This window comes from Oncorhynchus mykiss, chromosome 26 (assembly GCF_057628025.1).
Source record: "Oncorhynchus mykiss isolate SJ-2025 chromosome 26, ASM5762802v1, whole genome shotgun sequence".
Lineage (NCBI taxonomy): Eukaryota > Metazoa > Chordata > Actinopteri > Salmoniformes > Salmonidae > Oncorhynchus > Oncorhynchus mykiss.
The window spans coordinates 23,078,360-23,327,500 of NC_143047.1; the positions used below are offsets into that span (position 1 = coordinate 23,078,360).

The following is a 249,141-nucleotide window of genomic DNA, read 5'->3' on the forward strand; positions in this document are numbered from 1 at the left end:
TTTCATCATAGGTACACTTCAACTATGACAGACAAAATGAGAAAAAAATCCAGAAAATCACATTGTAGGATTTTTTAATGAATTTGCGAGGATCAGGTGGCTAATCTGCCCCTGCCTTCCTTCCTGTGAACAACAACTGGTGCATGATATCTATGTTTTGCTCGCCTGAGGTAGAGTATCTCATGATAAGCTGTAGACCACACAGCTCCTAGTGGCCAGGGACTTTAATGCAGGGAAACTTAAATCAGTTTTGCCTCATTTCTATCAGCATGATAAATGTGTAACCAGAGAAAAAAAATACTCTAGAACACCTTTACACCACATACAGAGACACGTATAAAGCTCTCCCCTGCTCTCCGTTTGACAAATCTGACCATAATTCTATCCTCCTGATTCCTGCTTCCAAGCAAAAATTAAAGCAGGAAGCACCAGTGACTCGGTCATTAAAAAAGAGGTCAGATGAAGCAGATGCTAAACTACAAGACTGCTTTGCTAGCACAGACTGGAAGATGTTCTGGGATTCTACTGATGGCATTGAGGAGTACACTGCATCAGTCACTGGCTTTATCAATAAGTGCATCGAGGACGTCGTCCCCACGGTGACTGTACGTACATATCCCAACCAGAAGCCATGGATTACAGGCAACATCCACATCGGGCTAAAGGCTAGAGCTGGGAGCGGGAGCGGGAGACTAATCTGGATGCTTATAAGAAATCCCACTATGCCCTCAGACGAACCATCAAACAAGCAAAGCATCTGCCGCTCGTCGGATGTGGCAGGGCTTGAAAACTATTACGGACTACAAAGGGAAACCCAGACACGAGCTGCCCAGTGACACGAGCCTACCAGACGAGCTAAATCCCTTTTATGATCGCTTTCGAAGGTAAGTAACACTGAAACATGCTTGAGAGGCTCAGCTGTTCCGGACGACTGTGTGATCACGCAGCCGATGTGAGTAAAACCTTCAAACAGGTGAACATTCACAAGGCCGCAGGGCCAGACTGATTACCAGGCCGTATATTCTGAGCATGCGCTAACCAACTGGCAAGTGTCTTCACTGACATTTTCAACCTCTCCCTGTCTGAGTCTGTAATACCAACATGTTTCAAGCAGACCACCATAGTCCCTGTGCCCAAGAACAGTAAGGTAACCTGCCTAAATGACTACAGACCCGTAGCATTCACGTCTGTAGCCATGAACTGCTTTGAAAGGATGGTCATGGCTCACATCAACCCCATTATCCCAGAAACCCTCGACCCACTCCAATTTGCATACCGCACCAACAGATCCACAGATGATGCAATCTCTATTGCACTCCACACTGCCCTTTCACACCTGGACAAAAGGATCACCTAAGTGAGAACGCTGATCATTGACTACAGCTCAGTGTTCAACACCATAGTGCCCTCAAAGCTCATCACTAAGCTAACACCTCCCTCTGCAACTGGATCCTGGACTTCCTGATGGGCCACCCCCAGGTGTTAAGGGTAGGTAAAAACACATCCACCACGCTGATCCTCAACACAGGGGCCCCTCAGCTGTGCATCCTCAGCCCCTCCTGTACTCTCTGTTCCCTCATGACTGCACGGCCAGGCACGACTCCAACACCATCATTAAGTTTGCTGATGACACAACAGTGGTAGGCCTGATCACCGACAACGATGAGACAGCCTATAGGGAAGTGATCAGAGACCTGACCGTGTGGTGCAGGAACGACAACCTCTCCCTCAACGTGATCAAGACAAAGGAGATGATTGTGGACTACAGGAGAAGGAGGACCGAGCACTCCCCCATTCTCATCGACGTGGCTGTGGTGGAGCAGGTGGAGAGCTTCAAGTTCCTTGGCGTCCACATCACCAACAAACTAACATGGTCCAAGCACACCAAGACAGTCATGAAGAGGGCATGACAAAACCTAATCCCCCTCAGGAGAATGAAAATATTTGGCATGGATCCTCAGATCCTAGAAAGGTTTTACAGCTGCACCATCGAGAACATCCTGACTGGTTACATCACTGCCTGGTATGGCAACTGCCCGGCCTCCGACCGCAAGGTACTACAGAGGGTAGTGCGTATGGCCCAGTACATCACCGGGCCAAGCTTCCTGCCATCCAGGATCTCTATACCAGGTGGTGTCAGAGGAAGGCCCTAAAAATTGTCAGACTCCAGCCACCCTAGTCATCAAATCAAATCAAATTTTATTGGTCACATACACATGGTTAGCGGATGTTAATGCGAGTAGAGCGAAATGCTTATGCTTCAAGTTCCGACATTGCAGTAATATCTATCATATTCACAATGACTACCTTATACACACAAATGTATTTGGATGATTAAGAATATGTACATATAAATATATAGATGAGCGATGGCCGTGTGGCATAGGCAAGATGCAGTAGATGGTATGGAATACAGTATATACATATAAGATGAGTAATGGAGGATATGTAAACATGATTAAAGTAGCATTATTTAAAGTGACTAGTTATACCTTAATTAAATCCATGTCTTAAAGTGGCCAGAGATTTAAGTCTGTATGTTGGCAGCAGCCTCTCTATGTTAATGTTGGCTGTTTAACAGTCAGATGGCCTTGAGATAGAAGCTGTTTTTGAGTCTCTCAGGCCCAGTTGCGCCTTCTTCATCACGCTATCTGTGTGGGTGGACCATTTTCAGTTTGTCCGTGATGTGTACGCCGAGGAACTTAAAACTTTCCACCTTCTCCACTACTGCCCGTCGATGTGGATGGGGGGTGCTCCTGTTCTCTCCCTACCACACGGCAAGCGGTACCGGAGCTCCAAGTCTAGGTCCAAGAGGCTCCTAAATAGCTTCTACCCCCAAGCCATAAAACTCCCGAACAGCTAATCAAATGGCTACCCAGACTATTTGCATTGCCACCCCCTCTGGAACGCAGCTGCTACCCTCTGTTATTATCTATGCACAGTCACTTAAATAACTCTACCTACATGTACATATTACCTCAATTATCTCTACACCGGTGCCCCCACACATAGACTCTGTACTCTTATTCTTATCTCTTACTTTTTGGGGGTATTTTCTTAAAACTGCATTGTTGGTTAAGGGCTTGTAAGTTAGCATTTCACTGTAAGGTTGTATTCGGCACATTTGACAAATAACATTTGATTTGATGTCTGTTGAGTATGCAGGACACATTTTCAGCTTCCAGGAATTGTGTACAGATCCTTGCAACATGGGTCTGTGCATTATCATGCTGAAACATGAGGTGATGGCGGCGGATGAATGGCACGACAATGGGCATCAGAATCTCATCACGGTATCTCTGTGCATTCAAATTGCTATCGATAACCTGCAATTGTGTTTGTTGTCCGTAGCTTATGCCTGCCCATACCATAAGGTACTCTGTTCACAACATCAGCAAACCGCTCTCCCACACAACGCCATTTACACTGTCTGCCATCTGTTGCCATCTGCCCTGAACAGTTGACACTGGGATTTTTATTTTTTAATTTAACCTTTATTTAAACAGGTAGGCTAGTTGAGAACAAGCTCTCCTTTGCAACTGCGACCTGGCCAAGATAAAGCAAAGCGGTTTGACGCATACAACAACACAGAGTTACACATGGAATAAACAAACATACAGTCAATAATACAGTAGAAGTCTATATACAGCATGTGCAAATGAGGTAGGATAAGGTATGTAAGGCAATACATTTATTTATTGTGAAGAGCACACTTCTCCTCGAAGGTGAGCGTTTGTCCACTGAAGTCGGCTACGACGCCGAACTGAAGTCAGGTCAAGGCCCTGGTGAGGACATCGAGCACACAGATGAGCTTCCATGAGACGGTTTCTGACAGTTTGTGCAGAAATTGGTTGTGCAAAGCCACAGTTCCATCAGCTGTCAGCGGTGGCTGATCATAGATGATCTCACAGATGAAGATGCTTCATGTCTAGGTCCTGGGCTGGCGTGGTTACTTGTAGTCTGTGGTTGTGAGGCCGGTTGGACGTACTGCCAAATTCTCTAAAATAACATCGGAGGCAGCTTCTGGTAGAGAACTCAACATTCAATTCACTGCCAACAGCTCCGGTGGACATTCCTGCAGTCAGCATGCCAATTGCAGGCTCCCTCAAAACTTGAGACATCTGAGGCATTGTGTTGTGTGACAAAACGGCATGTTTTAGGTAGGCCTTTTATTGGCCCTGGCACAAGGTGCACCTGTGTAAGGATCATGCTATTTAATCAGCTTCTTGATATGCCACACCTGTCAGGTGGATGGATTATCTTGACAAAGGAGAAATGCTCAATTTCTGGGATCTTTTATTTCAGCTCATGAAACATAGGACCAAAACTTGTAGTGTTTATATTTTGGTTCAGAATATTTGCAATGCATCAGTGCAACAATGTTATCATAGAAGGGGAAAAAAGTAAGGAACTTGTATGTCGGCCCTGTATTAAATAACATAAATGGTTAAAGAAGTGTGATAAATAAAAACATATACCAATTTAATTTAAGGACCAAAAAACTGACACCTGTGTCATATAAATTGCAAAATAGTTGGGAAGAGATTTTCGATGTACCCATTCCATTGCACGTGGTTTATGAATTGATACGCAAAACAACGCCGGATTCAAAACTTCGAGTTTTTCAATTTAAATTACTATACAAAATTCTTGCAACTAATAGAATGTTATATATATGGGGGATACAATCTTCCCAGCTTTCCAGATTCTGCTGTGAGGAGGCAGAGTCATTAGATCATTTATTTTGGTATTGTCCATATGTAGCTCGTTTTTAGTCACACGTCCAGGAATGGCTGAAGAATTGCAACATTTGCCTAGAACTAACGCTACAGATAGCAATACTGGTTGATTTGAAAAGCCATAGTCAATCAATCAATAATATAATTATTTTAGCAAAAATGTTTATTTTTAATTTACAATCTGTAGAAGCTATGAGAATAGGAAGGTTCAATTATTTTGTGAAGCATCACAGCACAGTTGAAAAATATACTAATAACAAGATAAACAATGTAAAGCATACGGGATCTGTAAAATGTATATAGGTTCGGAACGTTTGTGAAATAGCATAGTTACAAATAGAAATCAAACTGGATGGACATCAGAAATAGAGGAAGGACTAAGAACAAACGAGAGAACTATTGTAAAGTAGACTGTGTCTGTAAAATGTGTATAAGATGCAGAAATTGAAGGTAAAAGCAGAAGTGTTTATTAGTTTACTCCATTTGGGGGATCGGCGGTAGTGTTTGTGCGGAATAATAATAAAGGTATATTATTTTTAAAAAGTATGTATGTATGTCTATATAGGTATGTGTATATGTATGCATGTGTGTATGGATATATATATATATATTTACCAAAAAAATATGGGAGATTGGAAATGATGCAGACAATTACATTTGAAGCAACATTCTTTCCGCAATATTAAGTTGATCCACCCCTTTATAAACAAAACAATGTTATCATAACCTGACAAAAGTGATCACACCAATACACGTTCTCTCCTTAACTTTCCCCAACATACATGTTCTATGCTGCGGCCACATTCAGCAATTAGCAAGAGCAAGCCTGCTTCTTTCCCCAAATAGGCTATTAGGCCTAGTATTAAAAAAATATAAAAATAAATGTCCTGTAGCTTTTGCAGACTATAGCTTTTCCTGGGATTTCACGAGAAGAGGAATGCCTATTGGAAAGGCTTGCATAGCCTATAGCCTGTTGGGCATGGGAACAGTTGGAAGAGAGTGGCTAGTGATGTGAAGCCGAAGTCAGAAGCTAAATATGATCTAGATATTAGGCTATTCGTTAACTAAATATTAGGGCTATAGGCTAAACATTTACCTGTCAAAGTCCAAGAAAAATAACAGTTAACAGATTATGAAATTACAAATTTGTAGGGCGTTCCTCCAGGCTGCGCTCAAAGCTTCACAATTGATTAGGCTTAGGCTTACTTTTTTAGAAAATACAATTATTAAACCTGGGCTACAACAACACAGTGCAATGAGGAATGTATTATTGTTATCGAGTGAATACATAATTATTGTAAACTGATGTAGGCTAATTTGAATAGCCACTCACACATTCACTGCAGTTTATAGCCTAGACTAGAGTTTTGTGCTCACTTGAAAACAATAACGTTCTTTATTACATTGTGTTGTTGTAGCCTAGGTAGGATACATTTCTTGTCCCTAAAAAAATTAAAACAATAAAGTAGATTTTCCATCTGTGTACCGCGGACTGGGAATGAGCGCAATTAGCTCAACCTCGGGAGCGCACATAGGGAGCCTAAACTATGTTGTTACGTGATAAACCTTTTTTTCTTTCGCCGTGTACATTGACTGGATATATTCACTCAATCAATCACATTTATTTATGAAGCCCTTATTACGTCAGCAGATGTCACAAAGTGCCTTACAAAAACTCAGCCTTAAACCCCTGCAGTATTAAGTCTAACATTGAGTTTCTGAATTATGGGCTAATATGCATACGCTTCTAATTTAGGCTATAGGCTACATCTCGAGCCAGTCTGTCTTCATTGTTCTGTTGCGCAATTGCGCACCTGGCCACTCCGCTGACACGGATATTACTTTTAAATATTGTGGAGTCCCAGGAAAAGCCAGACTACAAAAGCTTGTTGGACACTTATTTCAAAATATTTTCATTAGCCTACTAATAGCCTATCGGAGGAAAGATACGCGTTTGCTGTTGCTTGCTGAATGTAAAAGAGGCTAGCTACAGCATTAACGGGCGGGTAGTTGGAAGGAAAAGCTAACATTTTCCTAAAGTAGGCCTATCTTAACACCGGGCTACATCCTGACAAAATAGGCCTACACCATATGAGTGGCCTGCTAATGTAACTTTCGGGGCCTTCGCTAAACTGTCAAGAATGCACCCAAACTGATCGAAATGGTTGCAATATCCGGCCTAGGCATATTGAGTAATTTTGGCATGAAACAAAGCAGGACATATACCTATGTCATTTGGTATTGGAGAGCCAGTAGGAGGCACCCTTTCCTCTGGTCTAAAAAAATATCCCAATGCCCCAGGGCAGTGATTGGGGACATTGCCCTGTGTAAGGTGCCGTCTTTCGGATAGGACGTTAAATGGGTGTCCTGATTCTCTGTGATCACTAAAGATCCCATGGCACTTATCGTAAGACCCCGGTGTCCTGGCTAAATTCCCAATCTGGCACTCATACCATCACTGTCACCTGATCATCCCCAGTTTACAATTGACTCATTAATCCCCCATCCTCTCCTCTGTAACTATTTCCCAGGTCACTGCTGAAAATGAGAATGTGTTCTCAGTCAATTTACCTGGTAAAATAGGAGTTCAATTTAAAAAATGTTAAAAAAATTTTTTTTAGCTCAAAAGCCTGGCGTTTTGAATGCATATTAATTTCAAAATAACTGCATCTTGTCTGCCTTATTGGGAATCCATTTGGATCAGTTAGCCTACAAGGTCACATTAGCAGGACAGTAATATGGTGTGTATTTTGTCATGATGTATCAGCTAACAGAAACATGCTAATACAGGGATTTCTAGTGGCGCACACATAGCCGCTGGAAGTAGGTGTGCTGAGGGTGCTGCAGTACCCCCTGAAAAATCGGTCCTGTATTAGCTGAGTGTTATACACGTCTGTAGCATAGATGTATTTTTATTTTTAATCAGCATCTCCGCTTTGGTAAAAAAAAGGCAGATGTACAATTAAGAACAGTATCTTGCAGGATTCAATAGTCAGATTTGTAAGTGTTGTTGCTCTCTCCGTTTCTCTGCGATCATCATTCTAATGGAATCCAGAAAGAACAAAACCCTGTCCTCAAAAATGTACATCAATAGGTGCAAGGTTATGGCAAAGACCCAAAACATCCACATCAAATATTTGTTCTTGATCAAATAACATGGAAAACAACCACTTTATATGCATTATTAATTTACCATCCTTACAACTCACTTAATGTAAATGTACATTACTGTATAGTACATAGGCTGGTCATCTAGGTTTGTCCCTGTAGACTTTCCATCAGCATGAAGAAGAACAATGCACAATACAGTAATTGAGTACATTGACACAAAGTGGTTTGTGATGATGTGGCTCAGTTGGTAGAGCATGGTGCTTGCAATGCTATGGGTTTCGGTTTGACTCCCACGGGGCATCAGTACGAAAAAGTATGCACTCGCAACGTTTTATGTTTCTCTGAATAAAAGATGGTCAATCCGATGTCTGCAGTGGCCGTACAGCATTTACTGGGATACGGCCTCTGCAGAAGTCAGAGCTGTTGTCAAGGAAGTGAGTTTGTATTTATACTGGACCACCCGCCTCCACCTACCATCAACCAATAATTTCTATACGGAGCCCTCCACATTGCAACAAAATTTGGGTTGCCACAGCAATGCAGTAAGAAGCTCAATATGACCTCTGCATGCCTCCAAATGCTGGTAACCACTCATAAACAAATACATTTGGTTTACATTTTTTTCACAAAGTAGTGCACTGGGCCTTTACTAGTCCTGTATTAGCAGACAAATATAGATGTCTGTAGGCGGGCAAAACAAATATAATCTGCATGGCAGCCTCCCCCACTGGCAAAAAAAGTTGTATCCATAGTTTCAGCATTTGGCTCCCATGTTCTAAAAGCGTTCTAAACGTTGGTGGATTACCTGAACAAAAATATAAACGTAACACATAAACGCAACAAGTCTTGGTCCCATGTTTCATCAGCTGAATTAAAATATTCCAGACATTTTCCATATGCACAAAAAGCTTATTTCCCTCAAAATATAGGCACAAATTTGTTTACATCCGTTAGTGAGCATTTATCCTTTGCCAAGATAATCCAACTACCTTACAGGTGTGGCATATCAATAAGTATACCTTGTGCTGGGGACAATAAAAGTCACATGGAAATGTGCAGTTTTGTCACACAACGCCACAGATGTCTCAAGTTGAGGGAGTGTGCAATTGGCATGCTGACTGCAGGGATGTCCACCAGAGCTGTTGCCAGAGAATTGAATGTTCATTTCTCTACAATAAGCCACCTCCAACATCATTTTAGAGAATTTGGCAATACATCCAACCGGCCTCACACCCGCAAACCCCTTGTAACCAGGGTCTTGACCTGACTGCAGTTCAGCGTTGTAACCGATGTCAGTAGGCAAATGCTCACCTTCGATGGCCACTGGTACACTGAAGACCTGTGCTCTTCACAGATGAATCCCAGTTTCAACTGTACCAGGCAGATAGCAGACATTGTGTGGGGGAGTGGTTTGTTGATGTCAACGTTGTGAACAGAGTGCCCCATGTTGGCGGTGGGGTTATGGAACGGGCAGACATAAGGTACAGACAATAAACACAATTGCATGTTATCAATGGCAATTTGAATGCATAGAGATACCATGATGAAATCCTGAGGCCCATTGTCCTGCCATTCATCCGCCGCCATCAGCTCATGTTGCAGCATGATAATGCACGGCCCATTGAACACGTTTGGGAGGCTCTGGATCGACGTGTACCACAGCGTATTCCAGTTCCCGTCAATATCCCGCAACTTTGCACAGCCATTGAAGAGGAGTGGGACAATATTCCACAGGCCACAACCAACAGCCTGATCATCTCTATGAGAAAGAGATGTGTCGCGCTGCAAGAGGAAAATGGTGTTCACTCCGGATACTGACTGCTTTTCTGATCCATGCACTACTTTTTTTTTTTTAAGGTATCAGTGACCAAAAACAGATGCATATCTCTATTCCCAGTCATGTGAAATCCATAGATTAGTGTCTAATGAATTTATTTCAATTGCCTGATTTCTTTATATGAACTGTACCTCAATAAAATCTGAAATAAATCTGAAATTGTTGCATGTTGCGTTTATATTTTTGTTCAGTGTAATTTACCGCATGATGATATCACCATCAAACAACAAAACTCCATCCCACCAAAACAGGCTGAAATTTCAGGTCGTCTTTTCAAACCGCTCTTAAAGCTAAAGGACATTATAATTCGTTCAATTTCAGTGTTATTCCAACCTCATAGTGTGGAAATATACAGAGTGTACAAAATATTAAAGACACCTGTTCGTTCCATGACAGTGTGACCAAGTGAATCCAGGAGAAAACTTTGATCCCTTATTGGGGTCACTTGTTAAACTCCTCTTTAAATCAATGTAGAAGGATTGTTACGCCTTGAGACATGGATTGTGAATGTGTGCCATTCAGAGGGTGAATTGGCAAGACAAAATATTTAAGTCCTTTTAAACGGGGTATGGTTATAGCTGCCAAGCACACCGGTTTGTGTCAAGAACTGCGATGCTGCTGGGTTTTTCACAGGCAAATTGACACCTGTGGGAAGTATTTGAGTCAACATCGGCCAGCATCCCTGTGGACCGCCTTCGACTCCTTGTAGAGTCCATGCCCTGACAAATTGAGGCTATATATTTTATATTACAAATATTTTGAACACTTAAGTGTATTTAAAATACAGGAAATCGCATTTTGACTGCACTGGGCCTTTAATGTATGTTTTTATGGAAGCAAATATAAGATTGTGTGCAAGTAAGCCTATACTGAATTTCCACACGTGCTTGGGGATCGTATCATGTGCTATTGAGAAACACGTGTAGTGGATGTGTCTGAAATTGTGCATGTTCATGTGGGCTTCCCCTCCTATTTGATTCTACAGCTGTGATAGAACAGACAGATTAATAAAGTATATCAGTTTGTATCAAAGTTTATCAGAGGTAGCTGATGGCTATCCAACTTTTGGCATTGTGCTATTGGGTGAGCACTGTTTAACAAACAGGAGTGGTGCTATTGAGTAAATGGGGACCAGGGAGGAACCACAAACCACAGATGGGTGTGGCTTAAAGCCTAGGTCCGGCTGGGGCTTAATGGACTCGACAAGATATCCTGAGGGGTATACTACAAAGCAGGATTAATGAGTTAGCCAGCTAACTTGCCAAAATATTCTGAACTACCTACTTATTTTTTGGGAAAGATAAACTTGACATGGGCATGGTCTAATTGATTAAAAACCAAAAACACATATTTAAGCTTAGCTTTCAATAGTTATTTAATAGTAATTTAAGTTGTTTTTTCAAAGTTAGCTTGGCCAACTCATTGAGCCTGCTTTGTAGTATACCTCTCAGATGTGTTGGTGATGCTAGAAAATTCCTTAATCTTTAAAAAAATGTTTCCTTCAATATTACATTGCATTTGCTACAGTATAACCAAATACCAGTACTATAGATCCCATGTGAAATATAATGGTGAAACATACTAAACATAACATTTCAGTAGCGTTTTACATTCCAGGATGAGATTATGTGCTAATAACATGGAGACATTTTGCCCAGTTACCCCATAATTTAATCTGAATTATATTATTCAGGGTAAATATCTATGCATAAAATTAAACGGCTCCTCCCTACACATCACGGAATTAAATTGTGGCCGTCACATATTCCACTATTAGTCAAGTTTCATTCAACATTTTCCAAGTGTACAAGCATAGGGCTAACCCTGAAACTCATTCCTGAAACATCATTAAACTGCTGTGTGAAGAGTACTCTCTAGAGGCCAAGAGATAATTTACCACTATGTGCTGCAGGAAACATGTCTGTTTTGCCATCACGGATAAGCTAAGGGTCCTTACCAAAACCCCGCTTACCAAAACCAAGAACACATTCGTAATTCTGATAATCATCGAAACCATCAACATGTCCAAAGTTTGTAATTGAATGTCTTATTTAAATTGAACACTTTCAGACACAACAACCACCTATTTTATGAGCATAAAAAGGTGCTCTCTCTGGCATATAGGACTAACTGGGATACGCAAACCTAATGGCTGCATGTATTACATATACATTGTATATTGCATTCTACCATTTCAATTGAAAAAATAATAATCTGGTGAATATTCTGATGGCACACTATCAACAACCTAAAACCTTTGCCAACTGTGTAAATAGCCTATTGCCCTATTAAATAAAGAATACATAGAAGAGTTCCAGCCTTTGTTCTAGCAAGGTTCCGTAGTGGTGACAGATGCTGGAGTGGTTGTGTAATATCTATGATTATACAACAGGTGGGTCTAATCCTGAATGCTGATTGGTTAAAACCGCATTCCAGCCAGTGTCTATTCCACAAGTTCCCACCGGCTAAATCTATGACGACATTAAAATGCCTATTTACTCTGTTCCATCTGACTGTGCAATCCACTGTCTCATCAGCCCAGCCAGGTACTTAATAAACTTGATCTCCACAAAAAAAGCATCTAGACATTCTCATTTCTTTTAAGACTAATATTTAGTTTTCAACAGCGGAGATTTGAATAAAACTTGCTGTCTCTCCGACATCTGCAACATTTTGAATACTGAAACATTCTGAATATTGAAACATTCTCCAGCTGTCCCATAGAAATGAACATGTTGGGACGAGACAGAGGCAGCATTCCTCAGCCAATCGAAATGATGAATCAGCTGGCATCAATTTTTATGGATATATACAAAGAAATGTCAATTGAAAACAGGTCAAACGAAACGAAGTGCAGCTAGATTGCAGTCTTTTCAGCTTCAGTTTGAAGTGATTGTGTTGGCTAGCTCCTCTGAACAAGTGTCCTGACGAGTGAGCATGTTTTCAAAGCCAGGCAGAATCACGCCTGTTTAGCTCATTGTTATGGATGTACTCGAGACATGCTATCGGAGTCGGTACAGCCAGCTGGTTTCTTCACGCATCGCGGCGACAGAAACAGGTATCTTTCAGGTAAGAAGAGGGGCGGGGGGGTATGCCTTTTGATTAACGAGACGTGGTGTGATCATAACAACATACAGGAACTCAAGTCCTTCTGTTCACCTGACTTAGAATTCCTCACAATCAAATGTCAACCGCATTATCTACCAAGAGAATTCTCTTAGATTATAATCACAGCCACATATATTCCCCCCCAAGCAGACACATCGACGACCCTGAACAAACTTGATTTGACTCCGGAAACCACATATCCTGAGGCTGCATTCATAGTAGCTGGGGATTTTAACAAGGCTAACCTGAAAACAAGACTCCCTAAATTCTATCAGCATATTGATTGTGCTACCAGGGCTGGTAAAACCCTGGATCATTGTTATTCTAACTTCCGCGATGCATATAAGGCCCTCCCCTGCCCTCCTTTTGGAAAAGCTGACCACGACTCCATTTTGTTGCTCCCAGCCTATAGACAGAAACTAAAACAGGAAGCTCCCGCGCTCAGGTCTGTTCAATGCTGGTCTGACCAATCTGATTCCACGCTTCAAGATTGCTTTGATCACGTGGATTGGGTTATGTTCCGCACTGCGTCAAACAACATTGACAAATACGCTGATTCGGTGAGCGAGTTTATTAGCAAGTGCATCAGCGACGTCATACCCACAACAACTATTAAAACATTCCCAAACCAGAAACCGTGGATTAATGGCAGCATTCGCACAAAACTGAAGTGCGAACCACTGCTTTTAGCGAGGGCAAGGTGACCGGAAACATGACCGAATACAAACAGTGTAGCTATTCCCTCCACAAGGCAATCAAACAAGCTAAGCGCTAGTATACAGACAAAGTAGAGTCTCAATTCAATGGCTCAGACATAAGAGGTATGTGGCAGGGTCTACAGTCACTCACGGATTACAAAAAGAAAACCAGCCCCGTCGCGGACCAGGATGTCTTGCTCCCAGACAGACTAAATAACTTTTTTGCCCGCTTTGAGGACAAAAGAGTGCCACTGACACGGCCCGCAACCAAAACCTGCAGACTCTCCTTCACTGCAGCCGACGTGAGTAAAACATTTAAACGTGTTAACCCTCGCAAGGCTGCAGGCCCAGATGGCATCTCCAGCCACGTCCTCAGAGCATGCGCAGACCAGCTGGCTGGTGTGTTTACGGACATATTCAGTCAATCCTTATCCCAGTCTGCTGTTCCCACATGCTTCAAGAGGGCCACCATTGTTCCTTTTCCCAAGAAAGCTAAGGTAACTGAGCTAAACGACTACCGCCCCGTAGCACTCACTTACGTCGTCATGAAGTGCTTTGAGAGACTAGTCAAGGACCATATCACCTCCACCCTACCTGACACCCTAGACCCACTCCAATTTGCTTACCGCCCAAATAGGTCCACAGAAGACGCAATCGCAACCACACTGCACACTGCCCTAACCCATCTGGACAAGAGGAATACCTACATACTGCACACTGCCCTAACCCATCTGGACAAGAAGAATACCTATGTGAGAATGCTGTTCATCGACTACAGCTCAGCATTTAACACCATAGTACAATCAAAACTCATCATCAAGCTCGAGACCCTGGGTGTCGACCCCGCGCTCTGCAACTGGGTACCGGACTTCCTGACGGGCCGCCCCCAGGTGGTGAGGGTAGGTAACATCTCCTCCACCCCGCTGATCCTCAACACTGGGGCCCCACAAGGGTGCGTTCTGAGCCCTCTCCTGTACTCCCTGTTCACCCACGACTGCGTGGCCATGCACGCCTCCAACTCAATAATCAAGTTTGCGGATGACACTACAGTGGTAGGCTTGATTACCAACAACAACGAGAAGGCCTACACGGAGGAGGTGAGGGCCCTCGGAGTGTGGTGTCAGGAAAATAACCTCACACTCAACGTCAACAAAACAAAAGAGATGATCGTGGACTTCAGGAAACAGCAGAGGGAGCACCCCCCTATCCACATCAACAGGACAGTAGTGGAGAGGGTAGTAAGTTTTAAGTTCCTCGGCGTGCACATCTGGGACAAACTGAATTGGTCCACCCACACACAGCGTGGTGAAGAAGGCGCAGCAGCGCCTCTTCAACCTCAGGAGGATGAAGAAATTTGGCTTGTCACCAAAAGCACTCAAACTTTTACAGATGCACAATCGAGAGCATCCTGTCGGGCTGTATCACCTCCTGGTACGGCAACTGCTCCGACCACAACCGTAAGGCTCTCCAGAGGGTAGTGAGGTCTGCACAACGCATCACCGGGGGAAAACTACCTGCCCTCCAGGACACCTAAACCACCCGATGTCACAGGAAGGCCATAAAGATCATCAAGGACAACAACCACCCGAGCCACTGCCTGTTCACCCCGCTATCATCCAGAAGGCGAGGTCAGTACAGGTGCATCAAAGCAGGGACCGAGAGACTGAAAAACAGCTTCTATCTCAAGGCCATCAGACTGTTAAACAGCCACCACTAACATTGAGTGGCTGCTGCCAACATACTGACTCAACTCCAGCCACTTTAGTAATGTAAAAATTGATGTAAAAATGTATCACTAGCCACTTTAAACAATGCCACTTAATTTAATGTTTACATACCCTACATTACTCATCTCATACTGTACCCTATACCATCTACTGCAGCTTACCATCTTTATGTAATACATGTATCACTAGCCACTTTAAACAATGCCACTTTTAAGTTTACATACCCTACATTACTCATCTCATTTGTATATACTGTACTCTGTACCATCTACTGCATCTTGCCTATGCCGTTCTGTTCACTCATTCATATATTTTTATGTACATATTCTTCATCCCTTTACACTTGTGTGTATAAGGTAGTTGTTGTGGAATTGTTAGGTTAGATTACTCGTTGGTTATTACTGCATTGTCGGAACTAGAAGCACAAGCATTTCGCTACACTCGGAGCGGCAGGGTAGCCTAGTGGTTAGAGCGTTGGACTATTAACCGGAAGGTTGCAAGTTCAAATCCCCGAGCTGACAAGGTACAAATCTGTCGTTGTGCCCCTGAACAGGCAGTTAACCCACAGTTCCTAGGAAATCATTGAAAATAAGAATTTGTACTTAACTGACTTGCCTAAAAGGTAAAACACTCACATTAACATCTGCTAACCATGTGTATGTGACAAATACATTTTGATTTCAAAACAAATGCAAATACTCTGCTGTTATTCTGGCAGCACTTTTTGACGTGACAGTAAGTTAGCCGTAGTTGGCTAGGTAGCAAGCAAAGGAGAAGAACGTTGCCAGCCAGTATTGCAATGGAACATTTAGAACGAACAACTGGATCACGTCCATAGATACAGAACAAAACGACTGACCTGGGTCTAGCAACCAAACCGATAGAACTAACGACCACCCGGTAGCAACCCTAGATTTGTGACGGAACTACACTGCTCAAAAAAATCAAGCGAACACTTAAACAACACAATGGAACTTCAAGTCAAATCAAATCAAATTTTATTTGTCACATACACATGGTTAGCAGATGTTAATGCGAGTGTAGCGAAATGCTTGATTTCACACTTCTGTGAAATCAAACTGTCCACTTAGGAAGCAACACTGATTGACAATACATTTCACATGCTGTTGTGCAAATGGAGGGCCTCCATAGGAGGGCAACAACCCAGCAGCAGGACCGCTACCTCCGCCTTTGTGCAAGGAGGAGCAGGAGGAGCACTGCCAGAACCCTATAAAATGACCTCCAGCAGGCCACAAATGTGTATGTGTCTGCTCAAACGGTCAGAAACAGACTCCATGAGGGCCCGACGTCCACAGGTGGGGGTTGTGCTTACAGCCCAACACCGTGCAGGACGTTTGGCATTTGCCAGAGAACACCAAGATTGGAAAATTCGCCACTGGCGCCCTGTGCTCTTCACAGATGAAAGCAGGTTCACACTGAGCACATGTGACAGACGTGACAGTCTGGAGATGCCGTGGAGAACGTTCTGCTGCCTGCAACATCCTCCAGCATGACTGGTTTGGCGGTGGGTCAGTCATGGTGTGGGGTGGCATTTCTTTGGGGGGACGCACAGCCCTCCATGTGCTCGCCAGAGGTAGCCTGACTGCCATTAGGTACCGAGATGAGATCCTCAGACCCCTTGTGAGACCATATGCTGGTGCGGTTGGCCCTGGGTTCCTCCTAATGCAAGACAAGGCTAGACCTCATGTGGCTGGAGTGTGTCAGCAGTTCCTGCAAGAGGAAGGCATTGATGCTATGGACTGGCCCGCCCGTTCCCCAGACCTGAATCCAATTGAGCACATCTGGGACATCATGTCTCGCTCCATCCACCAACGCCACGTTGCACCACAGACTGTCCAGGAGTTGGCGGATGCTTTAGTCCAGGTCTGGGAGGAGATCCCTCAGGAGACCATCCGCCACCTCATCAGGAGCATGCCCAAGCGTTGTAGGGAGGTCATACAGGCACATGGAGGCCACACACACTACTGAGCCTCATTTTGACTTGTTTTAAGGACATTACATCAAAGTTGGATCAGCCTGTAGTGTGGTTTTCCACTTTTAATTTTGAGTGTGACTCCAAATCCAGACCTCCATGGGTTGATAAATTTGATTTCCATTGATAATTTTTGTGTGATTTTGTTGTCAGAACATTCAACTATGTAAAGAAAAAAAGTATTTAATTAGAATTTTTCATTAATTCAGATCTAGGATGTGTTATTTAAGTGTTCCCTTTATTTTTTTGAGCAGTGTATATTTTGTGGAAGGATGAAATAGTATGAATAAATTCATAAAAATAACCTTTTTAATCAAAATATGTCAATCATTATTTGAAAATGTTGTTAACCTGTTGTATAAAAGTGTAATGCCCTCGAAGCCGGTGTTTGGAGGCTATATTGGCACGGTTTGCCAGCCCTCGACTTCGCCTCGGACCTAACAACACCTGTGCCAATATATCCTCCAAACACTGGCTCCTCGTGCATTAGCACTTCAACAATAGGATATATCTAGGGCAAAAGAGTAAAAGTGACACAATCAACTTTAATTGGCAACACATGTAATATCATTGGGAGCAGAGAAGCCTTGGCCATTGATACATATATAGTTTTTAACCCATATAACTTAAAGGCACTGGGAGGACAGGAAGTGATTCAGTATGTACCTACAAGTTAAACTAGACTGCCAACAGCCATACGACTGCAAAGGCCACAGGCGTCAAGAAACCCTGTTGTAAATTGGGCGTTGCGTACGCGTATAGTTCTTCAGCGCTCTATTAAAAGTCCTATCTTTAAAAAAAATATATTTCATTAGATACAAAACATGTCTGAGAGACATATTAGATACGAATAACCCCCTGATTTGGGACAGAGAACAACTTTGGTTGGACACACAATTGTATGCATATTTGAATATAATGCCACCACTTAATTCCTTAGTGGTTTGTTTTTGAACATAAGCACACACACACACACACACACACACACACACATTACTAGCAAGAAGATGATTTCTCATAAGAGTCCCTTAATATCTACATAATGACCGCTGCAATTTAAAATCTTATCCCCATACACAAAAAAATCATACACAATGGCTAGGGTTTGCAATAGGGTCATGACGTGTTCAGGGACAGGGCTTGTTTTCAGTTAAGACAAGAGCAGAGAAGACAGCTGCCATCCTTAGAACTAAATAAGACGACATCTTTTCATGTATGCTTGTGTAACTGTAAGCCTGGATCTGAAACACAAAATAGGAACATCTATGGACACAATCATTGCTCAGTTGGAAAAGAGGTTCAGACAATTAAGGCATTTTCTTGCCAGTCCCCCTGAACTCCAATTCTTCCAGTCAATATGTCTTTAAAGAACAGGGAGAGGACTAAGCTTTTTCCACAACAAAAGCAAAGCCGTAAATATTCTGTGCGCACATGGACATAAGGCAGATTTAACTCAGTGAAATATTAGTAGTGAGTGAAAGTCATTTGATGTACATTTATAATAAGTCAAATATAAAAAAGAATTTACACTGTACACTGTATCAATTCCAATTTAAATGAGACAGATGGGAAGGATAAGTGTGACCTGTTTGTAATGAACCATGTGGTGTCTTCACAAGTGGCAGGGGGAGCTTGTACAGCTGTGTAGTATATCAGTTAAGAAGACCTGATCTGAAAGCAGTTCAGAATTGTTCTGAGAGCAGATCACACAGGCGCTGCGACACAGTATCTCTGCTTGTCCTTAGTGTTAAGCGGTACATCTGAAAAAATAAGAGAGAGAGGGGTTAAATAGGTGAGAAGGTTGTTCATTGACTACAGCTCAGCGTTCAACACCATAGTTCCCTCAAAGCTCATCATTAAGCTAAGGACCCTGGGACTAAACACCTTCCTCTGCAACTGGATCCTGGACTTCCTGACGGATCGCACCCAGGTGGTGAGGGTAGGTAGCAACACAACAGCCACGTTGATCCTCAACACAGAGGCCCCTCAGGGGTTCATGCTCAGTCCTATCCTGTACACCCTTGTTCACTCATGACTGCATGGACAGGCACGACTCCAACACCATCATTACAACCTACATGTACATATTACCACAACTAACCGGTGCCCCCACACATTGACTCTGTACCGGTACCCCCTGTATATAGCCTCGCTATTGTTATTTTACGTCTGCTCTTTAATTATTTATTTTTTTACTTAAAACTGCATTATTGGTTAAGGGCTTGTAAGTAAGCATTTCACTGTAAGGTCTATATAGCTGTTGTATTTGGCGCATGTGACAAATACAATTTGATTTGAAATAGGTGGGTCAAATACCTTGTCTGGATATTGAAAAAGAGTTGTTTGAGGAAAGAGTTGGTGACAGGGTACTGGGGTGGAGAGTAATTCTCACTGGAGGGAGGTGAGGTCTACATACCTGTGCATGAGTATTAGGCTCCAGTCTCAAGAGGCAGCCAACCTGGGTGGTCTTCGTATGGATGACACCAGCGCCCACAAAGTTGGAGGGGTTTGGATCTACCCCGTCCAGCAAAGCAGCACCAAACCCCATTATCTGGAAAACAAAAACAGACACCAAATCAAGGTTAAGACTATCGACAACACAGCCCAACATGCTGACTAGACCGGGCGTGCATCATCACGCGCATATTGATTTTGTCAACTCACACCAGATGCGATCAGGACACGCATGTTGAAATATCAAAACAAACTCTGAATCAACTATATTAATTTGGGGACAGGTCGAAACACATGAAACATTCATGGACATTTAGCTAGCTTGCTGTTGCTAGCTAATTTGTCCTGGGATATAAACATTGGGTTGTTATTTTACATGAAATGCAGAAGGTTATTTTCTTCCTGGATCTTTGTAGAATTTTGAGTCACACAAAATTGTGTGTTCTCTACTCCGACAACAGCTGCAACAACGAGAGCATCCTGATGGGTTGTATCACCGCCTGGTATGGCAACTGCTAAGCCTCCGACCGCAAGGCACTACAGAGGGTAATGCGTGCAGCCCGGTACATCACCGGGCCAAGCTTCCTGCCATCCAGGACCTCTATACCAGGCAGTGTTAGAGGAAGGCCCTAAAAATTGTCAAAGACTCCAGCGACCCTAGTCATAGACTGTTCTCTCTGCTACCGCACAGCAAGCGGTGCCAGAGTGTCAAGTCCAGGTCCAAGAGGCTTCTAAACAGCTTCAACCCCCAAGCCATAACACTCCTGAACAGCTAGTCAAATGGCTACTACACCCCCCCAAAAAAAACCTGTGGACATCTTTTGCAACGCTCAACACCTTGTAGAGTCCATGCCACGCAGGAGGTGTGGTCAGCATGTTACACAATATTGCTAGTGAAGTCAGGGTGACCTTCATTCAGTTTCTTCACTTCCGTCTTTCATTTCTATCAACAACAACAACAAAAACACAAGTCAAGACAAAATCTTCATAGCAATTCTAATCATAAAGGGATCTCACCTTGGCTTTGGTAACCTCTGTATCCATGGAATGCTTTGCTTTGAAAATCTTTTGTACCTCTTGCTGAGGGCTGTGGGTAGAGAAAGTCAGTCACATACCACTGGCAGTTTCACCCTCAGCTGTTAAGGATGTGTAACTACACTAGGTTTTTACCTGGTTGCTGAATGATGGAAAATAGATCAATGTATTTCCATGTGAACGTTTTGACGTTGTTGCACAATTTTCACATTTAGTTGCATTTAATTAAAATGCATTAGACTAAGATGTATTTCACTGACCTATACCACCTACATAAATCAATATCTGGAAGAAGCGCTTTCTGGAATACCAGTGAATTGTTTAATAGTTGCCACAGACTGCGCACTCCTAGGGAAACATTGATCTATTTCTCTTGGCAATGTTGCTCAAGCTATAATGGAATAATTTCACAAGACACTGTGTACCTATTCTGTTGGCATTTCCTTCACATTTAAATATACAGTAGGAGACAGTACACACTATTTATATCAATATTTACACATGCAGGCCAATCTGATGTGTCCTCGGAATATGAAGAAGAGTAGACTGGCACATTGTCAGAGGGAATATTGTGTGCATATCAAAAGAGAAAAACATGTCATATATGACCAAGCATATAGCAGAGATCGGTCTCCTTACGCTCCAAGTTGTTTCCAACGCTGAAAGAAGTCCTGCGATGTCATCTCTGTAGGCTGGAAAAACTTGTTTAACGTAATAGGCAGTTTAACAGCAACGTTCTGGAGAGTTCCCCCGTACCTGTGGGTAGAAACAAGAGTAAAACAACACTCAATAACGTAGCATTTCCAACAACATTCATGCAAACACTTATCACCAATCTAGCAAATAGTTGCACCCTGAAACAAACTCCAATATGCAATGTATTATAAAAGCATATAAAAGGAAGAAAATAAGTTCTTACCTAAACTGAATGTTGAGCACAGGTGCATCCACAAAGTCAGACATACACTCAATGTTGAGTATCTGCTGGAGTTGTGCACCCCCGTCCACAGTGGGGTCTGCAGGCTTGGCATGGACATTCAGTTGTAGGGAAACAGTTAAGAAAAAGGCACAATAGGGAACAGTAAATGGCCACCCCTAGACAATACATAATATAAACTGGGAGGGATTTATTAAAACAGCATTCGGAAATTATTGATGAAAACGACATAACAGCTTCTAGTAAAGGATATGAGTCTGCAGAGTATCTTGGCAGACCACAGAGGCAGCGAAATTCATGAACTGGGTTGATGTCTTGTTACCAAAGAACACATACATCCGACCTGTACGTTGAAGAAAAAGATAATTAAATAAACCCTAAGATCTAATGGTCAAAACCTGACCATAATCACACTTAGGTGCATATGTATTTTTGCTGAGGCCTACTCACCCAAATTCTGTCTGAATTCAGACTTCAGGCCAATCTGGAGGAGCTGGTTCTCGTATAGGACACCATTGTTCTTGCAAACAAACCTGGAAGGGAATGGCGCAAGTGGTAAGCATCTCATATCTGGTATCTTGGGGTTAATGAACTGTATTGACTGCCAGGATTGGATTCCAACCAATATGCCAAGAGTCCCCCAGTGTACAGTAGGGATGTAACTAATGTCCCTTTCACCAGTGCAATCTGCTGTGAGCATGCAAGTGTGTTGAACAAACTCCACTGATGACGTCTCTTACTTGTCTTCAGGTTCCTCTGCAATGGGCAGAGTAGCGTTGGCATATGCTACTTGTGGAGTATTCGGCAGGAAACTGAAGCCAAGAGTGAGATGCACAGCGAGAATGTAAAGGGCAAGAGGAGCACATTCACACCAGGTTTTAGTAAGCTCCATGACGAATCAATGCAGTTAAAAAGCCCCTCCCTCCCTCTGATATTTGACCCCCTCTTCCTCTTACCTGGAGAAGTTCTCATCTGCAACAGGCCCCACTGCCACTGGTGTCTCTACAGGAAAGGCTGCTATGTTTTCAGAGAAGACATCCACCAGCAGGCTTGTCCCCTTGGAGGCAGGAGGGGCAGAGTTTTGAGTGGTGATGGTGCTGCCCAGGCCAAGCAGGTCTGTGGAGGGAGTGGGGGACGCGGCCACCTTAGGAGAGGTAACGGTCACAATTACTTCACTCCGGAAGTTCAAGATCTGAACCAATCAACCGCCCAAATTGGTCTTACGTTGATGAAAGTACAGAGCAGTGCAACACACACACACACCATGCAAAACAAAACAAACCTCTGTGGGAGGATCTATAATTATTAGGACTATACTTAGGACTCAAAAATAAAAAATAATCCGTAAATACTTAGCAGTACATACTCTTAGGTTATCAAGTTCACACAAAAGCAATGCGTCATCTTAGCATCTGGAATTGTCTTTATTCTGTGAGCAGATCAGATTACATGATGTTGTTAGGACAGTGTACTAAGGTTAGGGAAGTGACAAGTGAAAAACCCAGCATGAGCATCCAGAACCTGAAAGAGGGGCCCAGCAGAAAGCAGCACAGGGACAGCAGAGGCCTGGGGGGGAATGGGGGTGAGGGGGGCCTGCAGGAGGTAGGAAGAAGAGACCGGACGTGGCCGTTTGGTGGAGGGTGCGGTCGAGGCAGGGGCCAGAAGATCCCCAACAAACGAGAGAGGAGAGCTCTAAATGAACAGAGGAGGAAACAGTGAAGGCAGGACACAACGAGAGAGCTGAGGACAGCTACGGAAAAGAGCAGAAAACACCAGGACAGAAAAATAGGAAATGTACACAGTGAAAGGACAGAAATAGGAGGCTCTAATAAGTAAACAACACATGACAACAGTAATACCTTGGCATTTGAGGTAGTGCTGCTATGGTCTGCAGTACCCCCATTGGCACTGCGTTCTTTGCGGTTCTCATCCAAATCGGGATGCAGGTTTCCTGGTCCCTTCTTCCTCTTGAGTTTGGCCAGTATAGAGGACTCCCTCTCAGGGAAGGGAGGCATCTCCTCCAACACCGTGGCCTTGAGGGGAGCACAGAATGAATGGGGAATGAAGAGCATGACCTGAGGTGGAGGATCTGGAGGCTCTACAGTGTCCTTTTCTGAATTACAGTCTATCTACCAACAAATATTTTTTGTGGGATGTATTCTGAACAATTAAAAGCTAAACAGCTAAGTGTAATATAAAACTGTTTTTAATTACATTAAAAGTAAAAGTGTCAATCTTGCCCAACTGCTAGCTCGCTGCCATAGAGGACCACAATGGAAATAAGCAGTGAGGCATTTTTTTATGCTAGTTAATTTTTTATGCACGCAATGTCTCCAGCAGAGCATACTATTACTTTTAATGATCTAATAAATGCAATCAATCAGGCTTATAATGGCACAAAGGCAGGGTGGAATGTCACCGACCAGTATGTCAGTGCTGGCGATAGAGCTGAGGCGCAGGTACTCCACAGCACGCTGCTGTAGCTCAACGTCTGCGTTGCGGAGCTGGCTGTCTGAGCGCAACACCTCCTGGATGGTGCCCTTCACCTCAGGGAACAGGTTGATGAACTTGATGTAGGCTGAGAGCAGCAAAGCCCGGGTGGGCACCGAGCACAGGTGAAACTTGGAGTGGAGCAGGTCAAACTGGACGAGTGGACTAAGGAGTTAGAGCAAGAAGGAACAATGGATGACACACAGTGAGTGACGTCTGTTCTCAGCTCCAAAGTAGAGGTCGACCGATGGTGATTTTTCAACACCGATTATTGGCGGACCAAAAAAAAAGAAGCCGATACCGATTAATTGGACGATTTATAAATGTATTTATTTATTGGTAATGACGACAATTACAACAATACTGAATGAACACTTATTTTAACTTAATATAATACATCAATCAAATCAATTTAGCCTCAAATAAATAATGAAACATGTTCAATTTGGTTTAAATAATGTAAAAAAGTGTTGGAGAAGAAAGTAAAAGTGCAATATGTGCCATGTAAAAAAGCTAACGTTTAAGTTCCTTGCTCAGAACATGAGAACATATGAAAGCTGGTGGTTCCTTTTAACATGAGTCTTCAATATTCCCAGGAAAGAAGTTTTAGGTTATTATAGGAATTATAGGACTATTTCTCTCTATACCATTTGCATTTCATATACCTTTGACTATTGGATGTTCTTATAGGCACTTTAGTATTGCCAGTGTAACAGAATAGCTTCCTTTCCTCGCCCCTACCTGGGCTTGAACCAGGAACACATCGACAACAGCCACCCTCGAAGCATTGTTACCCATCTCTCCACAAAAGCCGCGGGGAAGGGGAACAATTACTCCAAGTCTCAGAGCGAGCGACGTTTGAAACGCTATTAGCGCGCACCCCGCTAACTAGCTAGCCATTTCACATCGGTTACACCAGCCTAATCTCAGGAGTTGATAGGCTTGAAGTCATAAACAGCGCAATGCTTGAAGCATTACGAAGAGCTGCTGGCAAACAAACGAAAGTGCTGTTGGAATGAATGCTTACGAGCCTGCTGCTGCCTACCACCGCCCAGTCAGACTGCTCTATCAAATCATAGATTTAATTATTACAGAATAACACACAAAAATACTTAGGTCATTTAGGTCACCTTAGGTCATTAATATGGTCAAATCCAGAAACTATAATTTTGAAAATAAAACGTTTATTCCTTCAGTGAAATACGGAACCGTTCTGTATTTTATCTAACGGGTTGCATCCATAAGTCTAAATATTCCTGTTACATTGCACAACCTTCAATGTTATGTCATAATTACGTAAAATTAGTTCGCAACGAGCCAGGCGGCCCAAACTGTGGCATATACCCTGACTGCGTGCAATGAACACAAGAGAAGTGACAATTTCCCTAGTTTAATATTGCCTGCTAACATGAATTTATTTTAACAAAATATGCAGGTTTACAAATATTTGATTGATATTAAGAAAAGGCATTGATGTTTATGGTTAGGTACATTCGTGCAACGATTAAGTTTTTTCGCAAATGGGCTTTGTAAAATCATCCCCCTTTTGGCGAAGTTGGCCGTCTTTGTTAGGAAGAAATAGTATTCACAGTTCACAACGAGCCAGGCGGCCCAAACTGCTGCATATACCCTGACTCTGTTGCACAGAACGCAAGAGAAGTGACAATTTCCCTAGTTAAAAGAAATTCATGTTAGCAGGCAATATTAACTAAATATGCAGGTTTAAAAATATATACTTGTGTATTGATTTTAAGAAAGGCATTGATGTTTAGGTACACATTGGTGCAACGACAGTGCTTTTTTTCACGAATGCGCTTGTTAAATCACTGTTTGGTGAAGCAGGCTATGATTCAATGATAAATTAACAGACAACGCAACGATTATTTGCAATGCAGGACAAGCTAGATAAACTAGTAATATCATCAACAATGTGTAGTTAACTAGTGATTATGTTAAGATTGATTGTTTTTTATAAGGTACGTTTAATGCTAGCTAGCACCTTACCTTGGCTCCTTGCTGCACTCGCATAACAGGTAGTCAAGCCTGCCACGCAGTCTCCTCGTGGAGTGCAATGTAATCGGCCATGATCGGTGCTCAATAATGCCGATTACCGATTGTTATGAAAACTTGAAATCGGCCCTAGTTAATCAGCCATTCCGATTAAATCGGTCGACCTCTTGACTGTACATTTCTCCAACCACTGGAGGTTGCTGAGGGTAGGACGGTACGTAATTGCTGGAATGGAGACAATGTAATGGAATAAACCACATGGAACCATGCATTTGATACCATTCCAGCCATTATTATGAGCCGTCCTCCCCTCAGCAGCCTTCACTGTCTCCAACTGAGAATAACAGTAGATCACTGAAATATATGGCATTGATTGGTTACTAACCTTGACCTTGAATCTCCTGCTATCAAGTTCCCAAACTCCCCTAGAATGTACCCTCCGACCTTTACCAGGTTCTCATGGCAGGCTGGGGCCTGGAGTGCCTGTGGAAATGAAAGAGAGTCAGAGTTACAGTTGAAGTCAGAAGTTTACATACACTTAGGTTGTATATACTGTATTGTATTCTATACTACACCACTGACAACAGCCATCTCCAGCACATCAGAGACTGCTGCCTATAGACATAGCTTAGGAATCACTGGCCACTTTAAGGAAATGAAACACTAGCCACTTTAATAATGTCTCTGTATCTTGCATTACTCATCTCAAAGGTGTATACTGTACTCTATACTATGCCACTGTATCTTAGTTCAATGCCGCTCTGACATATATGTATTGTGGGGCAAAAAAGTATTTAGTCAGCCACCAATTGTGCAAGTTCTCCCACTTAAATAGATGATTGCTAATAATTGCTCCCACAGTTGATTTCTTCAAACCAAGCTGCTTACCTATTGCAGATTCAGTCTTCCCAGCCTGGTGCAGGTCTACAATTTTGTTTCTGGTGTACTTTGACAGCTCTTTGGTCTTGGCCATAGTGGAGTTTGGAGTGTGACTGTTTGAGTGTGGACAGGTGTCTTTTATACTGATAACAAGTTCAAACAGGTGCCATTAATAAAGGTAACGAACGAGTGGAGGACAGAGGAGCCTCTTAAAGAAGTTACAGGTCTGTGAGAGCCAGAAATCTTGCTTGTTTGTAGGTGACCAAATACTTATTTCCAACCATTATTTGCAAATAAATTCATTAAAAATCCTACAATGTGATTTCCTGGATTTTTTTTCTCATTTTGTCTGTCATAGTTGAAGTGTACCTATGATGAAAATTACAGGCCTCTCTCATCCTTTTAAGTGGGAGAACTTGCCCAATTGGTGGCTGACTAAATACTTTTTTGCCCCACTGTATATATTCTTAATCCATTCCTTACATAGATTTGGGTATACAGTTGAAGTCGGAAGTTTACATACACTTAGGATGGAGTCATTAAAACTCATTTTTCAACCACTCCACAAATGTCTTGTTAACAAACTATAGTTTTGGCAAGTTGGTTAGGACATCTACTTTGTGCATGACAGAAGTAATTTTTCCAACGATTGTTTACAGACAGGTTATTTCACTTACTGTATCACAAATCCAGTGGGTCAGAAGTTTACACACACTATGTTGACTGTGCATTTAAACAGCTTGGAAAATTCCAGAAAATTATGTCATGGCTTTAGAAGCTTCTTATAACCTAATTGACATCATTTGAATCAATTGGAGGTGTACCTGTGGATGTATTTCAAGGCCTACCTTCAAACTCAATGCGTCTTTGCTTGACATTATGGGAAAATCAAAAGAAATCAACAAAGACCTCAGGAAAACAATTGTAGACCTCCACAAGTCTGGTTCATCCTTGGGAGCAATTTCCAAATGCCCGAAAGTACCACTTGCATCTGTACAAACAATAGTACGCAAGTATAAACACCATGGGACCACACAGCAGTCATACCGCTAAGGAAGGAGACGCCTTCTGTCTCCTAGAGATTAACGTACTTTGGTGCGAAAATCAATCCCAGAACAGCAAAGGACCTTGTGAAGATGCTGGAGGAAACAGGTACAAAAGTATCTATATCCACAGTAAAACGAGTCCTATATCGACATAACCTGAAAGGCCACTCAGCAAAGAAGAAGCCACTGCTCCAAAACCGTCATAAAAAAGACAGACAACGGTTTGCAACTGCAAAAGGAGTCAAAGATCGTACTTTTTGGAGAAATGTCCTCTGGTCTGATGAAACAAAAATGGAACTGTTTGGCCATAATGACCATTGCTATGTTTGGAGGAAAGAGGGGAGGCTTGCAAGCCGAAGAACAACATCCCAACCGTGAAGCACAGGGGTGGCAGCATCATGTAGTGGGGGTGCTTTGCTGCAGGAGGGACTGGTGCACTTCACAAAATAGATGGCATCATGAGGCAGGAAAATTCTGTGGATATATTGAAGCAACATCTCAAGACATCAGTCAGGAAGTTAAAGCTTGGTCGCAAATGGGTCTTCCAAATGGACAATGACCCCAAGCATACTTTCAAAGTTGTGGCAAAATGGCTTAAGGACAAAAAAGTAAAGGTATTGGAGTGGCTATCACAAAGCCCTGATCTCAATCCTATAGAAAGTTTGTGGGCAGAACTGAAAAAGCGTGTGCGAGCAAGGAGGCCTACAAACGTGACTCAGTTACACCAGCTCTGTCAGGAGGAATGGGCCAAAATTTTCCCAACTTATTGTGGGAAGCTTGTGGAAGGCTACCCAAAACATTTGACCCAAGTTAAAAGGTCAAATACTAAGTGAGTGTATGTAAACTTCTGACCCACTAGGAATGTGATGAAAGAAATAAAAGCTGAAATGAAATAATTCTCTAGTATTATTCTGACGTTTCACATTCTTAAAATAAAGTGGTGTTCCTAACTGACCTAAAACATGGCATTTTTACTAGGATTAAATGTCAGGAATTGTCAAAAACTGAGTTTAAATTAATTTGGCTAAGGTGTATGTAAACTTCTGACTTCAAATTATGTATGAAATAGGATAATGGATTGGAGTGTGTGGGTGGTTGGGGATTTGGGAGCAACACAACAAAACAGTATCAAGCGAATCCCACACAAACCCCTACCAGAGTGGAGGGATACGGGGCTGAGAACATATCAGTCAGATCTTAACATACACATGAGGGCATTTCCATGATGGGTATGTCATGAAGTTGAGATTCAATCTGGGCAGACCAGTATGTGGGGTAGCAAGTCTGAACATGGGGGCAAATGTAACTAAAACAAAACACAGCTGAAACTATGGTGAAACAGACTAAAGGAAAAGTGGGAAGGCGTCTCACTGGTTCTGAAAGGATGTATATCTGCAGTAGACATCAATGTATCTGATGTCAGAGGATGCAGTGGTAGAGATAATGGGCAATGAAGGAGGAAAGACACTGAAGAGGAGGGAGGGCTCAAGACTACACTTCCACAAAACTGGGATGGAGGGATGGAGCAGCAGTCTGCATGTGTCTGTTTTAGGATCACCTACCAGTGAGAGACAGTGAGACAGACACAAGCAGAGAGACTGAAGAGAGAATTAAGTCATCTCATATTGCTGTACCAAAGCACAAGGCGGGCTCATAGTTTCCTCCCTGAGAAGACAAAGACAGTTTTAGTGGTGAATAGTGAATGACGCTCTCCATCCCCCTGACCTCACAGGTCACATCCAGACAGGCAGCGCCTGTGATGAGCATCGGAAGTGAACTGCTTAAAACTAATATGATTAAGGAAAAGCACCTACATCAGAACAGAAGCACCATTAGTCAATCCAGACAGACAAACATTAGGTTACAATGAGTTAGGTAGATGTTCCCCCATGGCTCGGTTAAAGACAGATTATTCACAAAAATAAAATAAGCACCTCGAACACAGTCTTGGCAGCATAACCTTGCACTTCATCTCTGTTGATGACGATCTGGATGACGCGGTACCAGACCTCGTCACTGACATAGTCCCCAGCGAAGCGGATCAGGTTGAGGATGGTGTCAACATACCAGGTGTAGTCAACTGCATACTTCTCTGCCAGGATGGCCACCTTTAGCACCTGTGGTGAGAGGTAGTCTTAACAGATCAAAGAACGATGGCATTCATGTTTTTATTTAGTTCTGTGGAACGTATTCTTCCAAATTACCTCAGTGGCATTTAAAACATGAAGCTATCATAAACTTTTGGGTGGTGAAATTATTAGAGAAATGGTTAGATACTGGGTTAGAACTCACTATCTCCTCTCTGATGGAGTAGTCTGCCGTCTCCAGGTAGCTGAGCATCTCTGCTACAATCTGTTTGGCGTTGCTGCGGTCACACATTGCATAGAGCAGGTCCACAGCACGCTGACGCACACTGACATCTCTCTCTGACTGCAGGATTCAACCAGGTCAAACACGAACATCAGGACTAAAGCATTCACATTAACAGGAACAAAAACAGACACAGGCATACATACACAATGTACTCAAGAAGACACTGTGAGTACTAGGATTGGCATATGTAGCTTGTGAATGCTGGTACAAGTGTGTTAGCGTACTTTGAGGGCATTTATGACCGTCTCGATGTGTGTCTTAACAGCCTCATGGGAGAACTCGGAGCTGGCTAGGGTGCACATGCTCTCCAGGGCCAGGTAGCGCAGGTTAGTCTCCCGGTGCTGGAGGAACTGGCCCAGCTGGTTACAGGCCCGCACCAGCAGAGTGGGCTCGCTGTTGGGAGAAAGACATTGGTGCCATTGTCACCAAGACAGTCCAACTCAACACATACAAACTGCATTTCTTGAATACATTGGTCCTCTGTAGCTGCTGCAACTGGGAGAGGGACTGACCTGTCATGGTGGATGATTAGACTGATGGCCTCAAACAGCACAGCGTTCTTAGCATTGGAGTGCTGCACCTTCTTCGACTTGGGAGGCTCCTGGGCCTTGTTCAGGATGGTTTCCAGACACTCGGTCAGACGGCCCCGGATCGCACCATCCTCTGAGGGGGCAGGAAAGGGGGAGGAAGGGGGTCGCAGATGAAAGCACAACTATGTTCATCCCGTCAACACTACAGCCGTTTTCTGAGTAATATTATGTTCATACAGTCAAACACTCAACACGCATGCCATCATGCTCACACAGCTTCTTACCAGGCGGAGGATAGCACTGTAGGAGACGCAGGAGCTTGACAGAAAGCCAGGGAGCTGCAACAAAATAGTAGGTGTAGTCCTGCAGGTCAGTGGAGGCCGAGGAGACGATCTAGAGAACAGGAGGACATGAGACATGACTAACACATTACGCCTCAAGCAAACAACTGACTAATATCTACGGTTAATAATGATATTCAATGGTCAAAAGTACAAAACCTGAAATAAAAAGTGACATATTGATGAAAGAAGAAGAAATAAAAGTCCTGCACACAGCCATATGATTACCCTGCTGAGTCTGGCTACAGCCAAGGAGACAGATGTTTTGAAGTCCTCTGGGCTCTTCTGTGCCAGTGTGGTAATCAGGCTGGTGGCAGCGGTCACCACACCCTGCGCAAAAGGGAAGTAATACAACTGCCATTACACACAAACAGCTAATCATTAATATTACATTATATACAAACACTCCTACAACACGCCTACAAACTATTAATTTAGCTCAAACATAGCCCTAGCAATGAAGACAGAAAGACATGGTGAAAGAATCCTCTCCTCCACACCGATCCAAATCTCCCTCACTAAAACCAAAGGTCCATTGTCCTCGCACAATAACCCCTGGCCCCATGGCAGTCCATACCAGGTGCTGGTCATTAAGCAGATGAACCACCCGGGCGGTCCACTCCCCCATGAGCACTAGGTCTGGAGAGGTCCTGTTGAGACGCAGTAGGCACAGGGCAGCACTCTGCTTCACACTGTCCATAGTGTCCCTGCAAGACAAACCCTGGCAAATTATGACAGCACATCAGCATCACTTAACTGGCACATAGCTTTTTTTTTATTTTTATGAAAAGGCCTGACTGAAAGTTACAGCCTCAAACATTAAACTGACAGAGAGGGTACCTCGGTCATTAGGCTAAGTCTGCTCCACACCCCTACCCTTTCTTACCCAGCCACCAGGATGCGGGGCACCTCAGCTGCAAAAGCCTCAGCCATCTCCCTGCTGCCCACATTTGCAATGCAGTGCAAGGCCAGGTTCATGAAAGTGGGATTCCTGCTGGACAGATCATTCTTTATGGCATTGTTGATAAGGCTGATGAGGTCACTGTTTGAGTTGACCAACACTGAGATGAACAGGTAACCCTGTGGATTTGGATAGAAACAAAGCGTTTATCATCAAACCTGAAAGGAATTAAATGGAAGTTATCATAATAGCTTAACATAAACCTTGAGAATAGATTGAACAAAACACTGTTTATAACAGAATTAGATACATAACTTAATCCACTCACAATCATACAAACAAATTCAAAGACCGGCTTCTCTACTCACAATTTGTTTCTCTGTGTACTTGTTGGAACTGAGCAGGTTGACTGCCTCCATGTGGCCAAAGTCAATGTCATGGCCAAGAAGGAATATGAAAAGCAGCTTGCACACATATTTCTTCTTACTGTATCCATCTAGTGCTTTGTCTCCTGCAGCAAAACAGAAAGGTCATTGTCATGACTATGAAGATTTAGAAGCACAAAAAAAAAATGGAAGGAAAGAATACTTAAAGCAGGCCAGGTCACCGTGACTGATCACATGTGTTTGAGAGCACGGAGCATTAGTGTTCTTCCCTTCTAAAAGAGCAACATGCTAACCACTCCTATAAAGTGAACCAAAATGTGAAACCCACTTAGGAATAGATAAAAGTATGACATTCCACGTTGCTAGGTAAATCAATCCCACAACCGACTGTAGTTGAGGAGAGGGTGAGTCAGCACCACAAGACAGGAAGCTGAGTGCAGCACTTGTTTCACCTTGGTGAAAGAGGGCAAATGGTGGGAGGCCAAATGAGTGCAGCTGTGCAATGAAAATAATGACGGATTCAGAATGTTACACAAATAAATAAAGTATGTCCAATGCCGCTTACAGGAAACCTGGAAGTGCGCTAACAAATGTAGACCAATGCACATTATAGCATGAAGAGCTGCAACAGCATTCTGAAAGTGGGGGTTTAATGGAGCCCCCACCCCTGTCTGGAACCCCACCTCCACTGTGTGTGGGATTTTGTCCCATGAGAGAGATTAGGAGGGGCTCCACATTAAGGATTAGTTTCTCTAAAATAAGGCTATAATTCTCTCTCTCGTTTATGAACTTTCCACATAAACTAAGTATTATCTGGTTCAAAGAAAGATAAACATGAAGATGTTTACATCACAATCATAAAACCTTTAATGAATGTGTGTAGAGAGAGAAAGAAAAGGAGAGAAAGACAGAAAAAGACAGAGAGAAAAAGAGAAGAGAGAAAAACAGCATGGAAGATTTTCTGTAGAGCTCTACAGGAAGTTCCTCTGAAAAACAGAGGAAAGGATTCCAGCCTGCTGACATACTGTGCCCCCCTCAGTTTCCTGACAGAACAGTTGACTCAACAACTCTCCCTGTCCGGCTATGCCCTTTAGCTTCTCCCTGCCTCACTGAACCTATATAGCCTATCTCTAGGGATAGTTAGGGACCGTCAAATTATACAATGTAAATTGCACAATATTTTATGAATTTATAGTTGGTGGGTGCATTTTATGTCATTGAAATTTGGAGGTATTGACCTTTTAAAATATTGTCCTATGTCCCAGAGGGATATCAAATGTGAAACCAAATTGATCATGGGTGTTACGATTGGGTCATGTGCAGTTGTGCTCCAAATTTATGATTTGCCTACTTGGGTACTGCCAGCTGTGGGCAGGATTAAAATAAACCCAAACCACAGAAAACTTACAGTACCCTTCATTCCATGAGATAGTAAAAAAATATATAATCATCTCGCAACTCTGTTTTGGACTAGACTGATTTCATGACCAAAATGATCTTATTTACGATGTGGTACATTTTGACACTAGAACACATATTGAAAATAAGAAGTTGCTTTTTAGGGGTAGTCAACCAAATAGCCTGCCTCAGTGGTAGTCTAAGTACTCCATCAGTTTGGAAGGCATACAAATGTGTTGTTTCATGATAAAAATGAGCTGGCCGATAAACTCATCAAAAGCAATTTTGCAGGTAGGCCCTACATGTTTTCTACCCACTAAAACACAAGTCACCTGATTTTATTGAAGCCACTATCCATTTTCACTTTGGAACAGCATACTTATTTTAGGCTAGATAGAACAGGTGGTAGAAAACACTTCTGACATTCAGCGTAGCTGCATGGTGATCTCCTGTGAGGGCACTGTTAATCTAAGTGACTAGTGTCAGTGTCCACAAACTTTATGTGGAACCATCAGACACCAAAGTGTGTTCACACCCAGATTTAAGGGCTTTTGCTTGACATACCTTTAAATTTTGAGCGGATGTTGGCCAACTCTTTGTTAATTCTCTTGATCTCTGCTTCTTTACTTTTACCTGAAATGGAAAATAAAACATGTTATATGTTCAATGTCACCTGTATGGGCCATAAGTTCTGCAGTTGCAAGCCTTAACGACAGCACTTGTGGAATGGAACAGTTTGGCTGTACCACAGTACTCATAGACTGAGCTAAATTGTTGATTGTTTATTTTCTGCCAAGTATGTGTATTGATGTGCCTATGCACCATGAACTAGGGAGGTGAGGTCTGGAAATAAATTGGATACCCTTCAGGAGCAATGGTCTTAGTAGTAAGATGTCTAAATTACAGTATGGATTTATGTCAGGAGAGCATACCTGGGTCAGGAGGATCAGACCCAGACCTATGGTTTAGGATCATTTTTTCTGCATGGCTCTGTAGCATGCCTCATTCACACCTACATTGAAGTTATAGAACGTTGGTAACCTTCACTGTCTCTGCTATGGATTTACGCAGGGAAACTAGTGCTCTAAATAGACTAATTTGCTCACAGAGCACATTTAGACTTCAATGGCTCTAGTCTAGTTGAAAGTTCCCAGTCCCACCACCAAAAAACCCTGCACTGCAGCTGAGTTTTTTTTATGGTAGTGTATGCAATCCAGCGACTAGTATTGTTATTGTCGAAGGAATACACAGAGCATGATGTTAGTTGCTAGGGAGAAAAGGTAGCTAATTAGTTAGCTAGTCAGTCAACATTTGTAGGAGGTAACTAGTTTGCTACAGCACCAAAAATGTGTAAATTATCAATCTACAACGATGTAACACCAGCCAGCCAAAATGATGAATGGCATGTTTTTATTTCCTGACTCTGTGTGACCCACGCCCATTGGCTAGTTTGCTAAACTAGCTTGCTTAGCGTGACATTAAACCAGCTAGCTAAGTATAACTAGTACAGTAAAATCTTGACTTGGCTGTCTGTAGCTAGCTATTTACCTTTATTTCACATGTTGGAAGTTTGTTTAGGAAAACATAGTTAGCTACCGTCCTTTGCGGGCTATTTTTGCTTCAATCTCTAGCTAACGTTGGCTAGCTATCATGGCTAACGTCAGTTTGCTAGCTAACTGTTAACTACAGTACCGTTAACTGACGTTGGCAGGTTAGCTATTTGCTAGGCAACTGAGTAGTTAGCTAACTACCCACGCGTTATTTATTTTTGTTAATTAAGTAGCAAGCTAGTTAAACATGGCGCGCGTGTGCCTTTACGTGGGATAGCTTGTTTCATAGCTAGCCTTGCATTCCTCCCAAATGAACTGTAACGTTAGCTTGCTAATCAACAAGTCAACATCAACTACTCACAGTTCCTAATGTCCGATATAAACACAGCGAGGCCACGCATTCCATCTCCTTTAGAGACTGCAGGCATTTTGTTCCACGCGATATTTATTTGTTAGCCTTTTCTCTGCAGTCAGACCGTAAATAAACTTTATTTCAGTTGTTCGGGAGTAGGATTCTGTTAAAGAGGCGGAGACATGCCCAGTAGAGACTGGGACTCAGGATGTGTAAACGTCAGAGAACAGGCATTTTTAGAGTGAATGAGCCAACTCAAGATTCCTAGGGCGTGAAAAGTGGTGCAGTAGGCCACTCATTTCAAGTACAGTGATTGGTGTTATTGATGCATGGTGAATGTTGTTTCAGAAACACTTTTAGTTAGTATAATCTAGCAGACAGACAAGAGAGAGAGACAGACAGCAACAACAACAAATTGACGGATAAACACCGATACATGTCACTTTATTATGTGGATTCAGTCATTTTGACTGCATGGTACTACAATCTATGTGCAAGTTATCCCTTTTTTGTATCTTGCAGGCCTGTTCAGTATGTATTTATTTTGAGAGAATTTTCAACAAGTTTCATGTGTGAAATGTGTATCCATGTTGAGATTGAATTTTTTTTTTCCTTGGTCCTTCACATGGTGGTGCTGCTGTCACCACTTTTGGAAATCTTGTTGTTAAATAGAGTATGGTTGCATGCAAACACAAACTCTTTGGGTGGGGGCTGGGGGCAGTTGTATCATGCACCGTTTCATGAGTGATGATGCAGTCTTATAATTTGAGAGAGTGGTAGGGCCCATCTCTGTTCCTCTTCCTAAAGAATGGACCCCTATTTGCCTACAGAAGGAAGAGAGACTGAATTAAACGGCCACCGTCAGGTTCATGGCCATACAGTTAATATGATTTGACTTCCCGTACACTGTTGCCCCAGAGCTTTCCTTTAGCTGTCATTCATTCTGTGGATCCATGTCTTGCACAAAATGGACCTGACAGCCTGAATTTCCATTGAACCATGCATTCATATTTTCTCATAATGTCCACTCTCTTGACTGCACATGTTTGCCCGCTGCCCTCCTACGTCAAACCTGTCTTTCTGCTTTCACGTGGCTCAGCCATGGCAATACTGTTTATATGGAAAACAGTAATGGCGAGACAAGATGCAGCTCTCACAGAATAAGGAAAATATTGTCCAGTTGAACTGATACAGACAGTCAATTATTGAATACAAATGTATTCATGTAGCGTACATGAGATCCAACCTTACCTATCAACCCAGACTCATGCCCGTATCAGCCATTCCAACATCAGTGACAAATACAGTGCACTTCAATTAGGTCCCTCCACGTAATTTACGAAGTCTGCTCATACTGCATATCTAGTGTCAACAGTCCAATAATTACACCATATTCCCGGATCAGTGATTTGCATGCTTATTGTGTAATCTGATCTAGACAGTTGGCCAACATGTTTTTTTTTAGATGTTTACAGTAAGAGGTATTTCTTAACCTTTGTTTTACACAAGTCTATATCTTATATAAAGGTGACAGACAGGTGTTCAATTTTTATCAAATAGGTTCCAATGGATACAGGGGGAGAATAGAAGCTTCATTATGGTTGTCACATGGGTGATAGATGCAGAGGCACAGGATGAAAAGCAGGTTTTCTGATAATCAGATGGGTGAGCATAGCTTTCCTCCCCCATAATAGAAGACTCTTCAAAAAGGGCTCTGACAAAAGACACTCTCCTGCTGAAAGAGAGGTGCATACACTCAGTCTTTTTAATTAACATCTCCTCTACACGTGAATCTAAGCCAAGGTATACAAAAAACATTGACAATGTAGCACAAATAATCTAGGACTATATCTAACAATTAAACATAATTTTCAAACCTTTGCATAGTAGGGTTAATGTACATAATTTTACCAAAGTCTGTTCCTATTATTCTATTTGTCTCGACATGGTATTCCCAAACTGGGGTACGGGTACGTGCAATGCCTTCGGGGGTATGCCAAATAAAAATGAGATTATAAAAAATAAAAAAAATCTTCACATTTTCAAACAGTCCATTTATATTTTTCAACTAGGCTATACATTTGGGTGAGTTTTTTTCTCGCCTGAGTAGCCTCGTTTCACTGCCAAAAATAACAGTGTCAGATACAGGTAGCCTGATCAAATAATTAACATCCAATCACATTAACTGTCCAAATCCCACCAACATCTGCCACCTCAGAGTACAACTGGTCCTTGTTTGGGAACACACACACCAATGCACGCAACAGGCTGAACAATACAAGGGTTGAAAAACTGGTGGCTATCCGGGCAAATTTGAGGCTTTTTGAGCCTGACAACAAGCCATCCTTAACAAGGTTGGAAAGTGACTGTGAAGATGAGGCCACAGAGTCTGATTTTTATTTCTATTGGATGTATTTAATCATTTGCAATTATGTATACTTATGATAAGGTAAAAGGTTTATGTTTCTGTCTCCATATGATATGGTAAATTTATCCAATGCAAAAATATCTACATGTAAATGGTATGAATATTAATTTACATATATTTCCGTTAATTCCCATATATTCCTGTTAATTCCCACGGAAAGTTTCCACCTCTGAATATTCCCCAAAATGTGCAACACTAATCCCGACGCCACTTGGGTACACTGCAGCATCCACCGAGAAGCTCTTGCTGCCAAGGGAATGCCTGACAGCTTGAAAGACGTTTTGGACACTACAGTGAAAATGGTTAACATTACAGTGAAAATTGTAATTTCTGCTCTATGCAATGATATGGGCAGCGACCATGCTGGTTATCAAGGGGCAAAGTATTGACGTTTTTTTTAATTGAGAGACGAGCTTAAAGTTTACTGACCATCATTTCCACTTGTCTGACTGCTTGTACAATGATGAGTTTCTCACACAACTGGCCTATCTGAGTGATGTTTTTTTCTCGCCTGAATTATCTGAATCGAGGATTACAGGGACTCTCTGCAGCTATATTCAATGTGCGGGACAAAATTGAGGCTATGATTAAGAAGTTGGAGCTCCTCTGTCTGCATTAACAAGGACAAAACACAGGTCTTTCCATCATTGTATGATTTTTTGTGTGCAAATAAACTCACGCTTACGGACTATGTCAAATGTCATATTGCGAAGCACCTGAGTGAGTTGGGTGCGCAAATACGCAGGTACTTTCCTGAAACGGATGACACAAACCAATTGATTCGCTATCCCTTTCATGCCCTGCCTCCAGTCCACTTACCGATATCTGAACAAGAGAGTCTCATCGAAATTGCAACAAGCGGTTCTGTGAAAATGTCATTTAATCAGAAGCCACTGCCAGATTTCTGGATTGGGCTGCGCTCAGAGTATCCTGCCTTGGCAAATCGTTCTGTTAAGACACTAATGCCCTTTGCAACCACATACATATGTGAGAGTGGATTCTCGGCCCTCACTAGTATGAAAACTAAATACAGGCACAGACTGTGTGTGAAAAATGATTTAAGACTGAGACTCTCTCCAATACAACCCAACATTGCAGAGTTTCAAGCACACCCTTCTCATTAACCTGTGGGGAGTTATTCACAATTTTCGATTAACAAATAAGGTTTTTACATGTAAAATGGTTAAATAAAGAACAAAATTATTGATTATTATTGTATTATTATTTGTGCCCTGGTCCAATAAGAGCTCTTTGTCACTTCCCACGAGCTGGATTGTGACAAAAACTCACTCTCATTCTTATGTTTAATAAATGTATTGTATAGTGTGTGTGTGGTAGGCTGACAATGATGGCAAAAAACTATGTTTGCGAGTGCGCTTACCCTGGTGCTAGAGGGGGTACGCAGCTGGAGGTTGAATGTTTGAAGGGGTACGAGATTATAAAAAGTTTGGGAACCACTGGTCAGTATTTCCCAGTTTTAGTCAAGAGGTATGTACATTCCCCTATGTATGTATCTTGACAGTGAAGCTAAAACATTTAATTTGGCGATACCCTCCAGCATTTTGGATTTGAGATCAAATGTTTTATGAGGTATGAGGTGATAGTACAGAATGTCACGTTTTATTTGGTGGTATTTTATATACAGACAGTGGGGCAAAAAAGTATTTAGTCAGCTACCAATTGTGCAAGTTCTCCCACTTAAAAAGATGAGAGAGGCCTGTAATTTTCATCATAGGTACACTTCAACTATGAAAAGAAATCCAGAAAATCACATTGTAGGATTGTTAATGAATTTATTTGCAAATTATGGTGGAAAATAAGTATTTGGTCACCTACAAACAAGCAAGATTTCTGGCTCTCACAGACCTGTAACTTCTTATTTAAGAGGCTCCTCTGTCCTCCACTCGTTAACTGTATTAATAGCACCTGTTTGAACTTGTTATTAGTATAAAAGACACCTGTTCACAACCTCAAACAGTCACACTCCAAACTCCACTATGGTCAAGACCAAAATTGTAGACCTGCACCAGGCTGGGAAGACTGAATCTGCAATAGGTAAGCAGCTTGGTTTGAAGAAATCAACCGTGGGAGCAATTATTAGGAAATGGAAGACATACAAGACCACTGATAATCTCCCTCGATCTGGGGCTCCACGCAAGCTCACCCCGTGGGGTCAAAATGATCCCAAGAACGGTGAGCAAAAATCCCAGAACCACACGGGGGGACCTAGTGAATGACCTGCAGAGAACTGGGACCAAAGTAACAAAGCCTACCATCAGTAACACACTACGCCGCCAGGGACTCAAATCCTGCAGTGCCAGACGTGTCCCCCTGCTTAAGCCAGTACATGTCCAGGCCCGTCTGAAGTTTGCTAGAGAGCATTTGGATGATCCAGAAGAAGATTGGGAGAATGTCATATGGTCAGATGAAACCAAAATATAACTTTTTGGTAAAAACTCAACTCGTCGTGTTTGGAGGACAAAGAATGCTGAGTTGCATCCAAAGAACACCATACCTATTGTGAAGCATGGGGGTGGAAACATCATGCTTTGGGGCTGTTTTTCTGATCCGTGTAAAGGAAAGAATGAATGGGGCCATGTATCATGAGATTTTGAGTGAAAACCTCCTTCCATCAGCAAGGGCATTGAAGATGAAATGTGGCTGGGTCTTTCAGCATGCCAATGATCCCAAACACACCACCCGGGCAAGGAAGAAGTGGCTTCGTAAGAAGCATTTCAAGGTCCTGGAGTGGCCTAGCCAGTCTCCAGATATCAACCCCATAGAAAATCTTTGGAGGGAGTTGAAAGTCCGTGTTGCCCAGCAACAGCCCCAAAACATCATTGCTCTAGAGGAGATCTGCATGGAGGAATGGGCCAAAATACCAGCAACAGCGTGTGAAAATCTTGTGAAGACTTACAGAAAACATTTGACCTCTGTCATTGCCAACAAAGGGTATATAACAAAGTATTAAGATTAACTTTTGTTATTGACCAAATACTTATTTTCCACCATAATTTGCAAATAAATTCACTAAAAATCCTAAACTAAAAATGTTTTTCTCATTTTGCCTGTCATAGTTGAAGTGTACCTATGATGAAAATTACAGGCCTCTCTCATCTTTTTAAGTGGGAGAACTTGCACAATTGGTGGCTGACTAAATACTTTTTTGCCCCACTGTATCTGTTTACCCGTTTACTAATGACAGCACTTTATGTCTCTAGTCCTCCTATTTGAAGGTGTCAGAAGAAATTTGGACAATGTACCCTTTTAGTGTATTAAATGTAGTCAAAGTTTTAGTATTTGGTCTCATTTTCCTAGAAAGCAATGACTACATCAAGCTTCTGTCTAAGAACTTGTTGGATACATTTGCATTTTGTTTTGGTTGTGTTTCGGATTATTTTCTGCCCAATAGAAATGAATGATAAATAATGTAATAGGACATTTTGGAGTCACTTTTATTGTAAATAAGAATATAATATGTTCTTGAACACTTCTACATTAATGTGGATGCTACCATGATTATGGATAATCATGAATGCATCGTGAATAATGATGAGTGAGAAAGTTAGATGCACGAAGATCATGCCCCCAAAACATAATATTTGGTATGATATTTATCATTATTCACACTAAGCACACATCAAATTCCACAAAATCCACATTTTGCAATGGCAATCTCATCTCAGTTTTGAATCCCATTAAAAACCTGTGGTTTGAATTGGAGGGCAGTCCATAGGCGCAGACAAAAGATATCAGGGATCTTGACAGATACTGTATGGAATAATGTCTAAGATCCTTCCCAATGTGTTCTCCAACATTTTAGAAAAAGGCTCAGTGCCGTTGTTCTAGTAAGGTGAGATATTGAAAACAGGGGCGTCAATAATTTTGACCCCTACCTTTTTGAGAAACAAAAGATGACTTGTTAAACAAAATCCCTTTCTCTGAGCAATTGTATTAGTATAAATATATATATCTATATATTTTTTTTTGTCAATAATTTCGGATCGCACTATGTATTAAAATACCCTAAAATAAAAGATATCATTTTCTACTGTCGCCTCAAATATAATATTAGATCTCAAATCCGAAATTCTGGAGTACAGAGCTAAATAAAAAAATGTACCTTCACTGTCCAAATACATACGTATGGAAGTGTATGTTCCATTGCTGTTTATTCTCATTCCATTTCTTTCATGTGTTGTATCATAATAAGGAAATGCATTAAGACATTTGAAATGGTGAGAGAATTGGTGCATGATTTTAATAACACACCTTAAACTGGAATTCAATTATCATCTGTTATCTCATCATTATATACTGAGGCCAAATTAACTGAAAGGGTGCGAAGGAGTGTAGAGTGGAGAAAGTGGGGGTCAATGGGTAGCGATGAACAGGATCAGAGTCCAGTAATCCCCATGCAACCCCTCCTAAAATGAGACTCTCTCTCAGCCTCTGGCTCGCTCTCATCATCCTCACCTCCTCAGACTGACCTCTCACGTGGGCTAGGTTTTAGACAAGCTTGAGCTTTTCTGAAGATTGAAAGTCTGGTTAACAGAGGTCATTAAAGATGGGGGGGACCAATTGTACATCAAATGTGTCCCTTCAAAGAAACATCTGACAGATGAAAAGAGAGGTTTAAGCAACCAGATTTTCGAATACATTTTTCAATGCTTGGTAAAGATTCAAACAGACAAATCTTTTAAACTTCTTCAGTGTGAAGGTCATGGTAGCCACGGAAGCTTCTCTGACATTGTTGCCAATGTGGAAGAGATGAGAGAGACACAGATTAAGTAAATCTCATGCTGTGCAATAATCCTGCTCTCCAATCTCAATGCATCTCAAAAGGCTCATCCCTTCAAGGTGCTAAACCAGGACATCACAGTTGTCTGAAATCTGGGTCTTCTCAATGTCAACTCATAACGTCACCATGCATTTATCACAAGGATGTCTGTTGTCCAACACAAAGACGTCAACGATTAAATCTGATTGCACCCTGACCCATCATTGCATTGTCAATAAAGGAGTCAAAATAGGCCCTTATTTCATTGGGCTTTATATTTTGATATACTTAAATGTTGAACCAAAATCAACTTGCAGTAATCTATCCATTCCAGACAATGGTCCATGCAATTGAAAGACAAAATGAAACCTGATGCAAACCAATGCGAGCGTAAATGAACTTGAATGAGGGGATAATGATGAATATGCTGTCTTGCATTATACCGGATACTGATCATTAGACTATATGAAGATGGTCCAGGCTCCATGGCTACTTTAGAGAACATGGATACACACAAGGATTCATAGTTCTGTTGGCTGGAGTGTAGAGGGACTGAGATCCATAACTACATTAGACATCATAGTGATGGATTTGACTCTGAATTGTGAGTACGTATATTTGAATGGGCCAGGTCTCATATTGAGTTTCCCACAGACAGGATGTGATGTTGTGAATGTGAATGTGGCTGCTGTTTCCTAAGGATAATTGACAGAAAAATGTGTGCTCTGTACATTACAAAATATATGTCAAATATGTCAGGCTGCTAATGGTAAACCTATTGGCTGGCAAAATGTGAAATTGTAAATTGTTTTATTATATTTATTTGCTATAAAAAAAAAGTGCAAGTGAGTTTGTCTTGTGTGAGAACCTAATCAGGAAAACAGTATACTATAGTAGGCTTCACACAAATATATCCTATAACTATAATAATTTCTGGGATATTACTTGTTTCCTGGCCTCATTACTGCACTTTTCCCTCACAAACTGAAGAGAGGTCAAACCATATCCATCCCCTCAGACTATCTATACTAATAAGGCTACACATGAAACCATATCCTAATTTCTAGATAGACACCCAGCCTGATCCTCACTCACAGAGGTCTTCCTAGATTGACACCCAGCCTGATCCTCCGGTCTCTGTATCCCCTCACTTACAGAGGTCCTAGACCTCTCATTTAACACACACACACACACACACACACACACACACACACACACACACACACACACACACACACACACACACACACACACACACACACATCCACCCAAATTGTGTGTAGCCTACAATGTATACAGGCTACATTGCACAGAACACTTCACACAATCAGTATTTAACTATTTTCCACAAATCCGGCTAAAACTGGCTCTTTTCCAATTCAGTCGGAGGTAGAAGTGAATTGGGGCGCTGAGTAGCCTCTTTGCACATGGTCTAATTAGATGGGTATTTGAGACGCACAAAGCAGCGCGTGGTCAGTCTTGTTTACCGGCAGACATGGCTAGCCTACGTCAGTCTCTCAGTCTAGTGAGCGAGGAGTGGAGGTGGAGACAAAGACCAATAAAGCAGGAGCGGTTGCGTGAGAATGTCTGAATAAAAGATTAGTCATGTGTTGCATTTATTTTCCTAAAGGAAACCATCATTATTTGCACTTTTAATGCAATTACTAACGGTGTGAGCTTGTAAACACAAGAATTGCTCATAACATCCACATCATTATTATAATAAGACCACTGTTCATTAACACATTTATGATGTTGTACCAAGCTCCCTTAGGAACATAACGCCCCCGCTCCCTCAGGTTCATCATACCTAACATGTGCGACTGGGTCCTGGAGTTTTTCAAGAAGTACAGTGCATTCGGAAAGTATTCAGACCCCTTGAATTTTTCCACATTTTGTTACATTACAGCCTTATTCTAAAATTGATTCAGTTGTTTTTTTCCTCATCAATCTACACACAATACCCCATAATGACAAACCTAACAGGTTTTTAGATTTTTTAAAAATGTATTAAATATAAAAAAGGAAATATCACGTTTACATAAGTTTTCAGACCCTTTACTCAGTACTTTGTTGAAGCATCTTTGACAGAGATTACAGCCTCAAATCTTCTTGGATATGATACTACAAGCTTGGCACACCTGTATTTGTGGATGTTCTCCCATTCCTCTCTGCAGATCCTCTCAAGCTCTGTCAGGTTGGATGGGGAGTGTTGCTGCACAGCTATCTTCAGGTCTCTCCAGAGATGTTTGATCGGGTTCAAGTCCGAGCTCTGGCTGGGCCACTCAAGAACATTCAGAGACTTGTCCGGAAGCGATTCCTGCATTGTCTTGGCTGTGTAATTAGGGTCGTTGTCCTGTTGGAAGGTGAACCTTCGCCCCATTCCGAGGACCTGAGTGCTCTGGAGCAGGTTTTCATCAAGGATCTCTCTGTACTTTGCTTCGTTCATCTTTGCCTTGATCCTGACTAGTCTCCCAGTCTCTGCCGCTGAAAAACATCCCCACAATATGATGCTGCCATCACCATGCTTCACCGTAGGGATGGTGCTACAGTAGGTTTCCTCCAGACGTGAAGCTTGGCATTTAGGCCAAAGAGTTCAATCTTGGTTTCATCAAACCAGAGAATATTGTTTCTCATGGTCTTGGCAAACTCCAAGCGGGCTGTCATGTGTCTTTTTCTAAGGAGTGTTTTTTCTGTCTGGCCACTCTACCATAAAGGCCTGATTGGTGGAGTGCTGCAGCGATGGTTGTTCTTCTGCTGCGGCGAAGGTTCTCCCATTTCCACAGAGGAACTCTGGAGCTCTGTCATAGTGACCATCAGGTTCTTGGTCACCTCCCTGACCAGTGCCCTTCTCCCCCGATTGCTCAGTTTGGCTGGGCGGCCCACTCTAGGAAGAGTCTTGGTGGTTCCAAACTTCTTCCATTTAAGAATGACGTAGGCCACTGTGTTCTTGGGGACATTCAATGTTGCAGACATTTTTTGGTACCCTTCCCCATATCTGTGCCTCGGAGCTCTACGGATAATTCCGGACAATTCCTTCAACCTCATGGCTTGGTTTTTTCTCTGACATGCACTATCAACTGTGGGACCTTATATAGACAAGTATGTGCCTTTCCAAATCATGTCCAGTCAATTGAATTTACCACAGGTGGACTCCAATCAAGTTGTAGAAACATCTCAAGGATGCACCTGAGCTCAATTTCGAATCTCATAGCAAAGGGTCTGAATACTTATGTAAATAAAGTATTTTTTAAATATTTTTTTTTTATAAATGTGCAACAATTTCTAAAAACTTGTTTTCGCTTTGTTTTTATGGGGTATTGTGTGTAGATTGCTGAGGATTTGATTTTGTTTTATCCTTTTTAGAATAAGACTGTAAAGTAACAACGTGGAAAAAGTCAAGTGGTCTGAATATTTTCCGAAGGGACTGTATAGGCCTAGACTGCGATGGGAAGCGAGGCAAGAGTATCTGTCACCACTATTTAATATACTCTAAGTTACATTCATGTTTGGTCTTTTCTGTGGCCTTTACTCAGCAGGTGTCTTTCAAAACGTTATCTAACCACACTCAAAAGACAACAAGAGGACGACTACAATGACTAATTGTATACCAAACAAATGTGACAATGTCAAGGTCTACAACAGGTCACGTTTTGTGTGTGCGTTATAGATAGAGCTCTAATTTTGGAAGCCGCAAAACCGTCCAGAAGGGGGGAACTGTCCATTACGCTGTCGTGCTGAAATTATTATAGGGATGAGTAGTTGGGATTGTGTTGTTAAACATTTAGTCTATGTTCAGTATGTGATATGACATCGATATGAAAACCCTTAGACCTGGGATGTTTTGCTGTTGGTGTAGGCTGTATGATAGGCTTACATTTCCCTCGTGGCAATTAGCCAGCAGTCACAACTACACCAACAGTACCTCATTATTAAAGTCTACTGATTCCCTTCCTGGAAGTGAATATGTTATTATCATCAGTGTGTGACATTAATGTGAGATTAGTTGTATAACTATTACCATGTTACATTTAGGCATATAGTGGTGATATTTTCCGCGTCGTCCTGACTCGTGTCCTCCTCCTCTACCCCCACCACATCACCACCCCCACCTTCCACTCAGTGTTCATAAATACTGAGGCGCCTTGTGCATTGAGTGAGAGGTATACAGGTATATCATAGCAGCTACCGCAGCAGTGGACTGCCTTACTTATTCTCACTCAAATATTTCAATCAAAGGACTTTGACATGTATTCAAACAAGATTGACGGGCCGCGCAGAGGAAGGTCTTTCGACTCTATGAGTTCTTCATTGCACACTTGTTACGAGGAAAAGCAACTGAATAATGAGGTAAGTTATATCAATATTGTAAGTAAATAATAACTGTCTAAACTAAACGGGAAAAAAATAATGGAACAATACAAATGAACGGTTATTTTACGTTGAATTGTGACTTGTATTTAGGTGTCATTAATAACGTTTTGACAAATGATTGAATAATCAAACATGAAGTATTTTACTTTTGACTTCAATTATCTCAATTATTACACATAAAGGATGTACTTTTGTTGCGCCAATTTGTAATCTTACCCTAAACTTCATTAGTTAATTTATTTTCTGTTCTAATCAGAGTTTTCGCCTCCCCTCTGGTTCGGTTTAGCTAGCTCGGTTTAGCTAGCTAGCTAGCTCTCTTAGGTAAGCCACCTAAATCTGGAGACAAATGAGATGCGTAGCCTACGTAATACAATAAGGAGGTCATTGTAATATAAATTAAGGTGAAATAAAGGAGCTCGCAGTCATAACTTTTCAGAATGCTTACGCCTCAGATCTTCGCAGACATCAGACTGGGTAAAATAAAGTTATTTGTCTGCGTTCACAACGAGCCACTGCATCTTGATTTAGGCATATCATTGACATATACACTAAAACCACGCACGTAAATGATAAGCATTTGCAAGTTTGTGTGCAACATGTTGATTTTAATTGTATTTCCTGTCAGTAAATGTACATTTAATTTAGATTAATTAGCCTATTCCAAAAATGCTTCAAATATTCTGATGATCGACATAGACTGGCCCCAAAAGACATGTGGCATCAACTGATATCAAACCGACAAAAATAAACTATATGAACGCCTAGTTGATAAAAGAATACGTCCAGGATATGTTACCTTGATGGATTTATTGCTGCGCTGAAAGTAACCATCTATAATCCCGAGTTGGATTTGGATTGGAGAGCGCTATCATTCGTCACCAAATGCGATTACTGCAGCAGATCTCTTTACAATGAGACAGACACAACTCAGCATTGCCAAAATAAATTTTGCCTACCAGAAAAAAATTCGGCAGTTTAACGCTTCCAATCTATAGGCTAATTAAGTGTGTGGCAAATATTTAGACCTAACAATATTAGTCTAATTGATGATTTTATGTCCCTATACTTTATTTGCCGTCAGTTTTAAAGTTGCGACTGCGCGCAGCCAAGTGTTGTCGCTGTCCAGTGCTGAAATCTCGAAGTAGCCTGATTAGGCGGAGTATTCAGTTTGCGTTCAGCTGCAGTGAATACTGTGATTGTTTACTCTTAATTTACACTTTGGGGGCTTTGGTTGTGTAAATATATTGTTTGATTTAGTTGCCCTTTCTTTGTGAGGCTAGCAAACTCTTGTTCAAATACGGCTATTACGCACAGGATATTGAACAATTCCATATGACTATCAGTCCATCTAAAACGCAGCTTGTCCTTTCAAACAAATTGTCATCGGAGGTGATGTGCTTTTCCAAAACAATTAACTTCCTGTTCAGCCTTGATGAATGGTGTATCATAGCCCAAAACACTGCTAAATCCTTACTTTCTACAAAAAGGCCTAGCCAGCTCCGAGGTTGGTTTTTCATAAATATTTTCCCTCTTTTCCCAACAGATGAAAAAATGTACATTCAGCAAGATCGACAAGAACAAGGACAACAAGAGTTCATCTTGGGAGAATGGTCGGTCTTTAGAAAAGGGTCGCACGGCCATTGCCTTCTCGCTCAAGAATGAAGTTGGCGGGCTAGTTAAGGCACTAAAACTTTTTCAAGTAAGGTTGAATATTTTAAAGTTGGCTATCACATACCAAACGGGTGATGGTAGATACCAGTGTTGGGAAGTAGTGAACTACATGTAGTTCCACTAGTAATTTAACTGCATTTGGTGGTAGTTTGGTGGTAGTTGACCACAATTCAAATCTTGGTAGTATTTTCAGTACTTTTTGGTGCATGTAGCGGTGTAGCTAAGTACTGGAACTACAGACTATTTTTTTTGTTGCAAAAAATAAAATATGAGTGAAGTAGGAAATCATTTCCTTAATTTTTCAGCATTGGACTTGCCTAATTCTCACTTGAAACATAGTTTGTGTGTCTAATAGGCCGAATTACACATTCTGATAACATCTGACTCCAAAGTGATCTGTTCATGCAACTTGTAGTCTATGACATTTCAAATGTTGATATGATCATTTATCAAAAAGTAGTTTGGATGTAGTAACTTTAGTTAATTAAACTATATTTTCCTTAAGGGTAGTTTTAGTGTAGATTATCTTCCTCCAGTGTGAAGTCATTTGTAGCTTTGTAAACTATTTTTTCAGAGTAACTTCCCCAACACTGGTTATCATGTACATCAACATAAATTATATAACTTTAAATGTCTTGTTATTATAATCATCACCAGGAGAACCACGTCAACCTTGTTCACATCGAGTCCCGAAAATCGAGGCGGCGTGGCTCAGAGTTTGAGATCTTTGTTGACTGTGACAGCAGCCACGAGCAACTCAAGGAGCTCACTGAGCTGCTACATAAGCATGCCGCCAACGTAGTTGATATGGACCATGACCAACCTGACAATTCCAGCCTGCCTGAAGAAGGTAGGCCTAGCTGCTACTTTTGAAATTATTTCAGAGTTCCTAAAGTCTAGCCGGGTAAGCCTATTACCTATTACCCAACTAATTACCACTGTGTGTAGTGAAAGAGAGACTTTCAGATTGTTGTATGAGGTTACTAAAGGGTCAGTGCTATCTGGAATCCTTGGGACGTCCCTACCCCAAACCCTAATCTTAACCCCTACCCTTACCCGAACCATAACCATATCCCTTACCTATCCATAACCCTAACCCTTACCTTAACCATTTTAGATATAAACTTCAGTGGGATAAGGATGTCCCAAGGATCCTGGATAGCTCTGGACATGACTAAAATCTACTGTAGAGACCATCTCAGATCATCCCATGTTTTTTTTCAGACACTGAAGATATTCCCTGGTTCCCAAAGACAATCTCGGACCTGGACATGTGTGCTAACCGTGTCTTGATGTATGGCTTAGACCTGGATGCTGATCACCCAGTAGGCATAGCTTCTAATATGCTCTGGTCAATTATGTTCCATTCTAGTTGCAAGCCTGTCTGACCATAGATATCCTATAACTCCTTTTGTAATTGTAGACCTTTTATTGAAGAGAAAGAACACTGTTGGAAAGACAGGGAAGACAGAGAAGACAGGGAACATAGGGAAGATAGGGGGAGTCAAAGGGCAGTGGGCCTGATTTGAATCCATGCTGACTCTGGTATACATGTGTGCCAGGGTCAGCGGCTTAGACCACCGTAGGCCATGAGATAATATAATAATATAATTCATAATATAGGATCTCTATGTCACAGACTCTCACTGACCTACTGAAACAGGAGGCAAACTTGTGACAATGGTATAACTATCAAAGCCAGTTAGAACTACACTGACTCTATTAGAGTGGCAGATGGAGGATTAGACTAATACTTCTATTGTGATAAGCGGAACACTTACGGAATAGCCACTCAGTAAGTCAGTGCATGAGTTGCTGTCACACCTCAATTACTTATCTTTTCTGTCTGCAGGGCTTCAAGGACAACATCTACCGCAAAAGAAGGAAACACTTTGCTGATCTTGCCATGAGCTACAAACAGTAGGTCATATTATTATGCTATGTGAGATCTGGTTTAGAAAGCTATGACACTATGTATATTTAATACTTCAATATCCTAATGCACACAGGTATAGTTAGACATTTCCACTGTATTAAGAAAAAGGTAACCTTCATTTAACTAGGCAAATCAGTTAAGAACAAATTCTTATTTACAATGATGGCTTTCTTTCTCTCTCTTTCTCCCTCTCTTTTAGTGGGGAACCGATTCCGCATATTGAGTTCACAGAGGAGGAGGTGAAGACCTGGGGTGTGGTCTATCGGGAGCTCAATAAGCTGTATCCAACCCATGCTTGCCGGGAGTACCTGAAGAACCTGCCACTGCTCTCCAAGCACTGTGACTGCAGGGAGGACAACATCCCCCAGCTGGAAGATGTGTCACACTTCCTCAGAGGTGAGACAGGCAGAGTCTGCCGCTGTACATGACACCACACAGTCTCATTCAGTCTGATGCTCAGGTTTATCAGCATAATGAAGGCTATTGTAAAATGTGTGGATTAAGGGGTATCAAATTAGATGTTGCTGAATGCTTTGTGGCCTTTTACATGAGTAAAAACCTATGTGCGTGTTTCATCAGAACGCACAGGCTTTATCATCCGGCCCGTGGCAGGTTACCTCTCCCCACGAGACTTTCTGGCAGGTTTGGCTTTCCGGGTTTTCCACTGCACTCAGTATGTTCGCCACAGCTCTGACCCGCTCTACACACCTGAGCCGTAAGTACCCCTTGACACATGTTACATTAATAAGGAGAAGTTGGTCTTCTCATTGTTGAACACATCCATCTGATGTTGAGTATATTAGTGTGATGTTCATAGTCACATAAACATAGCAGTATGTCACCATACCAAAAATCATCATAAAGGAGCACAGAGTATCATTTCATATAAAGAGTGTGTATTTGATTGAACAAGCCTGGTCTGTCACATCCCTAAGCAAACTTAACTCTTCTGGCTGATTGCAACTCAAAAGGACATTATCCACAGCTACATAATCATTCAAATCAAATCCCATTTTATTGGTCACATACACATGGTTAGCAGATGTTATTGTGAGTGTAGTGAAATGCTTGTGCTGCTAGTTCTGACAGTGCAGCAATATCCAACAAGTAATATCTAACAATTCCATATCAAATACCTAATGGAATGTGGAATGGAATGGAACAAGAATATATAAATATATGGATGAGCAATGACAGATGACAGGCTAAGATGGAATAGATAGTGTAGAATACAGCATATACATATGAGATGAGTAATGCAAGATATGTAAACATTATTAAAGTGGTATTATTAAAGTGACTAGTGTTCCATTTATTAGAGCGGCCACTGATTTCAAGTCTGTATGTAGGCAGCAGCCTCTCTGTGCTAGTGATGTCTGTTTAATAGTGTGATGGCCCTGAGATAGAAGCTATTTTTTTAGTCTCTTGGTCCCAGCATTGATGCAACTGTACTGATCTCGCCTTCTGGATGATAGCGGGGGGAACAGGCAGTGGCTCGGGTGGTTGTTGTCCTTGATGATCTTTTTGGTGTCCTGTGGGGCAGGCAGGTAGTTTGCCCCCGGTGATGTTTGTGCAGACCGCACTACCCTCTGGAGAGCCCTGCAGTTGTGGGCGGTGCAGTTGCCGTGCCAGGTGGTGATACAGCCCGACAAGAGGCTTGCAATTGTGCATCTGTAAAAGTTTGTGAGGTTTTTAGGTGACAAGACACATTTCTTCAGCCTCCTGAGGTTGAAGAGGCACTGTTTTGCATTCTTCGCCACACTGTCTGCGTGAGTAGACCATTTCAGTTTGTCAGTGATGTGTATGCCGAGGAACTTAAAACTTTCCACCTTCTCCACTACTGTCCTGTTGATGTGGATAGGGGGGCGCTCCCTCTGCTGTTTCCTGAAGTCCACGATTCATTGATTGTTTCAAAAATCAAATGGAAGAATACTTGGTTACACTGTCACAAAGTTGCACATATCTGCCCACAAGCTTAACAATCCACATACTGTATGTATATGTGTGTTTATGTGTGCATTACAGAGACACATGTCATGAGCTTTTGGGTCATGTCCCTCTGCTGGCGGAGCCTAGTTTTGCCCAGTTCTCCCAGGAGATAGGTCTGGCTTCTCTGGGGGCCTCAGATGAGTCTGTCCAGACGCTGGCCACCGTAAGTGCTGTTTCCATGATACCAATATCCAAACACTGTGCTTGAATTTAACTGTTTTTTTTGTCTAACTGATATATTTAAACGTTGTTGTCTTTCTGTGTTTTTGTTTTGCAGTGTTACTTTTTCACAGTAGAGTTTGGCCTGTGTAAACAGGAGGGAAAGATGAGAGCCTACGGCGCTGGACTTCTCTCCTCTATCAGTGAGCTGAAGGTAAAAGCATTTAATATTCATATTCAAACACCATTTAAAGTGTAAAAATACCATCCGATGCAAAAAAAGAATCCTAAGATACTTTTTTCCCTCATACAGCATGCACTCTCTGGCAATGCAAAGATCATGCCCTTTGACCCCAAAGTCACCTGCAAGCAGGAGTGCATTATCACGACATTCCAAGATGTCTACTTTGTGTCAGAGAGCTTTGAAGAGGCCAAAGTCAAGATGAGGTAGGTTGTTCATGACGTTTTATTCTTGGCTGTTCTGTGGGAAAATAAACTGTTAATGGGCTAATAAACTCTTCTTTCACCTTTCCAAACCTGAGCTGTGTTATGTTTTGTCATCATCTGTTCTTATGCACACAGAGAGTTTGCCAAGACCATCAAGCGTCCGTTTACAGTGAGGTACAACCCTTACACCCACAGTGTGGACGTGCTGAAGGACACATCCAGTATCAACAGCATGGTGGAGGATCTGAGACATGAACTGGACATCGTGGGCGACGCCCTACAGCGCCTTAACAAACACTACGCTGTCTGACCTGCCTGCCTGGCCCTCATACTTGACAAGGGTTGCAAAATTCTGGTAACTTTCCCAACATTTACAGGTATTCCAGAAATCCCGGTTGGAGGATTCACAGAATCAGGAGGGAATAAGCAAGATATCTGATATCCTCCAACCAGGATTTTTGGAAAACATGGGAATTTCTGGAAATGTTACAACCATATATACCTGACACAGTCCTGTACTGCTGTCTGTAGTTGTCTACCACCTGATCCTTACCAAGCAGCTCACTGCTTTAATCCTACTCAAAGATGTCCCCAACCAGCCTTTTACCTGCAAAATAAATGATATCTCTTAAAATTCAAACTTTATTTTCTCTTCATGAAATTATTAACCAGTAGTTTACTTTGAAATTCAATACTTTTTTGAGTTTGTCATGTGAATAATGATATTGACTAAGAATGATTAGAATGTGACCGAAACTGACCTTTCCTTGGCTCTTGCTTATAATTACTAATATTCTCTTGTTTTTTATATACTGTATTTCTTTTCTATTGAAAGTTCTATGTTAATGCAACAGGAGTCTTATAGATATTGTATTGTACTCTATTGGCATACACCGTTTCAATAAATGTGTGAATGTGCTAGTGTGGATGTAAAGTTACATGCTTGTGTGTATAGTGATTGACAGTCTGTGTAGATGTATTATCACATTGCACAAAGCATAGAAATATGGTAGTATTATAAGATTGTGTGTGTGTGTGTGTGTGTGTGTGTGTGTGTGTGTGTGTGTGTGTGTGTGTGTGTGTGTGTGTGTGTGTGTGTGTGTGTGTGTGTGTGTGTGTGTGTGTGTGTGTGTGTGTGTGTGTGTGTGTGTGTGTGTGTACCTTATCAGCCTTCTGCTGCTGTTGACCACCAGTGGTCTATTTTGCATAAGATGTTCAAGGAAGGAATTTATGTGCATGTATTAGTGTTTGGATGATGATATGAATGTACTTCTATTGAAAAATCTATAATTTGTGTGAATAGATCCCTGGTAAACCAATCCTTGCAATGGGAAGTGTGTGTCTGCATTCTGGGTGTCTAGTTACAGGAAAACATTTACAGTAGTTGCTTTGTTCTGTTTTTCATCTCATTAAATGTACTCCATGTTCACACACTGTGTTGTGCTAAAATTATAATGATTGCTAATAATTACTAACCATCTTAATTCAAATGTCCTTAGTGAACACTTAAAAAGCTAGCCACATCCAGTTAGCCACATTCAGGAGGATATACTATGTGTAAAAGCAACATGTAAAGGAGGATGTTTCATGAGCTGAACAAAAATATTCCAGAAATGTTCCATACACACAAAGCTTATTTCTCTCAAATTTGTTTACATCCCTTTTAGTGAGCATTTTTCATTTGCCATGTTAATCCATCCACCTGACTGGTGTGGCATATCAATAAGTTGATTAAACATCATGGTCATTAACAGGTGCGCCTTGTGCTGGGGACAATAAAAGGCCACTCTAAAATGTTCCATTTTGTCACTGCCACTAACGTCCCTTTAAAGAATTTGGCAATAAGTCCAACCGGCCTCACAACTGCAGACCACGTAACCACGTGTAACCACGCCATGTTGGCGACGGGGTTATGGAATGGGCAGGCATAAGCTACGGACAAAGAACACAATTGCATTTTATCGATTGCAATTTGAATGCACAGAGATACCGTGATGAGATCCTGAGGCCCATTGTCGTGCCATTCATCCACCGCCATCACCTCATGTTTCAGCATGATAAGGCACAGCCCCATGTCGCAAGGATCTGTACACAATTCCTGGAAGCTGAAAATGTCCAAGTTCTTCCATGACCTCTGTACTCACCAGACATGTCACCCATTGAGCATGTTTGGGATGCTCTGGATTGACATGTACAACAGCGTGTTCCAGTTCCGGGAATATCCAGCAACTTCGCACAGCAATTGAAGAGGATTGGGACAACATTCCACAGGCCACAATCAACAGCCTGATCAACTCTATGCAAAGGACATGTGCCATGATGCATGAGGCAAATGGTGGTCACACCAGATACTGACTGGTTTTCTGATCCACGCCCCTACCTTTTTTTGTAAGGTATCTGTGACCAACAGATGCATATCTATATTCCCAGTCATGTGAAATCCATAGATTAGGGCCTGGTTTGTTTAAATTGACTAATTTCCTTATATGAACTGTTACTCAGTAAAATTGTTGTACCTTCAAAGTGAGCTAAAAAAAATGTCTCAAGCAACACAGAGTTAGATTGAGATTGTTTTACTGAAGACGCTCTATTGTTCACCGGCTGCAATATAAATCTATGGCCAGAGGGGGGAGGGATTGCATAACTTTTTGGAAAAATAGTAACTCTCACAGATGGCAGGAGAGATCAACCTTGTTTAAGGCCTAGTAGAATTTGTGCAATGAATTGTTTTTCAAAGTTATGACGAGCCTACAATTGGCACTTTGTATATACTTTTGCAAACACTGAAGACATGTTAGTTTGGTCAAGTTGAATAGGCATTGCCGATGAGAGAGAAAGAGAATATAATTAAAGAGAAGTGTCGCCCGCCCTCAACTCAGATGATTGCATATAGGTTGATTTAAAAGGGAGAATGTGTGTGAAATGTCTGTGTATTTATATGAGCTGATACTGTACATGTCAGTGTCCACGGCCCTGCCTATGCCTCTGTGTGTCTGCATTTGTGCATGCAGGTGTGTGTGTGTGCGTGTGTGTGTACATTCCGCTACTCTTTGTATTTATGATATGTGTCTGACTTTACCAGGCCTTGGAGATGGATGAGATGAATAAAGGTTATACGTGCCACCTGCAAGTCAATAACTGTGATTAATATGACAGGGGCACTTAGGAGCTGCATGTGTGCTCATACGTATGTTACATGGAAAACACAGGGCACATAAAAGCCTTAAAAGGAATCACATTAATTTCTCTCATGTCCTTGGCTGATGTATGAGACGGTGATGGCATCGTTGAGGTGAGGGAGGTAGAGGTGTGTCACGTGTGTTCCTACTGTGTACTGTATAGACATAGATTAGGAATCACTGGCCACTTTAAGGAAATGGATCACTAGCCACATTAAAAATGTTCCGTATCTAGCGTTACTCATCTCATGTGTATAAACTGCACTCCACACTATTCTACGGTATCTTAGTCGCTTTTAAATTGTGTTTACATATTGCATCACCCATTTCACATGTATATAATGTATTGTATTCTATACTACACCACTGACAACAGTCATCTCCAGCACATCAGAGGCGGCTGCCTGTAGACATAGATTAGGAATCACTGGCCACTTTAAGGAAATGGAATATTAGTCAAATTACAAATATTCCGTATCTAACATTACTCATCTCATATGTGTATACTGTACTCTATACTATGCCACTGTATTTTAGTTCAATGCCGCTCTGACATATATGTATATATATTCTTAATCCATTCCTTACATAGATTTACGTGTATTTTGGGTATACAGTTGAAGTCGGAAGTTTACATACACTTAGGATGGAGTCATTAAAACTCATTTTTCAACCACTCCACAAGTGTTAACAAACTATAGTTTTGGCAAGTCGGTTAGAACATCTACTTTGTGCATGACACAAGTAATTTTTCCAACAATTGTTTACAGACAGATTATTTTCACTTATAATTCACCGTATCACAATTTCAGTGGGTCAGAAGTTTACACACACTATGCTGACTGTGACTTAAAACAGACTGGATAATTCCAGAAAATTATGTCATGGCTTTAGAAGCTTCTGATAGGCTAATTAACATCATCTGATTCAATTGGAGGTGTGCCTGTGGATGTATTTCAAGGCCTACCTTCAAACTCAGTGCTTCTTTGCTTGGCATCATGGGAAAATCAAAAGATATCAGCCAAGACCTCAGAAAAAAATTGTAGACCTCCACAAGTGTGGTTCATCCTTGGGAGCAATTTCCAAACGCCTGAAGGTACCACGTTTATCTGTACAAACAACAGTATGCAAGTATTAATACCATGGTACCACACAGCCGTCATACCGCTCAGGAATGAGATGCATTCTGTCTCCTAGAGATGAACGTACTTTGGTGCGAAAAGTGCAAATCAATCCCAGAAAAACAGCAAAGGACCTTGTGAAGATGCTGGAGAAAACAGCTACAAAAGTATCTATATCCACAGTAAAACAAGTCCTGTATCGACATAACCTGAAAGGCCGCTCAGCAAAGAAGAAGCCACTGCTCCAAAACCGCCATAAAAAAAAGCCTGACTACTGTTTGCAACTGCACATGGGGACAACGATCGTGCTTTTTTGAGAAATGTCCTCTGGTCTGATGAAACAAAAATCTAGCTGTTTGGCCATAATGACCATTGTTATGTTTGGAAGAAAAAGGGGGAGGCTTGCAATCCGAAGAACACAATCCCAACTGTGAATCACAGGGGTGGCAGCATCATGTAGTGGGGGTGCTTTGCTGCAGGAGGGACTGGTGCACTTCACAAAATAGATGGCATCATGAGGCAGGAAAATGATGTGGATATATTGAAGCAACATCTCAAGACATCAGTCAGGAAGTTAAAGCTTGGTCGCAAATGGATCTTCCAAATGGACAATGACCCCAAGCAAACTTCCAAAGTTGTGGCAAAATGGTTTAAGGACAAAAAAGTCAAGGTATTGGAGTGGCCATCACAAAGCCCTGACCTCAATCCTATAGAAAATGTGTGGGCAGAACTGAAAAAGCATGTGCGAGCAAGGAGGCCTACAAACCGGACTCGGTTACACCAGCTCTGTCAGGAGGACTGGGACTAAATTCACCCAACTTATTGTGGGAAGCTTGTGGAAGGCTACGCAAAACGTTTGACTCAAGTTAAATAATATAAAGGCAATGCTACCAAATACTAATTGAGTGAATATAAACGTCTGACCCACTGGGAATGTGATGAAAGAAAGAAATCTGAAATGAATCATTCCCTCTACTATTATTCTGACATTTCACAATCTTAAAATAAAGTGGTGGTCCTAACTGACCTAAGACAGGGAATTTTTACTGGATTAATATGATTAAATGTCAGGAGTTGTGAAAAACTGAGTTTAAATGTATTTTGCTCTGGTGTATGTAAACTTCCGACTTCAACTCTATGTTGTGAAACTGTTAGATATTACTTGTTAGCTATTACTGCACTGTCAAAGCTAGAAGCACAAGCATTTCGCTACACCTGCAATAACATCTGCTAAACACGTGTACAGTATGTGACCAATAAAATTTGATTTGATAACTAGTAGAAAAAAATAATAGAATGTGACATCATCCAGAGATACCGAACCTCTCTCCAGAAACGAATCTATAGGGAAGACCAGGACGACAGTAAAACGTTATGTTCTTGTGTGTGAGTAATCAGCATTTACTATAGTGTTTGTGTGACACACTGTTCTCTCTTTTTCTGTGTGAATTGTTTTCACATGATTATACAGGTCTTTATATAGCTGTACATAACTCCCTCCATACTGTTATGCCCCAACATCTGTAAAGAGAAGGACCTAGTTAACCTTCAGCTTGCCCAGAGGGCTAATATCAATACTATGCATGATAGTCTCTCTTGGCTAAGAGTTGAGGAAAGACTGACTGCATCTTGTTTTTATAAGAAACATTCATGTGTTGAAAATTCCAAATTGTTTGCATAGTCAACTTACACATGGCAATGAAGCAGGAATTCCCCAGAGTAGCTGTTTAGGCCCCTTGCTTTTTTCAATCTTTACTAACAACATGCCACTAGCTTTGAGTAAGTGTCACGCCCTGACCGTAGAGATCTTTTCATTCTCTATGTTTTGTTGGTCAGGGTGTGACTCGGGTGGGAAACTCTATGTTCTGTGTTTCTATGTTTTGGCCGGGTATGGTTCTCAATCAGGGACAGCTGTCTATCGTTGTCTCTGATTGGGAATCATACTTAGGCAGCCTTTTTTCCTTTTGTATATTGTGGGTAGTTGTCTTTGTTAGTGGCCTGTATAGCCCTAGTAAGCTTCACGTTTGTTTTTGTTGTTTCTTGTTTTGTTGGTGACATTTAAAGAAATAAAGAGAAAATGTACGCTCACCACGCTGCACCTTGGTCCGGTCATTTTCAAGACAGCGATCTTGACAGTAAGACCAGTGTGTCTATGTATGCGGATGATTCAACACTATACCCGTCAGCTTCTACAGCAACTGAAATGACTGAAATCACTTAACAAAGAGCTGCAGTTAGTTTCGTAATGGCAAGGAATAAGTTAGTCCTAAATATTTCCAAAACTAAAAGCATTGTATTTGGGACAAATAATTCACTAAACCCTAAACCTCAACGACATCTCATAATGAATAACGTGGAAGTTGAGGTGACTAAACTGCTTGGAGTTACCCTGGATTTAAAACCGTCATGGTCAACACATATTGATACAACAGTTACGTAAGATGGGAAGAAGTCTGTCCATAATAAAGCGCTGCTGTGCATTCTTAACAACACTATCAGAAGGCAGGTCCTACAGGTCCTGGTTTTGTCACACCTGGACTACTGTTCAGTAGCATGGTCAAGTGTAACGAAGAGGGACTTAGGAAAATTGCAGTTGGCTCAGAACAGGGCAGCACGGAAAAGTACACGGAGAGCTAACATTAATGATATGCATGTCAATCGCTCAAAGTGGAAGAGAGTTTGACATCATCATTACTTGTTTTCGTAAGAGGTGTTGACAAGCTGAAGATACCGAGCTGTCTGTTTAAAATACTAGCAGACAGCGCGGACACCCATGCATACCCCACAAGACATGCCACCATAGGTCTCTTCACAGTCCCCAAATCCAGAACAGAATATGGGAGGCCGACAGTACAACATAGACCCATGACTACATGGAACTCTATTCCACATCAGGTAACTGATGCAAGCAGTAGAATCAGATTTAAAAGGCAGGTAAAAATACACCTTATTATGGAACAGCAGGGACTGTGAAGTAACACAAACATAGGCAAAGACACATGCATACACACACATGTTAACATACACACTATACACGCACAGGTACACATAGATTTTGTGTTGTAGATATCTGATAGAGTATGGCATGTCTTATCAATTAATCCGGCATAGCCAAAGATACGACACATCTTATATAGCTCAAGTGAACAGCAAAACTGGTTTAAAATAACAAATAAAGCAACACCTCATAGCACAATGCATCTCCCCATGTGACCTACTTGTTGTGTGTTTGTACTGACATGTATGTGTGACTGATAGATGCACACACACACTACATGTTCATGTTTCTAAATGTATGTCAATTGGAAAGTCTTTTGTATTTAATGTATTTTTCATTATGTGCCGGACTCCAGTAAGACTAGTGGGGATTCTAATAAAATCTCAAATAGAAATCTGGAACTTTACTGGAACACTACTGAGGTGAGATATTTATGGCCATGAACAGCAGATGCTCAGGGTTCCAGTCCTCTACTGTATATTCATTACTGATCTGCTCTTGTCTTCCTTCACCCGCCATCTCTGCCCTGAACACATGACACCAACAGTGGATGAGCACTCTGTGACCTCCATGGCCTCCACACTCAAGGAAAGGCGCTGATCAATACATTTTATATGAATGTGTGTTTATTCACCATATTTGCCCTTGTCGAGGTTATCCTCTCATAAGTGAGCATTACATAAATCCCCAATGACGTGTTCTATCAAATGAGCTTCAAAGCCTCGTAAACATCCAAGATTCCGCTGACTGGGGACTGACTGGGAATTGACTGGGCGCAAAAGACATCAGAACTTCTAATGTTAAACAAGCACAGTTTTCTTGTCACTCACTATGTACGAACTAATCTAAACTCCTGACAAGACCAAAGCAGGCATGTTCAAACATGCCCTGGCAGCAGGTCAGATTCTGCAGGCTCTTGGTCAGAGATTTTTGCTCTATTTTTACCCTGTCCATGGTTTCTTCCTTTAGCTCCAGGTTCACATTTCCCCCTTACAGCTCTCTAGGAGCCTTGGTTGCCCTAACCTCCTTTATATCCATCACCCGCCCTGCATGCCGGCCGGCCTACCCAAACGGTTATGAAGGTTTAATTGCCTAGCATTAAAATTTCAGAGACCCCTGTTCCATTCTCCTGCATGGTGTGACAGGAGAAGAAGATGAAGTGACTGCTGACAGCATTAGGTTCTGGAACCACAAAGCTCAATGCATCAAAACATCATGGTTTAATGCTAACTCTGCTACTACACATACACTCAACTGTGAGATTTTCATCGCTTTATAACAGGAATGGACAACTCTGGTCGTGGAAGTCTGCAGTGTGTGCCGGATTTCATTCCAGCCCAACAGTCACAAGTCTGGTTCAAACACTTAACTTACCATGGGCTTCAATCATGGTCTTCTTCGTGGTCTACAACACTTTCTTCCCATCTCATTTTCTACGTACTGCTATGTCCCTCCCTGGCTATTGCACTCTCTGTACTCCTCTTCTCTAGCACCCTCTAACGGCAACCTGTGTCCTTACAGTACAGCATAGAGCTAGATAGAGGACTCATCTTTATATCTGTGCCATTATAACGTCTGTGACAGCATGGGCAGCGCTGTTGAGGCTACAGCCCATAGGAATTCCCACCCAGTCGACTACTTTGACTACTTCAAAATGGCAGAAGCATGGTGGAAGCCCTCAATGGCAATGTTCATGCCAAAACTGGTTATATCCATGATGAGTCTTCTATCGCTATGGCTCACATCCCTATTTCCTCTCAGAGGAACAGTCAGTGTAGTGATACAGCAGATGATGGGGAACACAGATCTGAGAGTCTGCTATTTATTGTGCAGAAATTGGCAAAAGGGATGAGAGAGTCTCTTCTAGCTCCCTCTCCCTGCTTTCCTTCCCTCCCAGCCCAGAGAATGCAATTACTCAGTAACTGTAATAGAGTATCTACAAAACATGGGACAAACTTGTTTAAGTTGCCATGCCAAGTGGTAAAAGTGCTTTTAGAGTTATGGGAGCAGTTTAGAATAAGAAAATGTGTTTTTATTGTATGTACAGTATGTATGTTGTACAATATGTTTTTGTATCAAATATGCAGCCATGTGGACAGAGTTACCAACAGTACAGCAGGTGTCCTGTTATAATGGGACATGCATAATAGTCTGTGTTATGTGTAAATCTACATGTGACACTGTCAATCCTTTCTTGGTCTTACAAAAAATGAGAAAAACCTTTGTGTGTACAGCAGCACAACAATGACATTACACAGACAAGATATTGAGAACGCTAAGCCACAGATGAGCAAAGTAAAGAAAATTATATCAATAGCCAGTGTGAAAACACAGAAAGACAAAAGGCAGACATTGTGATCTCTAAGCAACATCTACACAGAGAGAGAGAGAGTGAGAGAGAGAGAGAGAGAGAGAGAGAGAGAAAGAGAGAGAGATAACGGAAATCATGTAGAATAAATGGGTGGGAAAATGTGCTGCCCTTGATAGATGATCATGCTTGTGTTGCCTTGGTAACAAGCCCTGTTAGGTAACTAGGTTGCCATGGTGCCCATTTCTGCCAGTGATGGAGACCTGGCCTTCCTGTCCATGATCAAAGCTCACCAGCACAGAAAGGAACTCATAACACTGGACTGCACAGTGCTGCCCTCCAAGGCAAATGTATTCAGCCATTCACTGGACTCAATTGAAATTAGAGCCAAACACCTGGAACATGTACAATAACTGCACCTGCATGTCCATTGGTGATTTAATCTAGGGATACATTTGGCAACGATACAGAGTAGATACTGACATGAAGAAATAAACAACCAAACAACCAAATAAACAACCCAGCAAACACACAGCGAGACAACCTTGGATCCTCAGGTGGATGTCCTCAGCGTAATCAAAAAAAGAGAAACTGAACTTTTATACAATTCCAAATTAATTGTGTGAACACAGTACAGCACACTCAAAATAACATATATTATGGAACCAGCCACGCAAATGAGATTAGCTAGCTAATTTACAAACAGTGTAATTGCCACACAGATAGATTCTAGTCCAATGTTTCACAGGCTTTGTTATGCTGCAGTAGCTGTATAGCAGAGCCCTAGTAGTCCTCTGGTCTTGGCCCATTGTCAGTGTGCCATATACACTGAACCACTAAATCATCTGGATAGGCTGATGGTAGTGACTGCTAAACAATAGAAACTATCTTGCCAAGTTCAATGGGTTAATACAGGGCATATGCTTTGCTTGTCCCACAGCCTCCACATTTATTTTTCAGGAACATTTACTACTACTGTGGGTTTCTTGTAACTTTAACAGTGACTCAACCGTTGTAGGTGTGTTTGTGTGACTATGTGTGGGAGAGTTTCTCTGTTTGTTTTCAGGTGCAGCACCTCTGAGGTCATATCGTATTTGTCTGGATACTGCTTAAGCTAAATGTGTATATGTTTACCAGATTACTCTAACTGACTCTCCTCTCTCAAGGTGATCTGACACAATCCTCTGATTACATGTGTGCCAGTGTGAATGTAATTTTTCCAATGTTCTGATGTGTCCTCCTGTGCAGATGGTTTCCATGGTAACGGGGCCAGAGCAGCAAGCCGAATGCAGAGAGTATATGCATGCAATAAACATTAAAAACATGCGCTGTTCAGATAAACGTGTGTATGTGAGAAATAAAAAACATTTCATTATTATATAGTACAAAACTCAAAGAGAGAACATATTTAATGATGTTTTATTTGTTTATTTATGTGGTTCTTTTTGTAAGGATCATCCAGAAAAGCTCAGCTAGAACATATATCTTCAAAGGGAACATAAGAATATGTACCTGTGTTGGTCGACAGATGGGGCTGGACAAATCAAAACAAACAGCTGCCATTCTTCCAACATAGACTGAGTTGTGTGATCAATGCACATCCTATGTTCACACAGGCAGTTCTTTTATCATCTTAAAACCCCTTCATATACAAGCGCTAACTTCAAACAATAACCAACCTCAGCACTAAGGTTGGTTAGTTGCATTCACTACTGAACATCTTTACACCTAATTTGACATACATTTTGCCAGATGTTGGAGTGTATGATATACTGTACTGTGGTTTGCGGCTAAGAAAAAGAACAACTGTGGAAAAAACATGCAATTCCCATAGCAAACGTTTAGTAAACACTCTGATCCCTTAAGTATGGCACCATTGAAGAGGGAGGAGTCTCCCTGTTGCATAATTGTGGCCTGGACTGTTCCAAGCTTCACTCCACCTCTTGGATAGGTTTGTGTTTGTAGATCAAAAGTGTGCATTGGTATGGCAGTGTCGTTGTGTGTAAATACAGCCTCATGTCCACGTTGACTACTTCACTATAGGAGGAAAGCCTTTACTCGGCTGGTTCCTTTTAACCATATTAACTTAGCTAAGTAGTCTGGTCTAAAAACGGACTTTAGAAATACCAACGCTTTACATTATGCAGATGTGCACCCCAACCCCTTACTGGTTAAATAACAACATTTAAATAGCAAATATTTTCAATTCAAGTTCTACATAGTGAAATACACTGGTCTGTTGTTCAGTGCAAGAGATCTTATCTACTAAACCCAATAGTTTAACCTGATGTCTCGTTTGGAGCGCTGGTTGAATGGTTTATTATACAGGCAGTGTACATATTGTCTGTGGCAGCAATCTTATGCTAAGAGCATTTGTGAGCCAAATGGAGAGGTTATTAGTATTGCTAGACTAGTCATATATTCCATCACCTTTCAGTAACTATGTGGTTAATGTATCTTTTGTGTGTTTTGAAATCCCGTGTAGGAAATAATGTGGTGAATAATCCCCCTGGGAGTTGGTAAAAGGAAAATGTGACGACTTTGCAGCAAACTGCATTTTTCTTAATAATATGGGCATTCAGACTGAGTTAATGGAAACAGTGGAAAACTGTTCCTCAGCCTCTCTCACTTACACATCTCAATGCCAATAATGGTATCTAGTACCACAGCTTGCTCATGCAACATATTGGTAATAACCTGGCTCTTTGACACATTAAGCCAGGTGACAAAGGAGATATTAGTCCATATTCTATAGCTAACTAGAAAAGCAAGGCCCAAAGCTTGTGAAAACATACGCTTGTGAAAACAGTGTGGAAATAGTGTAACACATACAGTACTGTTGAAAGAGAGTTCAGAAACCAACCAACCAGTAGTCATTTACTAGGTAGTTACAACATGGGTAATCATTTTGTTCTTATCCCATCAAAACCAGTTTTGCAATGACTTATATGAGTGCTTGATCTCTGTTAGTCTCATGGTCACATACTGTACATTAAGTACATGCATATCAAAACCTTGTTCTGAGTGCAGTATGTACTGTATATGAAATCCACCACACATTGTCTGGATGACAGTTTTCCACCTTGCAGCAAGTTAACATAGTAATATTTACAAGATATACCTCAAATACATGTTCATTTCCATTGCTGATAACTGCAAGGTTCCCTTTGCAGGCTTTGTACCATACAGCCAATACATATTTCATCAAGAAATGCGTCAATTCTTTGTATAACTGGGGATAACAAACTCATTTAAAGCACAACTACAGCTGAATTTAGGGCAAGTGACATTTTATGACATAAACAGACGTCACTGTTGCAGTCATGATCACTTTGCTGAATTCATTTTTTCTTGCACTCAAACCTCAATGTGTAGAAAGTGATGGCATTCAACATTTCTCAATTAGTAAATATCTAAAAAAGGCAACTCAGATGTGGTGTGACAAAAACAGCCTGAAAACAAGTATTTGGCAAGTTTTAACTCAGGGATAAAATGACTGTGTTACTGGGGTTAACATGACACTTGATTATTTCTCCAACATAGTTGCATGAAGTCAGACACAAGGAAGAGAAGCAGATAAGCAACACTTATAGAAAACAAACAAACTTCAATGAACACGCACACAAGTACGCGCACACGCACACACAAAGACACACACACAACGTTCATTCTTACTCAAGTGTGTACAGCATGAAATCAACCAGTCATAGGTACTCCAGCCAATGAGAAAGGTGTGAGAACCACAACTCTTCTGGGTGACATTTAAGGCTGGGCAGGGGCTGGCAGCATGCCCAGCTGTCCACGTCAGCACCCCCCTGGCACTGGTCATCTATGTACAACAAACAGACTAAGAGCATTATCAGTCGGGGGATGGGACGTTGTGGCCAACACATAGTGTGGTTGGGACACCATGGTTCATAACACAGACTGACTGGTCTGTGTTCTGTGATCGCCTGGCCCGGCCTGGGCGGGATGCTAGAGAGAAGAGAGACAGAAGTGTTATTACCCAGGGCCTGCTCCTGCTGGGAGAGGGCCTGCTGGGCGAGGGCCTGCTGGGGGAGGGCTTGGGTGAGAGTTAATGGTGGATGATGCCCAAAGTGCAGAGGGAGGGGTAGAGATGAGATAACTTTAGAGGAATTCAATGTGTGTTGCCGGGCTGGCATCCCATGGTAAACCAGCTAGTTTGATCATGCTTCACCCATGCTTAGCCAATGCATCACACCTCTTAGTGTAGACCGTCTGTATAAATTGGTTGTTTTAAAGGGAAGTCTTATGAGTATGTTCAAACCATGCTTTCATTTATAATCCCCTTTAGATGTTGTTGAGGGTTTAGTCGTCAACATGCTGTGCATTCTGCCATGCATCTTTCAGGCCACTCTGGGTTCAGACTTGATTTCACTCCTGTTTAAGACCTCCCATTCACTTCATTTTGGTTTCCAAAAAGCTTGGTACACCAGAGGAGAGAAAGGGAGAAATACATTCATATGCATTCATATACATTCAATCCATTCAATGAAATACAGACCCTTCTGACAGGTTTCATACAAAATTTATTTCATGCTAGAGTTGTATTCTTGAACTCTTTTTTCCTATTGATTTCATGTTGCATAACATTGTGCATGCAGTTGATTTCCCCCCATGTTCTTAATTGCAAATAATGATTTTATGTTTTAAAATATACACATATTTTTGCTGCTTTCATAGTAGCTAAAGGTTGTTGGGGAAAGATGGTCAGACACATCCTGACTCAACCAGATTCTTTATGACTTCTTTTCTAGTTCTCTTTAAAAAAAAATAACACTGTTCAAATTATATATTTAGTATGTGAGAGTAACAATGGTTCACTATGATAAGTTCTCCATAAATAATTGATCGTATACATCAATACGTATAGCAGTAGACAGAAACATAGATTACTAATTTAGCCTAAATGATTCTTCTCATTAAGATCCAGGATCACAAGCATGCCAACATAAACAAGGTCAAACGTTATTTTAGCTTTTCACAACATAGAGAGCTTGCTGAAATATGTATATTCTCCATCTTTCTTCAAGCCTCTAGTTAGGAAATAGTGGTCAATATGACCAGAGCTGCCAGGTAACATGTACTCTGTACCACAAAGAAGAATAGGAAGAAATGTGAAAAGAAAACACTCTCTCATTGAACACCTTAATAGTCTGGCTACATAAATTGTATGCAAAAGTGAGGAATCGTTAAAATAAAAATATATTCTTCATACGGATAGTCGTAATAGCTATAGTTTATTTTTCTTTTTTACTAGTCCACCATGCAACTCATGCTAAATAAAAAGAGTCATGTTTAACTGATGGTATTGGGTGACATAACTGCCATTAGCAGTTATTCTTATTGTCCTCTACTTATTGATTTCATTCCACCCTTTCTGGCCATTCAGGCCAAGATGTCAGACCAATGTTCCTTTGTTATTTGTCTTTCTGTCCTCCTACAGTTCTTCATTGAGGAAAAAGTCCATACAAAAACAACAACGAAGAAAAGCAAAAAGGACTTCTTCGATCTTGATGTTTGAGAGAAAGCCTGTCCTCCAAAGTGAGACGGGTGAGCTCACTGTAAAGAACCTCTGTATCTACTGTTTCTCTTCCTCACTGTGAATGTGGCCCTGTCAAGCCCTCCATCCGTGGAATCAAGAAACGTTGGAGAGGGGGATTTCTCCCAAAGCGTTGGTTTCTCCCACTCAGTCAGACTGTGGTGCGCCCCCCTCAGGTCACTCTGAGAACTTCTGCCTGCATATACTTAACTAAGACAGTCTCCTCTTTACAGGGATCTGTGGTAGAGAATACACGGGAGGGTTGGGTTGCTCAGCATCAGCCAGTCATTGGTCATTCTCAAAAGGATGGATGCATTTGAGAAAAGTAAGACAATGGGGGGGGGGTTACAGAGAAAGAGGACCTCTAACAGATGTTTTAAAAATAAATAAAAAACTTGCTCCGTAGTGATCCAGGAGAGGGAGAGAAAACAAGAGACAGAGATACAGAGAAGTGAAAGAAAGAGACAAGCTGAGAGGACAGCAGAGGAACAGAGTGTGTGACTGGGCCAACTATCTGTTGGGTCGGAGCTGTGTTCATGCACACCACCTCCCTGAGGGGGAGCCACACCAACAGAGAAAAACAGGATTGTAGCAGGATAGGAAGATCGACAGAATAAAAGACAGAAGAGCAGAACGGGAGAAGAAGTCAACCAAAACTGGGAAAATTGGACTTCTCTTTGAAGTAGCTACTTTGTGGTTGTGCTTGTGGTGGGAAGATACATTCTTTACCTTGTAAAAAAGTATTATGAAATAGAATATAGATAAGCAAAAAAATATATATTTACTACTGAATCTATTGATGGTTTGCCTTCAATAAAAACAAGACTAGGTTCCAATGATTTAAGGGTTAGAGTACTTCACCTACAGTGAATATTTACAGCTGGGCCCTTTTCACCATTTGGATGGGCCATACAAGAGTATTTAGAGATTATTATCTCCCATTCATAGGTGTAGGGTTTCAGATCTTTTGGAATCTACCTGAGCTAACCTACTCTTTCCTATGGATGTCAAAATTAAAGACTCTCTTCCCATTATCAGTTTTGAGAAGTTTACAGTTTACAGAGACAGAGAACAAGCAACACAGATAGATAACCACAGAAAAAAGAAGAGACGGAAGCGAAAAGCTGAAGACTGACAGCAAGGTCCAGAGGACAAAAATGGGACAGACCAATACAACAAGGTGGAACAGGAGCTAGCTGCAGATGGGGTTCCTGTGGGTGGGTAACAGGGAGAAGGGCAGAGGTTTAGAGGGGACCCCAGGAGACCTGTGTCACTGATCCATGTCTACAGAATACTACGGGACACTACGTGGGCTGCAGGGCCCAGCAGACACTGACACCACTCTAGTACCAGCCCCCCATGCCGGCAATGGTGCTAAGGCTATAAAGCATTTGGTAACCTTTGTTTGGGGAGAGACAGAGTTTCCGAGGTGTAGTGTAACAGTATGGGACCTCTATCTTTCAAATAATTTCCTTTCACTCTTTTTTCAAAATGTATAATGTTATTGATCAAGGCCAATTGTACACACGTTACCATTCATGCGTTCTCTGTTTGATTAAGGTCCTGGAAGCATGCAGAGAGCAGTTGGAGGAGGAGGGGGGGGGGGTGAGGCACGGCTCGGAAAGAGAATGGACATCAATGTATTTTCTAGCAGGGTTGAGAGCCCAACAGCCAATCTGGCTCCAGGCACTAACACTTATCTGACGCTTATTCAGCTAGTTCAACATCAAGATCATTTTGTGGTTAACAATATCAAATGGAGAAGAGAGACTGACAGTTTCCAGTCTGCTTTGTAATACTGTCTATAAGAGTGCTGGCACAGAGCCATATTCAGCTAGACTTCAACATGTATCTACTGCAGTCCAATTATATAGTGATCTTGTTACATAATCTTATGACATGCTGTTATTTAACAACAATAGCCTGTCATCTATTTGTGAAGCAATGATATAAAAATAGTTATTTGCTGAAGTTATTCGTTGTTAGACCAGAGGTAGGACGCTGTTGAAAATGTACGTCTTCCTTCTCACAATGCTTGTCATATACTGTAATACCATGTGGCCTCTCTTATTCCTCATCATACTTCACCCCTTACCACCAGCTACATTTCCTCTCCAATGCCAACCATCAGCTGGACAGGACATGCAGTGTTGAGTTAAAAGACAAGCACAACACATGCCAACATGGAGCAACAGAGAAACAGGTTCACTTTCCATTGGCAACATATACATAGACAATCACACACAGACACAGTCGCAGACATACCGTACACACACTCAGAAGCACATTCATAAACACATGACATAGAATATACAACAGTGAGGGCATGTGTACTCTTAGTGATCATCCTACTTGATTCATGTAATGGATCAGTCTCATGACGTGGACACAGTGGATTACTGTTGTGTTTGTGTTATGGCTCTTGAGAGTCACTGAATTTGTCCATCCTAAACAGATCATGCTCACAAAGAGCGGTTCACTATGGGAGACAGTGGGAATGTGTGACCTTTCGACCAAAAAACGCTCCACTGTGCACTAGAAGAGGCAGGATAAAAAGTATGTGAAACTGTATACTGTATGGAGGCTGTAGCAGGTTCTGTCTTAGCTAGTGTCAGGGAACTTGGCTGTGGATGATGGCAGGTGAGATTTAGCAATGCTATTAGCCCATGACAACAATATACAGTATTATGTGCTTGTGATTCATCTCCCTACGCTCAAAGCAGCTAATTTAAGAAGCTGCGGATGACACAGGCATTATAGTTTGATACTGAAACAATTGTGGAAGCTGCTTTTTCTTCTTCTTTTTCAGTTGATTCATCATAGAAGCCTTTGGCTTGCACTTGTCCTGCCTTTGCCTGGTGTAACTGTAGACTAGAGGATATGATGAAGGCCTGATGTTATTGTAGAGCATAAGGATAGTAAGGAACTCTCGGTGTGTTGAACAAGGCAATTCTTTGATTGTGCTATTCTTTAGTGTTAGAGGCTGGGGCGTCAGGTTGTGAGTGTGGCATGGCCGTCCTCTTGGCCACATACCCACCCAGCTAGCTGCAGCAGAGGGTAGCCCTGGGGGCCGAGCGGTGGGCATGGGGGCGCCGGCTCCGCCAGTGACCTCCCCTGGGAAGAGCCAGCTAACGGCCAATTAGACACAAGTCAAGGATGGGGGGGATGATGAAAGTTGGAGTGATGGAGGGAGGAACAAACAGATCAGACAACGAGTGGAGGGAAAACAAGGAAAACAAACATACAACAGAGAAAAACAGAAAAAGGGAAAGTTAAGGTTGGCCCAGGGGGCAGTGTGAGAGTATAGAACACACAGAGATGGAGAGGAGGGTTGGCAGGGTAACGTAAAGAAACATTTTCAACAAAATCCAAAACAGAAAAACAAGACCACTAATTAGTGATTTGTTTATATATTTGTTCAGTAACTTATTTCATGCGGAAGTAAATAAATGAAAGTAAGAGTAATAAAGATGATTCAGTTTTAATGAAAGAGAGAGAGAAGAGTTGGACAGAGAAAAAGGCTAGCGTCCAAATGCCAAATAAGAATGTTGGGGATGATGTTTTTTTTTTTTTTTTTTCCACCTTTATTTAACCAGGTAGGCCAGTTGAGAACAAGTTCTCATTTACAACTGCGACCTGGCAGATGTTGTGTCGCTCAGCAGTAGTATGTGGGTGGGGGACCGAAAGTTGTTTGTGTTGGAAGCTGTATAGACAAAGATAGTAAAGACAAGACCTACTGTGAGAAAGCAACAACAAAAATAATGTGTGTGCTCTCTAAAGTGTCTTTTTGTGTCACGTTTCAGACTTACAGTACAGCTGTGCAGTTTCTCCTCCCTGAGTACACATGAAAGTATGTTTGTGCTTGACTCTAAGTGTGTTCCCTGAGGTGTGTTCCCTGAAATGTGTTCCCTGAAATGTGTTCCCTGAGGAAGTTGTGCTCTGAGATTTAAGCTCTGTGTGTGCCCCGATGTAGGATGTGTGCCCCGATGTAGGGCCTGTGTCTAGGTGTGTCATATTACGTACCCTTCCTGACTCTGGCCGCCGTGTGGCCTGGCCGCCCGCCCATGGCCAGCAGGAAGCAGGGCTGCTGCTCGGACCGGTCAATAGGGCTTAAGATCTGGCCGTCGTCAGGTGACATGATCTGGTCTATGTGGGGACAGTCTTCATTGGCCAGTGCTGCTTTTTCTGCCTCCTTGGCTGACTCCTTGGCTGACTCCTTGGCTGACTCCTTGGCTGACTCCTTGGCTGACTCCTTGGCTGACTCCTTGGTTAACTCCTTGGCTGCTCTCTTGGCTGACTCCTTGGACGTTTCCCCATTCACTTTGGGATCTTGAAAAACAGCTTGTGGAGCTGAAATAGAGGGAGAATAACTTAGTGGTGATTCCTCAATGGTGTGGAAGAGGATGTGTCAGCACCTCCATTTGTGTGCAAGCTTGGCTGTTTTTTTTATCAACCAGGTAGCACGGCTTTGAAGCACAACCATCAAACTTTTTCATATGTCAAATAAACATTGACCTTTCCCAACTGCCCCAAATCCCATCCACTGGAGCTTCAACAAACAAAAACTCTTCAGACTTGCTGCTCAATTTGGCACAGAATATCTGCTTTCTTTGGTTTCCCAAATCCCTCACTCTCAAAACTAGCAAGCTCCTGTCCTGGAAATGTACCACCTGCCTTTCCAGACATAGCAGTGACTATTTACAGGTCAATAAAATAACCATAGTGCCACACAATTCTTCATCTTCAGTATGGTAAGTAAAGGTAGTGGAGTTCTAAGCCATTACCTTCTGTACATGACCAACTCAAAACAATGGAACAGGAAACACATTTGATCATCCAGGCCTCACATGTCATACCTCGTGGGCCTTATAAGCATTACATCTCCAGACTGAACCACACAGCCCAGACCACCGCTGTAGTAAAACATTATTTGTGGGTAACACTTGCAGATATTAGCAATGATATCTCTGCTGCATTGATGCTTCACCCCATTACACATTACAGTAATCCATCTGCTCTTGTCAGCGCAGCAGGCAGGACACAGACCCTAGCCAGCCACACAAAGCCATTGTACGTGTGACGCAGACCCTCTGGGATAGAGGGAGAGGAAGACGGGGAGAGAGAGTGGGAGATGAGTCACTTTCAACAGTATAGTTCAATGAATAGACACCATTCTTTAACTCCCTCACTTTTTCCCTCTCTGTTCCTCCCCTTCTCCCTATCCCTGTTGACTTTTGTCTTTTTTTCATCCCCCTCTCATCCCCTCATTCATCTTTTGGATATCTGTATCCAATTCATGGGCTCTATTGATTGGCTGTTGGCCTGGTAATCGTGCATGTCTGATGTGATGAAGTGGCAGAGGATTTGTCCAGATGGTGCCTCTTTACGGGAAAGAGAGGGAGAGTAAAGATGACACAGCAGTAATGACCATATCTCTGAGATCTGTCCATCACTGGCATCGTGGAGGACAACACTTCCAAAAGAAGCATGATGCATTCTGGTCATTTTGGTCAGCCATCACTACAGCCTGAAGCCATCTTACTCTCTACTTTCTACTACACTAACAACATTTCTCGCAGAACCATACTCATCACTTCTCATTCAAATGTGTTGCCACACTGCACAACCACAGAAGAGATATATAGCGAGATACTGTATGTCAGTTAGCGGACCTTGTCCAGAAGTGTCTGTGTTGCACATGTGGTTAAAAACAGCTCACTGAATAAATGATGACAGCCATTTCAGAGTTTTTTTTTTTTTCTGCACTGGCTTGCTGACTGGAACTGCACTCTCATAGTCATCCCAATGGCATTTCACTGGGTCAACTCCCCACTGGTCCCTTAATGTTTGTCTGTGTGTTTTGACATTGATCAGTAAAAATGGATGTGTTCATCTGTTTAAACTTTGAAACAATAAGCACACACCATATTCAAGTATGCAACAAAGTAATGGATGTCATAAATAAGCAAGTAGCTACGTTGTGTGTTTGTGTGTGTGTGTGTGTGTGTGTGTGTGTGTGTGTGTGGATCACGTCAGCTACTCAAGGGACCAGCTTTATGAGGAGTACAGTACAGCACTTTAAAAGTTATGTAACCTTTCCCAGCTCTCTTATTCAGAGAAAGTGAGCTCCATAGATAGTGTAGACTGCTGTAAAAGGTAAATTGATGCATTGCATATTTGGCAATCCTAGTCTATTCCTCATCCTAATCAAACAGCCCATGCCTCATGTTCAAAGACTGGAGGACTCAGACAGAGTTCTCACTCCATGGGAGGCCATATATAGAGAATGCCAACTCATGTGCCAGAATCACAACATGCATTATTCATTTCCCCCTGAGCTGAACCCAACCCATCTTGAGGGCCCATGCTCAGCATGTTCCTGAATGTGTGTGTATTCATGTGTTATTACATACATGTATCCCTTATAGTAACTTTGGAATAATGTCCATGTAATGTAAAGTGTTGCTCTAATGTCTGTCTGTTAAATTACCACTGATGAGCCATTGATGCCATTGAGCCATTGATGAGCTGGTCAAACTGTTTTCTGATTGAGTGCTAAATGAGTTTCAGATTGGCTGCATAGTCCATCATTCTGCTTTGCAGCCCAGTGTGAATAATAGGAGAAGCAAGTGAATAGCTGCAGTTCGTGGCAGAACCTGAGTCCTATTGTGTAATGTGCGTTGCTTGGACACTGTTGTCATGGCAACATGCATTGGCACAGAAAAAAGATTGGGGGAAATTAAATAAATGAGACATTAAGAATGAGATAGGATGTTGGGAAGGTGAAAACAATCAGGCTGCAAAGTAAAGGTGCAGATAGAGGTCAAGGTAATCTAAATGTGTTTGTTACAAACAAATAGCTATCACTGAATAGTATTGTTGGAATCTAATCAGAAGAGACACCTTGTTAGTGGGACATCTTGGATACATAACTCTCCAGGGAAAACATTCATTATAAAGTTAAAAGATTCTATTACAAACAGGAGTACAGCCAGTGAGCGAGGGGTGCAGTGTTTTTGTGTGTGTGTGTGTGTGAGTGCTGAGAGGGGTGTTAGTCATAGATGTAGCATGGAATGATGCTTGGCCTTAACATGTGGCAGTAAATAAGGAGCCATCACCAGATGCACTCATGGCCACTTCAGGCCCTTGTGGCAGGGCATAAATACACACTACTCACACTATTTCATAGAAGAGGGAATTTCAAGGAATCAGTTGGGCCCTATCCCTATTATGAGTCGGCGATGTACAGTACATCAGCCTGTGAGTAACTGAGAATCCCCCCAAAGCTCCTTGTGCTCACCACAGCTAGCCTGGTCATCCAAGCAGAAAAACGTGAAAGAGCAACACAAACATCATCCATCCAAGGGACTTCCTGAAAATGTATAGGTTCTCTGAGGGAAACCCCTACTCTCTGCTGTCTTTGTCCAACTTCCCCTATGAGTCACACAGGTTAGACACACAGGTCTCCAGGCAAACAGGCTGTCTCTTTTATTGCAGTAATTTCTAGAGTGCAATATCACTGGTGCAATGTTAGTTAAACAAGTTAACTGTGAAATAATGGCATTCACTGTTAAAATATATATATATATATATATATATATATATATATAAACAAACACCTCCGGTCAAAAGTTTTAGAACACCTACTCATTCATGAGTTTTTCATTATTTGTACTATTTTCTACACTGTAGAATAATAGTGAAGACATCAAAACTATGAAATAACACATAAGGAATCATCTAGTAACCAAAATTGTCAATTTGGTTGAGGTTGGGGGATTGTGGAAGCCAGGTCATCTGATGCAGCACTCCATCACTCTCCTTCTTGGTATAATAGCCCTTACACAGCCTGGAGGTGTGTTGGGTCATTGTCCTGCTGAAAAAACAAATGACAGTCCCACTAAGCCCAAACAAGATGGGATGGCGTATCATTGCAGAATGCTGTGGTAGCCATGTTGGTTAAGTGTGCCTTGAATTCTAAATAATTCACAGACAGAGTAACCAGCAAAGCACCCACACACCATAACACCTCCTCCTCTGTGCTTTACAGTCGGAAATACACATGCGGAGATAATCCGTTCACCCACACCGCGTCTCACAAAGACAGTGAATCCAGACCAAAGGACAAATTTCCACTGGTCGAATGTCCATTGCTTGTGTTTCTTGGCACAGTCTATTCTTCTTATTGGTGTCCTTTATTAGTGGTTTCTTCACAGCAATGCAACTATGAAGGCCTCATTCAAACAGTCTCCTCTGAACCCTGAAATTTCCATCCCTAACTATAACATTTTCCGACAAGATATAACTGTCAAAGGGGGTGGTGTTGCAATCTACTGCAGAGATAGCCTGCAGAGTTCTGTCTTACTATCCAGGTCTGTACCCAAACAATATGAGCTTCTACTTTTAAAAATCCACCTTTCCAGAAACAAGTCTCTCACCGTTGCCGCTTGCTATAGACCACCCTCTGCCCCCAGCTGTGCCCTGGACACCATATTTGAATTGATTGCCCCTCATCTATCTTCAGAGCTCGTGCTGCTTGGTGACCTAAACTGGGACATGCTTAACACCCCAGCGATCCCACAATCTAAGCTAGATGCCCTCAATCTCACACAAAATATCTATGAACCCACCAGGTACAACCCCAAATCCGTAAACACGGGCACCCTCATAGATATCTTCCTAACCAACTTGCCCTCCAAATACACCTCTGCTGTTTTCAACCAAGATCTCAGCGATCTAAAACACTTCTGCGAGCAGGCCTTTCTAATCAACCTGGGCCGGGTATCCTGGAAGGATATTGACCTCATCCCGTCAGTAGAGGATGCCTGGTTGTTCTTTAAAAGTGCCTTCCTCACCATCTTAAATAAGCATGCCCCATTCAAAAAAATTAGAACCAGGAACAGATATAGCGCTGGGTTCACTCCAGACCTGACAGCCCTTGACCAGCACAAAAACATTGTGTGGCATACTGCATTAGCATCGAATAGTCCCCGTGATATGCAACCTTTCAGGGAAGTTAGGAACCAATATATACAGGCAGCTAGGAAAGCTAAGGCTAGCTTTTTCAAGCAGAAATTTGCATCCTGTAGCACAAACTCAAAAAAGTTCTGGGACACTGTAAAGTCCATGGAGAATAAGAGCACATCCTCCCAGCTGCCCTCTGCACTGAGGTTAGGAAACACTGTCACCACCGATAAATCCACAATAATTGAGGATTTCAAGAAGCATTTTTCTACGGCTGGCCATGCTTTCCACTTGGCTACCCCTACCCCGATCAACAGCCCTCCACCTCCCACAGCAACTCGCCCAAGCCTCCCCCATTTCTCCTTCACCCAAATCCAGATAGCTGATGTTCTGAAAGAGCTGCAAAATCTGGGCCCCTACAAATCAGCCGGGCTAGACAATCTGGACCCTCTCTTTCTAAAATTATCTGCCGAAATTGTTGCAACCCCTATTACTAGCCTGTTCAACCTCTCTTTCGTATCGTCTGAGATTCCCAAAGATTGGAAAGCTGTCACGGTCATCCCCCTCTACAAAGGGCGAGACACTCTAGACCCAAACTGCTACAGACCTATATCTATCTTACCCTGCCTTTCTAAGGTCTTCGAAAGCCAAGTTAACAAACAGATTACCGACCATTTCGAATCCCACCATACCTTCTCCGCTATGAAATCTGGTTTCAGAGCTGGTCATGGGTGCAACTCAGCCACGCTCAAGGTCCTAAACAATATCATAACCGCTATCGATAAGAGACATTACTGTGCAGCTGTATTCATCAACCTGGCCAAGGCTTTCGGCTGTGTCAATCACCACATTCTTATCGGCAGACTCAACAGCCTTGGTTTCTCAAATGATTGCCTCGCCTGGTTCACCAAGTACTTCTCTGATAGAGTAGTGTGTCAAATCGGAAGGCCTGTTGTCCGGACTTCTGGCAGTCTCTCTGGGGGTGCCACAGGGTTCAATTCTCGGGCCGACTCTCTTCTCTGAATACATCAATGATGTTGCTCTTGCTGCGGGTGATTCTCTGATCCACCTCTATGCAGATGACACCATTCTGTATACCTCTGGCCCTTCTTTGGACACTGTGTTAACTAACCTCCAGACGAGCTTTAATGCCATACATCTCTCCTTCTGTGGCCTCCAACTGCTCTTAAATGCAAGTAAAACTAAATGCATGCTCTTCAACCGATCGCTGCCCGCACCTGCCCGCCAGTCCAGCATCACTGCTCTGGACAGTTCTGACTTGTGGACAACTACAAATACCTAGGTGTCTGCTTAGACTGTAAACTCTCCTACCAGACTCACATTAAGCATCTCCAATCCAGAATTAAATCTTGAATCGTCTTCCTATTTAGCAACAAAGCATCCTTCAATCATGCTGCCAAACATAACCTTGTAAAACTGACCATCCTACCGATCCTCGACTTCAGCAATGTCATTTACAAAATAGCCTCCAACACTCTACTCAACAAATTGGATGCAGTCTATCACAGTAACATCCATTTTGTCACCAAAGCCCCATATACTACCCACCACTGCGACCTGTACGCTCTCGTTGGCTGGCCCTCGCTTCATCCTCATCGCCAAACCCACTGGCTCAAGGTTATCTACAAGTCCCTGCTAGGTAAAGCCCTGCCTTATCTCAGCTCACTGGTCACCATAGCAGCACCCACCCATAGCTGTCAGGTGCGTGAATGAGGACCCAAAAGCGAATTAACAAAACAGAGTTTCTTTAATGACGAAACACACGTAGGCTCAGATGGACAGGCAGATTCCGACAGGACAGGACAAGGTTAGCTGAACAGGCAGATTCCAACAGGACAGGACAAGGTAGCAGCAAACACGACGATAGTCTGGTTCAGGCATGAGTAACACAAACGAGAATCCGACAAAGACAGAAACAGGAACAGAGAGAGATATAGAGACCTAATCAGAGGGAAAAAGGGAACAGGTGGGAAAAGGGGTGAACGAGGTGGTTAGGGAAGACAAGGAACAGCTGGGGGAAAGAGGGGAAGAAAAGGTAACCTAATACGACCAGCAGAGGGAGACAGGGTGAAGAGAAAGAACAGGAACAAGACACAACATGACAATACATGACAGTACCCCCCCACTCACCGAGCGCCTCCTGGCGCACTCGAGGAGGAAACCTGGCGGCAACGGAGGAAATCATCGATCAGCGAACGGTCCAGCACGTCCCGAGAGGGAACCCAACTCCTCTCCTCAGGACCGTACCCCTCCCAATCCACTAGGTACTGGTGACCACGGCCCCGAGGACGCATGTCCAAAATCTTACGGACCCTGTAGATAGGTGCGCCCTCGACAAGGATGGGGGGGGGGGGGGGGGAAGACGAGCGGGGGCGCGAAGAACGGGCTTAACACAGGAGACATGGAAGACCGGGTGGACGCGACGAAGATATCGCGGAAGAAGAAGTCGCACTGCGACAGGATTAATGATCTGAGAAATACGGAACGGACCAATGAACCGCGGGGTCAACTTGCGAGAAGCTGTCTTAAGGGGAAGGTTCTGAGTGGAGAGCCAAACTCTCTGACCGCGACAATATCTAGGACTCTTAGTTCTACGCTTATTAGCAGCTCTCACAGTCTGCGCCCTATAACGGCAAAGTGCAGACCTGACCCTCTTCCAGGTGCGCTCGCAACGTTGGACAAAAGCCTGAGCGGAGGGGACGCTGGACTCGGCGAACTGAGATGAGAACAGCGGAGGCTGGTACCCGAGGCTACTCTGAAAAGGAGATAGCCCGGTCGCAGACGAAGGAAGCGAGTTGTGGGCGTATTCTGCCCAGGGGAGCTGTTCTGACCAAGACGCAGGGTTGCGAAAAGAAAGACTGCGTAAGATGCGACCAATAGTCTGATTGGCCCGTTCTGCTTGACCGTTAGACTGGGGGTGAAAGCCGGAAGAGAGACTGACGGAAGCCCCAATCAAACGGCAAAACTCCCTCCAAAATTGAGACGTGAATTGCGGACCTCTGTCCGAAACGACGTCTGACGGAAGGCCATGAATTCTGAAAACATTCTCGATGATGATTTGTGCCGTCTCTTTAGCAGAAGGAAGCTTAGCAAGGGGAATAAAATGAGCCGCCTTAGAGAACCTATCGACAACCGTAAGAATAACAGTCTTCCCCGCTGACGAAGGCAGTCCGGTGACAAAATCTAAGGCGATGTGAGACCACGGTCGAGAGGGAATGGGAAGCGGCCTGAGACGGCCGGCAGGAGGGGAGTTACCGGACTTAGTCTGCGCGCAGACCGAACAAGCAGCCACGAAACGACGCGTGTCATGCTCCCGGGTGGGCCACCAAAAACGCTGGCGAATGGAAGCAAGCGTACCCCGAACGCCAGGGTGGCCGGCTAACTTGGCAGAGTGAGCCCACTGAAGAACGGCCAGACGAGTAGGAACGGGAACGAAAAGAAGGTTCCTAGGACAAGCGCGCGGCGACGGAGTGTGAGTGAGTGCTTGCTTTACCTGCCTCTCAATTCCCCAGACAGTCAACCCGACAACACGCCCCTCAGGGAGAATCCCCTCAGGGTCAGTGGAGGCTACTGAAGAACTGAAGAGACGAGATAAAGCATCAGGCTTGGTGTTCTTAGAGCCCGGACGATAAGAAATCACGAACTCGAAACGAGCGAAAAACAGCGCCCAGCGCGCCTGACGCGCATTAAGTCGTTTGGCAGAACGGATGTACTCAAGGTTCCTATGGTCAGTCCAAACGACAAAAGGAACGGTCGCCCCCTCCAACCACTGTCGCCATTCGCCTAGGGCTAAGCGGATGGCGAGCAGTTCGCGGTTTCCCACATCATAGTTACGTTCCGACGGCGACAGGCGATGAGAAAAATACGCGCAAGGATGGACCTTGTCGTCAGAGAGGGAGCGCTGAGAAAGAATGGCTCCCACGCCCACCTCTGACGCGTCAACCTCGACAACGAACTGTCTAGAGACGTCAGGTGTAACAAGGATAGGTGCGGATGTAAAACGATTCTTGAGGAGATCAAAAGCTCCCTGGGCGGAAACGGACCACTTAAAGCACGTCTTGACAGAAGTAAGGGCTGTGAGAGGAGCTGCCACCTGACCGAAATTACGGATGAAACGACGATAGAAGTTCGCGAAGCCGAGAAAGCGCTGCAGCTCGACGCGTGACTTAGGGACGGGCCAATCAATGACAGCTTGGACCTTAGCGGGATCCATCTTAATGCCTTCAGCGGAAATAACAGAACCGAGAAATGTGACGGAGGAGGCATGAAAAGTGCACTTCTCAGCCTTCACAAAAAGACAATTCTCTAAAAGGCGCTGGAGGACACGTCGAACGTGCTGAACATGAATCTGGAGTGACGGTGAAAAAATCAGGATATCGTCAAGGTAAACGAAAACAAAGATGTTCAGCATGTCTCTCAGGACATCATTGACTAATGCCTGAAAGACAGCTGGAGCGTTAGCGAGGCCGAAAGGAAGAACCCGGTATTCAAAGTGCCCTAACGGAGTGTTAAACGCCGTCTTCCACTCGTCCCCCTCCCTGATGCGCACGAGATGGTAAGCGTTACGAAGGTCCAACTTAGTGAAAAACCTGGCTCCCTGCAGGATCTCGAAGGCTGAAGACATAAGAGGAAGCGGATAACGATTCTTCACTGTTATGTCATTCAGCCCTCGATAATCTATGCAGGGGCGCAGGGACCCGTCCTTCTTCTTAACAAAAAAAAACCCCGCTCCGGCGGGAGAGGAGGAGGGGACTATGGTACCGGCGGCAAGAGCTACAGACAAATAATCTTCGAGAGCCTTACGTTCGGGAGCCGACAGAGAGTATAGTCTACCCCGGGGGGGAGTGGTTCCCGGAAGGAGATCAATACTACAATCATACGACCGGTGTGGAGGAAGAGAGGTGGCCCTGGACCGACTGAACACCGTGCGCAGATCGTGATATTCCTCCGGCACCCCTGTCAAATCACCAGGCTCCTCCTGTGAAGAAGAGACAGAGGAAACAGGAGGGACAGCAGACATTAAACATTTCACATGACAAGAGACGTTCCAGGAGAGGATAGAATTACTAGACCAATTAATAGAAGGATTATGACAAACTAGCCAGGGATGGCCCAAAACAACAGGTGTAAAAGGTGAACGAAAAATTAAAAAAGAAATGGTTTCGCTATGATTACCAGAGACAGTGAGGGTTAAAGGTAGCGTCTCACGCTGAATCCTGGGGAGAGGACTACCATCCAAGGCGAACAAGGCCGTGGGCTCCCTTAACTGTCTGAGAGGAATGTCATGTTCCCGAGCCCAGGTCTCGTCCATAAAACAGCCCTCCGCCCCAGAGTCTATCAAGGCACTGCAGGAAGCTGACGAACCGGTCCAGCGTAGATGGACCGACAAGGTAGTGCAGGATCTTGAAGGAGAGACAGGAGTAGTAGCGCTCACCAGTAGCCCTCCGCTTACTGATGAGCTCTGGCTTTTACTGGACATGAAGTGGCAAAATGACCAGCGGAACCGCAATAGAGACAGAGGCGGTTGGTGATTCTCCGTTCCCTCTCTTTAGTCGAGATGCGGATACCTCCCAGCTGCATAGGCTCAGCACCCGAGCCGGCAGAGGAAGATGGTAGTGATGCGGAGAGGGGGGCAACGGAGAACGCGAGCTCCTTTCCACGAGCTCGGTGACGAAGATCAACCCGTCGCTCAATGCGAATAGCGAGTTCAATCAAGGAATCCACGCTGGAAGGAACCTCCCGGGAGAGAATCTCATCCTTTACCTCTGCGCGGAGACCCTCCAGAAAACGAGCGAGCAAAGCCGGCTCGTTCCAGCCACTGGAGGCAGCAAGAGTGCGAAACTCAATAGAGTAGTCTGTTATGGATCGATTACCTTGACATAGGGAAGATCGGACCCTGGAAGCCTCCTCCCCAAAAACAGATCGATCAAAAACCCGTATCATCTCCTCCTTAAAGTCCTGATACTGGTTAGTACACTCAGCCCTTGCCTCCCAGATTGCCGTGCCCCACTCACGAGCCCGTCCAGTAAGGAGAGATATGACGTAGGCGATACGAGCAGTGCTCCTGGAGTAAGTGTTGGGCTGGAGAGAAAACACAATATCACACTGGGTGAGGAACGAGCGGCATTCAGTGGGCTCCCCAGAGTAACACGGCGGGTTATTGATTCTGGGCTCCGGAGATTCGAAAGCCCTGGAAGTGGCCGGTGGATCGAGGCGGAGATGGTGAACCTGTTCTGTGAGGTTGGAGACTTGGGTGGCCAGGGTCTCAACGGCATGTCGAGCAGCAGACAATTCCTGCTCGTGTCTGCCTAGCATCGCTCCCTGGATCTCGACGGCTGAGTGGAGAGGATCCGAAGTCGCTGGGTCCATTCTTGGTCGGATTCTTCTGTCAGGTGCGTGAATGAGGACCCAAAAGCGAATTAACAAAACAGAGTTTCTTTAATGACGAAACACACGTAGGCTCACATGGACAGGCAGATTCCGACAGGACAGGACAAGGTTAGCTGAACAGGCAGATTCCGACAGGACAGGACAAGGTAGCAGCAAACACGACGATAGTCTGGTTCAGGCATGAGTAACACAAACGAGAATCCGACAAAGACAGAAACAGGAACAGAGAGAGATATAGAGACCTAATCAGAGGGAAAAAGGGAACAGGTGGGAAAAGGGGTGAACGAGGTGGTTAGGGAAGACAAGGAACAGCTGGGGGAAAGAGGGGAAGAAAAGGTAACCTAATACGACCAGCAGAGGGAGACAGGGTGAAGAGAAAGAACAGGAACAAGACACAACATGACAATACATGACAATAGCACGCGCTCCAGCAGGCATATCTCACTGCTCACCCCCAAAGCCAATTCTTCCTTTGGCCGCCTTTCCTTCCAGTTCTCTTCTGCCAATAACTGGAACAAACTGCAAAAATTACTGAAGCTGGAGACTCATATCTCCCTCACTAGCTTTAAGCACCAGCTGTCAGAGCACCTCACAGATCACTGCACCTGTACATAGCCCATCTGTAAATAGCGTCATCCCCATACTGTATTTATTTATTCATCTTACTCCTTTGCACCCCAGTATCTCTACTTGCACATTAATCTTCTGTACATCTACCATTCCAGTGTTTAATTGCTATATTGTAATTACTTCGCCACCATGGCCTATTTATTGCCTTACCTCCCTTATCCTACCTCATTTGCACATACCGTATATAGACTTTTTCTACTCTATAATTGACTGTATGTTGTTTATTCCATGTGTTACTCTGTCTTGTTGTATGTGTCGAACTGCTTTGCTTTATCTTGGTCAGGTCGCAGTTGCAAATGAGAACTTGTTCTCAACTAGCCTACCTTGTTAAATAAAGGTGAAATAAAAATTCATATAATAAAAAACAGCTGATGCTGAGAAGTGTCTGTTACTTGAACTCTGTGAAGCATTTACTTGGGCTGCAATCTGAGGCTGGTAACTCTAATGAACATCCTCTGCAGCAGAGGTAACTCTGGGTCTTCCATTCCGGTGGCAGTCCTCATGAGAGCCAGTTTCATCATAGCGCTTGATGGTTTTTGCGACTGCACTTGAAGAAACTTTCAAAGTTCTTGAAATGTTCCATAATGACTGACCTTCGTGTCTTAAAGTAATGATGGACTGTCGTTTGTCTTTGCTTATTTGAGCTGTTCTTGCTATAATATGGACTTGGTCTTTTTCCAAATAGGGCCATCTTCTGTATACCACCCCACCTTGTCACAACACAACTGATTGGCTCAAACGTATTAAGAAGGAAATAAATTCCACAAATGAACTTTAAGAAGGCACACCTGTTAATTGAAATGCATTTCAGGTGACTACCCCATGAAGCTGGTTGAGAGAATGCCAAGAGTGTGCAAATCTGTCATCAAGGCAAAGTGTGGCTATTTGAAGAATCTCAAATATAAAATATATTTTGATTTGATAAACTTTTTAGGTTACTACATGATTCCATATGTGTTATTTAATAGTAAAGATAAAGACAAACCCTTGAATGAGTAGGTGTTCTAAAACTTGACCTACCTGGCCTATACATCATAAAAATACATTTGGCAATCAGCCAAATGAACAATATGTCTGCAGGCTTTAAACTTGTTTCATAGCCCTGCAGTATTTTTCCTGAGACAGCACACACACAGATAAGTTAACTAGGAAATATAATAAATGTATGGTTTTAATAGTCTTATGTGTGATTCATAAATTGTAATGTATTTTCCATCTGAGTGGATGAAATATGCTATTTAACATCTGCTGTCAGGATGGATGGCTAATGTATGTGCCCCTGTGTTACCTTTGGTGTTTTCATCACTGCATTAAACTGGTCAGGGTAGAGATGAAAAGGTAGTTGAGAGGGAGATTGGTCTGGTGTGGTATGAGGTTTGGTCTGGTGTGGTATGGTATGGTAAGGTATAAGGTTTGGTCTGGTGTGGTATGAAGTTTGGTCTGGTGTGGTATGAGGTTTGGTCTGGTGTGGTATAAGGTTTGGTCTGGTGTGGTATGTGTTTGGTCTGGTGTGGTATGAGGTTTGGTCTGGTGTGGTATGGTATGAGGTTTGGTCTGGTATGGTGTGAGGTTTGGTCTGGTTTGGTATGAGGTTTGGTCTGGTTTGGTATGAGGTTTGGTCTGGTGTGGTATGAGGTTTGGTTTGGTGTGGTATGAGGTTTGGTCTGATGTGGGATGAGGTTTGGTCTGGTGTGGTATGGTATGGTATTGAGGTTTGGTCTGGTGTGGTATGAGGTTTGGTCTGGTGTGGTATGAGGTTTGGTTTGGTGTGGTATGAGTTGATAATGTCTGGCGAGTGGGCAGTGGAGTTGATGAAATATGTGTATGAGTGGAGTGGTCACTGGTCAACATACTGCCATGTAGGGGTTTTCCATATTCAATGGCTCCTGGTGTGGAGAATGGCTGTTTTTCTGACTGGTGAGTTAGCAGAAGGAAGAGGAGGTGGAGAAAGGAGGAGGAGGTGAAGAGAGGAGGATGAGTAGGAGAAGGAGGAGGTGGAGAGAGGAGGATGAGTAGGAGAAGGTAGAGGTGGAGAAAGGAGGAGGAGGTAGAGAGAGGAGGATGAGTAGGAGAAGGAGGAGGTGGAGAGAGGAGGATAAGGAGGAGGAGGAGGAGGAGAAGGTGGAGAGAGGAGGATAAGGAGGATAAGGAGGAGGAGGAGGAGGTGTGAAGGCAGGGGAGTTCAGTCAGGTAATTGAGAATTTATTTTCTTTTCATTGAGATTCAGATGGACATTCGGCAGAAAGTTTTCCTACCTGCTCTGTTTATTTCTAAGATCTCTTCTGGTGGTTCTTGTGGGGCCAGGGGCCATGTGTCGTCCTGCGTGCTGTGGTGAGGTGAGGTTACCTCCGACTTACAGTAATTGGGGGAGCCCAGAAGTGGGGCGCGGGGGATATGTTTGTTCTTTTTCTTTGGTAACTTCTGCTTGGCCATCGCCAGGGAGTAATACATCCCAAAGTTATTGACAATAACAGGCACTGGCATGGCGATAGTCAGCACACCAGCCAGAGCACACAGCGCTCCCACCAGCATGCCAGACCATGTCTGAGGGTACATGTCTCCATAGCCAAGGGTTGTCATGGTCACCACCGCCCACCAGAATCCAATAGGAATGTTCTTGAAGTGAGTGTGTTCGCTGGCTCGGGGGTCATTGGGCTTGGCACCAATCCTTTCAGCATAGTAGATCATAGTGGCGAAGATGAGCACACCCAGGGCGAGGAAGATGATGAGGAGCAGGAACTCATTGGTGCTGGCTCGGAGTGTATGACCCAGGACACGCAGTCCCACAAAGTGCCTAGTCAGCTTAAAGATCCGGAGGATCCGGACAAAGCGTACCACGCGTAGGAAACCCAGTACATCCTTAGCCGCCTTGGAAGAGAGCCCACTCAGCCCCACCTCCAGGTAGAAGGGCATGATGGCAATAAAGTCGATGATGTTGAGGGTGTTACGGAAAAACTCCAGCTTGCTCGGACAGAACGTCACTCGCATTATGAACTCAAATGTAAACCACAGCACACAGACCCCCTCAATATAGGTGAGGAAAACTACGGTCTCAGTCTCCTGGTAGACCCGCGTGCTGTTGTCCAGCGGGTCAATTTCCGTCCGGTTGATGATGGGGTTGAAGGCCTCGTGTGTCTCCAGGCAGAAGGTGGTGATGGAAACCAGGATGAAGAACAGGGAGGCGAAGGCTATCCACTGCAGGGGAGAGATGAGAGGGAGGGAGAGAAGGAGGGTGAGGGAAAGAGAGAGGGAGAGATTATAAGCGAGGGAGCTTAGAATACAAACGTGAAGGAACAGAGCACTAGAACACCCCCACAGCTCTCTTCAGTTCTACAACACAAATCTAGGTCAGTACTCTTAACTGTGTGTCACTTGAAAGGGCGTGCACCTAAACTGTGGTGCTCCGGTAAGAGAGTTGCTAATACTGTTGGAGCCTACACGGAGGAGGGGAGGGACAGAGGGGGACGTTATGTACTGTACAGGGGAAAGCTTGTTTCTGGGTCAGCTTTTGCGCCAGCACTTAAGGTATTTTTTCCGGGAGGGCACTGTGTTCACCATGGCATCTGGCCCAAACGATAACATGTGAACGATGCCACCTCATAAATTTTGAATGGTGCTTTAATGCATAGTCCCTAATGTATAGGCAGATATACACTGCTGCCCATAGATTAGGGCTGACAGCAGTACTGCTGCTGCCAGAAGAGGCTGATGGGGTTGCATAACTCCACTTAACACCACTGGAATATTAAAGCGATGCTCCAGAACTTTTGTATAATTTCAGCCAGTAGTTTTGTAAGTGGTGCTCATGAGCCAAAACAGGTCCCAGTTTTTTGTGTACTACATCATCCAATTGTGTACTACATCATCCAATTTGTGTGATATGTTATGAATCCAATTCATACACTATGTTAAGAAATTATTTTGCTTAAAATATATTTTAAACGTGTCCAGGTCTGAGAGGAGGCAGGCACTGTCAGGCACACACACTACAACCACACTACAGTAGTGATAGAGCCAGGGTCCAACCTGGACATGAAGGGCTTAGTGATTACATTATAGAAGAACAAAGGACAATTAGGTTATTTTTCTAAGATGGGTGCATCACAGTTATTTTTGTGCATGGTCCACAACTTCCAACATCCTTGACCTTCAACAAACTGAGCCAAAGCAATGTCAATATAAAATGTAAATCAAATTGATCTTTTCAACTCCAAACAAGAATTTACGGTATAGTACACGCACACCTTACAACCCTGATACTTACAATAACAACAACAACCTCTCAGGAGAAAGGATTCATTGACAAAAGAAGCAAACTAGGGTGTTGAGAAATTAAGTGGTCTAGTTAACCTCCATTGACCGTTGAGAGGCTTGTATAATGGAAAAAGGCACAAAAAACCTATCCCAGTTAACACTTTACACGGAACCCTATGCAGTGCCTTTTTCCAGTAGGTTTCACTCATGGTAGTGAATGTACCTTGTGTCCTACTGATACAATCAGATACAGAATCGGAGACAGAAAAGACAATACAGAAGTCTGACTGACTCATTAAATTGAGAGAAACTCATTACATTTAAAGAAACTGTGCTAGAGCGATTCACTCTGATACGGTCTATTGTTGTTGAAGGTTTTGCAAGCTGCAGGTTCTACTGCAATGTGTACTAATGAAACAGATAAAGGGGTATATTAGATATGCCACCTCCACCCGCCTGAGGCAGCAGAGGCCTGGAGATGACGGCACACAAGACAGAGAGAGTGACGTCTGAAAGGCAAAAACCCCACTGCGATTTCTTTCTTAAAAACACACATTCATTCACACTCTCACTCGTATTCTCTGACACACATGCAACACACACTAGACATTGACAACAACAACCACAGCAGCAACAACAATAACAAGATAGAACATAATAACAATAACAACAACAACAAGATAGAACTGCCAAAGCGGGAGGAGTTGCAATCTACTGCAGAGATAGCCTGCAAAGTTCTGTCATACTTTCCTGGTCTATGCCCAAACAGTTCGAGCTTCAAGCTTTAATAATAAGTCTCTCACTGTTGCCACCTGTTATAGACCCCCCCTCAGCCCCCAGCTGTGCCTTGGACACCATATGTGAATTGATTGCCCCCCATCTATCTTCAGAGTTCGTTCTGTTAGGTGACCTAAACTGGGATATGCTTACCACCCCGGCCGTCCTAATCTAAGCTAGATGCCCTCAATCTCACACAAATTATCAAGGAACCCACCAGGTACAACCCTAAATCCGTAAACATGGGCACCCTCATAGATATTATCCTGACCAATTTGCCCTCCAAATACACCTGCTGTTTTCAATCGGGATCTCAGCGATCACTGCCTGCATCCGTAATGGGTCCGTGGTCAAACGACCACCCCTCACAATTGTCAAACGCGCCCTAAAACACTTCTGCGAGCAGGCCTTTCTAATCGACCTGGCCGGGGTAACCTGGAAGGATATTGACCTCATCCCATCAGTTGAGGATGCCTGGTTGTTCTTTAAAAGTAATTTCCTCACCATCTTAAATAAGCATGCCCCTTTCAAAAAATGTAGAACTAAGAACAGATATGGCCCTTGGTTCACTCCAGACCTGACTGCCATCGACCAGCACAAAAACATCCTGTGGCGCACTGCACTAGCATCAAATAGTCCCCGCGATATGCAGCTTTTCAGGGGAGTCAGGAACGAATACACACAGTCAGTTAGGAAAGCAAAGTCTAGCTTTTTCAAACAGAAATTTGCATCCTGTAGCTCTAACTTCAAAAAGTTCTGGGACACTGTAAAGTCTATTCAGAATAAGAGCAAGCCTCCCCAGCTTCTCCTTCACCCAAATCCAGAGAGCAAAATTAAATCTAGAATCGGCTTCGTATTTTGCAACATAGTGTCACGACTTCCACCGAAGTTGGTCCCTCTCCTTGTTCGGGCAGTGCTCGGCGGTCGACGTCACCGACCTTCTAGCCATCACTGATCCATTTTTCATTTTGCATTGGTTTTGTCTTGTCTTCCATCACACCTGGTTTCAATCCCATCAATTACATGTTGTGTATTTAACCCTCTGTTTCCCCTCATGTCTTTGTCGGAGATTGTTTGTTGCATGTTTTGTGCAAGTCATGTTCTGGTGTGTGTCGGGTTTTGTACCCGTTTATATTATTTTTGTATGTATTGGTTTTCAGAGTTTTTTTTAGCATTTATTAAACTGCTCCGTTTATACCAAGTTCACTCTCCTGTGCCTGACTACCCTGCCACCAGCACGCACCCATTACAGAATCACCAACCCATTTATGGAGTCAGCAGGACAAGGTACCCCGGCCATAGAGGTGGAGGAGCGCATCCAGGAGCATGCAGCAATACTTCACCATCTTGGTATCGCCATGGACCGCATTGTCCAGAAAATGGACCGCTGGGAAAGACAGGGAGGTCCTCCAGTGCCTCCACCAGCACAACCGGGGTCTCCCCTGAGCGCCCCTTTTCCACCTGAGTCCAGTGGGATTCATCTATCCCTGCCCCAGGAGTACGGCGGAGAGGCTGCGGGATGCCGGGGGTTCCTACTTCAACTGGAGCTATACCTGGCCACCGTCCACCCGGCTCCATCTGGCCGTGAGAGGGTGCCTCACCGGGAAAGCCCTGGAGTGGGCCAACGCCGTGTGGAGAGAGGGAGATGCGGCGTTGGACCAGTTTGAGGAGTTCACCCACCGTTTCCGGGCAGTCTTCCGGGCAGTGAACGCCTCTACCATCTGAGGCAGGAGACAAGGAGCGCCCAGGAGTTTGCACTGGAGTTTAGGACCCTGGCTGCCGGTGTGGGATGGAACAACAGGGTCTGCCCGAGGACATCCGTTGGGAGCTGGCCTGCAGAGACACCACCCTCACGTTTGACCAGCTGGTGGACCTGTCCACCCGGCTGAACAACCTGCTGCCTACTCGCGGATGTTCAGATCAGGGTCTGGTGGTTCCATCCTCTCGCACCCCCTCTCCGATACCCATGGAGCCGGGAGGGGAAGCGCGCAGGGAGACCGGAGGGGGTTCCCGCTCGTGCACCATCTGTGGCCGCAGAGGTCACACTTCCGGTCAGTGCCGGGTTGGTTCCTCTAAAAATCGAGGCAGCAGGCAGGGCACTCTGGCGTCACCCCAGGTGAGCCAACACCATTCTCACCCAGAGCCCTCTGTTGCACAACTGGGGATTTGTACCTGTACATATTATTTTTGTATATATTGGTTTTCTGAGATTTTTTAGCATTTATTAAACCGCTCCGTTTATACCAAGTTCACTCTCCTGCGATTGACTTCCCTGTCACCAGCACGCACCCATTACACCAAGCATCCTTCAGTCACGCTGCCAAACATACCCTCGTAAAACTGACTATCCTACCAATCCTCGACTTTGGCGATGTCATTTACAAAATAGCCTCCAACACTCTACTCAGCAAACTGGATGCAGTTTATCACAGTGCCATCCGTTTTGTCATCAAAGCCCCATATACCATCCACCACCGCGACCTGTATGCTCTCATCGGCTGGCCCTCGCTACATATTCATCGCCAGACCCACTGGCTCCAGGTCATCTATAAGTCTTTGCTAGGTAAAGCTCCGCCTTATCTCAGCTCACTGGTCACCATAACAACACCCACCCGTTGAATGCGCTGCAGCAAGTATATCTCACTGGTCATCCCCAAAGCCAACACCCACTTTGGCCGCCTTTCCTTCCAGTTCTCTGCTGCCAATGACTGGAACGAATTGCAAAAATTGCTGAAGTTGGAGACTTATATCTCCCTCAATAACTTTAAGCATCAGCTATCTGAGCAGCTAACCGATCGCTGCAGCTGTACATAGCCCATCTGTAAATAGCCCACCCATCATCCCCATATTGGTTTTATTTACTTTTTGCTCTTTTGCACACCAGTATTTCTAATTGCACATCTTTATCTGCACATCTATCACTTCAGTGTTTATTTGCTTAATGGTAATTACTTCGCTACTATGGCCTATTTATTGCCTTACCTCCTTACTCCATTTGCACACACTGTGTATAGATTTTTCTATTGTGTTATTGACTCTGTGTTATTGACTGTTTATCCTATGTGTAACTCTGTGTTGTTTTTTGTCACACTGCTTTGCTTTATCTTGGCGAGGTCGCAGTTGTAAATGAGAACTTGTTCTCAACTGGCCTACATGGTTAAATAAAGGTGAATTTTTTTTTTTTAAATAAAAAAATAACAACAACCATAACAATCACTGCAGCAACAACAACCACAATAACACTTCAACCCACAAGTGTAAATGAAATTCAATTACTTTGTTTTCACACTGACTGTTTCCATCTGTCCTGTCCTCCACATAAAAATAACCTTCTGGTTGGGTTTCTGAAATGAAGACAGGTTGTGGTAAGTCCAGAAGGAAGAGAAGAGAGTGTTAGTGTCCTTGTCACCACAACATTTTCTCTCACAAGCCCAGCAAAGGTGACAGACTTGCTTCCATTCTTTCACTGGTGTGAAAACAAATTAGCAGCATCCCTGCATGGGCTCAATTATGGAGACCTGTCATTGGACTGAGAATCAATTCTAACTGCTGTCAACTTCCTGTGCAGAATATCCAACATCTAAGTCTGTGACATTGCTCTCAGAACATCCAACATTTTCTTCAACACGGTCAACTATCCGTATCAATACAGCAACATCGTTATTAATAATGTATGATATGCAGCTGTTAGAGTAAAACCTGGAACATTGGAAAAGTATCATATTGTTCACTAATGAAGGAACTTGAGCCGTTAACACACATTCCATGAGACTAATTGAACTCTCCAGCGAAAGGAAATGAAACAACTATCTTTGAAAAATGTCCACTAACCTTTTCTTTATCTTTATTCCATGAATGCCTACAGACTGTTGGTACTGAAGAGAGAAACAGTACTGTAATATACAGTAGATACGGGAAACGATCACCACATCGTTGAGGAAATTCTAGACAAAGTGGTATCATGGCATGTGCGTCATTTGTATCCTAAATGCATTGTCCAAAGGTTTTATCTTGAGACAAACTGCTAATCTCATATTATAATACATTAAGCCAACATGCGAGCCACCCTTCCTCATTCTTACCTCTGACCTGCAGCACAAGCAATGTGTGTGCATGCATGAATGTGTCTGAGCATATGTGTGAAAGCATGTGCTTGTTAGCATGCATGGCTGTGTGTGTAAACATCATCCAAGGCAGATTGTGATGTATTTGTGTAACGGCTTTCATATAGTGAAGGAGAGTCGGACCAAACTGCAGCGTGTCGATTGCGATCCATGTTTATTTAAACAAACGTCAACACGACTAAACACGAACACCACAAAACGAAAACAGCCTATACTTGTGTCAACTAACATCAAACAAGGCCATCAAGACACTCAGGACAATCACCCACGACAAACTCAAAGAATATGGCTGCCTAAATATGGTTCCCAATCAGAGACAACGATAAACACCTGCCTCTGATTGAGAACCACTCCAGACAGCCATAGACTTTGCTAGATAACCCCACTAGCTACAATCCCAATACATACACACCAGAACCCCAGGACAAAACACACCACAATACAAAAAACCCGATGCCACACCCTGGCCTGACCCAATACATGAAGAAAAACACAAAATACTTAGACCAGGGCGTGACAATTTGATCTGGTGTTCTCAACAGAACATGTATCAACAACATTTACAGAAAACGAATGAGTGAGTGTCTAACTATAAATGAGAGGCAAAGTGCATTATAACACACTCAAGTGAATTACTGTATGTTGTCATGGTTTGGGTGTGGGGGTGTTTCCGTAATAGATGTGTGATTAGCTTGTTGAGTTGTGATAAATCAGTGTTACAGAAAGCCAGGAAGTAATTTGAATGAACCATTAGGAAGTCAAATTTCCACCACTGTAATAGGCAAGTGAAAATAACCCAAAAGACATAACGTACAGATGTATGATCTTATTTTGAGCTAATTTGCTACAGCAGGAAGATAATCCTTCAGCAACAGGAAATTTGAACTATTATGTGGATTATAATTAATGGATATTTTTGTAGGGGTTAATACACTTTTTACGTAATGGAAAATCAAGTCTGAAATTTCAAAGTGGAAATGACAACCTTCAGAAACCTTCTTTAAACCTCAATTACACTACAAGTTTTACATGTCCTGCATTAAGGGAAAGCTCTCCTGCAACAGGGGGGTCAAATGAAGATCCTTTAACTGTATTATTTCTGTTTGGAGCAAATATGTTTTAGAAGTGCTGATCATGAGCCATTGTCCTGTTTGCATTACAGGTGAAGGAACCGACTGCACACAGGACTACCTACCTACAATCCCACTCATACAGTACAATCCCATGCACAGAACTGATGCCGACCCAAACATAATGTCTACACTGCAGACTGACCAGAGCAAGCAAGCACTTGCACTGCACCTATCAGCTCTATTTGAGAGGGTGGTTATTTTCCCTTTGTGTCTAGGCTGGCAAGGCCTCACCCTTCAGTGGGAGGGAGCCAAAGACAATGCTGAGTTTACAACTGAGAATATAACCTTCCTCCAAGGAAACCAATCAGCAGGCCTTTCTGTCAGAACACATCACACACTCATCAGAGATGGTTATAGGAGCCATACCGTTGGGAAATAAACACCCAGCAGCTTCACTACCAAGACTCTGCTACATGGAACTGAATTAACACTAAATAAGAAGCTTAATGGACAGAGATCAATAAAGATAGAAATGTGACCATAATAAATACTGTATGTAAGTCTGAGTGTGCTGTACCTGCTAGTTTAAGGACAAAACCACTGAGCAGAATACTGCATGGATATTAACATTCAATATGGAATTAAGTCAATGATATTGAGCACAAAAAAATTGGAGATATTTGGATTTTGCTGTGGGTTCTACTCTGCAAATTGCATTGGTCGCATACACATATTTAGCAGATGTTCTTGCAGGTGTAGCAGAATGCTTGTGTTCCTAGCTCCAACAGTGCAGTAATATCTAACAATACACAACAACATCGCAAGCATGTGGTTTGTTTGAGAGGATGCATTGAGATAGTGAATACACAATGTAATTAAGTTAAAAGGCTGCAAAGTAGAGTGTGCCACAGAATGCGTGCACATGTCAAGTATATCAAATGCTTAATCAGGAAATGTTTGAAGTAAGTTACAGATGTAGGATCTTAATTTGATCACTTTTTTTGTTGCTTCTAAAGTTTGGCATTTCAGACTTGATTTGCCATCATGAAAAATGTATCAAACCCAACAAAAAATGTCCATTAGTTATAATCCACATATTAATTCAGATTTCCTATAGCTGTAAGATTATTTTCCTGCTGTAGCAAACTGCCTCAAATTAAGATCCTATGTCTGTAGATGTTTCAGTCACAGTGCCATTGTAAGTGTAGGAGACAGCATTGAGTCAATGCTAAACAAAATAAAACTGCAACCAGACCCTTCTCTCCTACAACCCCTCCCACACTCTCCCTTTTAGACTCATGCCTCCTAGAGATGAAAGCATGTCACGTTCTCTTATGTAACTTTCCCTCCATCCATCTGCCTTTCTCTGGGCTTACTGTATGCGTTTGTGACAATGTATTTGCATTGCCTGTTTATGAGTGTGTATTACATGCAGTATGTGTAATTTTAGATAAATACTTTTGTATATATAGTGTATTTGTTTCATGTAAAGTGTGTTTGTTTGAGTTTGTTCTTAAATGTTATTAGGCATGAATCTGCATGAGAGAGAAGAGAGAAAATGTGTGAGGTGCTGTGTGGCTCAGTTGGTGGAGCATGGCACTCCCAATGCCAGGGTTGTGGGTTTGATTCCCATGGGGGAACAGTATGAACAAACATGAAACGGAATGCACTCACTACTGTAAGTCATTCTGGATAAGAGTGTTAGCAAAATATGTTAAATTAGAACCCTGGGGACCTTTTCACATGATGAGGGTGGATAGTGTTGTTTTCTGTGAATCAAGGACTGTTTCCGTGGGGTTAAAACAACTCCTGTAACATACTATACTGTATGTAACATACTGTTTCCTTCAGTAACTTACAGGTAACTGGCTCCCAGTAAATTACCTTAAAAACAACATGCATTATTTTTACCGTGTAGGGATCAAGTTACAGGCCTTGCCTAATAATTGTCCATCTACGTTTTAGTACATGAGATTCTTAGCCTTTGTGTGAACTCCCTTGCAGTTCTAGAAGGGCCTTGACTGACAGTTTAAAAGCTGTGTCAATAAATAGAGACATTGCAATGTAACTACCAACAACATAAACAGCTAAGGCCTCATTCACAGCTGGCTCAGCCCCTCCCGTATCATCCTGTATGTGTTTTGCGTTTGCTATATCGATGTGAATATTGATGTGAATATTGATGTGTTTGATGTGTATTGATGTGTATTCAGGGCTCATCTGTGAAAAAGACTTTGGTCTCAGCATGACTCCCTGTTAACTACAATAAAGGTAATAAAAACATTTTAATCAGCGGCTAATATCATAAGTGGCTTTCATTGATCAAAAATTATATTATATCGCCAATGAATGAAACTAATGCTATGCAGACAGTCAAGTCCAGAAACAAAATTCACATAACATACACATATGTATGCAAATGTAAAAACGACTCTATTGGTTTTCTCTCCAACAAATCAACAAATAGCCTACACCAGATCCTTTATACTGCAAAATGGAAGTCATATTGAACTGATTGATTGAACATTTGTTTGGAAGACGTTTGTTAGCCCAGTAACAGCCATTGGTAACCATGGTATGCATCCAAGGTTGAAATGCTTGCTGGCTGTTTTTAGTTTTAGGTTGTAATTAGATCACCCTGTCAGAGTATGATCTGAGAGTGCCAGTAGAGACAGTAGAGACAGTCGAGATTGAACATGTGCTGCTGAAGCTGTATGATGCCTCAGAATGCTGAGTTAGCTCAGAGCTCCACCACCACCTCCCTCCCTGTTCCACTCACCTGCTGCAGTCTCTCATGGGAGATAAAACATGAAAAGGTTATTGCTATGAAACAGGCATTCCCACTTAACTGATTTCCTCTATTACTGTGCACATCGAAAAGAGAGAATGCATATGTAGCACTTACAGCACTATAATGAACTATACAAATCCATTCATACACAAACCACAACAGATTGGGTCATCTGAAACTATAGGAAGAAAAGAATGAGAAATTGCACATCTTGGCTATATCTTCTTCAAGCCAGCCATATTCAAATATCAAAGGCAAAGCCTTTACTAAAACCGTCTATCAACTAGTTTTGGATCTAAGTTTTCTAAAACACTTCAAGTAACGTGACTTGATAGTGCCAACACATAATGTTGCTCTGTTCCAACTGTTCCAATGCCTTACCTTGGGTAAATTACTCACATCAACTATGAAAGCCTCTATTTTGATGAGAGGACAGAAATGATAGAGAATGATTCTTGAATTATGTATACTAACTTAGCTCAAGAGCCCTTATGATTACTGAGACTCAAGCACAGAGGCATAACATACTATAACATGAATGACAATATATGTAGGCAGATAAACACCCTAGTAAATTATGAGATACTGAAGGACTCAGACACTTGGCTGAAGTGGTTGGGATAGCAATAAGTGAGCATTTTAAGGAAGCCGTGGTCAGTGCATCATCATGCTATCCCATGGCCTGGGTTTAACGCCTGCTCTCTCTGATAATGGACTCCCCCAGCAACAGACACGCAAAACATTTGGCTAGGCCATGTGTGTCAGTGGTCCCCGTGCTCAGTGCCAGTGTGCCATTCCTCATCATCACTGCTGCCCACACCACTCACACAAAACACTTACATTTTAGTCATTTTGCAGAAGCTCTTATCCAGAGCGACTTACAGTTAGTGCATTCATCTTAAGATAGTCATAGTAAGTAGATTCTTCCACAATGAAGTAGCTAAAAGCAAAGTCAGAGCTAGTAAGAGGGGAAAATCAAGTGCAAGAATTAGATCACAAAATCCTTTTTTATTTTTTAAATGGGGCGAGGTGAGGGGGTAATGTGGGATTATTTAAAATACTCTTTGAAGAAGTAGGTTTTTAGATGTTTTTGGAAGATGGGCAGGGACTATGCTGTCCTAGCTTCATGGGGAAGCTGGTTACACCATTGGGGTGCCAGGACAGAGAAGTGCTTGGACTGAGATGAGAGGGAGCTGCCCTCCTGTAGGGGTAGGAGGGCCAAGAGACCTGAGGTGGCAGAACGGAGGGCTCGGGTTGTGGTGTAGGTTTTGAGCATAGCCTGAAGGTAGGGAAGGGCAGTTCCTCTTGCTGCGCTGTAGGCAAGTACCATGGTCTTCTAGTGTATACGAGCTTTGACTGGAAGCCAGTGGAGCAGACAGGCCTATATCCATCAGTAATCACCTTGGCCACACATACCAATAGCAAGTGACTACATACAGTAGGTGTATGTTATTGTCCACAAACATGCCCTGTGATATTGTTGTGGTAGTTGCATCCTGCTGTACAGTGTCCTGTGTGGCTAACTTGGTTATTTCATATATGTCACACTAAATCCTATTTTTGTAAGTCATACACAAACTTAATATAAATACACGTATGAACATGTGAATAAACATCAGATGAATCTGAGGGAATTCTGACAATAAGCCTAATGTCAGATAAAAAACATGACGATCCGTTGAAAAGCCTCTAGTCACATTCACGTCCATAATAATCACCCTGCCTGCTGTCCCTAATGTCTCTGTCCATGTCTGGTCCACCAATTAGCACAGAGCAAGAAACATATTCAGTTAACACTTAACATTCAAATGAAAAACAATCTCAATCAAAACTTAGCTAAATCACTGTAGTTTTAGAGACTAAGCTGTTGAAAGACATGTATTTCATTCAATGATCATAGTGATATTTGAGAGCCACACATTAGTGTTTTCTGTGAAAACTGGTAGAGCAAGTATGTCAACAGGGAGGGCTCAACATTAAAAAAAAAAACTGTCTTATATGGGTTATATTTTGAGTGGGATAAATCTGAGTGACACCCTCATGTCAGATGGTATGGTCTGGCTGAGGTAATGGCTATGCCAGCATGTATAGCTAATGGACAAAAGTGATGAATAAACTGAACAAACACTCCCTCACCATGCCAGATCTTTCAGTCCGAAACTGGAAAGACAGAACATCTTGTGGTTTTGCAGGTCATGAAGATCAAATCATTTTGGTGTTTAGGATTTGTCAGATGACTGTTGGGTGTATGTTCAGAGGAAAGGTTGTTGGAGCCAGTGTTATCTTGTAGATGAAGGAGGAACAAGTGAGTGTAACTTTCCTCTCTGTTTGGCAGTGTAATGGTGGCGTGAGAGGCCTGTATTCTATATTTGCCCCAGTTTGAGTGCTTTTAGCTGGGTGCCTCATTCCTCTCTGCATGGGATATTAATTATACAGGAGCGCAGGGACAAACCCCACTGCTTTTTAAGGGGTGTCCTGCTCCACTTCTTTTGGGAGCAAGAGCTGTGTTAGATATCCCAGTGACCAGCTTTTGATTGGTTTGTGCATTTCCCTATTGGAGTTGGACTGTGTCGATGTGTATCATGCACATGCTCACCTACATGTGCATGATGTGTGTTCATACAGTTACACATGTGAACCTCAATGTACTACAGCATGCCACATGATAGACTAAGAGCTGGTGTTGTTTGATAAAACAATATGTCCATCTATCTAGGCCCCAGCCCTCCAGACGAGTCGGTCTCCGTGTGGATCTCCTTAAAACCTAGATGACTTCCTGTTAAAGTGTGGCAAGGTTAGCCATGCAGCATGTCTTTAGTGTAATAGGATGCCTCCCTCTCTCTCTCCATTAATTACTAGGGTCTGTGCCCAACTCTGCTTATGCTAATCGCTCCAGCCCCCAAAGGAGTAACCAGTCTTGCTATGTTCAGTTCAGCATGGATCTGTTACTCACTCTGTGTTGGTTAGAAGCTGCCGTGACAGCCACACTGTCTCTCTAGTGTAATTACGTAGACGTATAGCTACTTTCCATGTAGGTGCACTTTTCTCACTCATTTTAAGTAGAGTGGATCTCCTTCTAAACTCAAGAGCAGTTTCCTCCCAGATAGCTGAAGGTCGTAGTAGCTGGCAGGGTGTCTGTATGGTCAGTAGGCTCCTCACGTTAAAGCTGACACATCCACTTTAAAAGCATGATATTGATTTCAAAACTCTCCCTCCACATAAACTCACTGCTGTGTTTCTTATGTGACGTGGAGTGAAGCATTACAACCCACAGCCATGGCTGCGTGAAAAGAAACCTCCTACCCATTCCCATCCAGCAGCTCCCTCTTCCACTTCTAACCTAAACAAACCCACATATACCCTACCTGTCCCAAAACCCCACCAAACTGCATTCAGTCATGCACTTCCTTTTCTCCCAGCTGCACAAAGTAATTTCTCATCATCCTCACCATTTAAACACATTTTACTTCAGTACTTATTTACATCCTTACATGAGCAGCAATTAGATTGATCAATAAACTAATCTAACGACTTGCCCTCTTGCAAATCCAGGCAGTAAGGGCCAAGTCATCAACAGTCCAAGGGCACAAGATGCCTCAATGACCCCTTTCATAAGTAGGAAGACTAGTAGTTGTAGCCACGTGTCTGAATTATGGTCAGTCTAAGTTCCCTTAGATTGCATTCCAAACTAAAGGCAGGTCAATTTAATGGGGCGGCAGGTAGCCAAGTGGTTAGAGCGTTGGGCCAGTAACCAAAAGGTTGCTAGATTGAATCCCCAAGCTGACAAGGTAAACATCTGTCGTTCTGAACAAGGCAGTTAACCCACTGTTCCTAGGTTGTCACTGTAAATAAGAATTTGTTCTTAACTGACATGACTAGTTAAATACAAAATTCATATAGTGCTCACTGGGAGTATGTGAGCTATGTCTGAAAGCAACATGAGTACCACTACACAGACATCAGTTATACAAGCTACACCTGCTTCACATACACAGGTACTGTATGTAACTGCATTTACTTACATCACCACTGCATTAATCACCATGTAATACCTAGGTATTAATTCTGCATTTCGAGTGGGATATAGAGTGGAAGCGCAGCATGTCCGCCAGCAAGGCAGGAGGGTGTATGAGGTGGCAGAGATGAGGTTGGGTGTTTATTCAGAAAGGTGATAATGAGGCCCTCCTTGTCACCCAGGTGAGATTGGGACTTTATTAAGAAAGGTGATAATGAGGTCCTCCTTGTCACCCAGGTGAGGTTGGGTGTTTATTAAGAAAGGTGATAATGAGGTCCTCCTTGTCACCCAGCACCAACAAAGGGGATATAAAAATGTGATTATTTATTTTCTTCCTTCTATAACTATTATTTACATAGGACGTTACTGGAGCAAAAGATAAGGACAGACGGTCAACATGTTTTTCCTCTGAGATCAGTGTTACGTTTGCCCCTGCTGACCAAAACTGGGCCTAATAAGGATTTATTAACAACTAATCGACTCCTTGGCTAGTTCATCTCACATAATTGATCAGTACAGCAGGATTGTCACAGCAAAATAATCTTACTGCAACAGGATTTAAACGTTTACTCCATAATGTTGCTTGATTGGCTGTTAGGCTAATAGATGACCAAATTTTGGCTACATGAAAAGTGGAATACTGTTAATACAACCATGTGTTAGTGTGGGTTTTCAGTGAATTTATGTCAATCACAAAGCTCAACTGCATTTCATGCGGTGCATTCGCAGCAACATAAGTGATCAAATTAAGATCCTACAACTGTAGCTTCACGTTTTGCTCTCACAATCCTCTGTGAAGGCCCTATGGTGTGTCTGTGTACACTGCATGGTCTCTATGGTTCAAGTGATCGCCAGTTGCTAAGGCACCAGTACATGGTCATTCATAGTAACTCAGCGATTTACTGTCACAATGAAAGACTGAGAATGAGAAACAGGTAAAGAGAGTGAGAAAATGGAAAGGAGGCTATATGAGAGAACCAGAGTGTAGACAATAGACTTATAGCTCGTGGAAGAGAGAGGGTAGACTATACTGTTACTTACTCAACCCTGCACTATTGTAATCACTGCCCCTCAGGAGAAATGAGAGGTGCAAAAGATGGAGTCAAGCCAGTATGCTCCAGTCTAAACGAGTAAGCAGATGCACTTATACACATTGATCTAAGGATTTATGGAAATTGACAGAGCCAAAGCAGAGGCTATTGCTTGCACTTACGTAATTTGCAAACTGCTCAGTCTCTGAGGAACAGCAAGGGGAACAATAACTAACCAAAACATAACATATATGCTGCATAATCCATATTGATTGATTGACCAGTTGATTGATTATAGATACATTCTGAAGATGTTATACTCTAACATGTATCCTGTGCTGAGCTAGGGGAGGATGGATTTCTGATCCCTGCATCTCCTCACAGCTGTCTCAGGTCAGTGGGTCAGGATCCTATTGGGTCAGTAAGAGACTATATTTGAATTGTTTTCAAGTGAAACTAAAATGAATTGGGAATGGGAATACCAGGTGTGATAGGTGTTGTTGTTCAAAGCTACGTTAATTTACAAGGAGAAGAGACAGAAAGGTCAGGCAAAGCTAATAATTAGGTTCTAAATACAGCTACAAGCCTACAGAACATGGACAGCTCCAAACAGGCAATGTAACGATGGACCATCACAAATATTAATCTTCTTGATCACCATTCTGTTCCAGCCTAGGAAAGAGCGAAGTGCATGTCTTGTTAACTCCCCCACACATCCTGGTCCTCATTAAATACGGTGAGGGCATATAAACAATTAAACTCTCATTCTAAGTTGTATTTAATCTAGTCCTCGTGAGGTAATTCATAAGACCTCACATGAAAGCAGGGTGGTTGCATGTTGCAGAGTTGAACTGCAGGAAAGGAGGCAGTTGATCAATGCGACAAGACGCCCAGAATGCACATCTCAGAGAGTGAGCGCAGTGCATCATCACTTTTGTGTGCGACGATGGACCCATTAAAGGGGAAATCTGTTGTTCAAACAATAACAAAACCTTTACCCCACCACTGTTCTGGTAAACAGCTGAGAGATGGGGCTGGAGAAATGTAACCACTTTCAAATTCACAGACAGGGCTATGGATGCAAGTTTTGACCATTCGTGATATCAACATTTTAGAGGCAATACAGTGTTTGTTTACAATTGACTTGTTTAACAATTAAGTAAAACAAGCTTATATTTTGGGTTCTGATGGGCTACGACAGTTGCCACGACTAAGCTAATCAGGAATTTGTAAGTTATATCATTCAATAATCAATGTGTATATGTCATTAATTGAAAAGTCTAAAAATGTATGTGCCAACTTCAGATTTCAACTTTAAGCTTAAAATCCTAATACATTTTCACGAGCCCACACACACACACACAGGCACGAGCGCGCGGGCACGGAGAGCGAGAGAAAGATTGTAAAGCATAGTTTTTTTCAGGCCATTAGTAGACCTATCTAAACTTTTATTGACTCAAGATGACTGATTCCAACTCTTACTTACCCTTGCATATTTAGATGAATAGGGATCCTCGAAGAGTGCCCAAAGCAACCGCTGCCAACGTCGCCAATGCCCCCCGGATTTGGCATCTGGTCCATCAAGAGCCAACCTATTGATCATTCCCAGCGTTTCCTCATCCCCATCCTCCTCTGAATTCTCGGGGGGGCCACCCCCAAAACTATCCAATGCCTCCTCGGCCTCTCGATGTTGCCGATAAGTCATCCAACAACATGGTTCCACGTCAGTCTCATCTATACCCCAAAATGCCAACTCCTCCTCGTACAACGGGCCGCAAACATCTGCAGGACAGTGCAACTTCCCGGTCCTATAGTAATTGAGGATATGGGCAAACACCCCCGGGTGCCGGTCAAAGAAAAATTCCTCAATCTTGGGATCGTAGTCAAAGTGACTGTGGGCATCGGGCTCGGCGAGCCAAGCTAACCGGGTGCCCGGTAATGTACGAAGGGTGCTACGGTAGGTCTGGTGTCTGATACCTCCCACGTTAATCACAATACGATCGTTCTCGTCGCCTTGTCCCATTGCGTCGCTTAGGCATGTCTCGAGCAGGTTCCAGACATTATATTGCAAAATATGTGCGAGGCAACGCAGTGAGATCTGGCCGACACATGAACTCGAGATGAAAGAGGAAAAGAGAAGGCAGATTTCTTCCCGACTTCTTTTATTCAGCCTGCAAAAAAGCACAGGCTCCACTCAAGCATTCAGATAAATCCCAACTTTTAATAATACAAAAGAACGCAATGCCTCAACGGATGTTTGATATAGTTGCAAGGTAGGCTAAAGCAAAAAACAGCCTGTGCCTGCCCCAGAAACAGGATGGGAAAAAATTTAAATGTTCATGGTTAAGCTACATCACAAAACCAAAGATGAACACCCCTCCGAAAAGCGTTGATGAAAAATGTGTGTAGGCTATGACTCCATATAATGAAAACCTAGTTCCAAATCCACGCCGTCTTTTAATTAGAGAAACGTACACCCCTTGTTGCATTCAACGAAAGATGAGGGTTGTGGTGCTGAACGGACAGCACCAGTCTCTCTGAGTGCACACTCCTCACACTCCCTCCCTCCCTCCTCCTCTCGCTCTCTCTCATCATCCCCCTCCCACTGTCTTTGAGACAAGACTCTTGCACTCCCTAGTCCCTTTTCTTTCTTTATATTCTCCTCCTTGATCCCAGATGCAGGACTGCTACAGGGAGATCAGCATTGATTCTTGACAATTACTGTACATGTTCTGTATTCAATAAAGCTCTTGAATTCCTATATGCCTAAAACACAAGTCATTGAATGAGTGCCACTGCAACTTAATGTGTTATTTTTGAAATTGTGTTCAGAGGAGGATGAGAGGAGAGCCTGCAGTATATGCAAGGTTATACAGACTCCTTGTCATGGTTTTGTAATAAACATTAAATAACATTCATTAGTTCGAAAGGATGCACAGGTGAATGCAGCTAAATTGATGAGGGGTGTGTTGCGGACAGCTGTTTGGGCTCTGTCAGCACCATGGACAGGTCACATACTGGCTTCCACACAGGTGAATCACCTACATGACAACACACTTGTTTTGAGCATGAAGTTGAGTCTAGTTACTATTTGTAACAGTTAGTGCTCAATATATATATATATATATATACAGTGGGGCAAAAAAGTATTTAGTCAGCCACCAATTGTGCAAGTTCTCCCACTTAAAAAGATGAGAGAGGCCTGTAATTTTCATCATAGGTACACTTCAACTATGACAGACAAAATTAGAAGAAAAAAAATCCAGAAAATCACATTGTAGGATTTTTAATGAATTTATTTGCAAATTATGGTGGAAAATAAGTATTTGGTCAACAACAAAAGTTTCTCAATACTTTGTTATATACCCTTTGTTGGCAATGACAGAGGTCAAACGTTTTCTGTAAGTCTTCACAAGGTTTTCACACACTGTTGCTGGTACTTTGGCCCATTCCTCCATGCAGATCTCTAGAGCAGTAATGTTTTGGGGCTGTTGCTGGGCAACACGGACTTTTAACTCCCTCCATTTTCTATGGGGTTTAGACCTGGAGACTGGCTAGGCCACTCCAGGACCTTGAAATGCTTCTTACGAAGCCACTCCTTCGTTGCCCGGGCGGTGTGTTTGGGATCATTGTCATGCTGAAAGACCCAGCCACGTTTCAACTTCAATGCCCTTGCTGATGGAAGGAGGTTTTCACTCAAAATCTCACAATACATGGCCCCATTCCTTCTTTCCTTTACACGGATCAGTCGTCCTGGTCCCTTTGCAGAAAAACAGCCCCAAAGCATGATGTTTTCACCCCCATGCTTCACAGTAGGTATGGTGTTCTTTGGATGCAACTTAGCATTCTTTGTCCTCCATACACGACGAGTTGAGTTCTTACCAAAAAGTTCTATTTTGGTTTCATCTGACCATATGACATTCTCCCAATCTTCTTCTGGATCATCCAAATGCTCTCTAGCAAACTTCAGACGGGCCTGGACATGTACTGGCTTAAGCAGGGGGACACGTCTGGCACTGCAGGATTTGAGTCCCTGGCGGCGTAGTGTGTTACTGATGGTAGGCTTTTTTACTTTGGTCCCAGCTCTCAGCAGGTCATTCACTAGGTCCCCCAGTGTGGTTCTGGGATTTTTGCTCACCTTTCTTGTGATCATTTTGACCCCACGGGGTGAGATCTTGCGTGGAGCCCCAGATCGAGGGAGATTATCAGTGGTCTTGTATGTCTTCCATTTCCTAATAATTGCTCCCACAGTTGATTTTTTCAAACCAAGCTGCTTACCTATTGCAGATTCAGTCTTCCCAGCCTGGTGCAGGTCTACAATTTTGTTTCTGGTGTCCTTTGACAGCTCTTTGGTCTTGGCCATAATGGAGTTTGGAGTGTGACTGTTTGAGGTTGTGGACAGGTGTCTTTTATACTGATAACAAGTTCAAACAGGTGCCATTAATACAGGTAACGAGTGGAGGACAGAGGAGCCTCTTAAAGAAGAAGTTACAGGTCTGTGAGAGCCAGAAATCTTGCTTGTTTGTAGGTGACCAAATACTTATTTTCCACCATAATTTGCAAATTAATTAATTAAAAATCCTACAATGTGATTTTCTGGATTTTTTTTCTCATTTTGTCTGTCATAGTTGAAGTGTACCTATGATGAAAATTACAGGCCTCTCATCTTTTTAAGTGGGAGAACTTGCACTATTGGTGGCTGACTAAATACTTTTTTGCCCCACTGTATATACACTACTGTTCAAAAGTTTGGGGTCACTTAGAAATGTCCTTGTTTTTTTAAAGATAATGGTCCTCTATGACCATGTAGATATTCCATAAAAAATCTGCCATTTCCAGCTACAATAGTCATTTACAACATTAACAATGTCTACACTGTATTTCTGATCAATTTAATGTTATTTTAATGGACAAAAAAAATGTGCTTTTCTTTCAAAAACAAGGACATTTCTATGTGACCCCAAACTTTTGAAAGATAGTGTACCAGTCAAAAGTTTGGACACACCTACTCATTCAAGGGTTTTTCTTCATTTTGACTATTTTCTACATTGTAGAATAATAGTGAAGACATCAAAACTATGAAATAACACATATAGAATCATTGTCACGTTCGCTGAAATAATTATCGGACCAAGCTGAAGCGTAATATGGTTTCCACATATTAAACAAAGAATGAACGAAACAAACAACGAACCGTGACTAGAGAGGTGCTACGTGCACTAACTCAAAACAATATCCCATAAAGCACAGGTTGAAAAAATGCTACTTAAATATGATCCCCAATTAGAGACAATGATAGCCAGCTGCCTCTAATTGGGAATCATACCAAACACCAACATAGAAAAACTAAACTAGAACCCCACATAGAAAATAATAACTAGAAAACCCCAGAGTCACACCCTGACCTACTATACCATAGAAAAACAAAGGCTCTCTATGGTCAGGGCGTGACAGTACCCCCCCCCCCCCCCCCCAAACCTGAAACAAATGGGGAGGGTAGGGGGGGATGATTAGTGTCGGTGGCGGCTTTGGTGCAGGACGAAGAACCCACTCATCCCGCGGATCCGACAGCGTCGGGGGCGGCTCTGGGGCGGGACGAAGAACCCGCTCAGCTCGCGGATGCACCATCTTTGGTGGCGGCTCTGGTGCGGGCCAAAGGACCCGCTCAACCCATGGATCCAGCCATGGACCCGGGCTGAACACTGTGCCTGGACTGGACCTCGGTATCAAGGAAGGCTCCTGCCATGGAGCGGGACTAGACACCAGATCTGGACTGGACATCAGTGCAGAGAAAGGCTCCTGCCATGGAGCAGGACTGGACGCAGTTTCTGGACTGAGCACCGGCGCAGGAGAAGGCTCCGGCCATGGAGCTGGACCGGACGCGTTGCCTGGACTGGGCATCGGCCCAGGGGAAGTCTCCCGCCATGGATTGAGACTGGACGCTATGCCTGGACTGGGCACCAACGCGGAAGAAGACCGTCGCCTGAAGCTCTGGACCGGGGACCGTCGCCTGAAGCTCTGGACCGGAGACCGTCGCCTGAAGCTCTGGACCGGAGACCGTCGCCTGAAGCTCTGGACCGGGGACCGTTGCCTGAAGCTTTGGACTGGGGAAGCGCACTGGAGGCCTGATGCGTGGGGCCAGCACAGGTGGCACTGGACTGGTGACACGCACCTTAGGGCGAGTGCGAGAAGCAGGCACAGGACGCACCGGACTGGAAAGGCGCACTGGAGGCCTAGTGCATGGAGCCGGCACAGGTGGGGCCAGACTGGTGACACGCACTTCAGGGCGAGTGCGGGGAGCAGGCACAGGACATACCTGACTGGGAAGGCGCACTTGAGGGAGAGTGCGAGGAGCAAGCTCAGGACGTACCGGCCTGGGAAGGCACACTTGAGGGAGAGTGCGAGGAGCAGGCACAGGACGTACTGGCCTGGGAAGGCACACTTGAGGGAGAGTGCGAGGAGCAGGCACAGGACGTAAGGGACTGGGGACACGCACTTCAGGGAGAGTGCGAGGAGCAGGCACAGGACGTACCGGACTGGGGACACACTTCAGGGAGAATGCGAGGAGGGGACACATGACGTACCAGACTGGAGAGGAGCACTTGAAGCCATAAGCGTGGAACCGGCACAGGTTGCACCAGACTGCTAACCGGATCCTCTGGTCGGATGTTGAGCAGAACACACTTGCACAACATCTCTCTCATCTCACTCTCTCCCAAGTTCACCATTGCCTCCCTGACAGTCTCTGGTTATTCCCTCTGCTCAGCCGCCAGCTCCATGTGCCACCCCCCAAAAAAACTCTGGGTTGTCCTTGGGCTTTCTGTAGCCGCGAACCCTGTTGTCGTCGCTGTCCTCCATAATCTCCTTCCATCTGTCGCCAAGGAAAGGTTTCGCATCTTCCCATAACTTCTTCCCATGTCCAGAAATGCTTTCCTATTTGGGCACGCTGCTTGGTCCTGGTTTGATGGGATATTCTGTCACATTCGCTGGAATAATTATCGGACCAAGCTGCAGCGTGATATGGTTTCCACAAAACAACAAAGAATGAACTAAATAAACAACGAACCGTGACTACAGAGGTGCTACGTGCACTAACTCATAACAATATCCCATAAAACACAGGTGGAAAAAATGCTACTTAAATATGATGCCCAATTAGAGACAACGATAGCCAGCTGCCTCAAATTGGGAATCATACCAAACACCAACATGGAAAAACTAAACTAGAACCCCACATAGAAAATAATAACTAGAAAAAACCCCAGTCACGCCCTGACCTACTATACCATAGAAAAACAAAGGCTCTCTATGGTCAGGGCGTGACAATCATGTAGTAACCAAAAAAGTGCTAATCAAAATAGATTTTATATTTGAGATTCTTTAAAGTATCCACACTTTGCCTTGATGCCAGCTTTGCACACTCTTGGCATTCTCTCAACCAGCTTCATGAGATAGTCACCTGGAATGCATTTCAATTAACAGGTGTGCCTTGTTAAAAGTTAATTTGGGAAATTTCTTTACTTCTTAATGATTTTGAGCCAGTCAGTTGTGTTGTGACAAGGTAGGGGTGGTACACAGAAGATAGCCCTATTTGGCAAAAGACCAAGTCCATATTATGACAAGAACAGCTCAAATAAGCAAAGAGAAATTACAGTCCATCATTATATTAAGACATGGAGGTCAATCAATCGGGAAAATTCCAAGAACTTTGAAAGTTACTTCAAGTGCAGTCGCAAAACCCATCAAGTGCTATGATGAAACTGGCTCTCATGAGGGCCGCCACAGGAAAGGAAGACCCAGAGTTACCTCTGCTACAGATGATAAGTTCATTAGAGTTACCAGCCTCAGAAATTGCAGCCCAAAAAGATGCTTCACAGAGTTCAAGTAAGAGACACATCTCAACATCAGCTATTCAATGGAGACTGTGTGAATCAGGCCTTCGAGGTCGAATTGCTGCAAAGAAACCACTACTAAAGGACACCAATAAGAAAACGAGACTTGCTTGGGTCAAGAAACACGAGCAATGGACATTCGACCGGGGTAAATCGTATTATTTATCAAATTTTTCAACTGCTGTGTCTTTGGGAGACGCAGAGTAGGTGAATGGATGATCTCTGGATGTGTGGTTCCCACCGTGAAGCATGGAGGAGGAGGTGTGATGGTGTCGGGGTGCTTTTCTGGTGACACTGTCTGTGATTTATTTAGAATTCAAGGCACACTTAACTAGCATAGCTACCACAGCATTCTGCAACGATACGCCATCCCATCTGGTTTGAGCTTAGTGGGACTATCATTTGTTTTTCAACAGGACAATTTCCCAACACAACTCCAGGCTGTGTAAGGGCTATTTGACCAAGAAGGAGTGTTATGGAGTGCTGCATCGTATGACCTGGCCTCCACAATCACCGGACCTCAACCTAATTGAGATAGTTTGGTATGAGTTGGACTGCAGAGTGAAAGAAAAGCAGCCAACAAGTGCTCAGCACATGTGGGAACTCCTTCAAGATTGTTGGAAAAACATTCCACATTCCTCATGCTTTGATGTCTGCACTATTATTCTACAATGTAGAATATAGTCAAAATAAATAAAAAACTTGACTGAGTAGGTGTGTCCAAACTTTTGACTAGTACTGTATATATAAGCTACTTATACATATTATACATACTTATAAATAGTACACTCATATACATTTAGTTGCCTGTATTTTAGGTACACCCCTCTAGTACCGGGTCGGACCCCCGTTTCCCTCCAGAACAGCCTGAATACTTTGGGGCATGGAAACGTTGCTAAATTGGTATCAAGGGACCTAATGTGTGCAGGAAAATATTCCCAGTACCATTACACCGCAACCACCAGCCTGTACTGATGGTATGTATACATAGCATACTTATGTGGAAAAAGTACTTATGTGGAGAGAAGTATGTGTATTATGCAGTACAGACACTGCCCTGTTGTGGAAAAAAATATTACGGGTAATTTCAGTTGTGCCCATTCAATCGTGTGTGTTAAAACAGCTTTCAAGATCATATGAGTTTATTAGCTTACAGACAGAATCCATTATCTTAGCAACATCAGGATTTTCCAGATCAGTGATGTGATCTTAGACTGGACTCATCTATTGTCTTGGCCCACCGGTGGTTTTATTTGGCCCCTAAATTTCTGAGCCTACAACAGTTAACATTTATGTAAATGTTTACATTTTTTATTGTTGGACAGAAAAGACTGTAAAAACACCAGGAAATCATCTCCAAGTGATTTAAATGTGTGGAAATCTGTTCCCAAGTAAACCGACGCATAACAGAGCGACACGTGATTGTATACAAACAAATGTAAGCAAGGTTTGAAATGATTATGTTTTAGTCAAATATTGTATCTGTTTGAGCTTCTTGTGGTCAATTTGCAGTCTGCAAATTATGTTCCGTCCCCCCGAACAACCACTCCAAAAAAAAATAATCTAGTTGATGATCCCTGATCCATGAATAGATTAGGCTAAAGAGATATTGTTACCGGCCATTAAAATGACTACTGATTGATGGAGCAGTCATTACCATATCCCCAGGACCATTAAGGACGCAACTATGACCCACAAACAGACAACTTGAAGAGTGTTGCATATAGTATGCCCAGCTATCCTCTTCAGACATGATTCATGAAAGGTACAGTAAAAAATGGTAGAAAACATGAATCCATTCAAATGAAGATATAATACTGCGCTGACACCCAGTGGACACAAAACAGCACAATCTGGAAGATTCCCTGCTGTTCAATTGTCATTTCAATATACCGAAATAGTCATTTATAAATGACTATGAGCTAGTGTGACTGCCTTACTCTATCCCCAAGTCTAAGCTTGTATTACTACATTACTTATAATCTTTGTTGTTATTGTGTCTTTATAACATACTGTATATTCAAATAGCTTGTGCCTGTTGTATGCTGAAAGACTTCCATACTAGATCTGCACTCTATATCCTATATATATTCGGTGGTGATATCTAGAGATGTGGTGTGACTGTGAGGTATAGCTTCCCAAAGAATCACAATTGTTGAATTACCCTATTCTGGAACACTTCCAACTTCAAATGGCTATTCAAATGTAAAGACTCTATTTGGGTCTTTGAATGAGCCATGAAAAATGCATGCACTACAAAGGTCTCATTAATTGAGCTTCCACCTGCATCTCAGAGCTAACCTGTCCTGTCAGGATGTCAATAACAATATCACTCCATATGATACAGCTGTCTGTAGCCTCTCTATAGACCAAAGTGAATAGCTACACCTTACTAGCTAGCCTACTAACATGCAAAGTTGAGCACAACACAGACCCCAACAGTTTGATGCCATGCTACCTGGAGCCCCAGTCACAGATAAACTTATGGAAGAAAAAAGTCGACTCTATGCACACTCGGGGTCTTGTAATAGGCCTAACAATGATTGTATAATATCGGCCCCACTCACCCACTGGCCCAATAGGTATAGCCTCCTAAACTGCCATGCCATACTTTCTCTGTAGGTGGCACCGTTGTACAACCATATTGTTCGATTTGTGCAAGGAGAGAGGCTCATTAAAGAAACTGAGGCGGGGTCACGCGAAGGGATTGCGTACCCTACATATCTTGTTGGCAAGCAGTGTGAGTCTCTTCCTCCTCCACCTAGTTTTTAAGGGGCGGGGTGTTACTTGGGTGTTGCCCATTTGCGTCGACCTCGACAGTATCCATCGGATTATTTTCATTTTACAACCGCCTGGCCTTGTGTCTCTTGCCCGTTGCCTCACCACCGAAAGGGATCTGAGTACTTCAACCATGGGAGTCGAAGGCTGCACTAAATGTATCAAATACATGCTTTTCTTCTTCAACTTCATCTTCTGGGTGAGACTTTTTTCTTGTAATATAGACTTTTAACTGGCCAAGCAATTGGTTGCTTGTCTATTGGGGCAGTAACCTCCCCCTCTTCCTGCTAAAAATAGTTTTATTAAAAATAGATTTACTTTGTTGTTGTTGCCAAATAGGTATACGATCTGGGGAAAACCTCACCCAAATAGGCCTGCAGATGCCGATGTAGTGGTCTTATTTATAGTTGTTTTGTTTATTGTTTTATTTGTCTTATTTTTATTAAATTAAAAATAGAGGTTTGTTTTTAAATAGACCTAGACTCGTAGCCTATGCTGCCATATGGCGATATGAGGTGCGTTCTTATTTATTACGAATAGCTGTACAAGAGCAGCCATATTTTAGTGACCGCATCGGGAACAGACCGTCATGATATGCGAATATTTGAAATTATGTTGCTGACTAAAGTAAAGAATTATATAAATAATAACCGAGTGCAGGATATGATTGACCGGAATATGACTGTGCAGGAACTAAGAACATAGTGTGTATTCCAGTACATAGATTGTGGTCCGTTTTCGACTACAAATCACATTTCAGTCATTGTTTAGATTGGAATACCTCGAAGTTGTCCCTCGGTAATCTCATACATACACCCATAATTTTCAGTGGTGTTTTTGCCTCCAATGAACATGATTCAATTCTGGAATGTATGTTAATAAAATAGGCCCGTTAATCATTGTGAAGTTGTGTAAATCCCCTGAAATGCCTTTGCCTCTGTGATTCATTGGGTACATGTTTTAACAATGGATGACTCATTGGGATGGAGGGAAACTTTGACTAAAAGACCACAAACATTTATGCAATCTTTTCAAAACCCAACAGATTCTCATTCCATCCTTTCATTAGTGGAAGTGAAATGTTCCTTGGTCTTTTTATGTCCCTGGCAAGCCAGCTAAGAACAAATCCTTATTTACAATGAAGGCCTACCAAAAGGCAAAACGACGGGAGCTGGGATTAAAAATAAATAAGATATAGGACAAAACACACATCATGACAAGAGAGACAACACTACATAAAGAGAGAACTAAGACAACAACCTAGTGGCAACCTATGGCAGCAACACATGACAACACAGCGTGGTAGCAACACAACATGACAACAACATGGCAGCAGCACAAAACAGGGTACAAACATTATGGGGCACAGACAACAGCACAAATGGCAAGAAGGTAGAGACAACAATACATCACTCAAAGCAGCCACAACTGTCAGTAAGAGTGTCCATGATTGAGTCTTTGAATGAAAATAAAACTGTCCAGTTTGAGTGTTTGTTGCAGCTCATTCCATATTCTTCTGTCTTGAGATGTATATTTTTATTTTAGGGATATGTTATTGATTGATGATTAGGCAGAAGTATTCTTAAGAGCGTGTATTGAACCACAACAACCAGAAGGACATGTATTGGTAGACCTCTGGACTATTGTTGTAAGCACATCCCCTAGGCTACTTTTAGGTGAGATTAGGTGAGGGCACTGAATTTGAGAAATCATTGACTGTGCCAAGACTTGTTCATGTTGGTTGTAATGTGGGAGTGAAATTCATTGTGGGCCTTGGCTCAGTCATGAAGAAGGTTGGAAAGGATGAATTATAGTAGGGACTGGGGTGTGGCATAGCAGTCATCTGTGGAGACTGAGAGATACTCATTTTAAGATTCATGATTGCTTAAGTGGCTGCATGGATTGATGTGTCAGGGTCTTTTGCTTGCTCAATGACCATATCCATTAGACGGGACATGTATATCATCCATTCTCTTTTCTCTCAAGGATAATTCATCCAAACGCTGTCATTGTGAATTAAACTAAAAGCCTTCCCCCAAAAACGTTTGATTAAGAGTTGCTACCCATGCCATTTTGCATATGTTGAACAGGTGGCAAATCACTTCAAGAACAAGCTGGCAAAAAAAAGAAAGATCTGTCTAATTACCTTTAGTTTGAACACATCCTTTCACATGAAAACCTTTCAATCACTTTGTTCATTCCTGTGGATTGCCTTTTGAGCCGGGACACCAAGTAATTTAAATGTATCAAATACAATTCTGATTTAAACAATGTCAGTCAGTGTCCTCTTGTACACCCGCATTCGAAGGACAAGACTCATGGGCCTCTCAGAACATAAATCAGAGTTGAGTGGGAAGGGGCCGGTGGCTGACCCGTGGTTTACAGGATCTGCATTTGAGCCATTCCCATCAGCAGCACCAGTGTGCCAAGCATTTTACAACCCCCTGCATACAAGGCATGTGGCAGAAATAGCCCTCTCACTAGACTGCAGTAAAAAGAGCTGAGGTGCTAGGGAGGTATGGTGGTATGTTATCTGGTCCCAGACAGATAGCAGCAAGGCATGTAGTTCTGTAGTATCAGGATACAGTTCTAATACAGCAAAGGGGAAACACAGTGGGGTACTGGCACTGAGGTATACTATGTTGTGTTTGCCAGTCATAGTACAGGAAGAACATGTACTGTACTTTCTCACACAGATAAGTGACACATTTATCTCTCGAACTTGGTGAACATGCTGAAAATGCTCTTTCCCAGGCAAGAGTTGAGGGAAATGAGATAAGCAGTTCATGATGTGTACTTGAAGATAGTAGCTGTTTTGGAGTATTGTTATTTTCTTCTGTGAATTTAACATTTTAGCTAGCATGGAAATGACATGATTAAGTTCATTGGGTTAATATAATGATATGGTTGGTTGGTCTCCCTGAGATTTTCACAAGACTCACTTGCATGTCACTTGGTTGGCCTCGTACCACTTTGATAATATAAATAATCATGGATTGGATTTGAATGCTCACACCTGTGTCATATCATTGTAATTACTATAGTAACAATATTGTATAAACTTTTTGTTACCTAATAATTATGTTAGTGGAATAGTGACTGTTGTGACTATCTTTTTTGTAGCCTATAAAGCCAACTCTACGTAGATCTGTGCTTGATCAGTACATGGATGGAATGAGGCAATTGAAAGAAGCACTGTACTTGGGATAGAACCATGAAATACTTTCCAAACTGTTTACCATCCTACAGTTGAATCTTGCCCCAAAAACCACACAGAGAATCAAACACAGTGGACTATAGGGCTTTTGTGTCCAGATAGGAAAAGGAGTCTGAAGTTCCCTTCTTCAATGAGACCCCCTGGTGTGGAAGCAAACAAATGACTGTGCACTGACACATGCTACCTCTGTTATTTTCCCCATGCAGCCACCTGTCTCTGCAGGTTGCTCTCAGGCCAGCATGTTGGAAAGGCAGGGGAAACCTGACTTATTGAGGAGGTGGAGGGAGGGAGGGCAGTCATACTGTGTCTACAGTAGACATCAGAGCAGCCCTTTGCCCATACTGGGAACAGCAACAGCTGACAGGGGTGAGGGAAGACACCCGAAAGAGGAGGGTGACAATAAGGTTGCAGAGAACTGGCATGCCTTCCCAGTCACTGGACTTCATTTCTGTCCACTGTTCTTATTCATATTTCTTTCCCTAGCAACACCTAAGGAATTTGAATTTAGCTTTATATTTTATGGAACCATTAGGCCTCAGTATAGAATTTGGAAATAAGTATGGACTCTTTCCATTTGTGAGAAGAAAAAAAGTTAATAACAAGTTTATATTAAACATTGTATGATACAGTACAGGATCATATTAATGTAATTTATGTGTGTCTCGGGGTCTGTGTCTCTCAAGTACTAGATACAGTATATGCATGTCCAAATGACAGAAATCCCAAGAGAGACGACTGTTCAGATGTCTCTCTTGGCTGCTCCAGAATGCAACTGTTCAGGAGCCTCACCCTTTGGCAGGCTGCAGTGTTGATATTGTTGCCAGGCAGCAGCGAGCCTCAGCAGTGGAATGGACCTTGCTGAGGGAGATGTGGAGGAGAGAAGAGCAGAGAGGCTGGGTAGGGGAGGCTATTTTCAGGCAGAATTTCTGATAGTCTCCATGAATGAACTCAACCAGAGGGATCATGATTATTATACAGCTAACTTAGGTTAAGTCTTAACATATTCCTGCTGGGAAGATATGGGTTAGATATATTACATATATGAGCAGAGCCTCCTTTTTCCTCCACTTGTCTGGACAATCGTTAGTCAGAGTTGTGCTGCCTGTGTTTGTTGGGACTGCGGCAGAAGCGGTGCTGTGTAGATTAATTACATAACACCAACGCTCCCCATCCTAATAGCAACCGTAAAGATCTGTCAACACCAATCCACTCTTGGCGAACCCCAGCTGCTATACTGCTAAATAGAAGCAAAAATGTATGCTGAAATGTATGCAGATCCCCAGCTGCTATACTGCTGAATAGAATCAAACATGCATGCAGAAATGAATATTTGAATAAGGCCTCACTTTCCCCACTTCTTCTGTCCTCCAATGTTCAGCTCTGTCCAGTTTCTGGAGAGGCACTAGAAAGGGGGCCAAGAAGTCCCCCATTCTTGGAGCCAAAATGGAGGCTATGGTAGAAAAGACTTCACTGTTCATCCAAATTCAGGGAGAAACCAGACACTGCTGAAATAGAAACCTGGGCTGTATAAAAGTTGTCAGTTTTGGTAAAGCATGGAGTCACAGGGATTCCACTATTGACTCCTACTTTGGCATCAAGATTAGCCAGAGACACTGTTGCTTTAGAGAAGAGGGTGTTGGAAGTGACGATGTTCAGTCTGCTAAGAACATAAACAACACTGAAGTTCTATTTGCTACACCTAACAAAATAAGACTTTCAAGTGAATTTTGCAAAGTAAATTAATGTTGGTTCTTCTATGTGAGTCCCTGTGTCTAACTCTTTAAATTTTCTCATTCCCTCTCTTCTGTCCAGCTCGCAGGAGGTGTGGTCCTGGGCGTGGCTCTATGGCTTCGACATGACGGCCACACCAGCAGCCTGCTAGAGTTGAAGTTTGACGGCCAACAAGCACCAACCACCTTCTTAAACAGTAAGTACTTTAACTCTCCCTCCTTGTCGTCAGACTGTACTGTAACATGCATTTAACATGGTGAATATGTGTTAGAAACATTTTATCGGTGTTCCATAAACGTGATGTTGTGAGCTGGGTTCTCTCTATTTGACATCTGGTCCATTGTGTAGTTGTACTCCCCTGGAGTGCTCAGGGACAAGGTCAAGCAGAACAAACAGTATCCCAATGCTCCACTGACCCCTCAGTGTCTTCTAAAATGGCAGATTCCACTTTTCTACTATTATGGCCAAAGTGATCAAACGTAGTTTCTCTAGGGTTACTTAAGTAGTTTAATTCAATTATTAAAAATAGGGATTTCTTTGATTTCTGTCAAAAGCAGTGGTGTGTGTTCATTTGGAAAAATGAATGCCATCAGTGATGAATTGTAAATTCCCTCAGTTAATCTTTTTATGGAGGGGTTTACAGAATGAAAAGTCCCCTGTGTTATCAGGAAGAATGTAGCCTATGTTGCTCACATGTTGAGAAAGAAACATGTTTCCCCAGAAAGCAGTGCAATGTTTATCCAATATCTTTTAGACAACTACAACCCACACATACTTCCAGTTTCAGAATAAAACTTGTGTATCTACCTAACATTTACAGGTATAGTACCCTAAGGTATTTTGGGAGTTTTGTTTAGTACAATACTGCGACAGTAGCATTGGGTTTATACCTCACAATTCACTGAAAAGTATCTTTCTTGTGGCAGTCCACTATGTATGTATTCTGGACTGAGGTTGCCAGGGATTTTCCCATTGCACTAAAAAGGGAGAATACCGTCTGGTAATCATGTTATTCTTAGTTAGCAGCTGGGTGTTATGGGCTATGACCAAGCGTTCTATAGCTGAGGTCTTTATTTCTGTCTGACAGAGGTACTTGGTAACAACTGGACCAACAGCACCCTAAACAAGGGTCACAGCACTCTAACCCCAACTGTTCAAGTGTCACAACAGACCAGCTATATAAAACATTCTCCATCATCATCACATCCTGCAAGTTATACCCATGTAACAGTAGGGAGGAATTCAAGTAGAAGCAGCCATAGCAGTGTTTATGCAGTATTTCTGTTGAGAAACTGTTTCTGGGCGCACACACACATTTCTTATTCTAAAAACTGTAAACATAATTTTTATGTTGTCACTTTCCTAGTCTACATAAAGGCTTTGACATGTTTTCTTGTTTTGGAGGCTTGGACAATTCTCCAGAGAGGATCAACTGTCTGTTTTTCTGACCATGACAATGATTCCACACACCAAGTGGATCAGGTTTTCAGTTGCACTATTATGTCCACGTTGATATTCTCCTGTCTCACCCCCCACTACTCCTCGTCTCTCACTAGGCCTCTCTCTCTGGGTCCTCTTCCCTCCCTGTTCTTAAAGGGATCTTGGCATAATGCTGACCATGATTATATTTCCAACCTAATGGAAATCCCGTGGCAGCAGGAAAGGGAGTAAATAGCATCATCTCTTTCCTAAGGTTACGACATTAAAATCAGTCAAAACACTTTTTTACATAATTTTTGTGAATAAGACAATGATTAACACAACCTTGTGTAGAGTTTGTGCATTTTTACACAAGGTTAATTGTTGTTTTATAAGAGACAAAAGCTCTCCATTTTATCACTGTGGTCATTCGCCTGTCATTATTAACCAGACGTTATTAACATAGATATTAGCCTACTAACATCCATCTTACTCAAGTGATATCTAACTGCATAATGCATGACATTATAATCATCTACAAGATTGAAAATTCCCAGTCATTACAAGGCATAGCTTCAAATGTAAGACAAAAGTCTTTGAATGCAACTGTCTCAACAGTTAAGCGATTACGGCAAGTGAAGACTCATTAAGATATCCGGAAATAGTCTGTTAGAGGGAGGCATTACCCCACTCACTTTGTGCATACATTTACATTTAATAGTGTTTATGATAGTCTTCTTGTGGGAAGTGCAAGTGTGTGAAATGTTTTCAAGTAGTACAATATTGCTAGTGGAAGTGACACTAGTAGGTCGCTCATACACATTATCAGCTTCCATTTTGTGTGTTCCGTTGGGGGTGTTTCACACAGTCCCAGAGACGGGATGTGTCCCAAATGGCACCATACTCTCTATAATATGTAGACTACTTTTGGTCAGGGCCCAACAGTAATGCAATTTGAATGGAATAGGATGCCATTTGGGCCATGGCCTGTGAAGTTGTAATAGAAGGGAAGTTCCAGTGTAATGGCCTGGGCAGGCCTTGACCCATGACCTCATGGGGCTCCATGGACACAGCACCCGTTGTCCTTGCCCGGTGGGTTGCCATCGATGGCTGGGGACAGCTATAGGAGCTGCTCAGCCATGATAACAATACCTGCAAGGGTGGGCAAACTTTTGGTCTCAAGGGCCACATCGGGATTTTGAAATTCAACAGAATAAACATGTTTTTTACCGATTTGTTTGTCCAAATTAATTTGTGGGCCAGAAAGACGGCAGTTATTCAAAAATATATAGGCCCATTATAATTTCTATTAGAGGTCGACCGATTCTGATTTTTCAACGCCGATACCGATTTATTAGAGGACAAGAAAAAAACGATACCGATTTATCAGACCATTTCTTTGTATTATTTTTATTTTATTATTATTATTATTATTATTTATATTATTATTATTTTTAAATATATATATTTGTAATAATGACAATTACAACAATACTGAATGAACACTTTTATTTGTAACTTAATATAAATAAAATCAATTTAGTCTCAAATAAAAAATTAAACATGTTCAATTTGGTTTAAATAATGCAAAAAACAGTGTTGGAGAAGAAAGTAAAAGTGTAATATGTGCCATGTAAGAAAGCTAACGTTTAAGTTCCTTGCTCAGAACATGAGAACATATGAAAGCTGGTGGTTCCTTTTAACATTGAAAGCTAGTGGTTCCTTTTAACATGAGTCTTCAATATTCCCAGTTAAGATGTTTTAGGTTGTAGTTATTATATGACTATTTCTCTCTCTACCATTTGTATTTCATTTACTTTTGACTATTGGATGTTCTTATAGGCACTATAGTATTGCCAGCCTAATCTCGGGAGTTGATAGGCTTGAAGTCACAAACAGTGCTGTGCTTCAAGCATTGCGAAGAGCTGCTGGCAAACGCAGGAAAGTGCAGTTTGAATGAATGCTTACGAGCCTGCTGCTGCCTACCACCGCTCAGACAGACTGCTCTATCAAATATCAATAATAAACACTGAAATACGAGCCTTAAGTCATTATGGTCAAATCTGGAAACTATCATTTCGAAAACAAAACGTTTATTCTTTCAGTGAAATACATAGCCTTTCCGTATTTTATCGAACGGTGACATCCCTAAGTCTAAATATTGCTGTTACATTGCACAACCTTCAATGTAATGTCATAATTATGTCAAATTCTGGCAAATGAATTAGTCTTTGTTAGGAAGACTGGTCTTCACACAGTTCGCAACGAGCCAGGCGGCCCAAACTGCTGCCAATACCCTGACTCTGCTTGCACTGAACGCAAGAGGAGTGACACAATTTCCCCAGTTAATATTGCCTCCTAACATTAATTTATTTGAACTACATATGCAGGTTTAAAAACATATATACTTGTGTATTGATTTTAAGAAAGGTATAGATGTTTATGGTTAGGTACATTGGTGCAACGACAGTGCTTTTTTCGCGAATGCGTTGTTAAATCATCGCCCGTTTGGTGAAGTTGAAGTAGGCTGTGATTCGATGATAAATTAACAGGCACCGCATTGATCATATGCAACGCAGGACAAGCTAGATAAACTAGTAATATCATCAACCATGTGTAGTTAACTAGTGATTATGTTAAGATTTATTGTTTTTTATAAGATAAGTTTAATGCTAGCTAGCAACTTAACTTGGCTCCTTGCTGCACTCGCGGAACAGGTGGTCAGCCTGCCACACAGTCTCCTCGTGGAGTGCAATGTAATCGGCCATAATCGGCATCCAAAAATGCAGATTACTGATTGTTATGAAAACTTGAAATCGACCCTAATTAATCGGTCAACCTCTAATTTCTATCTAGTTTTAGACATCCAACAGTGGCCTGATTGAATGGGCTGTAGTTTGTCCACCTCTGTGCAAGGGGATATCATAAGGCTATTGATCTGCTTTGTGGGAGTAGCAGTAGGAAGTACTGCAGCCTTGCTACTGTACAACTGCATCTTGATATTGGATGTATATTGTAGAAATGTTATACATGGGGAAAATAAGCAAATAAGGACTCAATTTCATCGTGCTTGTCGTAGCTTGAAAGATGGTGATATTGTATTGATGTTGATTCATTGGAACTTTTTGAAATAGTAGCTCTGTGTTCTGAAAGCAACTTGCCCAGCTAGTGATTGGGAAAGTTAAGGGAGTTGTACTTGCCTTTTGCTCCAGTGAAGTCTGTCAGTGAGAACAGATCCAGTGTATTATGTTTGCTAGTTTGAACAATTCTGGTCCAAAGTGTAAATGTTTTATGAGACAAAGTCTGGTTATGTTCAGATGGAACTGGGTGCCTCACCACAACACACATTGTATTGCAGAGAGCAAGAACCTATGTGGCGAGCACATGAGGTTAGAGACACCCAGCCAAACAGGAAAATACAAACATAGACATTTCCTTTGACCTATAACCACATTACCAACATGACCTTACATTACGCATCAACCCATATTGAGGGACATAGAAGGAGAGCGGATCTCAAATTAAAATAAGTGTGAATACATTTTACATTAACTACAACCAATAAAACCACCAATTTTGTCAGGACTTGGGTGGTACTCAGGTTCCTCTCATGCCTTGTGAGATTGGACAGAGGAGAGAGGTAAGAGGGTAATTCTACTGGTCCATTAAACACTCAGTGGGAGTAAACACACGGTACTATGTCCACTTTTCTGTTGATAGATTCCAGTAAAGAGTCAGAAGATGCCAGAAGATGCTTATTAGCACCACCCCTGCCCCAGGAGTCTAAATTTGCACTCTCACTCATACTTCTCCCTACCACTTCCTCTGGATAATGTCCTTTAGGTAGAGATATTATAGAACATTAAATGAGCCTCAATGGTTAATGTAATACTGAGCTGCTTCCAGAGTCTGGACTCGGCATGTCTTAAAAAGCTGGTATTCCACTATATGACCCCCAGATGCACTCCTCTGTCATGTTCAGTTCTAGTGTAGCATCACTCACATGTCACTGTCAGATACTGTGTAGTTGGCCGTAGTTATGTGACTAGGTTGAGGACCCTGAGGACGGTACAGTGATGCCGAAACATTCCCATTCAATTACTGGGAGTTTATACATGGAGTGTGCGACTTTCTTTATTTTGATAGTTTCTAGTTTATTCGCCTTTAGTCAGCGCCGCCAGACAAACTAATTTTTCTGGGTGTGCGCCAGCTCATGTTTTTTAATCTAGGTTGAGGTTACTAACATCAGCGAGGGATTTGTCCTGCTTCTCGAGGGGCCAAACTTGTTTGCCCTTTTGTTTACAACACAAATTCCTTCCTTGTGCGGTCAACTTCCTTCATAAACGTCCTCTCTCTCCCCTAAACTTTCACTAGCTGCAACATTCAAAATCTGCATTCAGTGTTGGCCTCATAAATCACCTTCCTTGTTATCAATCATTCATTTTATCATTCATGAATGCAGGTCAGAAGGGTAAACAGATATCACGTTAAGAAAGGAGGTAAAATGGAGGGGGAAGTGAACTTGCAGTAGAGGAAACTACCGCCATTTAGCCTTGATTCGGATGAAGACGCAAATGTAATAAACAGTAGCCAACTGGAGCACAGTCCATCCTCAGGGGATTTCCAATGATGTTATGGACGTTTTCAGGGCATTCATTTTCAAATGTATTCTTTAAAGTTGGTTAAGAGAAACCAAGAGACTGTGGTTGTTTTTCAGCAACTGTCCTTCAACAATTTACTCGCTTGTTTAAAAATAATCACAGCCTGCCCATTACATAAAGTATTTTTCTCTCCAGAGCATGGTCCTTGTTGCTTTTTTTTCTAAACGAAAGGAAAAAATTCCTCACCAGTCTCCCCCTCTCCTCCCTCATACTTCCCCACCCTCTTTCCCCTTTAGCCTGTTACTTTCCACTGAAGTTCAACTTTGTCCCCATCTGTTTGTGTTTAACGTCTGTGTTACACTCTCCCTCCTCCTCTTCAGCTCTGTCTACCTCTCTCTGTCCTCTCTTTTCTCTTCCTCCTTCCTTTGATTTTGTCACTCCTCCATCCACCTCTCTATCCTTATCTCAATCCTCTTGTTTTTCTCTTGCTCTGTCCATCTCTCTCTCTTGCTCTGGTATCCTCCTCCTCTCTCCTTTCTCTCTTCTCTTTTCCATTTATTTCCCTCATGCCTATACCTTCTGTGATAGGCTCCACACAGCACATCTCTCTCTCCTGGCCCATAGACTAGGTACTCTAGCACCGTGGTGGGGAGAGCTTGATGTCATAGACTAGGTACTCTAGCACTGTGGTGGGGAGAGCTTGATGTCATAGACTGGGTACTCTAGCACCGTGGTGTGGAGAGCCTGATGTCATAGACTGCACTGGTACCAGAGCTGGTGTTGGGCCTTATGTCTCCTCTCACTCAAGGGTCTTTCCCCCCCCCTGGCTCTGAACCAGCTGCCTGCCCCGGGAGTTAATGAGACTAACAGCTGCATTACAATTCACTGACGTGCACATACGCACGCACATGGACACACACAAGCACATACACACTTTTTCTGGATAATAATGTACTATCCAGTACCACAGTGCTGTATCAGTTTTCATGCGCACAGCCTCTACAGGTTTTTCCATAGCCAAAGACACATTCAAATAGTGGCATAAGCAGTGGCATTTCGGTTTGTTCAAGGTAGTGGAACAGTACAGTAATTCATGTCACACCCGTACCTATTAAGTTTAGAATGTAGTCTATGGTATATTGAATTCAATTTAGTGTACATTGGAATCTAACTCTAAGTTTAGTGTTTATTACACGCAAAGAAAGTGTATCCTCCAGAGAGGCCGATAATAGTTTAAATAAAACAAGAACTGAAACACAATGAGGTCAGGAGTCAACCTTTTTCTAGATGATCTGGGGGTGGTCAGCACTTCTCCCTGTTTCTCATATCATTTCCGTACAAGTAATGACTGGTGATGACTCAGTGGAAATCCATTGTACTGTATAGCCTTGGTCACGCACCCAAGAACAATGTATGTGCTTCAAATAAACATAAGATCCATTTGAAGCAACTTGTATTCTCTATCTTTACCTGAAGGATTTAACACATACAGTACTTGACAAAGTGCCGTTTTCAGAATATTCTTCCATGCCTATGGTAATCAAACTTCCCTAAAGAGGTCAAATGATATGTACAAAAGGTGAAGACTGAATAGTATCCTTAGAATGGGGTCCCGGGTTTCTTCAGGGCACTACACTCTTAGAAAAAAGGTTCCAAAATGATTCTTCGGCTATCCCCATAGAAGAACCGTTTTTGGGTCCAGGTAGAACACATTTTGGTTCCAGGTAGAACCCTTTTTGGTCCAGGTAAAACCCTTTTGGGTTCCATGTAGAACCCTCTGTGGAAAAGGATCTACATAGAACCCAAAAGGGTTCTACCTGGAATAAAATAGGGTTCTTCAAAGGGTTCCCCTATGGGGACAGCCAAAGACCCCTTTTAGGTTCTAGATAGACAAAAAGGTGCTAAGAGTGTAGGTCACCATTCATCCACTGTGAGTGAGGTCAGAGTAGAAGGTCACATCAGGGGCTCTGATGTTTGGAACCTCCGGATTAATCAACCAGCAGAAATACTGTTTACCTCAGACCAAAGCCTACATTATTTCACCATATTTGTGTTATTGCACACATTATTTGTGTTCTAACATTACTTTTTTGGTAATAATAAAAACATCTAGTTTGGTTGAAATATCATTTTCTACCCAATGGAAAGACTGTGTAGGCTCTGTTCACTCTTCCCTCAAATCTAGTGGTATCCAACGATGTCTTATGGTAGCAACCATGTTCTCACTAGTACACGAGTGGGTAGGACGGATGATTCAAACGTTGGTCATAAGAAATCTAGACAGCTACCGTGTGTCATCAACGCCACCGCTTCCCACAGGGAAAATGTTGTTTTTGCTGCTCACCACAGGAAGCACCTGGGTCACAAAGACAAAAATGTTGATATTCCTCTGATGCTTTTCGGATTAACTGACTGAGACCTCCAGACTAGTCTGCTGTTTTAGCCAACCAGTTGACACTCGGGGCAACATTTTTTTTTTGAATTTGCATACAGATGAAAACTAATTTGAAAGGAAATAAATTGTTGATCACACATAGATTCGTCAAATGCATGAATGGATGGATATAGCTCAAACAAGTGGTAAGGAAGGAAGAAAGAAAGAGCGCGAGAGACGCGTGTGATACTGTATCGACCCACTGCTAAACATGCCGGTCACGCCCCTGTTTTGTTCTGATGATGTCATGGTAAGGGATGGCTGAGCAGCGCTCGTAAAAAAATCTCCCCATCCGTGATTCAATTCCCCCTGCCGCACAGCCACAATCAAGGAAATAGAAGGAGCACTTGGTCAGCCTCCAAGCCATCGATTTTTAAATGAGCCAGGCGGGCAGGCAGGAGAGAGGCGCTGTCCTGGCCGTCTGTGTCCCTTCACTGGAATATGAGGGGATGGGAGAGGACAAGAATCCAATAAGCTTTGCGATTACAATATGTAGGACAAAAAAAACATTAACCCAAATCGTGACCAGGCCCCTCCTTGTATCTATCAAAGACAGAGTAGAGGGATGGGATAGCAGTGTAGTCTGTGGTGTGTGGTTGGAGGTCTTAAGGATGATGGATGGGGAGAGGGAGAGATCATAGGAGACATACAGTGGCATACAGTACCCCTACTTAAAGCCCTGTATAGTGTTTCAAGCAAGACAAAGGGTGTGTTTTTCCCCAAGTTGGTTTATAAAAATTGGTACCGTAATACTTTGCATAAAGGTCCCATGAACTGAGAGATATCTGAGAGATATAGAGAAAGGTTGCAGAAAGAGAAAGGGGACAAGAAAGAGAAGAGGCCTGTAGACTAAAGCATAAAGAAAGATCTTTCTTGAGCTAAAAAGTGGCATATTGTCTGTGGTTAGTGAGTCATTTCTACCCCGGGCTGCATTCACTGTTCAGCCAATAAAAGGGTCCCACACAGATTCACCACACAGCTCACCTCACACCAACCCTATCTTCTCGGTCCCCGCAAAACCTTAGGGCTATCGTCACGGAAACAGCAGTGAACAATAATGTTACGTTCCTTGGGAAGCGGTGGCTCAGCAACTGTTGCTCTGGACCACATGCTAAAGTCTGAGGTCACAGGAAGAGAAGGGAAGAAAGAAGGATGGTGGGTCAGAACAAAAGATAATTAACCAACCAGCATTCAGGATTGGACCCACCTGTTGAAAATATCACCTAAACCCCCTGATTGACATTCAGTGTGAGGCCATAGGCATTATATGGTCTTATGCATAGTTGGACTATTTCTAAGCACATTGTTTATGATTGAATTTATGGGTGAAATCAGTCCAGCACACCAAGGTCAGCAGAGCTACCATGGGTTTCCATGGTTACCATGCTAGCCCTGTGTGAGAATCTGATGGATGAAAACAAGGCATGATGGGAGGGGCTAATGAAATCTGACCACACCAAGGAGCTGTAAAAACAAAACATTGCACAGCCTGGCGAGAGACGACTTTGATATATTATAAACCTTTCAACTGAAAACAAAATATCCTTCCCCACTCCTGCATTCTCTTCAATTCTTATGCCAAATGTTCTTCATAAGAACAACATTTATCTACAATGTTTGGATGCATCTTGACATGAGACAGGAATGCTTATTGCATTGGATTGAGAGCCAAGCACATTGTGTAAATATAACTGCAAAGTTCCCATATTTAGGCAGAATTAAAACATGCTAAACCAAATAAATAACACCAACTCATGCCACCTGGTGGTTGTTAAGATGACTGCACTCATCATAAGGTAGTAGACACACTAGCAATGTTCTGCAGAATATTGACTAAGTTGTCTTTGTTTATTCTCTCTCCATCTCTATTTTAGGTGTTCACATCCTGATTGCTGTTGGCGCAGTGATGATGGTTGTCGGGTTCCTCGGCTGCTATGGTGCCATTCAGGAGTCTCAGTGTCTTCTTGGAACAGTGAGTCATACAGACAGAACACAATGCAGCAAAGAGTCACTTGTATGTGGTCTAGCCAGCCCATTCCCCGCTATCCCCTAAATTGTCCACTGAATGAATTACTTTGTTTTCCTCCAGTTCTTTGCCTGCTTGGTGATCCTGTTCGCTTGTGAGGTGGCAGCTGGAATCTTTGGATTCATGCACAAAGATTCGGTGAGGAAACATACTAACTCTGATCTTACACACAGAAACACATTGCACACATACACAACAACAAAATGTATGTTGAAACACACAGTGTATTATACAGTACTACATGATAGAGTTAAACTCCATTTGATAATGTCATAGTGTGGCATTAATGTGATCATGAGTAACTGAGGGCGGAATAACTACATCCAGTTATTCCTTAAGAGTTCCATATCTGTCATAACCTGACCAGACACATCCTGTCCTTTTGGTTGTAGATTTCCAAAGAGCTGATTACCTTCTATGACAATGTGTACGAGAACTCTGTAGCAACCACTTTAACAGACCAGGACAAGAAACAGGCTGCCACTGCTGTGCTGAAGGTCTTCCATGAGACGGTAAGTCAAGCTCATACTTAAACTAAAAGCATAACTGTCCAAAACTCACTTGTAGGCTGAAAGTGAATTTCATATCAACATCCAGACACACATCTCACTAATACAACTCCACTAACACATGCCTTTTTTCTTTTAGTTGGAATGCTGTGGTAGGGGTTTCAGCAACCCGTTCACTACATTAATCACCCAAGGTTTAACGGACATCTGCCCCAAGTCAGTCTCCGCTTCCACTACAGTAAGTACTCTTATGGCCAACTATGAGGACAATACAGAATGTTGGTTGTATAGTACATAAACCACAAAGTACAATTCCGACTCAAATGTGTTTTTTTGTTTGACAGGACTGTCACGGAAAAATCACTGAGCTCTTTACCGAGAAGGTTTACCTGATTGGCATCACTGCTCTGATAATTGCTATTATTATGGTGAGTATCATGAAAGAGAGTATGTAGCTTGTGTGGAAGTGTAGCTCATACAAGATAAAGGATCCTTGGTCTCTCTATGAAGAAATCCATAATGCCCCTCTCGTTTCTTTGTTCTCTCCTGTCAGATCTTTGAGATGACATTTAGTATGGTCCTGTGCTGTGGGATCCGCAACAGCCCGGTGTACTAAAGTCCAGGGGGAAGAAGCAAGGGCTAGTGACCTCTGGAGATACTAGCCAATGACTGAAGGAAAATATTTATCTTCCTTTTTTGTTTTTATAGCCTGTCACTTCCTCAAATAGTTGCTTGCTAATTTTGTCAGTTGTACAAGATCAAAAATGCATCTTCTCACACAGTTTTTGATAATATAGTACCAACTATTCTTGTCAGGCACAGATAGCTGTTCAATATTTTGACTAATGTTAGTCTGTACAAAATGTTGAGGTTTACATTGGCATGGCTTTTAAACACACACACAAATACAGATCCTGGAATTCTCGTGTTAATTGTGAAGTATTGCCATATGTTATGCTGGAGTCCAAAACATTGTATTCTGTTGGTTTATCAATCTCTTTTCAAATGTATATGTATGAACTGTATATATTTGCAGTGCTTTATGACTGTCAAGCATGGGTAATGTATTGAATCCCTTCTCCCATAAGTTTCTGCACTCACTGCTTGTCTGCCTGAGTTTTCTCCATAGAGAACAACCACTAACAGTGAATGGATACTATTGATTTGTCTGTCCCATCTAAAACCAAGATAATAGAAGTGATAGTTTGTCCTGTGCTTTTATAACACCTACCAAGCCATAAAGAGACCCCATGCCTCCAAGCCTTATGAGTGGAATAACCCATCCTCCCCAACAACACCTTGTTCCTGTTAAACTACATTGAATGTCCTATCCTTAACCTATTGCTGTGTACTGTGCATACCTACAGAAACCTCACCTCTTGGGGTCCTAAGCTGGCACAGCGGTAAAACGCACTGCACCGCAGTGCTGAGGCACCACTACAGCATGGGGTTTGATCCCAGACTGTCACAACCGGCCGTGACCGGGATCCCCATAGGACGGCGCACAATTGGCCCAGTGCCGTCCGGGGTAGGGGAAGGTTTGGCTGGTGGGGCTTTCCTTGGCTCATCTTGCTATAGTGACTCGCTGTGACTGGTCTGGACGCCTGCAAGCTGACTCCAGTCATCAGTCAAATGGCGTTTCCTCCGACACATTGGTGCGGCTGACATCCGGGTTAAGAGAGCAGTATGATAAGAAGTAGGCAGCCAGATGGGTCATCTTTTGTAGGACACATGACTCAACCTTCGCCTCTCCTAAGACTGTTGCAGAGATGAGCCAAAGGACCTAATACGGGGTAAAAAATACGCTTGTGGCCATACCACCCTGAACACGCCTGTTCAGGGTCGGGCCTGGTTAGTACTGGGACGGGAGACCGCCTGGGAATACCAGGTGCCCTAAACGCCAAAAAAAAAACGTCACCTCTTCAGACGTTCAGACAAATCTATTTTATTTTCAAATCATTTTTTTTACCCCTGCTTGTTATACTCTGACAGTCAAACATCTTATAATGCTGGGACTTGCCAGACAGTGTTGTATCTGTGCTGTATGATGATACTGTATAATACCACTGACCATGCAGTTGTGAGAGGTTGTGTTTGTGTGTCAGGAAGTCCAATACTGGCCATGTCAACAAGTCAAGTCCACAACCAACCAACCACTAGGGGGCAGACCTGTTGTGGTGCTTCATGGTATTCCATGGATATGGTTCCAAAGCCAGGGGGAGCGCTTGTCATACGTTCTTTCTCCACTCTGACTAGGGTTGCATGCTCAACTGCAAAGCACTTCTCGGCTGGTTCCATTTCAATCTTCAGCTTCCCTTCAGCGTTTACAGATTTTAATCTGATCCATTAGAGGGCGAGGTGGAGCTTTCACCCTATTATCTACACCCATCCAGTCCTTTCAGATCTGTTAACACAAAAGGGGTATGGGCTAGGGACTGAAGTGGAACCAGGCCCTTAACATTCACCTATATACACACATAAGCACTTAAACACTCACACATACTCACTCCATCATCATTTGTGTAGTCCTACATAATAGACTGTATGGCTTTCTAAGCCAACCAAAACCTAGTCTTCTTAACACAATGCCTATGCTGATATATGGTTAAGTGTCTTGTAACATGTACAGCTATATATTATTGTACTAATGACCATGTAAAGACAATGTAGCTATGCCTTTCATTGTGATATTTTGTCTGGTACGTTGTCAAAAGAAAAATGGGTGTCGGCTTCAGTGGCAGTGTGCAGGACTGAGAAATCAGTTGAGTTACTAAAGGTTGGGAAGATTAGCAACATGGCTGTATATGCTGTACAACACAAAGGTGAAGAACAATGCCAGCAAAAGCGTGTCTCTCTTTAGTATCTATGTCACTGCCCTACTGTAAAAACACTATACACAATGTAGTGACTGAGACGCAATAGCCCACTGCTGCCCAAATCTGTGCCCTTTCTCTCCTGTTTTAGATTTTGATTTGGTTTTGTTGCCCAAGTATTAAGGGATTAAATGTATTTTACAAATAATAAAGGAATAACCTGTCTTTTTCACATCTTATATAGTACATGAGTTGATGTTAAAATCCTTTACATAACCTTGACAGGTAGGCCCTATGTGGCAGTGTTTTCTATTCTAGGCTAGAAGCGGAAGTTTTAAACCAGGGTTTTCTTTCTTCACCCTAATTTCATACAAATATTTTTCCCAAATTACAAAGTTGCCTAATTATATGGATATAGAGAAAAACATCTATGGATTCAAAAGTCAGCACCATTGGTCGTAATTTGTATTTGGTCAGCAGGTTTAGACAGGAAATCAATATACGATCAAACTCTGTAAGGAGAAAATAATAAATGCAACATGAACAAAAATATAATACATATAAATATGTAAAATATCCCAGAAATGTTCTATATATTTTTTTGCACACATTTGTTTACATCCCTATAGTGAGCATTTCTCCTTTGCCAAGATAATACATCCACCTGTCAGGTGTGGCATGTCAAGAAGCTGATTGAACAGCATGACCATTACACGGGTGCACCTTGTGATGGGGACAATAAAGGCCACTCTAAAATGGGGATGTTTTGTCACACAACGCCAACGTGCAATTGACATGCTGACTGCAGCAATGTCCACCAAAGCTATTGCCAGAGAATTGAATGTTAATTTCTCTACTATAAGCCGCCTCCAATGACATTTTAGAGAATTTGGCAGTGCGTCCAACTGGTCTTACAACTACAGACCACGTGTCGCACTCATCTGAGTGGTGCCAAAGCACAGCGTGGTAAGTGTTCATGATTTATTTTCAAAACACTTGAACAAAATAACAAATAGCAAAATGACAACGAACAGTTCTGTCAGGTGCAGAAACACAAAATAACTACCCACAAATCACAGGTGGGAAAAGGCTGCCCTAAGTATGGTTCCCAATCAGAGACAATGATAGACAGCTGTCCTTGATTGAGAACCATCCCTCCCCCCAAAGGTGCGGGCTCCGGCCGTAAAACCTGAATCTATAGGGGAGGGTCTGGGTGGGCATCTATCCTCGGTGGCTGCTCTGGTGCGGGACGTAGACCCCGCTCCTCCTCTGGCTCACCCGTTTAGGTGGCGCATCTGGTGTGGGGACCCTCGCCGCCGGACTGGGGACCCTCGCAGCGGGCCCCGGACTGGGCATCCTCGTTGCTGGAGGCTCCGGACTGGGCACCCTCGTTGCTGGAAGCTCCGGACTGGAGAACGTTGCTGGAAGCTCCGGACTGGAGAACGTCGCTGGAGGCTTCTTGCCATGGATCATCACTGGAGGCTTCTTGCCATGGATCATTACTGGAGGCTTCTTGCCATGGATCATCACTGGAGACTTCGTGCCATGGATCATCACTGGAGGCTTCTTGCCATGAATCATCACTGGAGGCTTCGTGCCATGGATCATCACTGGAGGCTTAGTGCCATGGATCATCACTGGAGGCTTTGTGCCATCGATCATCACTGGAGGCTTCTTGACATGGATCATCACTGGAGGCTTTGTGCCATGGATCATCACTGGAGGCTTCGTGCCATGGATCATCACTGGAGGGAGGAGACGTATGGGCAGTCTGGTACATTGAGCTGCCACAGGGCTCACCAGGCTGGGGAGACATATGGGAGAGTTAGTTCTAGGTGCAGGCACAGGACTCACCAGGCTGGAGAGACATACAGGAGGCCCTGTCCTAGGCAGAGGCACCGGATACACTGGGCCGTGGAGGCGCACTGGGGGTCTCGAGCTAGGAGCCTGCACAACCCGTCCTGGCTGGATGGTTTGTGCAGCTGTCCCTGTCCCTGATTGAGAACCATACCCGGCCAAAACAAAGAAATACAAAACATAGAAAAATGAACATAGAATGCCCACCCAAATCACACCCTGACCAAACCAAAATAGAGACATAAAAAGCTCTCTAAGGTCAGGGCGTGACACCACGTGTAACCATGCCATGCCAGGACCTTCACATCCGGCTTATTCACCTGCGGGATCCTCTGAAAACAGCTGCTGAAACTGAGGAGTATTTCTGTCTGTAATAAAGCCATTTTGTGGGGTAACCATGGATGCGCCCCTGCCCAGTCATGTGAAATCCATAGATTAAGGCCTAATGATTTATTTAAATTGACTGATTTCCTTTTATGAACTGTAACTTAGTAAAATCGTTGAAATTGTTGTATGTTGCATTTATATTTTTGGTCAGTATAGATTATCAATAGTTACATGTACACTGAGTATACCAAACATTAGGAACACCTTCCTAATATTCATTTGGGCATGGACTCCACAAGGTGTTGAAAGCGTTCCACAGGGATGCTGGCCCATGCTGACTCCAATGCTGACTCCAATGCTGACTCCAATGCTTCCCACAGTTGTGTCAAGTTGGCTGGATGTTAATTAGGGGGTAGACCATTCTTGATAGACACGGGAAACTGTTGAACCCAGCAGCATTGCAGTTCTTGACACAAACTGGTGCGACTCGCACAACAACCCCATTATGCTGATCCTCAACACAGGGGTACCACAAGGGTGTGTGTTCAGCCCCCTCCTGTACTCCCTGTTCACCCATGACTGTGTGGCCACACACGCCTCTACTCAATCATCAAGTTTGCAGATGACACAACAGTAGTAGGCCTAATTACAAGACATCCTAGAGGGAGAGGGTGAGGGCCCTGGCAAAGTGGTCCCAGGAAAATAACCTCTCCCTCAACGTCAACAAAATGAAGGAGCTGATCATGGACATCAGGAGACAACAGAGAGAGCATGCCTCTATTCACATCGACGGGACCGCAGTTGAGAAGGTGAAAAGCTTAAAGTTCCTCTGCATACACATCACTGATAATCTGAAATGATCCACCCACACAGACAGTGTGGTGAAGAAGGTGCCTATTCAACCTCCGGAGGCTAAAGATATTTGGCTTGGCCACTAAGACCCTCACAAACTTTTACAGATGTACAATTGAGAGCATCCTTTCGGGCTTTATCACCACCTTGTATGGCAACTGCACCGCCCGCAACCCCAGGGCTCTCCAGAGAGTGGTGTGGCCTGCCCAACGCATCACCAGGGGCACACTGCCTGCCCTCCAGGACACCTACAGCACCCGATGTCACAGCAAGGGCAAAAAGATCATCAAGGACATCAACCACCCGAACCACGGACTGATCACCCCGCTATCATCCAGAAGGCGAGGTCAGTACAGGTGCATCAAAGCTGGGGCAGAGAGACTAAAAACAGCTTCCACTAACATACTCATGTAGAAGTACTATTATTTTAATTAAATTTGACTCAAGTAGAAGTAAAATTACTGGTGTAAAAAAACTACTCAAGTAAAAGTAAAAAGTACTCAGAGTAAAACTATTTCTATTTATTTTTTATTTACTTTTCTGCTCTTTTGCACACCAGTATCTCTACTTGCACATCATCATCTGCTCATTTATCACTTCAGTGTTAATCTGCTAAATTGTAATTATTCGCTCCTATGGCCTATTTATTGCCGACCTCCTCATGCCTTTTGCACACACTGTATATAGACTTTCTTTTCTCTACTGTGTCATTGACTTGTTTGTGTTATTGCCTTGTTTATTGTTTACTCCATTTATTGTTTACTTTGCTTTATCTTGGCCAGGTCGCAGTTGAAAATGAGAACTTGTTCTCAACTAGCATACCTGGTTAAATAAAGGTGAAATTTAAAAAATGTAGTTAATTTTAAAATAAAATATTATTAGCTAATTTCGCAAATGTTGTTACACATGAGCTTTTCCATGCGTAACATTTTTAAAAGGAAGAGAGGAAATGAACTACGTTAATTTATTTTATGAGTTGCAACAAGGCACATCTGTACGTAAAAAAAATAAGTATTTGTTAAAAATATACTTTTAACATTTGAAAATATATTAAACATAAAATCTATTGATAAATAAAAAGCAATACAAAATTAAGTGAATAAATAATAATGTTGCCAGACTCCAGAAATAAACGTTTCTAATTCTTTCACCCATTTAATTACTCATTCACCCCTCTTTTACTCATTACTTGTCCATGTGACCAACTGACATTCACTCACTCACTCACCCATTCACCCTCACTAACTCAGTCCCTCTTTCCTCACTAACTCACTCACTGACTCAAGAAACCCCTCTTTCACTTACTCACCAGGGGTGGAAAGAGTACTGAAATATCCTACTCAAGTAGAAGTACCGTTACTTGAATGAAATTTGACTCAAGTAGAAGTAACACTACTGATTTGGAAAAATACTGAAAAAAAGTACAAGCAGAAAAGCTACTCAATTACAGTAACGAGAGTAGTTAATTAGTTACTCTACACCTCTGTCATTAGGACACCTCAACTCACCCTCTTGTGGCGAGGCACTTCAGCTGTCCTCAGCCCAGATTTAAGGCCTCACTGTAAGGATGAAGAGGCCACTCCCCTGACCCGACAGTGCTGCACAGATTCTTCACATACCAGAACAGTTTAACAACCTTACAACCAGACCCATTGGGGAATAAAGACCAGGCAAACTCCAAGAAAACCTCTAACACTACCTAAGAGAAGGCAGACAGTATACTGTATCTGGACAAGGTTCTATGTGGTCCATGTTGTACTGAAGTATCTCACCTTATCAGAGTACAATGTCTTTCGTCCATCTTATGTTTTGGGTCCATTTCATAGTAAATTATAATCATAGACAAGGGTCGGGAATTATAGATTCTGAACCTGCACATAGGGGACAATGCCTACCATTAATCAAACTCCAAGACTAAAGGTAACAATGGGAACCAGCTGGCTTCATGCACTCATGGCTTTGGGGCCATGGCTTTTTATCATTACTGTCTGTACACACTGCAGTGGATCTGTCCCAACAAAGTGTTTTTCTTGTTTAGTTCTCACCTCAATGAAGGCTCTATATATGTGCCTCGCTTTGTACCTCTCAGCCTTTTTTTAGCCAATGGCTGTGGCGCAAATCTCATGAGGAGTGTGAATGGTTGGTGTCCATAGTGTTTTGTTTTTGTACTTCAAATAAAGTGTATCCATCAAAGCCCTCTCTCAGTGGTCTCTTTGGACTACAGGGTCTCTTTATAACCCACACATAACATGGTCCAGTGCCAATAGGTTTTCAAGATGCCTTTGAGACCATGTGTCCTAGGTCCTAACACGGTTACGTTCTGAATATACCAAAGCTGTTAGATACTTTACACACAAAATGCTCCTTGATTCTTGTTGGTATTGTGACACTGGAGTGGGGGAGTGGCACAGCTTCCATACCAATGTCACATCACTAATTCACTCAATGTCAAAACTTGTTACACCTCAATTATTGGGAAGCACTCACCGACATATTTACGTTGGTAAAATGACAAAGGTCCTGTACAAAATAACCTGTGTCAAACCCAAGCAGCCTAGCCGTGGGCCTAAGACCTCTCTAGTCACAGATATGATGGTTGTGAAATATTCACATTGGTCATGACTTTTTTTAAAGGCTTGGTGTGACAAATGCCACACATTTCTGACATTACAGGGTGTGGCTGGCTGGGAAGTGAAAGGAGGTGGGTGTCAGCAAGCACATTCTGTTTTTGTTTTGGAAGGATGGGATGGTTGTGTTCTCCATTAGGAATGGGAGAGAGAAGAAGACAATCGATATGTCTCTGACAGTGACAGCCCTGTTGGAACTGACTGTGAAAGAATGACGAGGAGACGATTTGATTGGGTCACTGATTGAGAGTCCTGATGTGATTGACAGTTATGTGACAGCTGTCATGACCATCGTGAGCACAAGCACACAGTCATGCCTGATTTATAGACCCCTGCTATCTGTCCCTCATGGTAAACTGTGGCTTTGGCAATCAGGATCTTAACACCAAGCAGATTAATCATTCAAACATCTGATCTAAAATTTGAAAACCAATGAATTTGTGTGACAAAATAAGCCAAGTAGCCGATTACTGCCAGGCAGAAAGTACATCAGCAGTACACTGAGAAAACAGAGTTTTGTATTCTAGAGAACTAGATGTATTGATGAAGCAAGCAGAAAGATGTAATGCTCATCCAACCTTGCCAACATCTCCCAGTGCTGTGCTATCTCTACGATATGTGAGACTAACATCTGGTATAACTGCTGTTTTATGCCTTGGTTAGTACACTCAGAAATACACAGGGGAGTGTGAGAATGTAGTGGCTAGCAGCCCATTCCCCACCGGCCTGTCAAACACTAACCCTGGGTTTATCTGCATGAGCCCCTACTGGGGCTCCAAAAAAATCCCCCAGTGTTTCTAGGGGGTCGAAACCCACTTCTTATTTTTCATAACCTGGTTCAGTTGCTATTTAAAACTCGTAAGAATGTTTTTGGTGTTGTTCAACCTGTCTTGAATCTGTTTACTCAGAGAGGCTAGATTACTGTTTCTCTATGATGAGCTATGAAATCCAAGAACTCAGTTGTTATTATTATTTCAGAACATCCTGTGGTTTTATTTCAGAACATCCTGTGGTTTCATTGTCTAAGGCAGAGTGGACTGTTCAACAACTTTCCCTGGGTTTCTATCATTCTGAGACGCAAGTTATTTCTCAGCCTTGTCCTCCCAGACCCCAACCTGGTCTCTCTGGATTGGTCATGTTGTGATTTAGGGAACACAGCTATAAGACAATAACATACAGTGCCTACATAAAGTATTCACACCCATTTTTTTTCACATTTTGTTGTGTTACAAGTTGGGATTCAAATGTAATTCATTTTCATTTTTTTGTCAACGATCTACACAAAAATAGTTTGTCATGTCAAAGTGGAAGAAAAATGTGTAAAGAATATTTTAAAAATAAAACACTAATATATCATCATTACATAAGTATTCAACCCCCTGACACAATACAGTATAGAATCAGAGTAAATATATATATTTTCCTCACCCACCTACACACAATACTCCATAAAGACAAAGTGAAAATACGTTTTTAGACATGTTTGCAAATGTATTGAAAATTAAATACAGAAATATCTAATTTACGTAACTATTCACACCCCTGAGTCAATACTTTGTAGAAGCAGCTTTGGCGGCTGTGAGTCTTTCTGGGTAAGTCTCTAAGAGCTGTGCACACCTGGATTGTACAATATTTGCCAATTATTATTATTTTAATTCTTCAAGCTCTGTCAAGTTGGTTGTTGATCATTGCTAGACAGCTATTTTCAAAGTCATGCCATAGATTTTCAAGCCAGTTTAAGTCAAAACTGTAACAAGGCCACTCAGGAATGCCATCTTGGTAAGCAACTCCAGTGTATATTTGGCCTTGTGTTTTAGGTTATTGTCCTGCTGAAAGGTTTTGTCTCCCAATGTCTGTTGGCACGTAGACTGAACCAGGTTTTCCTCTGGGATTTTTCCTGTGCTCAGCTCCATTCAGTTTATTTTTTTATACTGGAAAAACTCCCCAGTCCTTAACGATTACAAGCATACCCATAACATGATGCAGCCACCACTATGCTTGAAAATTTGGATGGTATTGGATCTTTTATTCAGGACAGAAAGTGAATAGCTTTGCCACATTCTTTGCAGTATTACTTTAGTGTCTTGTTGCAAACAGGTGCATGTTTTGGAATATTTTTTCCACTCTGAGTGGAATACTTCTTTCCACTCTAATTTAGATTAGCATTGTGGAGTAACTACAATGTTCTTGATCCATCCTCAGTTTTCTCCTAACACAGCCATTCAACTCTATAGCTGTTTTAAAGTAACCATTGGCCTCATGGTGAAATCCCTGAGCAATTACCTTCCTCTCCGGCAACTGAGTTAGGAAGGATGCCTGTATCTTTGTAGTGACTAAGTGTATTGATACAGCAACCAAAGTATAATTAATAACTTGTTCAAAGGGATATTCAGTAACTTTACCATGGACAAAGGGATGGATATTCAATGTCTGCCCTACTTTGCGAGGCATTGGAAAACATCCATGGTCTTTGTGGTTGAAATTCACTGCACGTCTAAGGGACCTTACAGATAATTGTATGTGTGGGGTACAGAGATGAGGTAGTCATTAAAAAATTATGTTAAACACTAATATTGCACACTGAGTGAGACCATGCAATTTATTATGTGACTTGTTAAGCACATTTCTACTCCTGAACTTATTTAGGCTTGCCCTTACTGTAAAGGCCGTCGGTGGAAGAAGGTGAGGACCAATGCGCAGCGTGGTACGTGGTCATCTTTTTAATAAAGTAAACTGAATAACAAAACAACCGGAACAGTTCTGTCTGGTGTAGACACACAAAGACTGAAAACAACCACCCACCAAACACAATCGAAAACAGGCTACCTAAATATGGTTCTCAATCAGGGACAACGATTGACAGCTGCCTCTGATTGAGAACCATACCAGGCCAAACACAGAAATAGAAAATCATAGAAAAACTAACATAGACAACCCACCCAACTCACGCCCTGACCATACTAAAACAAAAGACAAAACAAAGGAACTAAGGTCAGAACGTGACAGTACACCCCCCCCCCCCCCAAAGGTGCGGACTCCGGCCGCAAAACCTAAACCTAGAGGGGAGGGTCTGGGTGGGTGTCTGTCCACGGTGGCGGCTCTGGCGCGGGACGTGGACCCCACTCAACCATAGTCCTTCTCCGTCTCTCTACCCGCCTCCGTGGCCACTTTAACGCGGCGACCCTCGCCGCCGACCTTGGACCCAAGCCACGGGTTCCCGAATGGACGGGAGATTCCGGCCACTCCGGACGGACGGGAGACTCCGGCAGCTCCGGACGGACGGGAGACTCCGGCAGCTCCGGACGGACGGGAGACTCCGGCAGCTCAGGACGGACGGGAGACTCCGGCAGCTCAGGACAGACGGGAGACTCCGGCAGCTCAGGACAGACGGGAGACTCTGGCATCGCTGGGCAGGAGGAAGGCTCTGGCAGCGCTGGACAGGCGGAAGCACCTGTAGGAAGGAGATGGAGAGACTGGTGCGGGGGCCTGCCACTGGAGGGCTGGTGCATGGAGGTGGCACCGGATAGACCGGACCGTGAAGGCGCACAGGAGGTCTCGAGCACCGAGCCTGCCCAACCTTATCTGGTTGAATGCTCCCCGTAGCCAGGCCAGTGCGGCGAGGAGACGCACTGGAGACCAGATGCGCTGAGCCGGCTTCATAGCACCTGGCTCGATGCCCAACCTAGCCGGGCCGATACGAGGCGCTGCTATGTACCGCACCGGGCTATGCCTGCGCTCCGGGGACACCGGGCGCCTCACGGCATAACATGGTGCCTGCCCGGTCCATCTCTCCACAGTAAGCACGGGGAGTTGGTGCAGGTCTCCTACCTGACTTCACCACACTCCCCGTGTGCCGCCCCCCCAATACATTTTTGGGGCTGCCTCTCGGGTCTCCTTGATCGCCGTGCCAACTCCATTCGCCGGTATCCCTCCTCACATTGTTCCAGAGAATCCCGGGCGGGCTCCGGCACTCTCCCTGGGTCAACCGACCACCTCTCTATTTCGTCCCATGTTGTAACATAGTCCAGATCTCGCTGCTGCTGCCCGTTACCACGCTGCTTGGTCCTGGGTGATTCTGTAACGGCCGTTGTCGGTGGAAGAAGGCGAGGACCAATGTGCAGCGTGGTACGTGTTCATCTTTTTAATAAAGTAAACTGAACAACAAAACAACAAAGAAACAACCGGAAGAGTTCTGTCTGGTGTAGACACACAAAGACTGAAAACAACCACCCACCAAACACAATCGAAAACAGGCTACCTAAATATGGTTCTCAATCAGGGACATCGATTGACAGCTGCCTCTGATTGAGAACCATACCAGGCCAAACACAGAAATAGAAATCATAGAAAAACTAACATAGACAACCCACACAACTCACGCCCTGACCATACTAAAACAAAAGACAAAACAAAGGAACTAAGGTCAGAACGTGACACTTACAAAGGGGTTGAATATTTATTGACTGAAGGCATTTCAGCTTTTTATTTTTTTATCATTTTTTAAGTTTCTAAAAACACAATTCCAATTACACATTATGGGATATTGTGTTTAGGTCACTGACACAAAATATAAATGTAATACATTTTAAATCCAGTAACACAACAAAATGTGGAAAAAGTCAAGGTGTATGAATACTTTCTGAAGGCACTGTAGACATTCCTCAACAGCCTGGATGTCACGTATACTCCCACTCCGGCGCTCGAGGTCGCCAGTCTGCTTATTATTACGCACACCCGTCACCATCGTTACGCGCCCCAGCTCCTCATCAGACTCACCTGGACTCCATCACCTTCCTGAATACCTTCCCTGTAACTGTCACTCACTTTGGTTCTTTCCCCAGGTGTTATTGTTTCTGTTCCTGTGTTTCATGTCTGTACACTACTCGTGTTTCTTGTTTTGTTCCATGTTTGTTTTTTATTAAATATTCACTCCCTGTACTTGCTTCCCGACTCCTAGTGTACACGTTACAGAATAACGCCTCAGCAAAGGGAAGCAACAGCGATATTTTTTTAATATTTATTTTACTGGTGACGTTGGGTCCAAGGGCCTCTGCTGAAGCAACCGGGGATGCCTCAGCTGGCTCGACAGGTTCTCAAGTCTCGGTTGTTCTGTCAAGCGTCCATGGCCGACGCTACCGAGGATGCCTCAGCTAGCTCATCAGACTCCGATGCTTCAGCTAGCTCGACAGTTAAATAAGACTCTGTTCGATCGACAGGTTCCGCGCCTCAGCAGAAGCGATCAGCCCGCTTCTGGTCCCTCTGGTTGGCGTACTGCTGCTGGAGCCGCAGGTCAGGGAGGGGTACTGTCACATATAATCTCTCTCCGGCGCTCGAGGTCGCCAGTCTGCTTATTATTACGCACACCTGTCACCATTGTTAAGCGCAACAGTGCCTGTTCAGACTCACCTGGACTCCATCACCTTCCTGAATACCTTCCCTGTAACTGTCACTCACTTTGGTTCTTTCCCCAGGTGTTATTGTTTCTGTTCCTGTGTTTCATGTCTGTACACTACTTGTGTTTCTTGTATTGTTCCATGTTCGTTTATTTATTAAATATTCACTCCCTGTACTTGCTTCCCGACTCCTAGCGTACACATTACACTGTCACACTTTTTTTGTATAGTTTATAGTATAGCTTTTCCATCTGAAGAATCTCTACAGATGGTCATACTATCAACAAATTATCTGTTGGTAAGCAACTGCTTGCTAAGATTACAGTCAGGGTTTGGTTTAGGTTTATAATAAAGGTAATAGTTAAGGTTAGAAGATAGTTAGTTAGCTGAACATTTTACTGATTAACTATCCAAATAAAGTGTTACCACAGCCTGTAACGAGTAGCCATGGATTCTGAACAGACTCCCAAAGTGATGTCACTGTTTCAGAGTAAGGAAAGGCACATGTGATGACCTCACTAATACTTGTTTTTGTTCTCACTCAAAACTATGCAATTTGGGACTGAAATCAGTTTAGCTTGTGTCCTAATGAAACACAGTGGAAACAAATTATTGGACTTTTTCAACAAATGCTTTGAATGTATTCATTCATACAAAAATTCAAACAGCAATATAAATGTATCTTATCCAATGGGCTGCTTTTCAATCACAATAATGATTTTCAATCATTTCTTTAATTTCAGTAAAATTTCAGGCCAATGGTGAGTTTGAAGGTACGGTGTTCGTCTGAACTAGCTTGTAGACATATATCTGGAGACATCCGGAAGGAAAAACAAGAGCTGCTTTTCAGGTTGAATGCCCCCCCAACAGATAAAGTTATTGTCAAGACCTCAGTGTGTGTGTGTACCTGCAACCACCCTCAACCTGAGTCAGCTAGCTGCCGATGATCATGACAGATCTTGACAGGTTCGGTCGTCCAACGGGAATCATTGACAGCAATCTGTTCCTGAGAAAGACTTCATGACACACATTGCCACCCATAGAATCACATTATGAATTATAGGGTCTCTACGGTGCCACCTTCCTGCATCACCTTGACAAACCTTGGCATGGTCCCTACATTACATAATCAATAACAGCAGCATGTTCATGAGAGAACGTTAATATGTTCCGCATTGTGTCCAACAACAACATTGACGAATACGCTGATTCGGTGAGCGAGTTCATTAGAAAGTGCATTGACTATCTCGTACCCATAGCAACAATTTAAACATTCCCAAACCAGAAACCGTGGATTGATGGCAGCATTCGTGTGAATCTGCAAGGAAGAACCACTGCTTTTAACCAGGGCAAGGTGACCGGAAACATAACCGAATACAAACAGTGTAGCTATTCCCTCCACAAGGCAATCAAACAAGCTAGGTATGAGTATGGAGACAAAGTAGAGTCGCAATTCAACGGCTCAGACACAAGAGGTATGTGGCAGGGTCTAGAGTCAATCACAGATTACAAAAAGAAAACCAGCCCCGTCGCGAATCCAGGATGTCTTGCTCCCAGACAGACTAAATAACTTTTTTGCCCGCTTTGAGGACAATAGAGTGCCACTGACACGGCCCGCAACCAAAACCTGCAGACTCTCCTTCACTGCAGCATTTAAACGTGTTAACCCTCGCAAGGCTGCAGGCCCAGATGGCATCTCCAGCCACGTCCTCAGAGCATGCGCAGACCAGCTGGCTGGTGTGTTTACGGACCTATTCAATCAATCCTTATCCCAGTCTGCTGTTCCCACATGCTTCAAGAGGGCCACCATTGTCCCCGTTCCCAAGAAAGCTAAGGTAACTGAGCTAAACGACTACCGCCCCGTAGCACTCACTCCGTCGTCATGAAGTGCTTTGAGAGACTAGTCAAGGACCATATCACCTCCACCCTACCTGACACCCTAGACCCACTCCAATTTGCTTACCGCCCAAATAGGTCCACAGACGACGCAATCGCAACCACACTGCACACTGCCCTAACCCATCTGGACAAGAGGAATACCTATGTGAGAATGCTGTTCATTGACTACAGCTCAGCATTTAACACCATAGTACCCTCCAAACTCGTCATCAAGCTCGAGACCCTGGGTCTCGACCCCGCCCTGTGCAACTGGGTACTGAACTTCCTGACGGGCCGCCCCCAGGTGGTGAGGGTAGGTAACAACATCTCCACCCCGCTGATCCTCAACACTGAGGCCCCACAAGGGTGCGTTCTGAGCCCTCTCCTGTACTCCCTGTTCACATACGACTGCGTGGCCATGCACGCCTCCAACTCAATCATCAAGTTTGCGGACGACACTACAGTGGTAGGCTTGATTACCAACAACGACGAGACGGCCTATAGGGAGGAGGTGAGGGCCCTCGGAGTGTGGTGTCAGGCTCTCCAGAGGGTAGTGAGGTCTGCACAACGCATCACCGGGGGCAAACTACCTGCCCTCCAGGACACCTACACCACCCGATGTCACAGGAAGGCCATAAAGATCATCAAGGACAACAACCACCCGAGCCACTGCCTGTTCACCCCACTATCATCCAGAAGGTGAGGTCAGTACAGGTGCATCAAAGCAGGGACCGAGAGACTGGAAAAACAGCTTTTATCTCAAGGCCATCAGACTGTTAAACAATTTAGTAGCATTGTTTAAAGTGGCTAGTGATATATTTTTACATCAATTTCCATTATTAAAGTGGCTGGAGTTGAGTCAGTGTGTTGGCAGCAGCCACTCAACTAACATTGAGTGGCTGCTGCCAACACACTGACTCAACTCCAGCCACTTTAATAATGGAAATTGATGTAAAAATATATCACTAGCCACTTTAAACAATGCTACTAAATATAATGTTTACATACCCTACATTACTCATCTCATATGTATATGTATATACTGTACTCTATATCATCTACTGCATCTTTATGTTATACATGTATCACTAGCCACTTTAAACTATGCCACTTTTATGTTTACATACCCTACATTACTCATCTCATATGTATATACTGTACTCGATACCATCTACTGCATCTTGCCTATGCCGTTCTGCACCATCACTCATTCATATATCTTTATGTACATATTCTTTATCCCTTTACACTTGTGTGTATAAGGTAGTAGTTTTGGAATTGTTAGGTTAGATTACTCGTTGGTTATTACTGCATTGTCGGAACTAGAAGCACAAGCATTTCGCTAAACTTGCATTAACATCTGCTAACCATGTGTATGTGACAAATACAATTTGATTTGATTTAATGACATACAGTAGAGATTATGCTAAGGTCAACCAAAGTGTTCAACACTTTTACCCCTTTGGTCCAACCCTCTGATGTCACCACACACTCATACAAAATCTTCACCAAACAGAACCAGTACAACTGACATCAAACCCATTGATATCACCATAACAATTTTGGGCCCTGACAGTTAGTGATTCATTTTGACACATTCAGGTAAAATATGTTCTCACATCTTCACTTCTAACCTAGCCTATGCTCTTTGACTCAACTTTCTCTCTGTCTTTATCACTCTCCCATACTCCCATCTTCATCTACGTTGGGCCAGGGTGTGGAGTATTAGGGAAGGGTTAAGTCAGGGGTGAGCCCTCAGAGCTCGGCACTCCTTAGTCTAAAACCACCGCCTCCCTAAAAGAGCTGAGATTTCAGGAAAAGAGAACAGACGGACGACAGCTAACTGAAGAGGACAGAAAGAAGGAATACTGAAAGAATACAGAATATATTTTAAACACTCTGGCAAAGGATAATAAAACCTATTATGATGGTGAGTCCCTTAATCTGACTATGTTGGGGTGATTGGACTATCTGATGGGATAATGATACATGTTCAACTTTTGAGTATCCTATTGTATCTTGCACCACGCAGTACCATGTACAGCGCCTACATTAGGTACCTAAAACTGGGCATGAGTCAAAGATGGTAAGGTATACAATGTTGGTTCAGAAGGAGATGACATGGTCTCAAATGGGGCGGCAGGTAGTGGTTAGAGCGTTGGAATAGTAACCGAAAGGTTGCAAGATCAAATCCTCGAGCTGACAAGGTAAAAATCTCGTTCTGCCCCTGAACAAGGCAGTTAACCCACTGTTCCTAGGCCGTCATTGAAAATAACTGACTTACCTAGTTAAATAAAGATACAATTTTTAAAAATGATGTCCTGTCTTTTCATATCTAATTAATAGGCTAAATAAGAACTTAGAATCATTTCACATCAATTCAGTAGTGAGGGAAAAACAAGATAATAAAGTATGCTGCCTGCCTTAGTTTAAAGCTAGAATCCTTCATTAAAACAATAACAAAACGGTCACCGGGTCTGTGTTGTGGTAAAAGATCGAGGGATGGGCCTGGAGAAATGCATCCACTCTCAAATTCATAGACAAGTGCTATGGATGCAACGACTGACCATCCACGATCTCAAAATTATAGTTTTAAACACGTTTTGACAGTGTTTGTTTCCAGATGTATTTGTCATGTTACATACAATAAATTAAAATATGATTGAAATAGTTTTCCTTCCAAACATGTTTCATTATGTTAGTCAAAAAGCAGCTTCCCTGTGTTGAAATTGTGTGGGCGTACCCCAACAACAGAATGTTGTGGGCATATACCGGTCATTAAAAATCATGCCAGTAGACCGCTGATTAGCAAGCATTGAGATAGTCTACAACTTTGAGGAGGGGTTTTTGAAGTGTTTTATGCTTTGGCCTCACGTACGAGTATATACGATAATAGAATGAATCAACAACATATGAGTTAACAAAATATGAACTTTTACAAATTTGATTTTCACTGGAACAGTTGCTTTAATTTATGACCAAACATGTATGTTGCAACTAAGGATTCCAGCTTTAATTGAAACATTCTCCAAGTGGCCAATGTGAGACTGCGTAACATCAAATAACTCCTCCTAGCGTTTGGCTCGAGGAGGCAAGCATCAGTTCAGAGAGAAGGTTGTCACTGACGGGAAAGAAGTGCAGCAGGGTGGTCTGCATTCCTTTGGGAATTATAGGAGTTGAATGCATGAGTCTGCCACTTTATACATAGGAGCTGGGCGTCATTTACACATAATAACGAATAGGGACTCTTTGATTGTCATTTTTAAAGGATTGTTTCAATTTGCGGTTATCGCAATGAGTGCGACCGTTGCATCAGAGAGCTGCTTTCTGTCCGCCCTACAGCCCAACACCGCGGTCACCACTTATGCAGTCCCGTCCGATGTGCAGTTGGGACCGAGGGGTTCCATAATGGACGAGGTGGAAAGGGCTAAGAGGGTTCAACAACAAGTCCATCTGCGCCTCGCCGAAAAGAGGTCTTCATCCCTCACACGGCTGAACGGCTCGAACTGCATTTCCCCAGGTGGGCAATTTATTATACATTTTAGCCTGTGTCCTATTTTAGAAATGTGAGGCATTTGTTTTTCAACAAACGAACAAACGAATTACCGGCTGTGTGTAGACCAGACCAAATACTCATTAAATTTTTCAATGACACCCTTAGGGAAGATGGCTCAACCGTACTCTTTCAACATAAGTCCAGTCCAAATTTACTATGATCCGTTTTCCTTTGATGTACAAAACATGGAACAGGTCATTTTATCATTGGTAGCCTAAAGACTTGTCAATATTGATAGATTATTATTGTATTGTAATCAGTGAAACTAGTCCTTGTCTTGGCAGACTGGTCTTGCTGGTGCCAGATGGGGTTAAGCGTTTATAGTGTGGTGTGAGTAGCGGTTTCCCCTAAGACCACCTCCCCAACTAGGCTATATTACTCTCTCCTACATGCCATAAAAATGCAGGCCTGCAGGTATTTCATAACATGCAGGGGGCAAGGTAACACATCTGAGTGATCTGACAGATGGTTCTCACATCTGCAGTCATGGTGTCAACAGATGCTACGCCAAACCAGTAAAGCATTCAATCTGTCTTGCCAGATGCCAAACTTTCACAGTAATTCTGTATATAAAAGTTATTTATACACAGATGCTTTTACACAGAAGATGTGATATTCTGAAAAATCTGAACATTTAGTCACAGACAGGAATTATCACTGCATGTGGCAATGAACCATATTATGTGAGTGATTTAACACTTAAGGGTTTAAAGATTATTTCATGCCCAATACTAATAGAAGGACAATTTAGCTGGATTCCTCAACATGGTTACACAGTTGGAGAATGTTTATTTTTTTAACACTAGAATGATATCATTAGGTAGCTAGTTTACTAGGCAATGTTTTGAGCATGTCCATTTCGGATACAGTATTATAGTATTAACTTAAGGGTGCTGAATAATTTTGCACTGACAATTTTTCAGTTTTTGATTTGTTAAAAAAGTTGGAAATATCCAATAAATGTCGTTCCACTTCATGATTGTGTCCCACTTGTTGTTGATTCTTCACAAAAAAAATACAGTTTTATATCTTTATGTTTGAAGCCTGAAATGTGGCAAAAGGTCGCAAAGTTCAAGGGGGCCAAATACTTTCGCAAGGCACTGTAGTTGACACCTTATGACATAATTTTTTACAGGATTGGGGAGGAAAATGATGCACAATACAGTATAATATGATAAAGTATAATGTTAGTTTTGAACTGCTAGTCAATGTGGTTATTGATAACATAAAGCTCAGATAAAATTTTAAAAAATGGGACCCTCTGATGTATGAAACATTCCTGTCAATCCATTCAGCTCTTCAGAATGGGTTATCAGTAGCACCAAGCTGCTCAGCTCATGTTCTATTTTGGACAGGGTTGAGTGGGTTGGGTTGGATATTGTGGTCAGATGGCATCTCAGAAAGAACTACGTGAAACCAACACATAAATCAGTCAGCTGCCTGTGTTTTGCAATGAGAAGGCAAACAACTTGAGTTGGGAAAACTATACTGTTAATTATAGTGCTGTTACAAACTGTAATTAAGATAGGTATTTTGATTGAAAACATACAGTGACAGTGGGCCTATTTCACTCAGCAGTGAAGTAGTGTGTGTGTGTGTGTGTGTGTGTGTGTGTGTGTGTGTGTGTGTGTGTGTGTGTGTGTGTGTGTGTGTGTATGTGTGTGTGCGTGCGTGTGTGTGTGTGTGTGTGTGCGTGTGTGTGTGTAAAACTCACAATTGAGGGGATATTAGGAATTTAATGGATAGTCTATTTGACAAAAGCTTATGTTATCGCAACTCCTATTCAAACTCAACAGGGGGCTATAGATAATACTGTCTCAAATGACTTACAACACCATATTATCACATTGTTGCCATGGTTATACAGTCAAAACATACAGTATTTGTATACACAGTAAGAAAAGTAGATTTTTATGACCTAATGTTCAGACCTAAAGGTAGAGTAACACTTGACCTGCAAAGTAGTGGACAGAGCTCAGCTCTCACACAGTGCAGAGACAACTTTGTGCATGCAGAGAATTAGTTTAACAAACCTCCCCTTTGTTTTTTGTTTTTTTTATATCACTATTAAAGTTAATGAGTTAAGATATACATAAAAGGTTCAGTATTAATATCAGATTGAAGTGAGCGTCTATAGTAGGCGTAAATCAATGTTTTTGTAGCCGTTTCCTGTGAGTAAGTAGACTCTTTTGACCAGAATTGTCCTGTTCAATGTCAACCCTCAGGCATGGAATCCTCCCACACAGTTCAGTTGGCCTCTCTCAACCCCTGCTAGGTCACTCTGCCAGGAGTCAGCCTCACTGGGACACTCAGTTAACCCTCACTATACCATATTAGTTAAGCTATAGTGTCAGCATTACTCTCTAGTGGTCTTTATGTGTTTAGCTGGTCCAGTATGAAATGCCAGGGTCTGTTTTAATGCACTCTCTCACAAAACAAAGAATCTCCCAAAGGTATACTACCTTGCTTGCTTAGTCCAACATTATCCTGTCCTCAATGTTTCGATATCTCGGTACAGTGCAGCTCAAGTTTTAGGCTAATCCCCCTAAAACATGAGGTATTGTGCAATATCTCCCTGGGTGTGTGTTTACATTTCTACATGTTTGCTGCTTGTCTTGGTGTACAGCTGAGGCTGATATTGTTGTTGTTTTTCATGCACAAACATAGTAACCATGAGTCCAAATAGCAAAGCAAGTGGCAAGAAGCTAATCAGAGTCATCATTTGTTACACTTTTTAGTAACAAGAACAAGTGCTTTGCAGGACAGGTTATAGCTTCATTAATATGTAATTAGACTAATTGTGAAATTGTAATCTCAGGAGAAAGTTGTGGTTGCATTCTCTGTCTAAGACAAAGTCTTTCTCTATCCACATGTAGACCATGGTGGCACAATGAGATATAACACGTACAACCCCGGATTCAGCTCTAAGTCAATGGTGTATAACACAGGGAGTAGGACCATGAAGGTGAGTACTGTAGGACTTCATATTTTCTAATGTTCAGTTGTGTTTATTTTTGCCTTCATGATAATCCCTATTCCAACAGCCCCAAAGTCCTACTTTTCTAGCTGATTGCCATGCCACCTTTGTCCCTTATCTAAACCAGGAGAGATGTGTTAAAAAAAGAAACTCCACAGTCCTACCACAGTGACACACTTCACAGCGGCACCCTCACAGCACATACATGCAGTATTTCACAGGATCCTACCATATCTATGTTTAGATGAGACACAGGAACAAAAATCTATGTACAGGATTCTACTGCCCAAAGAGTCTAAAAACATCTTATCCATGACCTCATTTTTAGACTATACAGTTTGGCCAATGTTTGCTTTTTGGGGATTATTGTAGTGTAGATAGTTAAGTGTAACAGTGTCCTCTCTGTATGGCCTCTAGATGCCCCCGGTATCCCAGCAGTACTTGGGAGGTAGGTACTCGTCTCTCTCAGCGGTGGAGTTAGGACCCAGATACAGAATCAGCCAGCCTCCAGTCAACACTGGCTACCTCCACCATGACGACATCCAGCTGGGTGGCTACCAGACCAGCCGGACGAGGACCACCAGGTCCAGATCAGTTTGTCAGGCTGACCAAGAGGCAGTGGCCCAGGGTGTGGGAGGCCTGCTCACCCTGCGCCACCAGCAGCAAAACCCAGTGGCCAGCTGGGTGGCCCGTGATGGCATGGCCACAGAGTTCCACTCCTACCATGGTGGAGGTATACCTGCCCCAGCAACGATGAGGCGCACACTCAGTGGAACCCTGGCGGGGGGTGGTAGTGGTGGGTGGAGAGAGGCGGAGCTAGTTTACCAGCACTCCTACAAAGGCCCCGCCCACCGTACCATTAGTCGCATCAACAACAGACAACAGCAGCAGCAACATCTGAGCTCAGTGTCGGGGCTGCAGCAGTGGCAGCAGGTGTCTGGCGGGGGCGGTGGCAGTGTGTACGGAGGCTGGGGGCAGTACCAGAACTCCCTGCCCCGACCGGCCTCCTTGAACAGCATGAAGAGTATGGGGAAAGGCATGGACGTGCCTGATGGGGGCAGGGATTCAGCTGACAGCAACGAGAAACTCGGAGGGTGAGAGATGCATGGACTGTTAAAATCTCCTGGAATATCAAAAGAACAAACTTAGCGCTAGGTACATTCTGTTCTTCTTACATAACTGTTATAAGCTTCAGATTAACCTCACTCTCCTTTGTCTTCCTGGTGTTTGTGGACAGAATGCACAGTTTAGACATGCCCACCGCGGTCAACTACCTCTCCATGTCCGACACAGCCATGCAGGTGCTGGGAGCAGCCTACATCCAGCACCAATGTTACCATAGCAGTGATGCCAAGAACCAGGTAACATATCCTTCTCAATAAAAATAGCCATATACAGTAACATACTTCATTGCCCAAAATAGAATTTACAGCCCTACTGTTTAAACTAAACTGAGTTCTCCGTGCTCTTATCAAAAATGCCATTGTAATATAGAATTTGTTGTCTTGTTATGGCTTAGTAAGTCAGCCTGATAGTCATATAGACTAGTCAGTCATCCACCTGTCTGTCTCCCCTTGACCCGCCCTGTCGACAACAGGTGCGTCTGCTGAAGGGTGTCCCAGCCCTGGTGCAGCTCTTCAGCAGTGACAGCCAGGAGGTCCAGCGCTACGCTACAGGCGCTACACGCAACCTCATCTATGAGAACATGGACAACAAGGCGGCCCTCATTGAGGCTGGGGGAGTAGCCAAGCTCATCAGTGTCCTGAAAGAACCAGATGAGGAGCTTCGCAAGAACATCACTGGTAAGATCATCTATATACTTTAACAATCAGCTTGGATCTCAAACTAAGTTACAATTTTAAAGTTCAAGGAAATACTGTCAATATGAGAGCAACAAAAGCAAAATAGTCAACGTGACATGAGGTGAGCAGAAGAAGCATACAGTATATTGTCACCAATCAGAGATTCAAGTAATCACTTTCTTTCAATTAGAGTCCAACATAAAGTTAAAAAAGTTCAAATCCCAAATAGAATCCCAACCAAAATAATATATTTTTAGTAGTGATGGGCATCGATATGGAACATCTATATATCAATGCCATTTGCTTTTTTCTAACTGATATCAATATTATATCATTTTATGAATAACATAGCTACTGTGTGAATGTTATATTTTCTGTTTACTTCTACGGCTTTGAGAAGTACAGACAACTGCTTGCTGTGTGAATGTTATATTTTCTGTTTACTTCTACGGCTTTGAGAAGTACAGACAACTGCTTGCTGTGTGAATGTTCTAGGGGCCTAACCTACCCAACCACTTAGGATACAATGAAAAGCCAGTTGATGCCCCATCAGCAGGCAGTTACGTTGTGCTTGCAGAAATAGTCATGTATGTTTTTTTTTTTTACATAATTGTGTAAGGTAACAGCAATCATAATTCAATTTGATATCAATATAGGTTTTTCAATATTGTTGCCCACCACAAATGTTTAGGCTATATATTTTTTATCATTCACGTGCTGAAGATTCTGTCAAATATAACAGAGCCTAATTGTAGTCTGTAGAGATAGAATCTGTCTGTACACAGGTTGAGCATGTGGACCGGTAGTAACTATGTAATAGAGGTTCCCTTTGTAAGTGGGTCAATCTGGGAATGAAGAATGCCCTGTAACCTGAGGACACTCAAATCAATCAGCCCATTGAAAGGGGCAGCCTAATTTCCCAGCAGTCTCTTGTGCTTTGTTCATGCTTGGCTGCCTCCTCCTCTGAGTAATAGTCCTTGAGATTCCTGGACCCTGTATGTATTTGAACCCTCCCCTGTGTCAACTGCACTTCACACAGAGAGAGAGAGAGAGAGAGAGAGAGGGCCATGCTGCTCTGATCAGTTGATTGGAGGGTATATGGAGCCACTGACCTTTCATTGGCTAATACAATAACGGAGTAGCTGTGGATCCGACTTCTCTGGACCCCACTTCCCGACAGCTAAAGGTCCGAAGCTTCTGCGAATGTGCAGAATTCTTTACTTTACGCACAGTCTCTGCTCCACTGTTAGGCTGCCCAGAGAACAAAGTACTCTGGGGAATCAATGTCTGCAACATCACATAATGCTAGTATTCTACATAACAGAACTGAATATAATAGCATAGTATAACGTTACTGTAAGACAAAAAATAATAAAACATTTCATATGAGATTTTAGGATGATTGTGCAAATGGTTTGATGTTTCTCTCATGTGGCCAAAACTCAGCAATGCGCACCACTAGGCAAAATATGTGCTTTGATAAAAACTAAACACAGGTTAGTGCTACAGTTTGTTAACACCATCTGCTAAAATTTTTGCTCACTGTACATAATTGAAAACAACACTGTAGGCTTGCTTCTTCACTGTTTAGCTCAAGAAGATCTACAGTTGAGGTCAGAAGTTTAAATACACTTAGGTTGGAGTCATTAAAACGTATTTTTCAACCACTCCACAAATTTCTTGTTAACAAACTATAGTTTTGTCATCTACTTTGTGCATGACACAAGTATTTTTTCCAACAATTGTTTACAGACAGATTATTTCACTTATAATTCGCTGTATCACAATTCCAGTGGGTCAGAAGTTTACATACACTAAGTTGACAGTGCCTTTAAACAGCTTGGAAAATTCCAGAAAATTATGTCATGGTTTAGAAGCTTCTGATAGGCTAATTGACATAATCTGAGTAAATTGGAGGTGTACCTGTGTATGTATTTCAAGGCCTACCTTCAAACTCTGTGCTTCTTTGCTTGACATCATGGGAAAATCAAAAGAAATCTGCCAAGACCTCAGAAAATAAATTGTAGACCTCCATAAGTCTGTTTCATCCTTGGGAGCAATTTCCAAACGCCTGAAGGTACCACATTTATCTGTACAAACAATAGTACGCAAGTATAAACACCATGGGACCACACAGCCATTATACCGCTCAGGAGGGAGACGCGTTCTGTCTCCTAGAGATTAACGTACTTTGGTGCGAAAAGTGCAAATCAATCCCAGAACAACAGCAAAGTGTTATGAGGAGCAGCACAGGGGAACCCAAGAGCAGACTTAGACTAGGAAACAGAGATGAATGAACCAAGGTATTTATTGTAACACAGGGAGATATGGAGTGCAGATCTGGGGAAGCTTGGATGAGTTGTATAAAACCAGATGTGGAGGCTGAGGTTGGAGTGTGATGGGTTGGGACAGGGTAAACAGGTCCGGAGGGGAATCCAAGGGAGTGGTGTTGTGGTGAGTCCAGAACAGGGTAGCAGGGTGGTGAGATGTGGAACAGGAGACAGGAGCCAGAGTCAGGGTGGCAAAACTGCAGTGAGAAGATAAACATCGTCAAGCAGGGAAACAGGTACAGCAGGGAAACAGGATCTTGAATAATAATAAAGGCTAGAAGCATAAAGTGACTGAGCAGAGATTACGATCTGACAGAGTGGAAGTCTTGATAATGGAACGAGTTGCAGCTGATAGGGATCTGATCTGACTCCAGCACACTTGTCTCCAACCACAGAATCAGACACAAACAGAAAGGGAGGGGGAGAGAGAGAGATAGTGTACTGGGGGAATGGCTGCAGGTCAAGCAGACACCTGATGACCACTAGGGGGTGTGGCAGGAGCAGATGTGACAGTACACCCCCCCCCCCCCCCCCCCCCCTCCTGGCGGAGGCACGAAGAACAGACCGGTCCCTCCTCCAGGTGCATTGACAACAGCTCCTGTGGTCCTGGACTGAGTTACCGTTAGATGGAGGAAGGCCAGTGACGAAGTCCTGAGCTATGTGTGACCAGGGGCGGCTGGGTATGGGAAGAGGGCGAAGCCGACTGGATGTAGGTTTGATGGAGGTTTTGTTTCCGGGCACAGACCGAGCAGGCTGAGATGAATTCCAGAGCGTCTCTCACGATGGTGGGCCACCAAAATCACTGTCACGTCTGCTCCCGCTCATCCCTCGGCTGCCCTGCAACACGCACTCCTGTCATCATTTACGCACACCTGCCTTCCCTCGTCACGCGCATCAGTGATATTGGACTCACCTGGACTCACTCATCATCTGTTTATTACCTCCCCTATATTTATCAGTTTCCCTGCTCTGTTCCCTGCTGATGCATTGATTGTTTTTGTCTTTGTTTTGAATGCTGACGCTGTTCCTGTCTCGTTCCATGTCCGTTCTATATTAAATGTTTGACTCTCCGTACCTGTTTCGTCTCTCCATCGTCATTCCATGTGACACAAAGGACCTTGTGAAGATGCTGGAGGAAACAGGTACAAAAGTATCTATATCCACAGTAAAACGAGTCCTATATCAGCATAATCTGAAAGGCCGTACCGCAAGGAAGAAGCCACTGCTCCAAAACCACTATAGAAAAGCCAGACTACGGGTTTGCAACTGCACATGGGGACAAAGATCATACTTTTTGGAGAAATGTCCTCTGGTCTGATGAAACAAAAATGGAACTGTTTGGCCATAATGACCATCGTTATGTTTGGAGGAAAAAGGGGAGGCTTGGAAGCCGAAGAACACCATCCCAACCGTGAAGCACGGGGGTGGCAGCATCATGTTGTGGGGGTGCTTTGCTGCAGGAGGGACTGGTGCCCTTCACAAAATAGATGGCATCATGACAAAGGAAAATTCTGTGGATATATTGAAGCAACATCTCAAGACATCAGTCAGTAAGTTAAAGCTTGGTCGCAAATGGGTCTTCCAAATGGACAATGACCCCAAGCATACTTCCAAAGTTGTGGGAAAATGGCTTAAGGACAACAACGTGGCCATCACAAAGCCCTGACCTCACTCCTATAGAAATCTTTGGGCAGAACTGAAAAAGTGTGTGCGAGCCATGAGGCCTACAAACCGGACTCAGTTACACCATCTCTGTCAGGAGGAATGGGCCAAATTCCACCCAACTTATTGTGGGAAGCTTGTGGAAGGCTACCCGAAATGTTTGACCGAAGTTAAACAATTTAAAGGCAATGCTACCAAATAGTAATTGAGTGTATGAAAACTTCTGACCTACTGGGAATGTGATGAAAGAAATAAAAGCTGAAATAAATAATTATTCTATTATTGAACTATTATTCTGACATTTCATATTCTTCAAATAAAGTGGTGATCCTCACTGACCTAAAACAGGGCATTTTACTAGGATTACATGTCAGGAATTGTGAAAAACTGAGTTTAAATGTATTTGGCTAAGGTGTATGTAAACTTCCGACTTCAGCTGTCTATGCATATCCCCATGAATTGGATTGAGATCAAATGGTTGGCATGCAGACGCTGCATGGCATTTCGCCTGTGAACTTCACCTGTAAAATAATTATAATTCACGACTGACAGTGAGAAATGTGAAGAGAGGGTGACCACAAAAACTGGTGAGTAAAGTAGAGGTAAAGAAACACACGAGCAGAACGTGATTGGGATCTTCAACGCTGGGGAAAAAGGATCCAGGGGGGATGGGGTGGAATTACCTACGGATCCGCAGCCTCGGCCATTAGATAAACTAGTGTGTGGGGGCGATAGATGTGTCACTTATGCTCTGTAAATACTTTCCCTGAAATTCTTATCATACTGTGATAGTTAATGTATTATATAAATAATATTTCCCATTATAGATCCGTAGAAGGTCCAAAAGGCTTCTTAACAGCTTCTACCCCTAAGCCATAAGACTCCTGAACAGCTAATCAAATGACTACCCGGACTATTTGCATTGCCCCCCCCCCCCCCCCTCATTTTTTACGCTGCTGATACTCTCTGTTTATTATCCATGCATAGTCACTTTACCTCTACCTACATGTACATATTAGCTCAATTACCTCGACTAACCGGTGCCCCCGCAGATTGACTCTGTACTGGTACCCCCTTTATATAGCCTCGCTACAGTAACTTTTTTGTTGCTTCCTAATTATTATTATATTTTTTTTCTATTTTTCTTATTTCTTATTTCTTTTTCTTTTTTTTACTTCAGTTTATTTGAGTAAATACTGTCCTAAAACTTATTTTTCTTAAAACTGCATTGTTGGTTAAGGGCTTCTAAGTAAGCATTTCACTGTAAGGTCTACCTACACCTGTTGTATTCGGCGCATGTGACAAAATAACACTTGATTTGATATTGATACATCAGATATTATTTATTGGCCACATTGAAAATAGAAAATAGGATTCCCAGGGTTTACTTTGGAATCATATGACATGAATCCCACTGTGATAATAGTGATTATTTAGACCTATTGAAGTTAAATCATTTGGATGTCAGGTTATCAGCACACACTCTATCCTGGTCATAGAGGCTGTTTTGTGTATCCGACAGAGTGGTTCAATAAACCCTCTCTCTCCTCTGTCTGTCCTGCAGGTATTCTGTGGAACATGTCCTCTAAGGACAGTCTGAAGGAGAAGTTGGCCAGAGAGACATTGAGTGAGCTCACAGAGAGGGTGCTGGTGCCCCTGTGCAGTGTTGGAGATTCAGAGCTGATCCGTCAGAGTCCATCTGAGGCAGACATCTTCTACAACACCACAGGCTGCCTGAGGTAGCTATACCTATCTGCCTACATGTTGTATACATACACACTGTACAAGGACTGATACATGTACTGTATACAACTTCTCTGTACTCTCTTCCTCTGTTCAGGAACCTGAGCTCAGTGAATGAGAGGACGAGACAGCAGATGAGAGACATGCGAGGGCTGGTGGACTCGCTGGTGGCCTACATCCAGAACTCCCTTCAGGATGAGAAAGCAGAGGACAAAGTACGCCTCAACTGTTCTACTTATGTCACATTATTGTGTGTTTCTTTCACAACTTGATTATTTTTCTGGGCATGTTCTTTCAGGTCAAACCCTTTTCCCTGATTTAATATCTCATTTGATTTGATCTCATATACTACAGTCTTCAGCAACTCATGGGTTCAGCTGGAGTATAGTGAGAGCCAATCATTGTATCTGTACAGTTCGTCATTAGTGTTACTGTTTGTATTATCTACCAGACAGCCAGACTGGTCATGCTGTGGCCTATCTGCTGTATGTAATGCAGGCTGCTTTGAGAGACACAATGGCCACCTATGTTTCCATCTCACCCTCTCCTCACCCCTTCTCTCGCTCTCTCTTTCTCTCTCTTCCCCCCCTCCCTCGATCTTTGTCTGTGCCTGCAGGGTGTAGAGAATGCAGTGTGTGTCCTGAGGAACCTGTCTTATCAGCTGTACAGTGAGATCCCTCCCTCAACCCTACTGCGACTGGAGGGGCCTACGCGGGCCAGAGCCACTACTGAGACTGAGTCCATTGGCTGTTTCACCCCACAGAGCAAGAAGGCAAAGGAGGTAGGTGTCATTTACCCAAGGCAAACCCAAAGGAAATATCAAATTACGGCTAAACTTCAAGACACTGAAACATTATACAGTATGTCGTCATACAATCCTGATGGACATGGGACCATGATATGTTTTTTTCTGTAATTAATCTATTCCCCTGATCTCTATAGCGACAGAACCAGGAACTGTCCACCTTCTCAGAGGTGGCTAAGCAGCCAAAGGGGGCGGAGTGGCTGTGGCACCCCCAGGTGGTGGGGCTGTATAACCGCGTGCTTCAGCACTATGAGACCAACACGGCAACACGAGAGGCTGCAACAGGGGCCCTGCAGAACATCACAGCCGGAGAGACCAGGGTAGGTCCCACTCCTCTCCCCCACGAGCTGACCTAGCCATCACTTTCACCATGACAGGCTACATATGCTTCATTCACATTTACAGTTCAACTGAAAATGTACTCAACACTAGTGTTGAATTCCTCTTCCTCCTTGTGTATCAGTGGGCGTCAGTGCTGAGTTGGGTGGCTTTAGAGCAGGAGCGAATGCTGCCCGTGGTCCTGGACCTCCTGCAGACACAAAGTGACCAGGAGATGCGTTCCCTCACTGGCCTCCTGAGGAACCTGTCCCGACACAGCAGAAACAAGGACGACATGGGTGAGACTCAACCCCCAGTACCGCACACTGTTAATTTCTACCCCCTGTCTCTCCTGCCCTCAACCTTGTATCCATCCATTCCATGCATATTAATCACAGTAATTCCCCTTATAAGGAGACTTTAAAGAATGGCTACTTCTCTCCCTTCTGACCTCTAGCTACGAAGGTAGTGAACATTCTGGTGACCAAGCTCCCCAGTGATGGCCACCAGAAGGAACCATCCAGTGAAGTGGTGGTCAACATATGTGGGACCCTCAATAACCTGGTTGCAGGCAGCTCACTAGCAGCGAGAGACATCACCTTCTTTGATGGACTCCCCAAACTTGTTGCAATTAAGTCTTCCCACGACAACAGGTTAGTGAATCTTGTCTCTCAGTGTTCTTGGTTTTGTTATTCATTGTGTCTGCTTTTTATTTCCAATTTCCTGTCTGGCTCCTGTTGTGTTTGACTGTGTTTTTCTCCTACTATAGCTCAGGGAAGCTGAAGGCTGCCAAGGCTGCTTCCACAGTACTCTTCAACATGTTCCAGTACAACAAGCTGCATAAAGATTATAAACAGGTGAGGCTAACACCATTTAACATAGACATTGTGATAGATGGGCTTGGAGAGCAGGAAACGGGGGAGTCGTTTGGCCTCTTCCATTGTGCATGGCCTTCTAACCTCTTGTCTTGGTCCAGATGGTTCTTTATTTTCTTTATGGCCTCTAACGGTTAGTCTAACTCTTTTTTTTTTATCAGTTCTAAGAATTCTCCCCTCCCCCTCCCCTGGATCGACTGATATCCCCCATAATTCTTTGGCACAGCAAATGTAAATATTTTCACTAAAGCTGTTAGTTATTACATTTTCATGGAAGTGAATTTTTCTTGTGGCCCTTAGGAATCCTTATTCTGTGCCGGTACTACAGTTATCAGTTCAAGTTTATACAATCTAGTTATCTGTTACCGGTTATATATTTAGACTATCTTTTATATCATGGTTTTCTTTGCTTGAGTTGTTTTGGTGTTTATTGAACAGGACCAGTAAAACACCTTGGTTTGGTGGTTGGCAACTGGACAGTCCTCTTCTTTGTGCTATAGTGCTACTTGAGTTTGTAGTGCAGTGTCTTGTGTTTCCTTGGATGGTCAGTTAAATGGTATGTTTGGAATCTGGCAGTGGAATGCTGGGAGCAGCCATTGATTGTCTCTTGCAAGATAACGGCTGTCTGTTTTTTCTCTGTGCTAAATATCAATCTTCAGTTGACACTTGTAAACACTGTTTGTCCCTTCTATGTGCCCTCTTCACACTGTAGAATATTTAGGCCTGTTTACTAGGGCCGGAACGATACCAGAATCGTGAAAAATTGTCATAAGACTGTTCTCTCTACCTCACGACAAGTGGTACAAGAGCTTCTGGGACCAAAAGGCTCCTGGACATCTTCTACCCCCAAACCATAAGATTGCTGAACAGTTAATATAATGGCTACCCGGACTATTTACATTGACACCTTTATTTAAAAAAAAACATTGCACTACCTACATCAGTGGAGGCTGCTGAGGGGGTAGGATGTCTCATTATAATGGTTGAAATGGATCCAATGGAATGGTATCAACCATATGGAAACCAGGTTTGATGTGTTTGACACCATTCCATTGACTCCATTCCAGCCATTATTAATAGCCGTCCTCCCCTCAGCAGCCTCCACTTGCCTGCATGTACCTCTGCACATTGACTTTGAACTGATACTCCTTATGTTATTTTATGGTGTTACTGTTTTCCTTTTTTTTTTATTTAGCAATCATTTTTGTTGTAATTTTTAACTGCATTGTTGGGAAAGGGCTCGTAGGTAAACATTTCACTGTAAATACCTGTTGTATTCGGGCATGTGACAAATAACATTTGATTAGATTTTTTTATTTGATACTTTTTAGTATCGTGGCAAGAAAACAAAAAAAGTGGATTTAACTTCTTTAGCCCTAATGTTGGAAACAAACATCAGGATGTTGTCATGCAGTCACATGTATTGATTTTCCAAGCTATAGCACACACTATTTCACAGACAGCAGGTTTTTAAAGGAGCAAAGAGTTTGATCTGCTTCGTGTTTTCATTTTTGCCATGGAACAAAATATTGTGATACTGGTATAGTCCTGGGCCTACTATTTACCCTTGCTAAAAACAGACTGCTCTATCTAAGTGGCCTTCTCCCTTGTGTTTTACAGAAAGGGTTCACGAGGTGTGACTTCACCGACACGGTCATTTAGAGCAGACTGCTTGGCCCGTTGACTGGATTCATATTCTGGACCTGCTGGTAGAGCCAGCAGGAGGACCCCCACAATGAACCTGACACATCTGGTCTCAAATGGATGCGTTGATGGAACCTGAATAATTCTGAGGAATGTATTTACCGAATGTATTTAAGGATGGAGGAGAAGCAGCCTTTCTTTACTCAATATTTTTTAGATTTTATCACATTTTATTGGTCTTTCAAAATGGACTGCTTTACCAGCTTAATATTTGTATTGCCATGAGAGTGTTTTGTATGACTGAGGAATCTTCACTTCAGGACGGTGTGTGTGCGTGTGCGTGGTGCATGCCTGTGTGTGAATGTTTGGACTTAGTGGACTCGTCCTGTAAAAGGCATTGGATGCCTCTTTTCATCTCTGGTACCATATGGGCTCAACTTGCCATTCCTACAGACATACTGTGTATACAATCCTCTATATTGTTAGTTCTACAGTACATGGATGCTTCACTGAAAGACAAGATACAGGATGGGTGCCCTCCAAACTCCCCTTTGAACTAATAATCACCAGAGCAATTTAAAGAGACCCTGCTTTTAATCACCCCAGTCTCCACTTCTTGGTAATACAATGTTTTCCTGTTCCATCCAAGAAGGCTTTTCTGTGCTTATTTTCACCCCAAATAACTAACAATAAACAGCATCTGACATGACCAGACAGTTGTCCCCAGTGTGTCCTTTAAGAATGAAAATAAACTTCTCATTATCTTACCCCTCCCTCACAGATCTGTGCTACATTGTTTGGGCAGCAGGTAGCCTAGTGGTTAGAATGTTGGGCCAGTAACCGAAAGGTTGCTCGATCAAATCCCTGAGCTGACAAGGTAAACATCTGTCATTCTTCCCCTGAACAAGGCAGTTAACGCACTGTTCCTAGGCTGTCATTATAAATAAGAATTTGTTCTTGATTTGCCTAGTTTAATATAATAATAATGGTTACTAATCGTAAACATTCCCTGCCTCTGAAATTCACTCTCCCTTGTGTCATTTATGACTAAAAAACAATTTGTAATAATGATGCCTAAATAAAGTGCTGATTATGAAAGCAGACTTTACAGTACTACCCAGTATGACCTCTGACACATTGATGTATGACTGAGTGAAGCATAGAAGAGTTGGAGGTGTCTGATACAGGGAGTTAACCCAACTCTGAGACCACTGCACACACAGGTCATTACTTCTCTGCATTATTCATCTACGTTGGCTAGCTCCGACTGTGTTAGGTTACAGTATGTGAGGTGTTAGGTTACAGTATGTGAGTTGAATTGCTTCTCATGAGTAATAGTTTAATTTAAATGATTTGGCATGATACATGATTGCATTCTAAAGATACAATCAAATTCAAGGGAACTTCTGTTTTCACTTTTTTACTTGGTAAGTTGAATTACATGCACATAGTACGGAGTTTCCTCTGAAGCGTTTGGGCTCCCTGTACTCAGCCTTCTCTTGTGGGAGGAATTGTTCTCATTGGCGGCAGGCCAAACAGGGCGTGTTTAAGTTTACAGATACTGTTCCTCAGTCTGGCAGCACACTATGAGGTATAAACTGTGGTGAGAGGGTAAGGTTATCCAGGAAGTCATGGGAAATGGTGGGGGAGTAAAAGGACCAGATGAAGAGCACAGACACAGGCTAACAACCGTCTTTATAAAGGGAGTGGAGAAAGCCTTGGAATGCAGACAGTAGGATCTGGCTTGGTTTTTATCTCCTCTGAGATCAACAGATTCAGCAGAGAGAGACCAGAGAGAGTCAGCAGAGAGGGGGCTTAGAGAGTTTTAGTGAGAAACAAAAGTTAAGAATAGAGAAAGGAAGATTGTGATGAACAGTTCAACCATGAGTTAGTCTGATACAGTGCCTTGCGAAAGTATTCGGCCCCCTTGAACTTTGCGACCTTTTGCCACATTTCAGGCTTCAAACATAAAGATATAAAACTGTATTTTTTTGTGAAGAATCAACAACAAGTGGGACACAATCATGAAGTGGAACGACATTTATTGGATATTTCAAACTTTTTTAACAAATCAAAAACTGAAAAATTGGGCGTGCAAAATTATTCAGCCCCCTTAAGTTAATACTTTGTAGCGCCACCTTTTGCTGCGATTACAGCTGTAAGTCGCTTGGGGTATGTCTCTATCAGTTTTGCACATCGAGAGACTGAAATTCTTTCCCATTCCTCCTTGCAAAACAGCTCGAGCTCAGTGAGGTTGGATGGAGAGCATTTGTGAACAGCAGTTTTCAGTTCTTTCCACAGATTCTCAATTGGATTCAGGTCTGGACTTTGACTTCGCCATTCTAACACCTGGATATGTTTATTTTTGAACCATTCCATTGTAGATTTTGCTTTATGTTTTGGATCATTGTCTTGTTGGAAGACAAATCTCCGTCCCAGTCTCAGGTCTTTTGCAGACTCCATCAGGTTTTCTTCCAGAATGGTCCTGTATTTGGCTCCATCCATCTTCCCATCAATTTTAGCCATCTTCCCTGTCCCTGCTGAAGAAAAGCAGGCCCAAACCATGATGCTGCCACCACCATGTTTGACAGTGAGGATGGTGTGTTCAGGGTGATGAGCTGTGTTGCTTTTACGCCAAACGTAACGTTTTGCATTGTTGCCAAAAAGTTCAATTTTGGTTTCATCTGACCAGAGCACCTTTTTCCACATGTTTGGTGTGTCTCCCAGGTGGCTTGTGGCAAACTTTAAACAACACTTTTTATGGATATCTTTAAGAAATGGCTTTCTTCTTGCCACTCTTCCACAAAGGCCAGATTTGTGCAATATACGACTGATTGTTGTCCTATGGACAGAGTCTCCCACCTCAGCTGTAGATCTCTGCAGTTCATCCAGAGTGATCATGGGCCTCTTGGCTGCATCTCTGATCAGTCTTCTCCTTGTATGAGCTAAAAGTTTAGAGGGACGGCCAGGTCTTGGTAGATTTGCAGTGGTCTGATACTCCTTCCATTTCAATATTATCGCTTGCACAGTGCTCCTTGGGATGTTTAAAGCTTGGGAAATCTTCTTGTATCCAAATCCGGCTTTAAACTTCTTCACAACAGTATCTCGGACCTGCCTGATGTGTTCCTTGTTCTTCATGATGCTCTCTGCGCTTTTAACGGACCTCTGAGACTATCACAGTGCAGGTGCATTTATACGGAAACTTGATTACACACAGGTGGATTGTATTTATCATCATTAGTCATTTAGGTCAACATTGGATCATTCAGAGATCCTCACTGAACTTCTGGAGAGAGTTTGCTGCACTGAAAGTAAAGGGGCTGAATAATTTTGCACGCCCAATTTTTCAGTTTTTGATTTGTTAAAAAAGTTTGAAATGTCCAATAAATGTCGTTCCACTTCATGATTGTGCGCCACTTGTTGATTCTTCACAAAAAAAATACAGTTTTATATCTTTATGTTTGAAGCCTGAAATGTGGCAAAAGGTCGCAAAGTTCAAGGGGGCCGAATAGTTTCGCAAGGCACTGTATGTCCACATAAACATGCCATTTTTAAAATAAGAACAAAAGTATTTTATATGCTGTGTTACATTAGTATTTCTGCAACCTCACTGAATGCATTCCAGATATGAAGTGAACCCACTAAGAGGATTTAAGTTATTGGAACACTGAGAATATTTTGGGTTTAACTCTAATAGAGGGGAGGAACTCTCAATGAAATGACAGGCCAGGGGACATGGATAGAATAGTTTTATCTACAATAAGATGACATGTAGTTAGGAACTGCTTTTAGCAGACCATGTAGATGACCCCTTTCATTTCCCTTCACCAAAACTGTTTACACAAGGTAGGTTATGTAGTTTAGTGCTGTATGTAACTTTGGGCTGTAGGAGAGAAGACCACTCTGCCCTCTTGTGGTATACAGACATTATGGTCATAGAGGGTTGTTTCATAGCAACCGTCTAATGGACCAATTGTCTCTAACATCTCTCTTTATTTTATTTACCTGACCTAATGTAAAAAGTATTTTTTTGTTGTTGATCAGGCTTAACTTGTCAGAGAAATAGACAGGGTGTGGTCCACCAAATGGCAGTTAATTGTGTCTACTTAGCTTACCAAAAAAAAGTCCTCAAGTACACATTCAGCTGAGAGTAAAATCACTGCAAGCTTTAATCTTTGTCCCGTCTGTCCATCAAAAGTGAGAAGCAAAAGGACAAAATTACAATGCACTTTCACGCAGGTGATAGACTGATGAGCAAAACCCTGTCACATACTGTATGTACAATAAAAAAACAAAACAGTAAAGCAACTCAAAATGTACACCTTTCCAACAACAATACAATATCCATAGGTATTGGCTCAAGTCATTTCTGAATTATACTTAAATGTTTTTACAAAAGGTCAACATTGTTGACCTATGTTTGAATTTAAAAAGCGATAACAATTTTCCCGAATATCATTTCAAATAAAGAATTAATGCAGTGGATTAAAAGTAAAGTTAAGAGATGCATAATTATATAACAAAGATATTAATATTTCAAAGATAAATTACATTATTCACACTTTGTGATTCTTTATGTTGAGAGAACATTGAGGTTACTAAAAGCATGTAAACAGGAAACATCAGTACAGTATTTGCAAAACAGGTTGTTACACCCTTACCAAAAATAAAACTACCGCAGTTCTTTGTAAAACATTCATATTGGCCAGAGTAAGGGAGTCAATACATTTCAACTCAGGTTTTCCATTTGTATAGCACGTACAGTTTGTGAAACAAAATTAACCCCAACTCTGTTAATGTATAGGTATCCCTGCTAGGTTAACCTAATGTAGCAGGCAGAAAATAAATCTGCACACTGAAGAAGGCTGCAAAGTCGAAAAGCCTGTACGCTATCCCTGATGCAGTGAAAACATGTTTGGTGCACGGACCCATCACACCTTTTTATTTATCTGAATTCACACGTTTTATGCACCAACCAAACTTCTGAGAGACTGCGATGATCCCCTTGTGATTAGGAAAAATAAATGCCTGAAACTAGATCCCCTACATACTGGTCTTGACGAGAAGAAAAAAAACTTTATCTTCTGCACTGTTCAACCAATCCGGTAAATGTGGAGGAGGAGTTAAGATGGAGTGTCGCCTTGTTAACGTCCAAAAGCGGAAGTTGCGTCACAGGCTCTCTTTCCATTTCCCCTGAAAACCAGAACATCTGGTTGTTGGGGACTCGGCTGAGGCTACTGCTGGGTCATCAGTCATTCAAGAAAATACAATGTTATATGGACCTCTTCTTATGAACCCCAGTTGTGGTTTGGCGTCTGGTATCTGGGGTTAGTCTGTCAGTATATTGCTTCATTTATATTGGGGTACACTTGCTTATATGTGAAATACAGTTTGGAGCCGTTTAATCCTCGTAGAAACTTGTTGCCCCGATCGGCTATCGAGACACCCTCGCAAGCGCCACGGGTGGCCATTAATCACACAGGTATAAACAGCATTGACCATGTGGGAGAAAACGCAGAGGTGTTGGGAGATGGAGCTGTCCTACCTCTCATAACAACCAGGCGCTAACTATTCTGTAAGATGCTGATCTCAGGTCAGTGCAGAGAGCATCACTTTTAATGTGTATTTTTCATGGGCTTCAAAGTCATGCTGGTCATGTCTCAGGATGTTCCTCCGTTGTGGTCATCACACATCTGTGGACTGGCTGTACTTCATTTCCCTGTCAACACAGACAACATTTGTTTTAATCCGATCATGGAAATCACTATGGTGATAATAAGTTCCATGCAGATGAAGTACGACAACACTTAATCATACATGTTCATACCAGGAATATTGTGGTAGTCTATAACCATATGTTTTAACTCACTGCAGTTCATCTTTGAGCCTACTGAGTTTGTCCTTCAGTCTGTCGTTCTTCACCAGCATGGGGGAGTCAGGCACAAACCAGGCAGCAATGCATTTAAAGATGACCACTACATGCTACAGATAGAGGTGAAAGACAGACAGGCTTGTTCAATCATATCCATGATATTTGGTATTGCTCAATTGCCATTTGGAGTTGCAAGGATAAGGTTTTGACAAAACCCTAAACTCACCTTTTTAGCTTGGCCTTTAACAAGTGATTTTATAGTTTTAGACATCCTTGGCGTTTGCTTTTACATCTTTAGTTTTATTGTAAAGTGTCATGATTTTAAATAATGTTTGATTGGATCATGGGTGCAGAGCTTAATTAAAATCAATAACATGGAATTCAGTGATTCCTGATGTGCCAAAACTAAACTGAAAATAATGTAAGTAGTTTGACGTAAATACACATTCACAGATGCAAAGAAAGACATACCTCAAATAGGACGACGAAGGCAAAGCGTACAGCCATGATGAGCCAGAACTGGGAGGTGAGGCTGTAGTCAACATCATTTCTGTAGTCTTTATAGCTGGGAACACACACCAGTTTCACCATCAACAATCTCTCTCAACAACTACTGGTATCACTGGACTGGGTTTCTTTCTGTGACTGCATAGACTCTAGCTACATGTATGGATGCCTGAGGAGAATTGGTTGCTTTGGTTTCTGATTATTCAAACACTTTGTTAATATAAACAGTGAAATTCAGAGATGGGCAGTAGGGTTGAGCCAGGCTTTGGTAAATAGTAGCTTCCGTAGTGACCTAGTTGTGCCTCACAGATGCCCACCTGCATTGTGTAACATTGAAGCCGCTCTCTGTGATCAGTTGACTGGGGAAAAAGTCCTTCCGCACATTCAGGTCTGTTATATGAACAGTGGATAGGGTGTCGTTGATATAGCCCTTCATACAGCTATAAGGGGGGAAAGGGATTATGGTCATATAAAAACAAACCCTTCTCCAACTCATGAGGTTTTATGCAGCTAACCGTTTTGAGAACCCAAAAAGTAATGCCCCATGAATCAACACAAAACATACAACTTAGCTTGCTTATACAAAATCATAATTGGAAATACATTTCAAACAAATAGTCACATGATAGCATGGCGAGTCAGTATTATTACAACTTTAGGATGTCCTTGACATCTGCCACCAGTGTTTATCCACAGCATGGTTACTTATGCCAATAAAGACTAAACTAGGGAACTGTTGAACTCTGCCTTTGGAACAGTTTCAATAGAGAGACAGTAGCAAATGTAGTCTTTATTTTATTTTTCTCCCCAATTGTCGTGATATCAAAATTGGTAGATACAGTCTTGTCCCATCGCTGCAACTCCCGTATGGACTTGGGAGAGGCGAAGGTCGAGAGCCATGTGTCCTCCGAAACACGACCCTGCCAAGCCGCTCTGCTTCTTGACACATTGCTCGCTTAACCCGGAAGCCAGCCGCACCAATGTGTGGGAGAAAACGCCGTACAACTTGCAACCGTGTCATCGTGCATGCGCCCGGCCCGCCACAGAAGTCGCTAGAGCGTGATGGGACAGGGACATCCCGGCCGGCCAAACGGACGACGCTGGGCCAATTGTGCGCCGCCTCATGGGTCTCCCGGTCATGGCCGGCTGCGACACAGTCCGGGACCAAACCAGGGTCTGTAGTGGCCCCTCAATCACTGCAATGCAGTGCCTTAAACTACATTCGAGCCTCCTGAGTGGCGCAGTGGTCTATCAGATGACATTATCTACATTATTACTATGGCATTCATTGTTTTAAGAGTCCAGACCATGTGTGAGAGGTCTACTCTACTGTAGGTGCAACTCATGCACCAGTCACTGCATAATGTGCTACAGTAGAACTTACTGTACATTTTCTTCTCCATTGGCACAGGGACCGTAGTGATAGCGATAGACCAGCCGAGGGATGAAGTCTGAGGACACCCCAATGACTAGCCCATTGGCAATGACAGCCAGAACACCAATAGCTTCCAGAACTTTGATCCATATACCTGAGAAATCATATTATGGGATGAGCATACAAGCCCCAACAAAAACATGGTAAGGAGTTTACCAGAGAAGCACAAGCTTTTGCATATACTGTTTAACTCACCAATATTATTGGTTTTCTTGGGGACTAATCTGCGTTCCAAGCTGACCATCTTGATGGCATCCAGACGGATCTCAAAGATATTGTTGATGAGGGCCAGTAGAGGGGCCAGAGGGAAGGCCGCCACAAAGATGGTGGTAAAACTGAACTGAAGAACTGCATGAGAAGAGTGTAATAACACAACAGAGATTTAATATTCAACACAGGGGATTGGGAAGTCAATAAAAACAACTGGGCAGAATCATTGAACATAAAAGAAACCATGAATCACAGTGTAAGAGAGAGATAGAATCACTTCGGTGAAATAAATAAAGACTTTGGACTTAGACATCCATGAAAGGTAGTGACTTGTTAATGTGACGTACCCATTTCCAGAAACTCATTGAAGAGACTGAAAAAGTTTACGTCATTCAGATCGTAGTTGCGCAGCCAATCATGCAGCTTGCAGATATCACATGGGTCATGGCCCCTCTTCTCCTCTTCGCGACATGCATTTTTGTAGCAGTCGCCACACTTCCTCTCCAGCTTCTTAGTTGTAGTCCTTTTGAAGTAACTCTTGAACCAGCTGCACAACAACATAGGACAACCTAAAGTGAGAAAGTATGATGCTCCACTTTGGATGTCCAATTCGGTTCATTAGAATTAATTCAATTCATTAACTATAATTCATTTTTACATGGGGTTTTGTCATCTGACTGACAGTCAGACGTTTATTTGAATTACCAAAAGCTTACTCAACACATCAAAGGGCTTATTCAACCTATTCATTTCCTCAGAATGTATCTATGTTAAGCAGGTAGAAAACCATAGCTATATATTGTACTTACGGCACAATAAACTCAAAGATGTTATTCAGTGTCTGTTTGAGCACCATGATGACGGCCATTTGAATGAAGAGGTCAGTGAGGCAGCCACTGGGATGACACTGGTAAGGACAGGAAAAGGCAGATATGGCAACAGTCTAAAGACAATCCAAACCATTCAACCATGTCATAATCCCATGTTAAGTAATACTTTAAAAAATATATATAATAGTGATGAGCTACCCACCTCCTCCAATCTCCATTTACCAAAAATACGAACATAGCTGCCTGGGCGACCATTTATCCTATGCACGAGAACAACGTGTTAGATTCATTAAATGTAAGCACATATGCATAAACATTTCAAATACTTACACATTTATGGTTCAGGACTCAAACATTTCAAGATACATGGACACTTGAGGATACAGAAAGCACCTTCTCCGTACAGCTAGGCTGCCCATGACAGCTGACACAGAGCAGTACTTTACCAACAGTTTTCCCCTTGGTTTTAGGCTAGTCTGCAATCTTTTATTTATTTGATTTAACTAGGCAAGTCAGTTAAGAAAAAAATCTTATTTACAATGACGGCCTACCCCGGCTAAACCCTAACCCGGATGACGCTGGGCGCCGCCCTATGGGACTCCCAAACACGGCCGGTTGTGATACAGCATGGGATCAAACCAGGTTCTGTAGTGACACCTCTAGCACTGAGATGCAGTGCCTTAGACCACTGTGTCCCTCAGGAGCCCCATGTACCGTCAGCCCGATCAAATATTAATACTACACACACACGTTGCACTCAGTACCTGCCCAGGAAAAATGCCACATATACGAGCGAGGAGAAGAGGGTGAAGAACTGGAAGGTAAACATCTTGACAGTGAAGCTCCTCTCAGTGGCTGCAAGCGACTGTGTCTTCTCTGCAGGCAAAAGCAGCAACATTAGCTAAGTGAGTCAGTGAAAGAAGTTAAGTACAATTCCATCTGATAGAATGAAAGTGATGAACATGTACAGTTGAAGTTGGAAGTTTACATACACTTAGGTTGGAGTCATTAAAACTTATTTTTCATCCACTCCACAAATTTCTTGTTAACAAACTATAGTTTTGGCAAGTCGGTTTGGACATCTACTATGTGCATGACAAGTAATTTTTCCAAAAATTGTTTAGACAGATTATTTCACTTATAATTCACTGTATCACAATTCCAGTGGGTCAGAAGTTTACATACATTACGTTGACTGTGCCTTTAAACAGATTGGAAAACTACTGACAATTATGTCATGGCTTTTGAAGCTTGTGATAGGCTAATTGACATAATTTGAGTCAATTGGAGGTATACCTGTGGATGTATTTCAAGGCCTACCTTCAAACTCAGTGCTTCTTTGCTTTACATCAGGAAAAGCAAAAGAAATCAGCCAAGCCAAAATTGTAGACGTTCACAAGGCTGGTTCATTCTTGGGAGCAATTTCCAAACGCCTGAAGGTACCACGTTCATCTGTACAAACAATAGTACGCAAGTACAAACACCGTGGGACCACACAGCCATCATACCGCTCAGGAAGGAGACGCGTTCTGCCTCCTAGAGATGAACGTACTTTGGTGCTAAAAGTGCAAATCAATCCCAGAACAACAGCAAAGGACCTTGTGAAGATGCTGGAGGAAACAGGTACAAATGTATCTATATCCACAGTAAAATGAGTCCTATATCGTCATAACCTGAAAGGCCGCTCAGCAAAGCCCTGCTCCAAAACCGCCATAAAAAAGCCAGACTACGGTTTGCAACTGCACATGGGGACAAAGATCTTACTTTTTGGAGAAATGTCCTCTGGTCTGATGAAACAGAAATAGAACCGTTTGGCCATAATGACCATCATTATGTTAGGAGGAAAAAGGGAGAGGTTTGCACGCTGAAGAACACCATCCCAACCGTGAAGCAAGGGGGTGGCAGCATCATGTTGTGGTGGTGCTTTGCTGCAGGAGGGACTGGTACACTTCACAAAATAGATGGCATCCTGACAGGAAAATTACGTGGATATATTGAAGCAAAATCTTATGACATCAGTCAGGAAGTTAAAGCTTGCTCGCAAATGGGTCTTCCAAATGGACAATGACCCAAAGCATACTTCCAAATTTGTGACAAAATGGCTTAAGGACAACAAAGTCAAAGTATTGGCCATCACAAAGCCCTGACCTCAATCCTATAGAAAATTTGTGGGCAGAACTGTGTGCAAGCAAGGAGGCCTACAAACCTGACTCAGTTACATCAGCTCTGTCAGGAGGAATGTGCCAAAATTCACCCAACATATTGTGGGAAGCTTGTGGAAGGCTATCTGAAACACTTGACCGAAGTTAAACAATTTAAAGGCAATGCTACCAAATACTAATTGAGTGCATGTAAACTTCTGACCCACTGGGAATGTGATGAAAGAAATAAAAGCTGAAATAAATCATTCTCTATTATTCTGACATTTCACATTCTTAAAATAAAGTGGTGATCCTAACTGACCTAATACAGGGAATGTTTACTAGGATTAAATGTCAGAAATTGTGAAAAACTGAGTTCAAATGTATTTGGCTAAGGTGTATGTAAACTTTCATCTTCAACTGTACATGTTTGATTGTAAATGAAAATGTTCAATATAAACATATGTTCTGCTCATCCAAATTAAGATGTTCCTCTTCAGACTCACCTATCTCACACAGCTTGAAGGCCACGGCCTTGTTGACCTATCCGGGTAAGAGAGGAGAAGAGTTAGGGACTGTGCAGGTCTACATGACTTAGAGGGGTTGCTGGTTGAACTTACTCTGGTCATAACTTGCATGGTGAAGTAGTGTAGTACAGCACCCAGCATTACTGCTACAGTGTTGGCATGGTCCCTTACAAACTCCCATGTTCCCTCTGACAACAGCACAGCAGCAACCACACGGAACACCACCAGAGCGTGGGTTAGCCCGATGATCAGAACCAACTGGTAAAAGAACACACACACACAGTGAGAGGACAACAATGACTGAACCGGAGCTAAACACTGGTATAGCCCAGGATGAAAATTGCTATGTCTGTTTCAATATGGTACTGAGTGACTGACTGGGACTGACCATGAGAGTGACCAGCACCAGAACTAGAGTGCTGCGCAGATAAGAATGGCGAAACTCTTTGGGATGGCAGTCTGGATCATTGACTACTCCCAGGATGAGCTCCTCCTGCAGGCCAGATGGAACAATATTCAGGATTATACCACAGAGGTCTGTGGTCATATCAATCACACAATGGATCACTACCATAAGATGACAGTAATCAATGGGACATTATTTTAGTTACTTGAAAGAGCATATGATTGGATAATATGAATGAGTAACAGACAACCTAAACCATGCTAAAACCTTCCTACAGTATATCCAGACATATAATGGTTTCTTAAGCCTAAGTGAAGCCATACCTCTTCCTCACACCAGTCAAATACTTTCCATTTAGACACAAACGTTGCTTTGTGTCTCTTCCACAGCTCCAGAAAAATGGTAGCTGGAAAAATATGGGCATGAGTCATAACAATGTCTAGATTTATCTGAATTAAAAATGTATTGGGTGGAAATAATCAGTTTTATCCTGTGTGAGAGACTTACCCCACACTGCCATGAACATAGCAAAGAACACCGTCCCCTCATTGTCAAACAGAGGACTCACCTGCACACAAGACACATTTTGAACATACAAACTTCATTAACTATTTTTTAAATAGTAAAGTTTGCAATGCAGTATGGTAGAATGACATGAGTTACCTTGGCATAGGTACAGGTGTCACGCAGCTGCCATACTTGACACCATTTGTCACACCTCGGGCACATAACAGTGTCAGACTCACAGACCTCTTTTCTGTAATATGAAGACACACAATGCACCTTCAGAAACACATGAGTTTTAAAGAGGAGCAACGCCATGTAACCAATTTTTTATTCCTACTAAAATGTCAGCACCAATCAGCTTAATAAAGAATTTGTCTCAGTGGGCCTGTCAACTCACATGAGGGGGCTGGTGTTGAAGAAAGCCAGTGCATACAGGAACACAATCACACCCAGAATGGCTGCAGGGACCAGCAGGATGGTGTACCAGCCCAACCACAGGTAATACAGAGCCACCTTCTCTCCAAAGTAACTCCTGACAGACATAGATACATTTCAGTTTGCATGTTCAAATTCAAACCAGGAAAAGGACATTCCTAATCAGTTAACACCCCTTACTAGGTTTCCAGGGGGATTAAAATAAATATTTAATTAACATGTAGTTTATCTTGATAATTTCCCTTTCACATGACTGACGTAAATGACATGTTGTATTGCTATTTGCATGCTGTATATTTAAGCAATAAGGCATGAGGGGGTGTGGTATATGGCCAATATACCATAGCTACGGGCTGTTCTTAGCTGGTTTAAACTAAGCTTGATGATGAGTTGGTTATTTGAATCAGCTGTGTGGTGCTAGGGAATAAAACAAAACGAGCACCCAGGGGCGGGCCCAGGACCGAGTTTGGGAAATCCTGCTTTAGGTAAGCACATCACGTTTAGCTGCATCGGCAAACCCAAAGTTCTGTGTGGATATAACCACTAGCTGGCATACTTCTTGGTAACAGATTTAATTGCTTTGAAAGTGAGAGGCCTTTTCTTCATTGGGCAAAAGTCTGTTCTCCACCCTCTCTCCCCAGTCCTCTCTCCTCGTTGACCTGGAAACCGATAAGTGGTCAAGGAGAGCAACAATTTTTTGTAGGCAAACTGAAGAGGGTCCTCCCTTCCTCGATAGCCTCATTTTGGCATGGAAGCACAAATGAATCCTACATGATTCCTTTGTGGAAGAGTTTTAATCTTCCACACCCACTTTGAAATCAGCTATTGTTTTCTTGAAGGAGAAAAGCATGCAAACATTTCATAACAATATTCTATTGATCATTTATCTACAACATGTCTTGCACAACTAGCTAGCTACATTTGTTTGTATCACTGTATACATTTACTTGGGGATTCCACCCTGTAAACGTAATTTTCGTCAATGTGCTATTGGACAAGGAGTCTCATTAATTACAAGCACAATTTTGTCCACTTTTCCCCTGCTTGACGTGTCTCCTTGATTACCTATGACCTTTTTCAAAAGGAGGCCAGAGAGGATGGAGGTGAGAGGAAGCAAGAGTTGAATAAATCCAATTGAGGAAAGGCCACTGTGAAACCAAAAGACACAGAAACACAGCAGGATATATAGAAGGTCTTACCTGACATCATCGACAGGCTGGGTCGTACAGAGAGCAGACCATCGTGCCCACTTTTGTTTCAACACCTTTTGCTTGTTCCTCTATAAAAACAGAAAGAGGCTCATACTGTAGATGTATTTCACATCAATTAATTTCATATGGGCTACTTACGATCATACAAGACATAAACAGCTACAATGCCCCTCACAATTGAACAAGTAATCAGGTATTCAAATATTGATGTTTTTTGTTTTTACCTCATGCAGGCAGAACGCGGCCTCAAAGACACCCTTCTCCTGGAGCTCTCTGAGGTTCTCTGTTGTGTTTAAATTAAAAAGATGGTTAGGAGTGCAGAACAATTGAAGTCAGGGACAAATATGTTGCTAAAGAGATCAATGGAGGGAGCACTTCACATACCTCCTGTGTTGATATGGGTGTGGTGTAGGATGTAATGCACTACTCTGATTCTGAAAGAAAAACAGGAACAAGGTAAGAGGACATGTTGGAAGTTAACGTTATTTGCATATGGAATGGCAAGAGTGAGAGTTCAATGCATCTCACCTGGTTGAGTGAGGAACCCTGGCACATTTCCGGTCGCCGCTCCAGTTGCAAGAATCAGACACCTTTAGTAGGTACCTGTACTTGTCAAAGATCTCCTTTGGGGCCCGGACACCATAAAACACCTTGTCATCATGAACGATTTTCTGACACAAAAAGGCAAAGTTCATGATTAGCATTGAACCAGGTTCATTTTGGGAGGATTGGCCATGATGTTACAGTATAAATGTCACACATTCTTTACAGTTGTACACATCCCAATAAAATATTGTACACAACCCAATAAAGTAACATTGCCTCAACATCACTCCATATGGAATTTAAATGTGATTTAATCAAGTAACAAACTCACTGTTACTTTCATGTTTTTCTTCCTCAGGTGGTCAATAAAAGCCACCTGCTTCAGAAACTTTGGGTGATCCTGGTCCTCAACTTTGTCAGCAACTAGAACATAATCATATGTTCTCTGCTGGTGCTATGGGAGACATACAAGCTTTTCTGTATTCTAGGGACTGTCATATAAACAGCTTGAATAATTATCACCTGTATGACTATGTATGTCTCTAAGTTATGAATGCAGTGAAATGAATAGATGGTGTGTGTTGTGCGGTCTCACCAGAATTGGGAGTAATGCCTCCATGGTATTGTCAAAGCCATCCGTGTTTCTCTCCTGCAACTCAATATCATCCTAAAACACAGGGTAACAAAGAGGGACAATTTGACATCTCTCTTGTGATACAAGGGCTAGCCCTCCTCCCCACCTCACTGAAGTGGTCCGCCAGGAATGTGCCAGTCAACATGGACCACAAGGAACCTCTCAGCTAACATAATGGTCAATGATGTGCCTTCATTCACTACAGCCAAATTGTAATTGTGGCTTCAATATCCTGTGTCGAAAAAAGGGGCACTAGGCAAATTCCTTTATACAGTTACAGTCCATGAGATGTCAATAACACACATCTCTAAGCAAAGGGGTAAAACAAATAAAGGCAACTGGGCCATCCCTCTTGCCATCTCTGTTGTTATGCATGTTTCTCTCTAAAGCCTGTCAGTCTTTTACTTTCATTCTTCCAGACTCCCACAGGATTTTCCAGATGACATGCTCCAACACGCCCGTCAGTGAAAATATTCCATAGACTGCTCCTCATACTCAGTGGGTGGGAGTTCTATGCTCTGCTATGTCTCGAGAGATATGATCCAATCTTGACTGATTATATTTTGGAAGTGTGCCACTATTACCCTCTTTAGTGCATAAGATTTAATGAGATAACCTGTTTCACCAGGAGCACAGCCAAGAAGACCAGGCAAACGTTGAAAGGAGGCTGGCTCTGATGTAGGGTACTGTGTAGTGGATATGGCATGGGTTGCCAGAGGAATGGTGTCATACATCAGGCCTCAGCATCACATAAATCATAGACACTCTTCAGAGAAACATGGTCCAAGGTAAAAAGCTGACCTGACAATTTCTCAAAGATCTCATCTAAAGCATGCAGGTGAAGTTATGCTTTAAAACACAAAAGGCCAGATAAGCAACCTTTAAATCTGGGAAATATTTTAAGTTGGTCTGATTTTTTTATAATTTATTTATTTAGCTGCTGCAATGAATCCAGCCTATACAGTGCCCTCGGAAAGTATTCAGACCACTTGACTTTTTCCACATTTTGTTACGTTACAGCCTTGTTCTAAAATGGATTAAATAAAAACAATTCCTCAGCAATCTACATACAATACCCTATAACGACAAATGTTTTTAGAATTATTTGCTAATTTATTAAAACATTTGAACAGAAATACCTTATTTACATAAGGATTCAAACCCTTTGCTATGAGACTCGAAATTGAGATCAGGTACATCCGGTTTCCATTGATCATCCTTGAGATGTTTCTACAACTTGGAGTCCACCTGTGGTAAATTCAATTGACTGGACATGATTTGGAAAGGTACACACCTGTCTATAAGGTCCCACAGTTGACAGTGCATGTCAGAGCAAAAACCAAGCCCTGATGACGAAGGGATTGTCTGTAGAGCTCCGAGACAGGATTGTGTCGAGGCGCAGATCTGGGGAAGGGTACCAAAAAATGTCTGCAACATTGAAGGTCCCCAAGCACACAATGGCCTCCATAATTCTTAAATGGAAGAAGTTTGGAACCACCAAGTCTTGGGGGGAGAAGGGCCTTGGTCAGGGAGGTGACTAAGAAGCCGATGGTCACTCTGACAGAGCTCTAGAGTTCCTCTGTGGAGATGGGAGAACCTTCCAGAAGGACAACCATCTCTGCAGCACTCTACCAATCAGGCCTTTATGGTAGAGTGGCCAGAAGGAAACCACTCCTCAGTAAAAGGCACATGACAGCCTGCTTGGAGTTAGCCAAAAGGCACCTAAAGACTCTCACCCCATGAGAAACAAGATTCTCTGGTCTCTTTGGCCTAAATGCCAAGGGTCACTTCTGGAGGAAACCTGGCACCATTCCTACGGTGAAGCATGGGGGTGGCAGCATCATGCATGTAAATAGCCCATCCAACTACCTCATCCCCATATTGTTATTATTTTATTTTTGCTCCTTTGCACCCCAGTACCTCTACTTGCACATGAATCTTCTGCACACCTATCACTCTAGTGTTTAATTGCTAAATTGTAATTACTTTGCCACTATGGCCTATTTATTGCCTTACCTCCCTAATTTGCACACACGGTATATAGATTTTTTTTCTATTGTGTTATTGACTGTACGTTTGTTTATTCCATGTGTAACTCTGTTTTGTTGTTTGTGTTGCACTGCTTTGCTTTATCTTGGCCAGGTTGCAGTTGTAAATGAGAATTTGTTCTCAACTGGCCTACCTGGTTAAATAAAAGAGAAATAAAAAATAAAAAATGCTGTGGGGATATTTCTCAGCGGCAGTTACTGGGACACAAGTCAGAATCGAGGCAAAGATGAACAAAGCAAAGTACAGCGAGATCCTTGACGAAAACCTGCTCCAGAGCACTCAGGACCTCAGACTGGGGTGAAGGTTCACCTTCCAACATGACAATGACCCTAAGCATACAGCCAAGACAACGCAGGAGTTGCTTCGGGACAAGTCTCTGAATGTACTTGAGTGTCCCAGCCAGAGCCCGGACTTGAACCCGATCTAACATCTCTGGAGAGACCTGAAAATAGCTGTGCAGAAACGCACCCCATCCAACCTGACAGAGTTTGAGAGGATCTGCAGAGAAGAATGGGAGAAACTCCCCAAATACAGATGTACCAAGCTTGCAGCATCATACCCAAGAAGACTCGATGCTGAAACGTAACATAATGTGTAAAAAAAAGTCAAGGGGTCTGCATACTTTTCAAAGGCACTGCACATGGTGAGGCAGAAAATAGTTTCAGGGAACGTCAGCTACAATGAGCTACAGTCATGTGTTCTCAGTCCAAATAAAACACCTGTAATATTTTATTTAACTAGGCAAGTCAGCTAGGAACAAATTCTTATTTACAATGACGGCCTGGGAACAGTGGGTTAACGGCCTTGTTCAGGGGCAGAACAACAGATGTTTACCTTGTCAGCTCATGGATTCGATCTAGGGTGTGTTTGATCCACATCTAGTTCATAGATAAAGCACTGTAGACCACTTTTGGTACGGTAACATAACACAACTCAGCATACTTGCACACAAACTTATAGATGTCTGATACAGGTTATAGCTATACGGAAATAGATTTTAACCTGCTATGACCGTCACCTCAAAGTATCTAAAAAATAGTTTCATTACCATTATCCATGAGCATAACATTTAAAAAATACATTATTCAGTCCAACAATTTCTATACTCATTCAAAATACTGTAGGCAACATGAAAACATGTTTCCTAAACTGTTTGCAGGTGAGTTGTTTATAAATAATCTTCCTCACCTGCTCTGGATCCATTAAGTACATGTTGCAATACGCTCGTTATCCAAATTGAACGAATATTGAAAATCCCCATTCACATCTTCTGTCGTTCGAGCGCAGTTGTCTTCATTACTCACGAAACGTTCACCCCTACTTCAGACAGACGGGGAGCTCTAATTATACTAAAACTATATGAAAAACTACTGTACTGAGCTAAAAAAAATAAATAAGTTGACTTCACTTCCGCGTTTCTGAGTCAATTACTTTCAGGTAGGTAGCGTCATGCTTCTCAAAAGGTGAGGCGCTGATATTGAACGCTTCGGGTGGATTAGTAATGCGGCCATCTGGTCATAATCGGACAGTTGCAGTCGTTTAATAGGTCTACAGTTAGTGACCAAAACTGAGTCTCTTTATATCTCTCTACTCCTGAAAGTGCATGCAAATGATGGGCTTTTCTTATCTGTGAAACCAACGAATGCATTTAATTAGTTGATATGAACGTAGCAATGTCTATGATTCTCCTAAGCACATTCTTCAAATACTGTAATATAACCTATTGGCTTCACATCAGTCACGGAAAATACAGGAACAAAGATTCATAAGTGACAGAGAAACTATTTAGTTGTGGGAAGACTTTACTGCTCCAATAATCAATAATAGTTACAGCAATATGAAAAATGATGCCACTTACAAGGGTCTACTACAAATACAATTGTTTACATTACACTTCCACCAATATACTTGACAGCTAAATTCAATATTCTTTGGACTTCGAAACAGCAATATACATTAGCATTACTGACAAGTGATTTTCATGTCTGAAGTTAATATTCAAAATACACATTTTACATTAATTCTGATGAAAAGTCAAGAGGCCGAAACCATTCCCTTGATTAGGAAAAAAACTCCTCTGCTTGAGGTTCTACAGGGAAGCACTAAAATACTGTCCATATTTAGGGTCCTCCATTATTTCCAGAGGACTTCAATTGATTGAGGTCAAGTATGTGTACTCTCAGTCCTCCTCTTTCTCTGATGTCTTGCGGAAGTTCTTCCTGTTGACGTTCCTATTAATGACGAAGCCAATAGGCGTTTGATCCTTCCTATCACTCAGCGCGCCCTCTTCTTCCCCCACCGGGGTCCACTTCCTCTTCCGCTCACTCTCCTTTGGGCGTTGTGGGGCGATTGCTAGGCCTATACCCTCCTCTTCTTCATCATCATCTAAGTGACAGAGACCCATCCCTACCTTCTTGGTTCGATCAGGCTTGTTAACTTCTTCAGCGTCATCCTTCTGTGGCCGGCTAGGCCTGGAGAACACGATCTTATGCTCTGAGCTACTGCTCTGGCCCTGGTTGAAAGTAGGTATAAAAGGCTCTTCAGGATCATCTTCCATCGTGTTCTCCTTCTTCTGCTGCTGCAGACTTTGTATGTACTGCTGAGCCACCATGCTATTCTTGCTGTCACTGGTCTCTGGCACATCCTCCAGGTCGTAGCGCGTCCAGCGCTCAGGATTCACCAGGTAATCTGGCACTCCTCTCTTCTGAGGAGGCTTGCTGACCAATTCCCCCACCTTCTCCCCATACTTCTTTCCACTCGGCAGCAGTGGGGGTGGAGGGGGACGTGCAAAGACCCCGTCAATGACATTGTCCTGTCCCAAATTGGACGAGGACAGCTTAGCGGCACTCTCCAGGCAATCAAAGATGCTTCGGCTGCGGTTGGAGAAGCTTGAGCTGCCACCTGTCAGACTGAATGCGGGTTTCTTGGGACCGGGACCAGGGCCGGAGTTCTGGTGCACTTCATCATCAGATGAGGACAAGTCTTCCACCTCTGGGTCTATGGACTCATTACGCTCTTCAGGGTCGGAGTCACTCAGAGAGAGGTCATCTGTCAGCTTGATGGCGTCACTGTTGGACAGCTTGTTACGGCCACCGTCTCCATGGTCCTCTTGCTCACACATTGCTCTCAAGGGCCTGGGTCTGATACCACAGGAAGAAATGAAGACTTTCACACAGTCAAGGGGTCAAGAGCCTGGAAGAGTATGAGAAGGTTGTTCTGAGTGGTAATTGAAACATATATGTATGGTAACATAGCATGCATTATAATATTTTCACTTTGTCAAGAAATGACTGACCTTAGCCTGGTAGAGCTGCAACACCGCCACTTTCTGTATCAGTGAGGTTCAATGGTGGTGGCAGTCCTTCCACCCTTGACACACAGAAAGATATACATTAAAAACAGCCATACGGATCTAGCCATTTAAAGCTTTGGCCTATACTGTAAATAATAAGTACATTGACAGCTAAAAACAATGAAACTATAATTTCAGAGCAGTTGCACAACATCAACACAAGATGTCAAGTGTGACATCAGGTGTGGTGAGTCAACTGCAGAGGAGTAGGCCTATAAGTCCTCTGCAGCGTCGTGTGAACATTGAGTACTGTAAGTACCGAGGGCCTTCAGATAATTTCATGTTTGACATCCTACGTAATGTTACCGTTTGTGTTAGTGTGAGGACGTATCTTACTGGAGTTGCAGACTCACAGGTTGTGGGAGCTGGTTGGAATTCTGCTCAGCTCAGATAAGACAACAAACGTGTGGGGATAGATGACAGCTCCAACTTTTGCCATGGTGTGACCAATACCAGAGTGAAATGGTGTAGCGACAATCTGTAAAAAAAATATATATATATAATAATAAATACACGCAGATTACAGTCTGTTACCCACTCACTGCATATATGTAAATTGTGATTACATTGCATACATACAACCAGAGTCATATACTTAGATGGATCTGAATACAACACAGTAGCTCTGGTCCATCACGCAACGACTATGAGTTGCCTTGTATACCACCCATAGAGATATTGTAGTTAGAGGACGCAACATTGTATCTGTCCCATTATGAAATCTGCTAGAGCATGGGCAATGCCACTGAGGCCATCTCCATTTTGAAGTATTCAATTTCCTCCTTCTACTACTATGGAGTGTGTAAACAAACTGAAAGGAGTCATATTGCCACCCGGAGTGTTGTTTGAACAGGTATGAAGCCAAGGTTGGCGATTTACTGACACCTGCAGTTATGTGATGTTTGCTCGTGTGTATAATTAATTGGCTGATCCCTAATGATGACCTGGATGGAATTATGTGATCCTTCCTTAACCTATAGGATGTCCCACTCAGTTCACTACTTAAACTTGTTTAAAAACCTCAATGGCGCTGCCATCCTAAAATGGGCCTAAGTCCTCCATCCAGCTCAATGATACCGCCAGACAAGCTCTTGTCCACACAGCTCGTAGTGCAGATCCCACGCATACGCGTGGATCAGGGTATTTTAACGGTAATCAAAGTACTCATATTTTGGGAGAAATTACACCCTGCACATACAGAGAAAAGTAATCCCGCACTCTAAAAATGTTTACTTTGGTGAGTTACGATGAAAAAAATATGGAACCCGACAGAACATGGGCATCTCGTCGTCGTGCAATGGACACGAGCTAACACAGCGACTACGCCCCCCAACATTAGTAGCTAGTTCGAGCATCTCACAGCGATCCTAGCTAGCTTTTGTTTGTCATGGTATTCGACGGGAAGACAGCAGAAAAACATGGAGGGTTGAGTAGTCCACCACGAAGTAAACCAGTTATGGAAATCCACGTTAGATATCTAGCTAACGTTAGCTAGTAGCCTGGTTGGCTAGCTGACTTTGAATAAAGGGAGGAACACACCACAACCACATAATCATTCTATATCTTACAATACTTCATTGATACGTTGGGATGTGTTCATGAAACGATCTAGATACTAAATAAAGCGTTCAAAGCTGATCTGTGTTGCTAGCTGCATCTCCGGCTTTACCTTCTTCACGCTGGCGCTGCAACTTCGGTTTGCATGCTGCAATGTATGCTGGGTAGGGTAGTTTTCCCCGCTCCTACCTTTGGTGGGCAAATAACCCAATCTTCGATACCCTATCGCCATAGTCTGCTGGATTGTAAATGTAGGCCTACATCAGAGTTGCTAAACCTTTATCTTATTCGCTGAGGTTTAACGGTGGATGGCATTCAATGTCAGCCACCAAGACTGGGGTATATATTAATTATATTTTGATCCACAAAATGGGAAAGTAAAAACATTTAACTGACCCTACCATCTAACCCTACACTCATTAAAACCATCGTTATGAAGCATACATCAGTCATTGACCTATCCCTCTGTGCTGTCACAGATCTACTAGGCCTACTCACAGGGATTCTCTCAGGATCCCTCATCCTTGACCCATCCTCCGCTACTTTCTTCACTGCCTCAGCATAAAACACCTTCTGTACTACTTACTCTGACCCTGGCCAATTTAACCTGCCACTCTGGCACCGACACTTCCGAATTCCAGCAAACATGGGCGCCCCTACAGTTGACACACAACCTTTTCCACCGAAACTACCGATGAACATCTTCCAGTGTTTCCCCCTTTTTCTACAAAAAATAACGATAGAAAGTATGTTACATTTTAAGAACCATCACCCATCTTCAATTAGTACTGTAATCTGTCAGAGAGAACATCTCTTGAATAAAAAATAATTATATTATAAATCAATTTGGCCTAATTCTAATTCTATATATTATTTTATATATATATATATATATATATAGCAGTTTGCTTGGTGGACTGTGTTTCTTCACATAGCCCAAATTGAAGGAATTGAGTAGGCTAGTCAATTAGGCTCATATGGTTAGGCTGTACAAAATATCAATTCATTTGGTGAGATTTGAAGGGTTTTCAAAACCATACAAAATTGCCAAACATCAAGTTTGAGGCCTTTCACATGGGTAGCATAACCCTCACAGACAGAATTCCAATGCATGATGCACTAATTTCCAAGCGCTACTTGTGTGAATAGGCTACTTCTTTAAGCACAATGATTTGCCGACAGAATGTGCTTGATTTTGCCACTCCCCTTAAATATGTATAGTGGCTAGAGAAGCAGTATGAGTGCAATCATAATATGATAGGATATGTCAAGACAATTTCGGGGCATTCTTTCAGCCAATAAATGCCCGAAACGTTGATTTTGGTGTGAAACCCAAGCCTCAAACTCAAATACAGTGTGGCGAGGATCGAGTCGTGGGGTGGCATCCTCTCTCTCAGTCCTCACTTTCCTGAAAAAGAAGCTCCTTCCTTGTAGTCGGTGGAGATGAGAAGAATAACGGGAATGGCAAGGGAGGAAACTTTGATCGAGATGAAGAGCGCAATGGATTCGCAGATTGGAGGTAAAGAGCACATTCAGAGATTAGCCGATTTTGGTAATATACAAAGTAAACGTAGGCTATACCATAATCTTTGTTTTCATTGGCTATTAACAAGTTTACTATTGCGCTTTCAGAAAATGTTCAAGGAAACACAACCAACTAAAGGTTGGTTCTATCAGTTTTGTGACTGGAACTACCACTGTCTATTATTTGGTTTTGGAATAATGTTTGGCTAATGGTTTACTTGTGTCTGTGCCATATGTCACTATGTAAGTGTGCTACCTAGATAAGAGGTACATACAATGTTTAGCCTAAAGATAAGCACATTTCAGGGAATTTACATGTTATTTATAACAGATTATGTTTCGGGAACAGTTCCATGTGTTTGTACAATTGTACAATTAAATGTATAGTTCTGAAATGACTGAAAATACATGTGGTGACGTCATTCACATGCTGACAGGTCTACTGGGAGACAAATTTGAAGTTTGAGAAACTGACAAATTAAAGTAACTGTCCAGTGTCTCTATCTTTATATGCAATATGACCAATAATTAATTGCAATATGAGTGAAATAGTTGTCCTTCCAAAAAATGGCAATTAAGTGTCTTGTGTTTTCTGTGTTGGAATGGTGTGGGCATAGCCCAACAACAGAATGGTGTGGGCATATACCGGTCCCAAAACATATTTACACTAGTAGACTGCTGATTGGCCATCTAGGATGACATCATCCTCTGTAAGGAAATAACAAGCATTTTTGAAACGTCTGTTTGAGAGACAGGTTTGAGGTGGGGTGTTTTTATAGTGTTTTTTCTCCAATTTATGCTTTGGCCACAAATACGAGTCAGCAACATTATTTGGGTATGAGTTATCAGAATATGACCTTTTTAAAGAGATTTTTACTGGACAGTTACTTAAAGCCCATTGCAGAAGTCTGTAAAATGGCATGTATTTGGCAATTTCTTTGTTGATTTATACATCAGCATTCAAAGTGATCAGTATTGACCCCAAATAAGTTCAATATTATTCATAATGATGTAATTTCCAAGCAGGTTTGTGATTTTTTTTTTTTAATTGCAGATGGATGTCTTATTCGATGGAAGGTTCGTCTGTTGTGCTAATGTATAGGCCTAGTAAAGCTGATGCAAGCGGCACTCTGCTTATCTATATCCCTTTATTGAAAATTGACAGTATTTGTCACTCCACACTGCACAAGGAATGTCGCTTGAAACTGGCTATTGTTGTATATATGCCCTCCCTTTTAAACACCATTAACTGCCCCATAACTTCAGTATTGCTCTCAGTATTGCTCCCCTACGTCCCCCCTTAATGTGCTCCTGTGTGAATAAGCTGTGTCCTATGTTCATGTTTTCTGTAAGATTTCATGGCGAAAAGGAAACAAGTTATAGGTAGACATCTGCAATGGTGTGCTAACATACATTCCCAATAAATGGCATGGGATTGTCCTTAACTGTCTAATCATGGATTTGTAAAATCCAACACAAATTGGATTGCTAATTGTTTTCAGTTATTCCCTAGTTTCAGGATGTGTCAAAGGGTGTCAGTAGACCTCTAATCCATATCTATAACCTTTGCTTTGTGTGGTGCCACACTGTCCCAAGGTAATAATCACATAATTACACACTAGAGACCAGATAGTTGTTAACATTAAGTGCATGAACACTTAAACACAATTATCTGCTGATTGGCACTCAAGGTAGAGAGACTATCTAGACAGGGAATATACCATGATGCTATGGACTGACTGAGCAGTCACTCACTGAAGAGACCTGTAGGGAGGAGTTAGACTGTAACAGTACTACTCTTTTTCCAATTGTGCTTAGTGACAAATAGACATACACGTCAGAATATATGCAGAATATATTACAAGATCACATTTGTTATAACAAAAATGTCACATTTTCTCACAATTTGTGAGAATGTGGCAATGTGCCTATACAGAGTTGCCCACAGACCCAACTTGGTCTCCAAATACAGCCATCCACTGCATAATGTGTTAAGCTGTCATGGTAGCAAGGGTCCCTCTATGAAATGTTGCTGGTTGAGAGATAGAAAATGTAGAGCTGTTGTGGGTAATAAATATATTGAACAATTACAAATGTTCCTTTTGTTAAAATGACTTTGTAGGCTACAATTTATTATGTATGGCTTCACAGAAAGAAAAGTACTTGAGCATTCATAATGTTGACAGTAAAGCAGTTTCAATAATGCCACAGTAAATATGGTTTTGAGATATTGTTACATCCGTCTCTCCTCTGCTGGGAAATTAAGTGAGTTGGAGCAAGTTCATTGATGGATGGAAACAGTCCAGCATCCTCCCAACCTCTCTCACACTGTTTACATCCCTCTTAGCATCTCACCCCTATAGGGCGGCAGGTAGCCTAGTGTTTAAGAGCGTTGGGCCAGTAACTGAAAGGTTGCTGGTTTGAATCCCCGAGTTGATTAGGTGAAAAATCTGTTGATGGGCCCTTGAGCAAGGCACTGAACTCGAATTGCTCCTGTAAGTCACTCTGGATAAGCGGGTCTTCTAAAACGTAAATGGAAACCGTAAATAGAAGATTCCTCAAACAAACTCTGCTGTCCATTTGACTTATTTTGGTAGTACGGAAACAAGGCCAAGCGATGTGGTTCCACTATCTCTGAGCAATAGGCATTTATGCTCTTAATGTGAAGTAAGTTGACTGAGCAGGTTAATTTAAGGACAATCTGCCACTTGCCCTTTGGTGGTAAGGCTCCTTGTTAGTAAAGATCCACAGTATGGCTGACTCCCCACAGTGGGTCTAGATAGTGTGGAGTTCTGTGTTGATAGACTGCCCTTTCACACCAACAAATTTGTGTTGGGTGTTATCAGGTAAACCCTTCCTGCACAATAACAAAACATATCTATTTAAATGTGCGTCTGTGTTGTGGATCACCATGTTGACAGTTTTATGTAGGGACTGAACGTGAATAGACTTCAGGTTCATCTGCATCTATAGTACAGTTCTATTACAGAATCATTTATTTTGATAGTTATATTACCCACATGCTCACACTGGCTGCCTTGTTATGGCTCTCATGGCTCTAAATCATTTAAATTGTAAAAATAGTTGTACTGAAAGGTTCTGATAAGGCACTGTAGTATTATCAAATACTAGGCCTGCTATTCTACAAACAACATCTCTCACTATCACAGTAAAACCTCTATTCATTCAAACTCAATGCTTCAAGTGATGAGACCGAAGCCTTTCATAGTGTGTTTCCGTTTCTGCATGCCTAATTGGTCTTGATCAGGGGCAGTCCGGCACAAACTAGGCCTAAATAATCATCTTTGCATTACAGCACTCACCCTTAATCATTGATGATCTAAAAGAAACGTATTAGATAGTTGTGTGGAGGGCAAGCCAGTGAATTCATCTTGGCTCACAGACTAGGGGGAGCCCCGGTGTTGCCATGGAAACTAGCTGAGTAATTATATTTTCTCTTTGATAGCTGAGTTAGACAGACTGTGGGCAGAATCTGAAAATCTGAATATTGGCGTGAGGGTTAACCCACTTCTCATTTCTGTTAGTGCACTGGATGATAAAAAACATTATATGTCTGGACTTTTCTCCTTTCACCTCCATTTGGTTATTATCCCTTCTTTGGCCTTCCACAATTACATTTCAATGGCCATGAGCAGATTAATATATAAATCTTGAATAACATTGATCGATGCACTTGATCACAGTGGGCTTTGTGATTGTGTTGCTTTGTGGGTTTAGGAAGCTCTGTGCCAAAGCATTTCATGTTCTATCTGTGGGTTAACCTGGGCATCACATCTGATTAGGCTAACAGGCAACAAGCTACGAAGAACAAAGAACAACAGTTTGTTTTCATGTACTCTGCCATATCCTCAGTGGCGATTACGCAGTAAGCAACAAGGCCAAACAGGGGGGAGATGAGGAGAATTAGGGGAAGGACAACATCTGTAATATTCTAACATTTCTACCCTTCCTCCTTATGCAAGAATGCCTCATTCAAACAGTATATTATTAGAACGATGACATTTCATGTCTGTTTTAGAGAAGATAAAGTATGAATTCTGCTATCTGCTCTGCCCACGATCCCTCGCTGGGAGGGGCACCGGGGTATTGGTCCACTCTACTGATCTAACTTTCAGGGTTTTGTCAAGGCACAGTTCCCGTCTGGGACAAGGCCTATTGTATCCTGGAGATAAGAAAGGAGATTTTGTTTGTTCCATGTGCAGAAAGTCATCAACAGACGATGTGAGAATAGGGATACAAAACAGCTTTCCAACTGGGCAAAAACTGGTTGAATCAACATTGATTCCACATCATTTCAACAAAAAAATGTAATGTGGTGACGCTGAATCAACGTGGAGAACTGATTGGATTTTTTAAAAGTCATCAACAAAAGGGAATTTAATATTTTCATTGAATTTACAACCTAAATCCAATGACATGGTGTTTTGTTGATTTCACTGTTGAATTCATGTTAATTGACAACTCAGCCAAATGTAAATCAAAACTAGATGTTGAAATGACGTCTGCACCCATTGGGGTTCTACCTTTAGCACTGGGAGTATGTCCTCCCCCTTAACATAGACCCTATGCTGCTTCATTTAAAACATGCTAAATAAAATGTACTTAAAATCCTGAAGTTAGCATTTGGTGACTTCAGCAAGGTAAACAAAGGCAAAGCATGGATTGGTCTCTCTTCCTACAGGGTAAGGAAACCAATGTAATTTCAGTGAGGTATCCTGTATGTTGTATTTCCCCTGAGAAAAGGAACTTGGGGATGATGTCAATAGTTAGGCTATTGGAGCCAGGAGTCATGTATTATTGAGTCAGTCAAAAGATGCCAGTCTGATATGTCATGGTGCTATTTTTAGTTGGAGCTACAAGGATGATAATAGTTTAGACATAATAGGTCACATCAGGCCATGGTAGCAACATAGGGACATTGTTGTGTATTCATTGTGTTTCCTAAAACACTAACATCTTTCAACAATAGGATGTATGTTGCACAAGCCTCACATGCTGGCCTTCTAGATGATCCATCTGCTGTATGTAGGGCCATAAGACATATGGCCGGTTATCTTACCATGTTAGTCAGGAGTGAATGAGAATGTTGTGAATGTATGTGGCCGACAGTGTTTCCCTGATAAACTAATCAGCTCTAGTTATGTGGGGGATGAATGACACATAATGGGCCACTGATTTCCATTTAGTACTTATTGACTTACAGTATATACAGACATATTGGAATGCTTTAACCTCTAGTCTAGAGATCCATCTAATTAAATAGCTAGCAACAGGGTACAGCATCACTGTGCAGCATCACAATGCCTATTATAAACTGCCATTTTATCTGTTATAAACTGTCCTTCTATCTATTATAAACTGTGAGAATCCCTGGCCTAACATGAGATGAGACTGAAGCACTTTTTTAGTTCATCAGAGAACAATTTCTCCTTCATCAATAAGCTTTCTCTGGTAGAGCCAACTGTAATATGATAATGATGCTCAGAGCCCTGGGTATGGACACCACCCTGTGCAACTGGATCCTGGACTTCCTGATGGGCAGACCACAGGTTGTGGGGATAGGCAACAACACCTAATCCGCACTGACTCTTAACATGGGGGCCCCCAGGGGTGTCCTCGGCCCTCTGCTGTACTTCCTGTTCACCAACGGCTGTGTGGCTTTGCATGACACCAACTCCAACATCAAGTTGCTGACAACACCACGGTTGTAGGCCTGATAACCGTCAATGATGAGTCTGCCTATAGGGAGGAAGTCAGTGAACTGGCATCAGCAAAACAAAGGAGTTGATTCTTGACTTCAGGAAGCAGAGGAGGGAACATTCCCCAATCCACATCAACGGGACTGCAGTAGAGAGAGTCACTAGTTTTACATTCCTCAGCATCCACATCACAGAGGACTTGTCATGGACCAACAACACCACCACTCTTGTCAAGAGGGTGCAACAGCGTCTCTACTTCCTAAGATGGCTGAAGCAATTTGACATGCCACCCCAGGTCCTCTCCAAATATTACAGTTGCACCATCGAGAGCGTCCTGACTATTTGCATTATGGCCTGGTACGGTCGGGATTTTCTCAGGCCAGACTGCAAGCCCCTTCAGAGGGTGGTGAAGACAGCCCAGCACATCACTGGAACCGTGCTGCCCCCCCCCCCCTCCTGACTCTATGAAGGAGGGTCCGAGTGGGCATCTAACCTCGGTGGCGGCTCCGGTTCGGGGCGTAGACCCCGCTCCGCTTGCTGATCCCTCCGCTTCCGTGGAACCGGACCGTGGATCGTCCCCGAAGGAACCAGACCGCAGACCGCCACCGGAGGCTCTAGACCCTCTTCCGGACTGTGAAACGTCGCCGGAAGCTCTGGACTGGGAACTGTCGCCAGAAGCTCTGGACTGGGACCTGTCGCCGGAAGCTCTGGACTGGGACCTGTTGCCAGAAGCTCTGGACTGGGAACTGTCGCCGGAAGCTCTGGACTGGGAACTGTCGCCGGAAGCTCTGGACTGTGGAGGCGCACTGGAGGCCTGATGTGTGGGACCGGTACAGATGGCACCGGGCTGATGACACGCACCTCAAGGCGAGTGCGCGGAGGAGGCACAGGACGTACTGGACTGTGGAGGCACACTGGAGTTCTGGAGCGTAGAGCTGGCACAACCCGTCCTGGCTGCATGCTCATTTTAGCCCGGCAAGTGCGGGGCGCTGGCACAGGACACACTGGGCTGTGAAGGCACACTGGAGACACGGTGCGTAGAACCGCATAACATGGTTCTTGAACAGTGACAGACACCCCAGGATGAGTGCGAGGAGGAGACACAGGACGCACCGGACTTGGGAGGCGCACCGAAGGCCAGATGCGTGAAACCGGTGCACATATGACACCAGACTGGTGTCACGCTCCTCAGCACGCCCGCTCTGCAGCGCTCTCAACGCCAGCACCTCTCTCCGGAATCTTGTGTCGAGCTCCGCACTCGACTCCGTGACTGGCTCTGGTTCACCCTCGGATCCGCCGACCACTCCGTGTGCCCCCGCCCCCAAAAAATTGGGGGGCTGCATCTCGTGCTTGCGTCGAGTCCTATATTCCTGGTCTCGTCGCCGTTCCTCTCTCGCTGCCTCCGCCTGCTTCCATGACAGGGTCTTGTCCCCTGCCATTACCTCCTCCCAGGTCCAGGATGTCCTCCACTCCTGGGCACTGTTACGTCCGTCGTTAGAAGGAGACCAAAGCACAGCGTGGTAAGCGTACATCTTTCTTTATTAAGATGAACACCAACAAAAGAATACACAAACGTAACGTTCTGCAGGCTACCTAGTAACTGACAACGATAGACAGCTGCCTCTGATTGGGAACCATACCCGGCCAACAAAGAAATAGAAAACTAGAATGCCCACCCAAATCACCAAATAGAGAAATAAACAGGCTCTCTAAGGTCAGGGTGTGACAACTGAGCCATTTACTTTATGTTCATAATCTTATCTTTTCTTATTTCTTATTGTTGTTGCATTGTCGAGAAGGAACCTGCAAGTAAACATTTTGTTGGACGTTGTATGCCATGTGTATCCTGTACAAACGACTAATAAAACTTGAAACATGAATAACAGGGGATGCCCAGTAGCTGAAACAGAAGAGGAGAAGGTTCATTAGAGGAAAGTAGCCTAAAGCTCAGGCCTCGTATTACCATTTAAATCACTAACCAGATTGGCTTGGTCTGATGAAATACATAATTTACCAGGCTGTCTAAAGGTTTATCTTTATCACTGGAAAGTAGACAGGTGCCACCGGTGGGAGCAGGTGACGCAGGTGCTGTTAGATCCTCACCAGCATCAAAGTGACAGCTTCTTTATGGCACAAATAAACTTGAATAATGTATTCCTGTCCTCACACTGCCACTTGCTGTGATTGAGCCAAACAGAGAATATATCAAACATATTTAACAGCTGGCCTGTTTCTTTGAGGCTAGTATGTCTGTGTCAGTGGTGGGTGCAAAAACAGAGAGTTTTTCTGCTACTCTAGATGTTATAATTCAGAATTTGTGTATTTGTGATATCATAAATCCATCTATCAATGTCCAGCAGCATATTGTTAAGCAGACTAACCCCTTTGTCCCGTGTCTCTCCTCTGAAGAAGATGGCCCTGCTGTGCTGACAGCATTCAGGATGATCCTATTAACAGGTACTGGCAGATGAAAGGCTTAATGTGACGCCAGTCTGTCCATCCATCCTTTCATCATCTCCTCTCCAAACCTCACCTCATAGTGAGTGGCTGTGTCTGTATGTACTGCTGTTGGTTACTCTGAGGCTCGTACTGTGCTTGTACTCTGCTCAGCCTCCCTCCCTTCATGCCAGTGGCTGCAGAGCCAGTGTGAGTCCTTTGGTCCTGTGTGAGTGAGTGCAGGAAATTACATTTCAAATCCAATACGCTACATTAATTGAATTTACCTACACCATATTTGACATTTAAAATATATTTTTTTTGTGTAATTTTGTTGGGATAATTTAATCTATGTGTATGCATCTCTCTGTGGATTATTTTATATTTCAGAAAGGGAAACATGAACAGAAACCTGCCAGATCTCTCCCTTTATAAAGAGCTAAGGCTAACTATGTTGGTAACCAGTTTATATAATAGCAATAAGACACCTCGGGGGGTTTGTGGTATATGGCAAATATACCACAGCTAGGGGCTGTATCCAGGCACTCTGCATTGCCTTGTGCATATCAACAGCCCTTAGCCGTGGTATATTGGCCATATACCACACCCCCTCGGACTTTATTGCTTAAATGAATGTGAGTTATTCATCACTCCAGACTACCCACTGAAGGTACTGGTAGGTCAGCTACAGTAGGAGGAGATGTTCTCTAGGATTTCATCAATGGGGTTAACAATGTCAGTTTAATTTAGCGTGTGCTGGAGACTACAGTCGTGTCATCTTCACTAGTGGATCTCCTACCATCTGAATGTGGGTCTAGTTCCAAGAGGTGGTACACTACATGACCAAAAGTATGTGGACACCTGCTCATCAAACATCTCACTCTAAAATCATGGGCATTAATATGGAGTGCGTCCCCCCTTTGGTGCTATAACAACCTCCACTCTTCTGGAAAGGCTTTCCACTAGATGTTGGAACATTGCTGCGGGGACTTTCTTCCATTCAGCCACAAGAGCATTAGTGAGGTCGGGGACTGATGTTGGGCGATTAGGCAGTCGGCGTTCCAATTCATCCCAAAGGTGTTCGATGGGGTTGAGGTCAAGGCTCTGTGCAGGCCAGTCAAGTTCTTCCACACCGATCTCAACAATCTTCTGTATGGACCTTGCTTTGTGTACGGGGGCATTGTCATGCTGAAACAGGAAAGGGCCTTTCCCAAACTACTGCCACAAAGTTGGAAGCACAGAATCGTCTAGAATGTCATTGTATGCTGTAGCGTTAAGATTTCCCTTCACTGGAACTAAGGGGACTAGCCTGAACCATGAAACACAGCCACAGACCATTATGCCTCCTCCACCAAACTTTACAGTTGGCACTATGCATTGAGGCAGGTAGCGTTCTTCTGGCATCCGCCAAACCCAGATTCGTCCGTCGGACTGCCAGGTGGTGAAGCATGATTCGTGTTTCCACTGCTCCAGAGTCCAATGGCGGCAGGCTTTTACATCACTCCAGCCGACGCTTGGCATTGCGCATGGTGATTTTAGGCTTGTGTGCAACTGCTCTGCCATGGAAACCCATTTTATGAAGCTTCTGACAAACAGTTATTGTGCTGACGTTGCTTCCAGAGGCAGTTTGGAACTCAGTAGTGAGTGTTGCAACCGAGGACAGACGTGCTTCAGCACTCAATGGTCCCGTTCTGTGAGCTTGTGTGGCCTACCACTTTGCGGCTGAGCCGTTGTTGCGCCTAGATGTTTCCACTTCACAGAACTTACAATTGACAAGGGCAGCTCTGCAGAAATTGTAAAAGGTGGCCTCCTATTATGGTGCCACGTTGAAAGTCACTGAGCTCTTCAGTAAGGCCGTTCTACTACCAAAATTTGTCTTTGGAGATTGTATGGCTGTGTGCTCGATTTTTATATACTTCATACAACTGGTGTAGCTGAAATAGCCGAATCCACTCATTTGAAGGGGTGTCCACATACCTTTGTGTGTGTATTTATGTGTTAAACCATACTGTGGTAGTTTTATTTGAGGATATGTGTTCCCCATAGTATTCATTTTTGAAAACATTGAAAAATGTGTGTTGCTTGGGTGCTGAGGTGTATGTGAACATATATATACTATACGTATACTATACTGTGTGTTTCTGCATGTGTGTGGATGTGCTGCTATCTGTAAATGTCTAATAAAAGTGGCCTTGTCTGTCTTTGGTAACACACTCCCTCTCTCTCCGTGTTTGCTCAGCTCGGGACTGTTAGCAGTACAATCATCACAGCTTGGCACAACTTCTGTGACCTTCATAGGGGTTAGGGAGGCTTGTGCTCAGACTCATCTGGCTGGCTGGCAGTCTCAACATCATTCCTTCCTCATGAGTTGTCTCTATAATTTACCTCTCAGCTGTACAGAGCTGCTCCCTCAAGCCTCTCATTGGCTTGCAAGGCACTCAGTAAAAATCTGGTTCTTAAAAAATATCCCCCTCATCCAATGGAAGAAAGGCTCAGGGCAGAACAAGTCCTTCCTGTGGTAAACTAGATTGTGTTATGTCTGAGGGAACTACAGGGCCTCTGACTGGGCTGCTGCCCCCTCCCCCATCCCTCCGTGCACGTAGAGGCCTAACCTCCCCCACGGGGAGTGCTTGTTTCCCAGCATTCAGAAATAACCAGGAGGCAGGCAGCGCTGCAACATGAGCACATTCCCTCTAGCAGGGTCTGCCAGGCTGGGGGAGTGCTCTGCTCTGCTGCTGGAATGCTGTGTGTTTCTGTTTGTGTGTCTCCAGATGGAAAGTGTGATTTTATGATAGTGGGTCTTTATAGGTATATGTGTTTAGTTCTTTCCCCTGGTTTTATGTCTGAGAGCTCTTGGGAGAGTGAGTGTCTTCATGTCTATTTCACCATGCTGTTGCCCTGAGGGCAGTCCATGTCAACGCAGTGTTGTGTTGGGGTGTTCTGACATCTGACCACAACACAGTTCCACTGACAGACTAATGCTGTTTTCTTCACATCAGCAATCCCTGCTCTCAATATAGAACTATTGTGTAATAGGAGGGAGACCGACTTTATCATCTGCAAAATCATTGACAAATCTATAGAGAAGGAATGTGGATGGAAACAGAGGAATGGGTCATGGGATTTCATGTAGTGTATATGGGATTTCATGTAGTGTATCTGATGACATTACAAAGTAATTGTTGTTAAATAACATAGCTTTATTTTTCCAGGATTCATTTAACCAGTTGACTGTATGTAGTGAAGGTATCATACACAGTGAACAAGTTTGACAACATACACTAAATATGAACATTTATCTCATTAAGACCTATTAGGCTAATTGGTGTGATGAAGCTGGAATAATTACGCTTCTGGACTAGTGAAGTAAAATATTTAGACAAACAACAATCTCTCTTAAATAAATGAGTAGATGCACATACAGTGCCTTGCGAAAGTATTCGGCCCCCTTGAACTTTGCGACCTTTTGCCACATTTCAGGCTTCAAACATAAAGATATAAAACTGTATTTTTTTTGTGAAGAATCAACAACAAGTAGGACACAATCATGAAGTGGAACGACATTTATTGGGAATTGAAAACTTTTTTAACAAATCAAAAACTGAAAAATTGGGCGTGCAAAATTATTCAGCCCCTTAAGTTAATACTTTGTAGCACCACCTTTTGCTGCGATTACAGCTGTAAGTCGCTTGGGGTATGTCTCTATCAGTTTTACACATCGAGAGACTGACATTTTTTCCCATTCCTTCTTGCAAAACAGCTCGAGCTCAGTGAGGTTGGATGGAGAGCATTTGTGAACAGCAGTTTTCAGTTCTTTCCACAGATTCTCGATTGGATTCAGGTCTGGACTTTGACTTGGCCATTCTAACACCTGAATATGTTTATTTTTGAACCATTCCATTGTAGATTTTGCTTTATGTTTTGGATCATTGTCTTGTTGGAAGACAAATCTCCGTCCCAGTCTCAGGTCTTTTGCAGACTCCATCAGGTTTTCTTCCAGAATGGTCCTGTATTTGGCTCCATCCATCTTCCCATCAATTTTAACCATCTTCCCTGTCCCTGCTGAAGAAAAGCAGGCCCAAACCATGATGCTGCCACCACCATGTTTGACAGTGGGGATGGTGTGTTCAGCTGTGTTGCTTTTACGCCAAACATAACGTCTTGCATTGTTGCCAAAAAGTTCAATTTTGGTTTCATCTGACCAGAGCACCTTCTTCCACATGTTTGGTGTGTCTCCCAGACACACCAAACATGTGGCAAACTTTAAACAACACTTTTTATTTTTATTTTCATCTTTAAGAAATGGCTTTCTTCTTGCCACTCTTCCATAAAGGCCAGATTTGTGCAATATACTTGTTGTCCTATGGACAGAGTCTCCCACCTCAGCTGTAGATCTCTGCAGTTCATCCAGAGTGATCATGGGCCTCTTGGCTGCAGCTCTGATCAGTCTTCTCCTTGTATGAGCTGAAAGTTTAGAGGGACGGCCAGGTCTTGGTAGATTTGCAGTGGTCTGATACTCCTTCCATTCCTTCCAGCTCTCTCCAGCACTCCTTCCAGCTCCTTGGGATGTTTAAAGCTTGGGAAATATTTTTGTATCCAAATCCGGCTTTAAACTTCTTCACAACAGTATCTCGGACCTGCCTGGTGTGTTCCTTGTTCTTCATGATGCTCTCTGCGCTTTTAACGGACCTCTGAGACTATCACAGTGCAGGTGCATTTATACGGAGACTTGATTACACACAGGTGGATTGTATTTATCATCATTAGTCATTTAGGTCAACATTGGATCATTCAGAGATCCTCACTGAACTTCTGGAGAGAGTTTGCTGCACTGAAAGTAAAGGGGCTGAATAATTTTGCACGCCCAATTTTTTTGTTTTTGATTTGTTAAAAAAGTTTGAAATATCCAATAAATGTCGTTCCACTTCATGATTGTGTCCCACTTGTTGTTGATTCTTCACAAAAAAATACAGTTTTATATCTTTATGTTTGAAGCCTGAAATGTGGCAAAAGGTCGCAAAGTTCAAGGGGGCCGAATACTTTCGCAAGGCACTGTATCACTATGTAATTTGTACATTGTAAATAGTTTTCTGTTAGAGGCCATCCTTAGACCTCTGGGCACAGACCACAGTTCAAAGTACATTTTTTATTTACATTTGGTTGAGTTGTCAACTAACGTGAATTCACCATGACATTGGATTTAGGTTCAAAGGTAGGTGAAATAGAGATGAAATTCCCTTACGTAGATGTCTTTTTACAAATCCAATCAGTTTTCCATGATGATTCAATGTCATCACAATAGATTTTATTTTCTTGAAATGATGTGAAAACAACATTGATTCAACCAGTTTTTGCCCTGTGGGATAGATACAAGGACTGACCTTCCAAGATATCAACAATATAGTTTTAACCATGTTATGAGGCTATACAGTGTTTGTTTACATTTACAATATTTACAAACATTGGATTAAAACTCATTTATGTTTTGGGTTCTGATGGGGTTTGACAGTTAAACTAAGCTCATGCGGCATTTTAAAGTAATATCCTTCAAGAATCAATGGACTCATATACAGTATATCATTATACTAAGTCCAAAATGTATGTCCAGTTGAATTTGGAAGTTTACATACACCTCAGACAAATACATTTAAACTCAGTTTTTCACAATTCCTGACATTTAATCCTACTAAAATTCCCTGTCTTAGGTAATTTAGGATCACCACTTTATTTTAAGAATGTGAAATGTCAGAATAATAGTAGAGAGAATGATTTATTTCAGCTTTTATTTCTTTCATCACATTCCCAGTGGGTCAGAAGTTTACATACACTCAATTAGTATTTGGTAGCATTGCCTTTAAATTGTTTAACTTGGGTCAAATCTTTCGGGTAGCCTTACATAGGCTTCCCACAATAAGTTGGGTGAATTTTTTGACATTTTTGGACATTTCTCCAAAAAGTACGATCTCTGTCCCCATGTGCAGTTGCAAACTGTAGTCTGGCTTTTTTTATGGCGGTTTTGGAGCAGTGGCTTTTTCCTTCCTGAGCGGCCTTTCAGGTTATGTCGATATAGGACTCATTTTACTGTGGACATATATACTTTTGTAGCTGTTTCCTCCAGCATCTTCACAAGGTCCTTTGTTGTTGTTCTGAGATTGATTTGCACTTTTCGCACCAAAGTACATTAATCTCTAGGAGACAGAACGCGTCTCCTTCCTGAGCGGTATGACGGCTGCGTGGTCCCATGGTGTTTATACCTGCGTACTATTGTTTGTACAGATGAACGTGGTACCTTCAGGCGTTTGGAAATTGCTCCCAAGGATGAACCAGACTTGTGGAGGTCTACAATTATTTTTCTGAGGTCTTGGCTGATTTCTTTTGATTTTCCCATGATGTCAAGCAAAGAGACACTGAGTTTGAAGGTAGGTCTTGAAATACATACATTGGTACACCTCCAATTGACTCAAATTATGTCAATTAACCTATCAGAAGCTTCTAAAGCCATTACATCATTTTCTGGAGTTTTCCAATCTGTTTAAAGGCACAGTCAACTTAGTGTATGTAAACTTCTGACCCACTGGAATTGTGATACAGTGAATTATAAATGTCTGTAAACAATTGTTGGAAAAATTACTTGTATCATGCACATAGTAGATGTCCTAACCGACTTGCCAAAACTATAGTTTGTTAACAAGAAATTTGTGGAGTGGTTGAAAAACAAGTTTTAATGACTCCAACCTAAGTGCATGTAAACTTCTGACTTCAACTGTAGCAACCTGAAGATTGCCCCTTTCAACTCATCTCTGCTCGTGTTTCTTTTCTCTACACAGAGGAATGTAATGGCCAAAGTCATAATAACTCTATAGAGGACGGAGGAACACAGCTACCTGGACACACAGAGGTGAGTTTCACACATTTCACTGTAAGGTTGTATTCGGCGCACGTGACAAATAAACGTTGATTTGAGTCCCATGACCCAATGTTGACCTGCCTGGACACTCTCCTTTCCCTCTACATTAACGTATCCCTGCCCTAGATGACTTCCCAAGCTCTCTGTGCTGTAATGCAGCAGTGTTCTGCAATGCAACGGGCAAATTAATTGAAAGCTACAACAAACAAAAAACACATCATATTATTTGCATGATAAAGGTTCATCGCTGTAAGAAATGTATGATTATGTGCTTGTTTTTAGTCTTCCTCCACATGCTTGATTGATCCTCATCCGTGATCAATATTCTTGATCAATAGTGAGTGTGTATTGAAAAGAGGTTGTTTTGCATGCCTTTGTGTACCTTGCCTATGTTGGAAACAACTGACCTCTTTCTACTACAGTTCTCATTGTTCAGTCACAAGACCTCAGTGTCTCTCAGAGAGCTCCTCTCTTTATCAGATCTCCCCAGGCAATAAGCACAAACTAAAATACTGCCTACAGAGAGAATATTACTGTGTCTGTTATGAGTCTGTGTCTGTGTTCTCTATCCAGCATTAATCTGTTGTTCAAGAACGAGGGAACTTGAACATTTTCTCTCTCACTCATATTCAAGCGTGCTTTGACACATGAAGGTGGAAGGCCATACATTTCAAATTGTTCTAATATGCTTTCGCCAACCTAATTCTGTTGATGATCTTGGGAATTGTATGCTGTATCCACACCCTGTTTCCTTCCTCCCTGTTTGTGGGTGTGGGGGCTGATAAACAAAAAGGGGAGGGGCTCTGTTTCTATTCCCGGCCACAGTGTGTCCTCCAGAGCCAGGATACTGCTGAATTTAGGGACACGCCTGTGTTTTATTGCTAATTGGACTGAAGCGCTTTTCCTCCTAGTCACATGATGAAACTGACCCCACACAATCCTTTTTCACAAATGAGGTTCAAAAGATGATGTAATACCTGGAATAGGTGAACATAATCTTAGCCGATTGGATCAAGAAAAGCCATTTTCCTCCACTCCAGGTCCAAGGCTGTGTCGATAAGGTTTTCCCCTCTGTCGTCCTGACTGCAGAGCATAGCACTGTAAATACTTTGCTGTACCCCTCAGGTAGAATAAACCCAGGAGTAAACAAACCTAGTTGAGAAACAGCCTTTAACCCACTGTAAATACTTAGCTGTACCCCTCAGGTAGAATAAACCCAGGAGTAAACAAACCTAGTTGAGAAACAGCCTTTAACCCACTGTATATACAATTTCACAAGCAGTTTTCTTTTTAACAAGGGTGCAGTATCTCTATACTAAGACTTAATCCTGCATATGCTTAATATGCTTATAAATAAACTGGAGTGTGGAGTGTAGATGCAAACTGGAATGTGGATCATTGTGATTGAAGAGTATTGTCTGTGCCAGGTTTGGGGCTTGAATCAAGAAGTGGCTGTATACTGGTCTGGGATGATTTGAGAATATCAAGACTAGGTTTAACGTTATTATTAAAAACAAAAAGTTCATTTCAGGCCCTAGTACAGTATGTACCTCTTTGCTTGCCATAGTTGAGGGCTACGTTTAGTATAATGATAGGCATGCCTTCACTGGAACATTTCCAGGATCCACTGCCTCCTAACTCCTATTCAAGTTACATAAGACAAATCACACAAAAGAGAGAAAGTCCACAATCGTTACAAAATAAATCTGTTTATTTAATTTTGGGCGTGTCCAAAACCATATACTAAACTACTACCATGTACTTTTAATGTGCTTCTAACGTACATCGTCACATTCAGCAAGCAGATGTTCTCTGTTCATAGGAGGAGGAGAGAAATAGTTTCTGTGGGTTAGTGTTCTGACACTCTTCTCTGTCTGCCCTCCAGACTGACAGACTACAGCAGAACAAAGACACTGTGTTCTTCAGGGACGGGGTTCGCAGGATTGACTTCATACTGTCGTACCTAGATGACAAGGATGGAGAGAAGAAGCAGGTGGGCAGCATAACGCACCATCATCAACACCGTGACAGAGAGCATTGTGTGGTTACAGAGAGACACATGGCAGTTAATCAACACGGACATGACAGCACAGAGCATTAACCTTGGAGTGGTCAGGCTTGCTTTGAGCCTGACTGGCTTCAGTAAGAACACAGATATTTTAGTTTTCCGTTGCAAAACGTTTTGTCACAGTAAAGACAGTGTCTGGGGTCAACTGGCCACGTGACCATGACTCATAATCAGCCTGAATCAGGCCGGTAAAGAGGAGAAGGTGGCTAAAAGGAAGTGGCTGACAAGTTCCCAGTGGTTGAAACTTTGTTGTTGGGGTAATTGCATCACCTCTTTCTTGACAGAGAAGCAAATATTTCATGCCACAGACAGACCATAGACAGATCACATTTCATTATTACCAGGCCCTCTAGCTTCTGATTTTTGGACTTTGAGAGCTTCTACAAGAACAAAATGGATTATGAGAATGAATGAGGAAGTAAGAATACAAGGATGGATGGAAGGATAAAGTAATAGCAGCGATGATAGATGGGGAGATACAAGGAAAAAGGCTTTTCTGCCCTGGTCCTTGCTATTGCTTAAAGTGCATGTGTGTCTGTCTCTGTATTTGTACAGGAGAGGAGGAGGGAGTTTGAGGCCAACCTTAAGAAGGCTGGACTGGAGCTTGAGACTGAGGACAAATCGGTGAGTTACCCAGCCGTGGCACGCTGGTGTCCTCTAGTGGTCATCATGCAGCAGCACATCACATTACTGCAAGGTGGGGCATATCTCAGCAGAGCTTTCTTATAGGGGAATTCCACTCAACAGTCTTCTTTCCTAAGTGGTAGAAGGGTGTTTAACGTATACTGAGTGAACATTAGGAACACCTGCTCTTTCCACGACATAGGTGAATCCAGGTGAAAGCTTACCTTATATGATCCCTTCATTCAATGTAGGTGAAAGGGAGGAGACAGGTTAATAATTAAAGAAGGATATTTAAGCCTTGAGACAATTGAGACATGGATTGTGTATGTGTGCCATTCAGAGGGTGAATGGGCAAGACAAAATATTTGAGTGCCTTTGGATGGCGTATGGTAGTACGTGCCGGGTGCACAGGTTGGTGTATGTCAAGAACTGCAACGCTGCTGGGGTTTTCACACTCAACAGTTTCCTGTGTGTATCAAGAATGTTCCACCACCCAAAGGACATCCAGCCAACTTGACACAATGCAGTCGTTTACACCACCACGTTTACACCACCACCTCCGTTGTTATTGACTGGAGTCCTTGCAAGAAAAGGGAACAAAGACTGAAATTGGTCTATACATTGACAGAATTTATAGAATTGCATGAACATTTGCTTTAAACCTGCAACCTTCTCTCCACTTACAAGAGAGGTGTGAACATTGGAGTCAACTTAAAGTCCATGCCCCGATGAAATGAGGCTGTTCTGAGGACAAAAGAAAATAACTCACTATTAGGAAGGTGTTCCTAATATTTTGTACACTCAGTGTTTCTATGTTTTCTTTACACATTTTTAGGTGAAAATGTGTACTATATTCAAATGGAAAATGTAGAAAATATTATAAATGTTATATAATTATTAAATGTACTCAATATTTTCAATGATTCCTCTGTTTTTTGCTTAAATGGTATGGTCAGTCAAACTGCCTCTCTCTGTCCTCTCTCAACTCATTCCTCTTAGGACTCAGATGATCTGAAAACGTACTTCCTGAAGATCCACGCCCCGTGGGAGGTGTTGGCCACCTACGCTGATGTGCTGAAGATCAAGGTTCCCTTTAAGGAAAGCGACATCCCCCACGGACAGGACGTTCCACTGGAGTGGCTCTCCCGACCGTTCCGCCTGCCAGAGAAGGTGATGCGCCCACAGCCTGACTACTTCACCTCTCCATTTGATAAGGACAAGATAGACTTCTTCCTCATCAAAAACCAAGACACCTTCTTCCCCCCCTCCACACGCAACAGAATAGTGAGTACAGTATCTTAACACAGAATCCAGCGACACACACACACACACACACACACACACACACACACACACACACTGATCTGATGTCCCTTCCTGTCAGGTGTACTACATCCTGTCTCGCTGTCCGTACCATAAAGAGGACCGCAAGGAGACAGACAAGAAAGGTATCAAGCGGTTGCTGAACAACGGGACCTACACCTCAGCCTTCCCACTTCATGATGTAAGAATCATGTGACGCCCCACCTACATCACATCAACATACTCACAGTAGATGTGAGGATGTCAGATGTATTTCTAAACTAGAGCTGATTATTCTCCTGTCCTCTATGCTGTCAGTGTCGATACTGGGAGAGGAACACAAATGAGCAGTGTGAGAGCGAACGCTACCACCTCTATAAGAATTGGGCTAGGTTCCTCTGTTTCTACAAGGAGCAGCCCCTCAACCTCATCAGGTAAGACAACATCGGTTTGGACGTCGGTTACATTTCCCCTATGCATAGACACAAAGACACGTCTATAACAGGGGGAGGGAGTAGTAGATAATAGTAGAATGCACAAGGTACAATTTCTAAATAGGGTAGTACATCATCAGTTCCTCTTATCATGTCAGTCATTGCATATCTTAGAGAGCTATTTATAACTTGTCAGAAATGTCAGCTGACGTTTTTTATTTAGTTTTTTTAGCCCATAGATATTGTTGTAATAATTGTTGTCACTCAAATATCACATGAACACACATTAGACATGACCAAATGTATAGAATTGCATGAACATTTGCTTTAAATCTGCAACCTTCTCTCCACCTACAAGAGAGGTGTGAACAGTTTATATCATGAACAGTCCCTGTGCCCATAGAAATAGACGTGGTGTGTGTGCATGCGCAGGGGAGAACAAGGATGTCCCCCAATGATGGAAGGGGGGCCCCCGAGATAAAAAGTTTGGGAACCCCTGATCTATAGCACCATGCAAATACTAAGTGTCCCTACTCCCTAATGCCAAATAAGTTATGTCTGTGTTGTTAACAGGAAGTATTATGGGGAGAAGATTGGGATCTACTTTGCCTGGCTGGGCTTCTACACAGAGATGTTGTTCTTTGCTGCGGTCATGGGGGTCATATGTTTTACTTATGGTGTGCTAAGCTACGATGATAATTTAACAAGGTCAGTACCACCAGGGGGCAGAAAGGTGCCTTATTTGAAAAATAGGAATACAGTTGATTGGCTGCATTTAAACAGGCAGCCCAATTCTAATATTTCGCCAAATTATTGGCAGAAGATCTGATATTGAATTATTGGGCTGCCTGTTTAAACACAGCCTTTGAATCATGCCTAAGTGGGCTATCATACACACACACACACCTAATGGTGTGTAGTCAGTATATTAATAATAATTGTGTAAAAAAAATGAAATCTTTGTTGTTGCACATCCAACAGTACACTAAATCACACAACTTTGTCAGTCTATACAGGACATGTAAAGTCACATCATATCAAATGTATTAATGTTCTTTCCCACTTTCTATTCCTCCTATTTATCTCTCCCACAGTAAGGAGATCTGTGACCCCAGCATTGGAGGGAGTACTGTGATGTGTCCGCTGTGTGATAAGAAGTGTAGTTACTGGAAGCTCAACTCCACGTGCCTCTCATCCTGGGTAAAGGAACATACACATTTTATTCTGTCATTCAGTCACAACGTCATCTTTCCTAAAATGGCTAATCATAATCTCTTGACGATTAGCCATTACATCTAATTCTTGATGGCTCCTCACACTTAAAGAAATTATGCGTGATTAGCTTATTGTTATATTGTTTAAACCATCCTGTCAATCAAAGCCAGTGAAATCTCCCATGCTGAGTGTGCAGTATGTCATCTTGCTATGGCCAAAGCACAGCATGTCATTTCCTCTGGGTGGTTAGGAGCTCATCCTGTCCCATGTGCCCTCTTCCAGCAATCCCATCTGTTTGATAACGAGGGGACAGTGTTCTTTGCCATGTTTATGGGGATCTGGGGTAAGTGTCTGTCCACTCTGTTGTTACTGTATTAACCTGTTGGAGAATTACAGTACATCCCCTGTGAGGGAGACAGACGGTTACTGTTAGAGTGTAATGACCCTGTCGGTTCTGCAGTGACTCTGTTCCTGGAGTTCTGGAAGCGGCGCCAGGCCCAGTTGGAGTATGAGTGGGACCTGGTGGATTTCGAGGAGGAGCAGCAGCAGCTCCAGATCCGCCCGGAGTTTGAGACCAAGTGCACTGACCAGAGACTCAACCGGATCACCCAGGTACGGGATGCCAGCTGGTTATTACACACTGCTTGTGTGAAAATTCTAAAGTGTTCAATGTAAACTACTGACTGGGCTTTCCGTTATTTGTTATTGTGCAGGAAATGGAGCCATACCTACCCCTCCCCAAAAAGTGTGGTCGCTTTTGCCTCTCCGGTGTTACTGTTCTGTTCTGGGTAAGCCAACATACTACATCAACTCTGTGTGTCTGCAAGCATTTGTTCGCCAGTGTGCAGTATACTGTATGTGTGCTGTATGTGTGCACTGTAGCATGTGGATTTTGTATTCTCCACAGATGCTTCTGATTGTGGCCTGTATCACTGGGGTGATAGTCTACAGGCTGGCTGTGTATGCAGCCTTCGCCAGCATCATGAAGGACAGCCCCACTAAGAAGATCCATCTGGTGGGCTCTCTCATCACCCCGCAGCTCGCTACCTCTGTCACCGCCTCCTTTATCAACTTTATCATCATTATGATCCTTAACTTCTTTTATGAGCGAGTGGCCATCTGGATCACTGATATGGGTGAGGAGGAGTAGCTCGCTATCATGGCTATTAGATCAGGAGGAGCAGGAAATGCAGGGAGATGGAACACAGATGGCACATCAAGTTAAAGTGATGTTTACCCCAGGTCACATTAACTACCCATTTCCTGCTCATTTAAATAAATAAAAATCTCTCCTTTAAAAATTCACTCATACCTCAGCAGTACTTTGCACCCAATAGTTTAGGTAGCTGGTGTGCCTTGAATGCCTTTGACCTCCAACTACTTGCTCCAACAGAAATTCCCAAGACACATCTGGAGTATGAAAACAAGTTGACAATGAAGATGTTCCTCTTCCAGTTTGTCAATTACTATTCTTCATGTTTCTACGTGGCCTTCTTCAAGGGGAAGTTTGTGGGTTACCCAGGCAACTACACGTACATGTTTGGCAAATACAGCAGGCTGAGGAACGAGGAGGTGAGCTTTGTCACACACCATCTACAGTATATGAACACATTTTACTATATGAAACTCACACCTTTTGAAGAATAAACTACAGTATTTATGTTTGGATCTCAAACCTAACTGTTAAACACCCACTGCAACTTGTCCCAGTGTGACCCAGGAGGCTGTTTGATTGAGCTGACCACCCAGCTGGTGATTGTCATGACAGGGAAGCAGGTGTGTGGGAACATCCAGGAGGCCCTACTACCGTGAGTTTCACTGACCTCTGTGCTACTTCTGATAGACTGTGAAATGTACCTCGATGACCTTTCAGTTGCATATCTACTCCACCATTGGGTGTGAACCAGCTTGAACTTGTTAAAGATGTCCGACATTCAGTATGTAATTTGTACACGTGCCCTCCTCAGAGTTCAGTATTCTCTTGATCTATATTATATCCTGTCAGGCTGCTGAGGAACTGGTGGTGCAGCAGGAAGGCCCGGAAAGACCAGTACAGCCGCTGGGAGCAGGACCACGACCTGCAGAACTTCAGCCAGCTGGGCCTGTTCTATGAGTACCTGGAGATGGGTAAAAAGGCCCTTAACCCACTTCACTCTCTTCCCACATAGACAGGAGACTATGTATGGCTGTTCATCAACATTCTCTCTCTCTATATATATTTGTCTCTCTCTCTCTCTCTCTCTCTCTCTCTCTCTCTCTCTGCAGTAATCCAGTTTGGCTTCATCACTCTGTTTGTGGCCTCTTTCCCCCTGGCCCCCCTGCTGGCCCTCTGTAACAACATCCTGGAGGTCAGAGTGGACGCCTGGAAGTTCACCACCCAGTTCCGCCGGCCTGTGGCGGCCAAGGCCCACAACATCGGAGCATGGCAGGAGATCCTCAATGTGGTGGCCATCTTGTCCGTTGTCACCAATGTGAGTAGGATTAAATGTTATTAAGCTGTAGCCACGTTGTTGTTATCAAGTGTTCAAATCTATGTCTTTATTGTTAAACAGGCCCATTTTATAATTCATATATACTGTATAATCAAAATACAATAATTCAATAGTTCAATGTGTCTTGGATCCCCTCTCATGCTCTCTCATCTCCCCAGGCATTCATCATGGCCTTTACTTCAGACATGATCCCCCGCCTGGTCTACCTGTATGCCTACCACCCTGGCTCTGAAGCCACCATGAGTGGCTACATCAACAACAGCCTGTCAGTGTATGACATCTCCCAGATCCCTCTCCTCAGTATGCCCGAGGAGGGGGCGATTCCTGCCTGGTTCAACAGCTCCTTCATCACCACCTGCAGGTGGGAAGCGACTGCAATGCCAGGCCACTCACTTGCACATTTAAATACCCTTTGTCTTGACTTCACTTGAAGTCTTGACTATGGAGCTGTGATTGTATTAATCCAGATGTTTACAGACGACAGTTCAATGCTTGGGGTTTAGCACTAGTGTATGCAGTTGTTGTGTCCCAACATTAGTCCTATATGTTGTCTCAGGTACCGTGACTACCGCTACCCTCCAGGCCACCAGAGGCAGTACTCCCACACTATGCAGTTCTGGCACATCCTGGCAGCCAAACTGGCCTTCATCATTATCATGGAGGTAAGACATCCAAAATATGTGTATGGAACACAGCACATCTCTCCACTCTAAACCAGCAGGTGCTCTCTCCATTATATACAGTATGCAACAGAGCCCAATCTTTGCTATCACTGTCTTTCAACATGTTATCATCTGTACTTCATTAGGTGAGTGTGTGATAATGGTATGCTCTGTAAAAACCCTCTTCCTTTCCCATCAGCACGTGGTGTTTGTGGTGAAGTTCTTTGTGGCCTGGCTGATCCCGGATGTGCCATCCGAGGTGAAGGCTCGGATCAAACGGGAACGTTACCTCATCCAGGAATACCTGCACAACTACGAGGTTGAGAAGCTCAAGATCCAGCTGAGTCAGAGTTTTATCATTGAACCCAAACCTGGGGTCTGCACTGCCACCGACATGCATGACGTGTTATCAGAGTGCCTGTAGGCCCCAAATCAGTAACTCACACCCACCTGGCTAACCTAACTGGGAGGGTGTTGCTGTGAAGGCTCCTCCACTGAAGGCAAACATACGTACAGTAAAGGGCTTCTGTCAGTGGTTGCAATCCTATCAACTGTTTATCTTTGTTTTGTTATTTGTTCATTTTCTAATTTCAACCTTTTCTAGCAGATTTCAACCTTTTCGCCTATATTAGGACTTTCATTGGAGGCAGGGACGGAATAATTTGATCGATGACCCCATCTCGTCACCTTTTCTCAGCGTCCAATGCTGTTGCAATGCAAGCTCCTATTGTTCAGCTTGCTTCATATCTTCTGTGCAATGATGTTTCTTGCAACTGATTCAGTCATTCAGTGCCAGTGTTGATTGTGATGGGATGTTATGGAATCCTACAAAAGTATGTGCCAACTTGTTAAATGCTATTGGGATTCATGATATTGTACCAGACAATATACAGCTTCTTGAAAAAAATGTAATATAATGCTCACCTTATCCACAATGTCATAATATGTTACTAACATATCCAGCAAAGACTGCCAAAGATATCCCATGGCTTTTATCGGCAGCTATCTAATGAATTACCTTTAAAGTCATATGCGTGTTTGATAGAATGTAACATATAAAATCTAATTTATTTGCCTTCAAGTGTTGGCATGTTATCTGCTTCAATTTGGCTGTAACTGGGCTACATTAAATGTGATGTGTTTTCCTTTCATTAATGTAATGTATTCGAAATATTTTCATGGGAGTCAATGTAAAAACTGTCAATTAAAGGCCCAATGCTACCGTCTGTATATCAATATCAAATCATTTCTGGGTAACAATTAAGTACCTTACCGTAATAGATTTCTATAAAAATTGGCTAAAATCGCTTTTTATCAAAAAAACTATTTTTTCAATCAAGAATTTTGCTAGGACTGTCTGGGAGTAGTCTGAGTGGGGAGGGGAAAACTCAAAACTAGATGTTATTGGCAGAGGTTTGGAACTCTCTTTGTTTTTGGTCTATCAACCAATTTACCACATGGTGATGTCACCATGGAAAGCTGAAACTCCCATCCATGCAAACCTGATGATTAGGAAGTCCTGTGTAGATTGTATGTTCAACCAGCGATTATCAGGAATTAACACTGATCACTTTTTTTTCACACTTTTAGAGTGTTAATTTCATCAGCTGTTGTAGAATTTCAATATAAAACACAGGGGGAAAAAGCATTTTGACTGTAGTGGCCCTTTAAAATCTGTTTCTCTCAGCTGGGTAATGATAGATAGAGATAGTGTAATGGTCCAAGACGGTAATACACCCATGTCTACTGTATATATGTTTGGTCTGATAGAGCCCTTTCCAGTGGATATAATCTACACTCAGTTTGAAATGTTTTGAGTGGCATATTAAGTCAAACCAGACAAAATATTAGCCCTGTTTTTGGGGTTGCATTCTGCTTCCTTGTTTAGATTTATGGCGAGATATGCAACTTGTATGTGTGATTTCTTCTGGTGTGGGACCCAAATGTGTTTTTGCCTGTGTTACTTGCACATGTATCTATCTGCTCTTTATTTGGACACTTATCAAACTCATTGTAAGCAGGAAAATCAGATTCCTCAGCCCTGTTAGTCATAAGTTAAGTTGATCATTCCTATCTGCTTTTCAGTCATACTCTATATCTGTACTCAGTATCACAATGGGAGGCCTTCTCTTTTTAATTTTGATTTAGCACAGAGCACTTATATGGGACAGGTTTTATTTAGCCCATGAGTCTTTCAGACAGAAAACTCCTCTACATTATTACTGTTTAATGTCAATCATTCCAACATGTCTGGATGGTCTCATATTAAAAGGAAAGTTGACTTTAGATTACATGTTTCAAAGCAATTGTTATGAAATTCAACTTCAAAAGGAACTGTAGCTTATTGAATAGATTTCAAGTTACTGTAAAGTGAGTTGTGCAAGCAGAGGTGTTAGCTATACAGTATATAGACTCAGAGTATGCATCACAATCTCGTGTCCCATAGACATTCAATGTAAGGAAACATGCATCATTTAACCTGCATAATGTCCCCTTTACAGCAATCAGTTCACACTATTTTATCACAGCCTGTATACACATGAAAAATGTTGGGGTATGTACAGTAGTTGCCATATTAAGTTCAGTAAACAAATCACTTATTTAGATTGTTGTACAGATTACATTTGTAAAGTATAGTTTGCTCAATGTAGGATTAGGTCTTATAATGCAGTTAATTATGTAATATATTGATCCGATTTTATTTGTAGGCTTTTTCTAGGTTCATCTGTTTTGAACTAATCTGTTTTGTAAATGTTAATAGCCTCTCATGCTGATGGTGGAAAATATACCCCTGGACGATTTTACTTGGTATAACTTCAACTTCAAAGTCACGTACTACATCACTATCTCAGGCATGTCCTTTTTGCGTACAGGGTGGAAGCCACAGTACATGACCAGCAGATCAATGCCTTAAATGTCTATGTTTACTTTTTGGGATGTACTTCAAAAACAATAACTTTCTATTGTTCTATTCCTATGATGTTTCACAACTCATATGTTTTAAAATCATAGTCTGTGTTATCTAAATATGTTGTGTCTTGATTGTTTTGCATGAAAGGCTATTGAACTTATTAACAACATTCTGATAATGTCCTTTTAAATAAAATATTTCAGGATTTTAAATGTGTGCACTACAATTACTGTATAATTAAGAACATGTATAGAACATGTATAGCAAACTTAATGATGGTGTTGGAGTCGTGTTTAGCCACACAGTCTGGGTGATCAGGGAGTACAGGAGTGGACTAAGCACACACCCCTGAGGGGCCCCAGTGTTGAGGATCAGTGTGGCAGACAGGTTGTTGCCTACCCTTACCACCTGGGGGCAGCCCGTCGGGAAGTCAAGGATCCAGTTGCAGAGGGAGGTGTTGAGTCCCAGGGTCCTTAGCTTAGTGATGAGCTTTGTGATGAGCTTTGTGGGCACTATGGTGTTGAATGCTGAGCTGTAGTCACTGAACAGCATTCTCACATAGGTGTTCCTTTTGTCCAGGTGGGAAGGGCAATGTGGAGATTGCGTCATCTGTGAATCTGTTGGGGTGGTATGCAAATTTAAGTGGGTCTAGGGTATCTTGGAGGATACAGGCATGACAATAGCAGCCTATTCATATCAGAAATACTTCAAATCAAATATCATGGTTTAAAAATATATATATATATTATCACGTTTTCATCCCATCCAGTACTGCATGTAAAATGTAGAGTACTTCGAGGATGTCTCACTGGCCTAATGCAAAAACCTGACAGGAATTATACTAAGTGCCCGCCAGATGGCGTCAGTTCCCCAATCCATTTATACTCTATTAGCATTAGGTAGCTGCCAGTTTCTTTAAGAATTTCCATGTGTCTCTCAAAGGTGTTCGGCTCTTACATTTTAATATTTCACAATGACCCAACTTCAGAATGAACTGTGGTGGAACCGCAAAATAACTTTGAGCTACCCTTTGATGCTATAGTTACAGTAGTGTGTGTGTGTGTGTGTGTGTGTGTGTGTGTGTGTGTGTGTGTGTGTGTGTGTGTGTGTGTGTGTGTGTGTGTGTGGAGCAAGCAAGAGAGAGAAGTGGGTAAAAGTGTATGTGTTGGGGGGATGCCTAAATTATTGATGGATTCCTGTTTTCACGAGAGCTCATAGGAGGGGAATCCAGCCCTCATCTGGTTTCCATAGCACCGCCCTCCGGAAGATAAGACAGTATTTTATGTAGGCTCCATGTAGACTTCATGCCTAATATAAAAACAAATATTGGGAAAGGTTGTAAAACTGAAAATAACTTGCGTTTGTATGTCACCACGCATAGCCCTCACACTTTGTTCGGTTATGATTTCCAAATGCAAACAAACCATCTAACCATCCTTTCTTATTCCAGCCTGAACCACTCCCTAAAACAGTCGATTACAGTGTAACAACAATAGCTTTCTGGACAGTAGGCTATATTGAGTATTACTCTGGTGATCAGTTATGTGGATGCGGCGTGCACCAAGCGCAGATAGTGTGCACGAGGCTGTCGCTGACCTTGGTGCTGAACAGCCAGAGGTTCTCGCGACGTCAGAAAAGCTGGCGCTCTCCACAGAGACGCGCAAGCACAGCTCTGTGGTTTATAGAAGCAACTCCACACACCGCTAGTTCCCGCTTTTACTGGTTGTTTCTTGTTTTAGATTACATGGTTTTCACCGTAGACGCTTCTAACGTTTTTCTCTTTCGTTCGCTTTAGGAATGATCTGTTGATTTTCATTGCGATGGCACTTGTACGTGAGGTGAACGATTAGTTTATATGGGGAATGGGGAATCAGAGCTCATCTGATTTCTCTCACATGTAGGCGTTTTTAAAGCGAACGACGCGTGATAGGCTACAGATCTTGTCTGCTTTTCTTATAAAATAATCAGATACATCGCTTGCTCCACCGGTTTGTTCGGTCACATTGCACCGTAACATGAAGCTTAAACAGTAGACATTTTTTAGAAAAACATCAAATTTGGATATGGAGTCCGTCAAGATGAGAGCCAAAGAGGGGATAAAGGAATTTGGGGCGAAGACCCTGGGACAGATGTACAAGTAGGTGTTGAAATTATGTTTAATATGCAGGTTAGCCCATGTTTAAACATAGGGCTGGTTATGATTTCTGTATTTTCAAGTGATAGGCCTACAATATGGTGGTGTATGTAATATGGTGGTGTAATGGTAGTAGACTACTGGACGTTCCTATCCTATGCCGAGAAGTGTGTTACTTTTATCTCAAACAGCTTGCAGTCATGGTCACGCCTCTAATAGACGTAGTGGGAAAATTATGCATAACCTCGTGAAAGCGCAGGAAGGACCTTGATGCATGTGGAAAAAGTCAACAATACATTAATGCAATAAACAGATAGCTGCGAAAAGCATTTGCCGTGAACTAGCCTACTATGTATGCGATTAAATACAGATCCACGGAGTGTTATCTTCGTTTGCAATTGGCTTGTGACCGGGTCCCTGTAATATTTAAAATATTTTACTGAAACCAACAACTACAGGAGGTTATCTCTTTCATTATTTACGGGATGGGTATCGATTTATTGCTAGTAGCCTAAACGTCGAACTGATTTGTCTTGCTAAGTGGCAAAGGCTTCATGCATCAAAGCTGGGACCGAGAGACTGAAAAACAGCTTCTATCTCAAGGCCATCAGACTGCTCAACAGCAATCACTAACTGAGACACTTTAATAAATGGATCACTAGTCACTTTAAACAATGTCACTTTAAACAATGACACTTTAATAATGTTTATATTTCTTACAATACTAATATCACATGTATATAATGTATTTTAAACCGTCTATTGCACCTTGCCTATGCCGCTCGGCCATCGCTCATCCATATACTTACATGAACATATTCTCATTAACCCCTTTAGATTTGTGTGAATTATGTAGTTGTTGGGTAATTGTTAGATTACTTGTTAGATATTACTGCATTGTCGGAACTAGAAGCACAAGCATTTCGCTACACTCGCATCAACATCTGCTAACCATGTGTATGTGACCAAAAACATTTGACATCTATTCTGATGTTTGTAGTTGCAGCCTAATGTCAATCAATGTATTGTTGAAGCCTCTAAATTAATCTATTTAGTTTTGGTCTGGATTTTTTTCGATATATTGTTGCTTCCTTCGATAGGCCTATTTGGATTCCAAGTCCCATTTTAAACTTAGCTTGTATGAAATAACAGCTGCATGTTGTTGCGTTAAAAATATGTATTTTTCGTTGGGCATAACGAAATGATCACATTAATCTAGTTCATGTGCAATATTTTTGATATTCCAAATGTATATTCTAAACAGGAGTGCATAATTAGCTAAGATAAGATAAGACTTCTTGTAATTTTTTCCTTATGGCGATTTTACATATTTTTTTTGAGGTATAGGCCTAATACTGTAACTTTAGCCTAAGCTTTATTGGGCTTATTTTGGCAAACGAATTAATTGTGAAAATGGTCAATAATGCATTTGAAACCGCAGGGTGAATGTTTGCCTGGAGAAAATTAGCAACAGCCAAATCCGTGAATGCAAATGAGGGTGAAGGTGAGCGGTTGCTGCAATGCGGTGGGCGCATCTTCATTCGCTTCTTGCTCCAATGTACGATGCTTTTTTTTGGCATTCGATGAAATTGAACCTGGTGCCGCTAACATACAGCGCCATTGTCTATTAATAGTTGCTAAATGACCTTGCTAAAGTAGACTTTTCGTTTAATGAAAAAAACAAAAACATTTTCTGGATCATGTTAGTTATCATGTTCTGAATCATGTTGGTTATCATTCATCAAATAGCGCCCCCAGTCGTTGGGGCGAATACACTATCCTCATAAAATAGCGGATTGAATAGGCATAGATATTTAATGTAGCCCTAGATAACCTAAAATGGTGTTTCAGTACGCTATCCGAAGAATATGGTTTTAAAATATAAATTAGTCTCCTTCCTTATTTTCAAAAACGTTTACATTTTAAATATTTTTATTGGACTTGATGCAGGCTATATTTGAAGGCTGCAGACTACTGTATAGGTCTATCATTTAACTTAATTACAGGCCGGAATTTTTGCTACACTAAAATGCATTTATTATTCATAACATTCAAATATCGAACATAGGTTAATCCATTAATTTGAGGCTGATTTTCCGACGAAATTGGATTACTTTTTTTATCTGGCTGTTTGAAGGGTGATGGAGAAGCGACAGGGAACTGGTGAAGTTATCGAACTAACAGAGGACGGCAGGCCCTCTGGGGCCCAGGAGAAGAAAGCACCCCTGTGCGACTGCACGTGTTTTGGGCTGCCCCGCCGATACATCATCGCCATCATGAGCGGTCTAGGCTTCTGTATCTCCTTCGGCATCCGATGCAATCTGGGCGTGGCCATCGTGGGAATGGTCAACAACAGCACGATTCACAAAGATGGGAAGATCATCATCACAGAGGTGTGTGTGGTGCACACTTTACTGACGTCAACATCGTGTCACCGCCCTCCTGCTCCCTAATTTGGCGTCCCTAAAAATAGTCCAGATGTTGGAGGTCTCCTAATCTTCTCACACTTGACCTGACCTTATATTGAAAATAAAAAATAAGCAAAGGCAGATACAGAACATTTCCCTTCATAGCTAGATTAATTTTGCTCCATGCTTTTTCAGTGCAGCCATTATAGGTATGCCACAACCATAAACTATTGTATTCCATAATAACACAGCATTTAGCATGTGTATCCTACCGTATATGATGGTAATGATTATAGCTCACATTTCTGCTTCTCACTATATCCCTATTTCCTGTTATGATATGTGACCTTAGGCTTTGGTTATTAAGGTTATTTATAATACGTCTTATACGTTTTGTGAATTATTGTATTGAATTACAATGGAATTATATATGTGAAGCGGATTTATTACGATGTTCCATCGATTGTGTATTGTTTATTTTATTGTCTTTGTTTTTATTTCACTGGAAAGAAAGCAAAGTTCAACTGGGACCCAGAGACAGTCGGTATGATCCATGGTTCGTTTTTCTGGGGCTATATAGTGACGCAGATCCCAGGAGGGTATATATGCTCGAGACTGGCAGCTAACAGGTAGGCAGGCCTACATTCATTATTATTATTTTATATATATATATATATTTATTTTTTACATAAGTTCGTATTCCTTCTCACAGTCTCAAATGCGATCTATTCGTAATTATTCAATTGGTTACTAAAATGTATCACTATGAAATGAACGACCCTCAAGAAAAAAAATGAAAATAGGTCCGATTTATTTTAGTCATCAAGAGATGTACCCAATATGTAAGATCCGAGCAACTGGGATGATGACGTAGATGTAGATTACTGAAGCCTGGATATATTATCGGTTTTCAACTTGTCATTATCACACCTTTTCCCGTCAGAATAAATTATGTGAGGAACGAATTTTTAAACAAAATCAACATTTTAATGGTCTGGAAATGTTGCAGACACAAAGGCATCCCACAAGGGTTTAATTGGACGTTTCAAATCTTTATGACAATTAGACCTTTATTGTAAATCAGAGGGAGGATTTGCAGGCCAGTATTGCGACCCAAGGTTTAACAGACAGTAGGCATAGTAACCATTGTGACTGCAATGGAGAAGGCCATTAATGGATAATTAATTTGGGAGGGAGCGATTCAGCCGCTGACGCTGGCAGGGCTATTGAGATTTGACGGTGTCGCTCCGGTCCACAGGGCTTTCTGCCACCTGTTAATGAGGTCCCCGGGGGGAGCCGTGTCTAACTTGCTGCATTCTGGGGGCATGGCGACCAGCCCGGTCCTCGTCGCCGAAGGCTTACTCACGCTCATATGCACGGTGCACACTAAACATGGCTTATAAATAAGGTTCAGGCCTAGCTTACATGAGGCATGAGCAGCATTTAAATATAGGATATTATAATAGGAAATTACTATATATTTTAGTGGGTCTTTGGTCCACTGTTCATAATAGTAGTGTCCATAATTGGTGATCGCAATTTATACCCTGAATATATATGAAGAAAGACAATCAATTTGGCATCATAATATGTTTTGTTGAGTAAATACAATATTATTTGTTGAGCGGGCTATTTAAATGTATACGATGTATTACATTTGTATAATGTAGTTTAATGTATAACATGTTTATTGTCTATATGTTTTCTTGGTTGACATTTAGATGTAATCGATGCCAGGGAGTTGCCTCAATCCGATTAGAATTGCCCCCCGCGTGCGGGTGGGAGGGGCGTGGTCTCCGGGTGTTTACAAGACGTGACAAAAATTGTAAAAAATACCATGGTTCCGGTTATTCATTTGGGATTGCCTCCACTGGCTCAGCTGCGCTCAAACCAATGCTCTCTGCTGTCGGCACTCCCGTTCATCACGCTTTCATTTATTTCTCCAAATTAATTATTGCTATCTAACGTAAATCAAGAATTTAACGGTGCACTAGCCAATGCTTGACATGAAAAAAATCAAAGTCTTAAATATTTTAATGATGCAAGAAAATTATATATATATATATATATATATATATATATATATGGACGTAAGATTGGCCATTTGATTAGAAGAAGAACAGCAATATAGGCCTTATAACCATTAGAAAATAGGATAGAGAAATTACATTGAATAGGACTAACTCCATTTCGATAGTAAGCCAGTAAATGAGTGTGGAATGTGATTTGTTCGATGGGTCCCTGCTAAATTTAGTCCGGATGGCTTTAAAAAAAAAAAAATCGGAGATTAAGAAATTAATTAAACATGAAGTAAATGGGAGGCCTAGGCCTAAACTAAACTAACTGTTTCCTGCTTTGAAGAATAAATTGGCCAAGACATAAATACAGCTTAAATAAATCACTAGGCCTACTGGACACATTGTTTATCAAAATTATGTATAAGGTCTACGACATACGATATATGCAAATGTGTATATTTCTGTTTCTTTTAGGGTTTTCGGTCTTGCCATTTTCCTTACCTCGACGCTTAATATGTTTATCCCCTCGGCGGCACGGACGCATTATGGACTGGTCATCTTTGTGAGGATATTGCAAGGGCTGGTGGAGGTAAGGAGTTCTTTAATTCAAAAGTCACATTTCTGGAGAGCTTTTTTCTTATTTGCAAATTGTAATTCAGATTGAGTACGCCTATCCTGTCAATAGCACAGTTTTCGAAAATAGCCAGTTTTCCTTTGTGGCAGTTCGATTATGTTTAGGCTACAGTATGTCAGAGGCAATGGAATAGAGGCAGTACAACAGCCAGAATGCACCCTGGGGAAATGTGAGACCGTTGTATTGATCTGTAGCTGGGTATTTGTTGTGGGAGAGTCCCCCCTGTCTGTTCTAAAAAATATGTTCTGCGTTTTTCACACAAAAATTAACTGTAGTTGTACAGGCTCTGGTCTTGTCCCATCTTGATTACTGTCCGGTAATATGGTCAAGTGCTTCAAAGAAAGACCTAGTAAAGCTGCAGCTGGCTCAAAACAGAGCAGCACACCTTGCCCTTAACTGCACGTGTCAGTCTTTCCTGGTTGACGGTTGATCAGAGATTAATTGATGAGTAACAGATTAAAAATCCAGATTGTCTGCATAATCAAATATCATACAGCTCAGACACCCATACATCCCCCACATGACATGCCACCAGGGGTCTCTTCACAGTCCCCAAGTCCAAACGAATTGACGGCAAAGCACAGTATTATACAGAGCCGTGATCGTATGGAACTCCCTTCCATCTCCAATTACTCAAGCAAACAGCAAAATTACCTTTAAAAAAAAATATAACAACTTCTCATGGCACAATAGGGATGGTGAAATGACACACACACACACACACACACACACACACACACACACACACACACACACACACACACAAACACACACACACACACAGACACACACACACTATCACACTCTTAACACACACAATCTACACACACATTATTCTTTAGTTGTATTGTTTATATATGTTTTTATTTTACATTTGTGTGACTGTTCTTTTCTATCATTGTGTTTTCCCACTGGGCACAGATGGCAATTTAACAATGATTCCTTGTTGGTTCAATGTAATTTCATTGAAATTAAGTGGAAACAAAGTTGATTCAACCAGTGTGTGCCCAGTGGGTTGTTACTTGACATGTTTTATGTTTTTATGTGGGCCCCAGGAAGAATAGCTGCTACTTCGGCAAAAGCTAATAGGGATCCGAATGAACCAATAAACCTGCTGAAACATATCTGCTCTGCTCTCTGGTAGTAACACCACAGTTAGGAAAATGCTAGTCTAGCCAGAATCATATTCCCAAAGACAATGTGCTGATATATCATCAGCTCATGAATCCACTGTCCAGTAGGCATATTGAAACATGAGATGTTGGCAGCGGCTGCCTTGTACAGTAAAACATGATGCCATGTTGATACTGAAGGGCAGGCTACATTCACAGTGTCATAATAAAACACATCCAGCTAAACGAATCAGATGTGGAAAAAGTACTCAAATGTCATACTTGAGTAAAAGTAAAGATACCTATTAAACGACTCAAGTAAAAGTGAATGTCACCCAGTAAAATGCTACTTGAGTAAAAGTATGTTTAGTGAGTCCACCAGATGTGAGACAGTAGGGATGACCAGGGACGTTCTCTTGATAAGTGTGTGAATTGGACCTTTTTCCTCTACTGCTAAGCATTCGAACTGCAACTAGTACTTTTGGGTGTCAGGCAAAATGTTTGGAGTAAAAAGTACATAATTTTCTTTATGAATGTAGGGAATTAAAAGTAAAAGTTGTCAAAAATATAAATAGTGAAGTAATATTCCCCCCAAAAATACTTATGTAGTACTTTAACGTATTTTTACTTAAGTACTTTTCACCGATACACCATCCTGGCACCAGAGCCAACCATTGAGAATCATTTTGAACACCATAGATGGAATTTTAGAATAATACTTTATTGTCCATTATCTTGCAGAGAATGGAAATATGTCTTTATTCTCACAAGCCTGACTCATTACTAACTACTTTCAATGCAATAATTATCTTAAAATAATTGTCTATAGGCTGTGTTGGCTGTAAGTGATAGAAATAGGGTTCAAATGAATGTCTTGTGATAATGAATGGTGTAATTCAATAACAACAGCACATTTACGTGTTTGGCATTGATGGCTGAGGTGAGACTGGGCCAGTAGCTCCCATCTGGCCACACACTGGTTGAATCAATGTTGTTTCCACGTCATTTCAATGAAATGACATTGAACCAATGTGGAATAGACGTTGAATTGACGCCTGTGCCCAGTGGGTCCTTGATTTGAATGAGCCATCAGATGACAAAGGCTAATCTGGTTATGTCTTGTTTTTGACTCTGTAAGGAAAGGCTTCTGTGTTTTGGGTATATTCAGTAAATAGAGCAATATTAATTCAGTTGTGAGTGGTACACATTCCATGAGCTTACAGGAGGACCTAAAAGTGATTCATATATAGTGATCTCAGATCAGTCCAGTGGATAGCTAGGATAAATCTCCTCCTAGCATGTCCATGCAGATTGCATTTTCAAATAGCACACTCTGTTCCAATTAGCAGCTAATGAACATTTAATGGCAGCAGCATTGTCAGTGTAATGAGAGGCTCATCAGTTAGCTCAGAGCACTGCGTCTCTTATTAATGTTAATCAAAAAGGCAATGAAGAGAGTATGTTGGTTTTTGTTTGTGATCATATTTGATTTACAACCATGGCAGCTCATATCTGGTAGTATCATCTCTTGTGATTGTCAGCTCAGTGCAGGCAAATCTATTATCAGTATGTCTTATGTTTACAATTTCTCCCATTATTCTGTGACAATCTGTTTGAAACCATCTATTTGAATAACACAGTTCCCTACATTTAGTCTTTAAAATGTTTGTGTGCAACTTTGTGTTTTTATTTATTTTTTATTTATATGTATTAATCAGTTTGGCCAAAATGGGGGAGGTATTTAAAGGACATGTGAAGAAAGATTAGAAGACAAAGTTAAGATAACAAATGAACGTTGTATTTTACCTAATGAATCCAATAACAGGTGGTACTGTAACACGCTACACTATATCTCAGCTAACCCGTTAAGGGCGATAGACTGTAACAAGGCTCAAGATTCAAGGCCTGCCCACTGGGCACACATTGGTTGAATCAACGTTGAATTGACGTCTGTGCCCAGTGGGTGGTTATTTCATGTTCAGAAATGTTTAATTTTACCTAATGAAACCCATAGCTGGTGGTAGCTAACAAAAGGCTTAGAAGTATAAGATATTACATGTTACCCCAGGAAAGGTAGCCTATCGGTTAGAGCGTTGGGCCAGTAACCGATTGGTCGCTGGTTGAAATACCCGAGCCGACAAGGTGTCAATGTGCCTTTGAGTCAGGCACTTAACCCTAATTTGCTCCAAGGGCGTCATACTACTGGATGACCCTGTAAAACTGTAACTATCAGGTATATGTGACAAATAAACCATACAGTACCAGTCAAAAGACACACCTGCTCATTCAAGGGTTTTTCTTTATTTGTACAATTTTCTACATTATAGAACAATAGTGAAAACATCAAAACTATGAAATAACACATATGGAATCATGTAGTAACCAAAAAAGTTTTCAACAAGTCAAAATATATTTTAGATTTTAGATTCTTCAAAGTAGCCACCCTTTTCCTTGATGAGAGCTTTGCACCCTCTTGGCATTCTCTCAACCAGCTTCATGAAGTAGTCATCTGAAATGCATTTCAATTAACAGGTGTGCCTTGTTAAAAGTGAATTTGTGGAATTTATTTCCTTCTTAATGTGTTTAAGCCAATCAGTTGGGTTGTGACAAGGTAGGGGTGTTATACAGAAGATAGCCCTATTTGGCAAAATACCAAGTCCATATTATGGCAAGAACAGCTCAAATAAGCAAAGAGAAACGACAGTCTATCATCACTAAGGAAGACTCAGAGTTACCTTTGCTGCAGATGATACGTTCATTACCAGCCTCAGAAATTGCAGCCCAAATAAATGCTTCACAGAGTTCAAGTAACAGACTTGCTTGGGCCAAGAAACACGAGCAATGGACATTAGACCGGTGGAAATCTGTTCTTTGGTCTGATGAGTCCAAATGTATGATTTTTGGTTCCAACTTCTGTGCTTTGTGAGACGCAGAGTAGGTGAACGGATGATCTCTGCATGTTTAGTTCCCACCATGAAGCATTGAGGAGGAGGTGTGATGTTGTGGGGGTGCTTTGCTGGTGACACTGTGATTTATTTAGAATTCAAGGCACACTTCACCAGCATGGCTACCACAGAGTGAAGGAAAAGCAGCCAAAAAGTGCTCAGCATATGTGGGAACTGGTTGAGAGAATGCCAAGAATGTGCCAAGCTGTCATCAAAGCAAAGGGTGGCTACATTGAAGAATCTCAAATATAAAATATATTTTGATTTGTTTCACACTTTTTTGTTACTACATGATCGCATATGTGTTATTACATAGTTTTGATGTCTTCACTACTATTCTACAATGTAGAAAATAGGAAAAATAAAGAAAAACCTTTGAATGAGTAGGTGTGTACAAACTTTTGACTGGTACTGTATATTTAAAACAATGTATTAGATTTTTTAACTCATTGTGTGTGGTAACTATAAAAAGTCTATACTTAGCTTTACCCCAGGATATCAATTATTAAGGGTGGTAACTATAGAAACAAGGTAGCTTTATTCACGTCAGGGGAATTTAGAGGAACAAGGTTGCTATATTCACATCATGGGAACTTAGTGAAAAGTGTCAGCCTATTTGCAACGCACCTCCTTGTTATTGTATTTCCATTGTTGTGTGTTTCACCTGCATTCAGTAGTCTATGAATCACATGATTATGAAGGTATAAATGTATGAAAGCGTGTAGACTTATTAACAATGTATGTAGTTCTGTCTTGTGATGTACTTGTGTACATGTATTAAGTCAGTTATGTTTTGTGTGGACTCCAGGAAGAGTAGCTGCCGCTTTAGCAGTAGCTAATGGGGATCCTAATAAAATGCTAAATACTAAATGTTAAGCAGTGTTGCTAGAATCCCATTGCTATTTCCATAAGGAGCAGGATGATCAGAATTTTCTGGCCGTCTTATTCATTATAACTTAAGAATAATAGCAGCAGTATGATTTACTTTAAACCAGTTACCTACTCTTAGTTGCTCATGGTTCTGTGGTGTGTGTGACCTACCCAGGGAGTGACCTACCCAGCCTGCCATGGGATCTGGAGTAAGTGGGCTCCTCCTCTGGAGAGGAGTCGCCTGGCCACCACCTCCTTCTGTGGTAAATACTCTTTTCAATAGTATCTTATCTGTCACACTATGGTAGTGAAGCAAGAGGTACAGTAGTTGTACTTCCTTTGTCTATTTAGATTTCCTTTTTCTTCTCTTCCCCCTCTCTACCATTTCCTCTAACAGGTTCATATGCTGGTGCTGTCATTGCCATGCCTCTAGCAGGGATCTTGGTGCAGTACTCAGGCTGGTCCTCTGTGTTCTATCTCTATGGTAAGATGGAGTTCCATGGCAATGTTATAGCTTCCAAATGTAAAAAGCATGAGCTGATGCACACCCACCCTGAAAAGTCACTGCGTGCCGAAATGTTGGTTAGGTTTACCCACTCAATTGTTGGGAGCATATATAGAGTTTTCCACTTTCTTTCTATCTTTTTATATAGCTTCCAAATTAGTTTTTTAAAAAAATTTTTTAATCATCATCATCAACAACCTATTTGAAAATATTGAAAATATGTTGCGTATAGTACATCCTCTTCAGGACATTTTAAAGCTGGTTGCTGATGCTTTCAGACCTCCAGACCATTGATTTCTTCCCAATGTTTTGGTGTGTCTGTTCTCTAATAATTTTCCATTTCTCCCTGGACTAGATGAATTTGGCCTTTCTGTCTGAGGGTTTAGTCTATGGGGGATTTCTAAAAGATCCGGCTGCCTTTTAAGAATGTAATGTTATTGTACAGGCCGATCTAAGCTTTTCACATGTTCACATACAACAATGACACAATTAAAACACATTTACAATAGGGTTTCTGTAGCTTTGCTGCATGGTTCCATAATGACTAATATACATAATCCACCACCCATATTTTATTTATCCTGTGTAATAATCCCAATATCATTGTGCAGGGTGCTTTGGGATCTTCTGGTATATGTTCTGGATCCTTGTGTCGTATGAAAGTCCTGCTGTGCACCCTACCATCACCCAGGAGGAACGAGTCTACATAGAGGAGAGCATCGGGGAGAGTGCCAAGCTCATGGGCCCTGCTGAGGTGAGGGACAGGGCTTGAGGTTGGTTGAATAAAAGTTGTTTGAAGGGTTTCAAACAACTTTCACTCAACTAACCTCATGCCCTGCTTCTCTGTTTCAGTGAAATAATCCAAATCTGTGTGAAAGTTTAACAAAGTTTTTTAGTAGGCCATTACGTTTTCTTAGTGATATTAGGCCAGAGTTCTCAAAGTCTTCAAAGTCCACTTCTCCTCAAATCAATTCCTATGATATTAAATTGGGAGATGATGCTATGCCCCACTTCCTACTCAGGCTTGTTTTAATCTCTGCTCCCCTGAGGCCGCATGCATAAACTGTGAGTATGTCCAGAATATACCACAAATTGTGCATGCGCCAAAAAAGTTGACATTTATACAAATATAACTTGAGACAATGTGCTAACCTATCCGGAAACTGTAGACCATGCGGATGCACATCTCACATCTCTGAAAATCTATGTGTTTAATTTTATTCTAACAGATAGACATAGGAATCTTTTCCTATTTATTTTATTTTCATAACCATTGCAGAATAAATTCCTCACCTTTTCTTTCCATGACAGGTTAATATTCTTGAAGTAGCCATACAACAAATTACAATGCACAGCTCTCATTTAAGTGGACCTTGTAGCCTAGTAAATAGACAGGCTATATACAGTTGAAGTCGGAAGTTTACATACACCTTAGCCAAATACATTTACATTCACAAAATTAGTATTTGGTAGCATTGCCTTTAAATTGGGTCCAACATTTCAAGTAGCATTCCACAAGCTTCCCACAATAAGTTGGGTGAATTTTGGCCCATCCCTCCTGACAGAGCTGGTGTAACTGAGTCCGGTTTGTAGGCTTCCTTGCTCGCACACACTTTTTTTTAGTTCTGCCCACAAATTTTCTATGGGAATGAGGTTAGGGCTTTGTGATGGCCACTCCAATACCTTGACTTTGTTGTCCTTAAGCCATCTTGCCACAACTTTGGAAGAATGCTTGCGGTCGTTGTCCATTTGGAAGACCCATTTGCATCCAAGCTTTTAACTTCCTGACTGATGTCTTGAGCTATTGCTTCAATATATCCACATAATTTACCTTCGTAATGATGCCATCTATTTTGTGAAGGGCACCAGTCCCTCCTGCAGCAAAGCACCCCCACAACATGATGCTGCCACCCCGTGCTTCACGGTTGGGATGGTGTTCTTTGCCTTGCAAGCATCCTCCTTTTTCCTCCAAATATAACGATGGCCAAACAGTTCTATTTTTGTTTCATCAGGCCAGAGGACATTTCTCCAAAAAGTACGATCTTTGTCCCCATGTGTAGTTGCAAACCGTAGTCTGGCTTTTTATGGCGGTTTTGGAGCAGTGGCTTCTTCCTTCCTGAGCGGCCTTTCAGGTTATGTTGATATAGGACTCGTTTTACTGTGAATGTAGATACTTTTGTAGCTGTTTCCTCCAGCATCTTCACAAGGTCCTTTGCTGTTGTTCTGGGATTGATTTGCACTTTTCGCACCAAAGTACATTAATCTCTAGGAGACAGAGCGCGTCTCCTCCCTGAGCGGTATGACGGCTGCGTGGTCCCATGGTGTTTATACCTGCGTACTATTGTTTGTACAGATGAACGCGGTACCTTCAGGCATTTGGAAATTGATGAACCAGGCTTGTGGAGATCTACAATTTTGATTTTGTAGTCTTGGCTGATTTCTTATGATTTTCCCATGATGTCAAGCAAAGAGGCACTGAGTTTGAAGGTAGGCTTTGAAATACATACACAGGTACACCTCCAATTGACTCAAATTATGTCAATTAGCCTATCAGAAGCATCTAAAGCCATGACATAATTTTCTGGAATTTTCCAAGCTGTTTAAAGGCACAGTCAACTTAGTGAATGTAAACTTCTGACCCACTGGAATTGTGATACAGTGAATTATAAGTGAAATAATCTGTCTGTAAACAATTGTTGGAAAATGACTTGTGTCATGCACAAAGTAGTTGTCCTAACCGACTTGCCAAAACTATAGTTTGTTAACAAGAAATGTGTGGAGTGGTTGAAAAACAAGTTTTAATGACTCTAACCTAAGTGTATGTCAACATCCGACTTCAACTGTATATTTCAAGTTATGCAATCCGATAAGCAGCACGGTTTATAGTATATAGTAGAATTTAACAGGTAAACAGTTGATCTTGTACATTGAAGTAGGCCTATGTTGGCGACTGTAATACACAACATAGTCTCAGGGCAATCTCTGACACGCTGACACTCTTATTTAGTATGGTATGTTACGTTAGCCTCCTGTGACCCGGAAAAATTTGTTTGGGGTCTAAAAATATGGTTATTTATGTTTTATTGTATGTGCAAAATTGTCCTCTGTACCGGTCATTAGGATGTAAATATTACAAAATTGACATTACAGTCAATGGGTAAAGTAGATGTGTAACGGTTTTCTGTATGAGAAGGAGAGTCGGACCAAAATGCAGCGTGTCGAATGCGATCCATGTTTTAATAAACAAACGTAAAACACGAATCAATACAAACACTACAAAATAAAGGACATAACGAAAACCTAAACAGCCCTATCTGGCGAAAACACATAGACAGGAACAATCACCCACAAACACACAGTGAAACCCAGGCTACCTAAATATGGTTCCCAATCAGAGACAATGACGAACACCTGCCTCTGATTGAGAACCATATCAGGCCGAACATAGAAATGGACAAACTAGACATGTAACATAGAATGCCCACTCAGATCACACCCTGACCAACCAAAACATAGAAATATACAAAGTAAACTATGGTCAGGGTGTGACAAGATGAAAAACATAGTTGCAGCATGTGGGTGTCCACTATAGAGCACATTTTTTTATAAGCTCTTGTTTAGCTCTTATTTAATGTGAACAAAATATTACAAGTCCTGACAACTCACTTAACTCTTCCTGAGAAATCCACTTACTAGAAACAATTTGAATATCAAACTCACAAAAATTATCATTTATAATTACTCACACTTCTTTTCAAATTACCATAAAGTGTGTACATTTTGAACGGCATCCATTTTTTTAAAGAACCAGGAAGATAAAGTTGTCAAGGTCACACCCCCACATGTGGTATCATTGAGAAGCCCATGATGTCCTCTCAAAGGGACAACATGTCTTAATACAGTGGCTTGTATGGCCTTAGAGATACGGACCAAGAACTGATGAATTGCTGGGTTTCAGGGGGTTAGGTACATTATGAATGGAATAGCGCTCGTACAATATTCTATGAATTAGAGGATGTATAGTATCATACATCTTACCCAGTCATACAATAGCATACGAATTGGATTCATTTATCATACATCTTGAATTAGGTATAGTATTGTACGTCTTGATCTGAGATCAGGTTGCTTGTTGCACCATAATAACAAAGGAGAATTATGGAGATAATTTATGTTGGCGGTTAGGGTAACTAACGACAAAATGTTAGGAGAACTAAAACGACAAAGTTTACGTGAATTTCTGTAGCTGGTTAGATGAATTTGGTTACGTTTAGAATAAGGGTTAAGAGAAGGGTTAGCTAAAATACAAGAGTTATCTCTGACGCGATTTGAACATGCAATTTTTGGATTGCTAGTCTGTCGTGGATTAAGACGTCAGCATGCTTCAATTTGGCTGGTGCATAGGCAAATTTGGCCAAGTGAACTGAACGCGTGTGCTCACATACTACTTTAAAAGTCCCTTGTTTGAAAAACGAGAAAAAGCATCAGTCGTACTGTTTGTCCATTTGGAGATGCCATAGCCAGTATACGCTTCCTCAAAAATAGTCAGAGTTAATCTAAGATCTAATCTAAGATTTATTTTCATAGTCGTGCAGTTTTGCATCTGACTGATGTTTGGTGCAGTATTTTTTCGCATGAGAACGAGTTGTCTCTCGATGAATGACAACAGGCACTTCGGCTTCCAACTTTGGCTTGCCTGGAGAAAATGTTTTGTGTGCCTAAACAGCCGAAAAAAACCCTTGCCAGTCCACAATGAAGAAAATTGTCACAAAATGTCATCAAAATATATGCACAAACTGTTCCGAACTGTTTTGGCACACCAATCCTCCCCGACCAACCTCCCTATGTCCAAAGTAACTAGACCATTAGTAGGTATGAAACAGTACGTCTTGGAGGTGCTCAGAAATACGTAAAGTATATTCCATATGGCTCTAAGGCCAGGTTGATGTACTGCAATGGATGTTTTTTTTCTGCCAAGACAATGTTTCAGAATTTGCGGGCAGACTATCGTAAACAGGATGGGGGAAAAGTCGATGCAAAACATTGTTGAATTCAAACGTTCTGCTGACAGGTCAACAACATTTCCATTGTTTTCTCTTTCAGAAACGGACAGTTCTTTTGTCAGCTACAGCATAAATTACTGCTAAAGATTAAAAGATTCTGCCAACACAGTAAATAGACCGGTAGCTTATGTAAAATATTTGACAGTATGGGTAGCTACAGTATTGCTGTGTGATAGGAGTTTAACATCATAGCCTATTTCAACTCAGAGCCTATAGGAAGGCAGGACATAGAAACCCAATGATATAATGATAAACTAAATATTGAAGAACAATTCGTATTTTGCATAGAAGTGTATTGGCTGTAGCATTTAGCCTACTTTTAAATGGTTTCAAATATACAATAAATCTATCAGAATGTGCGGACAGGCACTCTCTATAGGCTGCATGTATGTGTTTCTCTCTTTCGCACCGCTGCTAGCCTTTCACCGGTAACTCATGTATGTTCCTCCCTTTTGCTCCATCGTAGAAATTTAAGACCCCCTGGAAAAAGTTCTTCACCTCCATGCCTGTCTATGCAATCATCGTGGCCAACTTCTGCAGAAGCTGGACCTTCTACCTACTGCTTATCAGTCAGCCGGCCTACTTTGAGGAGGTGTTTGGGTTTGAGATAAGCAAGGTGAGACCAGTGGAGCATTGCCAGGATAGGGCACCAGCCTAGCCAAACAGTGTTGCTGGGGTATGGTACTCGAGGCCTAGGTGAGGGATGTGTGAAAATGTTGTGCTTGGCTCTAACTGACTTTAATACCTTTTAATACCTCTATGTGGATGTTGATTTCAACTGTTCTTGTCCTCAGGTTGGCATGGTGTCTGCCCTGCCCCACTTGGTGATGACAATCATTGTGCCCATTGGAGGGCAGTTGGCTGACTACCTACGCAGCAGGAACATCCTATCTACCACTACAGTCAGGAAGATCATGAACTGTGGAGGTGAGAGAGCCCCTTCAGCACAATATGTACAATTATATCAAATGAGTTTGATAGAATAGTAATGCTTTTACACTATCTGTATGATCGTGGTACAATGACTTTTTGGGACTGTAATTAAATTGCAACTGTGATGGCCCATAGCCCCTGGGTTACTGTAGCATGTGTGTGACTGTCTGTCTCTGCAGGGTTTGGCATGGAGGCTACGCTGCTGCTGGTAGTGGGATTTTCCCACACCAAAGGGGTGGCTATTTCCTTCCTGGTCCTTGCTGTGGGCTTCAGTGGATTTGCCATATCAGGTCAGTCAGTACCTGTTAAACACATGGCATCAGAGAGTATGCCAGTATAGATCACAGCTGCCTGTAGGATACTCCTCCCTTACTCTTTGTAGATGTGACCGATGTGAAATGGCTAGCTAGATAGCGGTGGAGCGCGTTAATAGCGTTTCGATCGGTGACGTCACTCGCGCTGAGACCTTGAAGCAGTGGTTCCCCTTGCTCTGCACGTGCCGTGGCTTTTGTGGCACAATGGGTAACGATGCTTCGTGAGTGACTGTGGTTGATGTGAGAGGGTCTCTGGTTCGAGCCCAGGTTGGGGCGAGGAGAGGGACGGAAGCAATACTGTTACATAGACAGAGATAAATTTAACAACTACACCGTAGATTCTGTCTAGAATGGCCAGTATTTATTGCATGAATCTTGCCATGGAGGCAGAACTGAGTGATTTCCTCTAGATGGGCACATGAAAAATCGAAATTCAAGAAAACACAACATAGCTTTTTGGTCTTAATTTAAGGTTAGACATTAGGGTTAGCAGTGTGGTTAGGATTAGATTTTAAATCAAATGTTATGACTTTGTGGCCTTGCCAGCTAGTGACCACCAGCTGCCTCCAGAACAAGATTCATGATGAAAACTCCAACTTGCCTATTTATCGTTCAACAGCCACCGATGTGGTCTAAAAAGGATTTGCAATCAGCAATATCCAGCTACAAAGGGAACAGGGTCGATTTCTCACATTTCTCAAACATCTATTCCAGCTGAAGCTTGTGGCCGCAAGGCAGACCTTGGTCTTACTACTACTCATTTTTCTTGGGCTTTCTCCTGGAGTATTTAATAATTCAGCACAAGTCCCAGAGGAGCTGCCATACAGGCTGGCTGTGTGCAGCTACAGAGGACGCTCAGTGTGGGGGAGGAGATTCACTGGCTAGCTACTCCCTTTGCAACAAGATGGCTGCATGGGGCTTTGATTTTCATCGCAATTTCATTTCCATTACATTTATATTATGTTTGGGGTATTTCAGTAGTTTTGATATTTCAGTAGTATTTCAGTAGTTTTGTGGTCTTCATTAAAGAAAAAAAGGTAATTACTAATGGTGGTTTTTATTACCTACCAAGAATGAGCAAAAGCTCTAGAGACCGTAAGGGCTAGATCCTATCAGATCTGCACTGGCCAACACCCACATAGCGGTTGTTTGGACGGTGTCTGAGGTGGAACTGCGTTAGAGCTGTCAAATCCATAAGTGGCTCCTTGCGTCAGCTTATCGCGGACACTGCCATTAGATGCAAAATACGAAACCAACCGACTTCATAATCCAACTTTATAATTAGAAGTTCATGCAGCCGTGTTACAAGTACAAACGCTCGAATGCCTGATGTTTTATTGTCTGATAGGCTATGAATCCCCCAATCCAAATTAACATTAAAACATGCATTAGCCTACACGTTCTATTGGCGTTTTGAACTTCTAACGCAGTGGGGATACTAAGGAAGGGAGTGGTTTGTGACACAAGAGCAGCCACTCACCTATTTGTCAGTTCATACCGCAGTTACACATCCAACAACAGTCGCTATGCGGATGTCGGCCAACGCGGTCTGATACAATCTGATTGAAACGAGGTCTAAGTTATAGTGAAATCAGTTAAACCACAAGAACTATAACCACTTGTTTTTATTTAATCAAGTGCTAATCAATTGTTGTCTTAGAGATCTGTCTTATAGAGAGTAACTTCACACTGAAAACCTTGTATTTAATTCTGAACGTTCTTTCCATCAGGATTCAACGTCAATCACTTAGACATTGCTCCACGCTATGCCAGTATCCTTATGGGCATATCCAATGGTGTGGGCACCCTGTCTGGCATGGTATGCCCATTGATCGTAGGTGCCATGACAAAAAACAAGGTAAGACATTCTGTTACCCTTGGAAAGCCCATAAAACATAATGGTTAAACGTAGATTCATTATCGGATAGAACTACAATTCTCTGTGACTTTGTATAAAACACTTTATATTCCATGTGTCCACATGAAGACTCGAGAAGAGTGGCAGTGGGTGTTCCTCATCGCTGCTCTGGTTCACTACGGGGGAGTCATCTTCTATGGCATCTTTGCCTCTGGAGAGAAGCAGCCATGGGCCGACCCAGAGCTGACCAGCGATGAGAAGTGTGGCTTCATCGATGAGGATGAGCTGGCAGAGGAGACGGGCGACATCACCCAGAGTTACGGTGCCCTGGGCGGCGGTCCGGCCAAAACGTACGGTGCCACTACGCAGAACGGGGGCTGGGCTGACAGCTGGGATAAGAAGGAGGAGTTTGTCCAGGAAGAGGCAGAGGGAGGGCCGTATGGCTACAGGCAGGACCAGGACTACTCCTAGAGACAGGAGACTCACTGACCATCAAACGGTAGACTTATTTTGTATTGTTTACCAGTTTAGACGAAACGAGTCAAAAACCAAACAAAAAAGATCACAATCCATTGTTGTATGTTTGCACAAATTCAAATCATTAATTCTAAAGATAAAATTTGTTCAAAAGATGATTTTATTGTACAAATAAAATAAAATATAGAGATGTAGCAAATCAAATTACCAGATCTATTTGTAAACGTAATATGCATATAAATTATAGATATATTTATTTGGAGTGCAATTGTGTGTAAGTGTGAACCATTTCCACCTCATCAATCTGAGCTTCTTCATTCTGGAGATGCCTGTTATGTACGATCAGACAAGATTTAACTGGCTTCCTGGATCATCATGCCTAACTGGTTCTTATTACAACTCCTCATGAGCCAGCCATTACAGTGTAAAAGAAACATGTCACTGTTAAAAGGGGACTTAACCAGGAATGAGACTGTATGTCTTAGGTTGTACAGTATCTCTTCTGAATGCACTGAAAGTAGTGTCCTTTCAATGCATAATATCATTTTCTTTTTTTATTATGTGTTTGTATAACTGTCTTTAACACAGAGGCTGAAAGATACAATAATGTTTTGAAGAACGACATAACACTTTCGCTAGTTGATGTAAAAGTCTTAAGATGCATGAAAGAAGAAATAATGACGAAGCGTTGCTCACGTGTTTACTGTGCCATTTTGAGAGCTTGGGACTATACGGTTCTATCTGCATTTTGAGAGCTTGGGACTATACGGTTCTATCTGCATTTTGAGAGCTTGGGACTATACTGTTCTATCTGCATTTTGAGAGCTTGGGACTATACGGTTCTATCTGCATTTTGAGAGCTTGGGACCTTACGGTTCTATCTGCATTTCTTTCAAAATGAAGTTAGTGACATAGCCTTGTTCTGTTCAATGTTCTCTACCTATATACCCCAATTCAAGTTGTTAAGTTCAAAAGAATGCAAGATAAAAATAGCGGACACCATTCAAACCAATGAGGGTTCGGAACTTTCAAGCCAATTATCTGTAATGAACACGACAGAGAGCTGGTTTCAAGTGCAGGGGGCAGCAGGTGTTTATTGCAAAGGACCACAGTAGGAGGCAGGTAGCTGGGTCCAGGGACAGGCAGAAGGTTATACACAGGGGGTCCAACAAGGCAACATTACAGGCAGGGAAAAGGCTAGTAACGTCGTCTGGGAGATCAGGCAAAAGGTTGATAACAGGAAATCCGATAGGCTAAAGTACAGGCAGGGAATAAGCAAAAGGCATCGTTAGTGAGGCAGGCCAAAACTATCATACACGGGAGGATTACATTATGGGAAAACAGCGCTCCCAATAGAAGTGTGTCACAAAACAAACAATACCTCACAATGATGGGGTGCAAAGAACTGAACTAAATAGTGTGTGATAACGACATACGGGTGATCAGAATTCAGGTGATTGGGATCTGGAGAGTGAGCTTCGTTCAGGGGATCTATGTGTTTGAGAGCGTGAGTTGGAAGCAGACATTACATTATCTAAGAATCATCTTTTTGCAGATAGAACCTTATAGTCCCAAGCTCTCGATTTCATGCCTATAACAATGTTACATCTATAAATGTTTATGATTGGAGGTTACAAACATTCATAACTCGGTTATGTAATTCTTATGATCGTTATGTCCGTTTTATTGTCTGGTCAATTCAAGTCATTTCAATGAGATTTGTTGTTGTTCAAAGGTAAATGTTTGTCTGAGGTGACTAAAGAAATAGAACATGGACAATATAAAGAAATGCTGGCCGGCACTATCAAGGGCCTGTGCAATGCAGAAAAGACCAGCCAGCCGATCCAGAAGTAGCCAATCAGTATATCTACTGTACAGACAGTCTGTCAGCAGGAGATATGTTTTGCTAATGAAAAGGAAACATTTTTAGACTGGGATAGTGACCCAGATAGACAATGTTGTTAAAGAAAACTATACCTTGCAGTCCAGGAGGACAATTAGCCAAGTTGGTGATTGAGATTCATATTACGTCTACTTGTAAAAACATTAGAGCATTACAGAATTTAAAAAAACATGACAGTATAGCTGTTACTGCCTATGTAATGTATGTCACATTGAACGTTTACCATTCCTTAAAGAGTAGGTAGACAATCAAAAGAGCAGCAAGACATGATTTAGCCAGTGTGTATAGAGTGGGAATGACCAGTGTAGAGATACTGGGTTCCAGTCAATGATTTATATATACACTCGATGACTGACATCGGCCTTGTTTAGAAGCCACCGTGCCTCCATCTTGGCACTCCCGCACATTGTAAATAATAATTTTGGAAGCTATAGAAATTCATGTATTATTGTCTACATTTGTTTTTGCCATGTTTATTCTATTACAGAACATTTAATGAGTAATTTTAAACTATATTATGTGAGCTAAACATTTTAAAAAATATATATATATATTAAAACATTTTCCTTAAAAGTATAATGTTTTGAAAGTTCTAACGTTACTGTCCCCAATACAACAACAAAAAATACTTAAATACATTACATTTTGGCCTATAAACATTTCATTAAAATACTGTAGAATTCCATTCATTCCAATGGAGGACTGCTCCTACTGGAGAGTGCCAATATGGCTGACCGATGGCTTCAAAGCCTCTCATTGGCCAATACATAGCATCAGCAATCCAGGGTTTAAATACACCACTGGTTTCAGTAGCGTGTCAGGGACCTAAACCTGCTTTTCACTGTCTGTCTGTGGAGACCTAAAGTCAGCACTTCACAATGTATTTATGGAAATGTATTTATGCATGGAACAAAGCCGTAGACTAAATGTTTGAACTTTTTAATTCTTTCACAAAATGTATTTTGTCTCTCAAACTGTTACTAATGTGTCAATTTCTTTGCACAATTAACCAAAGGTAACGTGTCAAGCTGGGTTTGAACAGGAGGGCTATATACTAAGGGAATTGCTGGACATTGCATGGCCTCTGTAGGCCTCTCCAGGTGGCGCTAACCATACTCAGTGTACAAAGCAATAAATCCATGGTAACAGTTGTTGTCAACCATTGAAAAATGTAAAACACTAGCATATGTAACTAGAGCGTTTCTTTTACGTTTCAAGCTGTGTTTTTTGTGATATCAAATATAGAAAAGAACAAACACAAGTACTTGTAACAATAAAACCTATGTAGTTAGAGTCCTCCACACAGCTCTTTGACATGCTGATAATGCAGGGAGTTTGTGAGGGGACTGCTCACCAGAAGAGAATGATACCCTGGGCCATTCCCGTGACATGGATGATGTCTATCTCCATAGCTCTATGGTTCCACTCCTGTTGGTGTCTGCTCATCCGTTGTTCTGTACAGTTTCCAGTCCTTCTCCATATCTCTATGGTTCCACTCCTGTTGGTGTCTGCGCATCCGTTGTTCTGTACAGTTTCCAGTGGTCGTTTTGGAGGGTGTGCTATTGTTCAGTTTTTTTTCTCTCTCTCTCTCTAAACCCTGTTGGTTTGATTGATGTGTGTTCTGCCAGTGGCTGGACCCCTATTGCCCCCTTAACCATCTGTCTCTAACCACCTAAACCCCTTTAATTGTTGCAATATTCAATGACGTGAAGATTGTCTGTAAAGGTGATCTAACATTTACAGAAATGGCAGATGTATAACATGAAGTAACGGTACCTTCTTCCTGTTTTGTGCCTCTGAGTGAAGTTAGTGTGATTCTATGGCTTATTTTGCTGTGTCAATGGAGAGATTTGTTGATGTCAAAATGAAATGCTCTATATATCCATTTTATAAAAAAACGAATGAACAAAACATAACTTGTGTCAGTATTTGTGTGAACACATCCACAATCGTACAGCTCAGTCAGTGAAGTCTGTATAGGCTGATGAAGAAGCCTGGCTTTAAGTCCAACTGCGGTATTTAGGATTCCAAAGGAAAAAGTGGCAAATGTGTCTGACCACTAACATTGGTACAATGGTCCTTCAGAGTTACATGCTTGCTCCAGAGCACCCTTTCTCCTTGAGAATTTGCTTTATGGTATACCTTGCATGATGTCTGCGCACGACCAGAGTCCGTCTTGCACTAAGCTTACAGGATATGGTGACCCCTCTCCACTAAAGGACCCTTCCTCCCTCTCTATTCTCCTTCTTTGACTTGTAGTGAAATCAATGGACCAGTCCCTCGTGCTCAGCCGAACCTATTGACTGTTCTAACCTCTTAATGGAGATGGGAGGGAGGAGCAGCACTTATAGGGCTATTTGGAAGAACTGCTCGATTCAGATTGACCCTTGGGACTAAAGCCCCCCTCATGGTGAGAGACCCACAACACTCTTTATGAAACAGGTCCAGGAAATATTTCCTCATATTCGCGACATTCAGCACTAAACTGGTACACAGAGTTTATATGTTTTTTACAGATTGTTAAATCGATAGATTGAGTGATTGTTAAATGGTTGATGTGAAGACCAGCATGATTGCTAAGAGTGGTTGCTTAGAAGGCACAGATGAATTGTTAAGGGCTTCTCTTCTTGCGTTCACTGCTAATTGATACCAACAGTCAGTAAAAAGATGACCTTCAATTCAAATACATTTTGACAGAAACTGAAAGGTTGCAGTCTCTGTTAGACTTCCCCGTGTCTCAGCATGTGTCTGTGCATTAACAGAGAATCCTGTCACCCTGTCATGCCAATTGAATTAGCTACCTTCTACTTGCCAACTAATTTACAACTGAAGAGATGAGTAACTCCCAATTCAACTTCATTAACTGTGATTAATTCATTACATGTCCCTTCCCCTAAACCCTACAAAGGTAAAGCTATGTGTTAGCATTCCGCTATTGTCCTGGCTTTGTTTCCATTTATTAAATCAACTAATTCCAAATAGAATAGGCCTGGGCCTCCTGAGTGGAGCAGCGGTCTAAGGCCTTGCATCACAAACCCGGGTTCAATCCCGGGCTGTATCACAACCGGCCGTGATCGGGAGTCCCATAGGGCGGTGCTCAATTGGCCCAGCTTTGTCCGGGTTAGGGGAGGGTTTGGCCAGGGGGGCTTTACTTGGCTCATCGCGCTCTTGTGACTCCTTGTGGCGGGCCGGACGCCTGCAGGCTGACCTTAGTCATCAGTTGAATGGTGTTTGCTCTGACACATTGGTGCGGCTGGCTTCCGGGTTAAATGGGCAGGTGTTAAGAAGCGCGGTTTGGCGGGTCATATTTCGGAGGACGCATGACTCGACCTTCACATCCAGAGCCGGTTGGGGAGTTGCAGCGATGAGACAAGATCAAAATTGGGGAGAAAAAGGTAATAATAAAAATAAAAAAATACATTAACAAAATTGGCCTACTGTCAATCCGTAGTATTGTCAAGTGATGACTGGTGCCCTGGAGAAAACCAAACTGCCCCCTTTAAATCAAATATATCTTCAGCTGCAGCTCAATAGCATTTAACACCCGATGAAAGGTACCAGTACACAGGGACAGGACTAGAGAGTTTTCTCTACACTTGTGACGTCTGTTTTTTGGTGCCTCTGTGAGGCGTATTTCCTGGTTTCTCTGCTAAACAGCAGGATGTTTGCAGAAGCCATGGAGGGGAAGCTCCTTTGCTGATTGATGGCACCTTCTGGATCAGCAGAGGATAAACAATCAAGGGGGAGGGAGCGTGTAGACACAGACACCCTACAATTACACCATGAGCCATGTCCTGGCTCAGCCCATTGCTTTCGTTAATTTGACAGGCTCGATACACGTGTCACCAGCCAGCCCCTTAAATTATGTTTTCTCCCAGCCAACCAGCCAGAATGGTCACGGTTCTCATCTCATAGCAAACAGGGGAACTGACCCATAACCCTCTGTGTGACCATCAACCCATCTATTATAACTAAACTGTCTGTCCCTACTCTGTCCTATATGATTATTAAGGCAAGAGAGCAAAATGGAAGTGTCTGTGTGAGTGAGTGTGTGTGTGTGTACGTGGTGTGTATATTTACATGTATGTGTGGTGTTAGTGCATATCAGAGGGTATAGCTACATAAGAGAGTGTATGTCCATATGCTCAGTTGTCTGTGTGTGTGTGTGTGTATGTGTGTGTGTGTACGTGGTGTGTGAATTTACATATATGTGTGGTGTTAGTGCATATCAGAGGGTGTAGCTACATAAGAGAGTGTATGTCCGTATGCTCAGTGGTTTAAAGATGACTGCTCATCTGTGGCTGGGGGACAGGTGATATAGGGGCCCCGGGGGACCATGAGGGGAGGCTTTGGGAAGCCAAAATCACTCTTTGATGACTGGGGCACGCACTGGGGCCCATGAGACCCTCTGGGCTATATAAATAACACCCTGTTCTCCACATACAGCCTCCATGATACACGGAGGAGCTACTGAAATCATTGTCCGAGGACACAACACCCCCAGAGACGATAATGTGAAGCACACCTATCGTGCATTTCAGCATCTCTGTGCATAAACACTGAATGAATGAATGAACTGTCGTTTGTAAAGCGCAATGAACAGTACAACCCACACAGCCCAACCCCCTCTCTAATAAACCACTGCTACAGATCTCATCTATAATTTGGAGGTTTCATTACATTTGTGCAATAACAAACGAAGCTACCGACTGATTTTTTATTGAATGAACTCTGTTGTTTGGATTCCAGACTGGAACAATAGAATGTAGAATCTTATTAGTGTAATGTCCCGGTTACCTCTGGCATACCTGGATGAAAAATATGATTCCACTCTCATATCGCATCTCCTCTCCCCAGCCATCTTCAGTCATGAAAAGCCATGGGACGTTTCACATTGTTACATGAATGATCATACTAAGGCAGGATGTGTATTTGGCAGGGGAGAGGCCTGGATTGGCTGGGTGAGAGCCCGCCTCTGGCTCTGGCAATGTGATAGAGAGTGGAGGGGATTGGCACGTGATGCTGAATTGCATCACCCCAGCTGGTAGGTGTTGTCCCCCCCTCGTCTGTGTGAGATATGAGATGTGCATCACAGGTATGAAGCCGCTGGAAAATCTCTGGGGTGTGGCACGATAATGGTTAGAGGGCTGAAGACACACACACTCCACTTCATCTGGCTTCCTCTCAGATCACACTCTACAAGACCTGCCTACACAAGCACAAGCATATAAACAAACACACACACACACACACACACACACACACACACACACACACACACACACACACACACACACACACACACACACACACACACGCAGACAAATGGACAGGTACTCTCCTCTCTCTGCTTGAAGAACTGACCTCTGTACGTAGTTTTCCACTTCATCTGGCTTCCTCTCAGATCACACTCTACAAGACCTGCCTACACAAGCACAAGCATATAAACAAACACACACACACACACACACACGCACACACGCACACGCACACACACACACAGACAAATGGACAGGTGCTCTCCTCTCTCTGCTCAAAGAACTGACCTCTGTACGTAGTTTTCCATTAGCAATATTGTTGCACACAATACTGTCTCTCGTACTGTTTTCAGAATGTCAGTGAATGCAATCTTCAAAGGATATGCCAGTGTTTGTAGTGCAGCCTGCATCTAGAGTAGCATCAAAGGAGATGTTTACAGGATAGAAGAGAACATATAAGGGAAACGTTTTTCAAGAGGAAAGGTAAAAGTGAGAATGAATATGAATATTTCGTACTATATTCTCATAAGAGGAATCAAGGACATTGGTTCGGCATTAGAAGCATTCATTTTTCAGAATGAGACACAGCGGTTTTGGGAATATGGGTTTGGGGATGTTTTTCCATGTGAGAGATGATCCTGACCTATAAATAGAATCACATAAAAATGTACCACTAAATAAAAAGGAGAGGATGCATCACATGTTTAGAAACTGAAAAGGGTTTTCTACGATAACATCTGAAAAGCATTGAAAATCTATAAAAGGGAAATTGCATTATTGCATTATTCATGTCAAGGGATTGACCATTGGTAGCATGTTACAGAAGATGGGATAGAAGCCAAAAACCTGCACGTACAACCAATGCATGTCAGAAAAGCACCAGCACCAAAGTCTCTGAGTGATGGAGATAGCATAATGATCTGTTTCAGCACTGGACAGCTCCACGGTCACAAACCTGCCAAAAAATGCCAACTGAGGAATGGAAGGGAAAAAACAGATGTGTGTAGGGGATGGAGAATGATAGGAGAAGTAGACGGAGTAGAAAGAGTGAGACACAGGAAGGGGGGTTTCAATTAATGGAGCTTAGGCACGTGTGTATGGGGGGGTCTACTGCCAAGAGTTTCTCATTCAGCCCTGCATGCCTCTCAGCCTCTCAGTAGCTCTTCACCAGATGGGAGGTAGGGAGGGGTGGAGGGTCGCAAGGGTAGGGGGGGCTCTCCTGAACCCCAAGCATTAGGCCTCCCTTTGTCCTCTTGGCTGTCACCGATGGCAGCGCAGTGGGGTAACACAGGCAGGCACACTGCAAATCTCATTAAAAAGTGAGAGGAGTGGCTGGAGGAGGCTTTAGGAGGCTTTCTAATAACAATACATGGGGAAAGCTTGCATATTGGATTCAATCACAAACATCTGCCCCCACTGTAACTCACTCTATCCACAAAAGGTCTTCAATAACCTCAGATACTTTAAGGATATTTGTTATGAAATGAAGAAAGCATCACAATGTTATAGACATTTTACAAAACTGCCGTATTTTACAATGACAAACACAAAACAAGACTGTCTGTGACTTGTGTTACACATCACCAGCATTTTAAGTCAACCAGTTTTACAGGGCCACATAGAATGATCTTTTCTTCCTTTCAAACAAATGTTTTCACTTATCAACCAACCAACACAACCACCCAAACTCACAAACATTGCCCTCCTCCCTGTCCCTGGTCCCCTCCGCCTACCCTAGTCCCTTCCTCCACTTTCTCCCTCTATGCTTTATTGATTTCATGTTGTCACCACACCTCTCTATCGGATTTCATAAGTCACAGTGAGGTGACACATCAGATGGAGGGATCTCAGAGAAGGAAGAGGACAACACAGGAGTGACAGTATCACAGTCTCCCATCTTGTTCAGTGTTAAGATGGAGCACAATGTTGTACTTAGGGACTGAATGGTTATATTATACTGTCTGATATTGTATCCACAAACTTGACTGAGTGATGATTTCCAATGTGTGTATGTCTCTGTAAGTGCAGGTGGTCCTCCTTTGAACACTGCTCATTCGTCACATCACTGACCCTGTAATTCATAGTTTAACACAGTGAATGGGAGATTCAACAACCCTGTCATTTCACTCATTGTAAGATTACACACACACACACCAATTGGCCTATCATCTAAACCCTATCAATGTTACAGCCACTCGGATAACCAGATGGATGGCTAGCTCTTTCCTCCTGGCAGATACACTATGTGCTGCCAAATAATTTTAATTGTCTTCTGTCTTTTCAGCTTCATAATTCCATCTTTCTTGCATTTCTAATGTGAGCGTTTCGGTGCTTTTAAATTTTCACTGGGCGATTCAGTGAGCTTCCTGATCTATGTTCCTTCATTTCTTCTGGATTTATATTCAATTTTGTTTGTCTCTCTTCCTCCTTCCTCGGTTTTCAACTCTCTTTCATCTCTCGTTCGCTTTCCTATTTCTCTGTCCTGCTTTAATGAGCATGGTGTTCACTGCTGGGGCGTGCTGTCCCTTTAAGAGTGGAAGGTGTGAGCGCAGACACCTTGTGATGAGTGAGAGGGAACAAACCATAGAAAATTAACACATACAAGGGGAGGCACATGAGACACAGTGCCTTGACATTTACTGAAGAGAGAAATAAGTGCAGTCTGATTCTCCAATAGACAAAGACATGTGCAGGAAAACTCCACAATATATTGTCTCGGCACCAAGACAGAACTATAGAAATCAGCACAGAGTTTGCTTGATAAAGAAGGTGTCAGAGCATAATGTATTGAGTGGGGGACAGAATCAGAAAAGGGTCAAGATGAATGTCAAAATGAGTCAGATTGATATAATATGATAACGTATGACCACTGTCGCTGTATTTCTCTGATTATGTCCATTCCCTGTTCATCCCCTCCCCCCCCCCTCTCTCTGTTTGTCACTGCATGGTGACTCAGACACTGCAGAACTGCTAGGTCTTACATGATATGAAATTAGTCACACTGCAACCGGACGTTATCTAGCTCTCTTTCTCACACACACACTCATACACACTCATACACACACACACACACACACACACACACACACACACACACACACACACACACACACACACACACACACACACACACACACACACACACACACACACACACACATTTAGCCTCAGTACTCGCTACCAACCTTCCTCTGCAGCTTCCTTGGCCCCCAAACAGCCTGGCACGGACAGTGAGCTGGTGTACTTATCAAAGAAACCCCATTACCAGACTGTGCTCTTCCAATGTACCTAGACACCTGAATAAATACATAAACTGATTTTAATGATGCTCTCTTCACACTGCCTTGACCACACATCACACAGGATGAATGCCCAGACTGGCTGAGGCTGTCAATCCACACGCCTCCCCTCAGAGACATCCTGCTCTCTTTCTGTCTCTTTCTCCATTTCTCTTTCTCAAATTGAAAGTCAGCACTGCATGGTTGGTATGTCAGCTGTGAAAAACCGCACAGTCTTTTAAAAGTATTTTCTTTGGTCTCGAAGGCCAAGTCAGTCAAGCACAGGCCTTCTATTGAAAATAAAAGTGCCCACTGCCCATAGATAGAATGTGACCATGAAAGGAAAACTGTTCTGCATATATAGGCCTGAGAAGAATGCTTGACACTCTTTTGTCATTTAGCTTTCAGTGACATTATGAGCACTCTGGGACGGTTGATGTTGCTTTAACAGCTTGGTGCACAAGCTCTTCAAAGTGCCCTTGCAAATTGATTACTTACTGCCACTCCCCCCCTTCAAATAAACATGCACGCTGTTCTCACAGACCTAATGCTTAAGTGTCTTGTTACTGTTTCAGATAAAATCATGTCCCCTGAACGGGTATTGGCAGACATGTTTGTACTGTTCAGAGAGAAAATTATGATGGGAGGTGGAGATATAAGGAGGAGTGGGGAGGAGAGATAGGAGAGACAGGAAGGAGGCAGGAGTGGGGAACAAGGAGGGCGAAGAAGGAGGGGTGGGAGAGGGAGAAAGAGCAGGAAGTAAGGAGGAGGGAGGAGGTGTGGTTATGAAAAGCCTGTTTAGTCCATCTGACTGCTCTCTGAGTAGCAATGCAGCTCCCACATGAAAGTGAGTTGTGTCATATGTGGCTGGTTGTGGCACTACGCCCCGTCACACGACCCCTGAAGTCTAGCCAACAAATAGGCCGTCTGGAAGCCAGGAACACATGGGACCACAGACAACAGACGGGGAGATGGCAGGAGGAGAGGGAAAGAAAGAGGAAGAGAGGGAGAGAGTGACCGAGTGAGTGACCGAGTGAGTGAGAGAGAGAGAGAGAGAGAGAGAGAGAGAGAGAGACAGAGCGAGAGAAACATAGTAAATTATATGACACATAACGGAAAGTAGTAGTGAGAAATGTAGTGGAACAGAAGGCTGTGGCACAGCATACATGTAGTATATGTGTTCCCCTCACAATTGACTAAGGACAGAAAATGAAGCACACAGTAAGGGGACTGGAAAGATGCAGAGCAGTCAGTGTTAGTTTGATGTGAAACCAAGTGAATATGTCTATAACACACCACAACTATACAGGTCTTTCTCTACCTTGTGAGAGAGTCTAGTTTTAAACTCAAACCCTGACTCAGTGAGACTCAGAGAGGGTCTGTGTCCCTGTGTGTTGGGATGCTCATCACAAACCCAGACTCAGTGAGACTCAGAGAGGGTCTGTGTCCCTGTGTGTTGGGATGCTCATCACAAACCCAGACTCAGTGAGACTCAGAGAGGGTCTGTGTCCCTGTGTGTTGGGATGCTCATCACAAACCCATACTCAGTGAGACTCAGAGAGGGTCTGTGTCCCTGTGTGTTGGGATGCTCATCACAAACCCTGACTCAGAGAGGGTCTGTGTCCCTGTGTGTTGGGATGCTCATCAGAAACCCTGACTCAGAGAGGGTCTGTGTCCTGGCATGCTCATCAGAACTCTTAACTCAGTCCCTGTTTTTTTGTTTGCCTTTATTTAACTAGACAAGTCAGTTAAGAACAAATTCTTATTTTCAATGACGGCCTAGGGTTAACCTAGTGGGTTAACTGCCTTGTTCAGGGTCAGAACGACCGATTTTTACCTTGTCAGCACGGGGATTCGATCTTGCAACCTTTCTGTTACAAGTCCAAAACTCTAACCACTAGGCTACCTGTCGCTGCTACCTGCCGCCCTGTGTGTTGGAATGCTCATCAGAACTCCTGACTCAGTGTACCTGTGTGTGTTTGTATTAGCTATGGCAGTGTACATCCAGTACATGACTAGGTGTGTATGTGTGCATGTATAATATTTGTGTGTCCTTGTCAAGTTCTCTTTTTCTATACACCTTTTGTCCATCTTTTCAAAGCTGAGATAGGTTGTCATGGAGACCGGGACAATTGTGGAAAAGGAAACAGGCAGAAGGGAGAAATCCAGTTGTCATCAGATACTCTGAGATTGTGGAGTCGAGGAGAGAGAGAGAACGAGAGTGAGAGCAGGAAGACTGCAACAGCGACAGAGAGTAGAGAAACCACAGGCACAGCTGAAATCCTGCTTTCCTTTCTCTGCTCAGGCCAAGTGGTGTAAATGTAGATAAGAGGACAAGTTGAAACCATATGCACATGCACACAAACACCAGTCCTGCGGAGGCTTGGCTGGGACCTTCCCGTGGAGCCTGTGGTTGTGTCCGATCGTCATGACCAGGTAGCCTCCAACATGTTTAAACAGGCTTCCACCCTCAGTCATAACTCAGAGACCAGGTGTATACAACTTCACCTGGTGACAGGGGTTAAGAGACTGAGGAGTGATAATACAGCCATCACAAGCACTCCATCACATGATAATTACATTTCAGTGGCACTCCATTGCTTCCACGCTCTAAGGATAATCTTGTTAAAACCAAATGGTCGGCATCCCAGTGACAGAGAGAACAGGCAGCCTCTCTCATACAAAGGCTCATAGAGCAGCCAATGTCTGTCTGAATGAATGAATGCACATTGTGGAGGAGTAAAGCTTTTGTTGAGTAACCTTGGTGCTGGGGAGCAACAGTCATGCAGAGGTTGGTTCACTAATCTTTTTTTCCTTGTATTAATTGCTGAAAGATTGGTTCATTTCTGATTAAGAACATACTGAAAAAGGAAAAGCTGAAATTTCACTTGAATTAGATCTGTTGGTTGTATTATAATGTAATCAAATAAAACATTCCATTATGATGAAGTCATTACACGCAGGGTGAGGCTGGAACTTGAACGCCACAATGGATAAATGTATTGGAAAGAACTTGCTTAAAATGATTCACCGATATACTTCAATACATCCCCTTTTGGCAGGAAAGGATAATCCAAGCAGAACTGTTTGTATCCTACACAGCATATCATATCATGCTGTCCCTCTAGACATTTCTCCTCCCTTTTTCTTGGCTAGTATGCTGAGCTGTCTACTGAGTAAGTAACTATATCTCCCCCTGGCGGCTGGTTTAAACACTGCAGGATCATGAACATGCTGAATGCTGTATCTAAAATATCTTACAGATGCTATAGAGAAGAACATATTGTTATATTTCTGCAGAGCTTAGTGACTCAATCACCAAATAATGCCATTGGATAGTTTAGTTTGTCAAATTCTGATCCCTATTGAAATATTTCTCATTTCCAGTCCAAGGCTACCCCCGTCTCATTTTCCATGTAAGATCAGCATTATACTGTGACAAAGCAGACAGCCAGTGTAATTACTTTACAACTGTACCCTGCAGCTACTGACCTGCCGCCCTGGAAGCCCAGGCTCCAGTAATATCAGGTTCATTTGTCTGGCAGGACTGACACATTATCCATTAGACATTTTTATGAACGTCTCACACCCATTCCTTTGCTGTCTTTGAGTTTGATTGAATTTTCCAGCTCTGGTTAATTAAGAAGAGGACAGCAAGCTGATTAAAAATAAATAAGTTCCTTTGAGAGCCAGAGTGAAAAATAACAAAGTACTTCTTCATTTTTTCTACAACGGCAGATAGAAAATACTTTCTGACTGGCATTTAACATGGCAATGCTTTTCCACTGATTGTGTTCAGTATTTAGTGTGTGAAACACTACTAACATTTAACATGGCAATGCTTTTCCACTGATTGTGTTCAGTATTTAGTGTGTGAAACACTACTAACGTTTAACATGGCAATGCTTTTCCACTGATTGTGTTCAGTATTTA

At 42.5% G+C, this 249,141-nt stretch overlaps 10 protein-coding genes across 17 annotated transcripts; 5 read left to right on the top strand and 5 right to left on the bottom strand.

Annotated features, from left to right (window-relative positions):
• Nucleotides 1-17,738: 17,738 nt before the first annotated feature.
• On the bottom strand, nucleotides 17,739-36,152 carry LOC110506637 (AP-2 complex subunit alpha-2). Of its 4 annotated transcripts, XM_090222462.1 has the most exons (24): nucleotides 35,905-36,148; nucleotides 34,558-34,626; nucleotides 32,578-32,720; nucleotides 32,195-32,388; nucleotides 31,886-32,015; nucleotides 31,537-31,638; nucleotides 31,252-31,360; nucleotides 30,950-31,100; nucleotides 30,662-30,830; nucleotides 30,357-30,494; nucleotides 29,999-30,181; nucleotides 26,525-26,622; nucleotides 24,063-24,294; nucleotides 23,499-23,672; nucleotides 23,161-23,331; nucleotides 22,596-22,783; nucleotides 22,380-22,451; nucleotides 22,090-22,172; nucleotides 21,892-21,982; nucleotides 21,622-21,744; nucleotides 21,342-21,458; nucleotides 20,685-20,754; nucleotides 19,630-19,764; nucleotides 17,739-18,973 (listed from the first exon to the last, which is right to left on the bottom strand). In XM_090222462.1, exons 1-24 carry the CDS (start codon nucleotides 35,969-35,971, stop codon nucleotides 18,896-18,898), a joined length of 3,087 nt encoding a protein of 1,028 aa, XP_090078588.1. In that variant the 5' UTR covers nucleotides 35,972-36,148; the 3' UTR covers nucleotides 17,739-18,895. The 4 variants fall into 4 exon arrangements, with proteins under 4 accessions (XP_090078588.1, XP_090078590.1, XP_090078589.1 ...); XM_090222464.1 differs by lacking the exon at nucleotides 23,161-23,331; XM_090222463.1 differs by lacking the exon at nucleotides 22,380-22,451.
• Nucleotides 36,153-47,227: 11,075 nt separating this feature from the next.
• LOC110506638 (tryptophan 5-hydroxylase 1) lies at nucleotides 47,228-55,109 on the top strand. The gene is made up of 11 exons (XM_021586410.3): nucleotides 47,228-47,453; nucleotides 49,021-49,176; nucleotides 49,806-49,998; nucleotides 50,373-50,473; nucleotides 51,001-51,068; nucleotides 51,284-51,480; nucleotides 51,664-51,799; nucleotides 53,110-53,236; nucleotides 53,351-53,446; nucleotides 53,546-53,679; nucleotides 53,815-55,109. Exons 1-11 carry the CDS (start codon nucleotides 47,352-47,354, stop codon nucleotides 53,987-53,989), a joined length of 1,485 nt encoding a protein of 494 aa, XP_021442085.2. The 5' UTR covers nucleotides 47,228-47,351; the 3' UTR covers nucleotides 53,990-55,109.
• A 17,756-nt stretch (nucleotides 55,110-72,865) lies between these two features.
• Nucleotides 72,866-104,941, bottom strand: LOC100135903 (Shaw-related potassium channel protein Raw1; the record flags this gene model as incomplete). The annotated part of the gene is given in 4 exon segments (NM_001124272.1): nucleotides 72,866-73,085; nucleotides 73,134-73,198; nucleotides 87,109-88,048; nucleotides 104,405-104,941. Coding segments are annotated over 4 exon segments (1,762 nt in total), but the record flags the coding sequence as incomplete, so codon positions are not given.
• Nucleotides 104,942-113,430: 8,489 nt separating this feature from the next.
• Nucleotides 113,431-132,550, top strand: LOC110506639 (CD81 antigen). Its single transcript, XM_021586411.3, has 8 exons — nucleotides 113,431-113,787; nucleotides 118,618-118,732; nucleotides 128,865-128,962; nucleotides 129,080-129,154; nucleotides 129,409-129,528; nucleotides 129,665-129,763; nucleotides 129,870-129,953; nucleotides 130,079-132,550. The coding sequence occupies exons 1-8, from the start codon at nucleotides 113,722-113,724 to the stop codon at nucleotides 130,139-130,141; spliced, it is 720 nt and encodes a 239-aa protein (XP_021442086.1). The 5' UTR covers nucleotides 113,431-113,721; the 3' UTR covers nucleotides 130,142-132,550.
• An 886-nt stretch (nucleotides 132,551-133,436) lies between these two features.
• LOC149971433 (uncharacterized) lies at nucleotides 133,437-136,824 on the bottom strand. The gene is made up of 2 exons (XM_090222466.1): nucleotides 136,684-136,824; nucleotides 133,437-134,142 (listed from the first exon to the last, which is right to left on the bottom strand). The coding sequence occupies exon 2, from the start codon at nucleotides 134,079-134,081 to the stop codon at nucleotides 133,560-133,562; it is 522 nt and encodes a 173-aa protein (XP_090078592.1). The 5' UTR covers nucleotides 134,082-134,142; nucleotides 136,684-136,824; the 3' UTR covers nucleotides 133,437-133,559.
• A 10,073-nt stretch (nucleotides 136,825-146,897) lies between these two features.
• Nucleotides 146,898-163,696, top strand: LOC110506640 (plakophilin-3). 2 transcript variants are annotated; one of them, XM_036964565.2, is made up of 14 exons: nucleotides 146,898-147,202; nucleotides 148,615-148,792; nucleotides 151,705-151,793; nucleotides 152,223-152,899; nucleotides 153,043-153,166; nucleotides 153,403-153,607; nucleotides 159,164-159,338; nucleotides 159,440-159,557; nucleotides 159,959-160,123; nucleotides 160,285-160,467; nucleotides 160,611-160,764; nucleotides 160,923-161,118; nucleotides 161,235-161,322; nucleotides 162,961-163,696. In XM_036964565.2, exons 1-14 carry the CDS (start codon nucleotides 147,197-147,199, stop codon nucleotides 163,000-163,002), a joined length of 2,400 nt encoding a protein of 799 aa, XP_036820460.1. In that variant the 5' UTR covers nucleotides 146,898-147,196; the 3' UTR covers nucleotides 163,003-163,696. The 2 variants fall into 2 exon arrangements, with proteins under 2 accessions (XP_036820460.1, XP_036820459.1); XM_036964564.2 differs by lacking the exon at nucleotides 146,898-147,202 and having other exon boundaries at nucleotides 148,065-148,792.
• Nucleotides 163,697-167,129: 3,433 nt separating this feature from the next.
• LOC110506641 (anoctamin-9) lies at nucleotides 167,130-181,752 on the bottom strand. The gene is made up of 24 exons (XM_021586413.3): nucleotides 181,483-181,752; nucleotides 178,207-178,278; nucleotides 177,943-178,065; nucleotides 177,594-177,736; nucleotides 177,450-177,499; nucleotides 177,290-177,348; nucleotides 177,054-177,133; nucleotides 175,817-175,951; nucleotides 175,576-175,669; nucleotides 175,420-175,480; nucleotides 175,236-175,318; nucleotides 174,895-174,999; nucleotides 174,600-174,764; nucleotides 174,486-174,522; nucleotides 172,603-172,714; nucleotides 172,041-172,098; nucleotides 171,818-171,915; nucleotides 171,356-171,555; nucleotides 170,994-171,146; nucleotides 170,748-170,892; nucleotides 169,681-169,803; nucleotides 169,328-169,421; nucleotides 168,854-168,966; nucleotides 167,130-168,703 (listed from the first exon to the last, which is right to left on the bottom strand). Exons 1-24 carry the CDS (start codon nucleotides 181,504-181,506, stop codon nucleotides 168,670-168,672), a joined length of 2,361 nt encoding a protein of 786 aa, XP_021442088.2. The 5' UTR covers nucleotides 181,507-181,752; the 3' UTR covers nucleotides 167,130-168,669.
• Nucleotides 181,753-182,078: 326 nt separating this feature from the next.
• On the bottom strand, nucleotides 182,079-183,415 carry LOC110506643 (U5 small nuclear ribonucleoprotein TSSC4). Its single transcript, XM_036964568.2, has one exon. It carries the CDS (start codon nucleotides 183,413-183,415, stop codon nucleotides 182,474-182,476), a length of 942 nt encoding a protein of 313 aa, XP_036820463.1. The 3' UTR covers nucleotides 182,079-182,473.
• Nucleotides 183,416-186,249: 2,834 nt separating this feature from the next.
• Nucleotides 186,250-211,813, top strand: LOC110506644 (anoctamin-5). 4 transcript variants are annotated; one of them, XM_021586420.3, is made up of 21 exons: nucleotides 186,339-186,722; nucleotides 186,836-186,866; nucleotides 201,711-201,781; nucleotides 203,676-203,783; nucleotides 204,414-204,482; nucleotides 205,482-205,766; nucleotides 205,867-205,986; nucleotides 206,103-206,218; nucleotides 206,792-206,926; nucleotides 207,313-207,418; nucleotides 207,716-207,776; nucleotides 207,894-208,045; nucleotides 208,147-208,221; nucleotides 208,341-208,569; nucleotides 208,827-209,005; nucleotides 209,144-209,241; nucleotides 209,439-209,560; nucleotides 209,699-209,904; nucleotides 210,084-210,286; nucleotides 210,482-210,587; nucleotides 210,787-211,813. In XM_021586420.3, the coding sequence occupies exons 2-21, from the start codon at nucleotides 186,839-186,841 to the stop codon at nucleotides 211,009-211,011; spliced, it is 2,694 nt and encodes an 897-aa protein (XP_021442095.2). In that variant the 5' UTR covers nucleotides 186,339-186,722; nucleotides 186,836-186,838; the 3' UTR covers nucleotides 211,012-211,813. The 4 variants fall into 4 exon arrangements, with proteins under 4 accessions (XP_021442094.2, XP_021442095.2, XP_021442096.2 ...); XM_021586421.3 differs by lacking the exon at nucleotides 186,836-186,866 and adding an exon at nucleotides 187,782-187,804 and having other exon boundaries at nucleotides 186,449-186,722; XM_090222468.1 differs by lacking the exon at nucleotides 186,339-186,722 and adding an exon at nucleotides 187,782-187,804 and having other exon boundaries at nucleotides 186,855-186,866.
• A 3,257-nt stretch (nucleotides 211,814-215,070) lies between these two features.
• On the top strand, nucleotides 215,071-238,583 carry LOC110506645 (vesicular glutamate transporter 2.1). Its single transcript, XM_021586422.3, has 12 exons — nucleotides 215,071-215,635; nucleotides 217,770-218,025; nucleotides 218,551-218,669; nucleotides 220,533-220,647; nucleotides 225,795-225,882; nucleotides 226,017-226,103; nucleotides 226,736-226,878; nucleotides 231,654-231,803; nucleotides 231,982-232,114; nucleotides 232,300-232,410; nucleotides 234,165-234,292; nucleotides 234,422-238,583. Exons 1-12 carry the CDS (start codon nucleotides 215,562-215,564, stop codon nucleotides 234,761-234,763), a joined length of 1,746 nt encoding a protein of 581 aa, XP_021442097.1. The 5' UTR covers nucleotides 215,071-215,561; the 3' UTR covers nucleotides 234,764-238,583.
• Nucleotides 238,584-249,141: the final 10,558 nt, after the last annotated feature.

Bases quoted from the DNA above. Each gene is read 5' to 3' on its own strand.
- LOC110506637 (XM_090222462.1), bottom strand. From the start codon at position 35,971: ATGCCTGCAGTCTCTAAAGGAGATGGAATGCGTGGCCTCGCTGTGTTT. The intron at 34,627-35,904 runs GTGAGTAGTTGA...TTTCCATTTCAG, and splicing joins TATATCGGACATTAGGAACT to GTAAAAGTAAAGAAGCAGAG. The intron at 21,745-21,891 runs TATCCTTTACTA...TGTTTCCCTACA, and splicing joins CAAGATACTCTGCAGACTCA to ACTGAATGTCCATGCCAAGC.
- LOC110506638 (XM_021586410.3), top strand. From the start codon at position 47,352: ATGTATTCAAACAAGATTGACGGGCCGCGCAGAGGAAGGTCTTTCGAC. The intron at 49,177-49,805 runs GTAAGGTTGAAT...AATCATCACCAG, and splicing joins AGGCACTAAAACTTTTTCAA to GAGAACCACGTCAACCTTGT. The intron at 53,237-53,350 runs GTAAGTGCTGTT...TTTGTTTTGCAG, and splicing joins CTGTCCAGACGCTGGCCACC to TGTTACTTTTTCACAGTAGA.
- LOC110506639 (XM_021586411.3), top strand. From the start codon at position 113,722: ATGGGAGTCGAAGGCTGCACTAAATGTATCAAATACATGCTTTTCTTC. The intron at 118,733-128,864 runs GTAAGTACTTTA...TCTCTATTTTAG, and splicing joins ACCAACCACCTTCTTAAACA to GTGTTCACATCCTGATTGCT. The intron at 129,529-129,664 runs GTAAGTCAAGCT...TTTTTCTTTTAG, and splicing joins TGAAGGTCTTCCATGAGACG to TTGGAATGCTGTGGTAGGGG.
- LOC149971433 (XM_090222466.1), bottom strand. From the start codon at position 134,081: ATGATCCATGGCACGAAGCCTCCAGTGATGATCCATGGCACAAAGCCT.
- LOC110506640 (XM_036964564.2), top strand. From the start codon at position 148,453: ATGCATGAGTCTGCCACTTTATACATAGGAGCTGGGCGTCATTTACAC. The intron at 148,793-151,704 runs GTGGGCAATTTA...ATCCACATGTAG, and splicing joins CTCGAACTGCATTTCCCCAG to ACCATGGTGGCACAATGAGA. The intron at 160,124-160,284 runs GTAGGTGTCATT...TGATCTCTATAG, and splicing joins AGAGCAAGAAGGCAAAGGAG to CGACAGAACCAGGAACTGTC.
- LOC110506641 (XM_021586413.3), bottom strand. From the start codon at position 181,506: ATGTACTTAATGGATCCAGAGCAG. The intron at 174,523-174,599 runs GTAAGTTCAACC...TTACCCGGATAG, and splicing joins CCATGCAAGTTATGACCAGA to GTCAACAAGGCCGTGGCCTT. The intron at 168,704-168,853 runs GTGAGTTAAAAC...CTGTGTTGACAG, and splicing joins AGGCTCAAAGATGAACTGCA to GGAAATGAAGTACAGCCAGT.
- LOC110506643 (XM_036964568.2), bottom strand. From the start codon at position 183,415: ATGTGTGAGCAAGAGGACCATGGAGACGGTGGCCGTAACAAGCTGTCC.
- LOC110506644 (XM_021586419.3), top strand. From the start codon at position 186,647: ATGAGAAGAATAACGGGAATGGCAAGGGAGGAAACTTTGATCGAGATG. The intron at 204,483-205,481 runs GTGAGTTACCCA...CATTCCTCTTAG, and splicing joins TTGAGACTGAGGACAAATCG to GACTCAGATGATCTGAAAAC. The intron at 207,419-207,715 runs GTAAAGGAACAT...GCCCTCTTCCAG, and splicing joins CCACGTGCCTCTCATCCTGG to CAATCCCATCTGTTTGATAA.
- LOC110506645 (XM_021586422.3), top strand. From the start codon at position 215,562: ATGGAGTCCGTCAAGATGAGAGCCAAAGAGGGGATAAAGGAATTTGGG. The intron at 225,883-226,016 runs GTAAATACTCTT...TTCCTCTAACAG, and splicing joins GGCCACCACCTCCTTCTGTG to GTTCATATGCTGGTGCTGTC. The intron at 234,293-234,421 runs GTAAGACATTCT...GTCCACATGAAG, and splicing joins GTGCCATGACAAAAAACAAG to ACTCGAGAAGAGTGGCAGTG.